General features: G+C 41.7%; 3 protein-coding genes and 1 long non-coding RNA gene across 7 annotated transcripts; 3 read left to right on the forward strand and 1 right to left on the reverse strand.

Moving 5' to 3' along the window:
* The first annotated feature begins 89,596 nt into the window (after positions 1–89,596).
* KRBOX4 (KRAB box domain containing 4) lies at positions 89,597–108,943 on the forward strand. Of its 3 annotated transcripts, XM_084870638.1 has the most exons (8): positions 89,597–89,713; positions 91,485–91,589; positions 94,166–94,210; positions 99,202–99,328; positions 100,320–100,415; positions 104,137–104,183; positions 104,500–104,540; positions 106,963–108,943. In XM_084870638.1, exons 3-8 carry the CDS (start codon positions 94,196–94,198, stop codon positions 106,976–106,978), a joined length of 342 nt encoding a protein of 113 aa, XP_084726764.1. In that variant the 5' UTR covers positions 89,597–89,713; positions 91,485–91,589; positions 94,166–94,195; the 3' UTR covers positions 106,979–108,943. The 3 variants fall into 3 exon arrangements, with proteins under 3 accessions (XP_084726764.1, XP_084726762.1, XP_084726763.1); XM_084870636.1 differs by lacking the exon at positions 104,500–104,540 and having other exon boundaries at positions 106,963–108,942; XM_084870637.1 differs by lacking the exons at positions 91,485–91,589; positions 104,500–104,540 and having other exon boundaries at positions 89,625–89,713; positions 106,963–108,942.
* Positions 108,944–116,812: 7,869 nt separating this feature from the next.
* On the forward strand, positions 116,813–131,932 carry CHST7 (carbohydrate sulfotransferase 7). The gene is made up of 2 exons (XM_084870605.1): positions 116,813–118,422; positions 130,436–131,932. Exon 1 carries the CDS (start codon positions 116,935–116,937, stop codon positions 118,390–118,392), a length of 1,458 nt encoding a protein of 485 aa, XP_084726731.1. The 5' UTR covers positions 116,813–116,934; the 3' UTR covers positions 118,393–118,422; positions 130,436–131,932.
* Positions 131,933–132,755: 823 nt separating this feature from the next.
* On the reverse strand, positions 132,756–239,266 carry SLC9A7 (solute carrier family 9 member A7). Of its 2 annotated transcripts, XM_084870580.1 has the most exons (17): positions 238,826–239,266; positions 189,143–189,342; positions 187,446–187,523; positions 184,681–184,757; positions 182,386–182,498; positions 173,612–173,717; positions 173,153–173,294; positions 171,955–172,060; positions 171,435–171,523; positions 171,230–171,343; positions 168,219–168,330; positions 164,870–165,023; positions 157,241–157,300; positions 153,873–153,936; positions 144,121–144,203; positions 141,456–141,561; positions 132,756–138,515 (listed from the first exon to the last, which is right to left on the reverse strand). In XM_084870580.1, the coding sequence occupies exons 1-17, from the start codon at positions 239,154–239,156 to the stop codon at positions 138,264–138,266; spliced, it is 2,187 nt and encodes a 728-aa protein (XP_084726706.1). In that variant the 5' UTR covers positions 239,157–239,266; the 3' UTR covers positions 132,756–138,263. The 2 variants fall into 2 exon arrangements, with proteins under 2 accessions (XP_084726706.1, XP_084726707.1); XM_084870581.1 differs by lacking the exon at positions 157,241–157,300.
* Positions 199,986–201,347, forward strand: LOC311615281. Its single transcript, XR_014793756.1, has 3 exons — positions 199,986–200,101; positions 200,639–200,764; positions 201,212–201,347. It is a non-coding gene; the product is annotated as an uncharacterized lncRNA (long non-coding RNA).
* Positions 239,267–266,895: the final 27,629 nt, after the last annotated feature.

The following is a 266,895-nucleotide window of genomic DNA, read 5'->3' on the forward strand; positions in this document are numbered from 1 at the left end:
TCATTTCCTAATATTGTGTGAAGTATTTATTATCTTTAGAAAACTGAGATACTAAGAGGTTAAGTAACTTGTCCAAGATCATATATTTGCAAGTGGCAGTACTAGGATTTGAGTTTAGAAGTTCTTATGTCATAACCTTGACACTATATCTTTTTACATACAAGAAATTTTTCTTCCTGATGTTCCCACTAATTTTCAAGTAAGAACAAGTCTTCAAAAAATGCGCATAAACCCATAAATCTATACAGGTCACTGACACTCTGGATGGGACATTTGTGCAGCCAGGGATGACTTGAAGGTTACAAAATGTATTTGGGTGTTTATCCTGTACATGCACTTTGATTAATTGGTGTAGCACACAAGTATAATTTAGAACAGCCTAACCTTTCACCTTGCCCATCAGGAATGTGGAAAATGCCTGTGGCATTCCTTAACTACACCAGTCTGCATGGTTTTCCCTGTCACCTGGAAAGAGGGGAGTCCAGTTTCGGCAGAGAAAACTGGGGTACATCTCCTGCCTACTTCTCATACATTCACCATCTTTCAGCTCTCTTCCTGACTGTAATCCAAATTTCTGTTTTGGAAGTGATTACCAAGAAAAAACTTTCTGGAGGAATTGCTGTGTGGCTCATGTTGGACATAAGATTTACAGAGAATTTGATACGCAGCAAGTCTCATTCCTTTTGAATGATACATGAAGCGTGCCCGGAGATGTTTCAGATTGTTCCAGAAGCATACATACCAGGATTCGTTAGGGCATGATGTGAATCTGTGCATCCAAGTGAAAATGCTGTATGCCTTCTCCAGTCTGATGTCTTCCCCAGGGACGTGGCACTAATCATGTGAATGCTGACATGTGCATGATTCCTTCCAAGTCTTCAACAACTCACTATTAAAGATGCCAGAAGGCATATTTGATTTGATTTGATTTTTATTTTTATCAGTCTGCACCCACTAATATTTTTTCATTGATTTTTAAAGAGTGGAAGGAAGGGAAAGAGACAAAGAGAGAGAAACATCCATGTAAAAGAGACACATGGATATGTTGCTTCTCACACACGCCTGACCAGGGCTAGCGGTGAAGCCTGCAACCAAGGTACATGCTCTTGACCGGAATCGAACCTAGGACCTTTCAGTCTGCGGGCCAATGCTCTATCCACTGAGCCAAACCGGCTAGGACAGAAGGCATGTTTTAAATCAAGTACCAAAAAAACAAAAAACAAAAAAAACCCCACAGGTACAATAATAGAGGATAAGTTCATCAAAATAGAGTCCAATATGACAGAAGATCAAAAAGTCTTTAAATGGTCATGAGTTTTTAATGATATGGAGAAAACATCCATGATATGACTTCTACAGCAAATGCTTATTTACCATGTGCTATGTATCAAGTTTTTCTTTAAAGACTATCATGTGGTTTACACTCACGTGGAGGGATAACTGTCAACAAGTGTCAGATGAGTGACAGATGTCGCATACATTGATGTTCCCATGGGGACTCAAGCCTCTCCCCAACTTCAGCTTTCCTGATGCCAAACACAAGTAACTTCTTCCATTTTCCTCAGCATGCTGCTTAAATAATATCATTATTTTCAGTGTGCTATGTGGGAGAAAATGTTAGGAAGCCCTGCAAAAGGAAAATAATCAGGTAATATGACAGGTATCAAAATGAAGCAAAAATAAATGTGTCAGGAGAAGGAGAATAATAGCAGTATAATTGTATGTGCCTAGTAAAGAAAGGTCTCTCTGTGGAGGTAATTTTTAAGCAAAGATCAGAATAAATGTGAGAAAGTCAGCCATGTGGATATTTACAGGTAGAGCCTTCTAGCAAGTGCAAAAGCCTTGAAGAATGAGCATATTTGACATGCTGGAGGAACAGTAAGGAGGCCGGTGTAGCTGAAAGTGGAGTAGCTGAAACCAGTTTGGCTCAGTGGATAGAGCATCAGTCTGCAGACTGAAAGGTCCCAGGTTCAATTCCGGTCAAGGGCATGTATGTTGGTTGCAGGCACATTCCCGGTAAGGGGTGAGCAGGAGGCAGCTGGTCGATGTTTCTCTCTCATTGAAGTTTCTAGCTCTCTATCTCTCTCCCTTCCTCTCTGTGGAAAATCAAATATATATATATATATATATGGTGGAGTAAACAAGGGGAAAGGTGGGAAAATGGGATAGAGATGTAGGCAGGATACACAAGTGAATATCTTTTAGACAGAAAGACCATAAACTAGAACCAGTTTATTTCAAACTTGGCAAGCTAACGTTGAAGGAAGCTGTCTTTTGATGGCATATGAGCTTCACAGTTCACTACAATATTCACCTAATCAGAGTCTTTGCTTGTGTTGTCTGCCAGGTCCAATAACAGACATTCAAGTTTGTGTCATATGTATATACACAAACAGTGGCTATTACCAGGTGATTAATTTCTCCTTAAAAGGTTTATTTTTTAAATTAAATTTATTGAGATGACATTGGTTAATATGATCATACAGGTTTCAGGTGTGGGTTTCTATGTTACAAGATCTATACATTGCACTGTCAAATATACCCAAATATACCCACCACCCAAAGTCTTCTCTCATCACCATATATTAGAACCCCCTTCTCCCCACACCCCCTTCCCTCTGGCAATCACCACACTGCTGTTTGTGTCTACAAGTTTCACTTTTATTTTCCACATATGAGTGAAATCATATGGTTCTTACCTTTTTCTGACTGACTTATTTCACTTAGCATAATGTTTTCAATGTGCATCCATGTTGTTGCAAATGACACTATTTTATCCTTTCTTATGGATGAGTAGTATTCCATTGTGTATATGGATCACTTCTTCTTTATCCAGGCCTCTATCCCAGGACACTTTGGTTATTTCTATGTCTTGACTACCATAAATAATGCTGCAATGAATATAGGGGTGCATATATATTTGCATATGTTTTTGGGGTATATACCCAGTAGAGAGATTCTTGGATCATATGGTAGCCCATTCTTAAATTTTGATGAATCCCAGACTGTTCTCCACATTGGTTGTACCAGTCTACATTCCCACCAGCAGCGAATGAGGGTTCCCCTTTTTCCACATCACTTATTTGTCTTGTTGATAATGGCCACGCTAACAGGTGTGAGGTACTGTCTCATTGTAGTTTTGGTTTGCATTTCCCTAATTGCTAGTGAAGTTAAACATGTTTTCATATAACTATTGTTTATGTACTTATTTATTTATGTACTATTTTTGAAACTATCCTGTAAGTCTAAAATTAAATCAAAATGAAAAGTTAAAAATGATGTTGTGTGTAAGTACAGGTTGGTAGTTACAAAGCAGTCACCAGGATGGAAAGTACGGCACAGGGAATACAGTCAATAATATTGTAATAACTATGTAGGTGCCAGGTGGGTACTGGAAATATCCTGGGGAACACTTTGGAGAGTATATGGTTGTCTAACCACTATGCTGTATACCTGTCACTAAACAAAATAATATTGAATATAAATTGTCATTCAAAAAATAAAAAATTTAAAAGAAAAGAAAAACAGCCCACAATAACACATTTAGAACATAGCAAGAAGGTTAAAATGTTATTGTCAAGCAATGTTATCTGGGAATTCTCACTTGATATTTGTTGCTCTACTGTTATCAGCACATAACACGATGTAAACTTATATAGCTTTGTGTTATGTTCTATAGAATGTCCTAGAAATGTTACTAGTTAGTAGCTGGTTTTCCTATACAATTGTTCAATATAAATGTAAATGCCTCTGTTGTCTCTTCTCACACATAATCTACCGGTTCTCAATCTTTCTTCTTACATATATCTTTGTACTTTATTGTTTCTGTGAAAGAAACTTTGTGTTTTCCAACATTGTATTATTAAGGAACACAGTGTAGAGAAAGGAGCTCTACATTTGGATTTTAATTCTGATTTAGTTACATTACAAAAGAGAAACCTCGAGGAAGTTACATTGTCACCCCCAGCCTCACTTTCCTTGACTGTAAAAGGAAGATAAGGATCCGGGCTCTTCCTATAGACTGAATTTGTACCTCCCCCAAAATTCATAGATTGAAATCCTGATGTTCAATATAATGGTATTAAGAGGTGGGGGTTTTTTGGGGGGAGGGGCAGAGTAGGTCATGAGGGCAGAAACTTAATGGGGTTAGTTCCTCATAAAAGAGACTCCACAGAACCTAAATGAGATTAGTCTAGTCAAACATGACAAGCCCCTTCTACTATGTGAAGATACAATGAGAAGTTTGCAACCTGGAAGAAAACCCTCACCCTATTCACAGACTTTTATGTTTATAAATCCCCCATAAAGTATCTTATGTATATGTAAGCAGTCGGGGGAGGGAAGAGAGAGAGGAAATGTTACAAGGGTCATCAGAGATATATGGCAGTAATCAAATATGACATGAGGCCCTCTAAAATCCAGCATGCTAAATAGCATAAAGGCGAATGCCTACCTTCTGGAGATATGGAAAAAAAAAAAAAAACAAAGGTAGAGGCACCAAGACTCCTTAAGTTATAGAAATACCACCATATTTCTGATATCCGATACACTGAATGATAAACCTAAATGAGATTAGTCCAGTCAAACATGACAAGCCTGCACAGGCTTAGTCACAGCAGACGTGGGCAAGCCTTCCCTCAAGACCAGAACCAGGTGACAACTCAAAAAGACAGGTGAACGCTCACCTTCACTAAGAAAGGAATGACCGTTCTCCTAGAGCCCAAAGGTCCCCAGAATTCCAGAAACTCCTTCTCTCTGATGTGTGAAGTGTCTACCTATAGAGACAGGTACTGAGTGAGCCACAAAGCCTACTAATGGCTACATTCTTGTGCTCTATCTATTCACTGTTTTGGTTACATTCTTACCACCTTTTGTTTGCTGATCTTGGAGTAGTGCCCTCATTCTTAAAAGCCACTTCAAAAGATGGATTGTTCAAAGATCTTTGTTCTACCTTTTATTTTTTTTTTCATTCTGAAAAATTTTTCCCTTTATTGTCTCATTGCTACACAGGCTATCACCCCTAATCCAAACAGAAAATATATGCCTTGCCCCTAATGGAATACCCTGCAAATACTTAGCCTCTGAACACTTTTACCAAGAGCAGCCATTTTAACAGTAGAGGTGGGTAACATCACTTTTACTGATAAATTGCCTCCATGTTAGATAGATGGGGTTTAAGAGCTTTAAATTGGTCAACATGACAAAAGTATTACAGAAACGATTATTCTTTTCATTTTAGGTAGGACAGGGAAAACATAACAGTGAGTAGGGATACGATCTTTTGGACTAAAGAGAAGTGGCTCTATGAGTAATGAGAGTGAAATCAGGGAGGGGGAAGAGGGTTTCTTTGTGGCAGAACATTTCTCATGTAGAATGGCCATGGAATGCTTTGATTAAAAGTCAGTTGATGTCATATCTGCTAAAGTACATTCTGTTCTAGCTGAGATTCCCTAGAATCTGAGAAAAGCTTACACATCAATACATTACTCAAGATGATCCAATTCCAAGGAAATAAGAATGAGGGAGAAAGGAAAGTGGGGCAATGAAGGTGGGAGAGCATACATACTTGGTGTGTTACAAATTGACCACAGTTTTTCTGGATCCAACTGGTTCTTGATTCTGTGGGAAGTTTTCAGAGAAGCTACAGAGATGCTCCTTCTGTGACCTTTCTCATTCAGCAAAGCCCACCCCACAGACTTTTATTTTCACACACTCAGGGCAGCTGCTAGGGAGGTCAGGGTCTTCATGGGACCAGCTGGGTCACCACTGGTCACTGGAGCTACTGGAGTTCCTGGCATGATAATAATAGTTGAAGCTGTGCCAACAGTCTGGCTTTTGACCCCACGGAAGGCTGAGACAATCGGTGGAAATAAGGGAAGAGGCCAAGGTGTTGGGAAGTCTTACAGATAGCAGAAGCAATGGTGTGAGCCTTCACTGGGTTGCTCTAGCCAGGAAACTAGGCAAGTCGCCAAGACATTTGAATGATTCTGTGGGTTTGACTCCACAGAAAGCAAATTCTGAGCTGAAGATCAGCATGTAGGAGTTCTCTGAGATAGGACTCTTGGGGTCAACCCCTATGAGAGGAAAAGATAAAGGACTGGGAAGAGAAAGCTATCCAGCTGTGATTTAATCTCCAAACTCAGCCAATCCTTAAGAAACCCTTAAAATGGGAGCTTCTCTTAGCTGTCCTGAATGGAAGTAAGGAGGGCTGGACCTAAGGGTAGAAATCTATCATTGGGTGTGACCTTAGGCAAAGCAGCTCTCTTCAACTGCTCTGAAAACTGCTGCTTTCCTTTGAGGACAGACATTTAAAGATGAATAAGAGACATTTCTGTACACCTTCAACAATCAAACCAAATCCAGTGTGCATACTGCAGCAAGCAGTCTTTGTAGCTCGAAGCTCACTTGACTCATTAGATTGTGGAGTCCTATTGCTAGTCTCTATAAGGCAGAACTGTCATATATAGCTATAGCTATAGCTATAGCTATAGCTATAGCTATAGCTATAGCTATAGATATAGATATAGATATAGATATAGATATAGATATAGATATAGATATAGATATGGATATAGATATAGATATAGATATAGATATAGATATAGATATGGATATGGATATGGATATAGATATAGATATGGATATGGATATGGATATGGATATGGATATGGATATGGATATAGATATAGATATAGATATAGATATAGATATAGATATAGATATAGATATAGATATAGATATATAATTTCAGAGAGGAAGGGACAGGGAGAGAGAGAGAGATGCCAATGATGAGAGAGAGTCATTGTTTGGCTGCCTCCTGCACACCCCCTATTAGAGATCGAGTCTGGAACCCAGGCATGTGCCCTGACCTGGAATCAAACCGTGACCTCCAGGTTCATAGGTCAACACTCAACAATTGAGCCACACCATCCAGGCAAGGCAGAATTGTCTTATTCAAGGTGTATCCCTAACTGCCTTGCACAGAGCCAAGAACAGAAGAGGTACCTGATAAATATGAATAAATGAATGTATGTGTAGAAAGAACGATGGAATAATCCATGCAGCCCCCCAGGGGTGTGCTTAAGAGCACTACAATTGAAATGACCAAGTCAAGGTGAAGAAATAGGAGGGAAGCCCTAGCCAGTTTGGCTCAGTGGATAGAGCATCGGCCTGCATATTGAAGGATCCCGGGTCCATTCCAGGCAAGGGCACATATTTTGGTTGCAGGATCCTCCCCCGCCAGAGCCCTGGTCAGGGCACATGCAGGAGGCCGCCAATTGATGTGCCTTTCTCACACTGATGTTTCTCTATGTCTTTCCCTCTCCCACTCTCTCTAAAAATCAATGGGGAAATATCCTCGGGTGAGGAAAGAGAGAGGGAGGGAAGGAAGGAAGGAAGGAAGGAAGGGAGGGAGGGAGGGAGGGAGGGAGGGAGGGAGGGAGGGAGGGAGGGAAGAAGCAATGGGAAGGAAGAGAAGAATTAAGGAAATAAAAGGCAAATGGTAAAGTCCATAAAAGTGAGGCAGAAGAGGGAGTAAAGAAGGAAGATTTCTGCAAGCTCAGTCACTTCTTAAACTTCTCTCCCCTTAGTCACATTTCACCAGGTTCTCACCCTATTCAATCTACTAAAATATAGGGGCATATTATAGGTCCTACATTATTGCTGAGTTATTTGTGGCATTGTGAGAATTTGTCACTTCAGAATAATGCTGGCTAACTCTAAATTCTTCTTATAGTAAGTTTCTTCTGCAGCAGTTGGAAATTAAATTGGAAACATGTAGGCCTTAAGCACTAAACTGGAGATGATGAACAGGAAGTGGTAAATGAATAACTACTTTATTAGATCATATTCTCATTTTACAGTTCTTTAGAACAAAGACATTTGCAGCCACAAGACTCATTACCGATTGGTATAGCTGTGCTGATGCCAATAATAATTGTACCATGCTAAAATCCTACCTGAATCTATCACTGGGAACTATTAAAAACAAAACAAAACCCAGACACTTCAGAATTTACTTTTTTTTTCTGGATAAACTATGACTCAGGGGAGTTTTGAAAATGACTCAGGACAAACAATGGTGTAAATGAATCAGTGTTCTCTTGATTATACATAAAATCTATTTTTATTTTGAGAGAAAAGATATTTAAGACAAAAAAAAGGCCTTTTCAGGGGTCTTTGCAGACTCCCAAATGTCTTGACGAGGGTTTTAAATAACAAAGAATCAAAGAAGGAACCCTCCTCACTACACCATCCTTATTACACAGGTTGAATGAACTGATCCTGAATGCTCAACAATATTATGAGTACAGGCAGCTATATTGAAGTTGGGAATTTACCTCCAGTAAGTGTGCTTGATTACAGGTGTAAAAAGTTTTCCATAGTGTGTCTTATAAAAATCTCCTGTGAACGTTAACCACATTTCATCTCATTGGAACATTAGGCATGTGTGTAGCTAGGCTAGAATTCAGCATAAAACATTCATCAAATATTATCAGGCATGAGGCAGAAACCAAATAAGTGGGCACATGGTTCCTGACAGCCCTTAGAATTGCCCCATGAGATTCCTCTGAAGAGTTCAAGTTCTAGTTTGATTATTTATGGTTAAGTGTTATGAGGCTATTCAAAGAATGTGTAAACAATAACCAATTTCAATTTTGCATGGATACCATACTTATTTAGGGTTCCTGTCTTCAGTTAACTTCTAAAAAAGGACAGGTCTGTTTCAGACATGGATTTTGGCAAATGCTTAAAAATTGCAAACTTTAAAAAAAACAAAAAACTACTAGTCACATTATGTACCAATGAATGGACAGTAGTTCAAATTTAGGAAACTATAATTCAAGAAACTCTACTGTTCACAATGACTCCCAGAGAAGCTTAATTGAGCGCTGTTCCAAGTTTAACCTGTGATCACTCCCTTGCCAGAACTGTCAGCTACCTGCATTCCTACACCTGGGGGTGGAAGGAAATCATGTAAAAAGTCAATAATAAAGCCTATAAAACATATTCAGAACCTGATCCTCCCCATTCCTTACCCTAGTGCTCATAGCAATGGGAGGGGAGAGAGGAAAGAGAATACATGCATTTAAAAGGAAACTATAAAAGTTTATCCACGTTTAGATAACCCCAGAAGGTATAAGTTTTACACAGATCAAGGAATCACCCATTCAGAAGGTAGCCACACCTATATTTATGTCCAAAATTGGAGGCATTGTGCAGGAGAGGGAATCAATGATTGATACATACTTGCAACCAGGGTGGTGGTGGAAGTGGGGAGTACTGCTTGTGAAATAGGGAGATGAAACAGTGTTCAAAAAAATCCACAAATATGCCCTTGGGGGAAATATGAATACAAATGAATAGAAACCGGAAAATGTATTATTCAGCAAATTGACGGAAGAGAAATAAATCTCACAAAGTTCATCTCGATTCAAAATATATTTTTCTTTTTTCTCCCCAACAAACCAGAAACATATACCTCTGAGCAACATCATTGCCCTGTGAAGTCTCACCAGAATTACAGCTAAAAGTGGGTCCAAATGTAAATTTGGCAAGAAAGATTTTTTTAATAACAGCTGCAATTTGCTTGTGTGCTTATATTACAAAATTTAATCAGGTTTATCATTACACATAGCAATGTGTATAAAATTGTGCTTACTCTTTAAAAATATCAGACAGATTTATAAAATTAACCATAACATGCTGAAACCCGTCTGGCTCAGTGGATAGAGCATCAGCCTGCAGACTGAAGGGTCCCAAGTTCGATTCCAGTCAATGGCATGTACCTTGGTTGTGGGCACATCCCCAGTAGGGTGAGTGCAAGAGGCAGCTGATCAATGTTTTTCTCTCATCGATGTTTCTAACTTTCTATCCCTCGCCCTTCCTCTCTGTAAAAATCAATAAAATATATATATATTTTAAAAGTACAATTTAGCATGGGGGTGACCATCTTGTGTCTTGGTGTGGTGGTCAATTTGCATATTAGTCTTTTATTAGATAGAATAATCAAAGCCTAATATGCAAATAGACTGAACACAGAACAACCTGCAGAATGACCAGTCACTATGACACATACTCACCACCAGGGGGCAGATGCTCAATGCAAGAGCTACCCCAGCCCGCAGGTCCCAGGCTGTCCAATGTGGGTGCGAGCAGGGGGTCTCCCAATCACCCTGCCAGTCACCCCCCAGAGGAAGGCGAACTGCAGCAATAGATGGTGGGACCGGCAAGTGGGCAGCTCCAGGCCGACCAAGGTGGGTGCCATCGCCCCACAGCTCGGCCCTGATCACTGGCCAGGCCTAGGGACCCTACCCACGCATGAATTTTGTGCACTGAGCTTCTAGTATTTATTAATGGTGAAAACTTTGAGGTTGATTTTATCATTCCAAAATGTCATATGGGGAAACCAAGCCAGAAATGGATCAGTTCTGGTGAGTCACTGAAGAGCTGGGGATGGATTACAAAGATGATAATACCATAAACAAGCCCAGTCAGATGCATTTCTGAAGCAGAAGAGATAGAAACCAAGGAGATTGCAGAGGTGCAAAGTTTGTATCCTGGAGTCTAGAGACAATTTGCTAGAAAAGGTAGTTTAGTTGTAGCTGCTGTTTATTTTTGTTTAAGGCCCTTGAGGTCATTCTCCTCTATTTCCTAAGGAAATAGTGATGATTTATGACAAATTCCAATAGACTAATGGAGATAAATCTGTGATTGGGCCTTGACCAGCTTTCATGTCCTTCTCTGAGTCCTTTACCACAAAATCCTACTAGAACCCAGAACAGAAATACCCCTGTTTAATATTAACTTGATCCACGTTACCCAATGGTAAATTATTTGTTCACAGGAATTCCAATGTATTGGCTTTATATAATTTTTTGCTTAAAGACAATAAAAGGTAAAATCTTTGAAAAGAGATCTCAAGTGAATTTTACTTTATATCTTCAGTTGGAAGATCAAAACCTCGATTTCCATAATGATAAAGTTTGCAATTAGCAACGGGAATTGATAACATATTAAAGGGAGTTCTCTTTGCCTGAGAGATTTGAAACAAAAAATAAAGTTCTTTGGGTCTGGTATTGTTATTTTTTATGTATTTTTTTTATTCTTTATTGTTTAAAGTATTACATAAGTCTCCTTTCCCCCCGATTGACCTCTCCCCTACCAACTCCTCCCACAAGCACAGGCCCTCACCCTCCTACTGTCTGTGTCCATTGGTTTTGCTCATATGCATGCATACATGACCTTGGTTGATCTATAATCCCCTTATCCTCTGCCTTCCCTCATAGGCTGGACAGTCTATTTGATGCTTCTATGACTCTGGTTCTGTTTTTGTTCATCAGTTTATGTTGTTCATTGTATTCCAAAAATGAGTGAGATCATGTGATATGTATCTTTCTCTGACTGGCTTATTTCGCTTAACATAATGCTCTCTAGTTCCATCCATGCTGTTGTAAATGGTAAGAATTTCTTCTTTTTTTACAGCGGCATAGTATTCCATTGTTTTCTAATCCACTCATCTGCTGATGGGCACTTAGGCTGTTCCCAAATCTTAGCTATTGCAGATTATGCTGCTATGTTCATAAGGGTGCATATGTCCTTTCTGGTTGGTGTTTCTAGTTTCTTTGGATATAGTCCTAGAAGTGGGATCACTGGGTCAAATAGAAATTCCATTTTTAACTCTGAGGAAACTCCATACCATTCTCTACAGTGGCTGCACCAGTCTGCATTCCCACCAGCAGTGCAAGAGGGTTCCTTTTTCTCTACATCCTCTCCAGCACTTGTCATTTGATGATTAGTTAATGACAGCCAATCAGACAGGTGTGAGATGGTACATCATTGTTGTTTTGATTTGCATCTCTCAGATGGTTAGTGACTTTGAGCATGTTTTCATATGTCTCTTGGCCTTCTGTATGAACGCCTTTGAAAGGTATCTTTTTAGATACTTTGTCCATTTTTTTATTGGGTTGTTTATCTTCTTTTTGCTAAATTGTGAGTTCCCTATAAATTTTGGAGATTAAAACCTTATCGGAGATAACATTGGCAAATATATTCTCCCATTCAGTGAGCTCCTTTTTTGTTTTGTTGATGGTTTCTTTTGCTGAACAGAAGCCTTTTATTTTGATGTAGTCCCATTTGTTTATTTTCTCCTTAGTTTACATTGCCCTAGGAGCTGTATCGTTAAAGATATTGCTATGACAAATATTTGCTATTTTGCTGCAGATGACTTCTTCCAAGATTTTTATGGTTTCCTGTCTTACGTTTAAGTCCTTTATCCATTTTGAGTTTATTTTTGTGTATGGTATAAGTTGGTGGTCTAAGTTTCATTTTTTTGCATGTATCTGTCCAATTTTCCCAACACCATTTATTGAAGAGACTGTCTTGACTCCATTGGGTGCCCTTGCCTCATTTGTCAAATATTAATTGCACATAGTGGTTTGGGTGGATTTCTGGGTTCTCTATTCTATTCCATTGGTCTATATGTCTGTTCTTGTACCAGTACCAGGCAGTTTTGAGAACAGTGGCTTTGTAATATAGCTTGATATCTAGTGTTGTGATCCCTCCAACTTTGTTCTTCTTTTTCAGGATTGCTGCAGCTATTGAGGGTATTTTTTATTCCAGATAAATTTTTGGAGAGTTTGTTCTAGATCTTTGAAGTATGCCATTGGTCTTTTTAATGGGGATTGCATTGAATCTCTAGATTGCTTTGGGTAATATGGACATTTTAATGATGTTGATTTACCAACCCATGAACATGGTATATTCTTCCATTTGTTTCTGACTTCCTCTATCTCTTTTTTTCAGCATCCTATAATTTTCTGAGTACAGGTCCTTTACCTTCTTGGTTAAATTTATTTCTGGGTACCTTAATTTTTGTGTTGCAATGGTAAATGGGATTTTGTTTGTTTGTTTGTTTCTCTTTCTGTGAGTTCAAACATTCAATAACTTTTGAGGTAGAATTTTAATGAATTACTTTAAATGCAAATTGATCAGGAGCATATGGATTTGATTTATCCTTAAGGATATGCATTTAAACATTTAAGGGGAAAATGTGTCTTTTGAAACATATTACGGATTATGTCCAGTATACAACATTTAAAACAAATTTTCAAACTTTATATGAATCTAGATCTCTGATATGCTCATTCAGTCTTCATCTAAAGATACAGATGAAAGTTATTTTTATTTTTATTTTGAAAAGTTATTTTTAGTTTAAAAATGGAATTCTCAAAAGAAGTTGAAAATTGGAAGGCCAGCACTTGAGTCCCAGACTGACCATTTATTTTGTGAGCTTGGTAAAGCTGTTTACCTCTTGAGACTGTTTCTCTCTTGTGAAAACCAGATAATACTTTGTGTACTTCGCCTCCTTTTTGTGAAGATGAGATGAGATGATTTATGCCAAAACTTGGTGGCTGGTAAATTAAACAATTATTTGCCATGCACACAGTAGATACATTATAAATATGTAAATATTTTCTCTTCACATAAATATTATTTTAATTATGAAATACATGACTTACTTCCTTTTTCTTTGTGCTTCCCTTCTATCATCACACATGCAGTTTATAGTTCACTTGATTATCACTCATTTGGCTAAACTACACATGAATGCTTATTGCTGTTTTTTTATATTAGTTTTTCACAGACTCTGAGATTCCTTGGAAGGAGCACTAATCGAGCTTGATTCAATTAACACAAAGAATTTGTGCTTTTATCCTGCTAGTGTAGCTTATCTATATATATAAAAGCCTAAGAGACCAAATGACCAAACAACTGGTTGCTATGACATACAATGATCACCAGTGGGAAGATGCTCAACACAGGAGCTGCTCCTAGTTGGGCTCCCACAGCCAACCTCCCATATCCCTTCCCCTAGGCCGGCCCAGATTGCCCTGATCACTAGCCAGGCCAAGGGACCCACCTGTGCACAAATTCATGCACTGGGGCTCTAGTTAAAATATATTCTACCAATAATTTATCTGATCAGCTCTGGCCCAGGGCAGGAGAAACTCTGCCTGTCCCAAACTGCACCAACATGTTCAAGGGCATTTACCTGGTGCAGTGTTTATTTATCCTGCTGTTTCAGTAGCTTTGACTTAAAGTAACCTCAGATGTGGAAGGCAGCCATTCAGGAATTCTAGAAGCTGTTCTCCCTAGCTCACTTTATTCCCTGACCTCAAAGACAAAATTTGTGGTCATTTATGTTTGCTTGTTTCTTTACCACATCTGAACTCTATTTTTTTTTTCTGTGTCCCAGGTTTGTTTATTAAAATCAAAGTGATAGGGGATTAAAATCAAGAGCATCACTGAACTTCACCTTCCTGCAAACCAGCTCCCCAAACTCCTGCCCCCACACTGTTTGTGCTCCCAACTCTATGGTCAGAAGAACTCAATCCCCAAACCCTGGGACTATCTCGGGTTCTTTCCCTCGCTCCCCTGGGAAGGAGGCAGCTCAGCTGGAATGCATGGGAGAGCCCAGAGGGGTGACAGTGACGGGCACAGTGGGAAAGGCTTCTCCCTCAGGGAATGGGACTATTTATACAGTGGCTGGTATTCTCTCCTAGGACTTCAACATGAGGGATGCTTTCTCAGCACTCTCAGCAAGTGGAATCCATGGAGAAAAGCTTGCCTTATATCTGCATCCAGGAACTTCTGCCCCTAGTAAATATCCTGTCTCCAGGATGTCTGCCTCTCCTTTAATTTCAGACTACTTGGTTATCCTGCTACTCAGTTCTCTCAAGAAAATGTGTGTACACCCAATTTTTCTGGTCTTTTGTATTGCATAGGTGGGAAGGACTCTCTTCAGCTTTATCATTCCCTGTATTGAAATCAGAAATCCCACAGGGAGACATTCAAAAGCAATTTTTAACTACCTTCATAGCAAAGAGGTGACTCTACCAAAGGCCATAGGGCTGCAGCTCTAATGCCATGACTACAGATGATTGTTCAGATCAGTCTGCTATGAAACAAAAGACAAAGGTAAGATGATATTGAACATTATATCCTGGGAAATGCTTTATAGAATTTTCTCATCTACGCTTCAAGCCTACAGAAACTTCCCTGTGTCTCTAGTCCCTGCCATGACCAATCACTCAATAACAAGAAGGTGAAATTTTGATGTAATTGTAAATTCACATTGCATTTGTGCATTTTATTTAGTCCATTGCATCTTGAAGTCTGTATCGTCTTTAATCCCAAGGCAAATAGAGAATGAATCCTTAAATAATTGATAGTTATAAGCAAACAAGAGCTGCAGCTATAGATCCAGCCTATATTCACTGAATCCAGCAGTGAAAGCCAGACCCTTATTTCAGTTACAGGCTCACTGTTCTTCCCTCAAAACCTATGTGACCTCATGGTGGCTCACAAACCTGGCTTTCTACAGAAATTACTTAGTGTGCCCACACCAGAGATTCTGAGACAGTATATCTCATGCAATAAATCTGTGTTTTTGACAAGTTTTCCAGGTGATTCTGATGCAGCTGATTTGTCTTTAGAACCAGAAAAGCTGGGAATGCAGTCTGGATTCTTAGTTCTTGATTCCTTAGATGGTGTGTAAACCACAGTCAGGGTTACATTTGAGACATTAGTACTCACAGGGTCTGTGACTCTTTAGCCACACATTTTAAATTCCTTAGAGTTGGCATCTAACCATTTATTACTAGGAGTTCCTGGGCTTCGACCCCACTCCAGCCAACACTCTATCATGAGGAATCTTATTGCATAACATTTTGCCAAGATCTGGGTGTGAAGGCAGCCTACAAGATTGCCCCTAAAGACCCTTGACTCCTGATATTCAGTTTTGTAGTCCACTCTCAAATTTGTGCCATGGTTCATCTTTGTGACAAGTAACATGTGGCAGAAATGATGGTATGTCATTTTCAATATCTATATATATAAAAGCCTAAGCAACCATTGCAACCAAATGGACAACCGAACAGGCTGCATGGAACAACCAGGCTGGCAGGGGGGTTAATGAGGGGTGACCAAATGACTGAGCAGCAGGCTGCCTGGGGCGACCAGGCCCACAGGGGGATAAGTGAGGGGCAACCAAACTACAGAGCAGCAGGCTGTGTGGGGTGACCAGGCCTGCAGGGGGGGGGGGCAGTTGAGGATGACCAGGCTGGCAGGGGGGCAGTGAGGGGTGACTAGTTCAGCAGAGGGGGCAATGAGGAATGACCAAGTCGGCGGGGGGTCAGTTCACTTGGGGATGACCAGGCCAGCGGTGGTGGGGGGGAGACAGTTAGGGGCAACCAGGCTGGTAGGGGGTGCAGTTAAAGGCAACCAGGCAGGCAGACATGTGAGCAATTAGGAACCAGTGGTCTCGGATGGTGACAGGGATGTCCGACTACCCCCAAGGGGTCCCAGATTAGAGAGGGTACACCAGGCCTCTAGTTAGATTATAAAAGACTGCAGTTTCTGCCTTGGGAACTTTCTCTCAGATCATTCACCCACAGCTGCATTGAGGGGCAAAAACCAAGGACAGGCCTCTCCTGACTTTAAGAAAGGTTGGTTTTCTAGAAGGCTGCAGACAGATTCCATCTGCTTTCACAAACATGTTAATTTCTTCGCATAGCTTGCCTAGTCCATGCCGACATGAACATCAAGGACAGGGCAGCTTAACGATGGAGTTTCTAAGTACAATGTAATCTGAGGGAAGCCAGGCTCATCACAGCTATCATGTGATTAAAACATCCCTTCCTGATTTCACCTTTTCAAAAGCACCTGACTACCATGGTGATTGACACTATAATAACAGGCAGCCAGTGGGTAAGAAAACAATGAAACTATGTGCTGTACAGAAAACAGGAGACTTGCCCATACAGTAGGCCTCTGGCAAGGAAGCTTCCAGGAATGTTGGCACTCACAGAAAGCAAGAGGTGAGCAGTTTCTGGTCAGCATAAAGTAGCCAGGTGAAAGGCAACTATCCAAGCAATTGTGTAAAGGAAGGCCATTGTGCTGCCTTGATTTGGGCAAACATGGCAGAATAGAATGTGCCAGGTCATCATAAAACTTCTGGAGTGTAAAACAATGAAGACAACCTCTAGCCAGTTTGGGTCAGTGGATAGAGTGTTGGCCCACGGACTGAAGGGTCCTGGGTTTGACTCCAGTCAAGGGCTCGACCTCAGTTGCCGGCTCGATCCCTGGCCCCAGGTCAGGGGTGTGTGTGTAGGAGGCAACCAATTGATATCTCTTTCATGTCAATGTTTCTCTCTTGCAGAAAAAAAATATCTGTTCTGTCAGCTGCTGACATGAGATGGCTTCAGTGATCCCAACCTACCCCAGTCATTCCAAGCACAGGTTTTATAGCAGTTATAGATAAAAACTGCAACTAGGATAAAATCAAAGTCACAAACTCTTTTCCAATCCTGCTGCAGTTTAGGGAGTTTCTTAATTTTGAGGTGCTCCTTGATTTGCATCATCCGAATAAAACCTGCAACCTCTATTGAGTCCCTTTAACTACTTTTTTTTTCTTGACATCAAAATATTTTCCAAAAACATATACCATCAATTAAAGAGTATAAAAGCATTTTACCTGGCTGTGCTTGGCCCAGTCACTGAATCAGGCTCATCACAGCTATCATGTGATTAAAACCTGTGCTTGGAATGATTGGGATAGGTTGGTTTTCATGTCTCTATCTTGGGATTACTGAAGCCATCTCATGTCAGCAGCTGACAGAACAGATTTTTTCCCCCCTGGTTTTTGCCTCCTCAATTTGTAAGCTTTTTGAGTTGTCTGTAAACTGTCTAATGTCAGTCAAAGTTCAGGGAAGTGGGACACAGAAAATGGGGGGGAAATGGAAAAGAGAAGAGAGAAAGGGAATGGAAGTTAAGGTCTCAATAAGCAAAAGTAGGATGTGCTTTAATTCTTTTATAGTTCCTCTTCTTGGCCAAAATAAATAACTTTCATCTCCAGGCAATCTTTGGGGAGAGAAAACAAAATTTCAGGGATATACAAGGTTCAGGATTTGAGTCAGAAGTCTCTCAGAGTGGGTTGGAGGAACAGTTTGTTCTCTGGTCTTCTGTCATTAATCATAGCTTGGCCCATCTGCTGGTCTTGATTAGATCTGATTGGATGCATTTGAGAAGGAGTATTCCTAACAGAAAAAGAAAATGATCACTAGCCCTTAGGGGAGATTTTACCCCAAGGTCTGTATTCCTGTTGTTAACATCCAGGGAAAGAGGTCCCTTCTCCAAACTCCTGATGATGATCTATAGGTCCCAAAGTATAGGACTACATCTTTAACTCAGCACATATTTTTGTTGGTTTCACAGATGTGTTCACTCAACAACAAAAGTATCAGAAAGTTTGGGGGGAATGTGTGTGCAACAATCATGGATAACTGCAAAAGTAAAACCTTTAGGTGCCAGGATGATGTCTATTGCCAGTCAATAATTGACAAAAGCCTCTAAAATTTCTTGAGCAAATATTTCTATATTTCGGTGACATTGTTGGTGGCATGGGTGACTTCAAAAAAACGCCAGCATTTAATCAAAATCTTCATGCCCTAACCAGTTTGGCTCAGTGGATAGAGCGTTGGACTTCGGATTCAAGGGTCCCAGGTTCAATTCCGGTCAAGGACATGTACCTTGGTTGCAGGCACATCTCCAGTAGGGGATGTTCAGGGGGCAGCTGATTGATGTTTGTCTCTTATCGATGTTTCTAATTCTCTCTTCCTCTCTCTTCCTCTCTGTAAAAAAAAAAAAATCAATAAAAATTATATATACAATATTTTAAAAAGTCTTCAGAAGCCCACAGGGTTCTTCCTTTGGAAATAATGGTGCAAATGCTTGGTGAACACATCTAGACCAATTTTAAGTCAATTAGCTTCTTCACACCATTTCTTTACATCATTTGCTGAAGAATGATGTTTTGCAAAGAGGAGTACTCACCCTTCATCATGGTTTATTCTGTTTTGGAAGTAAGAGTTTGACTCCTGAATTAAGGAGGTAATAAGCACAAAGAAGTGGGAGAACATAGTTCCATCCAATTGGCTAGCAAAAAACAATAATCAGTGGACATGCACACACACAAAAATATGAATTCCTTGGGCTTTTTCAGGTGTAAGCCACTCCTACTTTTATCTTTGTAGTTTTGCTGGGTGAAGAGGGCATAGTGATATTCACCCCTTAAGCTGGGTTTGGTAGGTTTCATTACAATAGCTCAGGCCCTTGAATTGAAGTTTAGAAACAAATGTTTCCTTTTGAGAAAAAAACAAAACATGTTCCCCTTCTTTAGGATGTGAGGCTTTCTCCTATTTCTAGGGCTTAGCGTATCTAGAGGTGTTATTTCCCTGAGGTTTAGCTAAATCTTCATTTTGGTGGCCATTTGGCCTTGTCAATCAGATTCTGTCACCTCCTGATTCTATTAAAAGGTGTGCTGACTGATATAGATCAGAGCTCAGGAGCATAAGCCCCCTAAATTATCCTGAGTTCTCAATACGTTTATCTGTCCTTTCAAGGATTTGGTAGGTTTGTGACTATGTCTTGGAGATCAGTCCAAGACCAGGATTTGAAGATAATTGGAATTGAGGTGCTGGATTTGGCTCCGGGCCTTCTTTCAAGGGAGCAGGGGAAGTCTAGGTCTGAAGGTGAGAGGGAGCTGAGAAAAGGCAGGAGGTGAAAGGAGGCAGACAAACAAGGAGGTGGGGCCAGAGAGAAGTGGGATTATAAGAGGCAGAATCAGCTAGACAGAGGGGAGTCCATTTTGATGGAGGGAGAAGGCTGAAGTTATTGAAGAGAGACAGATGGGAGTGTGCCTGAGTTGTTCTCTTTTGTTGCTTCCTCTTTACATGTTAATGAAAACTAGCCATTTTAAGTTAACTATTTTATTTTGTTCTAAGACACCATGTGAATTTACAAGTTTTGACTTGTCCCAAGAGCCCCAAGGGGCCGCTGAAGTTCAATATAATCCCTCCTGAAGTCTCATCACTCAGAGAGAAATTTAACAGTTCGATCACAATGGTAGAATATATGCCCAGTGGGAATGCATGGGGGTTGGATACATTGTGTTTTCCATAGTAAAAGTGCTTCTAGATAGAAGGGAGAAGGGCCTTGACCTACCTACCCTAAGACCATCAAATCATCCGCTTGCCCGGAGAATCCCAAAAGACAAAAAGGAAATAGAATCAGGGATTTCTCAAACAATAGGTTAACCCTTTCAAAAAACCAAACCTGAACCCTTCCTGCAACAAGGAAAAATTGGAGCACAAGATCGGAGGGGGCCTGACCTCTGGATTTAGCAGCTGTCACCAGGAAGGGAGGAAGTAAGGTCCCTCATCATATTCTGTCCTTCTCTGAAACCTCAGCAGGACACAGAGCTTATGGAGACTCTATCCAAGTTAAGGCATCAAACTGTCAAGAAAAAAGTGGTGAGTGACCGAAATAGAGGTTGGAGGCTTTATTCAACTGATGTGCATCAGGGGGCACTCAAAATTAGGTAACTCTCTGAACTAAAATAGGACTGGGAGTGTTGAAGATAAGAAGAGGGGGGGATGTGACTTTTTCTCATCCCAGGTTACAGGTGTGTGTTTTTCCTTTTAATCTGTAACTGCTGCAAAAGTTGCTGTTGGAAAAGTTAGGATAGAGTGATTTCCATGCCTCTTTCTCAGATCGCTAGTGCAATATCATCTTGGCAGATGACAGAACAGTTCTTTCAAGAGTGATTTGCAAGCCTTGATGGTTGTCTGTTAGCTGTCTAATGCCAGTTAAGGTTCAGGTGAGCAGGAGATAGAAAGAAGAAAAGGGCAAGAGAGAAGACAGGAGAGGGTAAGGAAAGAAGTCCAAAGTCTAAGCAAGAAAAACTGGGGTCTGCTTTAATTTTTTATAATAGTAAATAGTAACCTGACTTCATTTAGGGGCATGACCCACTCAGGACCTTACTCCTTTAACACGTGGTGAGCATTGGTTTTGAATCTGTGCATTGCATCTCCTAGGCCCTTGGCAATGGTCCTCTCAAGTACAGCAAGTCCCTTGGCTACTGCAATAGCAGCTAAAGCAAACCCCTAATGGGAAGGTTTTCTATTATCGAAACTGCAGCTAGCCAGGGAATGGGAGGCAGAAAAACTGGATAAATTTTCTGGAACAATGCATTCCTGAACTCTACCCAGCCACACCCTTGCCACACCCAAAGGCACTGGCCACTCCTGAACATGGAATTCACACGCAAGCCAGCGGCTAAGTTCAGAGCTCAAGAACACCTTTGTCTATGAGGAAATGTGCTAGTCTAATCTTTTCCCTCTTCCCACAGGCTACTAACATGAGAGGCTCACAGTCTTGTATTTCCCTGCCCAGCAGCAGGGCACAGACTGACTCATTGGCAAGCAAACATTAACTACTCTGTGCCAGCCTCCATGAGTACAAAAATGCATAACACCAGGCTATGAATAAAGAGCTGATAAAAGAAGCTTTATTCATACACTTCTCAGTCAATAATGTGTTCTCTCGGAAAAGGCAAAATCCACCATTTATAGGACCTGAATATCAGATCATTAGGAAGTTCAAAGTCTTGAAGTTTTGTGTAAGGATGAGAGAGGTCAAAGGTGAGGGAAAAAGATAGAACCTGAGATCCTACTTCCTGGCTGACCTCAGTCAAAATATCTCCTAGAAGCCAATGATGCAGCCACCACTCAATCACAGCAGCTGGAATATGAGCTCAAGAGCAGGCAAAGGGAATCTGGGTAAGGCATCAGCAAGGTCCACGACCACTCCCTCCATCATTTTCTTCTAGATTAGGCAAGAGTCAGAAAACTTTTTTCTGTAAAGAGCCGAATAGTACATAGTTTTAGCTTTTGCCATTTGATCTCCATCATAACCACCCAACTCTATCATTGTAAGTACAAAAGTCACCGTAGGCAAAATGCAAGTGAATGGACAATAACATTTTTAAGAAACTGTGTTTCCTGCCTATCCTTTTGGAGACAAGGAGGAATCTTGGGCTGTTACTAGCACCAGGTATGAGAGACAAATGTGGACTGTGGTGGCAAAGATTGGGCTTTTTTTTTTTTTAACAAATAACCATAAATTTATTTTTTAAATATATTTTATTGATTTTTTTACAGAGAGGAAGAGAGAGGGATAGAGAGAAATATTGATGAGAGAGAAACATCACCCAACTGCCTCCTGCACACCCCCTGGGACCTTTCAGTCCGCAGATCAACATCTACTGAGCCAAACCAGTTTCGGTACGATTGGGCTTCTAATCGCAGCTCTGTCTGTCCCCAGGGTTTTCACTTACCAGTGCCAGAAACCGAACTCAAATGAACTCAAGGGAGATGGAGTATAGGACAGGGAGTGCTCAGGTAACCTAACCATGGGTAAGCTTTAGGGCCTGCCCTCTGCTCATTCAACATTTTGGCTTTGTCTCTCATACTATCAGTGGAATTTAGTTCTGCTTCAGGGAACATGACCTCTGGTAGTTCAGGACTCAAACATTGATGGCCCAGCCCTGGAGAGGAAAAGGGAACTCTCTAGTCAGGGATAGGTAAGAAGATCATGGTATCACATAGGACATGGGTTTCAAGGTCTCAGCAATTCTTACTAAATGCTATTTTTGCTATATGTTCAAATGCAGAAGCAGCTGTAACCAGATGAGCTTAACCTGAACTCAACACAGATAAATTTGTGACTGCAAAGAAGGAAATCAACATGTAATTAGCCCAATAGTATATATAAGCAATGGCTAAGCCTCCCTTGGGGAAACAAAGCTATGGATATGAATCACCTATCTCCTCTCCTTGCTCCAAGTAAATAAAACTACATAACAACAACCATGTATTGTTCTTGAATAGAGCACCCCAAGCAGCAAACCCCTTATGTTCAGTAACAAAGGGGGAAAATTGAATCATGTGTTTATTCATGGATCATTCACCCCTCCTTCTTCTTCTCATGGCCAGGGTGATAGACAGGGTCTGACACAAGAAACATGAAAAGGGGATCCTATACCTGGCCACTGGAAAATCATTGTGACCCAGTCTCCCCAAAATATGTTCATTAAGGAATCTTGAACTACTAATCTGTACAGTCTCGGTTTCTTCTCCCTCTTCTCTGCCCATGGTGACATTTCAATACCCAACTAATATTTCTTCAGCATTTAATAGTGTGTGCCAGGTACTATGCTAAGTTGGCAGTGTGAATTTAGTATGAACAAAAGAAAAATGTTTCTGTCTTCACTTACCTTCCTACAAGCGAGTGTTGCAAACCTCAGAATCAGCCAGCCTTGATCTTTGGTCCCAATGGTTTGAGAAACACTGAACAGGGTATGTTGCTCTAAACTAGTCCCCCTTCCCTGTCCCCACTTATTCCCCCGTTATCTCTGTCCTAATGAATTGTCCTCCATAATTCAACTAAAGCTGCCCTAGAAAAAGTCACCAGAGAGCCTTCTATTGCCCAAATGAATGCACCATTTTTGCCCTCACTGGTATTGAACTTGGGGGCATTTAATGTAGCTGTCTACTGCCTACATTCTTAAACTCTGTTCTTTCTCACCTTTGGTAACACGTACTCTTTTGGTTCTCCTCCTACATAACGGGATGAGGGGTCATTTAATTATGCTTTTTCATTTTTACTTTATATACTTTTTTTTTAAAGTAGGAGGTCTTATATTAAAAAATGAATTTTAAATAAAATAGGTTAAATAGGTTAATAAGAAAGTTTAAAAGTCTAGGATTAAAGAGAAAATGAATTTTAATATAACTAATTTTATCTAACTATCAGGTTAAACTGTTTACATTTTATTGACTTAATCCTTAAGAAGAGGGGATATTGCTAGAGTCAATTTAATAAGCATTGACGATACATTTTTGTGCCAAGCCTTTTATATATGTATAGAGATAGAGAGATGATGATGATGATAGATGATAGATAGATAGATAGATAGATAGATAGATAGATAGATAGATGGATAGATATAGATAGATAGATGGCGGAGTAGCAGGGAAGCTTTTGTAGATAAAATCATTATTTTAAGGCATGAGCAGGTGTTCAACAGGCAAACAAGATAGCATGTCAGACAGGGTCAGGGCAATTAGATCAGAAACAGCAAAGTTTGTGCTGGGAGTGCTGAGGAGGTCCTCAGGCCTAATGTATGAAGTTTGTGGATGGAAACAGAGAGGTTAGGATGAGGCCAGAACGGGAAGCAAAAGTCAAATCAAGGAAAGAAATATGAAATTTGAGTGTTCTATGCAGGCAATGGGAAGGCAATAGAGCTGGGATTACTTAATCTATTAAGATGGTTGATCATCTTTCTATATATGTTAACCACTTCAATTTCTACTGGGTTGCTTCTCTTTTTCTTGTCAACTGGTTAGGCTTTATATAATCTAGATTATAATGCTTTGCCTGTTTCTATTCACATATTTTCTCTCATTCGGTCATTATTTTTTATGCTTGCTTATGTGTCTTTGCCATACAGAAGGTCTATATTTTCATGTAGATAACTTGGTCTTTTACTTTAGTGAATTTGGATAATGACTTTTGTGTCTTAAAAAAATCCCTCTTCATTTTAAAGGTGAAAAATGTTATTTCATCTAATTCATTTATAGTTTTGTTTATATGGTTAGCTCTTTGAGCTGAGGATTATTTTTGTTCATGGTAAAAGTAGAGCTCTAACCTTTAATTCTCAAAGAAAGAACCGTCTTTCATAACATGATTTATTGTACAGTCTATTATTTTTCACAGCATAAAATGCCATCTTAATCACATTCTAAATATTCCAGATTTCCCTATGCATATTAATGCACATTTCCCTATGCACATAAAATATGTATAAAATTGAAAAACACCAAAACCTAAATAAGAAAATGGTTAAGCCGAGACCGGTTTGGCTCAATGGATAGAGCTTTGGCTTGGGGACTGAAGGGACCCGGGTTCGATTCCGGTCAAGGGCATGTGCCTTGGTTGCGGGCATATCCCCAGTGGGGGGTGTGCAAGAGGCAAGCTGATCGGTGATTCTCTCTCATCGATGTTTCTAGCTCTCTATCTCTCTCCCTTCCTCTCTGTACAAAATCAATAAAATATATTTTTTTAAAAAAGAAAGAAAATGGTCAAAAGACATTCACAGATAATTTATAGAAAATATACTTAACTAATCTTCAACCTAAATAGAAACTTAAGCTGCTGATTAAAATAATAAAGAAAATACACTATTTTTAAAAATCAGCAAAATGTCACGGTAATTATTAAACCAATTAGTAAAGGTACATTTTAATGAACATTCTCATTCCTTGCTGATGAGAATGTAAATTAGTGTAATCTTTCTATCCTTAAAGCATTAATTCTCATTAATAAAACAAATTATCCTTTAGTTGTATATTCTAAGGAAACAGAGATTTAGTCAAAGATTTATATAAAGGATGCTCATCACAGTGATATTTAAAACCATGACAAATTTAAAGCAATCTAAATGTTGAACAATATGGATTAGTTAAATTAATTATGGCATATGCATATGAAAGAATATTGTGCTTTTATAATTGGATATATATTTTTTAATTACCAGTAAAGAAAGTGGTTTTACATAAGGCTCAATATATATCAATTAACAATGTCTGCGAAGCTAATTTTACTTCTTTTTTAAAAATTCTTTATTGTTGAAAGTTTTGCATATGTCTCCTTTTTCCCCTATTGACCTCTCCCACCAACTCCAGTCCCCCAGCATATATGCCCCACCCTCCTATTGTCTTTTTTGAAGGGATAATTAGACTAATATATAAGTGGAATTCAACACATCTACAAGAGTATATATAGCTCTTAATATACATGTATAAAATTTCTGGTATACCTGGTGTGTTATAGTTGCCAGGTTCTAGATATGTAGATGTAAATAGAATGTAATCCCTGCCCTCAAATATTCATAATACAAAGATAAAGGAGAACAAACAAATGGAAAATTATAATACAATGTTCTATATATAAAGAATATTCAGACCCATTCCATAAGAGGAAACAAGAAATAGGTATGAACTTGTCAGGCCAGTGTGGCTCAGGGTTGAGCATTGACCTATAAACCAAGAGGTCATGGCAGGAGGCACCCAACCAATGTTTCTCTGTCATCATTGATGTTTCTATCTCTCTCTCCCACTCCATTCCTCTCTGAAATCAATAAAAATACACTTTTAACAAACGAAAATAGGTATGATCTCAATCCAGAGTCATCAGGGCAGAATGACATAGAACTAGTGAATCTGGATGTCTGCAAGGTGTTTCAGAAAGACTCTCCTATTCTATATAGTCCTTAATGAAATATTTTGAAAGATGGTACGTAAATGGATTTGGTAGGTCTATTGCAAAACTATATCTGATAATGTTTCTACTAGCATATTTCAGGATGCTGTACTTGATCTTTTGGGGGTTTCCCCCCCCCAAAAAAATGTTTTAAATTATTTGGATGAAGACACAGAAGATGGGAAGAATAGTTAACACAAAAAGATGAGGGAATCAAGTCAAGAAATAGCTGGCAAGGCTAAATGATGGACCTCACTGATAGGATGAGAGTTAAGCAGAATACAAAGCTCCACATTTAATTCAAAGACTGGGTTAGTCTAATGTAGTTTGTTATTTTAAAAGTCCAAAAGTTTCAACATCATGCGGGAAATCCTAGATAGTGCAATAAAACAAAAGGAAATAAAAGTTAACAGACTGAAGTGAAGAAATAATACTGTCTTTTTTCATAAATGATCATGTCATCATGTCAGAAAATCTGAAAAAAATCAACAACAACCAAAAAACTACTGGAACTAATAAGCAGTTATAATATGGCAGGATACAAGGTTAATACTGGTACACAAAGTCAAATGTTTTGTGCATATGAACAATTAACAAGTGAAATTTATAATCAAAACATAATATCACTTCCATTATTATTACAAAAAATTAAATACTTAGGTATACATGTAACAAATTATATAAAAAACTCAAACTTATGCTTTTTTAAATATATTTTTATTGATTTCAGAGAGGAAAGGAGAGGGAGAGTCAGAAACATCAATGATGAGAGAGAATCACCAATCGGCTGCCTCCTGATTGGGGATCGAGCCCACAACCCCGGCATTGTTGCCCTTGACCGGAATCGAATCTGAGACCCGTGAGTCCACAGGCCGAGGCTCTATCCACTGAGCCAAACCTACCAGAGCTAAACTTGTGCTTTTGTAAAGCAAATATGGTGGAATAATGGAGCATGAGTATGAGCAGAGAAAATATGAGTAACATACGTGTTCACCATTTCTTGTTGCCCCATTCACACGTAACATTCATGACATCTCATGAGCACTGAATTCCAGTGGATCCATGATACTTCAAGAGTTCAGTGACACTCAAAGGGAATAAAGATGTGTTACTTCTATGCTGAGCAAGTAGGGGCACTAACAGACCCCAGAAGCCATTTGAACTAGAACTTGCTAAGATAGCAGTGGTGTTCTAAGAAATACAAGCAACCAAGACACCTTGTTATGTCCTTTCTTACTCTTGTTACTTGCAGCATTAGCCAACTACTTAATCTGAAAATGACAGCACAGAAAAGAAAGATAGGTCAACCCATAGTTCCTTTCCATTTATTTATTTATTTATTTATTTATTTATTCATTCATTTATTCATTTATTTATTTTTTACTCATTATTAAGCCAAGGTAGAATGTTGGTTGAATGTGAGCATATCAAGAAGTGAAATAAAAATATTTGGCTTCATTTTGTGTAGTGTTTCTGCTATTCTGATAAGAATGATATACATATTTATGTATGATATACATATCTATGTATGTATGAGATACAAAATACTAATTGTGTAGTTTTGGTGATTCTGCATACTGATTAAGTACTCTTAGATTTCCATTTAGATGCAGCATTGGGCAATATAAATATGAATGGTAAAATTCATGCTAATAATTCAAATTTTTAATATTTCTTTCTTTAGAATGTTAGTAAGTAGCAGCTAAAAAACATCATGACAAGTTGGGAGAGGGAGAGGGAGAGAGAGTCCATGGAAGAAAGGACAAAATTTTATATCTTTGTATCTCTAATAGCACTTTGTTCTTGCCTTTTGAATAAGGGGCCCACATTTTTGTCTTGCACTGAACCCTGCAATTTATGTAACTGGAGATTGCCTTGATATCTGATTTTTCATTTTTAAAAAGTCTGCTGCTTTATAAGCCTACCCTGTACATTGCAGTCATTGTGTGGGTGTAAATTGTGTGAGTGTGTGGATGTTAGCAAGGGTGGGATGAGGTGGGGACGGTGCTGAGGAGGAGGCTGACGGTGGCAAGTCCCAATTAAGAACACACAGAGGGGCTTCAGAAGAGGAGCTGGTGGTTGGATCTCTGAGGGGCTCCATTTCTATATTAAATTCACAGAAACAAAACTGAGATGTTATCATCTTAAATTTTCCAAGTCAAAGGATGGAAAGATGTGGGTGGGGGAGGAGTCATGCTTCACCATGGCAGCAGAGAGCTTTTCGGAAGCCTGAGTGAGGCAGTTCTACCTCAGAACAAAATGTACAAAATGTGAAGTGAAACCAGAATTGGTTGTGAATGTCATTGGTTGTGAAGTAAAAGCCATCTCAAGCTTTTTTTTCTGTTTTACCGGTGGCATTTTTGTAAAAAAAATAAAAAGTAAAAAAGAGCCCTGACCAGTTTGGCTCAGTGGATAGAGTGTTGGCCTGCGGACTCAAGGGTCCCAGGTTCCATTCTGGTCAGAGGCATGTACCTTGGTTGTGGGCGCATCCCCAGTGGAGAGTGTACAGGAGGCAGCTGGTCGATGTTTCTCTCTCATCTTCTCTGTAAAAAAATCAATAAAATATATATTTTTAAAAAATTAAAAAAGAAAGAAAAAGGAGTTGCTGCCTCCCAGTGCCCAAACAGTGAATGTTTTCAAACACACCACCTTTCTCTTCATAAAACGAGTTTTAGATTATTTTCTCACTATCTATCAACATCTATTTGATAAGCTCATGTATTTAGTATGTATTATCCTGCAATCGGTACACAATATTTTAAAGATACAATATTGAAGCTCAGTGAAATTAAGCAGTTTGCTCAATGCCATACAAAAAGCTGAAGAAAATCCCAAATCTGATGTTGCTTGACATAATGAATGGACACTGGATCTTGTTCCCTTACTCTGTAAAGACAGCATATGGTTTTCTACTTTGGTGTTGGTTGCATTGTCTTGTGGACAGGAAGGGATGGTATTAATTTCATACTAAGAGCTGCTTCAGATATTGTAGAAGTTACCTGATTTGCAATCGTAATTCCTTCTGCAACCTTCATTCTCTTTTGCCTTGTAACATAACATATTCACAGATTCTACTGAGTTCTTCCTATAAGCCATGCATTATCCTAAACACTTGAAATACATTTGTTGCTGTAATTTTTCCTAAGTGTGTGTGTGAGTTCGATGAAGTAACTTGATCTAAGTCACACGGATCTCAAATGTATGTCTCCCTGACCCTGAGTCCTTGCTCTTTATCTCCATAGTCTTATGTCTTCACATGAAGTTAGAAACAAAAATCGCCACCTTTAAAGAGATCTGGAAGACTTGATACTTATCTGACACACTAGTTAGTATCATAGCAATGATGATTGCAGATATTAAGACAAAGAAAATGAATTAGTCTCTAATGCTGTGTAAAAAAAACTTACTCCAGACTCAGTGACTGAGAACAACAATAGACATTTATTATCTTGCACAGTTTCTGTATGCCAAGAATCTGGGGATGGCTTGGCTGTGTGTTTCTAGCTCAGGGTTTATCATAAAGTTGCTCTGAAGACGTCATCCAGGGCTGCAGTTATTTTCAGGCTGAGACTGGAACACCTACTTCCTAAGGGACTCGCTCACATGCCTGGTAGGTTGGTGCTGGCTTCGGTAGGAGGACTTAGTTCCTCTGCGCACAGCGATCTCCACAAGCAGCATTTGTGTTCTCACCACATGGTTGCTCACTTCCTCCAGAACAAACTGTCCGAGAGACTTCAGAGGCAGCTGCGTTGTCTTTTGTGATCTAACTTCAGAGGTCACACCACCGTCATTTTGCAATGTCTCATTCAGCGTAGGAAGAGTCTACCCAAGGAAATGAATACCAAGAAGTGAGGATCCTCACAGTCCATTTTGGAGGCTGGCTAACACAACAGATGTTCAGCTCACTCTGGGAAGGCTTGGAGAGCTGGAGTTGCCAAGTGTTAAATCTCATGTTTACCATAGACATCCACATGACACTCTCACCAAGTCAAGAATACTTGTTCTGTGCATAGATAGCAGCTTGTCCCTTTGGGCTGCAGTCCTGCTCTGCTGGCCACACATGGTGATCTGAGTGGACCCAAGTGGTGAATGGGAGACCTGAATATGGCTTTGGGGGCATCCACAAGCCCCTGATCCTGTGTATCTGCAATGTTTCTATGGTGCCCTCCCTCCTGTTGGTTTTCTATCCTGCACAGAGCTTCTCTACACCTCCACACATCCTCGACTCCTCATCAAAATGGGCCTGTTCTGCATCCCATCTTCTTGAATCTTCCTTTTCATGTAGAGCTTAGAAATCTCTAAATCTGGAATATCAATTCAAGGCAATGGGTTAGGAACTATTTAATAGATCTGCATTCTAACTGCCTTCCAAAGCTTTAGCCCCAAAATAGATGCATGTGAGAATTGTAGTCTTTTCAAATCATACCAAGTTGATTCAGCACATACTTTCATGCATTCATTCATTCATTCAGTCAGTCAGCCAACCAGCATTTACGAAGTGCCTACTCTGTACCTAACACTGTAATAGGCACTATAGAAACTTACCTTGGATACTGTGAATGAATGTCAGTACAGTAAAACATTTTATAAGTCACACAACTGCAGGGTGTGAAAGTTTCCCAAAATTCCAAGAGAAAGGAAGCATACAAATGCATATCCTCTTATGAAACCCTATTATATACATACATGACTGGAAGCTTAGATTTGTTCGAGTCTCAACAGCACCTAGGAATAGCTTGTCACCAAAAGAAAAACTGAAAGGAGTTACTTTAAGTGCAGCTTTTTAAAAGTACATTTAAAATATCACCCCCATGAATGCTTCAAAGGGTACGTTTCTGAACTCTATGAATATGAAAATATAGTTCACATCTAAGAGTTGGTATTCTGCCTTAAATAACGCAGCTAATAAATGTTAACTCCTGAATAATTAGACATTACAGGTGTAAAGTGCTTTCAGGACAGGGCAGTGTTGTTCTAGAAACCAATCGGTTAAAATGTTTTACATTCCTCAGCAACTCTTGGAGTTTCTTCCCATTAAGAGAGAGAAATAGAGGAATGGGTAGTTTATTCTATCAAAAATTCCTCAGAGCCTACTCTGCACACTAGTTAACTATGCTGCACTGGGAACACAGAGACTGATAAAACAGACACAGTTCTGATATCATTGCATTTAAAACCCAACAGGAAGGCATGAATCAAATACTTTTTAAATTTACTCACAAAGGTGATAAGTACTAAGAAGGAACAGTTAGTCCAAAAAATAATTAATGCAACCCTACACTAGGCTTATATGCATGCATACAAGTCCTTTGGTTGATCTCTCATCCCTTTCCCCCACCCTCCCCTGCCTTCCTTCTGAGGTTTGAGCATCTGATCAATGCTTCTTTCTCTCTGGATCTGTTTTTATTCATCAGTTTATGTTGTTCATTATAATCCACAAATGAGTGAGATCATGTGATATTTATCTTTCTCTGACTGACTTATTTCATTTAGCATAATGCTCTCCAGGTCCATCCATGCTGTTGCAAATGCTAGGCTCCTATTTTATTCCCTGTGCTTTTGAGATGCCAGCCATATTTTAAAAAAAAGTATTTATGAGAGATCATAGGCTAGAAGAGCTAAAAATAATAAAAAAAGTAAGCAAGTTCCATCAATGAAAAGTCTCCACAAAATGACACTTTATACCTACACTAGAGATTGGATGCACAAAATTCATGCAAAAGTAGGCCTTTCTTCCCTGGGCTGCTGGCACTGGCTTCCCTCTGGCACCTGGGACCAGGCTTCCCTCATCCTGAAGGACATCTGCTCTAATTAGCACATTATGCTTTTATTATTATAGACTAGAGGCCCCTTGCAGGAAGATTCCTACCATAGGGCTTCCTGCTGTGATCTCCACTGCCCTGCCTGCTTCCTTCCCTTCTCCACAGCCCACTTGCTTGCTTCTCCACAGCTTCGCTCTCTTCTGCAGAGCTTGGTTTCTTTCTACACTGCCTTCAGTCTTTGCTCTGGCCTGGATATGCAAATTAGTTGCCATCTTGGTTGGGTTAATTTGTATACTCACCCTGATTGGCTGGTGGGCATGGCTTGTGGGTGTAGCAATGGTACGGTCAATTTGCATGTTTCTCTTTCATTAGAGAGGGTAGCAGTTTACATTTCTCAAAGCACTTTTACATACATTAAAGTCTCACAACAACCCTAAGATTGCCCTTATTATAACTGCTTCAAAATAAAATTTGCTTAGGTGAAAAGACTTTCCCAAGTTCATAAAAGCAATGAGAAAAGGCAGAACTGGGACTTTGTTATATTCTAAGCAATATTTAAAAATATATATATATATATTTATTGATTTCGGAGAGGAAGGGAAAGGGAGATATAAACACATCAACAATGAGAATCATTGATTGGCTGCTTTCTGATGCCTCCCACTGGGAATCGAGCTGGAAACTCCAGCATGTGTCCTGGCCTGGCTGGAATACCCTCAACCACTGAACCATGCCTAATCAGTATTCTTTCTACCATGGTAAAACTATCCTGAAAGGAGAAAGAACAAATCATTACTAGCACAGCAGTCCTAAGAAAAAAAAAAAGAAAAAAACAAAACAAAACAAAAAAAAAACTGCAATTATCTTTAGATTTTGCACAAAGGAGTAGGGATTTCTTTGTTCCATATACAGATGAAAATAATATAATTATTCTGCAAGTCCCCTGTTTCACTTAGTCTATCACAGTTAGTCCAAGAGATGTCTCTTACTACTCCAATTTCACAGTTTAACAAATGTTTAGTGTGTACCTGCATTTCATAAGGTGCTGTGCTAATAGAGTAGACATTACAGAGTTATTCTGGCTCTCAAAATTATTATTATCTCTTAGTAGAGAAGACAGGCATTTTGATTGTCTATTGCTGCATAACAAACCACCCCAAAATGTAATGGCTTAAGAAAACAATCATTTGCTATTGCTTGTGATTCTGTGAGTTGGCGAGGCTCATCTGGGTAGTACTGCTTCTTCACTGACTTTCGGGGGTCCCCAAGACTACCCTTGGTTTCAGTGAGAAGGAGTCACAAAGCTCAGAAAAGCTATTATAGACACATCCATCATTTATTACAGTAAAAGAATACAGATTAAAATCAGTATAGGAAGAGACACTTGGGGCTGGTTCCAGGAGAGACCATGCATGAGCTTCCAGTTGTCCTCTTGAAATGGAGTTGTGCAGACAGAACTTCCTTCTCCCTGCGATGATGTGTAACAACAAGCACAGAATATTGGCAACCAGAGAATCTAATCCGAGCCATGGTATCCAGAGATTGTATTGGGGCTTGGTCATGTAGGCATGGCTGTTCTCCCTCATGACTGACCTTTGTCTCCAGCCCCTTCAGAAATCAAGCTGATATCACACAGCCCAATGCTCCTACCATACATCACATTATTAGCAATTTATTAAGAGCCCCGTCCATTCTCTTTCCTCCCCTTAAAAGGTTCCTTCACCCAGGCACTCACACTCTTTCTCCTCTGGAAAGCAGCCGGCCCTCTGTTTCATCTTTCACCTACACACACCTGGATTTTAGTCCTGGGAGCACCATACTAGATCTCTGGCTTCCAGAACTGGAAGAGAATAAATCTGCATTGTTATAAGCCACTATGTTTGTTTTAACATACAGTAGCCATAGCAAACCAATAGGGCAGGAGAAATGTTTTTCCAAGCTCACATTTAAAGTTAATAGAAATTTAAATCAACCTTACAGATAGGAGTTTGACCTTTGTGATCAAACATTATTAGCATTTTCATTCCTTTTCTTGTGAGCTGATAACATGGACACATTCTTTTTCCAGCATAATTTGGACTTTTTTCAGGTTAAACTTTTAGGAAGATTAAAGTCTTTAGGAAGCACTCGTGTACAATTAATCAATAATGTATGTGGGTGGTATTCTCAAAGATCATCTCATTTTAAATATGAAAATTGAGGTTGTAGACAACATTAAGCAAAGAAAAAGTATCGTGATAGATTGACATCTTTTTGCTATTGGGAATACCTGCAGATATTTTTAATTAAAAACCTGATGAAAATTACATGACTTTTGTAAAACTTATGCTAGATTTTACCTCTGAAAAACTTTTCCAGAGACATTTGCAACTTAAAAAAAATCAAAAAGCTGAAACCAGTTTGGCTCAGTGGTTAGAGCGTTGGCCTGTGGACTGAAGGGTCCCAGGTTCCATTCTGGTCAAGGGCATGTACCTTGGTTGCAGGCACATCCCAGTGGGGGGTGTGCAGGAGGCAGCTGATGGATGTTTCTGATATTTCTCTCTCTCTCATTGATGTTTCTAACTCTCTGTCCCTCTCTCTTCCTCTCTGTAAAAAATAAATAAAATATATTTTTTAGAAATCAAAGAGCAGAGGCCTTAACTGTTTATTGAAAGAGGCATTGGTCTTATTGAGGACTCCATGCCCTCCCACCCCACACAGAATTCTTCAGAGTAAAATGTAAAAGGCACACATGTCTGAAGAATTTAAATTGATTTAAAATATATTGGGATATGCTAGCACTATAAATTCTCAAGAATCTACTGTGGTGGAGATAAATGGCAATTCATGTAATTCAAAATAGCTGATCTGCCTGTGATCCTGAGTATTTATTTGTGAAACATGCTTATACAATATTCATATAAAGCATTCTTGAAGAAAAAAAAACCTGAATATGATCAAGTCTGGTTCAAAAACATTTTGCAGGAAATACAAGGGACAAGAGAACATATTAAATGGCAAATCAATTGCAAGAGAGAGATTTTTACATTTAAAGAGATCTAAAAGCTGAATAACCAATGAAAATGTGTGGACCTTGTTTGGATTCTGATTAAAACAAACCAATCTTTTGCGCTTTTCAAGAGAAAATTATAACTTGGAACACTTAATGGATACCTGATGACATTAAAGAATTTTGTTACCTTTTTAAAGTATAATAATGGCATTGTGGCTATATCTTTTTTAAAGTACTTACCTTTTAGAAGTACATGCTGAAGTAGTGATGGATTAAAAAATCACATAAATTTGAGATTTGCTTCAAAAATTATGGGAAAGAGAGAAGTAGATGGGGACAGAAGTGAAACAAGATTGGACATTGAACTGATACTTGCTAAAGCTGTGATGAGTGGTCGGGAGGAGGGAAGGTCATTACATTAGTCTGTCTTTTTATAAGTCTAAAATTCTCTATAATAAAGAGTTTTAAAAATAAATGCTAAAAAGTACATATTCCAGCCGAAACCGGTTTGGCTCAGTGAATAGAGCATAGGCCTGTGGACTGAAGGGTCACAGGTTCATTTCCGGTCAGGGTCACGTACCTTGGTTGGGGGCACATCCCCAGTGGGAGGTGTGCAGGAGGCAACTGATCGATGTTTCTCTCTCATTGATATTTCTATCATTCTCCTTCCTCTCTGTAAAAAATCAATAAAATATATTTTTTTTAAAATAAAATAAATAAAAGTATATGTTCCACATGATGTTTTACAATCCAATTTTCATTTCTTATCACCATTCACTAGGCTAATGTTTACATGCAATCACTTCCTAGGAAAGTAGACAGTTGCCATGAGTTTTGAGTTGTAGGTGACACAGAAGTGTGCTGAGAAAAGGCTAATGTTTTTCACGTTTTGTTCTTTATCTGTTTCGTGGGGGATTTGCTTGCTTGTTTGTTTGATCGGGATAAAATCTTCACTGAGGTAAAACTGGCCTTTTTCCCTCCCCTCCTAGGGACCCCAAATGTATTCAGGCGTGCTTTATATTTCTGATTCAATCTTCTCAGAAGCAGACGGACTGCTAGAGAGACTACAAAGGAGTATCTCCTGGAGGTTGGGTGGGGAAGGAGTAGCAGGAAGGCCTCTTATGTGCTTCAGATAAAACAACCTGAAAGAAAATCCAGGACAGGAAGCTGGACTGAAAATTATTATTCTCCCTTTAACACCAAAACCCAGGTAGGGTACGTTTTGCTAGTTAGCTCCCTTTCTCTACCAATGTTGGGTTAGGACTCCAAGCGCTCCTGAAGAAAAGGAACGGGCTAAGCATATTGAAGGGGCAGGGAAGCTAAGCCTTTGAGAGGAAATATGCCTGTGTCTGATAATAACAAGGAGAGGGAGATCCGAAAAGAGTTCCTCTTGCCAAAAGCCCAACATCCAGAGGCAGGCTCCAGGTGCCCAGAACACATTAGCAAAGGGGACCCACTGGAGCTGGAGCTCAGGGTCCCCAAAGAGAGGGAAAATATCCAAACCCAGGGACTGGATGAAAGGCATTTCCTGACAGATTCTGCTAACAATAGCAAAGGGGGTGGCTTTTTCTCTTTTTTTCTTTTGAGATAAGGAAGGAGAAAGGACCCCCAAGGAAAGAAGCTGAGACTGCCCCCCTGCCCTAACTCCCTCTGTGGTCCACACTTGAAAGCAGAGGTTCTCACACTTAGGGCAACCAGAATGATCTGCAGAGCTTGTCAAAACCTGCTGGGCTCAGACCCCAGGGTGTCTGACTCAGGAGGTCTGGATGTGACCCAGGAATTTGCATTTCTAACAAGTTCCTAAGTAATGCTGCTGCTGGGCTCAGCCACTGAGAATGGCTGCTCTACAGGAGAGCTGGTGAAAGACACAAGGAGGCCCCCAGTGGGACCACGTGAGCCTGGAGCTTGGGGCCCTGGAGGGCCCATATGGGGTTTCCAAGACCTGGGATGGTTAGTAAACTGGAAGCAAAGTGAAGTAGAATCCCAAGGAATCTCACTTTCCAAATGATAACACCAAGTAAATGCTTTATGTATTTTATTTTTTAACTTTGTTTTTGTTATTGACACTTTTACAGATGTCTCTATTTTAAATTAGTTTCCAAACGTTCAAACCAAGTAAATGCTTTCCACCGGCAAGGTGCCTTTTTTTAAGTTGATGATCATAACAATTCTTGAGCATCTGTTATGTGTCAGATCGTTTCAGACTCTTGAACCTAATCTGAATTCTCATAGCAATAACTTTGTAAGTAACATAATAAATAACACCATTTCTACAGATGGAACTGGTTAATTAATTGAAAGGTTAACTGAAAGTGACTACAAACAACACTACTACTACTTGTCAGGTGATAAGAACCTTACATGCGATGAGTAGAGAACCATGGGTTCCGCATTCTTTCCAGGAGTGTGCTGGGAGACCGGGTTCAACAATGTGTGGTTTTCTAAAGCACAAGCAGGATCAGACCTGGGATGACTAACGTGGCTCTGGATGATTTGTAGTTTGCATCAAAAAGAGCCAGCAGCAGAGAAATGGCAGTCTTCTGTGACACTGTAAAGAGGCCTTGGGCACAGGGGTTGATAGAAACTGTGGGGGCTCAGAAAGATAATACTGTCCCTCCCCCCTTCTCAGTTCTTCCAGCAGGGCTAATAATCCACTAACAGAGGTTAACAGGAGAAAAAATTAAAAGTTTAATACGTGTGCACGTGAAATTCACATAAGCGTGAACATTCCAAAGATGGTGAGGCAGCCCGGAGATAACGGGACAGGAGTGGGGAGACAGGCTTCAGCTTGGAGTCATGTTGTCTCGTGCTAAGTAAGGTGGTTGTGCTAAGGTTCCCTTTCTGAAGCAGGTTTTTCCCTCTGAATCTCTTAGGAAAGGGGTGAAGGTCAAAGGTTCCTCCCGAGTTTTGTCTTAATAACCAGCTTAAAAATCAATATCCCTTGGGTTATGCATATAAGCATACAATGTATCTGGTTATGCCTGGGGAGAGGGCAGGAGCAGGGAGGAAGGGGTCAATGGGGGAAAGCGGGAGGGCATCTGTAATACTTTCAACAATAAAGATAATTTTTTTAAAAATTAATATCCCCAAAGGCAAGATTTTTGATTCCCTTCAACACACTATGTAAAAGTTGAATGCCTTCTCTGATTTCTCTTGCTATTTGCTACATATTTCATGAGGATGCAAAAAAACAAAACAAAAAACTAACAGGGTGAAGGGAACCAAAATTCTGCCACCTGAAACTGCCCTTTTGAGATATTGATTTTAAGCTGCTTATTAAGAAACAAGACTTAGCCCTGGTGGGTAGCTCAGTGGTTAGAGCATTGTCGCAATACACCAAGGTTGCAGGTTTGATCCCCCAGCAGGGAACATACATGAAGCAGCCAATGAATGCATAAATAAGTGGAACAATAAAGTGAAGTTTCTCTCTCTCTCTCTCTCTCTCTCTCTCTCTCTCTCTCTCTCTCTCTCTCCTCTCCCTCTCTCTCTCTCCCTTCCTCCCTCCTTTCTCTCTAAAATCAATAAATAAATGGGAAAAAAAGACAAAGAAACAAGACTTAGAGGGAGCCTTTAATTCCTACCCCCCCCCCCCCCACACACACACACACACACTTCCCTGTAAAAGAGATTCAGCAGAGAAACCTGCTTCGGAAGGAGATTTGAGGATAATTTGAATTTGGTCTAATTTGAATTAAGTGTGATAAAGAAGAGGGCTTCAGGCAGGCTCCCATTAGCCAGTTACCCGCTGTGTGCCATTGTTTTTGAGTTGCCTAGCAAGAATTTTCCTTTGTTCTACTCTCCTCAACTACCTGTAAATCACCCATTCTCACCTCTGAAATCTAATACCCTTTTCCAAAATGTCTTATACCTCCCAGGATCATGTCTAGAGAGTAGCTAATGTTCTGACAGCTTCGGATATAGCAGGGAAAGCAAGCCTGGGAGAGGTACCCATTCCATTCCCCACATTCTCCATAGCTGGTTACTGGAAGACACTCTGCAATAATGTTTTGGTTTTTTTTTTTAATATCTTATATACCCAAAGTTGACTTACTGTCTTTGCAATTTTCATGCCTATGTGAATTCCCCATGTGAATGTATTAAAACTTTGATTATCTTTGTTAATCTCTGTGTGTGTATTAATTTGATTAATAGCCCAGCAGAAAAATTTAGAATGTGAGAGAAAAAAATATTAATTTTTAGCCCCCCACAGGGTTCTATCCCTTTTGTTGGTTTCTGGAGAAAATACAATATCCGGAGCATTCTGTCCATCAGCTAAAATAGATCCTAATAAAAGCCTGCATCCTACGCTGCAGCCAAAGAAGCATAAATCATACTTTAATGTGATGTTAAGGAAGAAAAGCAAAGTTCCACCATTTGAAATTGTGATCTTCACTTTCCTAGTTATTCACTGGCATGAGTCAACTTAGAACCCATGCCTTCGCAGATTAAAAGGTTACATTCGTTCTCCAGCCAGCTAGTTTCTACATGTTCTATCGGAGTTATTTGGGGTTTTGTTTTGTTCTGTTGTTGCTTTGATTCAAGTCATGTAATAGCCAGGCTCAGCCTGAGAGAAAGATGTGAGGAAATGCAAACGTTTCTAGTCTGAGAAAGCAACTGCCATCAAGAACATGAGAGGGGAGAAATAAATCAAAGCCCGGCATTTGCCCAAGCAAGGGAAGTACAGCGGGTTGAAAGTGTTCCTTTGCGGGCACACATGAGCGATGTTTTGTAGCTCTGATGAAGACACAGTTGTTTTGAATTTTTCAACCACAACAACCTGCCTTAACTTTGTAGGGTTTCATGACTCATCGGTGAAGCTGATGTTTCTTGGGGCGTGTGCCACCCCACTCTAACAAGCATCTGCTCCTCAGATGGAGGCTGCAGTTGAGGCATCCGGGTACCAGCTACAGTGTCCACACCTGGGAATAGTTGTGGCCCCACTGTGTCTTCTCTGAGAAGCAGTGCTATCTCTGTTTTCCTTCACTCTGATGTTTCTCACTCTCCTGCTCAAAAGAAAGCCTCTGACTAGATTAGGTTGAACCATTAAGTAGGTAAAAAGTGATCAAACGTCAGACATTTCCTATGCTTTAACCCAGTGGTGTGCAAACTGCGGCTCGCGAGCCACATGCAGCTCTTTGGCCCCTTGAGTGTGGCTCTTCCACAAAATACCACGGCCTGGGCGAGTCTATTTTGAAGAAGTGGCATTAGAATAAGTTGAAGTTTAAAAGATTTGTCTCTCCAAAGAAATGTCACTCGTCCTGTTGATATTTGGCTCTGTTGACTAATGAGTTTGCCGACCACTGGTTTAACTTAATAAAATGAAACAATGGGTGTCAGTTAAATAAGGAAGGGGAGTTTGGGGAGGAGGAAGTTGGAAATATGGGGCAAATGTTTCATTAAGAGGACTTTGGGGTACTGCGGTGTGGGAGGGAAGGCTCCAGGGAGATGCCCTGACTCAGCCATTTCACAGCTGCAATGGCCCCGGTGCAAAACAGTAACCCCAAAGGATGAGATCCTTGCCAGTTTTTCTTTCTATGAGGAAGTGAGCTGCACCAACGAACTGCTAAGAGAATTCTTGTGCTGCTGCATGCATTTTGGTCTCTGGCCTCCAGGAAGAAAAGCAGAGCAAAGGCACTGACGCTACATGCCCTCTGAGCCTGGAAATTAGTCAAAACATGTTCACAGTCACGAGGAAAAAGCAGTGCCTTCCTGCAGGCTCTTCCACAGTATTACCTGAGAAGCTGTGGGGTTTCCATGGCAAAGGCAATGTATAATCATGTACAAAGTGAACTATAAAGAGTTAGCTAATGTCAGGGCTCTGGCTCAGGATACACAACTATTACGGTGGTGTGTCTGCCCTTGCATTCCTCCATGTGTCTAGTTTAGGCCTGTCTGACTGAGAGTGAACTCTTCTTACACTTTTTTCAAAAAGCTAGACTTATAAAAGAAAGGGCTCCAGGATGGCCACAGATTTCTAGCTTTAACTTTAAAAAAGAAAAGAAAGAAAAACTGCAATCTCAAAAACACATGGCTGCTCCACCACCTAGAAGGAAGTTCAAGTGACGGAAGGTTTCCAGCTGGAGAGCACATGGGCTCCTTGCAAGGAGCAGGTTCCTGCAGGAGCAGCCCACCCACAGGAAGGTGCCCTGGCAATTCTGGAAGGGAGCAGCTGGGAGCTGCTTCAAGACCTTATGCCATCAGCACTCCAGAGTCTCTGCATAAAGTCACAGACGGGCACGTGAGAGACGGTATTGCGTCAAAGCCTTACAGCCACAAAATCACTGTTTCCCCAACAACAGAATAAGATCAGCAAACTCCATAGCCTTCCTGACATCCCTGGGCTATATTATATTACAGACTTGAGGGGGCTTGGCTGCCTTTTCTGCAGTTGAGTGGTGTTGTTATTGTGGGTTTGTTTGTTTTTTCAAATTATTATTCCCTTAGCAGACATAGTTTAGCAAATGTTACTTACATGCCCAGTGCCTCAGTTTCCTCATCTGCAAAACAAAGATAAATGATAATACATCCTTATAGGGTTGTTGTGAGGCTTTATTAACAGTGAATTAATAAATGTGAAGTGTGTAGAACCATTCCTGGCCCATAGTTAGCCCTTCATTTTAGATATCCTGTTATAATATTTAGTTATTGTTATAAATACTACCACTTCAATTATATATCAAGTATTCTTCTGGATAAGAAGAGATTCTCTGCCTCAAGAAGTTGCAAGTCTGGCAAGAGAGAGGCAGAGGCATAAACAATTCATAGTAATATCTATTGTGTGATGCTTGTTGAACCAAAGGTATCTGGGATAATTAATCTAGGCAAGTGGGAGGAGAGTAAGACTCAGGGAATTGGGCCACAGATGACCCGGGTATATGCTCACTGAACCTGGTAAGAGGTATATGCAAAGGTCAGGCGAGCCTAACCAGGCCCCACAAAAGGATATGAAGTCTTTTGTTACCAGGTTGTCTATCTTTCCTGAACTAGAGATGCACAAATTCTATCCACTCTGCCAAACACTTGTAACAGAGAGACAAAGGATCACTCGGGGCCCCACTGGCTATGACAAAAAACATCCACTTTAGTAAAGGGTTCAAACAACAAGTATCATCAGGGAATACAGCCAGAGGTAACTGGTTTCCACATGAACTTTGATAATTTTCTCCCAAATTTAATGAATCTGATTCTTTCACAGAACAGGAAGGATTCAATCACTGCTGTCAAAACATCCTGGTATAGGAGATGGGTCTTCCAGGGTGGATATATAAGGAGTTCAGCAAATCCTTTCCCCAGAAAAACAGTGGCAAAACTGGAGAAAAACTGTCAAAAACAACAATAAATTGAGAAGCATTTATTGAAGAAAAATCTACTAAATCTCAGTAAAAACAATGTGAGTCTGTGACATTTGAGCTAGGGGCTATTGCCATTCCCACTAGCTCTATATTGTGGAAGATATATTCTGGGTGGATAGGACAGTCCATGAAGACAAGCAGCGCCCACCCTCCTTCAGCTCTGGTTTCATATTGTAGAGGCTCCACTCTAGATGGGGTGGAACATGAAAGCTTATGGCTCTCCCTCTCCCCTCTAAATCCCCCTACAGCCCCATATCTGTAGCACAGAAAGTTGACTCTGGGAAGATAAGAGGATATGAAGAACAGTAGTTCTTATATGTCTCAATTGCTCCAACTGTCCCTGGGGTGGAGAGAGAGCATGGGAAACTGTGAAAATTGGTAGATCTGAGGTCCTGCCTAAGAGGGATGATTTTACTTGGAGCAGAGTGTGGAGAAATCTATAGCTAGGAGTATGTTGAAAATAGAGATCATACTGGCTAGCAATCAGAGAAATTAACAGTTTCATGAGACTAGTACAGGCAAACAAAATGGCAGACCAGCCAAAAATTTAACAGGGAGACCTAGGAAAAGAGACAGTCAAAGATCATCCATGGTGTTCCAGAAAGCTGTATGCATATACAAGATTGTGCCCTCTTAGAGCATCCAGAGAGCATATCTATGAGCTTCCAGTCCCTAACTGAATGTAGACCATATTTGCAAGGTGTCTGCATTTTTAAAGCAGTTCAAGTACAGCGTCTAGCCAATCATTAACTGACCAATATACTCTGCTGACTAGGGGTGACCCTTAAGATGCCAGGCTTAAAATAAGAATAAGGCCCTAGCTGGTTTGGTTCAGTGGATAGAACATTGGCCTTTGGGTCAAAGGATCCCACGTTTGACTCTGGTCAAGGGCACATGTCTAGGTTGGATTCCAGTAAAGGGCCAGTCAGGGGCACATGTCCAGGATTGCAGGCTTGATCTCCAGTGTGGGCATGCAGGAGGCAGCCAATCAATCATTCTCTTATTATTGATGTTTCTGTCTCTTGCTCATTCTCCCTTCTCTGAAATCAATAAAAATATATTTTAAAAAAGAATAAGATTATTTCTTTTGTTATACAGGAGGTTTTCTGTTTGATATAGTTCCATTCATTTATTTTTGCCTTTACTTCCCTTGACTTTGGGGTCAAATTTATAAAATCCTCTGTAAGACTAAGGTCTATAAGTTTTGTACATATATTTTTCTATGTAGTTTATTGTTTTGGGTCTTATTTTAGGTCTTTGATTCATTTTGAGATAATTTTGTAAAGGAAAGTATGTTTAAAGAAATAAAGAAAGGTATGATGACATGACTCATGAAATAAAGAATACCAATAAAGACATGCACATTTTTAAAAGAACCAAAGAGGAAGTATAGTGTTGAAAAGTTCAGCAGCTAAAATAAAAGTTACTAGAAGGGCTCAACAGTAGATCTGAGCTTTCAGAAGGAAGAATCAAAAAGACTGAAAATAAATCAAAAGAGGTTATGTAACCTCAAGAGGAGAAAGAAGAATGATGAAAATAAATAGTGACAGAGACAGTTGAGAACATTAAACACACTAACATATGCATGATGGAAGTGCTGGAAACAGGAAAAGGAGTAAGGGACAGACAAAAAACTTAAAGAAATAATGGCTGAACACTTCCCAAATTTTATAAAAAGATCCCAATTTTTAGTGATGAAACTAAGTCAAGAAATTCAGCTCTAGATGGTTTTGCTCAGTGGATAGAGCATTGACCTGTGGACTGAAGTGTCCCAGGTTCAATTCTGGTCAGTTGCAGGCTTGATCCCTGGCACTGGTCAAGGTACATGTGGGAGGCAACCAATCGATGTCTCTCTCCCATTGATGTCTCTCTGTCTTTCCTCTTCTCCCCCACTCTCTCTAAAAATTAATGGGGAAATATCCTCGGGAAGAAGAAGGAGGAGGAGGAGGAGAAGGAGGAGGAGGAGGAGGAGGAGGAGGAGGAGGAGGAGGAGGAGGAGGAGAAGAAGAAGAAGAAGAAGAAGAAGAAGAAGAAGAAGAAGAAGAAGAAGAAGAAGAATATATACCCAAAAGAAATGAAAGCAGGGTTTTAAAGAGATATTTGTACACCCTTGTTCATAGCTGCATTATCCACAATAGCTAATACAAGTATCCACCAATTAATAAATGAATAATCAAAATATGATATGTACCTACAATAAAATATTATTTGGCCTTAAAAAAAGGAATGAATTTTTGACACATGCTACAACATGGATGAAGGAGAACCTAAGTGAAATAAACCAGTCAGAAAAAGACCAATACTGCATGATTCTACATCTATGAGGTATTTAGAGTAGTCAAAAATCATAGAGACAAAGTAAAATGGTGATTTTGAGGACTGAGAGATGGGGTAATGGAGAGTTACTGTTCAACGAGTACAGACTTTAAGTTTTACAAGATAAGAATTCTAGATATTGATAGTGATGGTCATACAACATTATGAATGCATTTGATAACACTGAATTATACATTTACAAATGTTTAAGATGGTAAATTTTATATTACATATATTTTACCACAATAAAATAAATTTGGGGGGAAATCATGGAATAGACATTTTGCCACAGACTTCTTAAGAGAAGGTGTATGAAACAACTATTCCATGCCTCAACGCCTGGGCTGGCTGTCCTGGGGGACAAGATACTGTAGCACTTTATTGCTCATTTTTTTCCACAGTTTCTCCCATTTGCTTCTCAATGGACCTTGCAAAGTAGAAAGAATAGTAATTGTTATCTGTACCATTACTGGCAACCCATGCTACAGGGAACTTAAGTAATTTGTCAGTGATGAACTAAGACTGGAGCCAGGGACAGGAAGGCCACTTCCACTCTGACTCTATGCTTAGTCCTCTCCTTGCTGATCACAACGGCAGACAAAGAGAGGCCCTCAGAACTGATTGCCTACCTTACACCAAGGTTAGCAAACTTTTTCTGTAAAGGGCCAAATCTATCTATCTATATATATTATATATAAAGCTAAGTGACCATCGCATCCAAAACAACCAAACAGATGACCAAACAGGCTGTGTGGGGCGACCAGGCTGTCAGGGGGGCAGTTAGGGGTGACCAGATCAGTGTGTGTGTGTGTGTGCGGGGGTGGGGTTGGGGGTGACCAGGTCAGCGGTGGGGGGGGGGCAGTTAGGGGCAATCAGGCAGGCAAGCAGGTGAGCAGTTAGGAGCCAGTGGTCCCAGATTGTGAGAGGGATGTCTTACTGCCAGATTGGGCCAAAACTAGCAGTTGGACATCCCCTGAGGGGTCCCGGGTTGGGGAGGGTGCAGGCTGGGTTGAGGGGACCTCCTCCCACATGCACGAATTTTGTGCACTGGGCCTCTAGTAGTAAATAATTACTTTGTGGGCCAGATTGTCGCTGTCTTAACTACTCTGTCATTGTAGCAGAAAAGCAGCCATAGACATATGTGAACAAATGATAGTGGCTGTGATACAGTAAAATTTTATTTACAGAAACAGGTGGCAGACTGGTCTTGGCCCCAGGACCCTAGTCTGTCTACCCTGAGTCTACACCCTTGGGATGCAGGAAGCCCCTCCAGGGCCCTTACCACTGAAGAATCATTTCTTTATGGCAAAATCTCTTGGCTCCGAAGTTATCTCAGAGTTGCCTCAGACATAAGTAACACTTGGCTGGTTGCTTGGGGACCAGATGCTTCTCACTTAGTGCATCTACTTTTCTTCTGTCCTAGTTCCAGTTGCAGGCCAGCTCTTTTAGTTCCCTGAGGGAGATCATTTTCTGATTTTCTAGAATTTCATTTCTGTCTGGATTGTATGCCCATGCTCCTTTCAACTGTTCTTCTCTGCTCCCCACAGTACAAAAATCACCCTCATGGCACCTCTTTGAGGAGCATCTAAAGCCCAACCTGCTTTTGTTATGACTTGGCCTCTGATCAGCCAACATGGTTCTTTCCCAGTGCTCACCACGCCTCTTCTGTCTTTGAGTAAAATGACATGTTCCCTGACCCCCAACTTCTTTCAATAGTTTCCCTTTCTCTCCATCCTGGCTCTAATAAGATCACTGAATTATATAGAGATTGTGGTCCATTATCAATTTTTTTTGTCAAATTAACGTTTTTAAAGCTTCATTCATTCAGTCACTTTATTGTTTTACCAAACATTCATTGAATCCTTGCGTTGGGATGAATAAGACAGGCATGCCCCTGGCCCCTGTGAAATTTGCAGTCCAGTTTGGGAAACAGGTCAATAGACAATCACAATAGAGAGGATCCTGAGGGAATGTATAGGAGGAGTGCCTAACACCATTTCTTCATCTGTTTTGCTCTGTACAGTGTAGTATAAACAACATACCTTCACTGGCCTGGGGCAAGGCATCCTGTTTAATCTGGGTGTTTTAACAAGAAGACAAGCACAGCTTCTTCCAACATTGGGCCTATCTTTCTGAGCGTTCATACCTATTTTTGAACACATGGCAGGTTTGTATTTCTCTGGGGTTTCTGCCAGCTCTGATCACCTCTTAACACCACTCACACCAGACACCACTCACACCAGGTTCCCTACCTTGGGTTAACTCAATCCTTGGCCAAAGCCTTTCATAGGTGAAAGAGATATGTGTTCAGTCTGTAGACTGAATCTCAGCATATTCAGGGTGGTAGAAGCCCCTCAAGAGTTATTAATTGAGCCTGGCCAGTGTTGCTCAGTGGTTGAGTGTTTATCTATGAACCAGGAGGTCATGGGTTTGATTCCCAGTCAGGGCATCTGCCCAGATTGCAGACTGGGTCCCCAGTAGGGGCTGTGCAGGAGGCATCCAATCAATGATTCTCTCTCATCACTGATGTTTCTATTTCTCTCACCCTCTCCCTTCCTCTCTGAAATCAATAAAAATAGATTAAAAAATTTTTTAAGCATTATTCATTGAAACCCATACAAAGAAAAAATTACATTAGAAACCTTTCTGTTAGGCTGGCTACCATGGCAACAACCAATTTCTTCCAGATCTCGGTGATTTTAAATACAAAATGAGTGGAAAAATCCATTTGTATTTATAGGATTTAAAGCTTCATGAAGGGTTGCAAGGTGGTAGGTGGTACAGATTAGCCACACAGTTAATATTGGTGTCTCCATTCGTGACTTGCCCTTCACATTGATCCTACCTTACTTGGTATATCAGGCAGCTCTCCAGTCACTTTTATAACAAAAACAAAACCAAGCCTCTTCACATAGATAGTACAGGCTGTTTTCCCATGAAAGCTTTCACTCTGGTTCTGGAGCTCTGCCCCATACATGGGGCCCTATGTCACCAACAGGTTGATGGACTTCCTGGGAGATGTGGCTGCCAATTAGGCTAGAATCCTGGTACACCTCGTGCTGGGTGGATGGGGAGGGGGAGAACTGGTAAACATTGGGTCTTTTAAAAGTTATTTGTACTTTTAAAAATCCTTGTCTTAAATGTATTAAGATTTCAGAGAAAGATAAATACCATCTGATCTCACTTATATGTGGAATCTAATGAACAAAATAAGTTAACAAACAAAAATAGAAACAGAAGCACGGAAATGTAGAATAGACTGACAGCTGTCAGATTGGTGAGGGTTCAGGGACCAGATGAAAAAGAAGTGAAAGGATTAAGCAAAAAAATTATATACAGCATATAGAATTATAACACATAGACACAGACCACAGTATGGTGACAGCCAGAGGGGAAGGAGGTTGGATGGAGGTGGAAGAGGCAAAACAGGGATAAGGGGGGGTGGAAGGAGACTTTACTTTGAGCAATGGGTGCATGATGAGTGTGCAGTTAATGTTCTGCTGAGCTGTACGCTTGAAACCTGTGTGATTTTGTTAACCAATGTCACCCCAATAAATTTTTAAAATATATTTTATTGATTTTTTTACAGAGAGGAATGGAGAGGGATAGAGAGTTAGAAACATCAATGAGAGAGAAACACCGACTAGCTGCCTCCTGCACACCCCCTACTGGGGATGTGCCCACAACCAAGATACATGCTCTTGACCAGAATCAAACCTGGGACCCTTCAGTCTGCAGACCAATACTATGTCCACTGAGCCAAACCAGCTAGGGCACCCCAATAAATTAATTTTTAAAAATATTTTATAGTGAGCAACCAAAGGACTTGTATGCATGCTTATTAGCATAACCAATGGACATAGACATTGGGGAGGTGGGGGCTTGCCCAGGGTGGCAATGGCTGGGGAGGGGGATCAATTGGGGGAAAATGAGACATATGTAAAACTTTAGACAATAAAAAATAATAATAAATTGAATCTAAATATATATATATATATATATATATATATATATATATATATATGTATATTTCAATGGACATAGATATCATAAAATATTCTTAAGATCCAGTATCACAATCAGGGACATATAGAGAGGGACAAAAGCATGTTTACAGTTGTAACACAAATAACACAATAATTAATACAAGAATAAACTCTGTGTTTCACATATTCACAATTGTAAACCTACATTTACCCACACTGCATAGAAATGGAAAAATGTATAGGGTCTTTAAATAATCATGGTCGGAATATTTGCTTAAATGTCACACACGTGGTGATGGTTATACATCATGGGTACCAAATTTTACATACCTCTTGGAATAGTACAAAGATTCTGGAATCAGACTGTCTAGTTCAGGTCAGGGCTCTTCTCTACTGTATGTGTGACCTTGGACAAGGTACTTGGCTAGTTTAGCTTTAGTTTCCTCATCTGCACCTACCTTATAGGGTTGTGAGGATTAACTAGGGTTAAACACATAGCACCTGGCACATAAGCTAAAATGCAATACAATGTGTCTTAGCAAATATAAATCCAGAGGTCTATGAGAGCAAAGAAGAGTCTCTGACACCCCTGAAAGGTCTCCTACATGTCTTACTGAACCTCAATTGCAGAGATAAGAGAGAAACCAGGGACCAGAAAGCACGGATAGAAGAAGGAGAAGGGGAGATGGGAAGAGCATCAGCGAATCAATGTGCCACTAAGCTCCGAGCAAGGAAGGCAGAAACCAGCTCTGCTCTATATCTGTGTTCCCTGGGCCCATAGTAGGTCCTCAATGTGGGTAGAATTAAGTAGAAATAATTACACTGAAAGGACTTGGGAGCTTCTCAGAACTGGAATCAGTGCGAGGGGAAACAGAACAATTCTGATGCCAGAGAGCCAGGTGGAGACTGAGAACAGTTAGTCACAATCCCGGGTGTTGCTGGGGTCATGTGTGAGGTGAGTCATAAGTAATTTGTAAATACTAATGAAGTCTGGAAGATTCTGAACGCTGTGCTCTTTTGCCGATTCAAGGTTATCACTATGGCAATGAGGTAGTCCAATGTGCTTTGCTGAGTGGGTTTGCTAATGGAGGCGTTGCAATCATGCTGATTGCAGCACCAGTCAAGGCAAGCAATAAAAAGTACAAACCCATGAGAGGCACTGACTCAGACTGGAGGAGAGGTGGGCCCAGTTTGATCTCCATTGTGAACCAGAAAAAAAAAATCAGTTCTCTTCCTCCATCTTTCCCCCCAGGGCCCAAGGTGGATGAAGTTGTCTTTACAGGAAGCATCAGAAAGGTTGATTTTAAGAATATAAAAATTGAAAGCATAGCAGTCATATTTGGGTGGCACTTTAGAGTTTATAGATGCTTTCATGTGAATTATCACTTGTTAGATGACCAACTTGGCTTAGGTAATTAGCCTGTAGTTGAAGGCTGACTATGGCAGCAAGCAGTGTACACTCCCAGAGGTGCTGTCTAAATGGGATCTGAGAGGTGGGGTAGGGTTTTTATCCATGGAATACGCACTAGCTTTGTGGTAGGAATTTTATGAGCTACATCTTCCCAACATCCATATACATCTTCTAGGAAGGAAGGAAGGAAGGAAGGAAGGAAGGAAGGAAGGAAGGAAGGAAGGAAGGAAGGAAGGAAGGAAGGAAGGAAGGAAGGAAAGGAGGGAGGAAGGGAGGGAGGGAGGGAGGGAGGAAGGGAGGGAGGGAGGGAGGGAGGGAGGGAGGGAGAGAGAGGGAGGGAGGGAGAGAGAGGGAGGGAGGGAGGAAGAGGAATGTTTTTCTTACATTTGTCTTGACAAGCAATTGTGGGGGCAGGAGTTATAACTTTTGGGTTCCAGTTTGCCCTCCAGTATTACAAGGCAGGTAAGAGGAGGCAGGCAGGCTGAGATGGTCAAAGTCATATCACTTTCTCCTCACAACTGAGGTCTTTTTTCTGTTCTCTTACTGAGACTCTTATGGATCACACTGGCCCCATACCAGCACTCAACAGAAGTGTTTCCAAATCCTCTGCTACCATGGGGTATTTGTCACACCTGGACAGGTCCTTGATTTCAAACAATGACTTTCCAACTGGCTGCTTTGCTTTGGCTCTTGCACAGACTATATATTTATGAGGAAAAGGAAACATGCCTCCATATGCAAACACTGAGTGAGGTAGATAGGTAGATGTCCTCATTGCCATTCTAGTCAATGTGATTTCCTCTTATACCTTCATCCCATAACAGGAACGGAAGCACCTTGAGGTCACTGATCACACCTCATTGCATTTTTTATAATGCCTTTGCCAGTGCTAGACACGTAATATTAACAGGTATCAACTCAAATAGTTATCCGTCAGAATATTGGCCTTGTTGAGTTTATTCACTTATTACTAAGTTTCTATTGCTGTTATTGTTATTGTTCTTTGAAGGCTATTTTTCTGCCTGAACACAATCCTTTTATGGAGATACCCTGAGATGAAATGATACTGTGGCTACCTATTAAAAAACAAATCAACAAAGTAAAACCCAGGGAAGCTGTACTTAATGCTACTGAACTATACACTTCAAGTAGTTCAGATGGTAAATGTTATATGTTTTTCAGCACATACACACACACAGTAGCCCGGGCAGGCTGAAGCCAGATGCCTCACTTGCTGCACGTGCTAGAGGGTGGCACAGGGCACTGTTTGCAAGGGGCAGTTATGAAGTTGTAACCCTCTTATCCAGTAATGTATTTACAATGAATCCTTTGTAGCAACAGATCAAAGGACAGCTTTTATTGACCTATATCCGTATTTGATTGCACAGCAAATTAGCGCAAACACACGCCCAGAGACCAGCTTCAGTTTCCTCTTGCCCCGCTGGCTCTAAAAAGAAATATATTTTCTGACCTAAAAACAAAGTTTTGCAAGGAGGAACTTCTGAAAACAAGCATTTGTACCTTATGTTAATAGTATTCAACTTGAAAAATGACCCATTCGCTCCTGAGAAAAGAGCTCGCTCTCTCCCAAACTATGAGTGAGTGTGTGGAAGTTGGGTAGGGAGCAAGAGAGTGCAAGTAGAGAAAGCATGATGAGTGAAGCAAACATAAAGACACATATATGTGCATACGTGTGGACTTTGGCACAACACCTCCATTCTTTGTGTGCTTTCGCTTCGACAGGCCCAGATAATGCCAGGTAAAATTGTAACTTATGACTCAGTCAGGGCCATGCTCTTGCTTTGATAAATCAATGTTAACTAAGTCAATGAGGGTGGGGGTGGCAAAAAGGATGATAAGCAGCAAATATATTTGTTCAGCGGAAAGACAGAACAAGCGAGCTCTCACTTTGAAGAGCTGAGTTCAGAGGTTTCAAAGGGCACACAGGAAATGCTCCAACAGCACACACTGTGCCCCAGCGCCTCATCCCAGCGAACCTTTTGCTCTCCACGTGGCTTTATCTGATCGCATGGTTCTCTATCTCCAGATCCAAGGCACCCGCAAAGAAAAATGACTTTGTGATAAAATCAGGGGCTCTGTCTGTAATCACCTTTGTCATCTCTGGAGGCTGGGAGGGGTAGAGATGAGATTGTCAGATGGTCAGAATCTGGTGGGTTCTCCCATAACAGATTCTTGAATTATTGGAACCTCTATTTTTTTTTGCTGGTTTTTCCTTCTGAACTTATTTACACAGAGACAGTAATTGTTTTCGTCACCAATATAACAAGTTGACAGCCAAAAAGAAAAGCAACATAGAGCTCTGAACCAGACCTATAAAACATGACAAACTCATCTCGATTTCTTAAAAATATATACAAGGCAGTATATGGTAATGATGGATGTGCACTGAGCCTAGGCTATGGCTTGGGCCAAAGGAAGAGAAAAGCTGGCATTTAGAGCTTACCATTTTGCTTAAAATAAAATTATATATATATATATATATATATATATATATATATATATATATATATATATATAAAATTGATTTTTATTTTTTTTTACAGAGAGGAAGGGAGAGGGATAGAGAGTTAGAAACATCAATGAGAGAGAAACATTAATCAGTTGCCTCCTGCACACCCTCTACTGGGGATGTACCCGCAACCAAGGTACATGTCCTTGACCGGAATCGAACCTGGGACCCTTCAGTCCGCAGGCTGATGCTCTATCCACTGAACAAAACCAGTTAGGGCTTACCATTTTTGCTTAAAATTTTTTTTAAATATACCAATTGAAGTAGTTATAAATGAAATCTGAAAGATGAAATTGTGAGTTATTATTTCCACAATATGAAACAGCATCCACTGAATAGAGGTGGAATTTGATAAAAAGTGTTCATGGAGGAAAAGCAATGTTCCTTTTTCTCTTTTTCTCTGTGGCTCACCCTCATTGTGTGAGATTTTGGTTGAGAGAATAAAGTGTATAAATTGAGAATAATAGCAAGACAGTGTCAAAGACATTTTGTGGAAAAGAGAATGCATTAAATATGTATCAAGTTTGGAATCAGGTATTGTAAGATAACATGGAACAGTCTCACATCAAATTGTCTATGTCAGAGAAGGAGATAATGACCAAGCTTTCAAATATCCTGGCTATATAAATATTCAGGAAAAATCAATATAGACATCACAGGAGGTAGTTCGTGATCATAATTGGATATTTTCACGAATGTTTCCCTGAGAAAAATTAGAAAATGAAGTTAGTCATAGAACAATCACACACTCGAATAAACACATACCCCTCGCAAATGGTCCAGGCATATGGTCTTGCTGCTTGGCTCATATCTCCTTAGCCTGTGAAAAACTTCTCTTCCTTACACCTTATATGTCAGGTATTGCAAAACTCAAAATATGCACTTTTACTAAGAGGGGAAAAAAAACCGTTGATAAGCAATGCTGTGGTTTCTCACACGTTGCACCGAACCAATGTGAATTTCCCTTTTGTGATTCATAGATAAATTACAAACATAAAGTTCAAACAATAATTATGGTGCCTCTGCTGGTTCCTCTCTCTGCTTCATTTTGCTGGAAGACTAGCTTAGTACTCCCTCCAACAGCTCAGGAGTTCCTGGGTTTCTGTTATGAGCCCTGTAGACATGAAATGGAGAAATCATTTCCTTTAATGGACCATGACTTTATAGTCCATGGCCTATAGTAACTGTGTCTAAGCACACCCATGTGGAGGAACAGAAAAATGAAATTTCCAGAATAACGAGACTGTCTTCACTCGGGGAATTTTCCTGGATTGTTGGCAATCAGGAAAGCAGCACTGCAAAAGCACAAAGCATGGGTCTTTCAGGGCAGCATGCCTGGAACACATGGTCATGTTGGTCTTTCTTGCTGTCTCCTAGAATCAGCAACATGTTAGAGGGGCATTTATGGCGATCTCTCATTTCTGCTCATCCAGTGCAATGTTAAACCATGTGTTTAATAGAAACACAGGAGGGAAAGCAATAGCTCTTTTCCCGAGCAGTCAAACAGAGTCAAGCAAAGCAATCTTGATGGTGCAGTGGAAGAAAAGCGTCCTCTATCCTCTTAGATGCAGTTACTGGGGTCTGTGAATTAAACTGACAAAACATAGGTGAACAGGAGAAAACACATAGGTTTCTTTATTGATGTTACTATTTTCATGTGCACAGAGACTTCATATAAAAGAGACCCAAAGGTGGCAGTATCTTTTAAGGAAAGACAATAAATTGTACAGAAGTGGTCAAACAAAGGAAACAGGATTAGGGCTCCTAGGGGCAATACACTGTGGGAAGGTGAGTAGGAGATGGATGGTAGATAAGGGTTGTTTAGGAAGGTTTGTTCTGCAGACTCAGGTTGTTCTCTGATAAGAGTCTTGTCCTCTTGGTAGTATGAGAGAGGAAGGCACCTTTACAAATGGAAATGCATGTCACTTTTACAAAGGGAATGTATGCCTTGCTTTTAGGCAGAAAAAAGGAGTTCATCTTGGGTCCGCTGCTTTTCTGTTTCCTTCAGCTCAAAAGAATCTTTATGCCCAAGAGGCATATTTGGAAGGAACATATTCTGATCCCCTTTATTGATGATTATATCTGGACCTACAAGGCAATAGCGTTCATTTTTCCTTTGCAGAGGGAACAGAACAACAGGGCACAAGCACCAATCAGAAACTCTCAGTAGCTCAGGGCACAGGGGCAGGCTCATGTCACATTACTACTCCTCTCTCCGTCTTTTCTCCTCAGGATGTGAGATTCTAAATGTTGACTCTTTCTTCACCCCACCTCCAAGTGTGGCTTTGGAGGGGAAGGGCAGCTGCGGCCTATGAGGGACTTTTGATGAAGGACCCCCTTTCTCAGGCCTTCCCGGAACTCCTCCTCGACCTTGACTCTCATCTTGCTTTTGGGTCTCCAGGAATCTCAGTCCTCTCCTCAGATGGGAGAGGGTGGCCTCATCTTCCATGGACTCTGGATCTCTAGGTTATGCCAGAAGTTCACTTCCTTATTCTGGTGGCACAAGTATTTTAAAGCCCTGCACAACGTTTGATGCCTTCTCACGGAAGGGGATCAGAATATGATACCTCAAATTATGTCACATTGGCTTACGGATTATTTTGAAGGGAAGGTAATTAAGAAAAAGCAAACACAGGAAGAGTTCTCTGCCTAAAAGCAGGGCATAAATTTTCCTTGTGAAGGTATACCCTTCTCCTATGCCAAGAACAGAACAACACTTGTCACTGGAGACAGAGAGAGCACCAGGTTGATGCTGCATAGCAAACATTATTTTTTTAAAATATATTGTATTGCTTTTTTACAGAGAGGAAGGGAGAGGGATAGAGAGCTAGAAACATCGATGAGAGAGAAACATCGATCAGCTGCCTCCTGCACACCTCCCACTGGGTATGTGCCACCAACCAATGTACATACCCTGACCAGAATCGAACCTGGGACCCTTCAGTCAGTAGTCTGATACTCTATCCACTGAGCCAAACTGGTTTCGGCAGCAAACATTATTAAGTGACCCTTAGCCACCATTAATTTTTCCCTTATATTTTCTAGTCACACCCCCCCCCACACACACACACACACAACTTATTGCCCCTAAAATCCAAACCCTCTTACCCCTATCTAGTCACTTCTCCAAACTGTCACCCTTTGTCCAAATGGTATATAAGCACTGAAGCCAGATCACTTCTTTTCAGTGAACCCTTGTGAATGTAAAAAGCATTAACATCAATGTCTCCTGCCAATCTATTGTGTGTCAGTTTAATTTGCACTCCCCAGCTACGGAGCAGAAGAGGGTAGAGTAAAAGTGTTCTTCTCCTACATCACTGCCTGTCTCACGGTCAGTCTGGTCAATACACGTTGACTGCCAGACTGCCAGAACAGTCTACATATACCAGGGCCTGTGACAAGAAAGATCTCTCAGCTTAGCAGCAGCTGTGCCATGCTCATTTGCCAGAGCTTGGCAACGTCTTAACAAGCAGCCACAAAAGGAAAGTGCAAAGGGGCACAGCTTCTCTTGGAGAACACCAAGATACCATCAATCTCTGATCCAGTCCAGTGGAAGCTGGAAAAAAGCGCCTTAAGCAATAAGGCGGGAGCAGGGAGTGCGGAGGCGACATGGGTAATGAGTCAGAAAGGAATGCGTGCTAACCCACACTCACATACCTGCATGCCCGTGTGAAAAGAGCTCTGTGATTCCTTTTCACATACCAGGCTCTCACACACACTTCTGAGGGCAGTTTTTTCCATGTGAGAATCTGCTCTGTGCCTCACAGAACAGTAAGTAGGTCACTTACTTGCTTTTGGAGGAAATGCTGCCGAAGTGTGCTGTCACTGTGACATCTTTTTTCTGCTCCTGCTTTCTCAGCATTATCAGCCTTGGTTTTGTTCAGCAGATAATAGAGTGAAAGTCATACAGTGGCCCCAGGATCGCTGCTCCAGAGGAAAATGGGGGGAGGGGTGGTCAACAAAAGCCTGGGATACAGGGCTGGTGTTTTTATTTGTTTGTCTTTAAATAAACGAGCCCAGAACAAGATTTCCTGAATTCCCAAACAGTTGCTCATTAGAGTAGATTTTTAATGCGACAATATAAAAATAAATTAAATCCAAGTATGAAAAATAATTTTCCAATGTGGCTTTGTCTTTCATCTCCACCTCTTCACTTCGATGCAGAGACAGGGGAAAGAACTTTACCTAAAAAGCCCACATTTCCATCTGTTACTTTAAATATCAGGTCAGGGTTAGTGCTTTTAGGAAGCTTTAACAGACCTCTTTGATGCAACAAGAAAGAAAACATACTCTCTGAGCAGTAAAATCCAGGTGTGAACCAAAATTAATTGTAGACTGTAATAAAGAATAAAAAGCACTTATTTGAGCCAGGGGAAGTGCAGCCAGGGAGACAGGTTCAGGTAGCAACTTAAACGGTGTTCCATGGAGACAAAGGGGGGGCCGTCTCTTATTGGGAAAGTTTCTAATTTTATGCAAATGAGGTTTCTAAATTGTGCAGTTCTGATTGGTCCTATGATTATGATTGATTGGCGTGGATACAAAGGAAAATACAGTTTTTGTGCAGGTTTTGTTGGATGGGGCAGGTCTCAGTCCGTTGGGAGGAAGGTGAAACCAGGCTTCACGGCAGTAGTTGACCCAGTCTACACCAACAAGCTGGACATAATGCAGGAAGCCAAAGCACGGTCTAAGGTTCTTCCAGGTGTACAGACTACATGATGAGCGCCCTGTCGGTAAATAGCCATAGACTCCTATGACTCATAAAATGTGGGCCCTTGGTTGGCCATGGGGAGTCCATCTCAGCAGATAAATCCTTTTTCAGAGTTCACATCCCTGCTCTTGGTTCCCATGATGCAATGGATCACTTTTGAGACTCAGCAAAGTGAGCCCAGGATGGCCATCAAGATTAGGGCATTTGCTAGCCAAAACAGCTATAGGGCAAGTGGAATCTCATCCCAAATTAGCCATTGTCCTAGTGCAGTGGTTGGCAAACTGCGGCTCGCAAGCCACATGCGGCTCTTTGGCCCCTTGAGTGTTTAGCAAAGGCCAGCTTAGGAGGACCCTAATTAAGTTAATAAACAATGTGCCTACCTATATAGTTTAACTTTTAAAAATTTAGCTCTCAAAAGAAATTTCAATCATTGTACTGTTGGTATTTGGCTCTGTTGACTAATGAGTTTGCCAGCCACTGGCCTAGAGTTTTCTTGAATAGGAAGTCAAGGCAGCATCTTTGTCAGCCTTCTCATCTTGCCAAAGAACAACCCAACCATAATTGTGTGCACTTTTCTGTGGCAGGAAAATAAAGTAAGGTAGGAAATTGTGGAGGTTAGTGTAAGGTTCCAGCTGAGAGGTTTGCGACGCAGAAGCAAGACACGGAATCCAGGCGATTAAAAGGGAGGAGGTTTTGCAGAGACCGGTTTGGCTCAGTGGATAGAATGTCAGCCTGGGGCTGAGGGGTCCTGGGTTCGATTCCGGTCAAGGGCATGTACCTTGGTTGCGGGCATATCCCCAGAGGGGAGTGTGCAAGAGGCAGTTGATCGTTGATTCTCTCTCATTGATGTTTCTAACTCTCTGTCCCTCTCTCTTCCTCTCTGTAAAAAAATCAATAAAATATATTAAAAATAAATAAAAGGGAGGAGGTTTTAATCTGCGCTCCCGGGGCGGAGCTCGCTGGTCGGAGGGTGGGCCAGGGAAGTTCGTGCCAAAAGGCGGCATAGGTACTTCTTTTATACAGCTGTTTAGTGAGGGGAGGACGGAGGGCATGAGAGGTGTGGGATTCCTGCCTGGGCCAGGGGTCTAGGAAGGCGCCAGCTAGCCAGCTATCTTTGTCACCATCCACTTTGCAGATGCTTGTATTGGCTCTCGGCTTCCTCAGCCTCGACCTAACAGTTAGCACTCAACTTTGGTCAGATTCTCAATCCTACCTCACACTCCGTGGTAAAAAAGACAACAAAGTATGTATAGGTTGGGAGGGGGCGGGGTAGAGTTGGATGTGAGTGGATGTAGAAGTCACTTCTCTTAAGGCAATACTCGGAAAACAAAATTTCTTGCCCCGGTAGAGAAAACGTATACAATGGAAAATTCCTTATTGCCTATAGCACTTGCTCCTGCTACAGGAGCTATTTTATAACTCTGTAAATTGTAAGGAAAGGATCGACATGCAAACCCTGTCCTGTCTGGTTTAATGGACTTCCTTCTCCCCTGTGGGGGTGAAAAAACAGTTCACCTCCATTTGCAAGTCATTTGAACATTCTTTACTCCACATAAACTGCGCTGCTGTTTTTGAAAATCATTTATAACAAGTGCCTGGTTCCCTGAGTCATTCTGAGTAAAATAAAATCTTTAACACATGTTCACTTTTACATAGGTATGGGGGTCACGATTTTACTTTTTCCTGAATGTTCTCTGGTAATGCCCTTGTAAGACTTCCTTCTGAGGTAGCAGCAGAAGGAAGCATGGTGGTGGCCTTCAGCCCGGAGGCTAGCCCTGGGTCACCTGGTCTGCAGGTATGGGACAGATGGCTCTCAGAGCTGGACTCTAAGGAGGGAACAAATTGGCTCTTCGCAAGGGACATGCCCCTTCTCCCCTCTCACCTGGCAGGTTAATACCACCCTATAAACATGAATTTGGTTACTTATCTGGAGAAGACATACTTCCCATTTTCGAAGGTCCCCTCTCAGCTAGTTTCCCACGCTCTCTACCAGCAGGTTGTTACATGGGAGATCTGCAGTCTCACCCACTGGGCAGGGCTGGGTTTCTGTTAGCCGGCCTGCAACCCCCGAGCTTTGCCAACACACAATGATCAGTGGCATTCTTGAAATTCCTGGCATAGCAGAGAAGCCAGGCTTGGCCCCAAAAATGCCCTTGAACCAAGGTTCTGACCCTAATGGGGCATTTATCTTTTATTCACAGCCAGAGGTTAGGACCTATTTATGTAAATCCTCTGCCAAGGGTCAATCCATCTTGACCTCCTGGTTTTCAGTTGTCTAATTGTCTCAGGTATTTTTTTGGACCCCTTTGGAAACTCTTCATTCAGTGAAAGCTTTGGGGTCAGTAAGAAGTCGGTTACAAAGGGAACGGGTGTGTGGGGGGGGGAGAAGGGGTGGAAGGGGCTGGAATTGTTGAGGAGGCTTCCTTTGAAGTGTTCTAAGAAGCTTTCAGAGGCCACCCAGTTGACAAAGTAAAAACAGAAATGACCTCATGCACCCCATTTTATTCATGGAAAATAAGCTTTCTTGAAAAGGTATCTTCACCTAAGAAGTTTCTTAGAACACACATTGTGCAATTTCAGTTTCCTAGAGCACGTATTGTCCAATCTCAGCGGTAGTAAGGGGTTGGGAAAGGAGCTATTAGAATGGAGGGCCTATGGGCGGGTGCTGGCTTCCCGGGCAATTGTCCCCAGTTAATGGGCCCAGCACCTTCCCAGCTTTGCATCTTAAAAGGAGGCCCCAGAATAGTGAGAAAATACTTGATTCCTAAGAACTAACTCAGGTTACAGAGATTTCAGACCACATGGGAAGCCAGCAGGGGAGATATTTAGAGGTCAGCAGGTCTTTGGGGCCCTCAAATCATTCTTGATTGAGAGCCTTGTGTTCTAGCCTTTAACTCACATTAATAAAGCTTTCAGGGAAGGAATCCCTAGGAAACCAGCCCAGCTGTTTAACAACCTGACAAGGAATTTCTCTTTTTCACTAAATAAATTTTCATCTTCTCTAGCTTAAGCCTGTTGGATTTTCATGCTCCATTTTCAATAGAAAAGTGGGCGGAATTTTGTCTTAAAACAAACAAAAACACTTTTCTTCATTGCTCTCATCTTTTTATTGTGAAAACTTCCAACATACACGAAAGTTGAAAGAACAATACAATAAATACCCCCTATCTCCACCATTTAAATTTAACAAATGTTAATCTTTTGGTATATTTTCTTTATATGCAGAACTATATATACAAATTCATGCACGTATATATGTATTGTTTGCTAATCTATTTAACAGTAAATTTAAGGTATGACACTTCATCCTAAATATCTCAGCTTGCATATCTTAATATTAGTTCATTCTCTTATATAAATAGCATAACATCTAGCACCCTTAAGAAAATTAACGGCAATTTTTCAATATCATTTTACTCTCAGAATCTCCATCTTCAAATCCTCCCAATTTACACTATAATGTCTTGTAGCAGTTTCTTTTTAAAATCAGGATGGGGGACTCAGGGGGAGGGAGACTCACATAATACTTTAAACAATAAAGAATTTAAATTAAAAAAATCAGGATCCAATCACAATTCATGTTTGGTTTCTTTAGTTCCCCTACTTCTTTTTTTAAATGACATTATCTTTTTAAAGAGACTTTGTATAAAGTCTTGCATTCTGGATTGATCTGATTATTTCCTTGTGGTGATAGTTAACTTGTTCTTCTTCTATCTCTTAGATTTCCTGTTGTTATGAGTTGACTTGTGCCTGTCCCCTGAAATCATATGTTGAAGCCCTAACCCCCAATACTTCAGAAGGTGACCTTATTTGGAAATAGGGTTGTTGCAAATCTAATTCGTTAAGATGAGGTTATACTGGAGTAGGGTAGATATCTAATCTGAAATGACTGGTGCCCTTATAGAGGGGACATGTAGCAATAGACACACACAAGGAGAACACCATGTAAACATAAGGCACTGACCACCAATAAAATAAGACCCCAAGCAGAAAGGCATGGAGCAAACTGGCTTACCTCGATGTGGGGTTGGGAGGACGAGAAGAGATAAATCAAAGTCTATTTCTAAAACTTTTCCAATGGTCAAAATAAAAACTCTATAGCCATTATATAGTAACTCCCTTTTCTCCTCTGCCCTCACCCAGCTGCTGGTAACCTCCATTTTATTCTCTTTCTCTGCATACTTTTCTATTTGATCTTTTCAGCTTCTCTCATTATTGCTTTCTACTCCTTCATCATTTTAGTTAATGTTCCCAAAAGATAGTATATATTTGAAGGGAAGACAGAAATTGCAGCAGCCACAAAATAAGTACATAACACTAATAATAAATGTCAACTATAATGACAACAACAAGCAAAACAAAAGTGATTTACTAACTTCTAGGAGTTTTAGGTAATTATTTCATTTAACGTTTATCTTAACATTGCAGGAAAGACATTATTAGCACCACTTTATAAATGAAGACATTTAATCTTGGAGAGGTTAAATAACTAAGCCAAAAGCATGCCTATATAAAAATGATGGAGTGGCAATAAGAAGGCAAGTGCATTTGGCACTAGAGCTGTTGCACTCCCCGCCCTGTGAAGAACTGAATTGAAATGTAGGAACTCTCATTTAGAAAGAGGCAAGACATTCACTGGGGCCAGGTCTCTTCTGTCCCAGCTCCCAGAAAGAAAATATCAGACTCTAGTCCGGTATTAATTTGCTAGGGCTGCCATAACCAAGTGCCACAAACTAGGTGCTTATAACAAATCTATGTTCTCACAGTGCTAGAGGCTGGAAGACTAACATCAAGATGTTGGTGTTGGATTTCCGGTGAGGCCTCTTTCCTTGGCTTGTACATCTGCCTTCTCCCTGTGTCCTCACGTGGTCTCTCTGTGAATGAAGGTCCCAAGTGCCTCTTTCGGTGTGAAAAGTTTCCTCTGACACCCTAATGGCCTCATTTCAACTCGATCACCTTCTTGAAGGCCCTATTTCTGAATCCAGTCACATTCTGAGATAGTAGGGACTAGGGATTCAATGTATAAATTTGGGGGTGAGGCAACAAAATTCAGCCCATAGCAGGCCCTGAGACTTGGAAAAAAGGAAGTTTATAGCCAAGATAAACATCTCCATAAAAAATTGTATGATTCAAGTAGGTGCAATCCTTCTGTTCATATATGTTTTTCATCTTGTCCAGTATCTTTCAAACTTTTTGCTACACCCATGAAAAAAAGTTTATGCATACATGCATAAATTATATGGTCAATGCATAAGTTTCACAATCAATTCTGGTTTTACTATGTGAAATGCATTATGACATTTTCTATTTTATTTTGTTCTTTTTAATCAAAATAACTGCCAGTTGTCCCTCACTGCACTGATTTTAGGAACTACTCTTCTTAACGAACTGCTATTTGAAAACGAATGTTCTGGTTTGTGTTATCAGCTGTGACTATCAATTCTTTTTTATTCTATCACTGTTCTCAGAGCTCTTATCTCCTTCTCCCACCAACCTACACATGTATTAGATCAATTGGATTTTGTGTTTTTCAAAATCTCTATGCACTCATCCATTAGTTTCAGTCTCTAATTCCTTCATTTCCGTCAGCTGCCCAGGAAACTGTGGCCCATTTCCTCTGTAACAAATAGAAAATTGCCATCTAATGGTGGAAGAACGACAATGCAGGCCTACATTTAGCATCCTTCCTCCCAATTCTCTCCCTCTCTCTCTCTCTCTCTCTCTCTCTCTCTCTCTCTCTCTCTCTCTCTCTCTCTCTCTCTCTCTCCTCTCCTCTCTTTTCCTCCTCCTCCTCCTCCTCCTCCTCCTCCTCCTCCTCCTCCTCCTCCTCCTCCTCATCCTCCATCCATCACATTTCTGGTGCAGTTTTCACAAACATTTAAAGCATTTTAACAGGAACTCTGTCCTTTCAGAGACTTTTAATGAATCTTCCTGAAGTGATATTGCATTCATTTAACTATTTCTTTCACAGAAGTTTGAGGATCTGGGTGCTAGATACAGCTCTGTCCTCTACTAGCTGTGTGACCTTGAACATACCGCCTACCTCTCTGAGTCTCAGTTGTCTTAACCACAAAATTAGTGTGATAAAACCTGCCCTGTCAACTTCCTTGGCTTGGCTTGTGGTTCAGCAAAGAAAATACAGCTTGCTTCTGTTCCTCTCCTCTGCTGTCTATTCTCAATTCACCAGGCAGATCCTGTTAAAACTAAATCAGAACGCATCACTCCCTGCTCAAAACCCTCCAATGCTTTCTCACAGTCACCAAGAAGGTCCTATATAATGTAATCTGTTCCACTCCCTGACACCATAGGGCAGAGGCATTGGAGTACCACTGCCTGCTTCCGTGGGGTCTGGGGTGGGGGTTAGGTGGAAGGTCAGCATCCTGCTTGGCCCCATTGGAACCCTGGTGGAGGTTGTGACGTGGTTGGCTAGAGTATGGCATGGTATTTTCAAAATCTTTTCTGCCCAGTAAGGCCACTTTTTCTGTTTCCTTGAGTAGGGAAAACAGGCCTTTCTTGACGCGTTTGTTTTTCTGCCTAGTGACAGTTCCGAGTTGGAGGCTTCTTCAGCCCCTTGTCCAGGATCTATGGGTGGCAATAAGGAAGCTGAGGAAATGGACTACCGTATTGTTCCTCAAGTCCTGAGGTCCCTAGACACTCTGCCTTCTTTCTACCTTCCACAATCTTCCTATGCTTACTTGTGTGTTTTTTCCAGGTTTTTTTTTTTCCTGTAAGAGGTAGGACCTGTGATGTATGAGTCTACTCCATCTTACACAGAACTGAAAGTGGATATTAGATTTTTTAAAATATATATTTTATTGATTTTTTACAGAGAGGAAGAGAGAGAGATAGAGAGTTAGAAACATTGAGAAAGAATCATTGATCAGCTGCCTCTTGCACACACCCCACTGGGGATGTGCCTGCAACCAAGGTACACGCCCTTGACCAGAATTAAACCTGGGACCTTTCAGTCCACAGGCCAACGCTCTATCCACTGAGCCAAACTGGTTTTGGCAGGATATTAGATTTGAGAGCCTCTGACCAGGGCCTGGATGTTAAAACAGAATGTTTTTATGTGCTGCCTTAGAGAACCCTTTCCACATGGCACTGAAGAATTACCTTCCAGGAAGGGCCAAGAAACTCCCGTGTACCTGTCTTACAGAAGCACTGAAAAATACAAGAAGCGCCCTGACTGGTTTTGCTCAGTGGATAGAGCGTCAGCCTGTGGACTGAAGGGTCCCAGGTTCGTTCCAGTCAAGGGCATGTATCTTGGTTGCAGGCATATCCCCATGGGAGGTGTGCAGGAGGCAGCTGATTGATGTTTCTCTCATCTATGTTCCTGACTCTCTATTCCTCTCCCTTCCTCTCTTTAAAAAGTCAATAATATATATATATATTTCTTTTTAAATACAAAAAGTGAGGCAATCAGCTAAGGTTGTGGAAGTTTTACTCTGAACAGAGGCATCCCACTGAGATAGTGAATAGGGCTTAAATTCAGTCACATTTCCCTTTCAAAACTCTGTGCCCTGGTGTGAGAAATTCATAAAGAAGATGTGTAATTCACTTACTAACAAGGAGCACCATTTTCTATGCACCAAGGTGTTTCTTTGCTGAATTTTTGTTTAGAGAATTTGTCCAATGGTGATAGTGGGATATTAAAGTGTCCTGCTTTCATTGTGTTCCATAGATTTTGGACTAGGAAGCACTGAATATACAAGTTATGTCTTTACTAGAATACCTCCTTACTATAATAACCATATTCTTCCTCTCTGATTATGGACTCAGAGCTTGGTCTTTGGCTTTCTGTGGGAAAACAGGGGTCTTCTCAAGGCAGCTGTCCTTTTTTGGTTTTCCCATCAATAGGAATCTTTCCGCTTTCTATCTTCCACAGTATACTTAAAAAGTTTGTTCTACTGCTGGCACCTTTTCTTTTCAGAGCTTGCAGGGATATTTTTAAAAAATATCTATTTGAGCCCTAGCTGGTTTGGCTCAGTGGATAGAGTTTTGCTTTGAGGACTGAAAGGTCCTTCTTGCTTACACTGGGCTTTTCTTGTTGCTCTCTTTCTAACTCTTTGAGTTGTAGGGTTAGGTAATTTATTACCATTGTTTCTTGTTTTTTGCAGTAAGCTTATAGAGCTATGAACTTCCCTCTCAAGACAGCTTTCACTGTGTCCTATAGATTTTGGACTGCTGTGTTTTGATTGTTGTTTGTTGCCATGATGTTTTTTATTTCTTCCTTGATCTCTCTGGTAACCCAGTCATTGTTTAATAGCATGCTATTTAGTCTCCATGTGTTTGATTATTTTTGGATTGTTTTTATTGTAGTTGATTTCCAGTTTTATGCCACTGTGATCTGAGAAAATGCTGGATATGATTTCTAACTTCTTGAATTTGAAAAGACTTTGCTGTGACCCAATATATGGTATATCTTTGAAAATGACCCATGTGCACTTGAGAAGAATATATATTCTGTGGCTTTGGGGTGAAATATTCAGAAGATATCAATTCCATCTGGTCTAGTGAGTCATTTAGGATTGATGTTTCTTTGCTAAATTTTTGTTTAGAGAATTTGTCCAATGGTGATAGTGGGGTATTAAAGTCTCCTACTATGATTGTATTGCTGTCAATCTCTCCCTTGATATCTTCCAGGAGTTTTTTTGTTTTTTGTTTTTTAATGTATTTTGGTGCTCCTGTGTTGTGTGCATATGTATTTACCAGAGTTATTTCTTCTTGTTGGATTGCTCCCTTTAGTATTATGAAGTGGCCTTCTTTATTTCTTGTTATGTCCTTCACTTTGAGATCTAATTTGTCGGATATAAGTATTGCTACCCCCGCTTTTTTAAAATTTTATTTCTATTCGCCCGAAAAACCTTTTCCCATCCCTTCACCCTCGGTCTCTGTGTGTCTTTTTTTCTGAGGTGGGTTTCTTGTAGACAGCAGATATATGGGTCATGTTTTCTTATCCAATCCATTAACCTATGTCTTTTGATTGGGGCATTTAATCTATTTACATTTAAAGTTATTATTGATAGGTACTTGTTTGTTGCCATTTTTATTCTTTACGTGTGTTCCTTCTTTGCTTCTTATTCCTTTTTTTTACAGCAGACCCTTTAGCATTTCTTGCATTGCTGGTTTGGTAGTAATAAACTCCCTTAGTCCTTTCTTGTCTCTGAAGCTCCTGATTTCATCTTCAATTTTGATTGATAGCCTTGCTGGGTAGGGTACAGTATTCTTGGATTCAGACCCTTCCTTTGCATGACTTTGTATATTTCATTCCCTTCCCTTCTGGCCTGATGTGTTTCTGTTGAGAAATTAGTCGCTAGTCTGATGAGGGATCTTTTGTAGGTAACTTTCTGTCTCTCTTTGGCCACTTTTAAGATTCTTACTTTGTTGGTGGTGTTTGCCAATTTAATTATAATATGCCTTGGCATTTGGTCTTTTGGGATTCATTTTGCTTGGGACTCTGTGAGCTTCTTGGATTTGTGTGGTGTTTTTCTTCCCTATATCAGGGAAGTTCTCTGTCATTATTTCTTTAAATAGGTTTTCTATTCCTTGCTCAGTTTCCTCTCCTTCTGGTATCCCTATGATGCGATGTTATTTTGTTTTGTGTTGTCCCAAAGTTACCTTAGGCTCTCATCCTGCTTTTTAATTTTTCTTTCTAAAAGCTTCTCTACTTGGATAATTTTTCCTACCTTGTCTTCTAGCTCACTGTTGTGGTCCTCTGCTTCTTCTAGTCTACTCTTGATGCTTTCTATTGAGTTCTTTACAGCAGCGATGTCATTTTTCATTTCTTCTTGATTCTTCTTCATTTCCTCTTGGTTCTTACACATATTGTCAAATTTGTCTTCCATTCTTTTCATCCACCTTATAACCATTTCTCTGAATTCTTTTTCTAACAGGTTGCTTGCCTCCATTTTGTTTACTTCCTTTTTTGGTGATGCCTGCTTTTCTTTCATATGTGGGCTGTGTCTTTGTCTCCCCATGATCTCTCTTCTTCATATGTCTGGTTATGTAGTTCTCTCTCTCCTTTCCATGGTAGAGTGTAGAGCTCCTCTGAATCCACGTGCTTGCACCAATTGGGGACCATTGTTCTAGGGTTTGCAGTTCAGTAGGTCTATCATGAAAATTTTAATTGGTGTTGTCCAGTTGAATAAAATTTTACTCTACATGTATGAAGCTTGTAATTATTTTTTCAGATTTTTGCAGGATGAATGAATTTATAACTAAATTCACGATGCCAAACCTGTGTAGCAATTTCCTTAATTTAGTGAATATAGCAGGTATGTTTCTCAAATCCCCTAGCTTCTTCTAAACCTATTTAAGTGTTAATTTTCTTATTCTAAACAGTCCATGGGCATTCTTCATTATGATGTTTAAAGCAAGAGGAAAGTAAAATGTCATGATCACTTTTGATATTATGAAAATGATTATTTTACTGGTAGGAATAAATGGGAAAGTTGTTTCCTGGTCAATAACTATTTCTATATTCTGTGTGCCCTTAACTAGAACTTGACACCTCTTCCATGATAGGTGAGTCAAAGAACTTTTTATCTTCATGAGAGGGTCATTTTTAGTTTTTCCTGTGCTAAAATGGGAGAACTGTTAATCCCTTACCTAATAGTCTAAGTAAACAATCCTTTTAATCAGGGTGGGATAAATAAGGTAAAAAATAGCTATGTACCATTAGAGTGAAATAGAGCAGAGTCTGTTAGAAGAAAATCAGCTAATGAGAAATAGATGCATGGGTCATTGCTTATTCTACATTATTTTCTGGGTTTAAATACTCTACAATGTGCTTCAGGAGGCTAATACACCAATATGCTTCATAACTCATCCATCTCCTTGTCAGGCTTTAACATTTTCCAGTGCATATACATTTCTGTCCATAATTTCCCTCATACTTGTCCTCCAATCAACATCCCTTTGAAATATGATCTCCACCTTCTCTCCTTACCTAAACCTTATCTACCCTTCTAAGTACCAATCAAATCTCACCTCCTTGAACCCTTCTCTGACATTATCTGTAGGGATCACTGTCTTCTCTGAATTCCTAAATTACTTCTCAGGGGCAGTGCACTGCAAGTCTGAGGAACAAATATAAGACATTGTCCCTGTCCTTCACCTCACTCTGCCCAAGGAGTTTCTCGTTTATTTAGACAAATGAAACAAAACAAAAATATGCCACAATGGAAGTAACACTGCCAGTAATTAATTAATTGCTTGACAATTTAGAGAAAGGAGAAATCACTGAGCCCTGAAGTAGTTTGGAAAGGAATTGCCAAGAACACACTTGACCTAGGTCTAAGGGGATGGATAGGATACAAATATATGGAGAAGAGAGCATTGTAGGTGGTCAGGACAGAAGTAAATAAAAAATTGAGATAGAAAAAGAACAAGGAATGTTACAGGAGGAAACAGGAAAAATGTCTGGACTGCATTCTTTAATGTACTAACCATAGTAGGTGCTCAGAAAGTATCATTGATTGATAGAATAAACTGAGAAAAGTAATATTTTTGCCAGATGATAATCTGCCATTTTGTGAATATATAAACAGAAGATAGTTTCATTTCAAGGAAGTATAAGAGCATTAAGTTCCTACAAATATGAAACATTAATTATCTGGTTATCATAGCTACTGATAGGCAGTATTATTAAGATAAGCTAAAGAGAACTCATCTTTTAAATTTTAGTATAAATTAGTAATAGAAATATAAGTATGATCTCAATTAACAATATTACTAATGGTTGCTCTATATGGCTATCCAAAATGTCAATATTTAAGTTAAATATCTACAAAATATGTACAATTTTAGCATAGTTCCCTTTTATTATGTAGTTAACCTTTTTATTTTTGAAAATGCCTCTTTTGAGAGATGATGTCTTCTACAAATAAGGACTTATGTATTCAAGTAACCATTGTATATATTGTTTCTGTAGAATAATAAATGATTATAAGAAGAACATATCTATTTCTGGTTCCCAGAACCAACATTCCATAGTTGCTTGAGGCATTATGACAGCAACCTTGAGTAAAGACTTTTCTCTTGCTGAAATTTGCAACATGTATCAGCAAGAATCAGGATGTCTGCTGTGGACTTGTAAGACCTGCTCCCTCATGCCTCACTTTGAGCAACAAACTGATCGCATAGCAGCTTTTCCCCCTGTCAGACAACCTGACACAGCTTTGAAAAACCTAACTGCCCAATTGCTTAATTTCATTAATCAAATAAGCTTATTTGTGTTCTGTGAGTGTGTATGTTTATGTGTTATGAATACATGAACTAAGATGGTTAGTTACAGATTATAAAAACTCCAATTTAAAACCAAAACAAGAAAACTAGGTCTCAGGGAACATAAACCAATATGTCCAAATCATGACTACATGTGGGGAAGATGTCACATTTTCTCCACTAAGGCACCTTTGACAAGATCAGTTTTTTCACACCCATGAATAATCCTTTGTGGGTCATTAGTTAGGCCCTTACATAATAACAAAGAAATTAATAAGAAAGCCTGATGTTAAATCAAAGAGATGAGAATTATTTATCACTAAGAAGGAGAAAGTGCCGAAACCGGTTTGGCTCAGTGGATAGAGCATTGTCGGTCTGCGGACTGAAGGGTCCCAGGTTCGATTCTGGTCAAGGGCATGTACATTGGTTGCCGGCACATCCCCAGTAGGGGGTGTGCTGGAGGCAGCTGGTCGATGTTTCTCTCTCATTGATGTTTCTAGCTCTCTATTCTTCTCCCTTTCTCTCGGTAAAAAAATCAATACTTTTTTTTAAATAAAAAAAGGAGAAAGCTATTTTCATACGGTTAAGCAAATGAAGTGAAGTGTTTTGTTGAGTTAAACACAGGTTTGGTTAATTCACACAAAGGTACCTCAGAAGTTAAGGAGTTTTTAGTAGAGATGTTACTCTCAAAGAATACTAGTGACAGGGAAATATGAAAATGAAATCAAGTTGGAAGAGAAAATTAATACATACAATTGTTACAATAGACCAGCTAATGTTGGTCTTAAAATTCAGTTATGAGAATAATATAGCAGCTGAATACACCTTAATTAATACAAGTGAGAATAAACAGTTACTTTATGCCCCTAATTGTATCAAGAATTCCTCTTAAAGAGTAAGCTCAAAATAGTACAGAGTTAAGAAGTGGGCAAGGAGCAGTTTACAACTTCCCCCTCAGAGCTAACCATCCTCAGACATACGGTGCTCTAAATTCAGAGTAGGCATAAGACATGAAAATTCTTCTAGTCTTGCTCTAGATACATGTCTTTTTATTTATCCTATAGTGTGATGCTCCCCAGAATCATAGAAGTTGGCAGTTACCTGAAAATGTCATTGGGGAAAACACATCGGTAACAAGTTTGCTTTGATAGTCAATGACACTTAGATCATTGTCCATGTCATTTATTTCTCCAATTATGGAAAAAAATATCAATTTTAGTTGAAGATATAATTCTGGCATTCAGAGTCATTTTTTCTCCTAATTTTTTGGATTGGGCCAGAGTTATCCAGCATTCAATGACATGAGTTGCAGGGCCACAGTCTTTTATCTGCCCTCCCACACTCTTCATATCACAAGGCCAAGAATACAAGTACCTGCCCATAGAGAATAGCTCCAACATGTTTGCTTACAAGTCTTTAAATCCCATGGAAACCAGGCCCAAAGAACCTAGGAAACTGGAAGAGAGTGCATTCTGAAACAATCTAACAAAACAGGCTCCTTTTTCTAATATATTTTACCAGTATGTTTCTTTTGAGAACACACAACTGAAAGTGGACAGGCCAATTGTGATGGTTGATTTTGTATACACTTGACTGGGCTAAGGGATGCCCAAATAGCTGGCAAAACATTATTTCTGAGTCTGTGAGTGTGTTGCCAAAGAGGTTAGCATTTGAACCAGTAGTCTGAGTAAAGAAAATCACTCACCAATGTGGGTGGGCATCATCCAATCACTGAGGGCCTGAGTAGAACAAAAAGATGGAGGAAAGGCAAATTCACTCTTTGCTTGAGCAGAGATAGCCATCTTCTCCTGCCCTTTGACATCACACTCCTGATTCTCAGTACTTCAGACTCAGACTGAATTACATCACCAGCTCTCCTGGTTTTCCAGCTTGCAGACGGCAGATCATGGGACTTCTTGACTTCCATAACCACAAGAGTCAATTCTGGCAATAAAACTCTTCATATATACACAGTGGCCAGATTATTATGATCTCTAAATGCATAATAATCTGACCACTCAGTATATATTAGAGTTCCCATGCATGAATTTGTGCATGGGTGGGGTCCGACCAGCCTGGCCAGGGGGAAGGGACATGGACGGTTGGCCGGCCTGCCTGCTGGTCGAACTCCTGGTTGAGGGGGACAATTTGCATATTAGCCTTTTATTATAGGATATACACTAGTGGCCAGATTATTATACGTTCAGAGATCATAATACTTTGGCCATTCAGTGTATATACCATATTGGTTATGTTTCCCTGGAGAATCCTGAATAATACACCAATGTTTCTGTGGAATATAGAAAGAATGGCTTTTTATATAACTTGGTGATATAAATACTCTTACACAGTTAAATCCAAACTTCCAAGGTAGAAAGTGACAGTGGGAAGGAATGATGACATTTGAATTGCTAAAATATCCACAGGGAAGACATATAAGCTCACCATAGTGTGTTATAAAACATCAGTCATTAGCTATCTCATCCTGACATTAGTCTCAAATTTACCTTCAGAATATCTGAGCTTAAGCAAGAAAGATTAGCTATATTTGGAAATGTGGGGACAGAATCTTAATGGGAACTAAAAAAAATTAACTTGTCAAGGAAAACATATTTTCTTAATATACCTAAACAATTTCCCCCAAAGAGACAAAAGAGTTAGCAGTATCCTTAAAGGAGGAAATGAGAATATAAAGGATAGCATTTCTAAAAGAATTTTCTGCTTCTCTACATTGATGATGTGCAGAAAACAAAAATAGGAATCCTCTGTGTTTACTAGGTTCGCAGCCTGTATCAACAGTGGTCCTGCTCATGGTCCAAGGGCTCAGCACACCCAATAGAAATATAACCATAGCTGACATTGACCGCAGGCCAGGCCCATACCAACTGCTTTCCCTGCGTTTTACCATTTAACTCTCATAGCAACCATCTGAGACAGATATTTTTACTTCTATCTTAAAAATGAGGAGACAAAGACATGGAGAGGCTAACTAACCTAGCTAGCTGTATGGAGGCTAACAGAACTAGTAAGTGACAGAGTCAGGAGACATCCTAAGCCTTTCTGACTCCTCCTTTTCAGCAACTCTGACTCTTCACGCCCAAGGCTTCACAGTCTCTTTTTTCACAGATATTCAAAAGATAATGCCATGATTAACTCATACAGCTTGGGGAAGGTCATTATAAAAATTACAGAGGCTCTCTCTGATCTAGAAAAAGCCACAATATCAGTATGAAAAATAAAATTTGGTCAATCCAACATTAATTCACCATGTCTTAAGAACTGAGTGCTAATTTTTTTATTTGCTAATATATCCCATTCCTAAAAGAGTTGTATTGCTAATATTTGTTTTAAATTTAAAAAGAAAATCATAGGTTTCAAAACTGTTAAAGATATCATGACAGTGCTTAAATTTTTTTTAATTTAAAAATTTTATATGTCCCCTTCCCCTCCCCCCATTGACCTCTCCTCACTCACTCCTGCCCCCCAGCACATGCTCTCATCCCCTGCTGTTTGTGTCCATTAGTTATGCTCATATACATGCATACAAGTCCTTTGGTTGATCTCTTACCCCTCCTCTTCCCACCCTCCCCTGTCTTCCCTCTGAGGTTTGAAGGTCTGCTTGATGCTTCTGTCTCTGGATCTGTGTTTGTTTATCAGTTTATATTGTTCATTATATTCCACAAATGAGTAAGATCATGTGATTTTTTAAAAAAATTTTAGTTCATGTGATATTTATCTCTCTCCAACTGGCTTATTTCGCTTAGCATAATGCTCTCCAGGTCCATCCATGCTGTTGCAAATGGTAAGAGTTCTTTAAGTTTTTGCTTTTGTTTTTGTTCACTGGGAAATCTCAAAACCAGAGCTGGGAATAACTGGTTTGGATTAAAAAACAAAACAAAACTATTTTAGCAGACTTATCCAGATGAAGCTCACATCTTGGAATTGTGACGTCCTGGACTGCCTGTTGGCAGAGGGAAGCAGGGAGGTAATCTATTATAACTCACACCCCAACTTCCCCTTCCATGCTTCCAATCTCTACCTAAAAGCAAAGCTCCCAAAATAACTCAATTGTCATAAATCCCTCACCAGGAACAACTCTAATCTTTACTTCTCTAGGACAGAAGTTGACTCCGTACCGAAACATATTGTCACAAAAGTATCATAACTCCCATTTATCCTCCCAAGAACCAATTTTATATTTCCCAAAAGATATTTGTGTTTTCATTAGTGCCCTTTCTCCCTCCTCAAGTACCCCTCTGCCCTTCCCATCCCCTATTGATATTTAAGCTCCAAATTCTAACCCCCTCCTTGAGTCCCATTTTTTTCTGTGAACTGCCGAATACCTATGTGAATTATAATAATAATTATTATTATTTTGCTAATCTGTCTTTTATGAGTTTAATTTGCAGACCTCCAAGCACTGAACATAAGAGGGTAGAGAAAAAGTGTTGTTTTTTTTCCCTCTCCCAAAGTTGGATTTGGCCCAAGGGACATCGTTTTCCAACCCTGTATTGAATAATAACATCAAATTAGCAGGAACAATAGCTGCTGTGTTTCTTCAGTTTCCCCTTTCACTGAGGCAGACAAAACTTTGTTTCTAATTAGGATCAAAGCACACTCAATAAAGGGCTTCTCAGAGCTGATGTCTATGTCCATGCTGCAGGGATGCAAAAATAAGTATGTGAAAATTCACTTATGAGAGTCCAGTATGGAAATATTTAGCATTTTATCAAATGAGTTTCTCTCTATATATTTCCCAATTTATCCTGTTGCTTTTAAACTCTGCTAATTGTTGGCATCGAAAATAGATTTTGTTTTCAGAGTGAAGTGCCATTCTCTACATATATAACATTTTCCCCTTTTTAAAAATTTCTTTTTGAGGGGGAAAACACATAAAAATAAATCAAAATATTAAATTAAATGTTAACTATGGTCTCAACTATATAGCAAATGTTCAAAGAATTGGTAAGTGAATACTTTTGTGTGTTGAGAGAAAAAATTTTGTTTCAATAGGGAACTCCATCTTTTATAGCACAGCCTTCTGGGTTATCAGATTCAGGTCCTGTTCATCGTCTTTGAACTATTTTGCATTTCTTTGGAAATTTCAGGTAACTGATAGATATCCAAACTCTACTTGTCTGATGGAGATTTGATTGACTTCCACTCCCTCTGTGAAAACCAGTTTTTTTCCTTCCTACAAATTAGACTGGATCCTGTTACCTTATCCAAATTGTCCATTCTTATAAAATGGTCCATTCTTATCAAATAGTCGATTCTTCCAGTTTTCTTCAATATCTGACTATCATCCTCCATACTAACATATCTAATTTTCTCCCTCCTTCCTGACTCCGTCACTCATCAGAACAAAAACCTGACTGCCCAGATACCTGTTGAAACTCTGGGCTCCCTTGCAGCTGGCCCTTTTCCCCAGGCCCTCAATAAACTTTGTAAGTTGAGTCTCAAAGACTTAATGTAAACCTTGAAGAACTCACTATCACAGTAGACCAGGCATGGGCTGGAATTCTGCTTGGATAACCTACTGCATAAACTACTAAGGAAGTCCAGTGTGTTCAAGTCATGCACACTTTTATCTGAGAGGTAACCAAGACTGGACAATATGACCAAGAGCATAAGGAGACTAATTGGAGAGCTGCAAGGAAGTCAATGAGCTGTGCTGCCTCACCAGTTGCTGTTCACATAATTCTGGTCTCCAGAGATGGTTCATGCTCAGTAGCAACTGCTATACATTTGTTCCCCCAAACTTCTTTGACATTTTCAGTCAATAATCACAGTCAAAGTGCCAAGAAAGAAATTTGTCAAATATCTATCATTCTTCTGACTCCTGAACAGATTTTCCTCCACCCATTTCTTGGAATCTAGTACACTGGTTACCCTAAGTGTGAAACTGGCTCTATTTTATGTAACTTTTTATTTTATGTCAATGTTTCTCTTTTTCACTTCATGCATCGCTCTTTTGAAACGCTAGATCTCTGGGATACTAAAACAACTTAACCTTTGCCAGCAAATCTCAACAGATGGTTTAACTGGTTTTACAAGTATAATGCCAACAAGAGTCCTAAAGAAACTATTTCTTAGACCCTACTTCCTCCACTTGGGAGGTTATGATCACCTTGGAGTTGTTAAGTGACTCATTATCTTTGCCTTGAATAAAAGGAGGGGCTGACCATATTGAATTTTATCTGAGCCCTGTGTTTCTAGAAAGTAGCAACAGTTAAGAAATCCCACATCCCTTTTCAAGAAAGGATAAATGCAAAGAATCACTCTGCCCTTGGTACCCAAAAATAAGACCCACCTCCATCCTTCATCATTGGGGCTCCTCAAGACTCACATTAGACTCCCTGTTCACACTTGTTTCCTTACCTCTATAAAACCTCAGGGGTTCTCGTTCTTTTTTGAGGTGTTCCTTATTAATGAAAGTTGTCCCTATTACAATAGCCTGAACAAACCAATCTCCTTAATTAGCCGGTGTCTTGTTTTCTTTGATGACATTTTTACAATCAATATTTATCGTTGCAGGGGAGGAAAAACTTAACTTTTTTCTCCACCCTTCTAGGTTCTCCCATTGGGCCCTACAAATTAACCCGGCAAAGACAAATTAACAAGTGATAAACAGAGTTTATTAATGTGTGTACTGTGCATAAACACAGGAATATTCAGAGATTAATCATTCAAGGGGGTAGTTAGAACTTAGTCTTATATATCATCTTAACAAAAAATAATACATTTTATTTTTTAAATTTTTTTGTTGAAAGTATTACATATGTCCCCCCTTTTTCCCCATTAACCCCTTCTAACTCACCCCTCCACCCTATTGTTTGTGTCCATGGGTTATGCATATATGCATACAAATTCTTTGGTTGATCTCTTTCCACCCACCCCTGTCTTCCCTCAGACATTTGAAAGTTTGTTCCATGTTTCTATATCTCTGTATCTAATTTGTTAATTACAATAGATTCCACATATGAGTGACACCATGTGATACTTGTCTTTCTCTGACTGTCTTATCTTGCTTGATGTAACAAGTACCCTCCATGCTGTCTCAAAGGGTAAGAGAGTCTTCTTTTTTTACTACTGCATAGTATTCCACGAAAACCAATACATTTTAGAGAAGTGACAAGACACAGAACAAGGACTTTGAATTCTGGTAGCTAGCAAATTGTGGCAAGGTAAACATATGGGGAAACTAATGGAAAATAAGAGCTACTTACTGAAGTTTGTTATATAGATTCCTATGGTGTCTAGAGTTGTCTCCAGTAATTAATAATCTTTTTGGCTTTCTGGTAGAAAACAAGGCAGAGATTTTCTCATGTCTCCTACTTAATTGACTTTAGTTCAAAAGAATCCTTTTGCCATATACTAAACATTATTCTTGTATTTAATAAAAATACTAAACATTATTCTTGTATTTAATTAAAAAAATGGCATATGTTTTGGAATGGCATATACTAAACATTATTCTTGTATTTAATAAAAAAAAAATAAGTAGCACAACAGTTCTTTTTTTTTTTTCTTTCAAAAAGTATTTTGGTTTTCTGTGATCAAATGATTTTTTTTTTTAGTGGAAGAAAATGTTTTTTAGCTTTATGGGAGTTACTTTGCATACATTTTTTTTTGAGATAGCTGTAGTTGCAGATAATTACGATCTCCATTTCACTGATGATGACACAGGCTCAGGGACATAAGGCTTTATTGTGCTAAACAGTCTGTGCTGACATTCTTGCACCTCCTTATATGCCTCTCCTGGTTTTCAGAGGTTAAAAGTCTGAGAACCACATTTCCTAGACCTGCTTGCCATCAGGATTCTGGGTTCATTTCAGGTTCCCCTAATGAAATGGATATGCACAAAATTTGGAAGGTGAAGAAAAGGCACCAGCAGGTAGAACTGGATATGTCAACAGATGTGAATGTTTTCATTAGACTCCAGGTGTTTCTCTGCTAATCACCCTCCCTGATGCTGCTGGAAGCTGTGATAATTGGTGGCAGTCTCCTGTGATTCCTTCTCTGGAGATAGGAAGCAACTTCTGAAAGCTAGCAGTAAACCTGAGAACTAGCAGTGGCTTTCTCTGACCTTTGCTCCTCCAGCCCCTCCAACGGTCATATAAGCAACTAAATATCTGCATTATTACCCCTTTTCATTGAAATACCGCAAGTCATTTCTGTTTTCTTGTCCCAATCCTGAATGATACAGAGGTGCCTGGCATTACAGACCTTTTCATCACAGAGCTAAACTTGTGGTCCAGTTGTGTTTGATTCCATAGACTGAGCTGTCTACTACCTCCCTGATCTGCCAGCAGTGCCTGTATTATAAATTGCCCCCTCCACTCCCATGCTCCATGCACCATCACCCTCATTTTGGTATATGACAACTCCATTTTGAAGTCATCCCTGATTTCTGATATCTTCATGTCCAATCCATCAGTTATGCAATTCTGCTCTATCTTCAAAATATATCCAGAATATGACTACTTCTCACTACTTCCAGGACAAGTCAGCATAATCTCTTCTCTCTTTGACTGCCAACAGTCTGTTCTCAACACTGCAGCCCTGTCACTCCTCAGCTCAACACCTTCCAGTGACTTTAGCTCCCACCCAGAGTAAAAGTTCCAGTGCTTTCCATAGCACTATCTTATTTTCTTCTGCTTTCCTCCTCACTCCACATCAACATCCTCCTTGCTGTCCTTCAAACATGCTGAGTACAATCCAGCCTTGGGCTTTTGTGCTTGTTCTTTCCTCTGCTTAGAATGCTCTTCCCCAAAATATCTGCCTAGCTCATTCCCTCCCTTGCTAAAGATTTTGCTCAAATATTACATTCCCAGCAAGGCATTCCTCTTTCCCAACCACCTAATAAAAAAATAGAAACTTATCTCTCCCCAGCATTTTCTAATTTCCTTAACCTGTTTTCTCTTCCACTCAATACTGATTCATTTGTCGTATGTCTACACTCACTAGAATATAATCCCTGTGAGACTGGAGACTTTGTCTATTTTGTTCACTCCTCTATCCCTAAGTCTAAACCAATGCTGGGCACATGGTAGATACTTAACAAATTAATAAGCGCAGAAAGCAGATTTAAATTAAGTGCTAGAATAGATGTATAATAAAACAGGCTTGAGAATTTTGAAGAGGAATTTATTCTGATATCTGTGGAGGGGTAGAAATCAATAATGTCTCACAAAAGAACTAATATTTCAATAGTCATAGAACATGAGTAGGTTTTCCATTCACTGAGAAAGGATAAAGGGCATTTCACAATTCATATGCAAGCAAAAACACATTATTACTTGAAAATAAATTTTAAAAAATAAATTTAAAAAGTAAAAGGGATTGTTTCATATTTTAAATCAGGACTTTCCTTATCAATTATTAGATCAGTTGAAAATACTAATATAGGGCAAAACTTACACTGGAATAAACAATCTCAAGTAATATATAATTCTTAATAGAATCTGTTTAAATATGATGAGTTCAGTAACTTTACTGAGGGAAAGAGAGAGAGAGAGAGAGAGAGAGAGAGAGAGAGAGAGATGAGAGAACTCGCCAAGTAACTGAGCCACTCAAGTCAGGTGGAAAGCAAGTGTTTTTGACTACTGATTTGAATAGGTATGTCTTATAATAAAACCAGATTTGCTAAAAAATCTTTATAAATATGTCTATTCTTACTACCCGTGTTTCCCCGAAAATAAGACATCCTCCGAAAATAAGACCTAGCGCATGGAAAGATAAGACATCCCCTGAAAATAAGACCTAGCACAACTTTGGGAGAAAAAATTAATATAAGACACTGTCTTATTTTCGGGGAAACAGGGTAAGATTTCTAAACCGAACACTATAAAAACACACAACAGTAACTTCTTTAATTTCGCATGGGCTTCATGTGATGTAACATGTAAATAAAACAGAAAATGCAAATCAACATTTATTTTCTGTGGTACTATTTGTAAGAAAATGAGTAAAATGTAAAACTGAGTGATCCTGGAACTGAATCTATTCGATAAATGTATATCACTTCATATTTTAACACTGTTTGGATGACCAGAGGTAAAACAAAGGTAACCTTGCTCAGCCCTGCATTCTGATATTCTGGTTTTGGTTTTGCCCCTTATAAGCTTGGGCAAGCCACTAAGTCTCATTTGATCTATACTATTTACAAAATCAATTCCTGCTCTCATGTTCTATCTGTAGGAGGTAATGCATTTGGAATTAAATCAAACAGGCATTAAGGAAGCTTAAATGTTTTGAAATGCTGGTGCAGAAAATCATACACTTTCCCAAGGTAATCTGAGATTCAAGAGGAAGTTATTTTAATTGGTACAGATTCTGATTTTGACGTGCCTATGGCCTTACACCACGGTTCATTGTTTCCCCTTCTAAATTCTTCCCACAATGAACCAGGAATGTTACCATTAATCATTCAAGTTTTTGAGTAATCAATTCACAAACCAGGTAAGTCAGTTGTGAATTTGAGAAGCCCTATCAGAGCCAAATAAATTAAATGATACCAGGCTATACTCAATAAAATCCAAGTAAAATTATAACCTTTCTACTTCTTCTTCTAGTTTATTCTCATGTGATGAGAGAGGAAAGAAAAAAAAAATGCTTTGTCTCATGCCCCTACAAATTTCTTCCTAACTGGTGTTGAATCATGGATGGGGGATTATTCAATTAGACACTTACTTCTTCTCTCTCTGTCTACTTACAGGACAGCACATGTAGCAGCCTGAAACCTGACCTCAGACACTGGTCTCCATGTGACCCTGTGAACCTTGCCTGAGACAATTTGGTTATACACATTCATGAATCATGTGGCTATCACTTTCTCCTGTCACAGCTGATTAACCTCGGGGAATTACCATGGGAACCCATCAAGCACTAACGAGATGCAATGGAGATACCGTGTACCTGCCCAACCTGTGCATTCCCTGAAAAGTGCTTCTCTTTTCTCCCTGGGCCTCAGTCTCCGTGAGAGAAAGACTTTGTGTAGCCACCTACATCCCAAGACTTGCACATCTGTAATGAATTCTAAACCCAGGAGACTAACTTCCGACCCTTCCCAATGTTTAGATTTGAACTGGGATTTTTGAAACCTAAAGGTTTCCTCATTATTGTATTAGCTCAGAAATTCTAAATATTTTCACCAATGGGTATTGCAGGAGTAACTTCAACCCAGAGAAAATTACTTTCCTGGATACCAGGGAACCCAGGGTCATGCTAGTGGCTTCAGTGTGCCGAGGTCTCAGTCTGGAAAGTCTAGTAGTGGTTCTGGAGGCTGCTAGTGTGGGAGAAGATCCCGAAGACCTCCAGTTCACTGACAAATTGCCTAAGTCTAGAAATAGTCATCAAACTCAGTCTTTTGTTGTTATGGTTAAGAATATGCTTGGGAAAGTACATCATTCAACTCTCAAACAGAATCGTGTAGGCTCTGAATAGCTGTCAGAAAAAATATTTCAGTATTTCACAGCTATCTTCAGGGATTCCATTTTGAAGAGATCTTGTAAGCCAATTAGAACTACACACATAAGATATTAGAAAGAAAAAATTGCATGGGAGCTTCTTTCAAAGGAACTTCTGAGAAACTCAATTTGAGGTTATTTAAAAATATCATGGGCCCAACCTGTGTGGCTCAGTGGTTGAACATCATTCCATGCACTAAGAGGTCAAGATTGGATTTCCCCTCAGAGCACATGCTGGGGTTCTGGGCTTGATCCCCAGGAGGGGGTGTGCAGAAGGCAACCGATGGATGTTTCTCTGTCATCATTGTTTCTATCTCTCTCTTCCTCTCCATTCCTCTTTCTCTAAAATCAATAAAAACATTTTTCAAAAAGTATCACCACCATCAATGCAACCAGAGGTTTGCTGGAGAAGAGAAGGTCAGTCTTAGGAGAAACTTCAATCAACTTCAGGACCATAACTCAAACATCAATATCAGTAGCACGGATATTTGCTTAAGCTCACTGGCATCAATTGGTGTAAGCGTTACTGAGAATTCAATGCCCACAACAAATACTCAATGGGAACTTTCTCAGCAAGTAGGACCAAATAAGATCCTCGGGACCCAGCTACCATTCTCACACTCAATAAAACTCCAAAAGACTCTGTCCAATGGACATTTCTGAATTCATAGACGTTCACGGGATCAACAAGGCTTTCTGGAAATCAGAAAAACAAATGCCAAGTCAAAGGAGAGTCCTTTGTCTACAGGCAAGTGTCCAACAACTATAAGTCACAAGGGATGGCAGATGGTGAAGGACTGTAAACTTCTCTGTCCACAGAGAAGACAGCAAACAAAATCATTTTTCTTCCCCCATGACGCAGGCTTTAAGAACAATAACTTGCAATTACTCTTAGAATACCAGAGAAGAAATAGTAATGGCAGTTCATGGGTGGGGACGAGAGTTGAGGTGAGAAAAAGAAGATCTGAGTACAAATGGCAGAACAAATAAAAAGCATTTTTTATTCCAGAAACTTTCCCCCTTATGTTGTTTCTTAACTCCAAAGCTAGGCATGTGAGAATTCATTTAAAGTAGAAAACGACCTATTCCCAACTTGATCATAAATTCCAGGAAATGCCAGGCGCTTTGATTATTATGGCCCATATGCCACGGATTCATTAAAACACAGACCTATTTAAGTTACAGGAAGCACCACTTTGTGGAATGAGTGTGTCCTGGCTTGACTGTTCTCTTTTAAGTGATGCTAGGCAATTCGCTTAGGCCTTTTTTGGTATTTAACTCCATGATTGGAAAAAGGAAAAGAGGAGAGGGTGGGAAGGAGAGGGAGAGAAGAAAAGAAAGAAATTCTCCATTTCTTCTGCGTATCGTTGGGAGATGCTGTGAGAATTGGCTAATGGCATCCTTAGAACATCGAGAGGCTTCTGGAAGCCCAATGTGGGGCATTTCCCAGAATTGCATGCCTCAAGCTTGGCCCATATCCCCACGGGACTCCACAGAGCTTGGGATGTGAAGAGGTTCATACTATGGTGTCCTCCTTCAGCAAGTCTCACTTGTAAATTTTCTAAGAAGGAGCTTTTTAAAGAATGTCAAGGCAATTTAATTGAGGAAAGGAAGCTAAAGGAAACATCTCATTCAACAATGAACAGGTTGATTCACTTAATCATTTCACAAACATGTGCCGCAAACTCTGCTAGTCTCTGGGAATGCAAAGCCAAATGAGGTAGGGCTCTGGCCAAAGGGAGCTTACGGACTCATAGGAAAGGAAGACAAGCCTGTGAACTGGTACTGTGTTCAAGGTAAGACTGGGGGCTAGAAGAGTCCATGGAGGCCATATCTCAACTGCACTGGGGTTTCCAGAATGAAAGATGAAACAGAGGGGCCAGCTGCCTTCCAGAGGGAAAAGAGGAGGAGGGTCGGGGTGCAGGCGCCTTTTAAGGGGAGGAAAGAAAAGGGACGGGGCTTAGGGCACTCAGCACATGCTGATTGGTGGTTTCATGTAAGGCCTATGATTAGGGACCTGGGGACTTAGGAATCGAGGGCTTAGAGTATTTGGCAGGTGCTGATTGATGGTTCAGTGTACAGTCCATATAAGGTGCCTGGTTAGGTGCTCAGAATGTCTGGCTGCAGGTGGAGTTTATGTCATTCTCCATCCATCAGTTGGGGGAAGGGAGGATCTATCACAGAACGGGGCATGCCCTGAGCTGGACTGTAAAAACACATTGGAATTAGGCTGAGATGGAGGAAAGGGTATTTCAGGCAAGAAGGAGCAGCAGCTGCAAAAATAGGCGTGAAACAGCTTTCCTACAATGTAGAGAAATAGCCAATGAGACATGTGTGGGGAGCACCTACGGAAGAGTAGGCATTGAACAAACAGGTGAAACAAATGGAATAGAGTCAGTGAAAGAGCTAAAGAGCTTATGGTGGTGCCGGCATAAGAACTTCACCTCATCCATGAGGCCCTGGAATTTATGGCTGGCAGGGGAACAGACAGGATGGTTGAAGTGGTACGCACAGGATCCCAGCCTTGGCCCTCTCATCCTCATCTTCCACCTCAGACCTCCAACTGTAGTTCATATGCTGACACATGTAGATAAAGGGAACGTAACCATGTCAGATTGGCTTTTCTCAGAACCACTGATTTTATAAGACGCCTTGAGAAGCCGGAAACTGAATCATGTCTAGATTTATGACTATGGAATTGTAGAATATGTGCAAGCAGAGTATCCTTAAGATGCAGCGCCCTCTGGATGCAGTGGTCTGAGAGTTTAGAGATTATGCTTTGGTGAGTTGTAGCAGTTACCATCTAAAAACACTATTGACAACCAATATTTATTGAGTTCTCACTAGATGCTAGGTAAGAAACAAACTCTTGCTCAGTCTCTACAACTTCTAATTAACACATGAGGTTTCTGTTGTTAAAATTTAAGGATAGTCATTTCTTTCAATTTGGAAGTCTAGAAAAGACATTTGAATCAGAGCGAATCACATATATATAAGCTCCATTTATTACAGTTTCAGGGGAGAAAGCTAGAAAAACCCAGTCTCTGCTGCCCCCATGTGGCCACTATTAATTCTTTGCTTTCAGCAACCACATGAAAATATATTTCATACACCAGCATCAGTGGAAGTGTGAAATTAATAATTTGGGAGAATAGGTTACAGTTTTGTGTAAAAGGTTCCTCCTTTTACATATCCCTAGGAAAATCCTGTGATGAGTCCCGAGGAGATCAGTTGGTTGGAGGGTCATCCCCATACCCCAAGGTATCTGGTTTGACATCCCACTCCCCCCCAAAAAAAATCAGGGCATATTCAGGAGTCAACCAATGAATGCATAAATAAGTGGAACAACAACAACAAAGGGTAAAAAAACAACAACACTTAAATCTCTTCAGGACAGCTTAAGAGATCCCAGTAGTAAATTCTGATTTATCCGTTTTAAAACATTTTAAAATTAATATATATTTGGCATACAATATTAGTTTCAGGTGTACAACATAGCGATTCAACATTTATATATCTGATGATATGACCACCAAAATAAGTGTAGTAACCACCTGTCACTGTGCAAAGTTATCATACTCTTATTGACCTTCCCTGTTCTGTACACTACATCCCCATGGCTTGTTTTATAACTGCAAGTTCGTACCTCTTAATCTCCTTCACTTTTTTCACTAATCCCCCCATACACCCCCCCCCCCCCCCGGCAACCATCAGTTTGTTTTCTCTATCTCTGGGTCTGTTTCTGTTTTGTTTTGTTGTCCCTTTGTTTTGTTCTTTTAGATTCCACATATAAGTGAAATCATATGGTATTTGTCTCTGTCTGACTGACTTATTTCACTTACATAATACCCTTTGTGTCCATCCATGTTGTTGCAAATGACAAGATTTCATTTTTTTCATTGTGAGTAATAAATTAATCATAACTTTAGCCATTCATTTGAATTGAAGGCCCCTATTCTAGCATTCAAAATTCCATAAGTTCCTGCAATGTCCAAACTGATAAAAAGCAGTTTATGTCCAGGAATTTAGTAAACACATTCTGGAAGCTATTTCAACCAATGTCTTAGCTATGTGCTGTGAGAGCTTTGAAGAATTTCAACCACACATCACATTTATTATTTTCAGGTCTTCTTCAACTAACTTATCCTACAGCCTGTCCTTAAGAATTTGTTATGTTTAGCCAAACAAATTAACTTGTTCTTTTCCACACATAAGCCAAAACTACTGAATCAAATTATTCTCCCACATTTATTTCCCCTTTGTGGAACACTTGAATGAATATATACATTTTGTTTATTCATATATCAGTTGATGGATGTTGAAATTCTTTCCACTTCAGCCTATAATGAATAAAGTTGTTATGAACATTGGCATACATGGCTTTGTGTGTTATATTTTCATTTTTCTTCAGTGGTACCTCAACAATTGCTGGGTTTTACAGTAACTTTGTTTATTTAAGAAACTATCACTGTTTTTCCAAAATGGCTGTTCTATTTTACATTCCCACCAGCAATATATGAGGATTCTAGTTTCTCCACATTTGCACCAACATTTTAATAGATATGAAATGATTTCCTGTGGTTTTTATTTCCATTTCCCTAAAGATGAATGATATAGAGCATCTTTTTATGTGCTTATTGGTCATTTGTACATTATCTTTGATAAAATGTGTATTCAAAACTTGTGCCCATTTTTAATTGTCTTATTATTGAGTTGTGAGAGTTCTTTGTACATTCCAGACACAAGTCTTTTGCCAGAAGTAGGATTTGCAAATATTTTTCTGGTCTGTGGGTTGTCTTTTCATTTCCTTAATAGTTTCTTTTGAAGCACAAAAGTTTTATAATTTTCATGAAGTCCAATTTATTAATTTGTTCTTCTGTGTATTGTGTGTTTAGTGTTATATATAAGAAAATTTTGCCTAACCCAATATCACCACAATTTTCTCCCATGTTTTCCTTTAAAAGGTTTATAGTTTCACCACTTATATTTAGGTCTGTGACACACTTTGAGTGAATTTTTGTATATACTGTGAGGTAAGGGTACAAACCCATCCTTTTGCATGTGGATAGCCAGTTGTCCAGTACCATATATTAAAAAACAACAACAACAACAACAACAACTTTCCTTTCTCCATTGAATTGTCTTGGCATCTTTGTCAAAAATCAATTGACCATACATGTAAGGATTTATTTATGAACTCTCAATTCTATATTATTTTCTATTCTCATGTCAACATTACACTGTCTTGGTTACTGCAACTTTATAGCATGTTTTGAAATCAAGAAGAGAAAGTCCTTCAAATTTGTTCTTCTTTTTCTTTTTAAAAAAATATATTTTATTGATTTTTTACAGAGAGGAAAGGAGAGAGATAGAGAGCTAGAAACATCGATGAGAGAGAAACATCGACCAGCTGCCTCTTGCACATACCGGGGATGTGCCCGCAACCAATGTACATGCCCTTGACCGAAATCGAACCCAGGACCCTTCAGTCCTCAAACCGACGCTCTACCGCTGAGCCAAACCGGTTTCGGCAAATTTGTTCTTCTTTTTCAAAAGTGTTCCATTTCTTTCTCCTCCTTCTTTGTGCTATTGTTTTTTATATGTTATAAATTGAATAATAGTTTTGTAATTATTATTTTATGCAATCTTATATCATATCTTTTGAATCTTAAGAAAAGAAAAGATTTTTAAAATCTACTTACACAGTATTTTATAATTAGCTACATATTTAATATTTCTGGAGTTTTTATTTCTTTGGGTGAATTAGAATTATCATCTAGTGTTATTTCCTGGCAGCCTAAAGAATTTTATTATTTCTAGAAAAAAAACATATGTCTATGAAAAACAAGATTTTTTCAGCTTTACAAAATACTAAATAACCCAACCTAGAGGCAGATAAAACTTGAAGAGTACAAATATCTACATCACAAAAGGCCTGTGGTCCTCACGCAGTAACACCATCAAGACCAAAGGAGCGGTGGCTCTTTGTGGGCGGGGCTCGAGCTACTAGCAGCAGAGAGCTATGAGTGGCAGAGGTAGGGCGAGAGCTACTAGCTGTGGAGAGCTAGGAGCCTGAGGACCGGGCACAAGCTACAAGTGTTGATGGGTGGGGCAGTCAGCTGAGACAAGTGGAAGTGAGCTACTCATGCACGATTTCATGCACACTGGGCCTCTAGTTTTATTTATATCCACAAATTCCTGGCATGTTCATATTCTCATGTGGTATCTACACATATTCTAGAAAACCCAACATCTTCATCCAACCAATGTGGACCTCACCACCTCAAGCCAAGAGAGGGGACTTCAAAATTACTCAGAATAATGGATATTGCCTTCCAGATGGAGAGACTAACACCTGTCTCTCCTCCAGTGGGTGAACTGCAGAAACTCATAGACCCACTCAACCCTGTCTCTGGGGTGCAGCTTGAGAGAGTCTTTGGTAAAGCTTGTCCTTAGGATTTGGGGGTGCAGGTAAGGTTAGACTGATGACTGCTCCCACCTGGATGAACCTGTAGAGAGGAGGCTGATGTAGCAGCCTGAACTGTCAGGGTGAGGGAAGAAAGCAGCAATGTAGACAGTGTGTGCATCCTTAGTTTGGCGAAATGAGGGTGTGTGGGGTTTTCCCAGGGGTCAGATGCATGCTACAGAAGGCAGCCAGCTGGAAGAATTTCAAATGGGTCTCATGGAAAATCTTCCAGGTAAGGAGACTGCAGCTATGGGTAACCCCTGTGATAGAAACTGAGGCAGTAAGCAACTGACCTGAGAAGTGCTTACAAATTCAATGTTCTTAGGCTCCTACAACTATCAGGGTCCCTCTATATTCCCTCTGCTACACTCCTGTATCACTGCTAAAGTTGTGCAGGATTGTTGCAAAGGTCTTGCTGTTATCAATGCTTTAGTTTATGTGAAAAGCCACGAGGCTATTGGGTTCAAAGGCTTGGAGAAAGAGCTGACATGCAAATTAAAACACAAGACAAAAAATATTAATTTGGAATTATGTGGGGAAGCCAGGGACATCTTAACTGTAGTAGTCAAGGTCCACTGAGTCTCCGTTCCCAGCTGCTTTTATTTACTAGAACACACAATTGACTTTTAGGAATGCAAACAGACCTATCAATGGTAATGTTAGTAAACAGTAAGATTATGAGGTTTGAGGGGGTTTGCTTTAGGCCAGTGAGTCAGCAGTAAGTAATAAAATGCAAATTCACCCTGTGAATATCAAAGAGGCCCAGATCAGCCTTCTGCTGGACTTCTCGAATTTATATTAATTACTGTTGATCTCGGTTACCAGCAGGTTTCATCCATTTGCATTCTGGATTCCTGAGGATACATGTTACCACGTTTTGTTCAAAATGTAGTTTGTGAATTTTTTTCACTTTCATAACGGTTCTGTTCTTAAGATAGTAATCAGAGAAATCAAAACACCACAGTTATCATCATCTTGCCCTGATCTGTTAGTCTGATGCTGACGTTTAGAAGAATCAGGCCAGTTAGCTTGTAGAATTCCCCAAAACAATCATGATTGTTTTTCATGATTCCATTTAAACGTTAATCTCTTGTACCTTCTATAGACTTCCAGTTAGGTCTAGAAGCTTGATCAGTTTCAGGATAAGCATTTTAAACAAATACGTAATAATTGTCAAGAATACTTCATAGGTGCTACTGTGCTACCCACTACTAACGATGCTAAGTTTTCTACGTAATTAACAAATAATCTGCAGAGTGACATTTTGGCTCTATTAAGTCATCCAAACCACTGGGGGAATGTTAGTTAAGTGGCAGAGAGGAAAGGAAAAGAGGGAGAAGCCAGGATGTTGGCTCTAGCACAGAAGGAATTGGGGTGCCCCTCAGTGGGACCCTGCAATGCCTCACCCAAGTTCTGTTTGGTGAGCAGACAGGTGCAAGCACCTGGCCTATTTCCCCCCCAGACTGACAAGGAACAGCTTTCCTCAAGGGCACTGCGGGCCTTTCAGCATGGTGCCAAAGGCTGGCATTAGAGAGGGCAGCTGTCTGCTGCTTTATGCTGAGTTTTCAAAAGAGCAGAAGCCAGATTCTCTGGGGTCCCTGAAACTGTAGCCTCTAGATTCATTTCAGGGCACCAGGCATCGGAGTTTCTCCCTCATTTGTGTGTGTTGCTACCCTCCCCGCAGCCAAGTGAAGCTCCTAGGTCCTCCTCCAGGACCCTTCCAGGACTGCCCCTGAGTCTCCCCTCTCCCCCCCTCACCTCCCCCCTCCCCCCCACACACACACCCCTGAGCCTGAGAAGACAGCCCGGCTCTGAAGGACTAGCCAGGCCCCTGAGTCCTGTGAACAGCAGGCGCCGCTGTTCTTATTCTATTCGGAGGAGCTGACGGAAGTGCATAGGGTGGCTTTGGAGGATGGAGGGACACCAAGTCCCTAGGGGGCACGGGTGGGGGAAGGGACCTCCGCTTGCCTCTCTTCCCAGAGACCTCTCCCCAGCCTTCCAAGTCCTCGCGGAAAATGATCGCAGAGAACCACGTCAGATTCACTGTCCCCTAAAGATGCCATGCTGATCAGGGGGGGGGGGGGGGGGGTGTAAGGGAAACCGGACGCACCGGTTCTGCGCTTGCGCGGAGCTCGACCGGGTTCCGGGGTCACTGGGTAGCGGAGCGGAAGTGCTCAGCTGACCCCGAGGGGAGGGCGTGAGAGTCCGCTGCCTGTTCTCTGCCCGGAGCTGTCAGATCCTGTGAAGCTGTCAGATCCTGCGAGCACAGTAAGGGGAGGGTCCGGGGTGGGGGTCATGGGGTGGGGTGTCCAGCGACAGAGCAGAGGTGCGATGTGTTTTGCGGGGGGACTGCGGAGATCAGCGAGTGACAGGGATTCATTGAGTGCCTCCTAAACGCCCTGAGCAGGTACTAGGATTAGCTTGGTTGTACAGAGCTAAAGGAAGAACAGAAAAGTTAGGAAACGAGTCCATAGCCACACAGCTAGTAAACTGGGGAGGCGTTTCCTTTCTTCCTCTTTGATTTTTTCCGTCTAGCACTTTGCCTTTCTGATGTACCTAAACGTATTTATCAAGTTGGTTCTTCTCTGTCTCCTCTGCCAGAATATAGCTCCACAAGATCAGGGAACTCAGATATTTTGTTCCCTAGCATATCTCCAATAGGAAGAAAGTAGAACAGGCACTCACTTTTTTTTTTTACTTTTATTTTTATTATTTTTAATTTCTTTATTGATTATGGTATCACATAATTGTCCTCATCCCCCCATTCCCATCCCAAACCCCTCCCCATGTATGTCCCCACCCCCTGTTGTCCATGGCCACTAGTTAGGCTCATACGCATGCACAGAAGTTCTTTGGTTGATCTCTCCCCCTACCCCCACTTTCCCCTACCTTCCCTGAGGTTTGATGGTCTGATCGGTGCTGCCCTGTCTCTGGATCTGTTCTTGTTCATCAGTCTATGTTGTTCATCATTTCCCCTAGATGAGTGAGATCATGTGCTACTGGAAATACACTTATAAGAACCAAAAATGAGACAAGCCATAATGGTTACGTCGAGAGGCAAATGAATCAGTCTGTAGTGAGTTCCTTTCTGGGCCAACAGTTCTGTTGAGTCCCAATTTCAATGTCAAACAGTTTCTCATGTGTACATAAAGTGGCAGAGCGCACAGTTTGGTTCCAGAGCTCAGATGCTTCTGAAGTGAGGCATAGCTCCCGGTCCTCCTACCATGGAGCTCTTACTAAATGTTAACACTTAACACTAGAATGAGTTTATTTAAAGGCCTCCTGGTGTCCAGTAAAACACAGGCTTTCCTTGTGGACGAAAAGGGGCCACAGGCTAACCTGACTAGCTCAGGGAAAGCCTGCGTGGTGGCCTGGCAAACTCAGAGACCTAAAGTCACCACATAAGATGGTCTGACATGAAAACGTTTTAAATTAGAAAGCAGCTGTGGTGGGTAGTCATGTCTTAGACAGGTATCTTTGCTGACAAAGATCATCTTAACTGAGCCTATTGTGGTACTTTGCATCTATGATTACACACCTGTGGAATGTCAGGTAATTTGTAACTTCCCTTTTCCCAGACCTCTCAGGGCACAACCAATGTATCAGGGCACCAGGGCAGAGACCACAAATCCCCTCATTTTTATTATAATACTGCTAATTGTTGGCTCTAAACTATCCTGTACAAACCTATGTAAAGGAAGTATGTGTCTATCATTTTACTTTTTATCCAATCCCACAGGTTTCCCCACTTTGCTTTCTCACACCTCCCTAACCAATCACCAAGGGATTTCATGTAACCCACTTAACTAGTACATCTCCTCCTTTGATTGTGATGTATAAAACTAGGTGAAGAAGCTACCATTCTCCAGAGCATTAGCTGAGTACTTTGAGATTCTGTTTCCCGGTATTTGTCAACAGTTTGGCTCAAATAAACTCACAAAAATTCTTTACAGATTTGAATGTTTCTTACATTAATATCCTCAATTTCACTTCATCATGAAGGTTACTAGTTGCATTTATGTGCTCACTGTCTTTCCAGAGTCAGGGTGCATAACTGAAACCACTGCTCATCAACTTCAGACTCCAGCTTATCTGCCCAGGGCTTCTTTAGTCTACAGAACTCAGTCTGAAGTCCCAGAAGGAGGTAAGTTTCCCAGATCAGAAACAGATATCTGCTGCTAAAGTGATTGTGCCGCGCTAGCTCAGCCAAGGGTTCGGTGAGCCCAAGGGAGGGTGGAGAAGGGTGAAGAAAAGACAGACAAAGAGAATAAGCTGGGGCTATGTGGGTCTCCTGTGCCTGGCTGAGGCCACAGAAAAAGTTCCAGGCGGCAAGCTGAGCCTTTATTTTATAGCTAGAGGTAAACAAGGTGGTGGTCACGATAGTTACAATGTTCTTATGCGTTTCACTTGTTTTGGCAGCACTTGCTGCCCCTCCCACAGCCCATCAGTGACCCAGAAAGGATCTAGGGGCTCATAAAGTCAAGCTTAATTATGTTAAGAGGGCTGTGCCCTCTATTCTAGGACTTGTTTGCAGCTATGCCACCAGGTCAGTCTGAGGCTTAACCCTATAACCGCTCCCTACAAGTGATGGTCCCAGATAAGATGTGTTTATCTTTGAACCTCAGTCCCTCTTCCTTAGGAACCAGAGAGTTTGTGTGACATGAATTAGAGGAGAAGTCCCAGCCCAGAGCCCAGAACTACATGCTCAGAACAGAGAGAGGAAGCTCACACGAGAGCAGGTTCTGGAAGAGCTGGACCCACAAGGGCCTCTGCCGCTCCCTCCCGATGAGAGAGCATGGCTGGTATGCTGACTCAACGTCCAGCAATACTGAAGGACTAGTGACAGTGGGCACTTGGACCACTATTGGAGAGAGGAGAGTTACAGACAGATGGAGGGGCACTGCCAGGAGGGGGGAACCTTGCTTTAGTGCCTGCAAGGTCAGGATCAAGCTGGGAAGATCGCTAGCAGCCTTCCAAAGCTTTCCCCTCTCCCAACACCTGTGTGCACAGTGCTATGCTCCCCTCTTTTGCCATTGACTACTTCTGGATTTGAGTCAGTTCTGTGAGATGAATGTCCCTCGTGCTTCTAGCAGAAGTACTGAATCTCCTCTACCCTACCCAAAGTACACAATAGGTTTTTTAAAATATGTTTTTAGTTTTCTTAATTTGTGGAACTTCAGAGTCATTGCTAGGTATGCTGCCATCTTTTTTTAAAATATATATTTTATTGATTTTTTTACAGAGAGGAAGGGAGAGGGATAGAGAGTTAGAAACATCGATGAGAGAGAAACATCGATCAGCGCATCCTGCACACTCCCTACTGGGGATGTGCCTGCAACCAAGGTGCATGTCCTTGACCGGAATCGAACTTGGAACCCTTCAGTCTGCAGGCCGACGCTCTATCCATTGAGCCAAACGGGTTTTGGCCAGTTCTGCTGCCTTCTGTTGATGCTACTGTAACTGGGCCTGAGAGCATGATTTATTAAGCTACACGTGCTAAACCCTGTTGTCTCAATGCTGCCACAGGGATTGTAATAACGGTTATCCAGCACACAAGCCCCTTGCTGAAACTTTCTTTGCAAAACTCCCCAACAAGGAAGAGCATGTAACCAAATCGAAATCATGAGAAAGGGGGAAGGGATGGTGGGGTGAGCCAATGAAGGGCAAAGGGCGCGGGTTCCCAGCTCCATTGGAACTGACCAGTGCTGGGCTCTTCTCCTCCCTGCCCTCTCAGCCCTGGTTTGTCTCTTTCCCTCCAAACCACAGCAAGACATCCCTCTCCTCCAGGCTTTGCTCAAGGTCTGTCACCTATAGGGCTTAGTGTGATAGTCAGGGATTTGTAACAATTTTTAATTTTTGACTAGTAATTAATATCCACTGAGAAATGCAAAGAAACAAAAGAGGAAAGTTGAAATCACCATGCAAAGGTAACTGTCAACATTTTAATAAATGCTTTTCCAGACTGCTCTTCCTTAGTACACACATACTGCTTACCAAATGGAATCACACTGCACTTGCTTTTTGTAACCTGATTTTAAACATGTTAAGAAATGAAAACAGGATCCCACGCCATTTTTAAAGCCCATGTGGTATTACTATTTGTATTTCTTACTTTATTTATATATATTTATTATTATTATTTATTTGAGAGAGGAAGGAAGAGGGAGAGAAAGATAGAAACATCAATGATGAGAGAGAATCATTGATCAGCTGCCTCCTGCAAACCCCCCACTAGGAATCAAGCCCACAGTCTGGGCGTGTGCCCTTGACCAGAATTGAACCTGGGACCCCTCTATCCATTGAGCCAAACTGGCCAGGGCTGTATTTCTTACTTTTTAATGGAGGTTTAGTTGAGCCCAAATTTTTGAATGGTGGAAACAACTACATTAACATCCTTGCAGCTTTGTGCTCTTTGTATTTGCTTTTTTTTATGGTAAATTTCCAGGAATAGAATTATTGAGAGAAAGGAGGTACAGGGTTATTAATAGCTTCTGAGTAGATGTTTTCAAACACAAGTTAGACATCTGTCCAGGAAATGGAGACAATTCCATGTGCAAAACCCACAAGTGCTTAGCAACATCTCAAGAGAATAGATTGGTGCTACCAGGCCATTGTTCCAGATTATTCTACCCAGGGTACAGGGTGATTGTTATTAGGCTGATGATTATGGCCTCATGGCTGTTTGCACTGACCTTGACCTTCCTAATTCTGCCTTTGTAGACCTCCATCCTTTGTCCAGAGCAGAACAGAATGGCCATGTCCCAGGTGAGTGCCTCGTTTCCCCCCTACTTTGTTTCCAGTGAGCTGCAGGCAGCTTTGGGGAATCTGTAATGAAACCTTGAAAACTCTGTTAATCCCCTCTGTCTGGCCGTTTTCTCTTCAACCTGTCATACACCTCAGGTCTCTCCAGTCCTTGCCCTCCCCCAAAAAAGAATAAGAAAACATAAAGGACAAAGACTTTTTTCATCTTATTCCACTGAGAAATTCACCTTGTCTTTCTTCTCTTCCTTCTCAGAGAAGATTGTTTAAATACATAGAATCATCTGGCTTCTTCCATTTCTTCACTTCCAGTTCACTTTTGCTTTTTCTTTATGTTGAAAATAATGAAAGTAAATCGATGCTTAATGTTTTGATATGCATAAAAACAGTAGGCAAAACAGTCCCATTCCTTCTCCCCCCAGTACCACGCTCTTCCACAAGATTCCTGCTGCTAACAGTTTGGTGATAACATGGTGTGAATGCATTTACATCACTTAAATTAACTGAAAACAGATACATATGTAATATCACACATGTTTTTGCACCAATGCCATCCAGCTCCCATACCTATCTTGCTTTTCCCACCTGATTATATATTCTGGGTGGTGTTCCTCATCCTATATAATAAAAAGTTAATATGCAAATTGTCCCCTTGACCAGGAGTTCTACCAGGGGATCCAATCTCCTGTGTCCTCTACCCCCAACCGGCCCAGCCCAATTGTCCCAATCAGGGCAGGCCAGCTGGACCCCACCCATGCACAAATTCATGCACCAGGCCTCTAGTCAATACATAAATATTATTTTAGTTCCTATCTCGTAGTATGGATGTATCATTTAACTTTTTTTTCTATTCATAGATACTTAGGTTTTTAATTTTCTTCTTCTATTAATAAACAGTGCCTCTTGAATAACTTTCTAGGTATCTATTTAGTAGTGCAGATATTTATGGAGAATACACCTGGAGGTTGGGATTTTAAATCAAAAGCATTCACAATTCAAATTTGCCCTCCCAAATCCTAGATTAATTGCTACTTTCACAAAATTTTAAAGGCCAGCTCATGTCTATGTTTAGCTTTTCCAGACTCTTGAAAGATGAAAAGAAATTCAATTCATTTTATGAAGCCACTTAACCTTACATTTGAAGAAGATACTACGATGTAAATCATAGACCATTTTTACTTAAGAATATGCATACTGCCGAAACAGGTTTGGCTCAGTGGATAGAACGTCGGCCTGTGGACTGAAGGGTCCCAGGTTTGATTCCGGTCAAGGGCATGTACCTTGGTTGTGGGCACGTCCTCATTGGGGGGTGTGCAGGAGACAGCTGATCAATGATTCTCTCTCATCAATGTTTCTAACTCTCTATCTCTCTCTCTTCCTCTCTGTAAAAAATCAATAAAATACATTTTTTAAAAGAATTTGCATACTAAGTTTCTAAAAACATATTCTAAATAGAGCTTTAATGCAATGAATTGAACATTTTTTAAAGTAATTTGTACAGATGATAAAAATTCAAACAAAAGCTTTGTTTAACAAAAGGTGAAGAAGAATTCTTCCTGTCCTCCTGTCCCTTCATCTCCATTTTTATACATTCTTCTAGATATCAGGTATGCATATCTATCTTGAAATAATCATCCTTTTTCTTTCTGTTTTCTTTTTTACATATGACAGCACATTCTGGTCCTTTTCATGATCATTTTCACTTCACTGTATTTGGTCAGCCCCAGATTTTTCTCAAATTGACACTCTTGACATTTGAGGCCAGATAATGCTGTGTCATAGGGGGCTTGAGGATACATTGGAAGATATTCAGCAACATCGCTGACCTCTACCCTCTTGATGCCAGCATCCCCACCCCACGTGGCAATGAAAATTTTTACAGACATTGCCAACTCTTCCCTGGAGGACAAAATCACCCAGGGTCGTACCCCATTACGAAGTGGCTAGTTGATAGCCCACTGGCTGGAAATACCATTACATATTTACCTTCTGTGATGTACATTGAGGATGTTTTGATGCCATAAAAAAAAACACACATAGCAATACATATCCATGTACATTTCAGTTTGTATCCATATCTGATCTGGAAGATAACTTTCTAGAAGTGAGAATTCTAGGTCAAAGACTGTGTATCTTAAGTGTTGACAGTTTAGGGCTTCTAAGCCAGGTGGCCCCTGTCTTCTCTAGTGAGGTCATGGTCCCTAGCAACTGAGCTATCATTTGGGAAGAGTGAGAGGAGAGGGTGAGCTGCTCTGAGAACTCCTGCTTCCTGTCTCATCCTTCTGCAGAGCTAAGTAACACTGATGCCATGTAATGCCTATTGGAGCCTTGTGGGTGCAAAATGTTTCCTTGAATTCAAGACCACCAAGTGTTGGTGTGACAGTATAGAATGCAGAGTGTAAATAAATGGGTTATTGGTCTCTGACAGGAATCAGGGCACTTAGAAAAGTGAGTTTTTGGCCCTAACCCGTTTGGCTCAGTGGATAGAGCGGCGGCCTGCAAACTGAAGGGTGCCAGGTTCGATTCCGGTCAAGGGCATGTACTGTGGTTTCGGGCACATCCCCAGAAGGGGGGGTGCAGGAAGCAGCTGATCAATGTTTCTCTCTCATCGATGTTTCTAGCTCTCTATCACTCTCTCTTCCTCTTTGTAAAAAATCAGTAAAATATATTTAAAAAAAAAGAAAAGTGAGTTTTTGTTTGGAGGTGACAAGCCAAACATAGACCTTCTGTTTTTACCTCAATCTGCTGACCAGGCCAGACACAGACCCTCCAGCTTCCTGTTTTGTTTTTTGTTGTTGTTGTTTTGTTTTTTATGATGGACTAGCTAAGATTAGAACTGCTCGTCGTTGTAAAGGAAAAACCCATTGAGTCCCTTCTGTACAAGGGAAAACCCAGTTCTTCCCCACCATGTCTTTCTTTCCTATATTTCTCATTTTTGGGTCTCTGTCACTATTCACGCAGAACACTTCCCCTCTGCCACTTCCGGTCACCAAATGTGTGGAGACTTTTCCCCACAGCAAGCACTTCTCTGTCACTGGGTATCCTACAATCTAACTCATTTTTAACACTAACTACCTGGAGATAGCATCAGTTCCTACAAGTTAAGGGCTCAGTCCCACAAACTGCCCACCACACCTGTGTTTCTGACCAAGCAGCTAGGGAACCCAGAGGTTCCAGTGACTCCCCATCTTGGTTAATTTGCTAGAGTGCCTCACAGAACTCAGGGAAACACAGGATATGATAAAGGATACAGATGAGCTGCCAGAAGAAGAGCTACATAGGGTGAAGCCTGGGAGGGTTCTGAGTGCAGAAGCTTCTGTCCTCATGGAGTTGTGGGGGCGGAGGGGGGTGTCACCTTCCCTGTATGTGGGTATGTCCACCCACCTGGAAGCTCCCTGAATCCCTTACTATAGGAATTCCTTCAAGGCTTCCCCTCATACATACAATAATTATTAACACCATTTCCAGCCTAGTCCTTTCTCTGGAAGGTGGTGGTTGGGGCTGAAAATGCCAAGCTTCTAATCATGGCTTGGTCTTTCTAGTGACCAGTCCCTGATTCAGGAGTCAATCGAGAGTCACTTCTTTAGAACAGAAAGCGTTCCTAGTGATTTTAACATTTAGGAAATTATAAGGGTTTTAGGAGCTCTGTGCCAGGAACCAGGGAGCAGATACCAAATATACACTGAGTGGCCAGATGATGATGATCTCTGAGCGCATAATAATCTCGCCACTCAGTGCATATCCTATATAATAAAAGGCTAATATGCAAATTGTCCCCTCAACCTGGAGTTCAACCAGCAGGCAGGCCAGCCAACTGCCCACGTCCCCTCCCCCTGGCCAGGCTGGCCGGACCCCACCCATGCACAAATTCATGCACTGGGCCTCCAAAACACACACACACACACACACACACACACACTGAGTGGCCACATTATTATCCAATCAGAGATTATATTTTCTATTATCTCACAGTCATGATTGAGTAATTGCATTTAGAGCTTGTCTAGTTCTGTAGTCTCTATGAAGTCTTCTGTGTCAGCCCCAAGGATAATTTACATCTTCTTCTCTTCTGTTCATAGTCTTCTGTCACTGTCCTCTGAGGGCTGATAACCTTCCTTTCCTCTCACTTTCCCTTCCTCCCTCTATCTCATATATGAGTTTCTAAGTGTTCTTTTACCTCTGCTACACTGAAGCGCCTTCCATTCAGGAGGTGTTTGTTTTTATTAATCTTTACATCCTTGAAACTTAACTGCTTGCTCACTATTCAATAATTATGGGTTAAAAGAATGAATTTACAGGGTAAGATATTTCTGACACTTGATCTGTTTTTTCATAAAGCTTAAAATAATTATTACATAAACACTTTATATCCTATACTATGTCAAACTGTGGACAGTGAACAGCATAAGGACAGTTATATAGACGAAGGCAATGCAGTGTCCTGTATTAAAATGAAAGTGTGGAGACCTGGCCAAGTGTGCTCAGGGGATACAGCATCAGCCTGTGCACCAAAGGGTTGCAGGTTTGATTCCCAGTCAAGGACAGGCAATTGGGTTGCAGATTCTCTCCCAGCCCTGGGTTGGGGGTTGCAGGTGAGAGGCAACCAACCGATGTGTCTCTCACATCAATCTCTCTCTCTCTCTCTCTCTCTCTCTCTCTCTCTCTCTCTCTCTCTCTCTCTCTCTCTCTCTCCCCTCCTCTCTCCCTTCCTCCCTTCCACTATCTCAGAAAAGCAATGGAAAAAAATATCCTCTGGTGAGGATTAACAAAAAAAAATGTGGGTGTGGAAACCAGACCACATGGGTTTTAATCCTTAATTCCTAGGTGTGTGACCTTGGGTGAGTAACTTTACACCGTGTGTGCCTCACTATCTTCATCTGTCAGGGTTCTGGGTGGGGGCAAGGATAGAAATACTTAGGATAGGCACAGATTAGGCAGTTGATATAAATCATATATATCTAGTCCCCCGAGCGCTAAAGAAAACTGTGCTGTTGTAGGAATCATTGACCTTCAGAGACGTGTTTTTGGACTTCACCTTGGAGGAGTGGAAGCAACTGGACTTTTCTCAGAAGAACCTCTACAGGGATGTCATGCTGGAGAACTATGGCCACCTGGTCTCAGTGGGTGAGGGACTGCTCCATGGTGTGGCTAGAATACCCCTATTCATGTCTCCCTCTCTCGGCTGTTGCATGCTCAGGGGTGTCTGAAGCCCTGAATGAGTTCAGGCCTAAGGCTCACTGTCAAGAATTCATAATCCTGTTTGCACCCTGCACAGTATGTCTGTGCTCTCGCTTTCTATGTGCATGGTTTGCATGAGGGGAAAATAGCTGTCCTTATGAGACAGCCAAGACCAGACCATCTTTACCCTAGGCCTCGGTTCTAGACTGCCTCCAGCATCCTATCTAATAAAAGAGTAATATTCAAATTGACCACCACTCCAACACACAAGATGGCTGCCCCCAGGTGGTCAAAGATGGCTGCCTCCATGGGGACATAAGATGGCCACCACAAGATGGCCAACAGGGGAGGGCATTTGGGAGGAACCAGGCCTGCAAGGGCGGGGAGTTGTTGGCAATCAGGCCAGCAGGGGAGTGCAGTTGGGAAGAAACAGGCCTATAAAGGAGGGCAGTTGGGGGCTATCAAGCCTGCAGAGGAGAGCAATTAGGGGTGACTAGGCCAGCAAAGGAGGGAAGTTGGGGGCAACTGGGCCTGCAGGGAAGGGCAGTTGGGGGTGACCAGGCCTGCAGGGGAGGGCAGTTAGGGTGACCAGGCCTGCAGGGGAGGGAAGTCAGGGGCAATCAGGCTGACAGGGGAACAGTTAGGCAACAATCAGGCTGACAGGGGAGTAGTTAGGAGGTGATCAGGCTGGCAGGCAGAAGCGGTTAGGGGCAATCAGGAAGGCAGGCAGGCGATCTGTTGGGAGCCAGCAGTCCTGGATTGTGAGAGGGATGTCTGACTGCCCGTTTAGAGGCCCAAACGGGCAGTTGGACATCCCTGGAGGAGTCCCAGATTGAAGAGGGTGCAGGCTGAGCTGAGGGACACACTCCCTGTGCACAAATTTTGTGCACTGGACCTCTAGTTAATAATAAAGTCCTGTGTCATTTCACCTCCACAGGATACCTGGTGGATACACCAGATGTGATCTTCAGGTTCAGACAAGGAGAAGAGGCCAGGAAGGAAGATAGAGAATCCATAATACGGAGCTGTCCAGGTGAGCCTGAGCTAGCCAGTCAGGACAGGGCCAGGAGAACACAGTAGAGCAGTGAGAGCTTGGCCTTGGGCATGCCCTTGAGCTCTTCTCAGAGCCCCAGCCTTAAGGACAGGACTCAGGTTGAAATGAGTTGCTGTGATATCCACAGGATGCCCCCCATACACTGGTTGCCTAGCGAGAAGAACCAAGCCTTTTCTTCTCCATCTTTTCTGGAACTTTCAGGGCTTTTCCCCTCTTAGACATTTGTATTGTCATCAGAATAGAAGTAGATGCAGGTATGATGTTTCCTCTTTATTTGCTATATGGTGGGCCCTTTGAGTCTGAAACTTAGAGTCTTCAACCTCAGGGAAATGATCCTACCTGGTTTAATAGAATCAGTGTGGACAAAAAGTTTTGGTAATGACCTTCAACTCTACCCGATCAGGTACCCACTTGTCTCTGCCAGCCCTTTGCGGTGAACAGGGTCAACATTTACACAGGTCTCTGTTTTCTCTTCTTATTTCCTCTAAGACTCTTCCAAAACTGACTTGTGATTGCTTGTTTTCATAATCCTCCTCTTATAGGTACTTCCTTCCCACTCAACTCTTTTGTCTTTTGTATTATCTGTTTATTCAAAAAAGAAATAAAAACTGGACAGGACATTACTTCATGTTGACAAGCTTCAGTGAGCCATACCTCAGTCCTGAACAGAGCTGCTTTTTCCCCCCTTTATCTGTTTGTTTTTGCTCTGCACCCCTGATGGGGATTCAGGCACTATTCAGATGTTAGTTTTCTTCTTTCTCCCCCACTCACAGTGCCACTCAGTGTGCCTCTTCCAAATAAGTCTGTCTGGAATGCTGCTACTATTCAGTATGGTTCTTGGACTAGCAACATGGTCAAGGCCTGGGCTACAAGAACAAATACATCTCAGATTTTCTGCATCTGAATTTGCTGTTAAAATTAGTGTCAGAGCTCCAGCTATAGTCAGGTGCTGACCCAGCTGATCCCAAGTGACTCCTGGGTGCCTTTCCCAGACCCCATGCCTACTGGTCAGAGGCATCCTCTCTCTCAGAACCTTCCTGTACAGGCATGCACCCACCACTCTGTAGCTTCTCCCAGGGATATTTTGGGCTACAATTTCCTCTTTATTGCTCAGTCATTCCCATATCTACTGCCTTATAGAGATTCACCAGGAGTTCCCATCTACTGATGGCAAGCCTTTTCCTACTTCCAATGTTTCCAGGGATTGTAATGACTGAGTTCATTCTTATTTCAGTGGTTCCTGGAAGGAGGAAAAGCAAACTAGAGGCACAGTCCAGCGTGGAGTTCTGATTCCCTTATATAAAAAGTATACAATATTGCCCTGGCTGGTATAGCTCAGTTGGTTAAGCATCATCCTGTGCACTAAATGGCCACTGGTTCTATTCCTGGTCAGGGCACATACCCAGGTTTTGGGTTTGATTCCAAGTCCAGGGTCATATATGAGGACATGAATCAATGTTTCTCTATAAATCAGTGAAAACATTTTTAAAAAGTATTCCTTCCTATATAATAAAATCCTAATATGCAAATCGACCGAACAATAGAACAATTGGTGGAAGGACCAGTCGCTCTGATGCACTGATCACCAGGGGACAGGTGTTTAATGCAGGAGCTGCCCCCAGCCTGCAGGTCCCAGGCCAGCCAAGGCAGGTGCAAGTGGGGGTCCCCTGATTGTCCCAAATCACCCTGCAGAGGGAGGCAACCTATGGCAGCAGTGGGGGGCAGGGCCAGTGAGTGGGTGATGCCAGGCCAGCCAAGGTGGGTGCCAGTGGGGGCCCCCCAGTTGCCCCAACCATCACCCCACAGATTGGCCCCTGATTTCCAGCCAAACTTAGGGACCCTACCCATGCACAAATTTCATGCACTGGGCCTCTAGTAAGATATTAAAAGTAGTGGGGGCTCATGTTATGTAGGAGTTCCAAACAGCATTTTATTCAGAGTAATCCTAGTGTGTTTCTAGTCATGCTTCAAGTGCAGCCTCTTCTCAGGGTTTCTGTTTTTAATTCTTGGGAATTTTTAGTTTTGTCACCCTTCTGTGAAAGATAAGGATTTAGCTCAATTACACATTGGCCTTCTGCTTCCAGCTTCTTCACAATTTTTAAAAAATTATTTTTAGTTTCTTTAATTTGCTGGTTCTTTATGTTGGATAATTTTGGATTCTATCCTAGATACTGGTGATTGTTTTGTTTGTTTGTTTTTTAATATTCATTTATCATGTGATAAACCTGGTTAGATTCAGACCACTAGTTTCATCTCACCATCTGAGGGTGTTGATTACAGTCAGTTCAGTTTTCAAAACCTTCACTGGGCTTCTTTGGATCTGTATTGTGTATGCACCTTTCAAGAATTAATGTAAGACTTGAGTGATAGTTTAAGTCTTTGTACAATTTTCAAAGTCTTCGCTGTCCTGCTTTAGGTCTGTCTTATGCACATGTTACTCAGGTGTTAGTCTCAGACTTGAGCTGTGGTTTAAATTTTAGTTTAGTTTAATTCTTAAAGCTTTTGTATGAAGCTTTGCTTTCCTTGCATGCACAGCTCTTGGATGAGCTCATATCTTATGGAGATTCAGATGACAAAGTTTTGTGAGGAAAACCTGAGTGATATATAGCTGCTTTTCCACTTTCTGGTTCACCTTCAAGTCTCTCTGCTTTTGTTTACTTGTTAGAATCCTCAAGTAGTTGCTTCACATATTTTGTCCAAAGTTTTTAGTTGAAATGATCAATAGACATACTTCATTGTGGCCAGATGTAGAGACCTCAATTTAATTAATTCTGGGTTTTATCTTATCTCTGTCCTGTTGCTAGTTGGAATTTAATTTTCCCTTTTCCTATTGTATAAGATAGAAGCTTATATCATTAATTTGATAGCTTATTTTTCTAATATAAGCATTGTGAATGCTATGAAAGTCTTTAAGAACTGATCTAGCCGAAACCGGTTTGGCTCAGTGGTAGAGCATCGGTCTGCGGACTGAAAGGTCCCAGGTTCGATTCTGGTCAAGGGCATGTACGTTGGTTGTGGGCACATCCCCGGTAGGGGGTGTGCATGAGGCAGCTGGTCGATGTTTCTCTCTCATCAACGTTTCTAGCTCTCTATCTCTCTCCCTTCCTCTCTGTAAAAAAATCAATAAAATATATATATTTTTTAAAAATAGGAACTCTTACCCTTAAAAAAAATAAAGAACTGATCTAGCTGTTTTAACACATTTATTGCATAATTGACAAGAAATCGCACATATGTAGAGTGTACAATTTGATAAGTTTTGACATGTACACACCCATGAATCTATCACCAGAACCAAGATAATGAAGTCATAGATGAGTTGGAAGTATTCCTGCATCTCCAGTTCTGTGGAAGAATTTGTGTAAAATTGGTATTAGTTTTTACTTAAATGTTTGATAGAATTCCCTAGTGAAGGCATCTGGGATTGGCATTTTCTTTGTGGGAAGGTATTAAGCTACAATTTCAATTTCTTTGATATTGGATTATTCTTGAATTAATTTGGTAATTTGTATCTTTCAAGGAATTTGTTCATTTCACCTAAATTAGCATATAGTTGTTCATAATATTCCCTTATTGTCCTTTTTATTTTTTAGGATCAGTGGTAATTTCATTTAGTTTTTAAAAAGTCTAATTGCATGTAGTAGTGAAAACTATGAACTTCATTTAAAAGGAAACCTTTCCCCCTTTTCTCCCTTTTGAGTCCTGCTCCCCTCATTCCCTCCCTGGACAAACAATATCAGGAATATGGTGAGTATCCTTCTAATCCTTGTTTTTACACTTTAATAGATATCTGTCATTAATATAACATTCTTCTTGTAAATTTATCAGCTTGGTGTTTTCAAACAATGGAGTCTTTCTACAACTTGCTTTCTGTATTCAGTGTTGCACTTTGAGCTTTACCTATGCTGATATGTTACATTTACTTCATTCATTTTAACTCTTGTATAGCATGCTAATGTCTGAGTATTATAGTTCATTAATCTATACCTCTATTAGTGAGCATTTGGTTGTTTCTACTGCTTTGTTGCCATTCTTGTACATGTATCCCGACTTACATTTGCAGAATTTGTCTATGGTGTCACTACAAGTGGAATGCCTAGTAGGGTACGTACATTTTCAATATCACTAGGTGTATTATCTCTTTTCTCTTATAAATAAGTTCAAATTGCCATTGTGTGCTTAAGAGTTTTGCATCTGTGTAAATCACATTTCTTTATAATATGCTCATATTCTGACCTTATTTGCTTTTGGCATTAAGTTCATTCTGTTTTGTATAATATTAAGCATTGTTTTACTATGATTTTATTTTCAACATTTCTCTCTCATTTTGTTCCAGTTGTCTTTTGAAAGCAAAGAGCTAATGTTTAAAAATACAATTTAATATGGTTAGATTTTAGTTAATATTTGTTTATTGTACTATTACTATATTTGTATTCCTTACTTGTTTGTATTTTATTATATATATATCCTGCTTTTTTTAACCTCTTTTTTTCTGCTTTTGTTGTATTTTCTTTACTTCCCTTTTCCCCTTTAGCCATCTTCCTCCTGAATATTTCAAGTACCAAGCATTATTCTTAACCATGAGTCTTTTCTTGTCCAAAAAATGTCTATATTTGTCATCTTTCTTTGAAATAATTTCTCTAGGAGTAGAGTTATAAAATGATAGCTTCTCTCAGGATTTTGAAAATATCCTTTAATATTTTGGCTTTTTTTTTTTTTTTTTTACCTAGATAGCAGGTCCCCAATATCATTACCAGATTCAGATGAGAATGACTCATGGGAATCAGCATATAGTTGTATTGACAGCTAAGATTTATTACAGTGATGAAGTGAGCATATATAATTAGATCATAAGGGGAAAACACTAATAGATTCTGGAGGAATTCATGTATAATATCCCTTATGCTTTCTCTCTCCCATGGAAGGTCACACAGGGCACACTTCTTCTAGTGAAAATTCAGCAACCTATGTGATGTTTATGCCCAGGGAAGACTATTCGAGGCTCACCTCCCTCAGATTTTGTTGGAGGCTGGTCAGATACACAAACGCAGCCTAGCACACACCAAAATGCCAGACTCCCAGAAAGAAAGGAAATGTTCAGCATAAATCAGTATTTGTATGAGCAGCCTTATCTCTTAGGGAATGGTGGGGACATTCCTGAACTCCAAATTCCCAGATGTCAGCCTACGACCAATCTCCCAAGAAGGCTTATCATTTCTCTATTTCTCTTAACATGTTTCTATTTCGTTAGCTCTTTATGCTACATTTTTGCGTTACTTGTCAAGCTCTGTCATCTAATTCATTAAATCTGTCTTTATCTGTGACTAGTTCAACATCTCTAGTTTAACAACACCTATATATTCTTTTATTTTTATATTTGTTGTCCCAAAATTTCCTATTTTTCACCCGTAGTCCAATTCTTACCTGATTTTTTTGTATACTTAAAATGTATTTATTTTTAAATCCATATATTTCTAGGAATGTGGGATTATCTTTAAATGTGTCTGCTAATTCTTTCTCACAATGATTCATTTCTTTGTGAGGTTTTTAATTGCTTACTGTGAGCTCTTCAGTGAGAACTGGTTTTCCATAGATGGTCTGTGAGCCCTAAACTATAAAAACATAACAATATACCTTTTGGAAAGTTTGCCATTGCTAGGAACCTACTAATAACAGGACCAATTTTCAGGTTAATTTTCAGATTGTTGTTGTACTATACTGATAATCACTTGAATTGGGTTACAGAACTAGGTTTTTTGTTTCTTATACACTAGAGGCCTGGTGCATGAATTTTGTGCATGGGGGGCGTTCCCTCAGTCCAGCCTGTGCACTCTCACAGTCCTGGACCCTTCACCCCCTCACTCTTTGCTTCCCGCCTACTCGCTGATCCTTACTGCCACCACTGCTACTCTCACCACTGGTGAGCCTGGCTTTTGGCTGAGCGACACTCCCCCTGTGGGAGCACACTACCACCAGGGGGCAGCTCCTGCATTGAGCATCTTCCCCCAGATGGTCAGTGAGCATCATAACAACCAGTCTGGTTGTTCTGCCGTAAGGGTTGCTTAGACTTTTATAATATAGATAATATCCTTATTTTCAATTCCCTTAACCAGTGGGGAGTCCTTCTAGTTCCTGTTAAACATGGAAACACATTGTGATTCCAGCTTTAAGTGAAAATTATATTCTGAACATTTGTGCCCTGTGATCTGGAGTCCCCTGCAAATCCTCAAGCTTCAGTTTCTGTTCATCCCTCCACTTTAAATTCCCACTTCATTGCTCACATGTAATAAGTTTATTTTCTTGATTTTGAGCTTGACTGTATTTAAAATTATTTTTGTTAAATATAGGACAGCATTTCTTTGCCTTTTCATTTGGTAGTGGTGGAGGGGCATAAAGAGGGTCTATCCACATCAGCTCAAATCTATTGATAGAAATTCTCAGTGGGGTGTTTATGAATTAATTTTATCCCAGAACATTATAGTAGGAGCATTTACAAGTTTGATGATTTATTGCATTTTTTCCCTAGAATTCTGGCAAGTTGACGACCAGAAAGATAATCACAAGGAAAGCCAAGATAAATCTCTGTGGCAAGCTACATTTATACATCAGGAAACACTGAAGGATGCAAGTGACCAAGAAATAAGAACATGCAGAAAAAGTATTTATCGCAGCACAGACTTTGTTTCTATAAGACAAAGACTCCTTAAACATTATTCATGGGAAAGATGTTCAAAACATAATTTTAATTATATTAGTCAAAATAGAAGCTATGGAAAAAGAAAGATGATGAATAGCAGGCATATTGGGAATTATGCTTCCATTCTAATATTGATAAAATTCAACCTGGAGAGAAAAATCTTTGAACCTAAACACCATGGAAACACTTCCACCATAAACGAGCCCTTAAAAGTCAGAGAATTCAAACTGGGGAGAAATCCTATGAATGTTCTGACTGTGGAAAAGCATTTATCCAGAAAGGAAACCTTGCTTTTCATCAGAGAACTCACACTGGAGAGAAACCTTATGAATGCTGTGAATGTGCAAAAGCCTTCAGCCAGAAGTCAACCCTCATTGCACACCAGAGAACGCATACAGGGGAGAATCCATATGAATGCAATGAATGTGGGAAAACCTTTATCCAGAAGTCAACTCTAATTAAACATCAGCAAACTCATACAGGAGATAAATCATTTGTATGTGGTGAATGTGCAAAAGCTTTTAAGAGTTCATATCACCTTATTAGACATGAAAAAACGCACATTAGACAAGTATTTTATGAAGGTATCAAATGTGGTAAGTCAAGCCTTATACATCAGAAGACTCAGGTGAGAAACCCACCCCCATGAACATCAGAAAATGCATACAAAAGAGAAAACTTATGAGTGCAACGAATGTGGAAAAAGCTTCAGGGGGAAGTCAGACCTCTCTGTTAATCAGAGAATTCACACAAGAGAAAAACCTTATGAATGTAGCATATGTGGAAAGACTTTCAGTGGAAAATCACATCTCTCTGTCCATCATAGAACTCATACAGGAGAGAGACCTCATGAATGCAGAAGATGTGGGAAAGCCTTTGGTGAGAAATCAACCTTATTGTACATCAAAGAACTCATACAGGAGAAAAACCCTATAAATGCAATGAATATGGGAAAGCCTTCACTGAAAAATCACCACTGATTACACACCAGAGAATTCATACAGGAGAGAGACCCTATGAATGCAGTGACTGTGGGAAAGCCTTTAGTAGGAAGTCTACTTTCATTTAACATCACAGAATTCATACGGGGGGAAATCCTATGAGTGTAGCAAATGTGGGAAAGTTTTTCATGTGAAATCAACTCTCATTGTACATCATAGAACTCATACAGGAGAGAAACCTTATGAATGCAAAGAATGTGGCAAAGCCTTCAGTGGGAAATCAACTCTCATTAAACATCAGAGAAGTCATTCATGAGATAAAACCTCTTAATATACTTAAAAGGGTTTACATCAGTAGCAGTTATATCAATTCATCCTCGGAAATAACTCTTAAAGTTCAGAAATTCTTCATATAGTATTTAATGTTCATTTAATAAAATGTACAAAAGTATAATTGCAGAAACATATAATAAATGTGATCAATTTTTCACCCAGAATTCTTATGCATGCATTGCAAATTGTATATCAGAATTCAAAAGTGACAAAACTGTGTCTTGGTGTTGGAAAGCCTTTGGAGAGAATTGAAATGTCATTGCTTATCAGAGTATTTATGTTGTGGAAAAACTAAAGATTTAATGAATTTATAAAACTGTTGTAAATTATGAGAGAATCCAAACATTGTGCAAAAGGTGCACAGGCTGAAAATAAGCACTCATTAGTAACACTAAGATATATTCATTGTGGAATAGAGTCTGACATTTTTAAAAGAACAGTACACTAAAGCATAAAATATAAATCCTAGCTAGGGCAAACTCCCAGTGTATTTCTTAAATAGAGTGAGAAAGGATGGGTCAGCATGATCCATGAGAGGAGCTTTGACACAACTTGCTTAGGAATGCTGCTTATAACATAATATTTTGCCTTTTAAGAAAAGTTAAATCATTTTATGGTTACACTAGAGGCCCAATGCACGAAATTTATGCAAGAGAAGGCCTTCCTTCCCCCCAGCTGCTGACACCAGCTGCCAGCACTGGCTTCTCTCTGGCATCTGGAACCCAGGTTTCCCTCTAGCCACCAGCAGGCACCTGGGACCTGGGCTTCCCTCACAGCCCTGGTTTTGTCCAGATAGTCATCCAGAAGGACATCTGGTCTAATTAGCATATTACACTTTTATTATTATAGATTTTATGCCTCATTTTATGAGGCAATGAAAGATTTTTAATTTTTAGTGAATCTACCATCACAGCAATATTATTTAAAATAGCAAAAAAGTTGAATATTCAATGATGGGCAATTGATTGAAGCTATACCAAAAAGGTGGAATAACATAAACCAATTCAGCATTATCCTGTTTGGGGGAAATGTTCACCCCCTAACCACTCCCCTGCCAGCCTGATTGCCCCTAACTGCCATCCCCTGTAGGCCTGGTCGCTCCTAACTGCTCTCCCTGCAGGCCTGGGTCCCCCCCAACTGCCCTTCCCTGCAGGCCTGGTCACCCCCAACTTCCCTCCTATGCCAGCCTGGTGACCCCTAACTGCCTTCCCTGCAAACCTGGTCCCCCCGAACTGCTCTCCACTGCAGCCCTGGGTCCCCCCCCCCCCAATTGCCCTTCCCTGCATGCCCGGTCACCTGCAACCTCCTTCCTCTGCTGGCCTGGTCCCTCCCAACTGCCCTCCCCTGCTGGCCATCTTGTGGTGGCCATCTTGTGTCCACATGGGGGCAGTATCTTTGACCACATGGGGGCAGCCATCTTGTGTGTTGGAGTGATGGTCAATCTGCATATTACTCTTTTATTAGATAGGATAGAGGCCTGGTGCATGGGTGGGGGCAGGCTGGTCTGCCCTGAAGGATGTCCCGGATCAGGGTGGGGGTTCCCTTGGGGCGTGGGGTGGCCTGGGCAAGGGACCTGTTGTGGTTTGCAGGCCGGTATCTGGAATTTATTTATCTTCTACAATTGAAACGTTGTAGCCTGGAGGGGAGCCAAGCCTTCTGCTTGCTCTGTGGCAACAGCCATTTCTGTTAGGGTTTATGTATCTTCTATAATTGAAACTTTGTAGCCTTAAGCAGAGGCCTGGGCTGGCCAGGGTGTGTGGAATGTTTGGCTTCCTCCATTGCTAGGGACAACCCTAGCCTACCGCTCTTTCCAGCTCTGTGGCTGCCACCATTTCTGTTTGGATTTTTTGTTTACCTTCTATAATTGAAACTTTGTAGCTTTGAGTGGAGGCCTAGGCCAGCAAGGACAGGTGGAAATCTTGACTTCCTCCATTGCCTGGGAAACCCAAGCATCCCTCCTGTTCTCTGTGGCTGTAGCCATCTTGGTTGGGTTTATTTCCATATTCTCTTCTGATTGACTGGTGAGCATGGCTTATGGGTATAGCAGAGTGATGGTTAATTTCCATATTACTCTTTTATTAGATAGGATTGATTTTATAAAGGAAGGGAGAGTGAGAGAAACATCCATCGGTTGCCTCCTATACACTCCCCAACCAGGGATCAAACCCACAACCTAAATATGTGCCCTAACCCGGAATCAAACCCACAACCTTTTCAAAAAGATATATATTTTTATTGATTTCAGAGAGGAAGGGAGAGGGAGAGGGAGACAGAAACATTAATGATGAGAGAGAATCATGGTTCAGCTGCCTCCTACATGCCCACTACTGGGTATTCAGCCCACAACCCAGGCATGTGCCCTTGACTGGAATCAAACCCAGGACCCTTCAGTCCGCAGGCCAACACTATCCACTGAGCCAACCTAGCTAGGGCAAACCTGCAACCTTTTGATGTAGGGGGACACACTCCAACCAACTTAGCCACCCAACCAGGGAGGTATCCCATTGGATTTTTATTTCTCTGAGGGATAATGGTGTTGGACATCTTTTCATGTGCTTATTGGACATTTCTATATCTTCTTCTCATAAATGTCTATTCACATTCTTTACCCATTGCCTTTATTTTTGAAAAACCGTTTTGCTAAATATAGAATTGGCTGTTGACACGTTTTCTTCTGGCACTTTGCATATATTCTTGGTGCTTCCTACTCCTATAACACTGCTTTCTGCCCTCCACTGTTTTGGATGAGAAATCATTGTGATTCCCTTGCATATAATATGATGTCCTTGTACCAATGAGTCATTTTTCTATTGTGGCTTTTAGTATTTTGTTTTTGGCTGTCAATGGTTTGAATATTATATGTTTAGGGATAGAGATCTTTGTGTTTATCACACAGAAAATTCATTAAACTTATTTTATGTCTAGATTAATATTTTTCATCAAATCTAGGGTTGTTTTAAGCATTATTCCCCCTCCCCCATTTTTCTGCCCCTTTCTCTTTCCTTCTGGCCAATATCCAGGGTCCTGAAGTGATTGTTTTTTCCAATTTTGTCAGTTTTACCATTGCTTCTCATTGAGCCATTTTGGAAGTTCCACCTATACAGTAGCTAATTTTAATACCTAATACTTCCATATCAACCGCAAACAGCTGAAAACAGGGGGCAAGTGGACCTGAGATATAGTTGCTTGTTAAACCATTTAAACGAATAGTTTATCTGAATTGCCCATTGGAGAAAGCATATTCTCAAACAAAGCAGAGTTATGAGTAATATTTGCTTATGTGACCTGGTAATTCTTTACTAACTGAACTAGTATAATCATCTTCCTAAAAGAAAAGTTCTATAATCCTTAGTTAATCATGTTGACTGGGGAAAAAATAATTCTTCACACAACAAAGTTGAATTGTACATTTTTTCTTCCTCCAGCAGATGGTGACATTTTATAGAATATGGATAAATTGTCCAGACCAGTAAGCCAAGTGACTAAAATAGAATTGTCTCTAGTTTGTTTTGTCTATCTACATCTTGAATTCATTTACAAAATAGCATTCATCAGGAAGTCACATTTATAAAAGAAGATCAAGAATAATAATAAAAAATCATGACCAATATTGGCAGTGAAATTTTTCAAGTTCTTCAACGCTTATCTGCATTGTGTGTTTTCACATTTGGCATGTAGTCACACCAGCCTGCCTGTATACAAAAATAGAACAGCAAGGACAGAATGCTGAAGTGGGCAAATTTTCCTTTATATAACGTCCACCTCTGATACCTCTTCATTTCTTTCTATGTGAGTTTCACATCTAATGAGATATCACAGACTGAGATGTGGACAAAAGGCATTTCAGACAGAGGGAACACCTTAAGCTCAGATTTAGAAGCATCAAACTATTTGACATTTTTGCCAGACCCAGAACAGTTTGGCTAGAACACACCATAAAACACACGATGTACCAACCAAACTGGAGTGGAGGATAGAAGAGGAAGGAAGTGGTGGGAAGTGAGACTGTAAAGATAGGTTGGGCGCAGATTATAAAATCTTTAGAAGGCATGCTAATGAGTAAGGACAACACTATGAGAAAGCTTTTGAAGTCTGCTAAGGAGTGTGAAGTTGATCTTGTGGGCTTCAGGGAGCTGTCTTATAAAGGAGTGAACACAGAAAAAGAGTGAGTGAATCAGAGAGACCAAATAAAAAATGATAGATCACACAATGCTAGAAAGGAAAAACACGGTGTGGATTGATGAACGATGATGTCTTGCATGGAAAAGGGTTAATGATGGAGCCATATTTAGGAGGCATTCACATGATAGGTAGACTATAAGCTAAGGTGCATGGCTGGGTGTGCTATCTAAGAAAAGGATAGGCATGTACAAAGATGACTATGTAATAATAGCATTATGCAAATCAGGAAATTCATAAGGAATCGAGGGTTGTAAAGGATTTGGTTTTAGGACAGTGGTTAGCAAACCACAGCTCATGAGCCACATGCGGCTCTTTGGCCCCTTGAGTGTGGCTCTTCCACAAAATACCACGGCCTAGGCAAGTCTATTTTGAAGAAGTGGTGTTAGAGGAAGTTTAAGTTTAAAAAATGTGGCTCTCCAAAGAAATTTCAGTCGTTGTACTGTTGATATTTGGCTCTGGTGACTAATGAGTGCCGACCACTGGTTTAGGATGAAATGAATTTGAGGTGACTGGAGGGCATCAGGGTGGAGTTGCTGGGACAAAAGTAGAATTATGAGATTAACGAGTTCAAGAGAAAAATCTGGAAATGATATTTTAGTGAACAATTAAAACTTGCTTGGAAAGGCCATGCTACTTGAGTCCCAGGTGGTTGAATAAAATGAGAAAAGGACACTAAGGATAGAGCTTTGGGATTCCCAATATTTTCGGTTAGGTGGAGACTATACAGGAGATTAATTAGCAGCCAGTTTGGCTCAGTGGACAAAGCATTGGCCTTTGGACTTAAGGGTCCTGGATTCGATCCTGGTCAAAGGCACATACCTTTGTTGTAGGCCCTCATGCATGTGTGAGGCAACTAACTGATGTTTCTCTCTGTGTGTCTCTACCCATCCCTTCTACTCTCTCTAAAAAACAACGAAAAGAAAATATCCTCAGGTGAGGATTAATAACACTAAAACTAAAAAAAGAAGGAGCCACTTGGGAGGTAGTGAGGAAACTACAGGGAATGGGGTCATGTTTGAAGAGGAAAGTTTGTAAGTAACCTTCTTCTCACAGTACAACTTTTCTATTATATTTGTGGGAAATAGAATGGTATACAGTGATATCCTAACAATCTTTCTAGAATAATCCCTTTGGCCAGAGCTTGGAAACCTGTCTGGTCCTCAACATGCTAGAAAGCCAACCTCTTAAGGATATGAAAAACTGAGCATAACATAAATTAACTAGAGGCCCAGTACACGGATTCATGCACATTGAAAGGAAATGAATTAGAAGGTGGCCAGTGGGGCGGGACTGGGCAAGACAAGCTGGACATGCTCTGGAGCCAACCTCCCGCCATCCTTCCCCAGCCGGCTGCACCTGGGGCAGCACCAGGACTCGAAGGGTGTCTGTGGAATGAGTGGGGTCCCTCTGGCAGGTGGGATCCCTCAGCCTGGCCTTGGGGATTGGGCCAAAACTGGCAGTCCGACATCCCCTGATGGGTCCCAGAGTGTGAGAGGGCACTCTGCAAAGTTGCTGTTGCTCAGCAGCTCCTGTGTTGAGTGCCTGCCCCCTGGTGGTCAGTGTGCATTATAGAAACCCTTCGACCTGTCATTCAGTTGTTCAGTCCCTTAGGCTTTTATATACATAGATTAAAGTTTGAGATGTACTAGTGTAGGATATCCTTTCTCATCTGTCTGGTGGTTGGGAGGCTGGTTGGTTTGGGAAGCGTCAGCTGGAAAGGCTTATTCTCTGATCTACTAGTATGTGGCTAGCCCAGGCTTCTTCACATGGCAACTTTGGGGTTCCCAATAGCAGTAAGGGAGAAATCCCCACAGTGGAAGCTTTTTCCAAGCTTCTTCTTGTGACACATTTGCTACTATCCCTTTAATCAATACAAGTCACAAGACCATCCCAGAGTCAGTGTGGGTAGGTATTGTCAAAGGGTGTGAAGAGAGGAGGATACAACTTCGTGGTTATTGTAAAACCCATGACACTCTACTGGAGTTTAGGCTTTGTGAATAAAACACCAGTGACCTTTGCACTCTTCCCAGCCATATCCCTCCACTCAGGTGAGCACAGAGCCACCTATTTGCATAAGACAAGACAGGAGGGTGGATATAAGAACACTGAGAAGGAAAAAGTTATAGATTTACATTGGAAAATATATTCTTGCCACAAAGGAGAAGATGGGTACAGATGTAAGTGGATATGTAGGTCTGGCATCAGAAAAATGAGAGAGCATCTAAAACAGTTTCATTTTCTCTGTGAAGTAGGAGGTAAGGTCATCTGTTGAGATGGGAAGGAGTCGTGGAAGGCAAAGAGAGGTATCAAAGGTCTAAATAGTATAGACATCTTCTAGAAGGTTTGAAATAGTCATAATATGACTTGAGCGTGGAAATTTACTTGGAAAGTACAGAATCTCAGGGATCATTTGAGAGTGATGATTATGACTATCTTCATGCAATCTGTCCTGTAGGGAAACTTTTTAAAAAATATATATTTTATTGATTTTTCACAGAGGGGAAGAGAGAGGGATAGAGAGTTAGAAACATCAGTGAGAGAGAATCATCGACCAGCTGCCTCTTGCACACCCCCTACTGGGGATGTGCCCACAACCAAGGTACATGCCCTTGACCAGAATCGAACCCGGGACCTTTCAGTTCGCAGGCCGACGCTCTATCCACTGAGCCAAACCGGTGCCAGCTGTAGGAAAACTTTTTGCAACAGTGTCTGCAGGCACAGAGAGAGCAAAACGCAGGGTTTGGGAAATTTTGCTAAATAAGTAAGTAGAGGACAGAGGAACACGGAGTTTAGGTTATTGGCAGAAGTATTATTAAAATAATGGTCTGGGGTCTTTTGCTGAATATGAAAATGAGTAGAAAATGGAGGTACGTAGAGAGGATTTGAGCAAGCGATTGAAAGGAGACGGAATTGTGGACAGAACATGGATGTTTGAACTAGTGATTTCACAGGTGGAGCAGTTTCTGTGATGAAAAAGATAAGACCTTTTGAGATGTTCTGACTTCTCCAATTTGAACAGCTTTCCCTTGTGATGAGAATTGCTTAATATCTTCCATTAGCCATACAATACCTCTGTCAAAGGGTACTCATTATTCTTGCTCATTATCCTGACAAACAAAGCAAAAACTATCCCTTTTAGTTCCATTTTGGCTTTCAGGAACTCACAGTTTAGTCTGCCTCTTGCACTTCCTGTCACTTTTTCATCCATCCTTGAGTACACGACCCGCCTCATGGGTCCTCTAAACACCGAGCTTCTGAGAAACTCCTCCATCTTCCCACTATGATTCTGAAAAAATTTTTTTTCTCACTTGGGTCAGAAGAGCCTAGGGTATGCCAACACCAGGAAGTACAGAAGCACTGAAAACCATTGCACTTTTAAAATGAGTCAACAGATCCTCAGGATGTCTGTAAAACCTGCATGCCCCTCAGGGGGCAAAACTCAGCATTTGAAACTTCACCAAGACCACATCTTAATAACTAAATGCGCCGTGTGAATGCAGTCGTGCCTCGGAGTTCTCTGGACCACCATGCCATGTGCAATCTTCTCCCCCACCACCACCACCACCCGCCCCCAATCCTCACGGGAGGATGTGTCTTTATTGATTTGAGAGAGAGGAAGGGAGAAATAGAAACACCGGTGGGCTGTCTCCCATAGGTGCCTGGCAGGGGATCAAACCCAAAGCCTAGGTGTGTGCCCTCCCAGGGAATGGGACCTGCAATCTTTGGCGTATGAGGCGATGCTCCAACCCACTGAGCCACCCGGCCAGGGCGCAGTGGTGTATTGTTATCTCAGTGGAGAACCCTGAAACTCATTCTGGGAGGATGTGGGCACTGGATGCAGGAACCTGTAAATCGTGTGGAGGAGAGTCTGCCCGCGATGGAGGTGGCCAGGCAGGGGACATGTGACAGGAGAGGGAGTGGAGATGTCCCGGTGTGGGCCACGTCCCATCACCCGGTACATTCCGTACACGAGCCCCTGTCTTGCCTGATGTTAACTCATGGGGACTTGACTTCATTACGGAGGACTTCGGGGAAAGGTGGGGTCTGGCTCGGTGCACCCCAGCCGGCGACTCCACCCACCACCACTCACCCTGGCAACTCCGCCCAGCGGGGAGGGAGGCGGGGAGAGACTGCGGGCGGGGCGGTGGCTGCCAAGGCGGCCAATAGGCGGCCGAGCCCGGGGACGGGGCGTGGCCTCCCGAGTCTCCCCTGCGGATGCCCAGCGGGGTGGCTCCGCTCCTCCCGGCTCAGAGGCGGCCCAGAGGGGCCGAAGGAGCGGACTCCAGTCCGGGCTTCTGAGCGAGGGGAGCGGCCTGGCGCCCAGATCGCCCTGAGGTCGGGGAACATGAAGAGCCGGCGGCGGCGGCGCAGGGAGCACTGCAAGTTCGCGCTGCTGCTGCTGCTCTACACGCTGGTGCTGCTGCTCATCCCCTCCGTGCTGGACGGCGGCCGCGACGGCGACAAGGGCGCCGGGCACTGCCCGGGCCTGCACCGCAGCCTGGGGGTGTGGAGCCTGGAGGCGGCGGCGGCCGGAGAGCGGGAACGGGGCGCGGAGGCGGCGGCCGAGGGGCCAGCGGGCCGGCCCCCCGGCTCCCCGGGCAACCTGAGCCGCGCCGTCGGGGACGCGGCGCCGGGCGAGAAGCAGCACATCTACGTGCATGCCACCTGGCGCACCGGCTCGTCCTTCCTGGGGGAGCTCTTCAACCAGCACCCCGACGTCTTCTACCTGTACGAGCCCATGTGGCACCTGTGGCAGGCGCTGTACCCGGGGGACGCCGAGAGCCTGCAAGGCGCGCTGCGCGACATGCTGCGCTCCCTCTTCCGCTGCGACTTCTCCGTGCTGCGGCTGTACGCGCCGTCGGGGGACCCCGCCGCGCGCGCCCCGGCCGCGGCCAACCTCACCACGGCCGCCCTGTTCCGCTGGCGGACCAACAAGGTCATCTGCTCGCCGCCCCTGTGCCCAGGCGCCGCCCGCGCCCGCGCCGACGTGGGGCTGGTGGAGGACACGGCGTGCGAGCGCAGCTGCCCGCCCGTGGCCCTGCGCGCCCTGGAGGCCGAGTGCCGCAAGTACCCGGTGGTGGTCATCAAGGACGTGCGGCTGCTGGACCTGGGCGTGCTGGTGCCGCTGCTGCGCGACCCAGGCCTCAACCTCAAGGTGGTGCAGCTGTTCCGGGACCCGCGCGCCGTGCACAACTCCCGTCTGAAGTCGCGCCAGGGGCTGCTGCGGGAGAGCATCCAGGTGCTGCGCACCCGCCAGCGCGGCGATCGCCTCCCCCGCGTGCTGCTGGCGCCCGGCCCGGGCGGCCGGCCCGGGGGCGCCCCGTCCCGCGCGCTGCCCGCCGCGCCCCGCGCCGACGTGTTCCTGAGCGGCGCGCTCGAGGTGATTTGCGAGGCCTGGCTGCGGGACCTGCTGTTCGCGCGCGGGGCGCCCGCCTGGCTGCGGCGCCGCTACCTGCGGCTGCGCTACGAGGACCTGGTGCGCCAGCCCCGCGCGCAGCTCCGCCGCCTGCTGCGCTTCGCCGGCCTCCGCGCCCTGGCCGCGCTCGACGCCTTCGCGCTCAACATGACGCGCGGCTCGGCCTACGGCGCCGACAGGCCCTTCCACCTGTCGGCGCGGGACGCCCGCGAGGCGGTGCACGCGTGGCGCGAGCGCCTGAGCCGCGAGCAGGTGCGCCAGGTGGAGGCGGCCTGCGGCCCGGCCATGCGGCTGCTCGCCTACCCCCGCAGCGGGGAGGAGGGCGACGCCGAGCCCACCCCCGACGAGGAGGCGCCAAGGGAGGTGGAGGCCGATGGGGCCACGTAGCATCCCATCCGCATCCCGGGGGAGAGCCCGGTAAGGCGGCCTGGGGCGGGGAGGGGCGGGGAAGGGTCCAGGGGAGCTGGGACCAGCCCGCTGGGGAGGGAGGGGTGCCGTCCCAGGTCTCACCTGTCAGGACCGGTCTGGCAGAATGTGAGCGAGGCCGCCTGTCCCCGCCAGGGAGGGCCCTGAGATGACAGAGGTTAGGGATGGCCGAGCCTGAACCCGGGTCTCCGTATTCCCAGTCCCCCCCCGCCACCCCCCCCCCCACGAAGCAGGAGACAAGGTCATCTGTTGAGAATTGGGAGAGGGTGAGGGGGAGGGGAGGAGAGGTCTGGGGAGAGCAGAGGAGGTATGAGAGTCATACATGCAGAGCATGGGATTGGGGACCATTTGAGGTTGCTGACGATGACTTTATCCTGATGGCCATCTGTGCTGTGGGAAACTTTTTGCAAGTGTCTGCGGGCACAGAGACAGCCAGAAGCATGGGTAGGTGGAAGGTTATTGATTCTGATCCTACCTCCCCCAGCCTGTTTTATATTTCTTCTCTGCCTCTGTCTCTCTGATGTGCAGGTTCCAGAACTTTCCTTCTGAGTTCCCAAGCACACAGGCACAGTCAGGCCTCTCTCTCTCTCTCTCTCTCTCTCTCTCTCTCTCTCTCTCTCTCTGAATATATATTTTATTGATTTTTTTACAGAGAGGAAGGGAGAGGGGTAGAGATAGAAACATCAATGAGAGAGAAACATCCATCAGCTGCCTCCTGCACACCCCCTACTGGAGATGTGTCCGCAACCAAGGTACATGCCCTTGACTGGAATCGAACCTGGAACCTTTCAAGTCCGCAGGCCGACGCTCTATCCACTGAGCCACACCAGTCAGGGCTCAGGCCTCCCTTGCACCAGCTTTGGCCCGGTGTGCCTCAGGCTCTGGTATGGTGGCGTAGAATGCAGTTAGCTTCCCCCTGGCTCATGTGGAGCCTCCCCCGCCCCCATGCCTGGTGTTTGCAGGGCGTTTGGCCATATCCTCTGGAGCTGGGAGACCTCAGGGCCAGGGCTTCCCCGGGCTGCATCCCATCAGGTCCAGAGATGGAAGCTCAGATAGGCAGCAGCTTTGGCTGCAACTGCAGAAGGAGCTTTGTGAAAAGACACCTCCCCCCCATTTGTTTTGTTCTTTCTCTGTAAAGTCTACATCCGGAGATGCTCACATGGGGCTTGGATTATCTCAGAATGTGTTCAGTGTCTGGTCAGCACATTGGCCGAGGGAAGAGTCTGTCCTGAGGCTGGTTGGAGGAGTCTGGTTAGTGGCATGGGGGTAGGGTCCCCCAAACTGGGTGGGAGTTAGGAGGGTGACACTTTCTGCGCTGTGCAGTCCAGAGGAAGGAGAAAAGCACCGGGAGGAAGTGACTTCAGTTTCCATTCATTATTTTATAGTAGAATTCGCTACTCCCCCGGGATCCCGCTCTGAGGACAAAGTTGAAGATGTTAATGGAGGTGGATATTGTTGTTCAGAGAGCCGGGCTTCAGAAGCTGGCTGAATTTTCTCCCAGTAACCCAGTGGTTTTCTATGTCAGTTTCTGTCATTTCTGGGAAGTCTGTGTTCCTTCCTGATTCCCAGAGTAAAGGAAGGTAAGGCACAGTGCGACTTGTCCCATCTTAACAAAACATCCTTTGATCTGGGGATCCTGTATTTTCAGATGCCAATAACATCATGGTCCCTACCCTCCTTCAGGGGCCGGAGGGACCCCTCTCCAGGGCAAACGCTGCATTTTATGACTTTCTGAACGGACAGTCTCCCAGAAACTTTCACTCCTCCCCCCCATTTAAAAATATTTTTTATTGATTTCAGAGAGGAAGGGAGAGATAGAAACATCAATGATGAGAGAGAATCATGGATCGGCTGCCCCCTGCAAACCCCCTACTAGGGATTAAGCCCGCAACCCTGATCTGTGCCTTTGATCAGGAATCCCCAGTTTTATTAACATTTATTGAGTGCTGATTGGGGTGGGATCAGAAACAGAACAGAGAGGAGGGATGGAGAACAAAGCATCTTCTGGGAAGTTATGAAGGTGACATGGGAGAGACACTGGTGCTACAGGGGCATCCGGGAGCCAGTTTTAAGCTCTTCCAGACTTTGGTGACTAATACCTTCCTCCCACATTTCTGCTGGGATTATTGGGCACTTACCATGTCTCCACCAACATTACTGACCCACTGATGGGTTTCTAAAGCCCTGTCAGGCTCTAGGGAAGAGAACGGATCCTTATGTACCATGCATTGAGTGGGACATTGTACATGTATCATTATTTGGACATGCTGTTAATTTTACAGATGAGGAAGCTGAGACTCAGAGAGGTTAAGTCATTTGCCTGAAGTCACACCTGGGCTGGCGAGGGTGAAGCAGCTTTGGTGTTTGAGCCTAGAGCTCAGAATCCCTCCATTATAACACACCCTTACCTGGCCTCCCTTAGCATCCCCTGGCAGCGCCATTGGTACTCCAGCCAGGCTGAGACTAATCTGGGATGATAAACACATTTAGCTTTATTACTAAGATTCCTGCAATAGGGCTTCCTGCTACTGTCTCCACTGCCCTGCCTGCTTCCCTCCCTTCTCCGAAGTTTCACTCCCTTCTGCAGCTTGGCTTCTTTCTATGCTGCCTTCAGTCTTAACTCTGGCCTGGATATGCAAATTAACCGCCATCTTGGTTGGGTTAATTTGCATATTCACCCTGATTGGCTGGTGGGCATGGCTTCTAGGTGTAGGGAAGGTACTGTCAATTTGCATGTTTCTCTTTTATTAGAGATGATATCTTCCAACTACTGAACAAATCAATAAAATATCCTGGGGCTGCCAACAACAATCTCCTCAGGATAGCTGGTAACTCTCCAGCCAGCCTCCCCATGGCTGACCTTCTCCTGGGGCATCTGACCATGCACTCAGCTCATCAGTGAAGAAGGGCTACACATTAATTGGCCTGAGTAACTTCTAGATGGTCCAGACCTGACAACCAGGGTTTGCCAGGAAGGGAGTCAGTGCAATTTTTTCAGGGCTGGATGGGAACCTCGGCACCCTCCATCCAGTTACCAAGGACCCAGGCTCTTTCCATCTTTTGCAGCTTTTTGGATTTCATGCATCAGCTTATCTTCCCACTGTCATGAGATGGTAGCCTCAGCAACAAGCATCACTTCCTCGCACAACTTATCTTCACACTGTCATGAGAAGGTAGCCTCAGCAACAAGCATCACTTCCTCGCACAACTTATCTTCACACTGTCATGAGAAGGTAGCCTCAGCAACAAGCATCACTTCCTCGCACAACTACTAAAATGCAGAAAGGAGCCCCAGCTGGTTTGGCTCAGTGGATAGAGCGTCAGCCTGTGGACTCAAGGGCCCCAGGTTGATTCCGGTCAAGGGCATGTACCTTGGTTGCGGGCACGTCCCTAGTAGAGGGTGTGCAGGAGGCAGCTGATCGATGTTTCTAGCTCTCTCTCCCTCTCCCTTCCTCTCTGTAAAAAAACAATGAAATATATATTTTTTTTAATGCAGAAAAGAAAGAAACTGATTAGCAAGTAAGGAGTGGAAGAGTTTTTCCCTATCTGTCTCTCTTTCCTTCAACCTGGTTATAGAAACCTTCCCCAGAATCCCCTGCCCCCAGCCAGCTTCCTTTTATGTCTCACTGGCTAGAATTGAGTGGTCCAAAACCTCGGTGAAAGTGACTAGGATCATCATGTTTGGACACATGACATTCACCTGCGGAGCTCTTGTTTCTATTGTCAACACCTGGGCTTATTGATGTATTATAATTGGTCCAGCACTGGGATGTTTTAAAAAGTTCCCCAGGTGAATGTACTGGAGAGAGATGTTGAGGACCACTGGCTTAGACCAGTCATGATTCATCCCCCGGCTAGGTCAGGATGGGGGCTGTTAACGAGCAGCAACTGTCTGCCACAGAAATTTCTGTGAAAGAACTTGCAGCTGTGAAATTCCAAGCAGATGTAGGGTGTCAGTGTGGAAAGGGGGAAATATTTTAAATTATTCATGACTACAGTTCCAAGCAGACTGATGTGCTGTCCTATCCTTTCCAGCATGTCTTCCTTTCACCTCGACCCTGGGCAGGACCCAGGCTTTCATTCCTCTAGGCATTGAAGACACCTCGAAAGGAGATAAGTGCACTGCATCCCGATTCCCAAGAGTCAGAAAGCTTTCTTTCTAAGGAAATCATCCAAACAGAAAAAGCAAGGACCAGCCACCCCAAGTCCCTAACAGCATTTAGAAAGTCATTCCATTTTAATGAGGTTATTATGCTCCAAATGGCATATGTATAAGTATTACTGCAAGGAGAACCTCATGTTTTAGCACAGACTGCTGACGAAAAGGTATTTGTTAAACATTGTTCCCACACAGGTTTCTCATTCAAGAAAATGTGTTTAAGTTTCCAATTGTAAAGCATTGCAGGTGCTGTGTTCATGCTAGACTCGGGTTGAGAACTGCTAGCAGGATCACCTAAGTAAGACCATGGGAAAACACAGATATTTACATTACGATTCATAACAGGAGCAAAATTATAGTTAGGAAATGGCAACGAAAATAATTTTATGGTTGTGGTCACCACAACATGAGGAACTGTATTAAAGGGTCGCGGCATTAGAGAGGTTGAGAACCACTGGAATAGAGCATATAAGTTAGGAAGGAAAATGCATGTGTGTGTATGTGTCTGTGTGTGTGTATGTACAGATAGATAGGTACCTGAGTGAGAGGGCTACAGTAAGGTGTAAACAATCTTTATTTTATTTTTAAATATATATACATCATTTCAAAGAACAGGGGAGAGGGAGAGGGATATAAAAACATCAATGATGAGAGAAAATCATTGATCAGCTGCCTCCTGCACACCCCACACTGGGGATAAAACCCACAACTTGGGCATGTGCCCTGACCAGGAATGGAACCGCGACCTCCTGGTTCATAGGTCGACACTCAACCACTGAGCCACGCCAACTGGGCATCTTTACACATTTTCTCTGTGCTCCTGAGAGCTGTCCTTATAGTCTGGGGGAGGGCAGAAGTGTGAATTTGCAGTTGCTGAGAAAGGACTCAGAGAGTGTTCAAAGAGGTGTTGTTGTTTTTGTCTGGGCAGGGATTTTCTTCTCGTGTATACACATGTAATATAAATAGTTAGCAATGATGCATACAAAGAAAACATTCATAAGCAACTGGCTTAAAATCCCTCAGAATGCCTTTTCTCAGGCTCAGCATGAGCAACACAGAAAAGAATGAAACTAAAAGCTAAACTGGCCTTGCTTTTTGTGCCTGACATTCTAGTCACACAAGATGAGTAATAAATGAACCTCCCTCTCCGTGAGGGCTTCTGATTCCCTCATCCTCTTGCTTCATCATGGAACCAAAGGAACTTGCTCCACTGAAAGAAACATGTCTGCTTAGGTGCAGTGTAGAGAAAGAACTGTAGAGCCTGAGAAACCTTGGCCCAAGTTCAAGAACACAGGGAAGTGAACTGTTAGGGAGCTGAACAGGAAGTAGCTTCAGTTGGAGAAAAGTTGCAGCGCTCAGGGATATGTTCCTGAGAACTGGAGCCCTCAATTTTGCTGCCTGCCCCCCACAGGCACCAAGCCAGCAGCCCGGTTTGACATTTCTGCAGCTGGTCTTGCTCACATTAAAGAGCACCATGCTGGATGCTGGGAAGAAATTGGAGCATCAGCTGATAGTGAATGTATATAGGGTGTCGCTAAAAATGTATGCACAGTGTTTAGCTGATAGCTCAATTGATGTTTCTTTCTTCTCAGATTTGACCCATTGGAATGAATAATTATTCAGTGTGTATACATTTTGGGACACCCTGAATATATATATCATTACCCAAAGAGGATATAATTTTAGAGAGAGAGGGAAAGAGAAAGAGAGAAAGAGAGAGAGAGAGAGAGAGAGAGAGAGAGAGAGAGAGAGAGAGAGAGAAACATTGATCAGCTGCCTCCCATACACACCCTAACCAGGGATGGAACCTGAAACCTAGGCATGTGCCCTGACCAGAAATCGAACCCACAGCCTTTTGGTGGATGAATAACACTCTAACCAACTGAGCCACCTGGCCAGGAATGACAGTGAATATTTTAAATTAGAGGATTAAGTGGATGTGAAAAACAACCAGCAGATCTGACTTCCATTCTGACCATGTTTGGAGTAAGCAGATTCTCCTCCGGTGAAGAGTCACGTGACAAAAATAATCACCAAGGGAGACAGGTTTCTACTCATGGAATGGAAGCCCTTTCTGTGACCACGCCTGTCACAGGCCCCAGTAGGCAGCCCCAGAAAGCACAGGGAGAGCTGTGAGGGCCCAGGGCGGTCTCTGGGCTATGCCAACAAGAAGCCTCACATCTGAGCGAAATCCCAATGCCCAGAGGGATGGTTTGGAAAGATAATATTGTGTTATTAAGATCATTTGGGCCTGGCCGGGGTGGCTCAGTGGTTGAGCATCAACCCATGAACCAGGAGGTCACAGTTTGACTCCCAGTCAGGGCACATGCATGGGTTGGGGGCTCGATCCCCAGTAGGGGATTGCAGGAGGCAGTCAATGGATGATTCTCTCTCATCATTGATGTTTCTATCTCTATAACCCTCTCCCTTCCTTTCTCTGAAATCAATAAAACATATTTTTTAAAAGATCATTTGGGGGTGTTAACCAGCAGCTTAGAAGCAGAGAAAGCAGCCTAACTGAAGGTCTGACACAGAACACTACAGAGACATTCATAAGGTATGGGAGCCAGTAGGGGTGCGAAACCAAGTTCTTTTATAAAGATGATGAACGAAGAGAGTTATAGCAACCCCCAGAGTGACCTGGGAGGCTAGCTAAAGCAGTCCTTACCTACACACAGATAAGGTGAACATAAGGAAAAATGTCCCAACTTAGAAGTCACTTTCCCCAAGACTAAAACCAGACATTACCAAAAAGGATGCATTCCTGCCGTGGAGAGATTATGGGAACAGTAAAAGCCAAAAATACTAGGATGAAGATAATATTTTAAAAATAGGACTTCCTTTCAAACAGCGTGGAGTTTGGCATATGTGAAATAGACAGATTTTGGAAGCAATAGAAGCAGACGCTATCTCTTGCTCTAATAAAGAATATCACCAACACAGATATAATAAAGGTAAACAATACATTTTTCAGGTTCTGCAAACAACAAAAAGTTACATGTTGTTGCCTAAAGATAGCAAAGGGGGCTATTTTGAAGGAGAGAGAGAGAGAGAGAGAGAGAGAGAGAGAGAGAGAGAGAGATGGCTGGCTGAAAAGAAGCACTCCCCCAAAGAACAACAAAACTCTTAGCATGATTGAATGCTTTTTAAATTAATTCTATTTTTATTTCTCAACGGTCAAAAGGGAAGAGAAATACTTTTAACCTCAGGAAAAATCCACGTCCTGCTCCTAAGTATGGCCATCTCTGGCAATCCTACAGGCCCCGGGGGAGGACTGGTTTCCCTGCTCCAGTGTCCTAAGCCAACATAAACCTACTCTCAGCCATGGGACCACTTTGTCCCCACCAGCTTGTGGACAGGGCTAGGAAAGGGAGGATCAGACACAGCGCCTCACTTTACAGGGAGAGCTACCGGAAGTAATGAGCTGGACTTCCGGTGACACACAGACCCTGTATACTGACCAGCCATCCTAACCTGTGAGTCCTAAACCCCTTTAGCCACACCATTGGCTGATAGCTCCAGTGGAGGCCAAAGGGTCACTCACCTGAGTGGCAGCTGCAAGCTCTGGTCACTTCAGAGCCCCATGCCCTTACCAACCCTGACATCTCCACTTGGTGGATGACAAACATCTGTAGGCGGGGGGTCAAATATGTTTTAAATACTGACTCAGTTCTGTTATTTGACTTGGAATTGACCTTACTCACAAAAGCAATTATGTCCGCCAATTAAAACTGTATCTCGGAGCAGTTCGATGAACGGAAAAAACAAGTCAACCATGCAAACTCAGCTGTTTTCAAGTTTTATTAATACTGGTTAGGAGCTCATTCATTTTGTGCTCAAGTGAACTCAAGAACTTGGGGATATTTTCGTTGGGGTTGGGGTACGATAAAACTGGAAGCATTATTATCAAATTCTATTAGGGGTATATATCATTGCACTGGCTGACCCTGGGGCTTGACTAATGACTTTCATGGATTGAGGTTTTACTCTGATTTCTGGGGCAGAAAAGGGGGTCTTTTCCTCCCACCGTGGACAGAGAGAAGGGTGGAAGGGCAGCTTAGCTCTTCACATGAGTTGCTCAGGTCCATGCAAATGACCTCTCTTCTAATTTCTCCCTGAAGTCCCCAGGCAAGAGGTGTGTGTGTGTGTGTGTGTGTGTGTGTGTGTGTTTACTCCGTCCCCGTTTTCATCTGAAGCAAGAGTTGTTTCAAGTATTAAATACAACTGAAAGTAATGGACTAGCTCAAGTATGACAGCACCCCTTGCCACTTAACTTTTCAGCTTGAAAGTCTTAAAGTGATTTATCACATTTGTGCTGTCAAAGGTGCATTTCTAGGCTATTTTGTGGTGGTGGGGGGGAGTTGCAGTTAGATTAGCAAACTGTTTCCTATTACAGTTTGCTTTAGATTCACAATGGAGGGATGCTTGCACTGGATATTTCTAGTATTTCAAGTATTATTTTGCCATTCCTAAGCAGTTCCCTTAAAAAGTCAGTAACTTAATGGTTCTATTGTTGTCAACATTGTCAGTCATTTCCGTTTTCCTTGGCACTGCATTTCACTGATTGGAGGTGAAAACAGGAAGGTTAAGAAATCTTAACCCCAGTGAACAGATAAGCTGACATGGTAACATTATCTGCAGAGGGTGGCTCCAGGGTCAGATGCTGGGAGAAGACCCCACAAGAACGCTTTGCCATTGCAAAGGAGGCTAACAAAGTCCTCAGGCCATTTGTTCTGGAGCGGGTCCAGGAGGAAGATAGTTACAATTGGGCTGGAAAGCAATTCACCAGTGATAACAGGACCTGCTGAATACCCGGAAATCTCAGAGCCCTCAGCTGGAGTGCCAAGTTGCAGCACCAACTTTTAGCATCTGTGAAGTCTCTTTTGGTGGCAAACCCAGGATGCTGCACCTGGTACAAGCGAACTGGCAGGGACAGATGAGTGCTTTCAGATGCAAAAACAAGAGAAACTTGAAGAAGGGCGGGTAAAAGTCTACAAGTGTTGTTCAAGCAGTGAAGTGATGTGTCCAAGCAAGTTCCCGGATCCACTCGGGAGGCCCAGGGCTCAGTAGCTGACTTGAAAGAGGACCGGAAGGCTGCTGAGAGAGGCAGAGCTGAGAGTTCATATGGTAGAATCTTCTGTTCTCACACTTTAAAGCAAGCAGGAAGTTGATTCTTCTTCCTCCCACGTCCCAGCTGAAAAAAGTATGATTAAAATGCTGAGGGTGCCTTCCTCTGTTATTCTGCGATAGCCCGGAAGGCTCAGCACAACCGACTGCATGCAATCACAGTCCGGGCTCCTTCACCCAGAAAGAAGTTTCCCTTTGATGGCAGGGAGGCTATTTGGAGGTCACCCAGCTGGATTTAGGGTCCAGCTGGTCATTTAAATACTCAGGGGAACTGCAGCAAAGGCCATAAAATATACACAACTCATTGGAGTATGACTTTGAACCTTTAAGTAAACAATCCTTTTTTTTTTTAAGTGCAAGGGAACCTGTGAATTTAATATGAAGGAATGACTTTATATCTCAGTGCCACATATTAAAAAACCCTTTTAGGCACGATTCACAAAACAATGGTATACAGAAATCATATATCACCGCTTGCGGTACTCTATTAAAAAAGCGAGACATGGCTGTTACAAGATAATTTTATTTACTTGCAGCAAATAAAGGAGACACAGGAGATTCGTATCCAAAGCCCTGCCTTGCGAAGGGAAGCTTAGCCATTAATTATATGCACTATTTGGTCATTTATCTATATATATATGAAGCCTAAGCAATCATCATGACAGAACGACCAGTCAACCAGTAGCTATGATGTGCACTGATCACCAGGGGGCAGATGCTTATGCAGGAGTTGCCCCCTGGTGGTCAGTGTGTTCCCACAGGGGGAGCACCGCCCAGCCAGAAGCCAGGCTCAGGACGGGCGAGCGCAGCTGCGGCGAGGGGAACCTCTCTCGCCTCCACCAGCAGGTGAGGCTATTTAGAGGCTATAAGCAGCAGCAGCAGGCACAGCAGCTGGGATAAGTGTGAGCAGCACGGTGCCTGGCCAGCCCCAGTTTGGGCTCCTCCCTGGCCACCTGCCACTTGTCACCCCGCTACATCCCCTGAGGGGTCCCGGATTGTGAGTGACTGTGTCATAGCTTATAAACTGCTACATCCCACACACAGTTAAACAAGGAAGGCAGCTTCTGCAGTATTTGAAAAAGAGATCTGTGGCTGCTTAATCCTAATTCATCAGAAGAATCTCAAAACTGTTCACATCCTGTTTATTCTACATGGGGATAAACATGCATTCCTATACATTGGGAACAGTGTCTTAGATTTAAAAATTAAAACCTGGCAAGGCTACTCTAACACAAAAAACAGGGTGATGCAGCGATGACATGCATGGACTCTGGCTTGCACATTTTGTGGTCAGTCCTGATTCTTACACTGTGTGACAAAGCCAATTACTTAATTTCTCTCTGCTTCAGTTTTTCCACCATAAGATGGGAAAATGGTACTACTGCCTCAGAAGGATCATGTTATGTACTGCTTTTTATAGTCAGGGCAAACAAATGTAACTGCCCGCCCAAGAGCAAGATGCCTTTCACCTGTATGAAAAGTGTGGTCACAGGTGCATGCAACATCCTGGATTGCGAGGATTGGGCCTAAACCGGCTATCTCCCGAATTGCGAGAGGATGTCTGACTGCCAGACATCCCCCGAGGGATCCTGGATTGTGAGAGGGTACAGGCTGAGCTTAGGGACCCTCCCCACTCTGCACTAATTTCGTGCACTGGGCCTCTAGTATGTTGACATATTCTTTGCAGTTGGCTACTTTCATACCATTGAGTTTCTTGTCATCTCATCCTGTTTACTGCTGCATCTGCAAAATACTGTGCTATACTTTAACATTTAGCAAGAAATCATATGTAGAACTGCCCAGATCTTGAGATCCTTATCCTATCTAACAAAGTCTCTATAAATCTTGAAATTAATTGTACTAAGATAATTTTAGAATTATCTATTTTTTTTATTATCATACAACATAAGTATTTAAGTACTTTTGACTTAGAAATAACCAGAAGGGTTTACATTTGTTTCAGGTGGTTCAGGCAGTAACAAACATTTTCATTCTCCCCAAATTCTAGATAAGTGGAAGTAGTTTTAACCAAGAAGTGTAGTAGCTTAACATTTAATTTTTCATTGTCAAACATCTAGTAGTTGAAAGACAGGGCAAGGCTAGCTACTTGGTCATTGTAGCTCACTAATAAACTAAATGATTGAGTCTTAAATATGCATCTAAAGTTTCAATAACAGCTGAAACCGGTTTGGCTCAGTGGATAGGGCGTCAGTCTGTGGACTGAAAGGTCCCAGGTTCGATTCCAGACAAGGGCATGTACATTGGTTGTGGGCACATCCCCAGTAGGGGGTGTGCAGGAGGCAGCTGGTCAATGTTTCTCTCTCATCGATGTTTCTGGCTCTCTACCCCTCTCCCTTTCTCTCTGTAAAAAAGTCAATAAAATATATATTTTTTTAAAAACAAAGTCTCAATAACAGGCACCCCACAGCAGCAGCTGTAGAAAGCACAGTCACACTGACAGAGGTACCCCTATCTTTTTCCTGTCTTTATTCTCACCTAACCCCTCTTGGGTCACACTTATTCCTGGACTGTCTTTACAAAGCAGAAATGATGGATACTGGTTCAGTATGGGTTTCTAGCATTGAATAATGCAGCTTAAATAAGGAAGATTAAAGGTTTAATATTTAAGAAGCCTTATATTGTCAGGATTCAACAGGCTTTCTGTTTGTGAATTTTGGTATTCTGAAGTTCAAACATCCTTTGTTCCTTTCCTTCCAGGTCTGTCATCATGAATGGGGCACTCAGCATGTTGCCCCAGCACTGGAGGAGCCATGTTCTGGAGGCAATCTATCACGCTGTCAGAGACTGGAACTTGATTTGGTACCAACTGCTGTGCAATTCTGGAGAGCAGGAATATCATGAGCTTATTAAATAACTAGTGGCCCGGTGCACAAAATCCATGGACATTAAAAGGGTATTAATTAGAGGAAATATTTTAATATCTCTATTTGCCTTTTAAGTGTCAGAGATGAAAGAAAATTAGTAAAATGTATATGAAAATCTTCCTCCTGTCAGAGTCTGGGGCATGCCACAGCAAGGGGAGTAAAGTCCCTGCCCACCCACCGCACCTCAAAATCTAGCAAGACCCAGTCCAAGCTAGCCCCACCCCCATAAGGCAAGTTCCAGCCCCGCCCAACCCCACCCTTATCAAGCCCCTCCAGGAGGGGGGTGGGGGAAGGAGGAGGGAGAAGGGGGTACTGCCTGAGGTCCCCTGGCCTGGCGCCAGGAGGGAAGCCCAGCCTCAGGTTTCCCGTCAAGCCCTGCCAGATGAGGGGAGCAGCCTCAGGGCCCCTGTTAAACCCACCTGGTGGGGGTACAGCCTCGGGTCCCCCGGTGCTGGGTTGGGGGGCATGGCCTGAGGTCTCCCAGCCCAGGGAGGAAGGAGCAGCCTGAGGTCCCCCAGCACAGCACTGGGGCAGGAGGCACACCTTGAGGTCTCCTGTCAAGCCCCGCTGGGTGAAGGGCTCGGCCTCAGGTCCCCTGGCCCAGTGCCAGGGCTGGGGGACATGACCTGAGATCCCCCATCAAGCCCTTCCAGGCACGGAGGCGTGGGCTGAGGTCGCCTGCCTTGGCCCAGCGCCACGCAGCCTCAGATCCCTGCTGATTGCTCATTAAGACTCGTTATAGAAACTCAGCCTCCATTATGGGTGCAACCATCATGTGATACGGAAAATCCACCTCCACTGTGGGTGCCGCCATCTTTGTGATGGTGTGATGGTCAATTTGCATATTCCCTTTTTATTAGATAGGATGAGGAACACATTGGTTGAAACAGAGTTTCCAGTAAGGAAGCACAATGTGGATAATTATGGCGATAAAATAGGAAGAGCTTTAGTTCCCAGCCTGAATCTGTCTCAGCTGGAGCCATTTCAACAAGGTGTCCTCACAACAAAGAAGAGATGTGATTGGTACCATTTCCCATCAGCAGGTTTCTGGACAAAACATTAATGTGAATAAGGGCCAACCACAGTCCTGTTTATTTTGATTAAGTTACACACTATTAAATAAAAGTCTAGGTGATATTCTTTTAAATCTGACTCATCCAACCCTTCTTCAAACAGCTCCCCTTGCCACCACCCCTGAACTGATTTTTAAAAAGTAATTTTTCTCTGTATGGTGGGAGAGAAATGAACTGAAACAAGTTTTTGCTTTTAAATTGTTCCATTTGGTGTTTTTGTAATTACACTATTAAATGACTGAGTCATGCTAATGACAGGATTTGTTTGTTTTGTTTTGCTAGGAAGCTTCGAATTTTATGATGTAGTTCGATTGAATGGTTCTGGGAAAAGCTAGTCTACATAGAAAGGAATATGAAGACTATAAAACAAACTACATGTTGGGTTCAAGATTCTTAGCAATTATCCAACATTTAAAGCCTACTAAAGAGAGTTTCAGGCCAGGAAAAGTCACAGGAAGAGATGAGTTTAAAGTGGTTCTTTTAACCCTAAGGCACATGTTGCCATGATATTTAGACCCTATTTTAAAACTAAAGTCTTTCAAGCATCTAAGTCAGGGGTTGGCAAAAACATTTTCTATAAGAGCCAAAGTAAATAGTTCCTGCTTTGTAAGCAAACTAGTAGCCCTGCACATGAATCTGTGTGCCAGTAGCTCCCCCCTAACCCCCTCGTAGCTTGCTGCCCCGCCCGCCTGTAGCCAGTAGCTCACAGCCCCACCCTCCTGCTGATCTGTGATCCGGTTGTTACGCTTCATGGTGTAACGACCATTTGCATATTACATCTTTATTACATAGGATAGTTGCTCACTTCTGCCATAACTTCTCAGTTCTGCATGAAAGCAGTCACAGACAATATGCAAATGAATGAGCATAGTGTATGCCAATAAAACTTTATTTACAAAACAGGCAATGGACCAGTCTGGATCCAGGTGCCGGCTGTAATTTGTCAACACCTGGTCTAAGTGAAGCTGGAGAGGAATCGCTTCCACTTAGAAAAGAACCTCTCAGTGAAGAAAAGAAACAAAGAATGGGATCATACTACACCTTCTACTAACAGACAATACTTTAAAAATACAAAATAAGATCAGTTCAGCCAGTTAATCTTTTTATTTTGAGTTTTGTAAAAAAAAAAAAATTACAGAAAAAGCTTTGAGAAAAATGTGTTAAATATCAGCAAAAGCAGGAAAACGCGACTAGCTTTACAATATCAATCTAAACATATACACAAAGGCAAACATTAAGTAGGATGCTACGGAAAGACAGCACTTTGGGGTCTAACTTCAGTTTTCTTTATTGCACATAAAGGTTGCTGATAACTCCAAGTCTTCACTTTTTCACAGTTAAACATAGTTTAATGTTATTTTGTATAACATGTTTATATAACACACTAGAATGTTAATGTTATAAAACCACCAGTTTGCCACAGTTGAATGGAAATAGAAGACAAAATTCTCCCCAGCTACAGTATTTAAGCTTTCTATAAAAAGTTCTCTAGGTCACATCATCCAGGTCACATTCATTCTATTCTATTTAAAAAATTGCTTTGCAGCTCTTAAATGAATATTGGTGGCCTTTCCATTTAATAAGTTCAACGAACAAAAACGTCTAAGTAAAAAGACCAGATGTATGTTTACAGAAAAAAGAAAAAGACAACCTAGGAGTAGGTGACCCTACTATGAAACCATACTTTGAATAAGTGAGTGCAGAGATACATTCCAAATCCGTAGACTGACTCAATACCCACACAACTGAAAACAATTCTTCTGCTCCTCCAAAGCCCACCGCTGGAATAATCACAACAAAAGCCAACCCCCAAATGTCCATGCAGTTAGATGGTCACCCAGTAACACTGGATCTTAACTGTTCTTAAGTGCTTTTGACAGAAATGTAGAGTTACTCAAGCTATGTACATGTCCTTTTTCTTCTGAGCTCCTCCAACATACACAGGCCCAAATCATTCCCCATTGGCCAAGAATTGAGGTGACTCTGACATCCTGTTAACCCTTTTTAAGAGGTGGCCATCAGAATAAAAGGATGGCCTCTCCCGCGTGCTCTCATATCTATTTCAGACCTTTTCAAAAGGCGGCAGCGGAAGAGGAAGACCTTCCTTCTCATCTTCCAAGGTCAAGTAGCAGAAAACCGGTGCCTATGTGTTCCAAGTGGACCATGGTTATCATATACCCTGCTTACAAAAATAAAGTTTACATCAAAAACTTTGGTTTTGCTCTTTACAATGTCTCCTAGCACTGGGTGACAAGACAGGATGTGTTTGTTCATTTTTTTAAAACTACTTACGAAAATTGAAACTGGAAAATAATGGTTTGCTTCTAAATCTTGCTTTGAAAGGATTGTCAAAAAATCCTACTTGCTTTTCCTAGTCAGATACTCATGTTGATTTCTAGGGTGTTTCTCTGTATATTGTTCTTATTAGGTTTTAGGAAGCGGGGAGGTCTTTTCAGGTATCAAAGTGGTGACGGCAGCATTCGGATGGGTCGTTTCTAAATTCTAAGTCTTGCCCACTGGGTTCTTCAACTCGCTGTGTGAGGACATAGCAAATGACACTGGCAAGCCAGAGGCCTACTTAGAAAACAACAGAAGAAATCAGAACTCAATGACACCAGTCTAAAATTTCTGACACATTAGCTCCGACAGCACTAACACATCTGCAGAATCAACATCAAAGGCAGGCCTGACACTTGTCAAGTTCCCTATTCCTGAAGTGGAATAAGAAGTTGTTCATTGAATCAGCAACCCTCATTCCAGAGTACACTTGACAACAGATTGTAAAAATCAGTTTTCTGATACATCCCTTGGAAGTCACAATGGGTACCATGTAGGTTTCCAAGCAGATGATGCCCCTCTGATGAGTGGCTCAATTGCCCTGGCACCCATCTCTTAAGTATATCAGTGGTGTTTCTACATTTAAGAGTCACTGTTCACATCAGATACCCAACATGATTACATTAACTTCTACTATGGACAGAAAAAGGAAGGGCTATGATGAGGGGTGAAGGAAGGACGTGAAACAGACCTCTATTTTAGAAGGAACATCACCTATTGGCTCTTGTCTGAAATATTCATGGATAGTGATGATAACATTTTTGGTGTTTTCTAAAATTTGCTTTTTTCAACCAAACCACAGAGGGCATTTTCAGGTCTAGGGATCACAGCCCAAAGAGCTCTTGCTATTTGGTGGATGAAATATTTGATGTCGCACTGTGGTTTTTGGCTGCAAGGCATCAATGCTTATTTGTCCGGTCAGCCCAATAAGTATCCTTGATGGTCAGTGTCCATTTAATTATATTTGCCTTTCCTATACTTGCTTCCTAGGAAGAAATGCAGACTTATTTAAATCCCAAATGTCCCCTCTAGGAAAAGAATATTAAAAGGAATGTCAGGAATTTATAACTTCCCTCTGTCAGTGCTATCTATACACTTGCATCTCCTTAATTACCAGCTCCCAACACCACCACCGCATGACAGCAAAGTGATCACAACCTTCCACTTAATAAGGGGCCTGTCCTCTGGCAGTAAGCAGCCCTCCCCCTAATTTTAAGGAGTCCGGTGTGGATTCAGGCATGGAGACAAGTGAAGTGTGAAGAGAAAGAACGTTCACTTGACTGCAAAGGGGACTATTAAATTAATCCCAGGTTAAATGGAAAAGACAGCTTCTTGGAAACCTTCACATTTGATTAGTCAGCAGCTCAGTTAAGACAAACCCCCCTTTTTTCCACAAATCAGAGCAAAGATGACAAGTTTTAACCTCTTCAATATATACACTCAAGCCATCCTTCTCCCCCTTTCATGCTTTAAGGTTTTCTAATATGACCTTTTTTTTATTTTAGTTGTATTTATGGAATATGTTTTTGAGTTCTACAAACATTATTAGCACAAAACTCACTCACAGCTTGCATTATTGATCAACATTCAGTTTGTTCCACATGACCAGCAATTTTTTTAAAAACTGAATTTTCTAGGTCATCCTTTAAGGTTGGGTCTACTGCAAGTTCTAGACTAACAGCTCTCCACCTGAGCTGCAGATTAGAATCCCCGAGGATCTAAACATAGCACAGAAGCCTGGCCCCACTCTAAACCTACTGAATCTGGATCTCTGAGGGTGGGCCTCTATGTTGACACTAGAGGTCCAATGCATGACATTCGTGCACTGGCGGGGGGTCCCTCAGCCCAGCCTGCACCCTCTCGCAGTCTGGAAAACCTCGGGGGATGTCTCCCTGCTGGTTTAAGTGTAATAGAACTTAGGGGAGTGGGCCTAAGCTGGCAGGCAGACATCCCCCAAGGCGTTCTTAGTGCTGCCCTGGAGGTGAGAAAAGCTCCCGCCACCACCGCTGCGCTCACCAGCCCTGAGCCCAGCTTCTGGCTGAGTGATGCTCCCCCTGTGGGAGTGCAATGACCAACAGGAGCTCCTGCATTGAGCATCTGCCCCTGGTGGTCAGTGCGCATCAGAGCAACCAGTCATTCCACTCTTGGGTCAATTTGCATATTAGCCTTTTATTATATAGGATTTGAATACATGGGCCAGATCATCCTAATGTGCAGCCAGGGTGGAGAACCTCTGGCCTAGAACAACTGACTTTGCTGAACTGTAAACCCCACTCCCCACCCCCAGAACAAATATGCTTATAAAATGACTTGGGATTATCCTCTCAGAAGAATTTTGCCTAGTTGGATGTACCATTACTCAGCAGTTTCTATCTGGTTTATGCAAATAGTCAGCCTTGGGTTAGTTTCTCTGCACCCTACTTTTTTACTTCCCAGCATAGTGGAAGCATGAGGAAAACACGTTTAGCTTTCCCCCCCCCCCCAAACTTATGGGGAATGACCATCAAATCAAAATGGGTTTTAGTGTAGATAGAAAGGAAAGGGGAATAAAAATCACCCAATTCTCATATATTGAACCATATGAAATTGTCGTTTTTGTTTCTTTTAAAAAATGGTGGAATGCCAGCAATTTCATATGGCTCAAACTAATAAATTTTTCTTGGTTTGCACAAATTATCAATTGAAAAAGAGGGTGAAACAATGTCTTATTTAAAAATTAACCATTAAAAATGCGAGTTAAGAAGGTTCAAGTGGCTGATTTCATGATGGATGCACTAGATTGAGCCGCTATATTATAAGGGAAATGGCCACATTAAATGAAAGCATTCTTTTTAGAAATTGGGTTTTTGAAAATAATAGCTCTGAAGCACAGAGCACAGGGAGAATCTCAAACATGGTTTCCAAGAGTTCTCCTCAGCATTTCACTTACGACAGGTGTGGGCAGGTAGAACAGCTCACCCACAAAAGAACCCAAAGTAGAAATCTAAATCTCAGACCACACTCACACAGGAAGCTGGTGCAAACCTCCCCAGATACCAAGAAAATAACCTTTCTCTACATGACACTCAGTGCCAAGACATCTAGATTCTTAATCTGATGGTGGACAGGAACCTTCCCCTGCAGAAATAAAGCTTAACATTCCACTGTCTCTCCTCCGAGTCTTCAGGTAACCACCAAAATCTCATTCATTCCGTAGCTTGAAGTTTGGAATTCTAAGTCTTTAGAATACAATCTTATGTTTCTTTTGCAGTGATTTTTTTTTTCACAGTGAGATTTCTTCCCTATGAATACTAGCATATTGCCTCTGAGGGTTGTTACTGCCTTCTCAACCCCAGTTCAAAGCACTCCACACATTTTGGTGTTATTTCCAAACCCACAGTAGATATCTCAGTCTTGTTCATCATTTTTCAGACAGTCAGCTCATATGGCAGCCATCAAGAATAGACGTATTTACAGTGATGTAATCAACAGTTTCTCCTGCCTTCACATTAATGAAAAAAAAAAAAAAACAGAAACAAAACAAAACAAAAACACAGCACTTTAACACTATTTTGCCTTTGGTTTGAAACATTCCAGTAACTTCTTCTTTATGGAGATTTCCAGAGAAGGAATTATAATTCTTTCCCCCATGTTGAAATGTTGATGTATATATTTTCCAATCTTCAGTCTAGAGAAAATACAGGTAGCAAAAGAATTCAGGAGTCCAGAGATGAGACTGCTGTCACACAGCCCTGGTTGCTGGAGCCTCCACTCAAATTGCTTTTTCATGCTTTCTGTCCCATTGGACACCAGCTTCCCCTCATCCTTGGAGGTCCAATCTCACTGGCCTTCCTTCACGATCTCTCTTCTAGCCTGTTCTCCCTTCACTTGATAGTCCTACATCCAGCTGGACTCGCACTGCTGTGTATGGATATGAAGCTTCTCCTGGGAGAGGTCCCAGCACCCACTACACCTTGTTCAGGTACCGCAGGTGAATGAAGTAGAGACCTGTAAAGCATGCGATTGTTTTTGTTTGTTTAACTCTGAACAGTGCACTACTATGTGAAAAAGTGGGAATAGATCTGCATTTGCCTTGAGCCCCACCATCTGTATCTTGGGTTAAATTTTAAATGTTAAGGTATCTTCAGACCTCAATAAGATAGAAGCGTTAGTTCCATTCAGTCACTGTCCCACCTCAATCAACACGGGAGCATGCAGCCTGCCCCACACCGCCGGTGGGTCTACCCATCGTGTCACGGTTTGGGGGGAAAGTCATGCATTATCCTCCAGGGGGAACACTAGGCGGGTGCCCCGGCTGGAAACCTTCTGGTCTCCCATTCCCAGGTCTCGTTCCAGCACCTCCTCAGAGCTGCTCTTTGTTTTCCGACTGCCCTCCAGGCTCATGGAGGCTGTGTGGGAGCCGGAGGAGCCGTTGGCAGTCACTGTGCTGTCCCCATAGGTTAAGGTGAGGTCACCCTCAGTCAGGATGAAATCAGAGTCTTCCTCTCTCAGTGGCTCTTGGTTCTGAAAAGGGCAACAAATATCAATAACAACAAAATGAAGACTGGAATCTTCCAGAGCTCCTCCATCCAATCCCAACTTCAACTCCTCATCTGAAACTGGGGATCATGAAACTGGCCTGCATCGAGCCTCCAGCATGATAACTGGATGTTAAGCTGTAGAATGCTATTCAATGTATAGCACAGTTGCCTGAATTAGGACTTGGAATAGCAAAAGGCAGCTGTGATTTTAAATGCCTGGCAGCCTGTGACAAAACGGAAGGAAAGGAAACCAACCTGGATTTTCAGCTTCCCAGCCCACAAAGAAAGGAAGGGCTAAGGTCGCTGGGAAGACCTGCAAATAGGTTTCAGGTCCTCTCCCCTCTGGGAAAGGACCTCCTGCCCTACACAAACCATTCCAAACACACCGAGTTTACATTTGAGCTGCTCTTTACCCTGGTCAGCATAGCGGGAAGAAGCAACCCATTATTAGGATTTCCTTCCTGTCGCCACACAAAATCCCTGATGGGAAGCCCTCATATAGATGAAGCAAATCATACAGAGAGAAGTATATTTTCTTGATCGTCTAATACAAGCATGTCAAACTCAGAGCCCATGGGCCACATGTGGCCCATAACAAATATTTTTGCGGCCCAGCCAATATAATGGTATGTAAGGAACAGTTTAGTAAAAATTTTGGAACTTAATTTTTACAATATCCTATTGTACATAATTGTTAATAATGAACTACAACATTTGCTAATGACTGATTACTATCATCATCTTGCATTCATTTCCCTTATGGGCCTTATGCATAGGCACACCATTTCTTTCCACTAATACTACCAGCAGGGAATATTTTAGCAGCCCATTGCCATGTCATTAGTCTTGTACTGACTTGTTTGGTGTGTGCAACAGGAAATATTTCAATTTGAAGAAGAAAATAGGTTTATTTGTGTTACACTTATTCATATGTGCAGCTATTCAGTGTCTGATAAGAATGTTCAAGAAAAATATTAATCTTTATTAAAATGTTTTATTACTTTAATGATGACTCATTTATTTCAGCCTTTTGTATTCAGCATGTCTCTATCAAAATAAACCCACATTTCTATGAAAATCGAAGCTTTTGGTTTTTTGTGGCTCACAGAAACTTAAACCTTGTTTATTTGGCCCGTGTTAGCCTTTGAGTTTGGCATGCTTGGTCTGTTATATGCCCGCCAGGAATGTCACAGAAGCTCTCATTTGGTCCTTACCCCTCTCCTGTGAAGGGTGCAAGCACATGTCACAGAGCAGAAAATCTGAGCTAAAAGAACCTATGAAATTTGCCCAAGGTTGTCCAGCTGGTAGGAAGCAGGTTTGGACTTATGCTACCTCCAGACTGGTTCTGCCCACCTAAAGGATATGGAAAGTGACTCCATTGGGAAGAGGATTGGCACAGCATCTCATAATAAGCAGCAGTTATAGCAAAACAGACTAGGCTGAGCAAGGCAGGCATAAGCCAAGTGGTAGCCACTTGAAACTAAAAGATGGCAGGGAGAGAGTCTCAGGAAGCAGTGTGAGGTCAGACAACCTTTCATTCTCCAAGGGGTTCAACAAGCAAAACAAGGGTACTGTGCTCCCCCACTCCCCTATTTCATGGCTGTCAAACACTGTGGACTTCCGTTTCTGTTTTGGTTTGTTATCCTCACCTAAGGATATTTTTCCATTTATTGTTTAGAGAGAGTGGAAGGGAGAGGGAGAGATAGAGAGAGAAACATGATGTGAGAGACACATCAATTAGTTGCCTCCTGCACACACCCTGGCCAGGGCTGGGGATTGAGCCTGTAACCCAGGCATGTGCCCTTGACTGGAATCAAACCCAGGACCCTTCAATCTGCAGGCTGACCCTCTATCCGCTGAGCCAAACCAGCTATGTCTGGACTTCCTTCTGGAATAGCAAACACAGTTTGAAAACTGCTCTTTCTCTGCTTTTTCCTATCTACCCTCCAGAGCATATCTGAAGTCCTACATCCTGTCCTCTACACAGCAGGGTGTCCTCAGTGCAGGACCTGAAACCTGCCCTAACTGTCCATGGTCCACGCTCAGTCATGTTGCCCACAGATTCTCCTGTGTCCATGCCTGGGCTCCCCATCTGGGTGCATCACCAAAGGGCAGTGACCTCCTTCTCCTCTTGTCGGCACCCTTCCTCAAGGTACTTAACTTAGTAGGTACTAGAGGAATGCCTGTTAAGTGCGCTGGTCTAGGGAGGACCTCACTTCTCTGGTTCCAGCCCATCTCTGTGCCCTTACTGGTGACAAACCCATCCATGCTTTCTGCATTGTTTCTCAATGATGTCGACTTTTCCAAACTCCACAATGTGACTCCATTTAACCAATGCTGCAGCTTTTTTAACAGGCAAGCATGCAATCCCTCTTGCTTGCTGCCTCAAATCCTCACTGGAATTAGGTAGGATGCAAATGTATACTCAAATAAGAGTCCTCTCGTCAGGCAGAGGGAAATTCTAAAACTCGCTCCAAACTCGCCCCATCTCCTCCTCTCCATCGCTATTTAGAAAGTCCTGAAACTATGTCTGCCCGGTGAAAGTTTTATTAACAACAGATGACATCATGTTCCCTGTTTGAATACATTCCATTTCTCCCATTAATGCATGGGCTGAATATTGTTTTTGTTCATTTCTGTCAAGATACCTCTTCTAGGGCTCTTAGCACCCAGATTTCAGGGGGAGATTCCTTTTCATTCTTTGAAAGTTTGCAGCCTCAGAGGGAGAGAGAAATCTTCCTACTATGCCATAGCTGCTGGTGTTTGGGAGTCCCATAACCCGGGTACAAGGTTTCCTTGTTGCTGTGCACAATGTATGAAGCGGATGTCAGCTGGTCATTTGTCATCGATCACCTTCCTGGAGAAGCACATTCTGTGAATTTGGAGGCTGCATAGAAATGCAGCCCTGACATGCTGTACTTACGTCATACACCTGGGGACTGGTCAGACATCGAGCGAGCAGGCCACACCAGGCTGGGAGGGTGGTGGTTAATGGGGGGCCACTGTGTGTGAGGATGGGCTTCAAGTAACTTTAAAAAGAGAATTAAGGAAACAACGTCTGCAAGAACACCCCCCAAAAAATGTGTTTAGCAATCCCAACAAGTAAATCATCTGACATTCTACCCAGAAAATGTCTCTTTCCCCATTTTCCCAGTACAATACAGAAAATGTAGCCATTTCTTATTGTGTTTCTCTTTATTGCACCTCACAGATGTTGCATTTTTGTTTGTTTGTTTGTTTTACAAACTGAAGGCAAGACTCTCCACACTGGCCAAGGTAAGATCTCTTTTTAAAATATACCTTTACTGATTTCAGAGAGGAAGGGAGAGAGAGACAGAAACATCAATGATGAGAGAGTATTACTCATCCCCTGCCTCCTGCACACCCCACACTGGGGATCCAGCCTGCAATTCGGGCATGACTTCCTGATTCATAGGTGGACACTCACTCACTGAGCCACACTGGCTGGGCAAGATCTTTCTTTTTAATGTCTGTATTTAACACTATAAACTTTTTATCTCTTCTTAAAACTGCTTTTGCTAAACCACATAAGTTTTGTTATGTTGTGTTTCCATTTTCATTTGTCTCAAGATATATTTTTATTTCCCTTCCGATTTCTTCATTGACCCATTGGTTATTGAGGACTGTATTGTTTAATGTGCACCCATTGGTTGGTTGTTCAGGCGTGTGTTGTTGGATGTATAAATGTTGGGAAAGTTTTCCAGTCTTCCTGCTGTTATTGATTTCTATTTTCATACCATTGTGGTTGGGAAAGATACTTGCTTTAATTTCAATCTTCATACATTTTCTAAGACTTGTTTTGTGATCAAACACCCAGATCTATCCTGGAGAATGTTCCATGTGCACTTGAGAAGAATATACATGTTGCTGCTGTTAGATGCAATGTTCTGTGCATGTCTGTTAGGTTCACTTGATCTAAAATGTAGTTCAAGTCCAATGTTTCCTTATTGATTTTCCACCTGGATAATCTATCCATTGTTGAAAGTGGAGTACTATGTGCTGACAAGAATCAATTTCTTATCACTTTAGTATTTTGTCACTCTCCTGTGACAAAATTGGACTCCCTCCAATTTTCTCTACATCCTTTAGAAGCCCCGTGAGTCACATGCCTTCTGGATTACAATGTGGACAGGTCCATATGGCTTTAAGAAACCTCTGGGGATTCTATTTCAGTTAATAGCAAACAATCATAAACAATAATTTCAACCATCCTTTCCACTAAGAATGACTAGAAAAGCTGGTCATAAAACACAACAAAATCTTCTGCTTAATGAAATCACAAAGCTACCAGGGCAGTGAAGAGAGCCAGAATCTGGAGGACACCCAAGTGGGAAGCCTAGGCGCTTGGCGAGCCACGCTTTCCCTAAAGCACCTCAGCAGCTGAGCAAAGCATCTGGCAGACTGAAAGAAAACAGTGAATCTGACAAAAACTGGTGTCCAGAGCCTTCTGAGGAAGACTCCAAAACATCCTAGGCTCTAGGTTATAACCCAGAACAAAGGGTAAACAGAAAACAGACTAACCTTCACAGGAATGGCAGCCCAGCTCAAATCACCTTTATTTCTGATTGAACTAAAGTGATCTGGAATTACTAATGCCCCTAACCTAGACCCAATGTGAATTAGATTATCTCTGAAAAAGGATAACCTCATCTGGCACGTTTCAAATGATCTGTATGCTTTTTCATTTCCCATATCTGTCACTGAAAAAAAAAAAAAGATGCACAGAAGAAAATAAATCAAGCTTCTAAAAGATAACATAGGAAATTAGCTTCACGACTTTGAGATAGACAGAGATTTCTAAAACAGGACACAAAGCGTACTGACCAGAACAGAAAAGATCAATGAATTGGACAAAGACCTTTTGTTCATCAAAAGAGTCTATTTAAAAGTGAAAATGTATCACACAATCTCACTTGTATGTGGAATCTAATGAACAAAATAAACAGATGAACAAAATAGATCCAGAGTCACAGAACCATGAACAGACTGAAGAATCTAAGAGGAAAAGTGGGGATGGCTGTGGGAGGGAGAGATTAACTGGGAAACTTATATGCATAACCCAAGGACACAGACAATAGTGTGGCAAGAACTTGGGAGGGGTGAATGCAGGGAGGAGGGGGTCAATAGGGGAAAATAACAAAAAAACGGGGACATGGGTAGTACTTTCAACAATAAATTTAAAAAATAAAAAAATAGCGAAAATGCAAGTCACGAGTAGCAAAGTTATTTTTATAATACTTAATTAGCAAAACTCTAAGCCCAGTGAATAATATGCTTCACTTTACTTCCTGACCACACCAATTCACCTACAAAGCCACATTCCTCTGGTATACAAAGCTCTGAAGAACCACATGAGTCTACCAGGCTATGGGTCGGCTAAATCTCTTGCCCAAAGAGATGCTCACCAGGACCACCTGTCGTTGAATGATCAGCGCATGAGTCCCAAGAGAGAACTGACCTCACTGTAGCAAGCACACATCCTTCCTTACTTATCAGAAGTCATTTACTGGCAACTCAACAGGACGATTTCATTGCCAATGTTTCAGGGAAACTACTTCAAAGGATACTTGTGGTCAAAGCTGTACCACAGCCTGAACAGCCATGCACTCTCCTGCTTTGTCCGGTTTCCTCCAGCAGAATCTGGACCATCCTAGGAAAAAACAATAAGAGAGATGCTTAGTTGTACAAATGGATTGAAAAAAGGAGGAAAAGCTTTATTTTAACCGTAAGTTTTAGTTATTTTGAGCTCAGAATCATACATCCTGTATCACCAAAGCATCAAAGTTATATTGAGAAGTAATTTTTTTTAATTGAACAATTCCAAAGGTAGGCAAATCAACCCCCCAAATGAAACAACTGGCTTATGTCTGTGGGTAGATCAACTCAAAGTAATACAAAATTTTTTCTGGTATTCTGATTGTGATTTTCCTTGAAGTGTCTTTCAGAAGATTAATTACCCTTAAGTAGTCTAGATCCTAACAGGCCAAAATTGATTTATAGAGAATATTAAAGAAAGCTTCTGTAAAACCAACTTTCCAGGTCTCCCAAAGCTGGTCTGGGAAAACTGTGCTTGGCCGAGTTTCCTGACAAACTAGCTCTTGGTGGTCCTGACTCAGGCCCATGCTCTGTGTTCCAGGTGGTGCAGGCACTTGTTCTACCAGCTTTAGGAAGGTGGGCATAGCGGGAATAGAGCCAGAACTAGCATCTCTGTTCTTTTATCTACCCTCAAGTAGTAAGTTCCTTTACTACTCCTTTCATGCCTTTTCAACTCAACACATCTCCATCATTTGCTTTTCAAAATAACTAGCAAATCAAACATTCAATTCTGGTTTTAAAAATCTGTTTTGTGCAGGTATTATGAGCAGCACAATTACTACTAAAAGTGGACTAACTACATCACTTTGAGGACAGTGGTGGGTACTAGATGGTTGGATGACAAGCTCTGAGAGTACAGACAGCCATTTTTATCTTCACCCCATTGACTGTTGTTATATGGAGAGGAAACTGGGAGACAATCAGCAATAAGCAAATAAAAGTGGAGCCACAATTACAAGTAGCTCTAAGTCACAGTGGGTGTAAATTCCACCTGTCATAGAAATACATATTATAGGACTCCTTAGAGACCTCTGAGAAGCTAAGCACACAGGCAAGTAGAGGGAGGGACGTTAGTATGCACTACTTAAATTCCTAAAGTTTCCAATGGTGAAGATTATTTTTAAAAATGAAGTCCCCATGGTATTTGAGGAATGTTTAATGGCAAATACAGGGTGGGGCAAAAGTAGGTTTACAGTTGTTCCTATGCAAAACAGTTTATTCTTGTATTATTATTTATTAATTATTCTATTATTTTGCATAGGAACAACTGTAAACCTGCTTTTGCCCCACCCTGTATGAAAACAACTTAGTTAAATGGGTCCTACTGTGGATAAGGAAATCAAAATGAGAGATTACAGAGATTAACTTTATTTCACATTTTTATAACTGGTGTGGGGGGGGAAAGGGTACAGAAATATCTCCACTTGAATAACAATCATTCATTCAGGTAACGAATCACTAGCCCAATGACAACTCTAGAGAAAGTTTAGAATGCCACACAACTGAGTGGAAAAGTGGTAGATGAACATTCTGGAAAGCAAATATATTTATGGAAAAAATAAACGGTCTAAGTTCTCAGTTCCAAGTGCCTGTAGAATCTTACGGAAGAAAAATGAAAAAGATGATAAAATCATCAGGAAAGATACTCTAAACCAGGGGTGGGGGACATCTAGCCCGAGGACCAAATGAGGCCCATGAAATCATTTGGTCTGACACTGTCAAGGCATTAAGGGTGAGTTAATTACATATTTGACCAAATAAAGCAGGCTAATTTTTAAGTTGATAATTTTGTATGGCTCGAGAATGATGTTAAAAATATCCAGATGGCTCTTGGTAGGAAAGATGTTCCCCACCCCTGCTCTAACTATCAGGCACAAGACAAGTTCCCTAAAACCAGTTTCATCTGCCCCTTCTTTAAAACAATAATAAAAATGGCAACCTCCTACTCTCATCCTCTTCTGTGCAAAACCACAATGCATTGTCGTCACTGGGGACACTTAAGTTCTTGCCATCTCATATCAAGGAAGCTAAGGAGACTTATATAAGCCCCAAGAGGGACGATGAAAATGAGTAAAGCAGAGGAAATGCTTATTTTTTAAAGCAAACTAACAAAAAGATCTTCTCAGGGTACAAAGAAATATGCCTGCAGCCCACAAATAAGACCAAGTGATCTCAGAAATGTAAGAAACTAAAAGATAGCCCTGAAGAGTCACATGGAGCAAATACAGGGCAAATCTAAAAGGGCAACATGGTAACAGGGCTGTTAAACAACTTCTTATTCCAAGAGATGGTGCCAAAAGCATGATTAGGTAGAGGAAGAGCTTAGATAAATCCACACAGAGGCTTTGGGGAAATCAGGACTAGTTTTAAAAGTTGACCCAGAAGACAAAGAACTGCTTCACAACATGACTTATCACAGACCAGCCACCGGAGTCCTTCCTGTTGGATCTGAGCAGAGATCCAATGGGCAAGGCCTCCTTCCCAGCAGCACTTGCAAACTCTTGAATATCCATTCAAGTGTTACTCACAGGAAAAGCAGAAACTTGTTCTGTCACCACACCCCTCCTCAAAACCTGCATTCCCATCAGGGGGGTTCACACCCCATATCTTTATCTCAGGCTGCTTCTAAAACCTGGGACACCCTGTCATACTCTCAACTTCTCTGCTCACAACACCTACCTGGCTGATTCCTATTCATCCTTCAAGGCTCTACACAAGGTCGTCTTCTCTGAGAAATGTTCCCTTCAAGGAAACAGAGCACTCCAAGAGGTGTGGATGTGAACATTACAGGCTTTCTAAACAGTCTACCTGGTTCCAAATCCTAGCTCTAGTTATGACTGTGTCATTGCCTTTGCTGTGTGACTGTGCAAGTTTAAATAGAAATATAATTGATATATAACATCAGGTATGTTTAAGGTGTACAATGTGTTGCTTTCATACATTTACATAGCCTATATAATAAAAGAGAAACATGTAAAATTGACTGTACCTCCGCTACACTCACCAGCCAATCAGGACTGAGTATGCAAATTAACCCAACAAAGATGGTGGGTTAATTTGCATACACAGGCATAGGCAGAGAGCAGAGCAGGAGAGCTGGTGGCTCGGAAGACTTGGCAGAGTGGGAGGTCGTGGGACAGAGACAAGGCATGAAGGGAAAGCCAAGAATGTGGGGAGCACCAGGAATTCTGGGAATAGTAGTTCTGGTGGCAGGTGGATCTCCTAGACACCAGAGTAAAGTGAACCTGGAGCAAGTTACTATTGTGGTGAGGAATGGAGGGAAAGCAAAGGTGAGAGACATAAGTAAAATCAGAATGTGTAGGAAAAATTAAAGGGAAGATATCCTAAAACTTCCAGGAAATCACCAACAATGGAGCAAAGAAAAAAATGCCTCCATTATTATGTGAGCAACAAAACAAACTAGGTTGGAGTCTCAGACAATTCGCTCATATGAGGGCTCCCAGATTGGAGAGCATTCAGGTTGGGCTGAGGGACACCCCCTCCCCCCACTCTCCACCCCTCCGTGCACGAATCTTTGTGCACCAGGCCCCTAGTCTCAGTATAATTACCACTGCAGTGTTAGCTAACACCTCTATCAACTCAATAGTTATGACTTATTGTTTGTGGTAAGAACAATTAATATCTAGTTCCTTAGCAACTTTATAGTTTAAAATACAGCATTTTTGATAGTCACTGTGCTGTGCATTATATCTCCAGATGTTATTCATCTTTTAGTTACAAGTTTGTACCTTTAAATATCCCCTTAACTCCCCCAGCTCCTGGTAAATACCGTGTTTCCCCAAAAATAAGACATCCTCCGAAAATAAGACCTAGCACATGGAAAAATAAGACATCCCCTGAAAATAAGATCTAGCGCATCTTTGGGAGCAAAAATTAATATAAGACACTGTCTTATTTTCGGGGAAACAGGGTACCATTCTACTCTCTGTTCTTGTGAGTTACATGAGGGATTTGTAAACATTTTAGTGACATCATTTGTGGAAAATGCCCTTCAAGAATAAACACCACCAAGTCTGCTTATCAACAACTGTTGAGTATATAACAAAGAGTATTTATTTCTTCTGCATCCATTAAGCACCAACTGTGTGCCTGCCAGGCACCAGGCTGGGTAATGGAAACAAAAAGAGGAATGAAACCTAGCACCTGCCCCTTGAGCACATTTCCAGAGGGGAGACAGCTACACATATGGTGACAAATGTGATGAAGAAACAGAAAGCAGATTAAAGAACTTAAAGTCCTGCTTTCAAAATAATTTTTCTAGAACTAGTGAATAAGGATTTCAGGGTAGAATTAGACTTCATTTTATTCTTATTGTTAAAAAGCTTTTTAAAGTAAGGTCATTACAATATGAGAACAGTTTATGCTTTTTTCCCCCCCCAGAGATGGAGCAAAATACTGGGCCCCCCAAAGATTTGTAGGTGGACTGAAGGTTCTCTGGGGGGGGGGGGGTCCAATGTAATCACAGGGGCCCTTTAAGAGTCAGAGAGATGCAGTGAAAGAAGAGGCAGAACAGATTCAAAGCGTGGCAGAGACTCTTCTCACTGTTGCTGCTTTTGGAGATGGAGGGGACCACAAGCCAAAAACTGCAGGTGCTTCTAGGAGCCGAGTTTGATCCCCGGGGCCAATGGCAAGCAAGGAAATGGGGCGTCTGTCCTACAAGGGCATGAAACTAAATTCTACCAACAACCTGAATGAGCCTGGAAGTGGCTTCTCCCCCAATGCCCAACCCTGCTGGTATCTTGATCTTGGCTTTGAGAGACCTGCAGCAGAGACACCAGTGGAGCCCACCGGTCATCTGATCTGCAGGATTGTAAGATTGTGTTGTTTTAAGCTGGAAAGTTTATGGTAATTTGTTATAGCAGGAATATAAACTGAATGCAGAGCAAATGAGTAAATAAATGATGCAACTAGATTTGGGTCTTTTTCATTGACCCTAGGATGATGGGGCCAAGATTTCTCAAAAGGGAGCAAAAAAGAGCTTAAAAACAGGGAATTGAGCTCCACGGAGTCCACTCCAGGGCTTCCCAAATTGTAAAGTGCACACAACCCTCCTAGGAGCCCTGTTAAAATGAAGATTCAGATTCTGGGGTTGAAGTGGGGCCAGAGAATCTGCATTTATAATAAGCTCTGGTGCTGGTCCATAGGGACAACTGGGGCAGCAGAAGGAGAGGTCTACAGTCTCTAGAGGAAAAGCAGATGAGGGCCTCCAAGAACTCATCTCTGCCACTCTCCACCCTTATCCTCCATCACTTCGTCACCAAATCCTTAAGGACCAAGATTCATCTGTCTTGTTTACTGATCTATTTCCAGAGCCTGAAAGAATGTCTAGAATGTAACAGATGCTCAATAAATATTTATCAACTGAATGAATAACTTAATGTTAATTTTGAACTTTAAGAAGAAAAACAGAGAATAGCAGAAGGCAATCAGAACAAAACAAGCCCTAGCCAGTGTTGGTTGGGTGTTGTCCCGTGCACCTTCAAGTTTGCACATTTGATTCCTGATCAGGGCACCCAGGTTGAGGGGTTGTGGACTCCATCCCCGGTAGGAATTGTGCAGAAGGCAGCTGATCAATCATTCTCTCTCTCTCTCTCTCTCTCTCTCTCTCTCTCTCTCTCTCTCTCTCTCTCTCTCTCTCTCTCTCTCTCTCTCTCTCCCTCTTCCTTCCCTCTCTAAAGATCTTAAAAAGAAGAAGAACAAAAATAAAGGTGTGGTGGGAGAGGGATGAGAAAATAAGCATTTGAGGAAAGGTACTTTAGCACTGTTTGAAGTTAAAGATTTAAGTGAGTGGGTATCAGATTTCAGCTTGTAAGAAAATCTGAAGAACCCAGAAACAGACACATCCAACTTGCCCAGAAAGTTCTATGCCAATGCAACTACGAACCACTGATTTTCTGCAGTTTTTACACTTGTGTGCATACACACATACTCACACAGAGACAATGCTCTGCTAACACAGAGGTTTCCTGTCCTCCACATTCCACTAATATCCGGCTTGGGACCTTGTCCTGCTGAGATGATAAAGGACAAATTCAGATTCGGGCTCTTAGCTAAATGTCATCAATGAGTGTTCTTCTGTAAACACGGGGAAGGAAGTGAATGGTGTGTCTGCATGTCCAGCCAACATAAATCTCAGTTGGCTCTGGCATGAAAAGTCCCCACTTGAATGGGGTGTGAGGCCACCTCCAAGCCTGGGCAGTTTGCCTCCAGCTGCACTTGTTTTTGTTTTTGTCACAAAGTCACCAAGACCTTCAAGAAACAAAGCAACTGGGTTTTTTGTTTTGTTTTGTTTTAATGAGTCAAACTTGCCAGGGATATGAAACTCAAGTCTGCCCACAATCGTCTTATGCTTCCCTCACCCAAAGCCAAAAACGTTCAAGCTAACAGCTCCCTTCCTTCACCCACACGAGCTAATATTCTGTAGCCCTGTAGCCAGGACTGTTTATAACCTTGGGCTTCTAGACTAGTGAGGAAAGTTGTGCTCTATATAAAATAAATGCTTTCCCATCAAATGTCACTTTTCTGTTTGTTTTTAGAAAGATCATTTACAAAAGGAGGTAACACATAAGGAACTGTTTGACATTGAAATTGGGTCTCAAAAGAACTGGTGGCCCAGAAAGAAACTCACTACAGACTGATTCATATGCCTCTCAGCATAACGATTATAGCTTGTCTCATTTTTTATTCTTATATTTCCAGTAGGACATGATCTCACTTATCTGGGGGAAATGATGAACAACATAGACTAATGGACAAGAACAGACCCAGAGATAAGGAGCCATGGGTCAGATTGTTGGACCTCAAAGGGAGGGTGGGGATAAAAGGGAGAGATCAACCAAAGGACTTATATGCACACATATGAGCCTACCCAGTGATCAAGGACAATAGGGGGGTAGGGGCATGAGTAGGGAGTGGTGGGGGATTGAAATGGGGAGGGGGGGTTGAGGACAAATATGTGATACCTTAATCAATAAAGGTATCACATTTAAAATAATTAAAATAATTAATTAAATAATTAAAATAATTAATTAATAAATAAATAAAATTGGGAGGGAAAAAGGAAGTAAAGAGAACTGCCCTTTCTTTCCAATGGAGAACAAACATCTGGACTTTCTCCACCTCTCATTTCAGTTTCATGACAACATGGAGTGTGTGATCTGGATCCATTTCAGGGGAAGCTGCGAAAACCCAGGATTTCACCCAAAAATGAGAAGCCCATTTATTTCCCTGTTTGACTGGTTCACATGACCACTGAGTACTCCCAGCACGGCCGTCAGTGGCTCACTGTACCAAGGTCAGGCCGGGAGGATTTAGAGAAAGGGCTGTTTCTGCACAAGGGCATGAGTCATTTTTTGTCCTGAGGAACCAAACTTGAAGTTTAACTTCCCTTTAACTTTCCATCTTTTTTTTTTTTTTTTTTTTGACAGCAATCTTGAAATGCCAAGGGAACTGACTGGGAGGCCCCTGCATGACTGTGTGAGAGACTTGGAAGATGGAAAGTTTAAGGGAAGCTGTAATACAGCTTCTGCTAGGGCTGGACCATCTGTCCTTCGCTGTGCAGGGCGAGTGGCTGTGCCCTTTTCCAGTCGGTCCAAAGGGCCCTCCAGGGAGCTGTCAGGAACACTGAGTCACTGAGTTTACCCACCCAGGAAGGTTTGCCTATCTCAGCTGTCACTTCATGGACTAAATGCACTGCCAGATCCTTTAGCATCGTGGTCGGCAAACTGCGGCTTGCGAGCCACATGCGGCGCGGCTCTTTGGCCCCTTGAGTGTGGCTATTCCACAAAATACCACGGCCTCAGTGAGTCTACGTTGAAGTAGTAGCATTAGAAGTAGTTTAAGTTTAAAAAATTTGGCTCTCCAAAGAAATGGCGGTCGTTGTGCTGTTGTACTAGTGAGTTTGCCGACCACTGCTTTAGCACTTAGGACCTCCTGCTTTCTCAAACATTTCCATGGATAAGAATCAGCAAGTTTGTTACTAAATCTGGTCAGAAGCCCATTGTTTCCACGTGCAGTTCCTATGAGAAGTATAAGAAGTTCAGCTGCAAACCAACCAAACCATTTCCCATATTTCCTTTTACAGATGCGTGGGTCCAAAGGAAAGAGCAATAGTAAACAGCAAGAGGGCTGGGAGATATGAACTGTCAAGATGAAATCTCTCTAAACCCTGGCTATCCAGCTGGAATTGGCTGGCTTTTCTTATAAAATTAATCTGGACTGGCAGTAGGTCTGTGGAGAATACTTTGGAATAGGGCGGTCATATCCTACCAGAGCCATAAGTAAAATAAAGACATCCATCACACTCTTTGCCCAGGTTTTCTCAGGGTGAGTTTTCAGATCTCATAAACAGTTATGTTCTGAATTAGTTTCCCAGAACCCTGTTTACTGAAGTCCTTAATCACAGCAACTTTTCGAAAAGAACTTCTCATTGAAACCACATGTTCCCGACTGCTGTGATGGCCAATTCTAATATAACCGCAAAGGTCTTCGGGAGCACAACTGGGGTGGGTACCAAATCTCCAATGTAGCTCATTGAAAACTCTTCCCCAAATGCCCAGAGCTTTCAAAGGACATGGCTTTGTGTTCATTAAGAGACATAAACACCAAGGGTCATAAACACCAAGAATGCCTTATCTGGCTGTGACCATCCTCAAAGAGAAATGAATCAGAAAAGCATCCTCTGGCCCCCCTCACAGCACTGCATTTTGCAACACTTGTCACTTGGGATTTGGTAGATCGAGTCATTCAGAAGATCTGATGGAATCTGAAATATGTAGACCGGACTTGAATGAAGTGCAATGATGTGTTTAATTCAATGCTGGCTGGAAGGAAAAGCAACACTCAACATGGCTTCACAGACAACACGTGCATGTGGCCAGTAAAGCTTCCTACTACACTGCTTCATGCCTGCACCTTCCCAGGAAATACCCCTCGAGCTCCTCAGGTACCAGGAACTATGCTCAGCACTGCATGTTCAATGCTGGTCAAAATTGTCCTTGACTTCCAAGGGCAAATAACAACATCTTGGAATCAAATTTCTGTTCTTATAACTCTCCTTTCCTCCAGTTGGCATGCTCAGGAAATGCCAGCCTGGGAAAGGAGCAAAACCTGGAGACAAAGTCATCCTTCCAGCCCCACAACCAGGGTAATATGGCAGCATTAAAACATGTTGACCATTTCATTGACACTCTTCCCATCAAGGGGTTATGGTCTCTATCCCCTCCCCTTGAATCTGGGCTGCCCCTAGCAACTCGTTATAACCAATGGAAACTCACAGCAGTGATGCTGTGAGACTTCCAAGGTTAGGTCAGAAAAAGGTATGGCCCTGGCCGGTTTGGCTCAGTGGATGGAGTGACGGCCAGCGGACTGAAGGATTCCAGGTTGATTCCAGTCAAGGGGAGGCCATTGCAGGTTCCTCCCCAGCCTGACCCATCTCTTTAATATGTTGTTTATGAACACTGTCTCTGGGGTCAAATCCTGGCTTCATCACTTTCTAATTCTCTGGCCTTACATGACTCACTGAAACTTTCAGATTTCAATATCTTATCTGTAAAATGGAATAACAGTATCTTTCTCACAAGGTCCTTGTCAAGATCACAGTGAGGGGATTCATGTAAAGTGCCTAGTGGGTAGTAAATGCTCAATACATTTGAGCTATTTTTAATACTATCTTCCCTGAGAAGAAGCATGTCTTGTGACTTACCCCTTGTAAGACTTGAAAGCTGTCATTGTTGGGTGGCGGGTCTTGATCTGGGTCAACACCAACTCTGTAAGTCACCAGGGAGAGACAAGGAGAAAAATAGAGAGCATTAGCTTGGACCATGGCGGCCGTTCTGGCTGAAAGTTGGCAAGAGGCTGACCATCTTCCCGAAGCAGAAGGCATGATTAGCTAGAAGAGGAGAAAGACTGTCATGCAAAGGTAATGAGAAAGAGGTTTTACACTGGATCCCAGGGACAGGAGGGGCAATACATCCTGTGGGCTTACACCCCGAGCAAGGCCTCTGAGGAACAGCACCAGCTGGTAATGTTGGTCTGCCTTCCTGTGCCAGACTGTCTGTCCTAAAAATGTGGGTCCCACTGCTCCAGGCTTTTCCTCTCCACTGCTTCCTCACATCTGCCCTGCCCTGCTTTTATTTCCCTACCTTTTGTCATGAAACTTCTCAGATAGCCAAGGACGTGTTGAAAGAATTTATAGTGAACACTTATATACCCACCACCTAGATTCTACCATTAATCTTTTGCTATACTTTATTACATCTCCATCTATCTCTCTATCACTCATCTTATTTTTTGGGTGAATTCAAGTAAAGTCACAGGCATCAGGACACTTCCTCTAAATACTTCAGCACGCATATCTAACTTTTTTTTTTATCCTGGTGCCTCTACATCTTCCCACAGCAGAGATGACCTGTGACTTATAACTGAAGACAGGTGATAAAAGCAAAGTGCCAAAATCCACTGATAGCAAATTCATAAAAGCACACTATCTTAGCTTAGTAACATAACAACTGTTGCCCTTTGTGTCTGTTAATTCTTTATCCCTGTGCCTTCCTGATTCTGACACAGATAGAATGGAACAATGAAGGCAAAAACAAAGATGCCAGGAAAATTCTCTGTCTTCCCTCACTTCCTCCAGTGTCACAAAGAACAGATAGCATTATAAAAGGTAAAGGGAACACAGCTTTCAGCAGGTCTGATTGGAGCTTGAAGAGAGGTGCTGAATGGCCTTGACCAGGGCTGTTATCTCCAGTCCAGTACCAGGGTGCTGACACCGGTGAGCAGGCAGCAGATGCACAAAGCCCTGTGGATGCATGTGGATGCATGTCGATCCATATCTTACTTTTCCTCAGTTCCTTCCTTTTTCCCCACCTGTGATGTCCAGCATATTTCTTGAGAAAAGAGGCTAATGGAAAAGGGGAATGGAAGACAGCACAGAAGCACCCCACCTGCACAACCAAACTCTACTCTCTTACTCCAGGCTTGTTAAGCACTAACCCAAGGTGCATGCCCCTGGACAAGGCGGGTACAGAAGAAAAAGTAACAGTTACCCCATATTTTGATGAAAGCAAAGCTTATACTCACAAGATGAAGCCATGGATTCAGCAAACATTTATTAAGTACCTACTATGCCAAGCACTGTTCTAAGCACTTAGTTAAAATCCATAGTGTACTTAGTGTCATATTTCCTCCCCATGGGCCTGAGGTTTGATGGGACCTTTGTAGTGAATTAGATGGGCTTTGCTGTGTCTATAGGCTGCTTCTAGGCAGGAGTTTTTGAGGAATGGAGTCTTATCCTTCCAATTGGACATTATCCTGGGATTCTGGTCAATAAATCTCACAGAGAGTTTTTTATATGAAATCCATCTAATTCAGAGGTCCCAGGAATGTCCACAAAAGTCACACCAGAGTATCAGTGCACCCAAAGTGTCTAATGTTCTAAAGAGGTAGAGGTCACCAACTGAATGTCTAGCTGTGATCCTGAACCTTCACCTGTTTGTTTGTTTTTTAATGTATTTTTATTGATTTCAGAGAGGAAGAGAGAGGGAAAGAGAGAAACATCAATGATGGGAGGGAATCATTGATCGGCTGCTTCCTGCACACCTCCCTACTGGGGTTCAGCCCGCAACCTGGGCATGCTCTGACTGGGAATCGAACCTTGACCTCTTGGTTCATAGGTCAATGCTCAACCACTGATACATACCAGCCGGGCTGACTTATCCTTATTTTCAATAAGCATGAGACAAATGTGGAAATCCCACACCAACTGAGAAAATAAGGAATAAAATGGATGTGTTCATTCTGGAATGATTAAATAAAAAATGAATAATTCCTCTTCTGGTATAATATGTACATTCTGAGTAACTATCATAAAATGCTGTAAATTTTCAGAAACTTTAGAACTTCTATAATTTAGAAGTTTAGAACTATACTTTAATTTGAATGATCGAGGTCCTAAATAATCTGAGAGACATTATACATGCACCTTCATACAAAACCTTGAACAACAGATCAGAATATGAATTCTCTCACATTCCAAATGTAATAATTTGTACTTTCCACTTCCTTTTTACAAGTGGAAAATCTCAAAGGAGGGGGTTTCCTCTGCAACTTAATCCGTATCTAAGGTCAGATCTCTGAAAATAAACCTGTGTGTGAGTTTTAAACAGAAAAGAGTTAGAACCCAGGAAACTTAAACATGTCAATTAATTGTATGCTTGCCATTACAGTATACATCCAGGGCCTAGTGATATCTCAAGATCCATGCAACATGGCAGCTATATCTGCTTTCCTCGCTGTGCTCAAAGAGTGAAATACTTTCCCAATGCCAAGAATAGAGTAGAGTTCAAGCCTACTTTGCATTTATATTATTGAGCAGCACCCAAAATCAGACCAGGAAGAAAGCATGCTGATTAAAGATGTAGAAAGGAAAGAACATTAAAGTCTTCATTCTGATTGTCCAATATCACCACCCTTAAGCATAATCAAATCAAAAACCTGCATGCACACCGAGCAACAAATTGCATTAGAAGAGCCTTTAATTATCTTCCAGTTTAAAAACACCTGTTTTTTGTACCTTCTGATTCACCATGTTGAGGCACAAATACACAAAAACATACTTAGAAAACTAAAATAGTACTTAATTAAGATGGTGTGAGCCATATGCCAGCCATGGCTGAAATATAAAATTCTAGTTCTCTTTCTAAGTTGGAAGCCTTGTTTACTAGAGAATAAGCAGAATTTTATGGGGAAAGTATGGGTGGCTCTGCAAATGTGTTGCTCTCAAGACTAAGGCCAGTTGTACAAGGAGACACTCGACAGCACTGTTCAAAATGTGGGGTAAGGAGACACAATCTCAGGAACAGATACATCAACCAGCCGAGAGAAAGAGTGGAAAAATCATTAGACTTGACCTGACCTCTTGCCCCTTTGCTAAAAGGGGCAGAGGGTTGGCACACACAAGAAGAAAGCAAGAGACAAATGGCATAAAGAAAAACATCTGTTAGAAAGAGGTTAGAAAGAGAGGGAAAGCCAGGCCCAGTTAATTTGTTTCTGAGGATGCCCTTGTGTCACCTGATGTACTGCCAATGGTTTTCATTCTGGTCCTCTTCAAAGGGCTCCTTGACGCCAACTCTGGGCAGTAGAAGAAGGGAACATGAGTGTGACAAGGACAATAGGGGAGCCAGGGGCTCTGGGCACATTACCTGGACCACGTCCATCAAAGAATAGACGGTCTCACTTTAAATATAAATCCATATTCTTTTTTACACTATCCCTACCCTCTAAAACCTAGAGAGGCAGAGGGGCTGCTAAATTTACATTTAAAGCAACAATGTTAGAAGCCAGGTCAAATGAGGATCAATTTAGAATGAAGATAAGCCTCTCAAAATATAATGAAATGAAATCAGAGGAATAAATGCAACTCAGGAAATGAATTTCTGCAATTTTTCAGGAACTCATCTGTTTCATAGAGCAAGACACAGCCATACAAAAATAAAAAAAACAAAGTTGTTACTAAACACATATTTGAAGCATTTACACATATTTGACAGAAAGAACAAAAAGCACTATATTATTGAAAACAGCAACAATAGTTAGGAAGACAGGGATGGCCTTTTTTTCTAGATAAGTATGTCACATTGTCTATGTGTTCAACCTGAAGGTCAGGAACCCAACTTCTGCTCTTCTCTTTACCTCGTGACCTTAGAACTGGCATGGTCCCTTTTCACCTTCCTTAATAATTGCTGGCTTCTTCAGAGTGCATTTACATTTCACCATTACATGAAGAGCAAGGTTTCACATACTTGGCACTATTGATATTTTGGGCGCTGGCCTTTACCCACCCATAAGCACTGGGGTGGGTACCCCGATGCAACAAAAAATGTCTCCAGACATTGCCAAATGTTCCTGGGGGGAAATTGCCCTCAGCTGAGAACCACTGCATTAGATCATGTATTCCCAATGGGGGAGGGGGAATATTATCCCCAGGGGTGTGAAAATTTGTTCTTATAGGACAAAAACGTTTTTTAGAGATTACAATGATTTGTGCCATGGTATATAAATAAATATATACTAGATCTATGGTATTGAATTCCTTAAAAAGGAAAATAACAGTGGTACTAAAATTTTACTATGGTATTGAAACTGAGGAAAACATTTTTAAAGGCTCCGGGGGTGGTGGGGGCAATAATAAAAAAAAAGTTGAGAAACACTGTTCTAGACACGCCCAAATCCTCAAGCTACGAATCTCTCCTGAAATATGCAAGTGAAAAGGTGATGCTTCTTAAAGTGTTACTTTTAGTCCACATTCAGACTGTGACTTATCCAGACTATACATATTACTATAGTGTTAAAAAATACAAATTCCAGAAAAGCAATCTAGATCCCATAAATGTAAGATCCACTTGTAATAATAATAGTAATCATAGCAGTAGCAATAACATGATTATCAATGTTAATAGCTAAAATAGACTAAATGTCTACCATGTGCCAGATGGCACAGTGAATGAAAAAATTCCCTATCACATGTATTCATCACCACATTTTATCCTCACACTATTGTCAACCCCATTTAACTGGCAAAGAAACTGAGTTAAATAAGTTGCCCAAGGTCATAAAGGTAGAATATGGTGGAACCAAGACTGCGGTTGTGTCTGTTAGGTGCCAGAGCCCTAGCTCTTCACCTTCCAGGATGCTGCCTTTCATTACAATGTGTCATCTTGAAACTCCTTAAAAATATCCAGTTACAAATGCTACCCTGTTTTCCCGAAAATAAGACAGTGTCTTATATTAATTTTTTTCTCCCAAAGTTGCGCTAGGTCTTATTTTCAGAGGATGTCTTATTTTCGGGAAAACACAGTATTACATAAAGAGCTCAGGGCTTCTCCCAGCCTTTATTCCTTAAGCCACCTTACAAAGAGCTTTATCATAAATTCTGTCTAACAAAATTATAGGGGACAGGGCTTCCTAACTCGTCCTTGAGTGATTGTATTCCTACACTCTCAGGTAGAAGGATTATCTGTTCATTGGACTGTGTGGGTGTGCGCCATTCCACCCCCCCCCCCACCATAATCACCACTTCACGTGTGTGTCACCTAAGCTGGGGGCTCCAAGAAGACAGCCACCATGCCATCAAAATGCACTCAGGACACATGCTGAAATAATCCTGTGATCATTTTTCCTAGTTGCCAAAATTTTGTCCTTTGTGAATAGCAAGACTTGCGTAAGAGACTAAGATAAATTTTATGTAGTTTGTACATTTACAGAAAACAATATGAGTATTTTGCCACCATGTTTTAAAATATTAATCACAAAATACCAATTGTAAAAGGTAAGTTGAATTTCCGGCAATCAGTGACCTGGCTTTGGACTTGTGGTTATATTCATTTTTACTTTATACACAGACTAGAAATTAGCCATGCTTTTAAATCACAGCTAACTCTCAATTATTTATCATTGAATTCTGAGTCCTACCCTGGGCTTCTGATTTCTGAGCAGGGCCTCTGTCAGCAGCCTGAAGAAGTAAAAAACAAGCAGGTGTTGATCTGAGGTTACAGAGGTCAAAACACCATGCTGAATTTCAGGGGGTTTCTGAATCACTTTAGAATAAGAATCTGGTTTATATAAATGATTATGGCCACTGAGTAACATAATAAAGTCACAAGCCAGAAAAAAACAATCAGTTTCATTTCCTTATTTTGGAGGGAATTTCTTTTTAGGTAATCTCTGTAAATTCCAGTATATATATACACAAACACACACACACACATTTATATATGCTGCAGTAAAATGACACTGTATTTTCCACCAATGACATACTTTGCTTCATTGTGCTATCAGAGTAGAGTTAGACAGAAAGAAAGAAATAAAGATAGGAGCAAAAGTCAATGAAATTGAAAACCAAAACAATACAGTAAATCAATGAAATAAAAAGCTAGTTCTTTGAAAAGATAAAAAAAAAAATCGACCAACTTCTAGCAAGACAAATATACCACAACCAAGTGGGATTTACTTTAGAGAAGTGAGGCTGGTTTGATATTTGAAAATTAATCAATGTAACCCACCATATTAACAGGCTAATCAAGAAAAACAATATGATCATATCAATTTACACAGAAAAAGCACTTGATAAAATTCAACATCTGTGTGTGATTTTTAAAATCTCAGAAAACTAGCAATAGATATAAACTTCCTCAACTTGATGACGAACATCTTAAAAAGCCCCTACAGATAACATCATACTTATTGGTGAAAGACAGAATGTATTCCCCTTAAGATCAGGAACAAGGCGAGGATGTCCACTCACATCACTCTTTTTTTTTTTTTAAATATATTTTATTGATTTTGTACAGAGAGGAAGGGAGAGAGATAGATAGTTAGAAACATCGATGAGAGAGAATCATCGATCAGCTGCCTCTTGCACACCCCCTACTGGGAATATGCCCGCAACCAAGGTACATGCCCTTGACTGGAATCGAACCCGCGACCCTTCAGTCCCCAAGCCGACGCTCTATCCATTGAGCCAAACCAGTCTCGGCTCACATCACTCTTATTCAACATAGACTGAATGTCCTAGCCAGATAAAAAAAATCAATGAAAGAAAATAAAAGGAACACTGGTTGGGAAAGAGAAATAAAGCCATCTCTATCTATCTCTATCTGCAAATGACACAATCGCCTACATAGAAAATCTCAAAGACTCTAAAACAAAAAACAAACAAACAAACAAACAAAAAAACCACCCCAAAACAAAACAAAACGCTTCTAGGACTAATATGTAAGCTTGGCAAGGTCGCAGGACAGCAGATCAACACACAAAAACCAACTGTGTTTCTATATCTTTGCAATGAACACATGGAAACTGAAAATAAGGTTGAATAATCTTTACAATTGCTCAAAAAAAGAAATAATTAGATGTAAATCTAACAAAACATGTGCAGGCATTGTATACTGAAAACTATAAAATACTTATGAAAGAAATAAGAGAAAATCTAAATAAATAGAGAGAAAAATACCATGATCATAGATTCAAAGACTCAACAGAGTAAAGGTGTCAATTCTTCCCAAATTGATATACAGGTTTAACACAATTCCTATCCAAATCCCAGCAAGATTTTTAAAAAGATATAGATAAGCTTATTCTAAAATGTATATGGAAAGGAACTAGAATAGCTACGATTGTCTAAAAAATAATAAAGTGGAAGAACTCACTCTACCGGATGCTAAGTCTATATATATATGCCTAAGCAACCAGCCAACCAGCCAGTAGCTATGATGCACACTGACCACCAGGGGGCAGATGCTCAATGCAGGAGTGGAAACCACAGGCATGGAAACATGGAACAGACTAATGAATCTCAGAGGGAAAGGGGGAAGGGGGAGGGTTGGAAGAGATTAACCAAAGATCCTATATGCATACTAGAGGCCCAGTGCAGGGTTCCTTGGCCTGGCCTGCGGGGATCAGGCCAAAACTGGCTCTCCAACGTCCCCCAAGGGGTCTTGGACTGCGAGAGGGCTCAGGCCAGGCCGAGGGACCCCACTGGAGCATGAATCCGTACACCAGGCCTCTAGTATAACTATAGTTATCAGGATAGTGTGGTACATGTGGAGAGATAGACACATGAGTCAATGGAGCAGAAAAGAAATGGACCCACATGCATGCAGCCAACTGATGTTTGGCAAATGATCAATAATAATCTAATGGAGTAAGGATAGTTGTTGTTTTTTTTTTTAAGTGTGCTGACAACTGGATAGCAATAATCAGATAAAATAAAACCTCAATCCAAACCTCACATCTTATATAAAAACTAGAGGCCTGATGCATGAAATTCGTGCAAGGGGCTCAGCCCCTGCTGCCACTGTGGCCGCCTCTACCTCAGCCCCTTCTGCCACGGTGGCTGCCTCTGCCTCGACCCCCTCTGCTGCCTCTACCTTGGCCCCTGCCCGCTGCCATGGCACCTCTGCCTTGGCCCCCTCTGTTGCAGCTTCATCCAGAAGGTCATCTGGAAGCACGTCCGGTCTAATTAGCATATGACAGTTTTATTATTATAGATTAAGTCAAAATGGATCACAGACTTAAATGTAAAGAGCAAAAGCAAAACACTTTTAGAAGATAATACAGAAAGAAATCTTGGAGATCTGGGACTTGATGAAGAATCCGTAGACATGACAACAAGGGCACAATCCATAAAAGAAAAAAATGACAAAGTGTCTCCTTCAAAATTAACATCCTCTATATGGCAGACCCTTTTAAAAGGATGAAAAGACAAGCTACAGCCTAGGAGAAAATGTTTGCAAACTACACATCTAGACTAGTATCTAGAATAAATAAAATATTTTAACAGATATTTTACCATAAAAGATGTATGAATGGCAAATAAGCACACGAAGAGATGTTCAACGTTATTAGCCACGAGATAAATGCAAATTAAGACCACAATGACGTACCCCACATACCTATTACAACAGCGGAATTGAAAAAATTGTGATAACAGCAAATGCTGGCAAGGATGTAGGGAAATGATCTCTCAGACACACAGTCATGCACATAGTCATCTCTGACCCGTTGCTATGTGCTAGTGCTATGTTCTGAGTGCAATCCAATCATTAATTATATTAATACATTTACTGCTTGTGTGCCTCAGCGAAAGTTGCCCACACTCTCAGCTCTGGGTAGGACTGTTTTCATGTCCCATTTCTTTCTTTTTTAAAAAATATATTTTATTGCTTTTTCACATAGAGGAAGGGAGAGGGATAGAGAATTAGAAACATCTATGAGAAAGAAACATCAATCAGCTGCCTCCTGCACACCCCCTACTGGGGATGTGCCTGCAAATCAAGGTACATACCCTTGACCGGAATCGAACCTGAGACCCTTCAGTCTGCAGTCCAACGCTCTATCCACTGAGCCAAACCGGTCAGGGCTCATGTCCCATTTCTTGAACAGGGTTATGAGAAGTGCAAAATGTCACAAGTCAACTCTCTATTCTCAGTGGAAAATTATTTGATCCTGTATATGTTAGAGGAGGCAAAAAGGGACTTATAAAATAGCATTAAAAATTCAGTCTCTGAGCTTCCAGGGTAACTACTGGGTGACCAAATAGGAGCAGGAAGTTATCTCAGAGGTCACTGAATGCAAAGATCCCCACTGTGTGTAGGATAAACCTCCTTCCCGGTTCTTAATCTGCTACACAGAACAAAGATGTCTCAAGTTTCAAGCCAAGAATCTGTAAATTCTCTTCTCTGGATTTATATTACCACAGATGCACTGTTTTCCTTAAGATTCATGCCAAGAAACTGAAATTCTAATAATCCAAATTTTACAACATAAAAAAAGACCCTAACACAGCAAGCCTTCTTGCAGGCAGTCACAGCACTATAGTAGTTAAGAGTGTGGACTCTGTGGCCTGGATTCATATCCCAACTCGTCTACTTCGAGCTTTGTGACATTGGGCAAGTTATTGCTCTGTGCCCCGGTGTTCTCAACTCTAAAATGAAGACAATAGCGGTAGCTCCCTCATATGAATGTTATGAGAATTACCTTAATATACATGTGGCATCTTAAACACCACCAGCAGCACGTTTTAGCTATTAAGTGACTATCACTGATAAGCCCCACAGAGATTCTGCAGATCCACTGCAGCTCTGAGGCTGAGACATGCCAGCCCCCAAATGGTAGAACTGGCAGTGGCCAGACCCCTGCCTGCCATCACTATGAAAGGCCCAAAGGGGAAGGCTTTTCTCTCAAATTCCGTCTTCTCCTAACTCCAAGGATGACTGCGAGGTCCTTTCCTCTCCTCTGAGCCGGGCATGCTTGGCCGCTGTCAGTCCCATGTACTCTACATTCTAGACAAGGAAACACAAACTGAAAGCCAGCAGAGAATGGAAAAAGCATTGCCGCCTTGTGGCTTTGTAGCGCGTTCTTCACGTCTCTGTACCATCCACGTGTCACCCTCCACAGACCCAAAACTGAGGCAGGTGACGAGAGCTCCTCCAATGATGGAGGGTGCTCGCTTGGAGCTGAAGGCTTCCTGGGGGAAATGTGACAATGCGCTTTGATTTACTGTTGAGAGAAACTCAGGTCCAAAGACACGAGGGACTTGCATTAAACCAGAGCCAGAGGGGGGCTGCAGGTCCCTTATTCCCTGTTCCTATGTACTCATGACCAGGGTGTCGGAGCTCAGCAGCCAAGTTTGACGTTTACATGCTCTTTTACAAAAAGCAAACTCAGGCCAGCGCCCCTTCATCCTGACACAGCAGCAAATCCACAGGGAGGCGACGTCCATGAGGCTGTCACAGAGGAGGGGTCTGCAGGGACTATCACCTCTTTTGTGCACTCAAGCAAAAGGAGGCACAGCAGTTACCTCCCAAAACAAAACTCTAATTGTGAACATCAAAACTTAATTGTGAAATGTCTATTCTCTCTCCCGCCACTTTAAGACTTTTTGGACTCCTGCTGCTCTAGAAGGTCCCGGTGTTTCTCATTCCTTGTGTTTTTACACCAACAAAATTTTTAATGACAACATTTTTTTTCTCCCGGAACATTCACTACTCTGAATTTTTATGGATTTTCCGTTTTAATCTCTCTCAAGAACAAAATTAAAAAAAAAAAAAAACTGTAGAAACCTTCCAGGCGCTGAGCTAAAGCACATCCTGCGTGCCCAGAGTGGTGCGGACACAAAACCGGCCTCGGTTTCAAACCAACCTTATATTAAGCCAGGACAGCATGGGTGTTGTGCCTCCACCAACGATCCAGACGGTGAAGAAGACAATGAGGAGGGTGGTCGTGAACATCATCTGGCGAGCATAGGATGCCGTGTCTCGGATGGCCAGTGCAAATGCCATTGCTCCCCTGAGGCCTGCAGGGACCAAAGAGGAAGATCTCCTGGTTATAAGGACACATGACAGCATGACCTCAAATCCACTGCTGCCTCTCGGGGCTCATAAACTCGTATTTCCGGAGCCAAGCTGTTTTATTCAGAAAGAAGAATCTTAAAGGAATATCATTTTTTCCTATTAGAAGTTTTCTTTTGCAAAATGTCCAAATGCAATGATAAAAACACCGCACTAGCCCGGCTGGTGTGGCTCAATGGTTGAGCATCAACCCATGAACCAGGAGGTCACAGTTTGATTTCCAGTCAGAGCACAGGCCTAGGTTGTGAGCTCAATCTTGGTAGGGAGCAAGGCAGCTAATCAATGATTCTCTCTCATCATTGATGTTTCTCTCTCTCTCCTCTCTCCCTTCTTCTCTCTGAAATCAATAAAAATATATTTAAAAGAAATACTGCAGTAGTGTGCACAGCACATTTTAGAATAAACTCTTGCATTGCTGAAATAATTCTCCTGCTAGTCATATAAAATCAAAAGAAATGTAAGAAATAATTTAAGCTCTCCAAGTCTGTGATCCAAGCATGACCAATGCATTACAGTCATAAGCATCAGAAACATGCTAGATATGACTATGTCAAATGTGTACTTGTGGTTCATGTACTATGAACCACAAAACAGCTCAGCATTTCCCTAGCAAGGCCACACAGAGAAGTAACCATATAACCTGATCTACATCAAGGGTTGGGAACTTGTTCTGCAAAAGGTGACAAATATTTTATGCTTTGAAGACCACAAGGAAAAAATTAAGGCTGTCATGGAGGTCCTTCTATAAAAGAGAGAAAACAAATTTTCACAAAATTTGATTGACAAAAACTAGGAATATAATAATAATGATGAGTACAATTCATTCTAATACAGGTCTACTACTGAAAAGAAAGGAATTCTTTGAGGTGGTTATTTAGGGTTCAAAGTTATAAGCATTCACCTGTGAAAGCCATTCCGAGCCCTCTGGGTATATGAACACAGGCACACACGGATTTGGCTGAGCACTAATATTTTCATGTTTATCTTTCTGAGTTCTTTTGTTCCTTCCCCATACCATGCTCAGAATTTCTTCTATAGTTAAGACTGAATCCATGGTCTTTAACACATACAGTATTTGGTCTAAATTCCTATTCACCATGAGCAAGATTGTGTGTCTATGAGAATGAAAGTTATGCCCACTGTATCTGTTTATAGATCTTCCCATTTTTCCAATCATTTCACAATTAATCTGAGAACTTCACTACAATTTACAAAAAAAAAAAAAAAAGGAGTGACTTCCTAAAAGTTATCTAAAAAAACTGAGCAAGGTTAATATTTTCCATTAACCCGTGGTAGTGAAATATTTATACAGATCTACCTTGCCCTACAAGTCAGTTATGTCATTGATCAATCGATCAATATTTAAGCCTCTAAAGAGATGTTATCTCAAAGAAGAAAACTCAGAGGATCAGAAAGAGACAACGTGTGCTGTATTTTTCTTACTTTTATTAGGTGAACATTGTAAGCGATATGAAAGTGAAACCTCAGGTAGGTTATGGCCTCAAAGAGTGAGCCCTCCCAGCAGAAACTAATTTTGACAGGAGATATCTTTAAACAGCACTGTGTACTTTTAGTACAGAAGGGGAAGAACCTGTTTTAAGTTTAGCTAGGTAACTGAGTTATGTCCAGTTCACTTTCTCTTTCTACCAGCACCTTCCTAACATGTGAGGAGCATCTTGTCACTGTCCTCCTCAGAAACCTGTTTCCCAGACCCAAAGTGGCACAGCATTGCAGCTCTTCCTGGTCCTCCAACCAGCAGCAGCAGAGAGCATGTTAGGAATTTAAATTCTTGAGGCCGCCCTGTACCCTCTGCTTTAACCAACCCAACAGGTGATCCAATGCAATCTAAAGGTTCATACCACTTTACATGTAATTTTCCTTCTCAACCTCACCTCCATTCTGCATTACCCCATGTGTCTTACATTTCTTCCCTTTCCAACCTGCTGCCTCCTGAAATCCATTTCTTCCAAGCTCAGTTCAAAGGTTACCCCTTTGTGAAGATGGCCCTGGCCCGCCTCTCCTCCTCATTTATTCCGTACCTCTTTGGTGCAGTTCACCCCCTTCTCTTCAGAGAAATCACGTTGTACACATGTCTCCACCCACCCCCAGTAGACTGTGAGCTCCTTGCACAAGGCTGGTTTCTGTATCCTCCACAATCTAAAACTGTGGCTTATAAAACGAGAACGCTCAGTAACTGTTTGTCAGAGTGAGAGGAAATCATGATCACAGGCTGTACCTTTAAGGGCAGATGCAAATGAATCCTAGACAGTGACTGCTTTGCTGAACAGGGCTAGTTGGTGTGGTTTCGGTATGACTCTCTGAGGCCCCCAAGAGCCACTGCATGGTGTTAAAGGGCAGCTACTCACTTTGCCTCCTGTACATCCCATCCCTACCCCCCACGCAGGGGTATGTAGCCGTTTGTGCTACCATTTCCTTCCTGTGCTCTGCAGAAATGCTCTAACTTGGGTCTCATTTATCAACTCTGACGTTTACTACCATCTACTCATGTCAATTGTTCTCTCCTTCCTTTATGGTCACATAGTTCCTCATGGTCCTTTATCTTCTCAGTGGCTTCTCCATATTTCCTAGCTTTATAGTGAAGCGGGGTGGGTATCTGGGAGACAGTGTGAATGAGCTGTTGTTTTCCAGTTTGAGGTTCATCTTTCTTAAGAGTGTATTTTATTTCTTTTGCTCCATACAAAGTCATAGTTAGGAGGACCTTCAATTTCATTATTTTACAAGAGAGGATACTGCAACTGGGGTGGAGATGTTGAGTGACACGACCCACATTCTTTCTCATTAAACACCCATTTTATTTATAATTTTAGATCTGGAGCCCTTCTTGCAGATTAAGGGTTATGAACAATCCACTAGAGAACAATTAAGCACTTTCAATATCGCTTTTTGGGTGATAGAGACAAAATAAAGATGCAAATATTTTAGGGGATAATGTTAACATTTGGTCGTAGAATTTGCAACATAAATATTAAGTCAGCTTACCATGTACATCTGTCTACTCAGAACCCCAGGGAATACAAAAGACCCAGAAACTTTAATTTTTCTCTTTTTATGAACCTTGTCAATGCTTTAATGCTGCCTGCTTTGTAACACCCATTTTCTTTACTTTTATACTGTCTTACCTGAGAACATCATCATGTGTTGAAAATTCCAGCCAATCTTATGTCTTCTGCCCAAGTTGAGAAAGAAGGAGAGTGGGTAGATATGTGCAGCTCTGCCCAGAAAGATGGCAACCTGAGCACCAGGTGGAGGTTAAGGTTTCAACAGGTTTCCAGAACGCCACCATCACAACCTCTGGTTGAACAGAGAATGTCAGGAATACCATGACATCTCATTATGATCAGGAGAATTGCACAAAGAAGCCAGGCTGTCTAGTTTCCCTCAAACAAGTGTCAAAAACAAGTTATATTCAATTGACCAACTTTCCCAACCTTCTGTCCCACTGAGGTCATTCCTAGCACATTAAATACACCATTGTAAATTCCTGGTTTAATTATGCTGCTATGATCAATACAGTCTATCTTAAAATGAGTCCAGAAATAAGCTAAGGTCCCATGGAAGGGGTGGGGAGCTGAGAGAGGCAAACAGTGTGTTGGGGTCTTTTGGAAGAAAAACCACAAGAAGAAAGACTTGCTAACCTCTGAGTCAAACTATGAAGACAAAGTTTGCTGGGTAAGCTCATAAGCTGTGGTTGGAAGTAAACACCAGGGCCCTGAATGACCCAGAAGATCTACTGACAAGGGGTGGGGAAACTTGAAGCATTCATAATCCTAATACAGCTCTAGCTGGTTGATCCGTGGTTAGAGTGACAGCCCGCAGACTGAAAGGTCTCAGGTTCGATTTCAGTCAAGGGCTCGATCCCTGGCCCCAGTTGGGTTTAGGACACGTGCAGGAGTCAACCAATCCATGTGTCTCTCTCACTTCGATGCTTCCCTCTGTCCCTTCTACTCTCTAAAAATCAGAGGAAAGAATATCCTCGGATGAGGATTACCAAAAGAACAACAGAAAACCCCACATACTAAGACACCTTCATGTTCCTCACAAGAATCAACCTGGGAAGACTCTTCTACTTCAGTGGCTGAAATGTCTTTCAGAGATATGAGAGGTGGAAAACGAAGTGTGGAAGAGGAACTGTACTGCGGAAACCAAAGAATTCAAGGAAACCAGTCATTCGTCGCTTGCTGAATTTAGAACAGAGCCCAACAGAGAGCTCCACAGAGAGTGCACACAGCCCCCATCACAGAAGGAAAGCACCGTGGGAGCCAGAGGAACAGGGAGCTTCCGTTTCGGCAGAGCACCAGCTGCCACAGCTGCAGCTGTATCAGACACAAGCACGGGCAGAGCTATCTTCTGCTTTCCCCAGGGTAAAGCGCTGACTAAAAATTTTCTTCTTTTATCTTTCTTTTGTGTTTTGTTTTTAACAAAAGGGAAACAAGTCATGCTTATAAAGCCCATTCTACTCCAGAAGCCATGCAGAAGTCCTCCGTGGTAAGCAGCCTTCAGGATTCACAAAGGACCTGGCTGGCCCTCCTCCAGGGTCCTCATCTGTAAACAAGGGCTGGGCTCACACTATCTCTCACAGGATGCTGTGCTAGGAATACAAATCAAAATGGCATGCAAGGTCTTTCCTCATCAAGAAAAACAACACTGATCCCTCAGTCTTCTAGCTGCTGGATTTTTAAAAAATATTCTTACTGATTTCAGAGAGGAAGGAAGACAGGGAGAGAAATAGAAACATCAATGGTGAGAGAGAATCATTGATTGGCTGCCTCCTGCACACCCCCTACTGGAGATCAAGCCCGCATCCTGGGCACATGACCTGATGGGGAATCAAACTGGGTCCTCCTGATTCATGGGTCAATGCTCAACCACTGAGCTACACAGGCTGGGCTAGCTGTTAGTTTTTTGATAGTCAATCCAAGAAATGAACCCCAATGGAAGCAGATAACACTCTGAGTGCAAGGATTCTGGTGTGGCATTAGACCAATGGTCAGCAAACTGTGGCTCTTTGGCCCCTTGAGTTTTTAGCAAAGGCCAGCTTAGGAATACCATAATTAAGTTAATAACAATTTACCTACCTATATACTTGAAGTTTAAAAAACCTGACTCTCAAAAGAAATTTCAATCGTGGTACTGCTGATATTTGGTTCTGTTGACTAATGAGTTTGCCAGCCACTGCATTAGACCACCACCGCCATCTAGCTGCTTGCTGAGTATCACTTATTCCTGCACCAGAAATAAAAACTGAGAAGAAGAAAAAAGGGCTTTTTTTTTTTTTTTTTACAGCATCCCAAGACCTAAGGATATCCATGAGACCTTGGAAAAAGCAAAAGCAAATGCCCAGCGATAGAGAACTCCTGCTCAGGATTGGAAAGTCCAGGCTGAGCTGGATTGCTACTGTTCCAACCTCAGAAAAGTTCATTTGAATCAAAACAGCAGGGTCTGAGGCCAAGCGAGAAAAGCCCTCAGCTGTTGATCTACTGCTGGGTAGTCACATCTCTCCTCACTTGACAGAAGCTACCTCTCAAAACCGTCTCTCTCTTCCAAAACAACCGCACTCCCAGTAGGACAAACTCAAGGAACCCAGTGTTTTTCCATTTGATTTTCCTTTCCTCTCCCTTTTCTCTTTCTGGGGAAAAAAGTCTTTTCCACGATGATATGTTAAACTTGGGTAAAAGCGTGCTTATTGCCTTCAAGCTTCCCTGAGCTGCCATACCGGTGTGCAGTCAAGAGCAAGAGTAACAACCTTCAGGTTTTCCAAATGGGGAACTTCCCAGATCGGAATTCACTGGGCAAAGACATAAAGATAGTTCTGGGGACAGACTGGTTGCCTACTGTTAGGTCCACTAACAAGGGCTCTTTACAAAACAAACTGCTTCCTGCCAAGCACCAGTGTACCAGAAAGGCCATCTTACACAGAGAATGCAGAAGCCCATGCCAGTCCGTTGGATCAAACATTCAGCTTTATGAACCTCGTAAGCTTTCTTTTCTCTCATCATAAAAATACCATGAACTCACACTGGCTCCGCCACCCACCCTACACAGAAACTATTACCATAGCCTCCTCAGCAATGGTGACGTCTCTGTCTAGAAAATAGTGGATGGGGGTGGGGGGGCGGGGAGGAAAGGATACAAAAGCTCCAATGATGAAAATGGGGCTGAAAACGTGCTTCTGGAAGGTGAACAGCGCCAGGCCCATGTAGGAGAAGATGAAATTCTCTGCCAAGAAGTGTAACACCTCAAAGAGCTGCAGGGAGAGGGAAAGGAAGCATGAAACCCTCGGATCCTCTCCCCTCATAGTCACAGGGAACTGGTGAGGTCCCAGGGCTCTGGCTCACCTGCTTCGTCCGACTTCTGGATTCCACCGACAGATTGTTGTAGGTGTAATGGGCTTGTGTGATTCCACAGAAAAGGACGGCCACAACACCTAGCACGAGAGGTGTTATTTAAATTTTTTAAAAAGCAAAGGAACAAATACATATCTATCAACAAGTGAATCTGAAAGTCAAGTGGATTAAAAGTCTGAGGAACAGAATAAACTGGTGAATAGAATAGACTCAGGGACATAGAATGGGAGGGGATTGATAATTCTCAGAGGGAAAGGGGTGTCTGTGTGGGGGGTTCGGGAAGAGACTGGACAAAAATCATATACCTATGGATGAGGACAGTGGGGGTGGGGGGGAGGTAAGGGCAGAGGGTGGAGTGGGGAACAAGTGGAGGGGAACTTTGGGGGGGGGAGAAACAATTTTAATAATCTGAACAATAAAGATTTATTTAAGAAAAAAAAGAATTCTGCCCTTCCGTCAAGCTCCCAGATACAGCGAGGGGAATGGTGGCCCGAGGGGAGAGAACACCCACCTGTGAACCCGCAGGCCTCTGCCAGGAGGAAGGTGCTCCAGGACATCAGGAAGAAGAGCGCGGTCTCCAGCAGGGGGAAGCAGTGCAGCTTGGTGAACTTGGTCACGTCAGCCCGCGTCAAGGAACGCATCACCGGAAACAAGTACCAGTGTCACCAAGAACCACATCCTATTAGCCCAGGGTGCTCTTCCTAAGGGCTGTCCTTTCCCCTCCACTCTTCTTTTGGGGTCCCACAGGGGCTGCTTGCTTTTTAAAGGAATAGAAATCAAGCTTTCCAGTAGAAGAGAGATTACCAAGGGCTGAGAAAGGAGGAGGGTGTTGCTTAAGGAGTACACAGTTTCTGTTGGGAATGATGGCAAAGTTCTGGAAGTAAATACTGAGGAGAGTTACCCAACACTGTGGTTGTACTTAATGCCACTGAAATGTACACTTAACGTGGTTATAAGGGCACATTTTATGTTATATACATTTGACCACAATTTTTTAAAAATGAGTAATATCAAATCCCAAACACCATCGAGTTGAACGCTTAAAAGGGTGAATTGCACAGTTTGAATTTTATCTCAGGAAAGCAGTTTTTGTTTTGAAATTAAGTTAAAGAAACCGGAAATGTGTTTTCTGTGCCCCTCGCAATGCATATGGTTCTGAAAGGCACAGTTATGGCCTGAGGTGTCTGTCGGATTAGATCTGACAGTGGTGGGAGTGCCTAGGGATGGCTTGGGAAGATCAGGCTATGAGACTTTGACCTCTGCAGGACAGAGCTAAGCCTAGAGTTACACCACAAACATTTCCTCATAACCTTAGCTAGGCACTCAACTGTCATATGTTTTTATTGATTTCACAGAGAGGAAGGGAGAGGGAGAAGACTATTGGAAGCATCAATGATGAGAGAGAATCATTGACCAGCTGCCTCCTGCATGCCCCACACTGGGGATCAAGCCCACACCCCAGGCATGTGCCCTGACTGGGAATTGAACCATGACTTCCTGGTTCATGGGTCAACGTTCAACCACTGAGCCACGCCAGCTGGGCCCAACTGTCATATTTTACCAAAGTGACATTTCAGAGCGCCTAAACCCCATCGGAACAATAGATTTAAGATTCATTTCTGGAAGGAAGAACTGACAACTTTCTTTTTGCAAGTGTAGTATATCACACAATCATGCCCAGGCAGGGGCAGAAAGTACAAAAAGGATATTAGAGCGGTCACAACACCAGTCACAGCTCCCATGGTAAAAGAGCCACTAAATATACCTAGAAAAATGCCAACCGACTTGAAAAAGGCAGCAGCATCAAAGGCGTGAGTGTTCAGCCCTGCTGGCTGGTAGGCAACAATAGACCTGGAGTTTGAAAAGAAGACAAAGTTTTCAAAGAGCTGGCTTTACACCATGGTACCTCAAACATCAACAAACATAGGTAGCAACAGTCCGCCAGGCACTCCCTATGGTGTCTTCATTGAACTTAGTCTGCAGTCACCATGCTCCACGGGTACAGCACTCTGATTGCTGACAACTGGACAAAGCGATATGACATTATCAATGAAGCTGAGAACCCTCCTTTAGAAAAACACCCAATTCAATCATCGAACACTTTGAAGACAGGCCTCTGAGCATTCAGGAAGCCAATCTCTTCCCCAGGCAGACACAGCATTACTTACGAGGACAGCACGATGGCAACGGCATCATTGAGGACGCTTTCTCCAAACAGAAGTGCATAGAGGTCCACATCGGCATGTAACTCGTTAAATATCGCCAGCACAGTCACTAAAAAGTGAGCAAAAGCACATCCGTTAGTTTCTGCCTCTAACCTTAAGCCATCGATGACAAGTTTATAGAAGCAATTCCTTTTTAAAAAATATATTTTATTGATTTTTTAGAGAGAGGAAGAGAGAGGGATAGAGAGTTAGAAACATCGATGAGAGAGAAACATCGTCCAGCTGCCTCCTGCACACCCCGTACTGGGGATGTGCCCGCAACCAAGGCACATGCCCTTGACCGGAATCGAACCTGGGACCTTTCAGTCCGCAGGCTGACGCTCTATCCACTGAGCCAAACCAGTTTGGGCTATAGAAGCAATTCTTATGTTCGGTGGGACAGGGAAGTTTGGAGTCACAGGTGTGTTGTCTGTCTCTGGAAGAAGTGAGAATGGCAAGCTTCCTAATCAGGATGAGTTGTGCGATGATGCTCGGTTATTGTAACACCGCACTGAAACACTGCCCTTTCCTCTGGAATCCCATCACACTTTGAAACAACCTCTATCACAGAACTTTAAAATACATAATCACAATTGCCCGGCCAGCGTGGCTCAGTGGTTGAGCGTTGACCTATGAACCAGGAGGTCAGGGTTTGATTCCCAGTCAGGGCACATGCCTGGTTATGGGCTAGATCCCCAGTAAGGGTCATGCAGGAGGCAGGTGATCTATGATTCGCTCTTATCATTGATGTTCCTCTCTTTCCCTCTCCCTTCGTCTCTGAAATCAATAAAAATATATTTTAAAAAATACATAATCAGAATGAGTATGATTCGGCTCTACCATTGGGCAGAAACCCTATGTTATTGACCACTGTGCTCCCAGAGCCCAGCAGAGGGTCAAAGAGCAAGAGAAGGATGTAATGATGGTTTTTAAAATAAGTCTTTGTTTAGGACAGACTAATTACACTTCTCATAGTCTCCATGTTTTTTAAATGTTTAAAAACCAGTCTCCAGCCGAAAGCAGTTTGGCTCAGTGGTAGAGCGTCGGTCTGCAGACTGAAGGGTCCCGGGTTCAATTCCGGTCAAGGGCATGTACCTTGGTTGCGGGCACATCCCCAATAGGGAGTGTGCAAGAGGCAGCTGGTCGATGTTTCTCTCTCATCGACATTTCTAGCTCTCTATCTCTCTCCCTTCCTTTCTGTAAAAAATCAATAAAATATATATATTTTTAAAAATCAGTCTTCAGACCAGCAGTTCTCAAGCTTTTGGCTTTAGGACACCTTCACACTCTAAAAAGTCACTGAGGTCCCAAAAGAGCTTTAGTTTTCTAAGCTACCAATATATTCTGCATTGAGTAAAGCAGAAAAAAATGTATTAATTCAAAATTACTGCTAATAATAAACCTATTATATGATTACATATTTTAATAGAAAGTATATTTTCCAAAGCAAAAAAAAAAAAAAATAGTGAGAAGAGAGCCATTGTTTTATATTTTTTTCACACCTTTTAAAATCTTGATTAATGTAAGGCAGATGGTTCTTATCTCTGTTTCTGCATTTGATCAAAAGATAGTCAATATCACACGTTATATAGCCTCAGGAAAACCCCAATTCACTGTATACTTATTAAAGAATGAAAGTTAACATGACTAAAAATGTATTACTATTATTATTAAACTAGAGGCCTGGTGCATGAAATTCTTGCATGGGTAGGGTCCCTAGGCCTGGCCTGTGATCAGGGCCGATCAGCGCCTTCTGGCTGCCGGCTGGGGCCTTCTTTCATTCCACGCCGCCCCCTGGTGGTCAGCACACAACATAGCGAATGATCAAACTCCAGTCTCCCAGTTGAACTCCCCAGGAGACACTTTGCATATTAGCCTTTTATAGATAATGATAGATAGATGATAGATAGATATAGATAGATAGATAGATAGATAGATAGATAGATAGATAGATAGATAGATCAGTGTTGATTTTAAGGGGTTTGGACTTTCTCAACTTTGGTTCCATTGACATTTTGCACTAGAACATTCTTTGTTGTGGGGGGCTGCCTTGTGCATTGTGGGACATTTAACAGCATCCCTGGCCTCTCCACTCAGGATAGAGTAGCACTGTGCACTGAGCATCTGGATGCCTGATTGTAGTAGGAGCCTGGGCACCAGCTCAGGACTATTAGCCAAGATAAACAGCTATTTGTTTAAGCTGGTGTTGCCAGGTTTCTCTGTTATTTGCAGCCAAAAGCATTACAAACTGATGTAATTATAAAAAATAAACCAAACAAACGTTTAGCTTAGTGAATTATAAGCCAACTACTCATGTAACCATCCTCTCATTCAAGAAATGGAACTTAGCCAGCTCCACAGAACTCCCCCGTATGCTCCATCCCAATCTTAAACTCTTCCTTCACTCAAAGGTAACCATTAACCTGATTTTACAATAATCGCTTCCTTTCGTTTCCTTATAGTTTGACCACCCAATGTATATTCCCTGACACTATCGTTTGGTTTTGCCCATTTTAAAATTTATTTTTTAAAAGATGTATTTTTTAAACATCTCCTTCACTTCATGGGTCCCCCCTCCATTCCTTTTGGCTGACTCTCTTTTCATGATGTCCTCTCATTTTTAAATTTTCTAATCATGGTATACACAGTTCTTTCATAGTTTCTATCATTTTTAAAAAATTTCCTTTAGGTTCCGTTGAAATAGTAATAAAGTGTTGTCTGCTTTGGGACCCTATTTTTTTGGTATGTCTCCACTTTCTGTAACTTTACTATTCAGAATGATTAACTGCATTTTTCTTATAATATTGTAAGTTTGCATGAAGCTCAACCTCAATCCATTTCTGCACCTCATATTAAGTCAGGGGTAGAAGGCCCAGAGTAGATTTCCTTGTTTCATGGCTCTGGGGCTCCCTCTTCTGGTTTTACATTGAAGTATTAAATACATGGCCTTTGGGTGTAGCCACATCCCCAGCACTCAGATCTACTTAATCTGCTCTCCTCCTCCGCTAGTATCTTAGCTTTCTTTCTCCTTCAAAGCCATGGTCCTAGCAGTTCATGTATAGGGAGTGGCTTGCAGATAGATCTTCCCTGGGTATTTTCTGAGAGCCCTGGGAGCCCAGGTCCCTCCAGAAGTCTCACGCCTCCTCTAGTCTCCTTGACGGCACCCACCAACTGAAGCCTGTCCCTCCCAGTTTTATTGTTGTTCTTTAATATGCCTATGATGTTGTTTACTCCCAGTGGGAACTTCTCATTTTGAGTGTGAATGCTTGTGGGAAATCTCTGGGTTCCCTGACAGTTAAAAATGACCAGCAACCCCTTCTTCTCCCCTCTACTTCCTCAGCACAGTTGGTGCTTCTAGTTCTAAGTCTCACTGCTGCTGATGGTTTTACCCCACCAATGGAGAGTAGTTAATTCATGAGGCTACTCTGTCAGGTAGTTGTGCAATGAGGGTACACACATCCAGTCTGTTAAAGGTTTGACTAGAACAAAAAGATGATAATAGAGAACTGAATCATCTCTGCCTGGCTGTCTTTCGGCTGGGATGTCAGTCTCCTCCAACTTTTAGACTTGGACTGGAACTAGCATTGGCTTTCCTGGTTCTTAGGATTTAGGACTGCTGATATTGGGACTTCTCAGCCTCCATAATTGCATGAGCTAGTTCTTTATAATTTCTCAATCTCAATCTCTCTCTCTCTCTCTCTCTCTCTCTCTCTCTCTCTCTCTCTCTCACACACACACACACACACACACACACACACACACACCCCGCATACATCTCCTATTTATTCTGTTTGCCTGAAGAACCCCAACTAATACAAAACTCTACTAGCTTATCATTACAGCTGATCCTTAAACAACATGGGGGTTGGGATGCTGACCCCCTTGCACAGTCAAAACTCCATTTAATTTTTGTCTCCCTAAAAACTTAGTTTTCCCTCAGTATTCATGGGGAATTGGTTCCAAGACCCCGTGTGGATATCCGAATCCAAAGATGCTCAAATCCCCCATATGAAATGGGGTAGCTCAATGTCTTCCACATCAGCAGACTCCCAACTGTGGATTGAAAACAGTACAAGTATTTATTGGAAAAAACCACATGTAAGTGGACCCATGCAGTTCAAACCTGTGTTGTTCCAGGGCCAACTGTATATAACAAAAGAATTGTCTTGTTTTTAACCCAATATTAAAGAAAAGTTAACAACGATAACAATTATTAAGGATTCACCATGAAGCAGGCACTATTCTAAACATTTGACCATCTCGCTTAGTCCTCATAAAAGCCTGTTGGTAGCACTATCATTTCCCCCAACTTAGAGAAAATAAACCAGGCCTTGTATAATGGGCCACCTTCTACTGCAATATCAAAATTTCTAAGCTTGGCCAGTGTTGCTCAATGGTTGACCATCGACCCATGAACCAGGAAGGTCACAGTTCAATTCCCAGTCAGGGCACATGCCCAGGTTGTGGGCTCAGTCCCAAGTAGGGGTCATGCAGGAGGCAGCCGATCAATGATACTCTCTCATCATTAATGTTTCTCTCTCTCCCTCACCCTTCCTCTTTGAAATTAATTAAAAACACATATTTTTTAAAAATTTCCTAAAACCTCAGCAGTTGAACCCAAGAATAGTTTTATCCATTATTCATACAACATGTCCACTGAGTGTTGGCACTGGAGACCTCTGTTCACTTCAGTCACTCAGGGACTCAAGGCTGATGGAGGTTAATCTCCACAAACAAACGCAGGGCTGACAGCCCAGGAGATCTGGGTCCCAGGACTTTATGAGTCAGGGTCCTGGCAGGAAACAGATGGCACACCCTCAAATTGAGCAATTTGAGGAGTGTTTAATAAGGGATTATTTATAGAAGTGTGGGGAGAGTACAGGAAAGCCACAAGGGAGAGGGCAGTACTTGAGGCTAAAACAGGGAGCTTTATACCATCATTAGGCTGAAAGGGACCAGAGAAGGAGTGATTGTCAGAACCAGGAACTCCACAGAGATGGTCACCTGACAGAAGCTATGACCTGACAGAGGCATCCAACACAGCCACCAATAGCTATGAGAACTTAGCACACAGCAAAGTCTAAAGATTTTAGCCAAGTGAGGATTTGAACTACATGATTTTCGAAAGCTCTTCTGCATATAAATACTATTTTCCTGAAATACTACAGTTACCAGTAGTTAAAAAAATATAGTTAACTCATATATCCATGACAATGAAGGCTAGCTTGCATAATTAATAACAATTAACATTTATATAGCACTGATCTGAATCTGACTGCTCTTAATTGATTTCTCATTCTTCCCACCAATCACCTTATAAAACAGGATAGAGCCTGGCCAGTGTGAGTCAGTGGTTGTGTGTTGACCCATGAACCAAGAGGTTACAGGATCCATTATCTGTCAGGGACACATGCCTGGGCTGTGGGCTCGATCCCCAATAGGGGACGTGTAGGAGGCAGCCGATCAATAATTCTCTCTCATCATTGATGTTTCTATCTCTCTATCCCTCTCCCTTCCTCTGTCTCTAAAATCAATAAAAACATATTTTAAAAATATATTTTATTGATTTTTTTACAGAGTCGAAGGGAGAGGGATAGAAAGTTAGAAATATGGATGAGAGAGAAACATCAATCAGCTACCTCCTGAACACCATGTATCTTGGATGTGCCCTCAACCAAGATACATGCCCTTGATAGGAATCGAACCTGGGACCCTCCAGTCCACAGGCCGACACTTTATCCACTGAGCCAAACCGGTCAGAGCAAAAACATATTTTTATTTTTTAAAATATATTTTATTGATTTTTTTACAGAAAGGAAGGGAGAGGGATAGTCAGAAACATCGATCAGCTGCTTCCTACACACTCCTCACTGGGGATGTGCCCACAACCAAGGTACATGCCCTTGACCGAATCGAACCTGGGACCATTGAGTCCGCAGGCCAATGCTCTATCCACTGACCCAAACAGGTCAGGGCTAAAAAAAAAAAAAAAAAAAAAAAAAAAAAAAAAAAAAAAAAAAAAAAAAAAAACCCACAAATAAACCCCACATATTTTTAAAAGAAAAAAACAAACAAAAAACAAGACAGGAACTCTGCCAATCTCCCCTCTCTTACCCCCACCCCGCCAAGCCCAGCCAATATTAGGAATATGAGTGCTAACACCAGGAAGATGAGGGGGGATGGAAGACTGGGTAAGTGACTTCTAAAATGGGGAGTAAACAGACTCTTCCACCCCCAGCAGGACCATTGGAATCAGAGAACAGGGTCACATCAGCCATTTCCAATTGGATAAGAACAGAGAAATTACAATGAACTGACTGCTGACTGCTGGTACAGCTATCTAAAAAGCACTGGGGGGAAATAATAAAATAGCAGATAGAGGAAGAAGGAAATATTAAGAGTCCTAATTTGTTCATTCAACTAACTTTCCCTGAACACTTCATCTGTGTACTAAAGAGCACTTAGCACTTGCGAACATTCAGTACAGAGAGGTAAGTATTGTGTACAAAGTACACGACTTAAAAGCTGTGGGAGCAAGTAACTGAGAGAGTGAGGGAAGAAGAACTAGGCAGGTGGCAGATTTGAACTGAGTCAAAAAGAATAAATGAAATACTAACCAGCCCTGGCTGCTTTGAGTCAGTGGATAGAGCATCAGCCTGTGGACTATAGGGTCCCAGGTTCGATTCTGGTCAAGGGCACATGCCCAAGATGTGAGCTCCATCCCCAGTTGGGGGTGTGCAGGAGGCAGCCAATCAATGACTCTCATCATTGATGTTTCTCTCTCTCTCTCTCTCTCCCTCTCTTTTCCTCTCTGAAATCAATAAAAATATACTTTAAAAAAGAAATACTGACCAGCCTGAGGGATGCCACTAGAGAATTACACTTTGACAATACCAATCATAGATTTTGAAACCTGTGAGTAGGCTTGATTGACTCGAAGGGTATAAAAGTGACAGAATTAAAATGAGAGGAGTCACTTCATAGGAAGGACTAACATTCATTTTCTTTGGAAGCTACCTAAGAATACACTATGGATTGGAAATTTCATTTTCTTTCCTGAATTGTGGATCCATCTAAAGTAGCAGTCCACAAAGATGGCATATGGCATCCACGACACGTAACCACAGAATGGAGAGGGCTCCTGGTCACAGAGCAACTTCCACCATTCCACACATGTGGTATCTATCCTCTTCAACAGGAAGACCAAAGACTGCTGCTATTATTTTCTACCAAAGACACAAACAAGAGTGCTTCAACCAACCAACTCTTCAATATAGTGTTTGGAATCAAATATGGTGATAAGAGAGTCAATGGTTGGGGAGCGTTGAGATTTTTTAGAACTACATAACTGTCTAGAGCTGTGCTACCCACGTGTGGCTATTTAAATTTAAATTACTTAACAAAATAAAATTTAAAATTCAGTTCTTCAATTGCACTATCACATTTCAAAAAGCCACATGTGACTACTGGCTACCACAATGGACTGGGAAGGTCACACAAAGGTCCATGGGAGACCACTGATCTAGAGGACCCCCAAGAGGCACGGTAAAGTAGCAGGGAAATTTAGTATCTTTAAGATCATTACTGTCCAGAATGTAAGAGGACATAGTAGACCTCTCCATCCCCACTATTAGGACAGGATCAGCTTTTCCTCCGAAATTTCTTTCCCTAAAGTGTACCCTCAATAGTTGACATTCAAGGAAGGAATAGCTGTAACTATTTTATGCAAACTGATTTAATTATGGGTTCTGACTTGGAGTAGAGAGGTTGTCTTGTTTTATTCTGCTTGTTTGTTTTTGAGCTGCAGGGGAGGAAAGACGTATAATAAGAACTGGTATAACTTGTACAAATTGGTTCAACTAATTCTAGACTTGAAAAATACAAGGTGAGAAATTTATGTATAAGAATACATCACCATGTGAAGTCATGCAGGAACACTGCACGAAAGGAGTTTACAAATTAAATTACATTCACTACAGGTATCGTGTACATTTCACTAAGAATAACTGTTATTTAAACCAAATGACATGTTTCCTGAAAGGTAAAAGCACAGCACTGAAAAAGAAGGTAGTCTATGTGTAAAAATTATGAACAAATTGGACATTCTCAAATGAAAGACAAAAAGTTTGTACAGGTGAAAGCAATCTAAGTGTCCATTGGCAGATGGAGGGCTAAACAAAATGTGGTATATCCATAAAATGGGATATTATTTGAGCTTTAAATGGAAAATCTGGTACATGCTATAACACGGATGAACCTTGAAAATGTTATGCGTAGTAAAATAAGCCAGTTTTCAAAAAGACAAATACTGCATGCCTCCACGTATATGAGGCCCTTAGAGTAGTCAGACTCACAGAAACAGAAAGTAGAATGGTGATTTGTCAGGGACTGGGGGATGGGAAATGGAGAGTTGTTTAATAGGAAGTGTTGAGTTTCAGTTTTACAAGATGAGAAAGCTCTGGAGGTTGGTTAGATAACAATGTGAATACACAACACTACTGACTTGTACACTTAAAAATAGTTAAAATGGTATATTTTGTTCTATGCTTTATCACAATTAATTATAATAATAATAATAGGGAAAAGTCATCTCTGTTAGACCACTTAGTGGTCTCTTTCTCCACCATTCCACGTTAATACTACAGTCTCCCTACTGCAACAAAAGTTTATGATCACTCTGAACTTTTTAAGATTTAAATAATGAGATGTCATAATGAAAATGCCAAATATGCAAATACCTGGGTCAGTGGCAGAGATAATTGCTCCAAAAAAGAGACAGTCCGTGTAGTAAAATTTATCCGAAAGCTGTCCCACCATCTTCATGAGCTTCACCACACCATACATGAGATTTCTGTAAGGAGGGAAGACACACTATGTCAGAGAGAAAATTAAAGAGAACTCTCCTAAATCAGTAACCGAGCAAATATGCAAGCAGAGTAGTACTAGAATATTGTACTTCAAGAGAGAGTCATGAAAACATCAGGCAGCTGCTGTGGTTGGACACTTACCAGGAACATGTGCAATACGACTTTGGCACCAAGTAATTGTTTGCAGTTAATGTCATCTTGCTGAAACATCTGAACATCCCATTTTTTTAAAGTTGTGCTTATTTACAACTATAAAGTATGCTCCTCAATTAGCAACAAAGGCATCTTAAGCAATTGAGTAACAGAGAAGAAAGAGAAAGAACCCTGCATAATGTGTAATAAATTGCCATAAAACTCACAGGACTCTAAGATAGTGTGTTTAAAGTCATGGAAATGAGTGGACTGGATGAAGCTGGAGAGGGGGGAAAAATGAGTTAGCTACAAAGATTCAAGTGATCAATCTTTCCTGCCAAGAATTATTTCAAAGAAGGGAAAAGAGGCAAAACTCTCTAAAGATCCAATTAAAATATCAGTGTACTCATTGGCATATCTGGCATCCCATTCGTTGCATGGGTTTGGCAGGCCAGCAAGAGCCTCCTTATGCTACAGAATGTGCAGCCCAAGAGGGACCACCAAGTTCAGTATTACATTTCCTACAGGATAGCTTACAAATTAGGATGAGTGAGGAGTGTTAAAAGGCTTAGTACATTTCTCTCTCTCTCCCTCTCTCTCTCTCTCTCTCTCTCTCTCTCTCTCTCTCTCTCTCTCTCTCTGTGTGTGTGTGTGTGTGTGTGTGTGTGTGCGCGCGCGCGCGCGCGCGCGCGCGCGCGCGCGGCACAGCAGCTGCAGGAAATATGGGAATAAAAATAACCACAGAATAGATTCATTGTACTACACAGCCAATCCTCTGATAATAAAATTCTTGATAGTCAGAACCATGCCCTTGCTTGCCTTTGTATCCTGGGTGTCTAGAACAAGTAGATTGACTGAGCTGGGAGCTCAAGAACTACTTGCAGAATTAAATCCCTTTGAGAATAAGTAACTTAGTGTTTGCTTACTGTGTGCCAGGACTTTTCCAGAAACTTGAACAGTTCTATTTCAACTTATAATAACTCTATGATACAGACTGGATTTGCCCTTTGTTGCTTACCAAAGACTTCCTTCATCAACTCTTTCAATATTTCCTGAAACCACACCTTTCTCTTGATTTCCTTTTACCACAAGCTTAGACATGGTTACTAGACTTCTCTGCAGTTTTTTGTCCATCTTGACCCCCATCATCACCAATGTTTGTTCTCTGAGCACTTCCTTATTTTGTGGCATTATAAGATTCTCCAGCCGAAACCAGTTTGGCTCAGTGGATAGAGCGTTGGTCTGCGGACTGGAAGGTCCCAGGTTCGATTCCAGTCAAGGGCATGTACCTTGGTTGCAGGCACATCCCCTGTAGGGGGTGTGCAAGAGGCAGCTAATCGATGATTCTCTCTCATCGATGTTTCTGACTCTCTATCCCTCTCCCTTCCTCTCTGTAAAAAAATCAATAAAATATATATTTTTAAAAATATATTCTCCATTCTTCTCTTGGATATATGCTGCCCCAGCCCTAAAATCAGCCATTTCTCTAAAGGGCCCTGGTTCTTTTTATTGGAGAATGATATTAGAAACCAAGATTTGGGGACTAGGTATAATTTTATTTCATTTTAATTAATCTTAATTTGAATGCCACATTTGGCTAATAGCAACCACACTGGAAATGTAGCTTTAGACCTTATATGCCAGCAGCCATGTGGTGAGGAAATGGGGCGATGTTGCTCAAGGGTACAAACTTCCAGTAATAAAATGAACAATTTTTGGGATCTAATGGTGATTATAGCTAATAACGCTGTAACATATACTTGAATGTTGATAAGAGAGGAGGCCTCAAATGTTCTCACCACAGAGAAAGGTAGCTGTGGCAGGATGGAGGTATTAGCTAATGCCATGCTGGTAATCATTTTGCAATTTATAAATGCATGAAATCAACACCTTGTACATCTTAAACTTACACAATGTTATGTGTCAACTGTATCTCAATAAAGCTGGGGGGAAAGACTGGATTCTGTGGACCTGCGTAGAACTCGTCACTTTAGAAAATGTGTTCATTAGGTTACATGGCAAAGAGTCCCTTACCCGATAATGAAGCAGGAAACAGCAGTCCCCAAAAAGGCATAGGCCAGAATAGATCCAAGATTTCTGAAAAAGTGTCTCTGAATAAAACAGAAAGGCAGGAATGACATTGTGATTTTTGACAGTGAGCATTAGAAACACATTAAAAGTCTCAAAAAAGTGAAATTTTACTTATTGCTTCCATTATACCAAGTCATAATGGAAATTACTCCTGAATTTGCCCTTGAACATCATGGTTTTAAAATATCCTTTGTCTTCAAACACTGATCAAGCAAGCAATGTCTTAGTAAATTTCAGACAAAACCACTACAACTAGTTATATTAAATTACATTAAGTGTGTGTGTGTGCGCGCGCGCGCACACGCGCGCACGTGCACACATGTGTATAAGTAGACCAATTGTTTTAATAGATTTAACCAAAACCATTTTACTCTAATGATTCAGTTAGTCACTTCCAGTTATGGTGGAACCTTAGAAGATCATTGCAGATATAAGTTTGAAACCAATAAAGCATGAAAGTGCCCCCTAAGGAGCTTCCTGCTTAATTCAGTATCAGAAAACAATGTCCTAAGTATCAGCTCATGGTGTCTCCTGATATTCATCTGGATTAATCTTTAGAGCCTAGGAAAGGTAGATGTGAAGAAATGAGAAACAACTAATTCCAGTTAAGATGGGCAAGTTTTTGCTCTACCCAGTTTTCTCAGTGGTTAGAAACTCAGCCCATAAACAAGGGTCACAACTCCAATTCTGGTCAAGAACAGGTACCTCAGTTACAGGTTCCATCCCTGACCCCAGTCTGGGCGTGTGAAGGAGGCAACCAATGGATATGTCTCTCTTATATCAATGTTTCTCTGTCTCTCTCCCTCCCTTCAAAAAATATCTAGGAGTGAGGATTTTTTTAAAAAAGGATGGCAAGTTTATAGATATGTTCATATATTAGTTACATGGGTGCAAGATATAGCAATTATTCAGAAAGGGGTAGCAAAACTGTAATTCTCTTAATGCCTCTGAACATTTATTGGCTTTCTTAAAACACACACACACACACACACACACACACACACACACACACACATTTACTTCTCATTAAGCCTGTGGAATATTCTGATGGGGAAAATTGATGTTCTTGTGATCCTGAGCCATGGTTCTTACTCCTCAAGGCATAAATTATTTTCTTTGGACAATCAGAACTATTTAACAAAAACAGATGAACAGAATCCCACAAACACCCTAATTAAACAGGGGCCAGGAGCAATTTATCTTAAAATGTAAAGAGGCAGGAGGGCCCAGCATGACAGCTGAGCAACATCAGAGACAGACAAGACACAAGAACTGAGTCTGGATCGAGCAGCCACCATGAAGTATGACCAGACAAAGGGCTGCGGGCATCCCCTGGCCTGTATTCCAGACAGAGGATCTGAGAACTTGGCTTTGGCCTTCCCCAATGCTTGCCTCTCTTGGAGGCAGAAGAAGGTGTTTAAGAATGCCTACTCTCCTTAAACCACTGCTCAGAAGAGAAGCCTTCAAAGACTTGCCATACCATAGTGACCAAATGAGGGTACTGCCTACATATATGATGGGCACATGATGTTTGCCTCTTAAACTAGTCATTTTATTCTTTATTGCATGGGGAGATTCATGTAAGCACTGTTGCCATCAAAACATAGAACTGTTATATCATCATAAAAATCTCCCTCATGCTCTCCCTTCATAGTCACACACATCCCCTCTCACTCCCACACCCCTCTCACTCCCACAACCCTGGAAACCACTAATCTGTTCTCCATCCCTATAATTTTGTTATTTCTAGAATTCTAGAGAAATGATATCATACAGTATGTGGCCTTTCGTGATTGGATTTTTTTTTTTCACTCAGCACAATGCCTTTGAGATCCATACAGAGTGCTGTATGGATCAATAGATTGTTGCATTTTATTGGTACGTAGTCTTCCATGGCATGGATGGTCCTTTAACCATTCCCTTATTGTAGGGCATTTCAGTTGTTTCCAGTTTGAGGTTATTACAAATAAAGTTGCTATGAATAATCACATACAGGTTTTTGTATGAACGTAAGATTTCATTTCTCTTGGCTAAATCCTCAGGAATAAAATTGCTGGGTCATATGGGAATTTCAACTTTAGTTTTATAAGAAACCGTGGAACTATTTTTCAGAATGGCTGCGCCATTTTCCATTCCCACTGGCAATGTATGAGAGTTCCAGATTTTAAAACGAAAATGAATCACTGGTGATGAGTCAATTATAGTCCCTGAGTGGGTACAGAACACGGTAATAAGCAATCTAGAAGTAAAAAACTAGAAAATTATGCAGGTAAATTAACACAGAAATCCCCATACTTTAAGAAATACTGGCAAAAAAAAAAGAAAAAGAAAAAATCAGGCTCCTTAGATAATTTAAAGCCTTTCTACCTCTCAAGAGAAACTAAAACTTTAAACCAAGCAATGGTATTATTAAAAGGTCAACCAGCAAGAAATCTGCTTGTCATGGGAATTCTTTCCATAGTTTCCATGAAGTTATTGGTACAGGTAGACCAGATCTACTATGTGGCATTACTTTATATACCACACACACGTGTACTATTATGAGCAATAGTTTGGAATGTGTTTACAGTATGGCGTATTTCATTTTTCAACTATACAAACTGTTGCTTTTATGATAATTTGCCCCAAGAATGTCATTATGTTTTTATATGTGGATAATTTATGACTATTTTTAAGCTTGAAAATAAATCCTGGCAAAAATCTCTTACCTTCTTCAAACTGTATCCAGCATGGAAAATAATTGGAGGCAGCAGAATGTTGAAAAAGACCTCTGGGTCAAATGTTACCTAAAAGTTTTAAAAGAAAAAAGCTCATTTTTAGTTTAATGCCAATTGGTGCTATGATATTTGCTTAATATTTTAAGCCATTGGCTAAAGTGTCAATATTTAAAGCACATGACATAAATGTGAAAAAGCATGAGCTCATCACAGAAGACAAGCCACAGCTCCCCTGTGGGCTGGCATGTTCTTTTCCACATAGAACTTCTGCTTTCTACTCTTGCTCTGCTGTTTAACACATATTAATATACGACAGTACAGTGCAATTTTTGAGACCTCATACCAAACCTTTGGTCAATGTTTTCAAACAAGAAATAAAACATCTTGATTTTTATCAAACCTTTATGAAGGCTCGACCAGTCATAATTCTTATTAATTTTCTGGATCTTCTCACAGAATCATTTATAGACATCATTCTACCAAATTTAAGTCTCTTTTGAGTGGCCAGCCTTCTGTGACACATGATGTGGCCTAGATAAAAGTCTCCAGTGATGCTAATGGCTCCCTAAACATCAACATAAATTCAGCAGTTCTAAGGGAACTAAAATTAACTGTAGATTTGATACAGGAAAGTTATTGTGAAATTATTAGACATCAAAGTCTTATCACACCCAGAAAACATAACCATTCTATAAACCTCCTAATTCTTTAAAAAATTTGTTCATTTTACTGGTAGTAGATTATTTGGCACTTATTTTAATTAATTATTAAACCTTCATTAGAATTATTAAAACCAAAGTTAGCATTTCTCTTTAGAAATGAGTAATGTTAACCAGTCTAATTAAAAACAGAATGGTTCTCTCAAAATTATGTTTTATTCTATCTTCTTGCTGAAGGTAAGAGTAGTCTGAAAAGCAGGGACTGTCCAAATGAGAAGGGAATTTGGACAACACCTATGCAATATGAGGATACTGGGGCCAAAGAGAGTGGAACTTGCTGGAAGTCACCACACCCCGTAATGCATGAAGCAGCGCAAGAATTCCTTCCCACACCGTCCCACGCATGCTTAGGAAGGGTTGAAAGAAAAGAGCTCACTAGAACTGCCATTTTGGACAAGGAGAAGATGGGCATATTGAATGCTCCAGGTTGAGAATAATTTTCTTTAAGGATTAGGATAGATCTTGAGATCAATAAAAATTTAATTTTTGGAGCACAGGCTATGCTCTGTCTTTGACTGCAAGCCTTCACACACATTAGCCTTAATCCATATTATTATAAAAGGGGTTTCCACAAGTTAGATCCCCCAGACTTTACCCAGAAGCCTTCCTGCTGATAAGCCTGGGTCTATAAGGTACTAGAATATATGAGGATAAATACAAATCTTTTGCTTATGCTGGAAATCACCCAAGTAAGGAGATACAGAATCCTTTTTCCTGTGGAGTATTTTAGCTACCTCCAACATCAAATGAAAACCAATGCTTGGATTCAAATTCTAGATAAGAAATATCCCAAGTTCAAATATGACTCCTTCTTCTCTTCATTATAACCCAAAAGCTTCCCAGGAAAACGGAGAGGCAGAATGCTACCTGTGCTCCTGGAGTTTAAAAGGGTTTCTCTCCATAAGATCAAGACAGAACTGGAAGTCAAAAACCATGCCAGACAACAGCCACTGAGTGTCCCCAGCTCACCTTCCTCAGCATGTCATTCTGCTCTACACTGTTGAGCTTGCCAGGGCTGATTTCTCCTTTCAGGGTGTATTCAAAGAACTTCCCGCTGACGTTGACTAATAATGTGCTGAAGGCCCTGTCTTCCTGCGTGCAGCTGAGTGACTTGTTATGGCCACTGGTGGCAGGGGTGCCGTACCTCAGGATCACCCCGACGATGAGCCCTGAAACAGAGTGGGGGAGGGGAGAAACACATGAGGCCCGTGAAAGGATAGAGAATGCATGGAAATAACAGCATGAATGATTTACAACAACTAAGAAACTCAGAAATCACCTTAAAGCTCAGGTACAGGGTATGTATTTTAGAAGCAACTGCACAATCCTCTAAAAGGGTTAACCATCCCTCAGCCACCAGGAAGACAAGGTAGGATGGTATCTTTCATGGTTATGATGGCGTTGAGTACCTTTTAACAACTGTTTGATCGCATCTCACTTCTCAGGCTTCTAGTGAAGGAAGATGGGATAAGAAGCAATTTTTTTTTTTCTGCCGAGGGTAGAACCTCTGAGCTCTCTGATTTGCACCAGCAATAGCCCTCAGGCCAGTCCTGCCGCCATCTGCCAACAAGGACCGGGCTGCACTGTAGGAATTTCTAGTTGTAACAAATGCAATATGCTTTGCCACATGCCAGAGGAAGAAGATGAAAAGAGCTGTTTTGTTTAGGTCATTGAAAGGACTGGGTATCATGGAAAAAGTAATTACATCCCTTGGGAAGCTAAACACCACAGTGTACATTTTTGCAGTTATGATCCAGGGACTGTGCAGCCAACTTCCAGGGCCTGTGGCTATGATACGGATAAAATAATTACCTACAAGTCTCTTTTCTAAAAAAAAAAAAAAAAAATTATATTTTCACTGATTTCAGAGAGTAAGGAAGAGGGAGAGAGAGATAGAAACATCCACAATGAGAGAAAATCATGGATCAGCTGCCTCCTGCAAGTCCCCGGCTGGGGATCAAGCCCACAGCTCGGGCATGTGCCCTTGACTGGAATTGAACCTGGGACCTTTTAGTTTGCAGGCTAACGCTCTATCCACGAGCAAATTGGCAAGGGCAACCTACAAGTTTTTAAGTCTCATTTCTCCTTAGTAAGGTTTTTCCATTAGGAATTTTCATATACACAGACATCCCAATAAAGTCGTATATAAGCATTCAATTCCATGAGTGAGAAAGGAATGTTGTTCCCCTGATCTTGGACATGAGTCACACATACCCAAGGAAAAGTGAGTGAAATGTGTGTGTGAGGGGGGAAACCACACACCATAAATAACCACCACTTTCTACATTTCTCTCTTAGTAGAAAAAATCCAGATCTCTCTCTATATTCAGTTCCTTGCTAGCAATAATAAAAGACAGAATGGTAAAATGTTCCCCTATCCCATTTTGCCATTGAAGGAGAAAGTTACATGAGAAAAAGATGAGCGATGTTTGCATATTCTATGTATATGTTTATAATGTCTCTTATCACCAAGATATGTGAGCATTCACAAGGCATCATTGAATAAACAATATACAAAATCTTGCCCTAACCAGTTTGGCTCAGTGGATAGAGCATCAGCCTTCGGACTCAAGGGTCCGGTCAAGGGCATGTACCTTGGTTGTGGGCACCTCCCCAGTACAGGGTGTACAGGAGGCAGCTGATTGATGTTTCTTTCATTGATGTTTCTAACTCTCTCTCCCTCTCCCTTCCTCTCTGTAAAAAAATCAATAAAATGTTTTTTAAAAAACAATATACAAAATCTAGGAAAACCTTAGAGTTCTTTAAGCCAAATTCTGTCTCTGTATTGTATCATCATCATTATTATTATTGACTTGTGTAATAGATACTTGCAGTTTGCTGCCTTTTGTGAAAAAAATCAAGTTGTAAATTTTTATTACATATTTAAAATCAGGTTCTTAACAATATCAACTTAACATGAAATAATTTTAAAACCTTTAAAAGGGATATAAAAGAAAAAAAAAACAGAGTTTTTAACCAACATGTTGGTCAATACCAAAAAGAGTTGTCCTTAGAGAAAAATAATAAAAACCCCATAATGCAGATAGTTCTAGTTCTCTGGTCAGCAGGCACAAGGCAGGCACTTAAGGTCTTCGGCAGCAATCACTTGCTCAGGTCTTACTGCTGAAATTTCAAATTAATCTCTCTTTGTTGCGTGACTGACCCAGATGATGGTAGAGATTGTAAGCCCTCACTCATGTTCTTCCTGCTCAGCCTCGGAGCTGACTTCCCAACTGTGGTCTCTGCCATCTTGTGGTTTAGGGTTTTTTGGATATCTATGTTGGTAATGAAGTTTGGGGGACAGCTCCACTGAAGTGGCTGCTGACTTTGGGTCTCTTCTTCATTTTTTGCTCCTTTTCATTGCTGTCCTAGGTGAAGAGGGACTCCGAGTCGTGGTCTATAACCCCAACAGGTGATCTGTCTCTCTGCTCTATTTTGTTCTCCTCCAACGTGATCATAGCACCGACATTGCTTCTCCTTGCACAGGCCTGGGATACTCTGGATAACACCCATGGTGGGGTCTTCGTGTGGGGAAAGGTATGCATGCTGTGGGTCTGGCACTTAGGGGGGGGGCACTCTACAATCCCTCCTTCTTTTCCCCATTCTCTTTATTCAGGTAATTTTGCTGATAAAATTACCCGGAAAACCTCCTACCATAGATAATGTTATGGAAAGGTGCTACCTGGGGGTTGTTCTTCTTTATGGCAGGCTGGGGTACAAATGCATATTGTTTTTGGTGCCATTCCTGTGGATGAAACTATTATCTGTTTCTTACAATGAACCATTATGACCATTTTATTCTTCCCCAAACCGTCATGATGGCCAATGGGCTGCCACTGCCTTTGCCCTTGCCAATGAAGCCACAGTGAGCGGTGGCAGCGCTGAGGAAGTGCATCAGGCAGGTGCTGGGTCTCAGCCCTGCTGCTCATGTTTACATTAAGGGGGCGGTGCCTAGAGATGACTGTGGCAGCCATGGCTCCTCCCCAGATGTGATGGTAATGGCTGCTGGTGGCAGGAGGGCTGCTAATGGCTCTCTTGGGTTCACTGTCCACTCCAGATCAAACTTAATATTGTTCTGTATTCTTATTTCACTCCCTCGTTAGGTCATGTGGACAAGAAAGGGAAAGTAACCTCATCACAAATTCCTAACTGGGCATGTCGTGATGCGTAGTCAAGCCCCAGGCTTGAAACTTCTTTAGTAAGAGGTGTATCTTTGCCTTAAGCAAGCCCTTTCACTTCTGATTTGGTGAACAAGTGGAGATGCTGTGCTGGGAAAAAGGTTTACTCAGAACCCAGTGTCCCTTCCCACATACCTTGCCCTATGCTTCTCTTCCATGTGGCTGTCCCTGAGTTATATCTTTTTATAATAAATTAGTAAACTATTTTCCTGTGTTCCTTGAGATATTCTAGCAAATGTGGAAGGGGCGGCAGTCCTGGAGATCCAAGTCCTTTACTGTGGGATCTGATACTATTTCCAGGAAGTTAGCATCAGAATTTACAAATTTACAATTTAAAAAGCTGTGGTACATCCACACACTGGAATACTACACGGCTGTAAAAAAGAAGGTTCTCTTTCCCTTTGAGACAGCTTGGAGGGACCTGGAGAGTATTATGCTAAGCGAAATAAGTTAGAGAAAGACAAGAATCATGTGATGTCACTTATATGTGGAATGTAATGAACACAATAAACTGATGAACAAAACAGATCCAGAGACATAGAAACATGGAACAGCCTGATGAATCTCGGAGGAAAGGCATGGATAAATGCATGGGTGCGAAGAGATTAACCAAAGAATTGTATGCATATATGCATAACCCATGGACACAGACAGTAGGGTGGTGAAGGCCTGAGGGGGTTGTGGGAGTGGGAGGGAGGGGCCATGGGGTAAAGGGGGCAACAATAAAGATAAATTTTTTAAAAAAGAAGATGGTGAATTCCAAAGCTGCAAAAATTCAAGACTTTCTCAATTAAAAAAAATTCAATACTGTTTTGACTTGTGGGTATGAATTCCACATGGTCTGAATTAGTCCGTAACTTGCTTTTCTTCATCTTACAATATGCTTGTGAGCATCATCCATATTGACACGTGGCTCTGGTTCCTGTGGTCTCAGCACTACCCTGCACTTCAATATGTAGATATCTTTTCCTTTAGCTTCTCTATCCCAACTTCCTAGATAATTGCTTCAGAGTCATCCTTTGCTTCACCAATTCTCTCTTCAATACTTTTCCCTACCGGTTGAGTTTGTAATGCCGATGATTAATTTCTTGAAATTATATTTGGTTATTTCCCAAATATGCCGGGCTTTTTGTTTATTAACAGAACCTGAAGTAAGAGTTGAATATATTTACAATCCTCAGTTCCACTCTCTGTGGCTGCAGCTCACTTATTCCCATGTACTTCACAGGATGGATAACAGCACATTATTATAAAAGGTGTAAGTGTCCCTTCCAAACGGTACTGGTTAAATAAAATGTGGTCCCCTCACATAACAGAGTCTGTAGCCATTATATTGAAAAGGATGTAGGAACACTACTTCCAATACATTAAGTGGGGAAAAGCAAGGTGCAGAACAAGTTGTATAGCATTTACCTTTTGCTTGGGGATAAAAAGAAAATTGATCTCAGGTTTGTAAATGCAGCAAAACTCTGTGGAAAGATTTACCCAAGAAAGTGTAACAGTGTCTGTCTCTAGGGAGAGGACTTTCATGACTGGGGGTCAGAGGAAAGACAGGACTTAATTTTCATTGTTGAGCCATTTTAGTTTTATACCATGTTATATATATAGATAGATATAGATATAGATATAGATATAGATATAGATAGATAGATAGATTTCAATAAAGAGGGAATATGCTAATTGACCATCACGCTGTTGCAAAGATGGCGGTGCTCACAGCCAATAAGGAGGAAACATGCTAATTGACTGCCCTGCCCTTAAAAATGATGGAGCCCACAGCCACAACATGGTGGTGCCCAGTCCCTTCAGCCCCACTGGGCAGCAGGCATGCGGCAAGACCAGGCCCGTCCCCAGGCAGGTCCAACCATTGCACGCACCTGCCTCCAGAGTCCCCCAGTCCCCTCAGTCCCCAGCCACCCAGGACTGGCCCAAGTCACACGCAAGCCTCAGATGGCAGCTGCTCAGCCATCCAGGACTGCCCAAGGTTCAGGTAACCAGGGCCAGCTGAGGCTTGTGTTGCCGGCAGTGGCAGCAGCAGAGGTGTGATGGGGCGTCACCTTCCCCTGATTGCTGAATTGCCTCCCGCCCCTGAGGGCTCCTGGACTGTGAGAGGGAGCAGGCGGGGCTGAGGGACCCCCCCTCCAGTGCATGAATTTTCATGCACCAGGCCTCTAACATATATATAAAATAAAACTGATAGCCCAGGCGGTGTGTTTTCATGGTTGAGCATTGACCTATGAACAGGAGGTCAAAGTTAGATACCTAGTCAGAGTAACCTCACAGCATGCCCATGCCTGGGTTATGAGCTCAAATCCAAGTGCGGGGCATGCAGGAAGCAGCTGATCCATGATTCTCTCTCATCATTGATGTTTCTCTCTCTCTCTCCCTCCCCCTTCCTGTCTGAAATCAATAAATATATGCTTTTTAAAATTTTTTTTAAAAGAACTGATAGCTGAGTACTGAAACCAGGTCACTTCCTACCTCCCTGCTCTTGGTACTTACTGTCAGGTCTGTCTCCCAGTCCCCTATCCTCTCTCCTGCTCCCGCCTCTACCCCCACAATCAACCTCGTCAGTTCCTATTGACCTGCAGTACTCAGCTGAGTCATTTAACCACTCATTTGTCCTTGAACCACTCCTTCCTCTGTGCTGTCAGTGCCCACACAACTGTTATTGTGTGTCCTCCCCATGAGACTGCAGTCTCCACTGGCCCCAACACAATGTCTGGAACATGCTCACAACTCAATTAATGGTTGCTGAATGAATTAAATCATGAAAATAAAAAAAAAAACTATAATCCAACTACAAATCATATTAACAGATTATTCACATATGGAAGTGTTAGTTCCCTAAATTGTGAACATAATGCCTTCTCCTCCCAATTTATGACTGGTTTTTGGCGGGCAAGAAAACAGTATCTGGAAAGCTCAGAGCTTTGTGTTTTTGATACAATTCTTTTGAGTCATGAAACTGGTGTCTGGGACGTATCCAAAGTCAATAATCAGAGTCAACATTAATGACAGGAAAAGAAACACACCATATACTCAGCAAAACCTTTTACGTGTTGATGAGAACAGAATAAAATGTAATTACTCACTGGTTTTAACTCAGCTCAGCTCAAAATCATATCATATTTAACAGCCTATTTAATAAAACAAAGCACACAGTGGAGAAGCTATAATAAAAAATCTGTTGTTAATCCCTCTAAGAGTTGGTACCAAACACATTTACTCTGCATTACAGGAGGGGAGGGTTCTTAGCTGCCTGCTGAGGAGACAGTGCTGGCCAGCTCACAGCATCTGCCCTCCTGAGCTTCCATGCAAACACCCCTGCCCTCCCAGGGAACACATAAGTAACAAAAAAGCCAGTCAAATCATAACAAGCACCACAAAACGGGGGCATAAAAAGATGGAGTAGCCCAGCTAGCGTGGCTCAGTGGTTGAGAATCAACCTATGAACCAAGAGGTCATGGTTCGACTCCCAGTCAGGGTATGCCCAGGTTGTGGGCTTGATCCCCAGTGTGGGGCATGCAGGAGGCAGTTAATCAATGATTCTGTCTCATCATTGGCCTTTCAATCTCTCTCTCCCTCTCCCTTCCTCTCTGAAATCAATTATATATATATATATATATTTTTTTTTTTTTTTTAAGTTGTCATAGCCTAGCCAGAGTGGCTCATCATCCCCTGCACAGAAGGGTTGCTGGTTCCATTCCAGACCAGGGCACAAGCCTGGTTTTCAGGTTTGAGCCCCTGTCAGGGCGGGCACTGAAGGCAACTGATTGATTTCTTGCTTGCTTTCACTCTCTGTGTTTCTTTCTCTCTTTTTCTCTTTCCTCCTTCCCTTCTTCCCTTCCTCCTTCTCTCCTTCCCTCCCTTCCTCTCTCTAAGCATGTCCTTGGGTGAGGATTAAAACTGTAAAACATTTGAAAAGGTGCCATAGTGAAGAAGAGAATGAATCATTTTTCAGGTGAAAAAGTAGCTGAAGAAAACACTCATTTGTGTCTTTCAAGATGAGTCAGACTTACGGATGAAAGAAGAGGGGGTGTGAATTATATTTCAGATAAAGCCGGCAGCATGAGGTAGGAAAGTGAGCATTCACCACTGCAGCACGGCTGGAGCATACCCCATGATGGGAGTAAGGGGGAGGTGGAGACCAAGTGTCAAGGAGCAAGGCTGGGGCAGGGAAGATGATGAGCCATCTCTTTAAGCCAAGCTCTTGAGAAGAGATATTTCCCACAGGAAACAGAAGCCACAGAAACTCCTGGGCTAAGAAGGAACATAACCAGGCCTGACTTATTTTTATTTATTTTTAATTATTTTTAATTATTTTTAAATATTTTTAATTATTTTTATTTATTTTTAATCAAGGCCACAACCCAGGATGTGCCCTTGACTAGAATTGAACCTGGATCATTTAGTCTGCAGGCTGATGCTCTAATCACTGAGCCAAACCAGCTAGGGCAGGCCTGACTTTTAGAAGACATTATAGCAGCACTACAGAGAAGTAATTGTAGGAGAGAGAGGCTACAAGTATAAGACCTTTATCAAGCTTTCCTAAAAACATCATGCCTCTCAGGAGAAAAAAAAAATCCGAATTATTCCTCCAGTTAAATAGATCCATACATTATCAATCGTGGATTAAAAAAAAAAAAAAAAAAAGGTTTCTAGGGAAAGTAACCTCACAGCATCTGATCATACATTCCTAACTGTGCAGGCTATGACATGTAGTTACGTCCAGACACATAACTCTGTTAGTAAAAGGTTTATCTTTGCCTTAAGCCAGCCCTGTCCATTGTTTCTGTGAATCTACGCTAATTTGCCTCTGAAATGCCTCTTTTTTGAAGCTAACCACCTTCAAGAGAGCATATAATTTTGTTAACAATCCTGTAATCCAATCCCCACCTTGCTTTCTCCCACCTCCGTGTACTTGTTTTCACTTCCCTCAATTTCAAATGTGCAAAAGAAATTGTAAAACTCGTTCTTGGAAGCACTTGAGATCTTGCTTCCTGGCAATGTTGTAAGTTTGGCTCAAATAAATTTTTCTAACAATTCTCTACGGGTTTCTTACATCAGCATTATCTTCTTTCTCCTCTTTCTTTTGTTCAAGCACTGGTTCTCATTCAGGTTCACACAACTAGAACCCAGCATGCTCTGAAAAGTTATTCAACCAAATCTGCAGATTAAGACAGATTATCAACCAAATGGGGTTGTAGGGACATTCGAAATCAAACTAAAAAATGTCAGTTGGAGAAATGTGAACTCACTGGATATTTAACAAATACAGTGTGTCCACAAAATGTATACACACTTTGGATAATTATTAATTCCAATGCATTAAATCTGAAAAGAAACACTAGAATTAATTATTTAAAGAGTGTATACAGTAAGACACCTTTATTGTCCTTATCAAGGGAATTTCAAACCTTTTCACAGAATTTTCAAATCTGTGACCAAATACATATTTCTCAGAAAAACCACTATATCACAATACTATTGCCTCGATTTATATGTCTTTGAAATTTTCCATAATAAAAATTTTTCTTAAAGTCATCCATCCAGCCCAACCAGTGTGACTCAGTGGTTGAGCATCGATTACTTGTCAGAGCACATGCCAAGGTTGTGGGCTTTATCTCCAGTAGGGGGCATGCAGGAGGCAGCCGATCAATGATTCTCCTCTCATCATTGATATTTCTATCTCTCCCTTCCTCTCTGAAACCAATAAAAACATATTACATAAAAAAAAAGAAATCCCCATCTGCAAACTCTTTGGGAACCCTGACTGAGTTCAGGAGCCTTGCTTCCATTGTTGACAATGAACCCTGACGTCACTCTGCACACAATCCCTACCTCACGCCCCACCCCACAGAGTCCACAGGAACCCGTGATCCAACTCTCAGCATGAACCTCAGTCTTGAACTTACATGGAAAACCTTTCCTGAGCCTGTGGTAGGGCTCCTGTCCTGACCCCTGCTTTAAGTCCAGCCCTCATCCTATACAGGCGCCTACAGCCTCACCTGGCACAGGACCCCCTGCCCAGACACTGGGCAGGGCTTGCTGGCATATCCCTGTCCTGGCTCCATGGCCTGACCCTCTACAGGAAGCTTTGTCTATAACAGTGCTGGAGCCTATAACCGGATTCTGCAGAAAACCTTTCTCTGACTTCCAACAGAAATCTATAACTTGACTCACTTCAGGAATCTCTGACCTGATCTTTTGTAGGAGCCCTGAAACTTGCCCTCTGGAAACACTCTCCTGACCCTGTACAGGAGCCCCAATGAGACTCTCTCTCTCTCTGACAGCCTTGTTCTGGAAGCCTTACCCTCACCTTGTGCAGGAGCCACTGTTCTGACTGTGGCCAGTGGCTCCCACATGAAACAGCGTAGCTCTGGGGAGTCTACAGAATCCTGAAGCAGACACTGCTATAGGCTTGTCAACCCTGTTCCCCTATCTTCCTGACTCACTCACTTTCCCAGCCCCCCTTACAAGGACAGGTGGACATGTGACAGTTCTGATCAATGGAGTGAGCAGAGTGACATACACAACTTCCAGGCCTGGCCCATAGGAATCTCTCAGGGGCCCTGGCTGGTGTGATCAGTGAGCATGGGCCTGTGCACCAAAGGGTCGAGGGTTCAATTCCTAGTCAACAACACATACCTGGGTTATAGGATTGACCCCTGGCCCTAGTCAGAGCACACGCAGGCTGCTGCTGCACTGGCTTTCCTAGCAGGGTTCCATGCTGTTGGGGTTGCCAGGGAGACCCTTAGCTAGGGTAGAACCCAACAAAGAAGCCATTTTGGAAAGGGCCAGAAGCCTTCACATGGCTATGTGGACCAATTTGTCTACGTATGTGCAGGCCTGGGAATGTATATCCCCAGAAGGCCACATCAGGAATGAATGCAGTAAGTAGGTGGGGGTGGCCCTCGTTGTTGAGTGGCCCATGGGGCTCCACACAGTTTTGCTCAAAGTCCATTGGGAAGTGGCTTCGGGTGACTGCAGCTGCCAGGGTGACCAGTGGGGCTCAGGTCCAGGAGTCCCTCAGGGCCAGCAGCTGTTCTGGCAACCTATGGGAAGGTGGGAAGGTTGGCCACCATGCTGGGGCTGTTGGGTACCACTGCACCCTGAAAGCAGGATGGCGTCAGACCTTCTGTCCCCTTCTTTCTTCCTTCCCATACCCACCCCCTCAACAGGCTACCAGGTGCTCAACTGTGTGGAGGAGACCCCAGAGGGCTCACAATACACCAGCTGGGCCTATAGCAACACTGGGGTCTACCTGTCCTCCACTGTGTGCCCCACCAGCGATGACCCCCAGGTCTCAGAAGATTCCTATGCGAGAGGCACCATCCTAGAGACCGTAACAACACAGCAACTGAGTTTGGACCTGCTGACCATGGCACCTGCAGTTCCTTCCTCCGTCCCTGTCCCCACCACTGCCTCCGGGGCCCCTGACTTTCCAAGGGGATTCTTTACTCCCACCGATAGCTCCCCAAATCCATTGGCCTATTCGCCCACCAACTTTCATGGAACCCTGCCCATGACCACTTGTGGTGAGATCCCCCAAAAGGGACAGGGAGGTTGAGGTAGGGGGTGGGTCCAAGGAAAAGTTGTGCTGAGCCTGGATCCCTCTTTCTCCCTGTCCACCACACCAGAGGCCAAGGAGTGTGAAAATTGTGAAGCAACGGCCACTTCACTGTGGTACCAGAGCGATGCAGATAGTCAGACGATGAATAGGCAGAACCAGCTCAAAAAGCGCCCGGTAAGACCCCAGGCCCGGTCCCCTCTCCCAGGCACTGCTGTTCCCACTCCCTGCAGGATCTCTGTCCTCACACGCTACGAGAACCCCGACCACTCTCCCTGCCCCATCCACTCAGGGACCCAGCTCTGTACAAGAGTGTCTACCCTCAGCCCACCCTCAGGCTGCAAGCAGGCACGTGTCCACTCCCTGCACAGCCTTTTTCATACTTGGCTGCACACTGGGATCACCGTGGGGACCTCCCTAGATGGGCTGATTTACTTGGTCTGGGGCACTGCCTGGGCATCAGGATTATTTCCGACTCCCCAAGTGCATCCAGTGTCCGCCAACGTTGAGAACCACTGATGCAGCCCCCACCCCATTTGGAAAGCCCCGGGACAGGAGGCCATGTCCTCGCCCATTAGAGAACCCTCAGTCTACTCCTTGTCCCCAACGGTGCCTGTGGTTCTTGTCCAGGAAGCCCTGCCTTCACCCTGACCCTCACCTCCTGTGTCCTCCACCCACCCACTGCACTGACCCTCACATTCTTGCTGACTCCAGAAGGTCAGCAAGCGGGCAGGTACCCGGTGCACCAACTGCCAGACAACCACCACGGCAGTGTGGCGGATGAATGCCAATGGAGAACCTCTGTGCAATGCCTGCGGACTCTATTACAAGCGACACCAGGTGTGCCCTGCCTCCTGGAACCTGCACCCTCCCCCATCCCACTAACTCTGCCTACCTTCTCCTTTTCCTTGCCTGTAATCTTCCTATCTCCCTTCCCTCTCTTCCTGTTATTCTCCCTCCTCCTCCCCCCATCCTCACTTCTCTGCACTTCCATCTCCTCCCTGACTTCCTAATCCCTCCTGCTCCCTTCTCTCTCCTCCATTTCTCATCTCCTTCCGCCTCCCCTCCAGCCATCAGCTAGTCCTATGGCTAGAGGCTCCCCCAGCCTTTCCCCAGCTTAGGGCCTCACAAGCTCATGATTCCTTAGGCATTATCTGTGCCACAGCTGGGGCCTGCTCCCCTAGCCCTTGGCCCAGTTCCCTATTCTTAAGGAGTGGGGTGGGAAGGGTGGAGACACAGAGGCCAAAGTCTGAGGTTGGGGAACACTCATGGCCTCCCTTTTGTCAGGCGAATGCCGCCCAGCCACTGGCCACGCAGAAGGATGGTGTAAAGACCAGAAAGCACAAGAAATCCCACAAAGAAAAGAAGAAGCCAGCGTCGAGTCTGGGAGGCCCAGGACCAGCTGATGGGCCAGCGGGTGGCTCCATGGACGGGGGCAGCAATGGTGGGGATTGTGGGGAAGTGGCCTCAGGCTTGACATTGGGCCCACCTGGCACTGCCCAGCTCTACCAAGGCCTGGGCCCCGTGGTGCTGTCAGGGCCTGTCAGCCACCTCATGCCTTTCCCCGGGGCCCTGTTGGGCTCACCCATTGGGTCCTTCCCCACAGGCCCCATGCCTCCCTCCACCAGCACCACTGCGGAGGCGCCATTCAGCCCTTGAGGACACAGAGCATGTCCCCAGAGCAGGGTTGGGGTCCCTCTCTACAATGAGCCAGCAGTCCCTCTACAGCCCAACCCTCTGGGCCCCCCACACCCCTTGGTCTGGATTGTCAAAGATTTGTGAAATAAAGCACCCACGTCCTAAAGTTGGAGGTGTGAGTCTGAGTGGGACTGAATAAAGAGCCGTGCAACGGTGCCCGTGGTTCTCTGGTGGTGGCGTGAGGCTGTGAGAGACAGCACCCGTGACCCTTCATGATAGCGGGTTGTGATGTGCAAGTATAACATGATGTATGTGAAACCGCATGTGACAGCAACCAGGGTGTATGAAATGGCGTGTACATGCACATGTCATGGGCGGAGACTGTGTGTGGTGGCCGAGTGCTCTGTGCGGTGGTGACCATGGGGTGAGGGGGTGAGAGATGGCGTGCCTGACACCAGGCGACTGTGAGAAACGGGGCCCACGTGACTGTATGAGAGGACCTGGGGGTATGTGTGTAACCGGGTGTGCTGAGGCAGCATGTGAGGTTGTGCTCATGTGACTGTGCATGCAGGGTGGGTCTGAGACGGTGTACCAGGCACAGCATGTGTACCAGGCTCAGCATCTGATAAACATTTCTGGAATGCTGAATGAGGACTATGTGGGACGGAATGTGGAGACCTAGCAGTGCGACCTGAGGTACTGCGTGTCAGGAGGTCTCTGAGGGTCTGGTAAGGGCAGTGCTCGTGTGACAGCATGTGTGTGTGAGCATATCCCGTGTCATGTGCCCTGTCACCGTGCCTCTGAGTGGCCGACAGCATGAGAAGCTCTGTACACATGCTTGTGGAGGCATCAATATATATAGTTTCAGTCTGTAAGCTAGGGACCCACCTCCAGGGACAGAAGACATGTTAGGACAGGAATGGGAGGAAGGAGTGGGGCTGGAATGGCAGCCAGCAAGAAGGGCAGAAGGCCAGTCTGAGACCCTGGGTTGTCCATGGGCCCTCCTGTCACTCATCTCTTCTCTCTCTCAGCCCAGAGAGAGAGAAGAACCACTGATGCAGCCCTGTGGGCAATGGTAGAGAAGGAGGGGGGAGATTAGGGGACAAAATAATCTCTAGGGGAGATATTTAGAGCCCACAGGTGGGGAGCTCGCCACAGTGCCAACTCCCTCCCACCTCACCACTGACCTGAGTGAACTGCTCCCCCTAAAGTGGGGTCTGTTCTTCCATGGAACAAACCCCCACATGGGAGCATGCACGGAGTCAGGAGACATCCTAACCCAGACAGGTTAAGTGGCTCTCCCAGGGCCACACAGCTGGTGGCACTGGGCTGAGCCAGGCTCCGTGGCTTGGCCTCCACACTGCCCAGAGGCTCCTGACCGCAAGCAGCATCGTCTCCTGAGTGCTCACTGTGCTCGACAACGGCTGGAAGGCTCAGCTGCTTTAGTCCATGAACACCTGAAAAAACACTCTAGTCCTGCCAGTGTGGCTCAGTGGTTGAGCATTCACCTATGAACCAAGAGGTCACTAGTTTGATTCCCACTCAGGACACATGTTCAGGTTTTGCATTGCATCCCCAGTAGGGGTCATCCAGGAGGCAACTGATCAGTGATTCTCATCATTGATATTTCTATCTCTCCCCACTCCTTCCTCTCTGAAATCAATAAAAATATATATTTATAAAATTCGTTTACCCAACATGAAACTTTAAAGCAATGATTCCAGCAGTTTTCTCCCCCATGCTCAACATCCTCCTAACACCTCTAACTCAACAGATCTAAGAGTTAGGTAATTCTCAGTCCACCCTGTAAACATTGTTTCTCTTCCCCATTTCCTGTCCCTGTGAGAACCAGATACCTGTGAGTCATCCCCTTTTCATTTATCCCCAAAGCAGTCATCTAGTTCTGCAGAAGAGCAACCATTCTTCTCACACAAACTCTTTTAACAGCCTTCTAGCCTTCCTGCACCCATTCCACTCCTCAGCAGCCAACCTCAAAACCACGAAAAGAAAAGTAATTCTAAAATAAACATATCTGCCTAGCTTAAAGTCTTCCAGCTGAAGCAGGATAGTTAGATGTTAGGAGAATTTTTGACAAGTGGGAAAAGGGAAACTGAGGCAAATGGTTAGACAAATATGGCCAAACAAGTCAAACGATTTACAGCCAGCTATTAAATCCCAAGATCTTATCTTCCCTAACCAAGGACACTTGAGAGCAAATAGCTTACACCTCTGCTCCCTAACCAGCAAGTAAATAGCTTAAATCACCTGGTCAGGGAGATAGATAACAAAGACCCAATTATTGCCGAGCCAAACACAAGAAAGAACAGATGAAGTCAGGGGAACAAATAACAAAAGACCCAATTAGAGGAAACAAATCCAAGATAGGTGCAAAGCTGGCCAGAAAATGACCCTGGTGCCTCTATGAACTCATTTTGGTGCATCAACATATTAAAGAACACACCTGGAAAACTGATGAATATTCTACTGAAACCTTCCCCTGAGACCTCCCCTGAGATTATCAGCTGCAAAAGAAAGATAAAAGCCTTTAAGACAAAGAATACCAGCCTGGGTCTCTCTCTGGAGGAAGCCCATGCCTTATCTCAGGGGTGAACTTTTTATTCACTTTCTCCTAAACTCTCACTGTCAGCCTTAATAAACACACTCTTAAAATCACTTGGACTTGTGTTGTGAAATCTTTCCTGCACTACACACATAGTATAGGCTGACCTGAGGCAGACTCAGGTCCAGTCCCCATCCAGCGACACAGTGACTCCTCACAATTCATAGGACAGGAGCCTTCACTCCTTAGCAAAACACGACCTGTTGATTTGTCTGTGTTTATAAGGTCATGAGGTTTTCCTTCATAGCATCTTAGTGAATGGAGCTAATTTTCTGACTAGTGAGCAGCATGCCCAGTTCACATCTGATGTCCACAGTCACCGTAGGGGATCATCCAGCCGTGACTGGAAAGTTCAGGTCACCAGACAGCCAGCACCTTCTCAGTTTCAGAAGAATGCCAAGGCCTACCTGACTGCCCCCACAGGAGAAGGGACCCAAGGCTCATATACGGGGTATTCAAAAAAATGTATACACACTGTAACAGCTGATAGCTCAATTTTGAAAATGAAACCCATTTTAATAAACACCGCCTTTATAACTATTCAAAGTGTGTGTATACATTTTTGGGGGGACACATTCACAGTGGCTGGCTGACTGAATAAACAAAAAGTGGCCACAAAAAGGAATTTGCATCTGTGAGACTGATCTATTTAAGGCTCAATCAACTGGCCACCTAAGCAAAGAAGTCCAAAGAGAGATTAACCATGAAAGGAAGAGAAAATAAGCCACAAGAAAGGACATACTTTCTGTTCAGAATAGCAGAGAGAGACATATCACCTTTATTAAAGGTACGCACAATAGGTTACCAAAATACAAGGGGGAGTGGTTGGAGAATATGCCAGCCACTAGAAAGTAGAACCCAAGATGGTCTTTTTCCACCACCATGGACTAGGTTGTCTATTTCTTCCTTCCACGTGCCTCTCAGTCACTCAGTCCCAAACTATAGCTTTTGTTTGCAGAGAGATGAAAAATGTATCCCTGAATCAAAGTACTGACACCTAGTAACACTGAACAGAACAAACAGTAGTAACCTAGGATCAGTAAGAGTAATCCATTTAATGACAGCATACACAATTGGAATCTCACCAGGTTACACATTCAACAAATATTTATTGAGCAGTTTACCACATGCCAGGCACTGGGAATACAGTGGTCAACAGAGTGAGAAAAATCCTAATCGTAATGCACATTCTAGTAGGGGGAATAACAATTTAAAAACAAGATATATAGTCCTGGCCAGATGGCTCAGTTGGTTGGAGCATCATCTTGTACACCAAGAGGCTGCAGCTTCTATTCCTGGTCAAGGCACATATCTAGGTCGCAGGTTTGATCCCCAATTGTGGTGAGAATTAGAGGCAACGAATTGATGTTTCTTTCTCTCTCTCTCTCTCTCTCTCTCTCTCTCTCTCTCTCTCTCTCTCTCTCTCTCTCCATTCCTCTCTATAAAAATAAATTAAAACATACCCTTGTGTAAGGATTTTTTTAAAAGATAAATAAATTACATAATACTTTAGAAGTACTATGGAGAAAAATAAAGGAGGGAGGAGCACGGGTAGTGTTGTGTGTTGTGCAAGGTCCTGAATTAGGACAATGGTGCAATATTACAGAGCAAGAAAAGAGGTTTCAATGAAAAGAAAATGTGATAATCCATCATAAATACAGCAGGTTCCTTGCTCCTCTTCTTGCCATTATATTCTCTGCCAGTTATTTTTCCCATGTTTTCAAAAACAAAATCTCCACATCTTGATTACTTCAACTAACAAAAACCAATGTTCATCTCATCATGTGACAAATATGTGTTGAGAATCCACTCTATGTATCGGGCCCTGTAAAGCACTAACCCTAACCCTAACCCTAACCCTACCACATAAAGTGCACAGTGGTTCCTATCCCCTGAGAATCCATAATCCAATTAAAGGTAAAATTGTAGAAAAGAAAAAAATAAGCACTGGTAGAGAGTCTAGTGATCATCCTCTTCCTTGTACTATAGCCGTGGGAGTTCACAGTTCTCAGTGAGTCATTTGGTAGTCAAATGCTGTGTGGGCAGGGAGATCACCTCACAATCTAGTGGGCTGCCGACAGCAATCTAATGTAACAGAAAGGGAAGGTCCGCTGGAAAATGCACCATGAATAAGTTGAATGTGGTGATTAAGATACGAATGAGGCAAAAGAACAAAGAGAAGGAAAAGAAAACACCATGGCTTTGAGCTTAGGTGGCTGGTCAGATGTGGATACCATTTACAAAAGTGATAATGTCCAGTGGCCAAGCTGGCATTAAAAACGGAAGGTGCTATGTCTAAACTGATTTCTTAGCGAAGTACCTTCAGGGGAAAACAAGCTCAAAACGATGAGAACATTTGCTTCCAAGAAAGAGAACGGGACCAATTCCTGTCCACGGACAAAGGGCGGCCTATTTTTCAGTTGTCTTCTCCTGGAACTTCTGAATTCTGTACTAGTATTATCTTATTACAAAAATAATTTTTCAAAGTAATGACTTTCATGATTGTATTGTAAAAATTACATACAGGACAGGACACAAAGCCCTGTAAGCCAGCTATGTAGAAATGATGCCTGAAACCACAGATTAGAGAGTAAAAGAAAGTTATCAGAACAAGGACTACATGACCTCACTCATTTGTGGAATATAATGAACAACATAAACTGATGAACAAAAACAGTTCCAGAGACGGAGAAACATCAATCAGACCATCAAACCTCAGAGGGAAGGCAGGGGAGGGTGGAGGTAAGGGGGAGAGATCAACCAAATGACTTGTATGCATGCATATGAGCCTAACCAGTGGACACAGACAACAGGGGGGTAAGGGCATGAGTGGGGAAAATGGGGAATAATTGGGGAATAAGAACACATATGTAATACCTTAATCAATAAAAAAAAATTAAAAAGAAAAGAACAAGGACTGGCCCCTCCCCATTTAAGCAAGCTGAGTGAAAGCAGGGACAACTCGGCAGTCAGAAAAACTGTGACAGGAAGAACCCCATTCAAAAATACTACTAAAAGTATCCTGGAATGCACCTGGAATAGGGAAGCAGATATGAGAACCCCCACCGATTTAAAGGCAAGAGAATGAAGGTTGTCTCAAAATTGCCATATGTTAGATATAATTGGCAAATTGTGGGAGTAAACTAGGGGATTAGCAGTCTGTGTGCCCTGAAGAGCCTAGAACTCCCCAAACTGCAAGTGACCCCCCCCCTGGAATGCACCTAAAATTCATTTGGGGGAAATCCAAGCCACTCAATGGTAACCATTTTGGGGGAAAATACTGTGAAAAAGAGGAAGAAATGCAAACCTCCAGAAGTCCGATGGTGAGATCATCCATACAGCCACTGGCTTAAAGGATATAGAACCTTCCCTGGCCAACAGTGGGGAAATACAAGGCTGTCCCTACCAAGGAGATGGACCCATCAACCTTTTCTGGTCTACATATGAGCATATCATAACCGATTGCCCTTGTTCTTATTCTGTCCTAAGTAACCTTCTGTTGACAACCCGGGATTTCCTGCTGCTTGTCTACACGGAGAAGATACTCCGCTCTGCTTCAACTTATATCTGTTGTGCTTCAAGCCAACTTTCTTCTCTACATCCGTGATCAGCAAACTGCGGCTCATGAGCCACATGCAGCTCTTTGGCCCTTGAGTGTGGCTCTTCCACAAAATACCACGGCCTGGGCGAGTCTATTTGGAAGAAGTGGCGTTAGAAGAAGTTTAAGTTTAAAAACTTTGGCTCTCTAAAGAAATTTCAATCGTTGTGCTGTTGATATTTGGTTGTTGACTAATGAGTTTGCCGACCCCTGGCCTACATTAATAAAGTGGCACTGTGGTTGAGGTTTGGGCTCTCTGAGCCTGATTAACATGAGCCTAGTTCTGATCACTCAGGCTGCGGACAACTTCAGCTTATGGTCTGGCAATGTCACTGTCTACCCTCTGGGCCCAGGTACATGCTAACTATGTGGCTCTTGTAGTCTGCAAGCCTTTTCCTGGCAGCGTTTGTGCTACAGGCCTTAACATCCAACTGCAAAAGCGTCTGTTTTCCCAGTTCTGTTTCACAGCTCACCCCTGAAATGACAACTATGGCTGTATCCTCCAGGTCTGTTTTAAGGTTGACAGAGAGTACCGATGTTTTCTGCTAATCTGGTCACTTCAAACAGGGGTATATATCCCTGTTAAAAGCCATCAAAAATGCCTTGGCATAAAGCAATCACAAAAATCTCAAAATATGGGCTCATTATCATTCATTACTGGCTTAACTGTCCTACTTGGCCTTGGCCGACTGAGCACTACACACAGATGGGAGAAAATCTCATGGCTTAGGGCATAAAGGGCAAGCTGTCTTCTTCCCCTCCCAATCCCATCCCTCCCTTCTGCCTCTAATACAACCATCACTCATTATAGCCTATATCCAGTCCAAGGTTTAGTAAATATAAATATTCAAAAATATATAATATTCTTTCACTGCTTGTAACTTATATAAATAGTATCATATAGAATTAGGAAACAAGTTTAGTTGCTGGAACAAAGACCAAAATAATAGTGGCTTAAACAAGACAGGAGTTTATATTTCTCTCAGGTGAGAGTCAGAGCATAAATATTCCTAAGACAACATGGTGGTCCCCCTGTCTTACTGGTCTACCAACCTCAGGGTGTTGGCCTCACCAGCAGGCTCACATTTCAGGGAGAGAGAATTAAGAGCAGGATAAGGAAAGGCTCTTCCCTTCCCTTTATGAGGATAGATTCTCTTACACCCACTGGCCAGCATCTGGTCACATGGTCACATCTAGCTGCAAGAGAAGCTAGAAAAGAAAGTTTTCTTTCTAGGAAAACATTTCTCCTTCTAAAATTCAATTACTATGGAAGAAATAGAAAGCGGATATTGGGGGACAAGTAGCATTCTCTGCTATATTTGCTGGATGTATTTTGCAGCATCTACCTTTTTTAATATTATGTTTTTGAGAGTTATCCATGTTAAAAACATAGAAGTTCATGCATGTTCATTGCTGTTAACTTATATGTTGTACACCTTATGAGAGCTAATCTGACAGCTGTTTCAGAATTTAGAATCTAAATTCTAAATGTGATGTATATAAATATAGTGCATAGCCCGGTAGATGTGGCTCAGTGATTGAGCATCAACCCATGAACCAAGAGATCACTGATTCAATTCCCGGTCAAGGCACATGCTCAGGTTTTGGGCTCAAAACCCAGTAGGGGGCATGCAGAAGGCATCTGATCAATGATTCTCTCTCTTCAGTGTTCCTTTTCCTTAAAAAAAATTTTTTTTATTGATTTCAGAGAGGAAGGAGAGGGAGAAAGAGAAAGAAACATCAATGATAAGAGAGAATCACTGATCAGCTGGCTCCTGAGCCACCTCCCAACCCCCAGGATCAAGCCCCAACCCAGGCATGTGCATGTGCCCTTGACCGTAATTGAACCCGGGACCCTTTAGTTCTCAGGCTGATGCTCTATCCACTGAGCCCAATTACCTAGGAGTCTCTTCAGTTTTTCTATCTCTCTCTCCCCCTCCCTTCCTCTCTCTGTCTCTGAAATCAATAAAAACCTACTAAGTAAATAAATAAAGTATATATTTATAGTGTTTGGAAATGTGATGTCAATTAAATGCTAGACTGATATGAATCAATCTCAGATACAGTCTGGTTGTTTTATAAAGCCTTTACAGTAGTACCCTACAGCAAGCCAATTAAAACAGAAACTGATAATACTAAATTTATAGAAGAGGAATTAAATGGTCCTTGACTTTCTGTTGCTGTATGCAGTCAAGCATGACACAGATGGTGTCCTGGGTTTTGGGGCAATTGTAACAAAAACATAAACACTGTGTTCCATTTGATTTGCATCATTTTGATAAAGGGAAATAAATTAGTTAAGAGAGATTAAATTTTTGCTTAATCCTAATTCTAAAACAAATCTGACACAAGACCCCTTATCAAGGCTCAATTAACAAGAAAGGATAACATCTTTAACAACCATTTATACAGAAAATGCTCAAGGTTACTCCAGAATATGTTTTCTTGGTTGATCCTTAACAAGTAGAGAATTTAACATTAAAAATTTATCAGCAGCCCAGCCAGGTGGCTCAGCAGTTGAGTGTCCAACCTATGAACCAGGAGATCACAGTTCCATTTCCGGTCAGGGCACATGTCCAGGATGTGGGCTTGGTCCCCAGTGTGGGGTGTGCAGGAGCAGCCAATCAATGATTCTCTCTCACCATTGATGTTTCTATCTCTCTCCCCTTCTACCTTCCTCTCTGAAATCAATTTTTTAAAATGTATCTGCAGAGGATCATGTTAGTGTTCCAGGTTCATGTCGATGTAGGTTCCTATCCAGGAGGGACATCTATGAGGACCTGTCCACTCAGGAAAGGCCAATTCTGCCCAGAGCCTGGTCACTTCCCTTTGGTGTAGTACTTTGGAAGCCATATTATTTGTGATTCTAGCATAATAAGGGGATTTTTCTCTCTCCTATAATTAACTCAAGGTTTCAAACCATTTTGAAGAAGTGAAAAGATACTGGTTATTTCTGTGGGCCTTTTTTTCCATGACTGTGAAACATCCAAATATAGTATCTTCCTTTTAACTTTTACTCATATTCAGTAGTTATTTTTTCTAAACCACAGTTAAAATATATTACCCGGATGTTGTTTGCTTCTAAGTAATTTGGCCCAAACAGAAAAAGTATATTTCAGTATGTTAAGAGATAATAGCTTCAAATCAATCAGTGCAGGATAAGAAATACTTGTTGAATGCCCATTTTATGTATACTGTGTGTTTTACTTACAACATTATCCATTTTCAACATAACTTCATGAGCTAGGGATTATTAATGCTACTTTTATCGTTAAGAAAATCAGATCTCCTGCCGAAACTGGTTTGGCTCAGTGGATAGAGCGTCAGCCTGAGGACTGAAAGGTCCCAGGTAAGATTCCAATCAAGGGCATGTACCTTGATTGTGGGCACATCCCCAGTAGGGGGTGTACAGGAGGCACCTGATTGATGTTTCTCTCTCATTGATGTTTCTAACTCTCTATCTCTCTCCCTTCCTCTCTGTAAAAAATCAATAAAAATATATTTTTTTAAAAAAGAAAATCAGATCTCCTAATAACTTGCTTATTTCCAGTTAAACAGTCAAATATTCTTGAAATTTGCTTACTATTTATTTTTATTAGAATCTTATTTTTAACTCTTTGAAATTCTTACTTTTACAAAAATAGAACCTAAAAATAATTTATACTGTGGCTAATCCCTAATCATCCCTGAAATAAACTGAGTCCACATAGATGAAGAGATTAAAAGGCTGTGGCACATTTACACAATGGAATACTATGCAGCTATAAAAAAGAAGAAGAAGGATCTCTTACCCTTTAAGACAGCAAAGATGGACCTGGAGAGTATTATGCTAAGCGAAATAAGCCAATCAGAGAAAGTCAAGTATCATATGATCTCACTTACATGAGAATCTAATGAACAAAATAAAGTGATGAACAAAAATGACCCAAAGGCTTTGAGCCATGGAACAGACTGATGAGTCCCAGAGGTGAAGGAATGGGAATTTCTATGCATGTATAAATAGCCCATGGACAGCCAATAGTGTAGGAAAGACCTGAGGAGGGGAAGGGAGAGGGTTAGAGGGACAAATAGGGGGTGGGGAGGACATCTGTAATACTTTCAACAATAAAGATAAATTTTTAAAACCCTAAAAAAAATTAAAATATGCATTTTTTTCCCCTAAATTAGAAAAAAAGCTGGTTTCAAGGAGAATAGGAGAAATTAGCATATATAGTCAATGGAAGAAAGAACACTGAGGAAAAAAGATTGCTAAGTTAGATTTAAAAATACTGATTTCTATGGTCTGAATGTTTGTGTTCCCCCAAAATTCATATGTTGAAAGCCTAACCCCAAAGTGGATGGTAAGAGATGGAACCTTTGGAAAGTACTTAAGTCACAAGGATGGAACCCTCACATATCAGATTAGTACTTTATAAAAGAGGTTTCAGACAGATCCATAGCCCCTTCTGCCATGTGAAAATACAACAAAAACAAACCAAACAAAAGAATGAGTTGACTGAATAGGTTTTTCTCTGTAATGACTGAAGTGCAGCTATTGCCTGAAAATGGTCACAATCTTACACAATAAAGAGGTAATATGCAAATTGACCATCATTTCAACATACAAGATGGCCACCCCACGTGGACACAAGATGGCTGCCACAAGATGGATGGAAGGGGAGGGCAGTTGGGATGACCAGGCCTGCAGAGGAGGGCAGTTGGGGGCAACCAGGCTGGCAGGGAGGGCAGTTAAGGGCAATCGGGCCAGAAGGGGAGCAGTTAAGTGTCAATCAGGCTGGCAGGGGAGTGGTTAGGGGATAATCAGGTTGGCAGGCAGAAGCAGTTAGGAGCAATCATGCAGGCAGGCAGGCAGGGGTTGGGAGCCAACAGTCCTAGATTGTGAGAGGGATGTCTGACTGCCTGTTTAGGCCTGATCCTGCAGTTGGATATCCCCTGAGTGGTCCCAGATTGGAGAGGGTGTTGGCTGGACTGAGGGACTCCCCCCCACACATGCATGAATTTCATGCACCGGGCCTCTAGTATTTTAATAACTATGTTATTATTCATTGCTCCTCCAATTCAAATATGAGTTCAGTGATACAAGATTAAGTTCTGGATCTAATAAAATTTTTGGTTAATTAAGAATGACAAATGTGACATAGAGTGTATTTTTCAGCCTTGAGAAGTCTTTGTGCACACATTACTTAATTTTTTCCCTAATGAATGCATTAGTCTTCTTTTATAAGTCAAGATACTGGAATCTAGAGATAGTAAATGATCTGCTCAAGTACCAATAGGTACTGAAAGAGTGAAGCAGTGACTCAGACCCGAGACTCCTGAACGAGTGCTCACATATATAGAACTGGATGCACAATACATCTTAAAGTGGCTAACTGACCAAGTGAATGTTTGCAGACCCTTAGAGGGCTCTGCCATCCTGTAACATATGGTAAAGATATGCTTTTTTTAGAGTCCCTAAGCTTATAGCAAATGAAAATCAAACAAAAAAGGACTCCCTGGTGCCTGTATTACTCAGCCACTAGATGCCGAGAGCCCTGCGATGACTAAGGCAGGATCCCACTCTGAAAGATAAGAAGCTCCAGCACAGAAGTGCTGCAGTAGAATCAAGTGCTAAGGGAGCACGGAGGAGGGGAAGTAATTACTTTGCCCAAATATGCTTTCAAATTCCCCACTGACTCATCGAAAAGAACATTTGGAATAACAACTGTGAGGATCTAAGCCTATCTATCATGAAGGCACTCACTGTTTTGGTTCAAAATATCCAGCAGCAGCAGCAAATTGGAGGTCTAACTGGTTTATACCCAAACAGGAAGCAGTGATTCTGATCATCAACAGGCAACTAATTCAAAACTCTCTTCACGACCCTATTTGGAGCTATTTTGATAATAATTTTGTTTTTCACTTTTTTTTTCCTTTGTTGTGTCTGAATCCAGTTCCTTGCTGTTTGTGGAAGGGGAAGCACCCTGTCCAAAAGTCAGGTGGCTTCTAGATAACGCCAGAAATCTGACCAAAAGGGTAGGGCTGACTAGGATAAATCAAAACAAAAGCAAAAACACTAGACCTGCTCCTTCATCCATGAGGTAGGCCAACATGCACTCACCAGGATAATTTCGCCAAAGAAATAATGAAATAATTAGAGGGGGCCATCACGTTCTTGAACATTGCAGACAGGAGTTATGTCATAAAAAGCAAAGTTGCAATTGCAGTCTATATTCCTGGGAAATGCTCAAATGGTGCTTCAAGTCCTATAAATGGACATATTCATTACACAAGGGGTCAAGTGAATAGAAATCTCAGTACCACAAAAATTGCCCTAACATTTCTTTTGGTAATAGTTATTATGTTTGGGTAATAAAGTGTTACCTTAAAGTCATTAAGAGAAAATACTCTTCAAGGAAATCTAAGCAGTCCTTTCCTCAAATATACAATATATATAAAGCTAAGCAACCATTACAACTGAACGGCCAGAACGACTGAACAACCAGTCACTATGATGCGCACTGACCACCAGAGGGCAGATGCTCAACACAGGAGCTGCCCCTGGTGGTCAGTGTGCTTCCACAGCAGAAGCACCGCTCAGCCAGAAGCTGGGCTCATGGCTGGTGAGCTCAGCTGTGGCAGCAGCAGCAGCAGGCTCAGCGGGGCCAGGATGAGCGGCAATGGAGCTGCAACTTGCCTCAGCTGGGCTTCTTCCCAGCCGCCTGCTGCTTCAATACTGCAGGAAATATCGAACTGCCAGGTTTCAAGTCTGGCCTGCAGGGATCAGGCCAAAAGCCAGCAGTCTGACCCCTTGGGGGCAAGGGGTCCCGGATTGCAAGAGGGCACATGCCAGGCTGAGGGGCCTCACCTGTGCATGAATCCATGCACCTGGCCTCCAGTATCCTAATAAATATTGATGTAGGGTCATCCAAAACCTTCATTCTCCTTAGAAACATACTTTAAATATTTATACAACTGATGAGTTAAAGTAAAAAACATACATCCAATTCAAACATCAATGAGCACAATACGAAAACGAACAGAAGCCCAGCCAGTGTGGCTCAGTGGTTGAGTATTGACCCATGAACAAGGAGGTCACAGTTGAATTCCAGGTCAGGGCATACGCTTGGGTCGTGGGCTCGATCCCCAGTGTGGGGTGTGCAGGAGGCAGCCGATCCATGATCTCACTCATCATTGATGTTTCTATTTCTCTGCCCCTCTCCCTTCCTCTCTGGAATCAATAAAAATATTTTAAAGAAATAAAAAAGACAGAAGAAAAGCCATAATCAACCAAAAAACGTTACCTGAAGAAAACCATTCAAAATAAGCTTAACATTTTGCACTTTTGGCTGACAAGAGCAAAATGGAAAATATGACAATAAACATGAGTTTCATATTCTAGCCTAAGCCTTCATATATCAAAAATGTATTTCATTGCTCCTGTGCTCTCAGAAGAATCTGTCACAGGGTTCTTGTGGAAATTGGGAGGAGGGGAACCAGTCATATCAATAATAACTAACATTTTTCTCCAAAATGCCAAGGCACGCCACATAAAAGTAGGCCTTCGAGAAAACTAAAGACATAATGTTAGTTTGGTTCTCTAAGGACAATCCTGGGGGTGAAAATATTGGAGGGCAAAATAATATGATCCAATCTGTCATTTCCTGATGTTTTTTACTGAAATTATTTTTTGAAGAATTAATAATGTATTCTTTAAGAACATTTCTTTCTCAAATACCAACATTTTCAGCCAACCTTCTGACAGGAGCTGGATGAATAACCAACACGACTCAGGTCATTGCTGAGAACCTCAATAGCTGGTCATTGAAAAGCTCTATAAGCTACAGTCCCAGGTGTGTTGGTTATAAAGATATTTATTATTAAATAAATCAAAGCCTTAGCTGGTTTGGCTCAGTGGACAGAGCGTCGACCTGCAGACTGATGGGTCTCAGGTTGATTCCAGTCAAGGGCACATGCCCGGGTTGCAGCTTAATCCCCCAGCAGGGGTGTGGGGCAGGAGGCAGCCGATCAGTGATTCTTTCTCTTCTCTCTCATCATTGATGTTTCTTTCTCTCTCTCCTTCTCCCTACCTCTCTGAAATCAATAAAAATACATATTTTTTAAAATCAAAGATCCTGATATGTATATTCTTGCCTGCTGAAGAGAACTTCTAAAATCACAAACAAGAGTTTCCTCAGAAAGCATTTGAGCAATTACTTGATTCCAGCACAAAAATGTGGTACCACGGAGCAGGCACCTCATCACACCCACATCCTGTCTTTTCCCAGTCCTGACAACTGTGATTATCTTTGAAGATATAATTTGATTTAACTGAGTTGTTCATACAAAATTCCAGAAAATAATTTATCCTTAATAGAGTTTTATATAAAAGTCTGATTAGATTCAACAGCTCTAATAGATAAGGCTCCTTCTACTTCTCAAGTTAAGTCATTTTATGAGATCTGCCAAGAGACTTTATTAATAATTCTCCAGAATGGTAGAGAACACAATGTGTTTCTGCTTTACCATTCTCATCATCCAGGAGAAGAGGGGAATTTTCAAAGAGGCAAATAGTTCTCCTCGGTCATGTTACCCTGGATAGAAATCAAAATTGCAAGAGAACAGGAGACGAGGGAAATGGCGCACTCAGCCTCCGGTTTCTCTGGCTTCCAAAGCTAGGAGCAAATGATTCTCTTTTTAAAAATTCATCCTTCCAAGAAATAAATACATTTGCTTGGAAATTCAATTTCCTGTAGAGTCATCTTCAGATGCTGCACCGTTGTAAATTAGTGCAATTATCACAACATCGCCTGGCTTCTGAAGTAATGGCGAGGACCAAACAAAGACCCTCCCTCCATGCTTCCTCCCAAAAGCTACGGAGACTCTCCGGCAGCCAATCACTAAGCAATCACGAACCAAGCAATCAAGGGCCATGCCTTTATGGACCTTATGTTCTAGTGCAGGTAGGGAAGAGTAGATAAATACGTTTTTAAAAAAGAGATGATGTGTTGTGGTAAATGTATCAGGAAAGGCTGTTGGTAACATTCTTCAGCAAGAGGCATTTTTTATATATATATTTTGCTTCCCACATCCCCAATCAACATATAACTTCATAGTTTTAACTATTAATTGTACACACACTAGAATAAACATGGGTTTTCTATTCTAGCCTAAGTATTGATTAGCCAAAAACCAATGTTGATATCCTGTTCAAGGAAAACTTGTCTCTGTTTTTTTGTGGGTGGTGGGTGGGGTGGGGGCTAGATACCAGGAATAACAATAGCCTTAATTTCACTGTGCCCTAAAATGCAAAAGTGTCCCACCAAAACAGGTTTGGCTCAGTGGATAGAGCATCGGCCTGTGGACTAAAGGGTCCCAGGTTTGATTCTGGTCAAGGGCATGTACCTTGGTTGCGGGCACATCCCCAGTAGGGGGTGTGCAGGAGGCAGCTGATCAATGACTCTCTCTCATTGATGTTTCTAACTCTCTGTCCCTCTCTCTTCCTCTCTGTAATATATCAATAAAATATATATATATTTTAAATGCAAAGGTGTCCCACACGTAAGTAGTCTATGAATATGGGTTTCAAAACAAACATAAAGCCTTAACTTAGTTTCATTATGTCTTAGAACTGGCACTGCCTTAATGTCTAAACAACTATTTTAAGTCCTAATAAGGGAGAAATGCCTACATGTTTATGGCTTTTGTAAATATAAATGCAGTGACCTATGGCTCTTTTATTTTTTTAATATTTGTTGTTGAGAGTATTACAGAAATCCCCCTTTTCTCTCCCATTGAGCCTCTTCTCCTGGTTTCTGCTCCACCTCAGGCCTTCACCTCACTATTGTCTGTGCATCCATGACTTTTTAAAAAATATATATGCTTTTATTGATTTTAGAGAAAGAGGAAGGGAAAGATAGAAACATTCATGAGAAAAAAACACACCAATCGGCTGTCTAATAGATGCCTCCTACTGGGGATTGATTGTGAAATCCAGGCATGTGCCCTTACCAGGGATCTAACCAGTGACCTCTTGGGTCATAGGCCAACACTCACCCACTGAGCCACACTGGATGGGCTCTATGGCTTTTATAAGAAAACCACTTAGTTTCTGTGACAGTGCTGGCTAATCTAGCTAACAGAGTTATTTGCAGAAAAATAGAGCACAATAGAGTTGCTGTGTGTGTGTGTGTGTGAGAGAGAGAGAGAGAGAGAGAGAGAGGGGGGGGGGGGGAAGGAGGGAGAGAAAGGAAGGAAGAGATATGAAGGCTGATCACAGTCTTTTCACAGGTACTTATACCAAAAAAAAAAAAAAACATTAAAAATTACATTAAATAGGTGATTTGAGAGCTGCAAAACTTTATTTGACAGAATGATCCATTCTTTGTGCCTGCAGGTCATCATAACAGAAATGTGATTTACTAGATGCTACTCCAGGGTCCTCCTGTGGGCTCAAAGCACAGGTGTGTGGGAAACCTCCCGAAGTAAGCGGGTGTCCTTCTCTCATGTTAGGCCACCACATGGAAACAACTGTCACTGACAGCTTCCGTCACAGCATGCTTCCTTTCAGTACAAAACATGGCAATGAAAATACCAACAACCGGATCAATTTTTCCAGCAGCCTCCGCTCAGCCAGCAGGGTGAGGAAGCTGAGTGCTATGATAACACATCAGGCTGCCAGCAATGTTGACCCAGAAACCCAGTCACCACCTTCGGGCAAAGATTACAAATCATGATGAAAAAGCTATGTTATTGTAGCTCTACCCACTTAGCCAAAAATAAAAAGGCGAATAAATACATAAATCACCACCACACATAAATAAATGGTGGGCTTGATGATGTCAGGGGTAATGTAACAATTGATGTATTAGAATACAATTTGCTTTCTTTGCTATGATTAAAAGGCCTGGGTAGAATGCCCATGTTTTAACAATCAGATTCCTTCCAAGAAAAGGCAAAAGAAAAAAAATAAATACAAAAACAAGCAATGTCTGAACCTTGGGGAACGTAAGGGATCCCCAAGTGCACACCTATTGACCTATTGCTCAGACCTCGCTTGGGTTTTCTCCCAAAGCAAACTCACCCCCTTCCCTGCAAAGAGGCAAAGCTGCAAGCCACACAATGGATGCCAAGAACAGGAGAAAATACACCTCTGACGCCCAACATTTTGAGGAAGAAGCTATCTGAGTAGCAAAGGGGTCACATAAATGTTCCGTGAGGCCCTACAATTGCAGCATAGGCCTCCCCTGCTACTAGGCCAGGGGTATAAGCCAAAGGGCAGGTGTCATCCTCACGTATGTACCATGTGAGGAATCTGTGCTCTCCACAAGCTGGCCAATCACATAACCTTGTGCGGCTGTAACCTGCATGAGCATTCTGACTAAGTCCTCAACAATGGCATTTAAAAATCTATTCATTCCACTCATTTCCTATGAGGAAGAATGTGCAAGAGAGGCTTCGGCGATTGGATGTGCCCGCAACCAAGGTACACGCCTTTGACCAGCATCGAACCCGGGACCTTTCAGTCCACAGGCCGACGCTCTATCCATTGAGCCAAACCAGTTTCGGCTGGTCATCAATCTTTTATACCACCCTCACGTAGGCCAATGGTCCACACGCCAATTCACAGCTCCCAAGCTCGGTGCAGCTCATACACCCACCAAAGCAGACACCACATCCTCCGACGAGATCTTTACTGCTTCCAAGGACGCAGAGTAGGGAGACAAAGGTCATTTTCAGGCAGGCCTAAATCAACCCGAGCTTTTACTCACAAAGGCCAACCAGTTTTTTTAATAGAATAGAGGCTCAAAGATCCAAAGAGGCAATTGAAGCCCACCCTCTGTTTCCTGAATGTTCCCTGTATTATGTCTACAATTGATCCCAAAAGCTCTAACCTCAGCCACACAGCCTGACCTGGCTTTTGGTGCACACTGTACACAGCTGTGCTCCACTCAGGGTCAACTCGTTGGGGGCAGAAACCTTTGCTTTATTTCCTCTTCCCACCACCTGACATCCCAGCATAGTCTCTTAAACACCAAGAGTTCAGTAAAACATTAACTAACAAAGCTGGGTCACAGTTAATCTGCTAAAATGAATAAAAGTTACATAATTTTCAAAGTCTCAGTGTCTGGATGACAGTGAGGATATACTTGAAATGTTAAAGACCACAAGCCTCAACCAAACCAGAAGAGGGGAAAAAGCCCCAGAGGGATCATAAAGCTAATCTACTACCAACCCCCTCCACAGAGTGTCCCCATACAGGTCCTTGTGAATAGGGTCTGTGTCCCTGTACAATAAATAATCACAAATGCTTAGGTATTCAACATATGACTAAATTTGTAAAAACCATAATCAGGTTTACTAGGGCCTCTTTATGGAAAGATTGAAATAGAAATTAATAGACAATACCAAAGTAAGTACAAGGAACCAATCTATATGAACTAGGGATGTCCCAAAGTTTGACTTAGGCCAATGGTCGGCAAACTCACTAGTCAACAGAGCCAAATATCAACAGTACAACGATTGAAATTTCTTTTGAGAGCCACATTTTTTAAACTTAAACTTCTTCTAACGCCACCTCTTCAAAATAGACTCACCCAGGCCGTGGTATTTTGTGGAAGAGCCACATTCAAGGGGCCAAAGAGCCGCAAGTGGCTTGCGAGCCGCAGTTTGCCAACCACTGATTAGGCAAACAATAGATTTGGTCTTCAGAAGTAACTGAATGTCTCCTGCATGCCATTTCTGGTATTACTTAACTGGTAGTGAGCAATAACCATGTGACGGCATAGCTTGTCATCACATGTGACCGGCATAATAACATGATAACATAAAGCACACCATTTGTACTGTCAATTCACAACTTGGAGTGCATAAATTCACCTTATGTGTTTTACATGCAGAAATTCTATCAATCTCTTGAGCAATATACAGTGGAACCTTGGTTCTCAAACTTAATTCGCTCTGGAGGCTGTTCAAGAAGTGCTTTGTTCTAAAACCAAATCATTTTTCCCTTTAGACATAATGTAAATTGAATTAATTCACTCCAGATCCCCAAATGATTCCCTGTTTTAACTTTTCTTACATACAGTACTAGAGGCCCAGTGCACAAAATCCATGCAAGGGGCTCGGCCCCCACCACCGCCTCACCCCCCGTTGCCATGGCTTCATCTAGAAGGTCATCTGGTTGTCCAGTCTGATTAGCATATTACGCTTTTATTATTATAGATATGTCTAATGTACTATTTAATCTATAAACAAACACTTACTTTCTTACATTTATCAAATGACCCCCTACCAGCCTTAAAAGAATCACTTTCAGCACTTGTTCTAGGGGTGTCTTTCAGCATGCAGCATCTTTGCTTTTCCACATGTCATTGCCTCCAAAATGCTGTCACCAGCTAATGGCTTTTCCTGTATCCAAATCAACAGCAGATTTTCTCTCTCTTCGATTGCCTGTGATCATTGCTTCTTTCATACCATTAGCAATATTAACACTCTTTATAGCCTCTTCATGTTTTAAAATTGTGCTAATCCATTTCATCAGCAACAAAAGCAAAAAAAAAAAAAAAAAAAAGAGCAACACAAAAATATTCACAGCACAATTTCCTGAGATGTTAACAAGAAGTGTAGTGGTAAACTGACTCAACTGATAAATTATCTCTTTTGTGGCCTGAGAGACTTTTTAAAATATATATATATATATATATTTTACTGATTTCAGAGAGGAAGGGTGAGGGAGAGAGAGATAGAAACATCAATGATGAAAGAGCACCATTGACTGGCTGCCTCCTGCATGCCCCACACTGGGGAGATGGAGCCCACATATGCCCCGACTGGGAATTGAACCGGTGACCTCTTGGTTCCTGGGTCAACACTCAACCACTGAGCCACACCGGCTGGGCCTGAGAGACCTTTGACTACTAGTTACATCAGCATGAAAGGGTTACCAGGTAAAGAACTGACTTTTTTTTTTCTGTGAACCACTTGGTGGAGAGCCAAATTTTCAAGATGGGAGACGTTCAAGAACCAAGGTCTGACTGTATTAATCTTTATTATTGTAAGAATATAATACTGATTAATGACTGTAAGCTCTGTTAATTTTATATATAAAACAGTTAACTTAGGAAGAACGTATGAAGACGGACACAAAGAGTACAAATCATGAAGGAAAAAACTGATAAGTTAGACTTTATCAAATCTAAACGTTCTACCCTTCAAAACACACTATTAAGGAAATGAAAAGACAAGCCACAAATAGGAAGAAAATATTTGAAACCACTTATCTGATAAAGAATTTGTACCCAGAAAACATAAGAAATACAGCTCAAGAAGAAGACATGGGTCAAAAATATGAAGAGAGGGCCAAAGAAGGTATTTGGATGGCAAATAAATATAAGAAAAGATGCTCCTGCCCTAACCAGCTGCTCGGTGGTTAGAGAGTCAGCCCATGGCCTGAAGGTTCACAGGTTAGATTCTGGTCAAGGGCATATACCTCGGTTGCAGGTTCGATCCTGGCCTTAGTTGGGGCAGGTGCAGGAGGCAACCAATCGATGTGTCTCTCTTACATTGATGTTTCTCTCTCTGTCTCTCCCCTTCCCTTCCATTTCCTGTCTAAAAATATCCTCCAGTGAGGATTAACAAGACAGAATAAGGAAGGAAAAGATGCTCCACATCATTAGTCATTAGGAAAATGCAAATTAAAACAAGATGCTATTTAACACTGGAATGTCTCAAATTAAAAATTCCTAAATAGCAAATGTTGGTAAAGATGTGGAACAATTGGAAATCTCACAGACTACTGCTGAGAATGCAGAATGTTCAGTCCTTTTCAAAAAGGTTGCCAGGTTTTTATAAAGTTAAACATACACTTACCATGCAACCCAGAAATCTCACTCTTGATATTTATCCAACAGAAATGAAAACACATGCCCACACAAAGAAATGTAGGCAAATGTTCACAGCAGCTTTATTTATAATATCCCAAACTGAAAACAACTCAAATGTTCAAAGAAAAGTGAATGTGTAAGTAGTAAACTGTAATACATTCATTCAATAGAATACTGCTCAGTGATAAAAAGGAACTAACTGTTGATACACGCAACATGGATGAATCTCAAAAGTAATATACTGAGCCCTAACTGGTTTGGCTCAGTGGATAGAGCGTCGGCCTGCGGACTGAAGGGTCCCAGGTTCAATTCCGGTCAAGGGCATGTACCTTGGTCGTGGGCACATCCCCAGTAGGGGGTGTGCAGGAGGCAGCTGATCGATGTTTCTCTCTCATGGATGTTTCTAACTCTCTATCCCTCTCCCTTCTTCTCTGTAAAAAAATCAATAAAATATATATTTTTAAAAATAAAATAAAAGTAGCATTTTTTTAAAAAAAGTAATATACTGAGAGAAACTAGGCACAAAAGGCTACCTAATATATGAATTAATTAACATGGAATTCTAGAAAAGGCAAAAGTGTAGGGACAGAAAATAGATTAGTACTTGCCAGGTAGGATGTGAGTATGTTCTGCAAAGGTGCATGAGGAATTTGGGGGGGGAGGGAAGTGGACAGAAATGTTGTATATCTTGATTTTGGTGGTAGTCACACAGTGTATACATATGTATACTTAAAAGAAATGTATTTTATTTATGCAAATTATACCTCAATAACCTGGCTTTTAAAAACGAATATACTAAGAAATAAAAAGGTAAGCAGACCGTGAATATTTATTGAGTGAAATAATGAATGAAGAGTACTATCATTAATTTTTTTAAAAAGCAATATATCGTGTTAAGTCAATATCTAAAAATTTAAGTAACAATACAAAATAGAATAATGGATATTAGATTATAACATAATTCTAATCTTTGTAGAATTGTTTGGTTCCTTAAGATTCATAGCATTACAAAACAATCTCTTAGAGTAGCATTTAATTTCTAATTATTTCTTTGGTGTCACACACATATGACCTAATGAACTACCATGCAATCTAACAGCTAGAAATGCTGAGAAATTATACTTTGCAATGTCAAACTTTTAAAATATGACTTCTAACATTTTTAATAAAATTGCAATAATTATCTATTCCTAAAAAAAAAATTCAGGCTTATTTAACTCGGAGGTTCATCCTAAGTTAGTGATATTTTGGTTTAGTCTTGGCCAAATATTGATTTTTAACATTTACCATTCAACAACTAGTCAAAATGGTTATTCATTGTATCCCTAATACATGTGACTAATCTGTTAACTTTCAAGTTCTGGTTCATGACTAGCCAGTCTCCACTAAACTAATACACTCTGGGGTTCAGCCTTCTCTGCCTTCAAGCACTTATGATAAATCCATAGTTACCAACATTCACACTAGAAACCCTAATCCATTTTCATACTTTGACTTTTTATATTAATTTTCAAGAGACTTCATTATAAGGCAAAAATATAATAAAAAGCATTTGACAATTTCTAGAAACTGTCCTCAGCTATTAAATTGAGCATAAAGAAAATGAAAAATAATGTGGCTAAGCCCATTTAAAAGAAAAAAAATCTAGAACAACAATACAGTTTAAATATATAATGGACAAAAAGACGTCATTTATAATGGTAACAAGAATATAAAATATTAAGAATAAGGTTAAAAAGAAATGTGCTAAACTTAAGAGGAAAACTCAAAAACACTTCTGAAGAACACCAAGTCTTGAAAAATGGCAAGGTCCTTGAAGTAGGAAAAATCAGTGTAGTAAAAATGATTCTTCCCACCTTGATTCATAAATTTGATGCTATCCCAATAAGAATACAAATAGGCATTTGGTCAGGAACTAGTCAAGTTGATTGCTGAGACACATGCAAAACTAAACTGACAAGATGAACCATGAAAACTTGGGGTGGGAGAGGGGGGGAAAGATGGTCAATGAAGGGACATTAGCTCTACCAGAATTTAAAATACTGTAAGTGCTTCAAGCATTGGTACTAATAATTGTATATAATATTAATATTGGTGGCATTAATTTATGAATAGAGACATACCAATAGAAAGTCTAGAAATACATATAGGCATTTAGTATGTGGGAGAAGTGGTGTTGGGACAACTAGGTAGACATTTGGGAAACACCTTCCTATAGATGAAGTCTATACATCTTAAAAGAAAAAATTGAAAACTTGATAGCAACAACAATGTGGTGATGGCCAGAGGGAGGGGGGCAAGGTCTAGATGGAGGGAAACAAAAGGGGGGAGGGAAATAGGGGACATCTGTAATAGTGTCGGCAATAAAAATTAAGTGAAAAAATCTACTATCTTGTTAGCTGATATTTAATGGTTTCATTTGTTCTTTGTTTCTTTTTCCTCTTTTTATTCTTTCTCAAGGTTTTATTGGGCATTATTATTGTTTCATTCATCACTTCTATTTTTACTTGATGCTTGCTAGCTTGGTAGTGGGAAAGTGGGAGACGGGAGCATTCCCTTGTGTTCCAATAAATCCTCAATATTAGGTAGGCACTGTGACCCTTGGTCCTCATAAGCATTGGTCTTATAGGCTGTGGTCTTCATAGGCATTCCCGATCCTTCTCCAAACATAATTCTGGGCCTAGCAGGTATTCGTTTCCTTTCCCAAAAGTGGAGTGTCTTTGTTTTCCTTTTCGCCTTGCACGGCTGCAATGGCTTTCCACCAGTGCCCTCAGTTTCTGTTATCCTTCTTGAAGATCGAGACTTTTCTTCCTTAGGGAAATGGGGAGACATTTCTAGGAAAGTGTTGGCAGCGATTGTTGTCTGCCTACGCCAGCTAGCACATGGGAGAAACTTTCTTAGGACTTTTCTTTTCATCTTCCCTGTGAGCATCTGGTGGAGTCCTGGAAGGAAAAAAAATCTACAAGGGAGTGAGAACCTCCTATACTCAAAGCTCCAATCTTTAGCAATTCATTAAAAATGTCTAGTTTAATCTTACTGGCTTATGTGACTTTCAGCAGTGTCTGTCCCAGGTAAGCACAGGTTCAGATTTATTTCTCCCTGCAGCAGCTCCAGTATCTCTCCTAATTTGGGGCTAGCTGTTTGCCCTAAAATCTCAGTTTTCTGCTGGTTTCGAGAAAAGTCATTAATTTGCAATTTGTCTATCTTTCTTCTTATTGTAGGGATGCGAGCTCTACAGTCAATATCTCAGCTAAAACCAGAAGGCTGTTTATTAGTTTTCCAGGTGTACTGAGCAATGAGTGAAGAAAACAAGACGAAGTCGGTATAGCTAAGCTGACTTAAAATGGAGTCCGTGTAGTCAAGCTGACAAAACGTATTCAGATCAAATGAGCTAATGAATGAGAAATAGGTTTCATTTTCCTTTAGTCTGAAGTCTTAAACTTTTGAAACTTTCAGTTGTGCATCAATGCCTGGATATGATAGAGATAGATAGATATAGATGATTGATAGATAGATAGATAGATGATAGATAGATAGATAGATAGATAGATAGATAGATAGATATCACATAACCCTCTGAAGATATTAGGAAATAATGTTCATGTGTCCAGATCACCTACATCCATTATCTAGACCAGTGGTCGGCAAACTCATTAGTCAACAGAGCCAAATATCAACAGTACAAAGGTTGAACTTTCTTTTGAGAGCCAAAAACCGACCTCTGTGCATGGGCCACAAAGTTTCAATCACACCGTACGTGTGCGCCCACATGTGGTATTGTGTGGAAGAGCCACACTAAATGGGCCAAAGAGACACAGTGGCTTGTGAGTGGCAGTTTGCCAACCACTGATCTAGACCACCAGATACCTGGAAGATTACCATCTCAGACCAATCCATAGGCTAAGAATGCCAAATGATTTTTCTCAAAATTGAGCTTCTTACTATAAGAACACTCAGCTTTTCTTTCTTATTTTTAAACACTCTGGGTATTGCCTAGTTGTGTTTTGATTTGTAAATCCCAAGACCCTTGAATAAATCACTATTATTTATTCCTAGACCAAGCCTACTGATTCATTTACACTCTATCAACAGTGCTTATGTATTACATGCAATTTTTTTCCACAAAGAGGGGATATTGAAATATTGAAAGACTGTGTAAATCAAATCACAATTTAGCGTAACAATTTGCTGAATATTTTCTTAGAAAAACATAGAAAAATTTGAAAGTCCTATAATTTAATATCTAATCAAGGTTTCTGATCAGTGTGAAATAACTGGTATTCTTACCTGACTTGCTATAACTCCAAATAAAAAAAAGAACTTGTTTTCATTAACTTTTTGTTCTCATAACACATAAATGCCTGATGTCCATTTGGCCTTCTGAATAGGAGAAACTGCTCAAACCTGCATCATATTTTTTATCTTATATCATTGAATCAACCAGGTCCTCCATACCAGTGAGTGAAACTGAGAACACAGCAGGTGCTTAGCTGACCTACTTCCCTAGAGATGTCCTCTTTTATAGATGCCTACCTCTAATTAGGAATTTTCCAAACGTGATCTGAATTGAAGAAATGCTTCTATAAAACTAGGTAACATGCATTCAGAGAGATCAATATCCTCTACAGGCATAGTTCCCTGGCTGAAATCATCAAAAAAATGGCTTAGAGATGTTAGGCTATCATGTGAAAGTGTTCCTTTTAAAAACAAGACATTGTTTACAGAAAATGTTAACAGTTTGCTGGTAAAATGATTATTGTACACATTACATTATGTTAGTTCAGTATAAGAGTCCTTCCTTCTCTCCTCATATCTACCACTATTTCCTCTCCTTAAATAATATACAATAACTCAATAAAGCAGTATTGATAGATGAGCTTACAAAATAGTTGATGTGGCTGCTTTTTTTAAAAATCCTCACCCAAGGATATTTTGATTTTTAGAGAGAGAAATATCGATGTGAGAGAAACACCTGATTGGTTGCCTCCTGCACAAGCCCCGACCAGGGCCCGGGCTGGGAAGAAGCCTGCAACCGAGGTATGTGCCCTTGACTGGAATTGAACCTGGATGCTTTGGTCCACAGGCCAAAGCTCTATCCACTGAGCCAAACTGGCTAGAGCTTGATGTGGGGGTTTAAAATATATATATATAATTAACATTTCAAATGTGAACAACTGTTTATCATAATTACCTCCTTCCATCTTTCTTTTTTAAAAAAAATATATTTTATTGATTTTTTACAGAGAGGAAGGGAGAGAGATAGAGAGTTAGAAACATCGATGAGAGAATCATCGATCAGCTGCCTCTTACACACCCCCTGCTAGGGATATGCCCACAACCAAGGTACATGCCCTTGACCGGAATCGAACCCAGGACCCTTGAGTCCGCAGGCTGGCGCTCTATCCACTAAGCCAAACTGGTTTCGGCATCCTTCCATCTTTTACGCATACATTACCACAGCAAATCTAGCTTGTGCCCTAACACCTCGCTTCCTTTCTCCCAGAGTCTGCTAGTAGAGATATCGGTTCTTTTGACCCTGACCACACAGTTTTTCTTCTCACTTCTGGACCATATCTAGGTATTAAATACACTGCACACCAGTTTGAGGAAGGGTACTCATTCCAGTCCTAAGCTCATGTGCCCTCTGATTCATTGTCTGCCCTTTCTTACTCTGCTACATGTTTGGGGGATGGGGAAGTGAGAGGAGAAGGTTACCCCTGCTGAAGTTCCCACCAGATAGCCCTTGCTCCAGTTCCAATGTCTCACTAGGCAGCTCCCCACCCCCACCCCAGTGGTTCCAGTTCCTGCCCGGCAACCTCATCCCTAGACTCCGATAATACCACTTCTCCCTATGTCAGCCCTAGTGGTGGCAGTGGCTTCCTGCTATTGCTTATCACTAAGTTGCTTCATTGCACCCAGTTTGGCTTCTCAGCTCTTCCAACGCTTTGGTTCACAGTTGCCTCCTACTGAACTACTTGCCTCTTTTTTCCTGAGTGGACTTGGGGGACTTCATCTGTCATATCAGAGTTCCACCCTTTACCACATTTCCCCACAATAGATAAAAATCACTACAGCATTACCATCTTGTCTGTGTCTCTCTTCAGTGCCATCAACACTCTGCACAACACTGCCATTGAAAAATAGACAATTCTCTCATTCATACCATTGAAAAGAATTACTCTGGCTCATTCATAGCCTACTCTGTTAATGAATATAATTATTTCTTTCCAGAAGGAAACAGACAAAGGCCCAGCAGGTAATAATATCAGTTATTTCAAACTGATCAGTGGTTCAGCATTGACCCACGAACCAGGAGATAACAGTTTGATTACCAGTCGGGCCACATGCGTGGGTTACAGGCTTGATCCCCAGTGTGGGGCATGCAGAAGGCAGCCAGATTGATGATTCTCTCTCATCATTGATGTTTATCCCTCTCCCTTCTTTTCTCTGAAATTAATAAAAAACATTAAAAAATAGTATCAGACAAAGTGTTTAAATAATTATTACATTTATGTTCAAAAATTTAAGCAGAGACATTGAAGATATAAAAAGACCCAAAATGGAACTTCTAAGCATAATAACTACAATAGCTCAGATGAAAAACATACTGGGTAGAATTCATGGCAGATTAGATATTGTGAAAGAAAAGATGGGTTAACAAGGACACAGCAAAAAAATAAATAAAACACACAGAAAAAAATATGAAAATACACTAGTGAGCTGTAGAACTTGAAGTAGTCTAAGGTACAGGCAACTGGAGCACATAACTATGGAAAGGATAAAAGGAATATATGAAGAAATAATGGCCGATTTTCCCCCCAAACTTAATGAAAACCATAAAACCACACACCCTGGAAATCAGATAAATCCCAAGCAAAAGAAACATAAAGGAAACTATGCCACAGTCAATTATAAGTAATCTGCTCAAAACCAATAATAAATAGAAAATCCTAAAAGCAACCAGAGGAGAAAGATGTCACATTCAGAGGAACAAAGACAAGGATGAGAAACAACATAAACAAAAAGATGATGGAGCGAAAAATAGAGAAAAGGGAAAAAACAGCCTAGAATTCTATATCCAGCAAAACATCTTTCAAATGAAGACATATTTACACATACAAAAATAAAGACATATTTACATATACAAAAGCTGAAAATATTTATCAGCAACCCACACTACAATAATTGCTAAAGCATACCCTCCTGGCAGAAGGAAAATGACACCAGATGGAAATAAGAAACACTGGACTGCAAAATACTGGAAATGGTATATAAATATCAACAATATATTATTCTTATAAGAGTTATTCCTTATTATTTAAGTGTCTTTAAAAGATAACTGTTTAAAGTAATAACAATGAATTGTGGTATTTATACCCTGTGAAAGTAAAACCCATAGGGGAAAAAAAATAAAAGAGGTTTAGAGGGGAGAAATGGAAGTATACTATTGTAACATCCTTAGACTAAATCTGAAGTGGTATAATATCACTTCAAGGTAGACTGTGATAAGTTAAAGACGTATACTATAAATCTTGAACAACTAAAATAACAAAATTATGTGTTCAGAGATCATAATAAAATAATCTGGCCACTCAGTGTAAATCACAGATTTAAATGTGAAATACAAAACCATAAGACTTTTAGAACAAAACATAGGAGAAAACCTTCTTGACCTGGGGCTAAGCTATGAGTTTTCAGACATGACACCAAAAGCACAATCAATAAAAAGGAAAAGTTAATAAATTGAATTTCATTAAAATTTAAAACTCTTGCTCTGCAAAAGACGCTGTTACGATAATGAAAGCACAAGCTACAGAATGGGAGAGAATATTTGCAAATTACATATCTAACAAAGGAACTGCATCCAAAATGTATAAAGAACTCTAAGTGCAAAGAAAAACAATATTAAACAATACAATTAGAAAATGGGCAAGAAACTTGAACAGTCACTTGAAAAAGGATATATGAATGGCAAATAAGCACATAAAAACACGTTCAACCTTAGGGAAATGCAAACTAAAACCACAATGAGATACCACTACATATCTATTAGAATGAATACAATTAAAAATGCTAACAATATTAAGTGCTGGAGAGAATATGGAGCAACTGGCACTCCTACACATCACTAGATAGAATGTACAGCCACTCCAGAAAACAGTTTGGCATTTTCCTTATAAAGTTAAACTTACTCTTACCCTATAACCCAACAATCCCATTCCTAGCTATTTACCATAGAAAAATGAAAAGTTATGTTCACATAAAAACCCATAAACTAATGTCTATAGTAGCTCTATTCATAATCACACACAAAATTGGAAACAACCCAGTTGTCCTTCAACTGGCAAATGAATAAACAACCTGTGATGTCCATAAAATGGAATCTGACTCAGCAATAAAAATGATAGAGCGTCACCCTGTGGACTGAAGGGTCCTAGGTTAAATTTCAGTCAAGGGCATGTAATGGTTGCAGGCACATCCCCAGTGGGAGGTGTGTAGGAGGCAGCTGATCGATGTTTCTCTCTCATGGATGTTTCTAACTCTCTATCCCTCTCCCTTCCTGTCTGTAAAAAAAATCAATAAAATATATTTTTAAAAATAAAAATAAATTTAAAAATGAACTAACTATAGATAACATGTAATAATATGGGTGAATCTCAAAGGCATTATGCTGAGTGCAAAAAACTAATACCAAAAGATTAGATACTGAAAGGTCCCCTTTCTACAACATATTTGAAAAGACAAAACTATAGTGATGGAGAATAAGGTCAGTAGTTGTCAGAGTGAGATGGTAGCATGAGAGTTTTAGGATGATGGAACTAGTGTTTGTTTCGATTGTGGCAGTGGTTGCACAGATCTACACAAATGTTACAATCCATACAACTGTGCATCAAAAGTCAATTTTACTTGTGACAATTTAAAAATAAAATAATAAATCTAAAAAAAAATAGTCATTTTAAAAATAAAAGTGTGGATGACACAAAATAAAAGAGTGTGCCCGCAGGAACACCACGTGTAATCTGCAGGAAAGAGTTAACACAGTAGGCCTGACATTGTTATCTCTAGGAGGACCTGCTTGCATCATTGGTCCTGGGAACTTGACCTATAAAATATTCCGTATGCTCCTAAATGAGAGGGTTGCTTTGTGTGCCTGGAACACTGAATTCTGCCATACCAGCCTGGTTAAATTAATTGTTTCTGCAAGTGTGATTTATGGTGAACACCTGCTTTCTTTCTGGGAGTCAGAAATTTCAGTAAGATAAGTCCCAATAAAAAAAAAAAAAAAAAAAAAAAAAAAAAAAAAAAGTCTGCGTCTTAAGCAAGCTTCCTGAGGCAGAAACACTAGGCATGAGTTTAACTGTTGGAGGAAGAAGCTTGCTCTTTGAAAGCCCGCCCTAATCCCCTGAGGGAGAACTTTAGAAACCTACAGCTAGATTCTTCCACATTCCACCTCTTACATCTTTTTCTCTTGCCGATCCTGCTGCGGATCCTATCACTGTAATAAATCATAACTACAGCTACAAATGTCTCGGAATCCCATGAGTCTTTCTAGCAAATCACTAAATGTGTGGACGATCGTCAGATGCCCAAAACAGTTAGCAAATGTAAGTGGTACTTTAAATGTTAACCCTTTCCTGCCGAAACCGGTTTGGCTCAGTGGTAGAGCCTCGGTCTGTGGACTGAGGGGTCCCAGGTTCGATTCCGGTCGAGGGCATGTGCATTGGTTGTGGGCACGTCTCCGGCGGGGGGTGTGCAGGAGGCAGCTGATCGATGTTTCTCTCTCATTGATGTTTCTGATTCTCTATCCCTCTCTTTTCCTCTCTGTGAAAAAATCAATAAAATATATATTAAAAATAAAAAATAAATAATAAATAAATGTTAACCCTTTCCTAAAACCCTTTCTCTAGGACTGTACTGCCTATTCTTCAGCGTCTTTTAGAATCCCAAGCAATGCCATATCCACTGTAGTCATAAACATCTGCCTTGGGTCCTTGAAACAGCCTCGTATGTCACATCAAGTTCCAAGTGGAAGTCAGAGCCTGGTGTAAGTAAAAGGTACAATTAGGTTCAGTAGCAAATAACAAGGACACGTTTCTCTCTCACATATAAGGAGTCCAGAAGTATGAAGACCTGGCATGGCGGCTCTATGCTATCAGAGACCCCAGCTCCATTTATAGGGTGTCTCCAAAAACATATATACACACTTTGAATAATTATAAAGGCAGTGTTTCTTTTTTCCCTTTTATTAAATATATTTTTATTGATTCCAGAGAGGAAGGGAGAGAGAGATAGAAACATCGATGAGAAAAAATCATTGATCGGCTGCCTCCTGCACAACTCCTATTGGAGATTGTGCCCTTAACCAGAATTAAACCCAGGACCCTTTAGTCCGCAAGCTGTTGCCCTATCCACTGAGCCAAACCAGCTAGGACTCACCAACAACTTTTTTAAAAATATATTTTTTCATTGATTTCAGAGAGGAAGGGAGAGGGGGGGAGAGAGAGAGAGAGAGAGAGAAACATCAATGATGTGAGAGAATTATTGATAGGCTGCATGCCCCCTACAGAATTAAACACAGGACCCTTCAGTCCGCAAGCTATTGCCCTATCCACTGAGCCAAACCAGCTAAGACTTACCTACAACTCTTGAATTCATTGAACATCCTTATCTAAAGCATTATCATTGGGGTTGTGAAATGGTGATGTTCTAATTGCATCATTCTAAAAAAGGTCATCTTCTGAAAGTTCTAAGAAACACTTTCAGGGGAAAACATCATTTGAAAAAAAAACACACACACACACTTTTAAATAACTAATGCTACCTCACCACATAACTATAATCTATTTCTAATTCATTTCTTGCTACATAGAAGCCATTTGCTTTATTTTAAAGCAACGTTCAATTGCAAAAGTAATGTGTCATTATTATAGGAATTTCAGGCCACTCAGAAGAATATAAAGGAACAAGTAACATCTCCCTCCATTCTCCAACAACTGGTCCCACTGCCAAAATATACCAACTGCTAAGTTTGTGTATCTTTCCAGAGAAGCACACATGTCATATATAAATGTCTAGACAGTGTATGTATATATACATATATATCCTATATAACAAAAGGCTAATATGAACATTTTTATGTGTGCTGACCACCAGGGAGTGGCATGGAATGAAGGAAGGCCCCAGATGACAGCTGGCAGCCAGGGAAAGCAAGGCCCTAATCCGCCCTGTTCACCAGCTAAGCCTAGGGACCCTACCCATGCACGAATTTCGTGCACCGGGCCTCTAGTATTACATAAAAGAGATAATACTACACATGCTGTTCTGTGCCTTGTTTTTTCCACAACAATATATGTGGACAGCTGCCTTTAACCAGTGCCTTCTTGATGAGGTATTGCAACAAATCCTTGTTTCTACTGCAACAAATACTGCAGTGCAAGTAACATAACATGCTAATTAATGCCAGGATTTCTGAAGAAGAAAGTGTACGAATTGAGTCTTTTGGATAAAAGAGCAAGGTACCTATACTGTACATTTTTTTCTAGTTATTAACAAATAGCCTACCGAAAAATTACTGGTCTCCTCATCCCCCTAACTGTATCCGAATGCATTGTCAAATTATAGCAGGCCTTTATGGAATGAACCAACCCCAAATAGCAATGCTGAGCAAAGAATCACAAAGTCTAAAGTGAGAGTGGAAACTAATATTTACCAGTGTTTAAGTACCAGAAACTGTCCCCGCCTTTAGAGTACCTCTTTCATGCAATGACCCTGTAAGGTGAGTGGCATTGTCTCCATTTTTTTAATGACTTTATTTGAACCAAACTGACGATGTGCAGGGAAGCAAGATGTCCTTGCCTCCACTTCTGATAAGAGGAAATAAAGGCTCAGAGAGCTTATTCCTTGTCATACACAGCTTTGTAAGTAACCAGGCCAGCATTTGAACCAACATGTGACCACACAGCGCTGCCCCAAACTAGGGCCAAAAGTGATGAGTTCTTAAAAAAAAATGAGTGCTCCTGATTAACCAGGAAGAAGGTGATACCAAAACGTTTGCTCACAGGGTCGTATGTTTACTCCATGCTACTGCAGAAAGTCCTATTTCTCCCATTCAGACTCTGCCTATGAACCCACTCTCAGGCTGTGCTTAGCAATCCAGCTCCTACAAAGCAACAATGAGGCTACGGGCCACAGACCCTGGAGGGGCCGACCCACATGGGCTTGGAAAGTTGATAGGCTGATAGGCGGGGAGCAAGGGGGTGGGGGGGACAAGAAGCAGGTGGCAGGCTGGCGTGGCCAAGTTAGATATTTTGGAGCCGTATCAGTTGTCACAGAAACATTATGGGGGAAGTGGAACTACGGTACACATGAGGGAGAACCACAATTAACTGACACAGTCTGTTTATACCAGCTTTCCCTGCCTCGAACACTTGCTATTTCTGCCGCACAGACATGCTGTGCCCAGTAACTTTAGGATGGCACTTAATCACTACACAGCCAGACAGCTGGGAGCTCCCTGCCCTGACAAAACAGGTTAGACTGGTGGCCTTGCTCCCGTGGCAAGGTCTGGGGCGCTGCTTTCAACTTCCCTGGAGTCTGGTCTGTGGTCACCTTTCCTTGCAGCTGTCTGGGGCTTCTGTCAGGGAGGAGTGCTTACAGCTCTCCCCTGGTCGATGGGGAAGTTCTTTCTGTTTCGATGGTAAGCATTCACAGGGTGTCTGTCTCTTATTGTTCTTAGGTCCTTTGCACCAAAGTAAGTGTTGTAATTAGATCTATTTGTACACTCCACTCCTAATGCAATACCAGCTATTCATTGGTAATAATGGGATAAAAAGAAGGAGAGAGGGAGGGCAAGAATCTTCCCCTTCCCCCATATTGTCTCAATTCCAGGAACAGGGCTCTGGAAACTCCATGGATACAGACAATGGAAAGGTCACAGAAAACTGACAACATAATGCGATGTAAATAGGGAGAAGTTGGTATCAAATTGGATGATCTGAGGAGCATCTTAAAATACCATCATAAATGCCACAGAAAGAAGGCATGGACACACTGCCATAGTTTGAAAATCAAATAGCACAAAAGGGTAGAGAGTGCTGTCTCCCGCCCACCCCTATGTCACGGACACCTAGTTCCTACCCACTCTCCTGCTCACCAAGGAAACCAATGTGACTTCGTCTATTGCATATCCTTCCACAGATATTTTATGACTATACTGGCAAATATATATATATTATCCCAATTCATTTCAATTCATTACTACATATATAAAAGCCTTCCCACTCAGATTAAAGTACCACTTAAATATTTTTAAGTTGCAGATATTAGATTTTTAGGTTTGTTTTGTGTTGTTTTTTTTAATTTCAGAGACAGGAATGAAGAGGGAGAGAGATATGTAAATATCAATGATGAGAGAGAATCATCAATCAGCTGCCTCAGGCACGCCCCTACCAGGGATCGAGCCTGTAACCAGGGCATGTGCCCTCGACCAGGAATTGAACTGTGATCTCCTAGTTCCGTGATTGGCAAACTGAGACTTGAGAGCCACATGCGACTCTTTGGCCCCTTGAATATGGCTCTTTCACAAAATACCATGGCCTGAGCGAGTCTAATTTGAAGACGTGGCATTAGAAGAAGTTTAAGTTTTAAAAATTTGGCTCTCAAAAGAAATTTCAATTGTTGTCCTGTTGATATTGGGCTCTGTTGACCAATGAGTTTGCCGACCACTGGCCTAGTTCATAGATCAATGCTCAACAACTGAGAAACACCAGCCGGGCAGAAATTAGGTGTTGTTGTTTTTTTATTTCAAAATGAAGAGTTTTGAAATTCACAGTTGAACTCTTTCACTCATAAAAATTTGCCCACATGCAAAAGTTAAATTGTTTACCTCCAGAAATGAAGCTGGTCATCAGCATGCAGCAACAGTTGTTTTTATCCTTTATTACTCAGAGGCAATAGGACAATTACTCACTTCCTCTATTGATCTCGACCAATGCAATCTGATTTCTTAATATTAAAAAAGAGAAGTCCTGAAAAATCTGTACTGCATCTACGTAAGTGTCCAAAGATTTTCATACTAAATTTTTTATCAGAATCACAACAGTCTTCAGTACATAATGCATAATGGGCTAATCAGATGACATTAGAATTCAGATTGGGGAAGCATCTTGAAACAGAGAGTAAATATCCCTAAAAGAGAAAAATGTTTTCTTACAATTATAGGCAACCACATCAAAATATTAGTATTTGGTATAACCCAGGACATCATATATTGACAAACGAAATCTCTTCATGCATTTCAAAGCAACACTAAGACCCAAAGACAGAGTACAAAAATGACACGGCACGCTATGAGATGATGTTGCCTTTTCTGAACAATCATCAATTAAACTAGATTCTGGTGACACGAAATGAAACAACACAGTGTAGCTTGGCTCCAGTGGCTAAAAGCTTGTGATGAGTTTAAAAAGCACCTATCAGCAAAGGAAAATTCCACTGCTGTTTCTAAGCCTCAAGACAAAGGTGACTGAGCTCCTAAGAACACGGGGTACTCCTCAAAAAATGTATTTTTAAATCCCCATTTCTTGTCTATGCACTTGAGTATGTGCTTAGGAGCCTGTCAAAGCTACCTTCTAACGGTATTTCACCTTGTACTCTAATGAATTGGATATAGGGGATATAAAAGAAAAATATTTTCAAGGCCACATAATATAAAGGCAGTCTTCATTTGCTTTAGGGCTCAGAGTCCATGGTCAGAAATGACAACATTCTTGAACACCACACGCTGCTCTCTGCTCAGGAAACCCCCTAGCTTAACTGCAGCCTTGGCTCCAAACATTTGTCACCAACTGACACAGACCACAGAGCTCAAGTACGGCCAGGCAAACAGGCCAAGGATTATACCTGGAATTTGCTACAAGCAGACTCAGTGTTGGGCCCGGTCCTGTTTCAATTCAACATCTGTGGGGGCCGATGCCCCCTCAAAAGCCCGGGGCTCCCGACAGCACTTCCTAAACTGGGTGGCCGAGAGCCTGGGCTGGCAGCAACCAATCCAGAACCATGAGGAAGCAAGGCCCGGGGCCAAGGGTAATTTTCACATTAAAGATTAAGGCGCCTGCTTTCCATTCGCTCCTGGATGGATATGGAGTGGAGAGATCGCTCCAGGAGAAGCGATCGAGCCAAACGCTGTCTATTGGGAACTGCTGTAAAGCGGGCTCATCCATTTCACATGAGGACGCCGGCACAGGCTTGCGCTCCGCTGTGTTAAATTCAATTGGAATACTGGTCCCAGTTTGGGGTCCTGGAAGGGGCGCAGGCAGGGGGGGCTTGGAGGGGGAGAGGGGGAGCATTCAGATGATGGCTAAATGACACCTCTGTAATGACAGGAGGTTTGTACGGGCCTCTGTGCATGTGACACACCACGTGCCATCAAACCAGACAAGGAAGGCTGACGCCCCAAGGAAAACCACTACTTTGCCTGTTCATACGCTCACAAACGCTTCTTCAGATGTGTCGGTCTGGGGAAAACAAAGCTCCTCTCCGCCCCAGAAGGCAGGGACCCGGTCTAACTTCCCACCCGGACACGAGGGGGAAAGGCGTGCGGACACGCTGATGGGTGCTGACCACACTCACCTTCCTGGGCGCTCCGTGTCCCCACTTTACTCACCAGAGACCAGGACACACCGGCCTCCGAAGTGGAGGCCCAGACAGGTCGACCATGGACTTGGCACCCATCCACCAGGCCCCACCAGCCCACACCAAGCCCAGCCCTCAGCCCCGGTCCCCACCCTCCTGTGGCCTGACTCCTGGGGTATCACCCCCTCTTGCCAGGTCAAACCCCTCCTCACTGAGCTGAACTGGGGCGGGGGTCCCGGTCGCGATGGGGGGCGGGGGCCAGCCAGAACCCGGGGCACAGAACCAGGCCCCCTCTGTGCCTTCCCTTTTCCTGCTTCCCCATGAAGAGACGTGGAAATGGAAATGGGGTGGGACTCTTCTGCCCGGGAACAGAAGCCCAGCAAATGCAGACATTGACCTTGGGAGCCCACACCGTCTCCGCGGGAAAAGGAACGAGACACGTTGAGAGTGTAGGCAGGACAGCGGGGGGGGGGGGGGGGGGGGGGGGGCCGCGGCGGCCGGGCCCAGGGGTGTCGGGGCGGTGGGCTCCGGGGGGGGGGGGTGCTCACCATAGATCATGGCCAGCCCGGTCTCGTGCAGGAAGCGCACCCGGCGGTGCTTGAAGAGCCAGATGGTGAGGATGGTGAGCGTGAGCAGCAGGATGAAGGTGAGCAGGCTCACGCTGTCCTGCCGGTGGCTCTCCTCCGCCTCCTGCTCCGTGTCCAGCTCCTCCATGGCGCTGCTGTCCTCGGCCGCCGCCCCAGAGGAGGAGGCCGCGGCCGCCCCACGCAGCCCCCGACCCAGCAGCAGCGGCGGCAGCAGCAGCAGCAGCAGCCGCGGGGGCAGCGCCCGGGCCGCCCGCCCCAGGCCCCGGCGCGCCGCGTCACCCCCGGGCTCCATGGTCCCCGCCGCCCGCGCCGCCCGCGCGCCGATCGGCAGCCCGCGCCGTCGGTGGGTTGACTTGGCGCCGCCGACCTGCCAGCCCGAGTGGCGGTGGCCGCGGCTCCTCCTCCTGCGGGCGGCCGGCCGGGGGAGGGGAGCGCGCAGTGCGCAGGATCCCCAAGCGCCGCCCCCCGCCCGCGCACCTGTTCCCCGGGCCGCGGGGCCCAGCGTGGGCTCGCCGCTGGAGCGGGGCTGGCCGTGGTCCTCCCACCCACTGCCCAGCCCGCCAGCCCCTGGCCTCTCTGCGCGCGCGCCACCCCCCCCCCCCGCCCCCTCCTGGCGTACCTGGCCAGGCCCTCTGGTTCCTGGAGTCCCAGAATCTGCCAGGCTTCATTCAAACCTCTGCCTTAGTCTGCCATAAAATGGGGACCCACGGGGGTGGGGATATGGGGAGAGCGTTGAAATGCATCCTTTACCCCTTGGGAAATAGACTGACTTCTTAATTCTGGGAAAGGGTGTTTTGTTTTAATATGTTTTATTGATTTTCTACAGAGAGGAAGGGAGAAGGAGAGAGACTTAGAAACATCAATGGGGGATGATGATCACAGGGCGGTGGGGGCATATGTAGGGAGGGGTTTGGGATGGGAATGGGGGGATGAGAACAATTATGTGATACCATAATCAATAAAAAGAAAAAAAAAAAAAGAAACATCAATCAGCTGCCTTCTGCACACCTCCCGCAACCAAGGTACATGCCCTTGATCGGAATTGAACCTGGGACCCTTCAGTCTGCAGGCCTACACTCTATCCACTGAGCCAAAATGGTCAGGGCTGAGAAAGGGTTTTAAGGAACTGAACATTTACCATTCCCCGCAGATGAGCAGCGGGGGGAGGGGGGTGGGGAAAGCCTGGTGGTCAGTTTACCTTGACCTTTTGGTAGCCCAGAAAATCTTTGGAGGGTTCTCAGGACTAGGCCCACCTCTGGGGGAAAAATTATAAAGTGTCTGAAGCATAAAACCTCAAGGAAGAAGAGAGACCAAATTGTGAAATCGCTGAATCCCCAGGGCCTACCACTGAATTCATATAGTGTTTATTGAAACACATACCAACTGCCCAGATTTCTCGCCCAGAGGCGTTTGCACTTTTAAGAGGATTCACTGGAGAAAGCAATGCTTAGCTAAAAGAAGCCATAATGGGTAGGCGTGGCATTGGGTAGGAAAGGCATTTAGGCTATGGTAGCCTTCCTGGTTCCTCTCTAAGTGAACACTCTGGCAAGCTGGCTTAGGACCTTCTTTAAGAGAACCGCTTTATATAGACTTTAGCTAGATTCTCTCCTATTCATCTAGACCAGTGGTTCTCAACCTTTCTAATGCCATGACCCTTTAATACAGTTCCTCATGTTGTGGTGACCCCCAGCCATAAAATTATTTTCGTTGCTACTTCATAACTGTAATTTTGCTACTGTATGAATTGTAATGTAAATATCTGTGTTTTCCGATGGTCTTAGGCTCTACAGCAGCGGTTCTCACCCTTTCCAATGTCTGGACCCACAGGTTGAGAACCGCTAGCAGGGTCGCCTAAGACCATCGGAAAATGGCAGGAAAAGGTCAAACTTTTAGGTCGCAACACATAGCTGGACCTTGAAGGTATTGTGTTAAGTGAAATAAGTCAGACACAGAAAGACAAATACTGCATTAGGTCACAGAGTAGAATGGTGATTACCAGGGCCCGATGGCGGGGAAATGGGGAGCTGTTGGTCAAACTTCCATTTATAAGATGAATAAGTTCTGGGGAACAAATGCACAACATGGTGATTATAGACAACAACACTATACTGTATTCTTGAAAGTTGCTGAGAAAGTAGATCTTAGATGTTCTCACCACAAAAATTAAATGATAATTCTGTGACATGATAGAGGTGTTAACTAACACTATGGTGGTAATCATATTGTAATATATGATGTGTAGCATGAGAGTGAGCCAGGTTGAAACTAGACTGCCTTTTATGACTTTGCTTCACAAGTTATCGGTGTAGAAAATAAAAAAGAAATCTATCTACCTTGACATTGCTGTGCTGGAGAAACCACATAGAAACAGAAATAAACACCACAGGAGCCCCAGCTGTTTAAATGTTCTCAGGCCATATACCACATACATGAATGAGTGAGCCTTCAAATTATTTCATTCCCAGTCACAATCTTGCTGTAAACATAAACAAGGAAGCACCACTTAGCTGACCCTAATCAATGCCTGAATCTATGAGATAATACTAAACTTATTTATGTTATTTTAAGCTACTATGTTTAAGAGTGATTTATTCCAGAGTGATAGGTATCCAGAAGAGTATTTATCATATAAATCTGTTGCCTCATGTAGAGTATGAAAAAATTATTCCCAACACAAATATACTACAAAGAAAACACTCCATTATCTATACATATTTATGTAGGAAAACCAACCTATACAATACAAGGGTTATGATTCCAGTTAACACAGAACAATAACAAATGCAGACAACAACAATCTGAATGCAGCAATAAACCTGAACAGAATGCATGGCGCAACTACTTGAGGACTTTACAACATAAATTGTAATTGTACCAGGTAAATTGAGTATGAATTACCAGAATCTGAAGTATAACAACTGGCAGTGAATTTATTATTTCTTCCCTCCAGTAGCCACTGTACTGGACTTAAGGCAGCCCAAATCCCATAAGGTGGCATCAGCATGGACAGAGAGCACCAGTAAGAGTAGGAAATAGATCTAAAGTTCAGAGAAAATAACAAAGACCACCATTTTTTAATTTTTTTTTAATTCTCTCACACCCTAACCAATAGGCAATCTCCCTTTCACAGTGACAATGGAGGGAGCAGTCCTATCAAGTGCTTAAAATGCAAAGGGATAGAGGACCCTTTCTCTATGGCTGGAGTAGCTAAGGTTCCCAAATAGTGGGGGCAAACTCCCATTGATATTTTCCCCTCTCTGTCCTCCTGCTTCTTGGCCCCAGATATGGACAAAGTTGCAAGGAGTGCAAAGCAGAGAGAAGTAAACAAAGACTCAGATTTCTTGCCAAAGGAGCAAAATGGGGAACTCCAAGAACTGCAGAGTAGTAGAAAGATTATGGAGAGGGAGGAGTTTGGGGGAAAGAATCCTATCAAGTCCTTATGAACTGCTAGATTCACCTTGACTTGTTTGGGGGTCTGATCTTAAACAATATATCAAAGACTGATAATTGGACTAAGGATCAGATCACCCTAGACTAGCCACTGGATAAAACACCTGCGAGACTATTCTAAATAACACTGCAAAGTTTTTAAAACTTGAGTGACTTTGGAGCCATGATCCACAAAAGGCAGGTCAGAACTTGTGATCTGGATTCAACCATGTGGACTACAAACTAAAACAAATATATGAATGTTACTCCTTAGGATTAAAACAAGATATAAGACCCCACAGCACACTATTAAATATGTCTAGGATACAAGCCAAAAATTTTCAGCACATGAAAAACCAAAAAATCTCAAGTACAAGAGGCAATCAATGGACACCAAATGCTGAGATGACATGACACAAATTTTTGAATTATCTAAAAAATAATTTGAAGCAGGTGTTATAAAAAATGTTTCAATGGAGCAAACAATCTTGAAATGAGTGTAAAGATAGAATGTCTCTGCAAAGGAGTGCGATAAAAGAAGAACCAAGTTGAAATGTTATAACTGAAAATATAATAACTAAAATTTTAAAAGTAACTAGATGGGCTCAATAGCAAAATGAGGATGAACGAGTCAGTAAATGTGAAGATAGAACAAGAGAACTTATCCAACCTAAACAACAAAGTGGAAAACTTAAGAGGTAAATAAGCATAATCATAAGGATCTGTAGAATAATAACAAAAGGTCTAATATTCACGCCTTTGGAATCTCAGGAAAAGAGAGTGTAATGCAGAAAAAAATATGTGCATATATAAAAACTGAAAACATTCCAAATGTATCAAAAGGCATTAAAACAGCAGATTCAAGAACCTTAGTGGAGAAACCAAGATGGCAGCATATGTAAACACCTGAACTGCTGCCTCACAAAACAATTTCAAAACTACAACTAAAAGACAAAATGGACATAATCCAGAACCACAGGAAGGCTGGCTGTGTGGAAATTCTACAACTGGAAAGGAAGAGAAAAACACACTGAGACTCACAGAAACTGCGGAAGAAAAGGCAGAAGTACAGGGGCGGATACATAGAGAGGGCTGGCAACTGAGTACACAGCTGTCTTTTTCAAGCGGGAGGGAGACAAAAGCTCCCGACTTCTCTGAACTCCAATTTCTGGTGAGACTCTGGGACCCAGACTCATACAGGGAAAAACTGGACTGTCTAGCAGCAGGCAAAACTCGAGGGCGACTTTCTCTCAGAGGTGCTTGCAGTTATTACCATGGAACACTGAGACCCAGGGGCCTCTTAGGGCAGGGCTGACCGGAAGCCATTGTTGTTTTCTCCGCCCTGAGACTCCACCCCATCCAAACTGAGCACAGTGGCTTTTGCATATGAATGGCCTGGTCTTTGAATTCTAAACTTACCTAACAAACTGCAGCTGGGTCAGTGAAACCCAGAACATCCAAAAGAAGGCTCAAGGCCCTGCAGCAGCTTGCATCAATTCACAGCTGGGCCTCATCTAGGCACCTCTAAAACACAAACAAAGAAGAGAAAGCTGCAGATCTCTCCATAGCTCCTGCTGGGTGGCCTCAGGCAGAGGCTAAATTAGCACCTCCTTGGAGATTGAAGAGCCAGTGTACCCAGGGGTCAGAGTAGGACCATCCAGATTACAACTCCTCAGATCCATAAAAGACACACTCAGAGGGCAGACTCAGTGAGCACCAAAGCCCCACTGAAGCAAGTCTTGCCTCATAAGATTGTCTCCAGGACAGAAGTTCTCCCATCGTAGACACAACTGATCTTCACAGCCAATTGGCCTGGAAGTCAATTCCTCCCAGTGATACCAACAACAATCAAGGCTTAACTACAACAAGACTGCACACAGTCCACAAAGGGGTGCACCGAGAGTGTCCACCTCAGGTAACTGGGGAGGCTGAGCCACTGGGCCCTATAGGTCACCTACCACACAAAGCCACTTTGTCAAAACAGGGAAGCAGCCAAAATGCGGAGACAAAGAAACAGGTCACAAATGAAAGAAATGGAGGAAAGCAAAATACTGAATATAGTGTTCAAAACCATGGTTATAAGGTTTTTCAAGAAGTTTCTAGCAAAGGCTGATAAATTTATTGAGATATTCTCTAAAGAAGGAAAAAATAAGAGAATCCATTGCCAGCAGATCTGTTATAAAAGGATAGCTGAGAAAAGTTCTTCTCTTCACTAGTTCTTCAAAATATATTTTTTGGTTTAAAACAAAAGTTATAATGGTCTAATGGGATTTCAAAGTGTGTGGATCTATTTCAACTTTAAAAATATATGCACCCCTATGTTCTTTGCAGCACAATTCAAGATGGCCAATATATGGAGACAACCAAAATGTCCTACAGTAGAGGACTGGATAAAGAAGAGGTGGTACATCTACACAATGGAATACTACTCAGCCATAAGAAAGGATGAAATACTGCCATTTGCAACAACATGGATGGACCTTGAGAATATTATGCTAAGTGAAAACAGTCAATGAGAAAAAGCTAATATGTGTGATATATCATTGAAACTTGTGAACACAAGCAGGAGTGTGGTAGTTGCCAGAGGGAAGGGGATTGTGAGTGGAAGGGATTCTAATATATGGTGACAGGAGAATATTTTGACTTCGGGTGGTGGACACACGGTGCAATATACAGATCTTGTAACATAAAAACCCACATCTGAAACCTATATAGTCATATCAAACAATGTCACCCCAATAAATTTAATTTTAAAAAGGGATAGGAAAAAAGCAAGAGAAAATAGTATCTATCTATATCATAAAAACCCTGTGGCTGTAACACCATGATGCCATAAGGACCAAACGACCAGTCACCAGGAGGTGCATGGAGCACCTCTCAGGCCCTCTCCCTACCCCATTCTACCCCTCAGGGCGTCGGCAATGTCCGTGGAGCATCACGGGGCACTGGCAGTGTCCACAGAGTTTGAGAGATGTAGTAGGGTGGCGGACGTGGCTCTGATGGCAGGCTAGGCCTAGGAAACTCTCTAATATAGATATAATACACAGCAACCACAACATAAAGAGAGGAGAATAAAGGATCCTATATATTAATATGGTTTCTATATTCTACTTGAATTAGTAAATATTGATTCTAGGTAGATTGTAAAAACTTGAGTGTGTCTGTTATATTCTCTAGAATATATGAAGAGATAAATTGAATGGAATACTAAAAATGCTCAGAGAAATTTTAAAAGAAGTGGGAAAGGAGAAATAGAGGAACAAAAAAACAGAGAGAACAAAGAGAAAACAAATAATAAAATGGTAGACCTAAATCCAAACAAATCAATAACTATATTAAATGTAAATGGTCTAAATAAAGCAATTAAAAGAGAGATTGCCATAATGAATAAAAGAACATCCTAAAATGAATGCCTACAAGAAACTCAGTTCAAATATTCTGACATAGGTAGGTTTAAAATAAAATTATGGAAACACATACCATATAAATATTAATAATAGAAAGTTCGGGTGACTTTATGAACATCAAACAGGTTAGACTTCCCAGAAAAGAAAATTATGAAGACTGAAGAGGGACATCTGCATAACTGATCTATCCACCAAGAAGACATTGCAATATATATATTAGTTTTCTATTGCTGCATAACAAATTACCACAAACTGAGTGACTCAAAACAACATGCGTTTATTATCTCACAGTTTCTGTAAGTCAGAAGTCAGGGAACAGCTTAACTGAGTTCTCTGCTTCAGGGTATCTGCAATCCAGGTGTCTGCTAAGGTTGCAGTCTCATCATGAGTTTGAATGGGGAAAGATCCACTCCCAAACTCACTCAGGTTTTTGGCATAATTCATTTCCTTGCAGCAGTATGACTAAGGGCCCTGGGCTGTTTCTGGCTTCCCTTTGGCAGCCATCCTCAGGCTTCAGAGGTCACCTGCTGTTCATAGGGGCTGGCTGGAGTTCCTTGCCACATGTGTTTTCTCAGCCTGCCTACTTACGTCATCAATCCAGCCAAGATATCTCTCACTGTAATCTGTTCCAATGGAGCTTTGCATCGTGTGAAACAATGATGGGAGTGACATTTCACCTTTACCATACAGCATAATCAAGAGAGAGCCATCCCATCACCTTTACCAAATTCTACTGGTTAGAAGCAAGTCCTGCCCACACTCAATGAGAGGGGATTACATAAAGGCGTGAATATCAAGAGGTCAGCTTACTGGGACTCATCTTCTTAGGGACTGCTCATCACACAATCTAGATATGTATCATTTAATACCAGAGCTTTAAAATGCCTACAGCAAAGGCTGACAGAACTGAAAGGAGAAATCAAAATGTCCACAATTAGAGTTGGAGACTTCAATACTCCTCTCTTAGTAATAGATAGAACTAGTAAACTGAAAACCAACAATGATTTAGATTTGAACAATAGAATCAACCAACTAGATATAAATTGATATTTTAGAATGCTCCACCCAACAACAGCAGAATACACATTATCTTTAAGAGCACATGGGAAAGAGTCTGAAATCAGTTTCATGGGGCTCAGCTCAAGGGGTCAGCTGGGCTGGTTCATGTTGGAGGCTCCAGAGTAGAATCCTTTCCCTTGCCTTTTCCAGGTTATGAAATGCATCATGGCTTTTCCTTCCGTCTTCAAAGCCAGCGTGTAGTATCTTGCTTCCATTGCCACATCTCCTACTTCTTCCTTTGACCTTCTTGCCTCCCATTTTGAAGACTCTGGTGATTAAACTTAGGGCCAACTCAGACAATCCAGGTAATCTCCCCGTCTCAAGACCCTTAACTTAATCATCTCCTGTGGATTCCTGATCATCTACTTTATTTAGAACTCATACCTTCTGAGTGATCATTTGTGTTTGTCTACTATATTTTCTGCCCCTTCTTACTTTTGTTGCTTTGTTTCTATGGAATATCAACTGGCAAAATCCACTTACTTGATCTGTGTGAGTAAACATGTGTAGTTAAAATTCAGTACAGTCCTAGGAAACTGAAAGGGTTTAAGTGTCTTTGGTAATATGTAACATGCTCCAAATTAGATAAAAGGTACTTCTAAATATAAAGAAAAGGTTTGAAATATTTTCACCCATTTTATCAACCCCAAATCAGAGCTCTTCATTCAATTTCAAAACATAATCTCATTTCAGGATCTCTAGAAGAAAAGCAGTCATTTCTAGGCACTCATAGCCTTGTTTTATGCTTCTCATTACACACACTGAGATTTCTCTACATGTGAGTCACTTAAGCAAAGCCTTGGGAAATCTCCAGGTTCTTTTTTAATTATCTTAAAGTAATATGAAAATATTTAAGCAAATGCTAGAGAGAATGTCCTTATTAGCAAGATGTTTTCAAATAAAAAAAGAGCTTATTATAAGCTCAAGATACTCCTTTAAGCTCTTATTAACCATTCAAGTTTGGCCCTTCTATCTGCCTGCTCCTATCTCTCTAAGTTCAGCAGAAAGAAGGTATTACATGTTTTAGCTCTTTTCAGTATCCTCCAGATTTGGGCTTTCATCCAGAGCTCCAGCTGCAGTGCACCACTCTGTGAATTGATGACAGCTAAGGTCAAAAGGCTCCTGGGGAAACCTTCGTGGATGTGTTGACTACCACAGGCATAAATAAATGATCCTTTTCTCAATGCAAGTGAGGCAGAAAGACAAAGGAAGACCCAGGCACTTCATGCCTGTACAAACCCACACAGACTAGATGTTTAGAATTCAGTAGCCAGATTAGGAAAGCGCTGTCTTAGACTCTAGTTAGAGGTGAGCCATAAGATACCTTAGGAGTCCCTCCCACGGATAGCAGCTGTAAACCTCTGCCTCTGATATGTATAGGAAAACCAATCAGTTGTTCATTAGAAATACTTTTGCTAGAAGTAGCAGAATACCTGTCTCTCAGTGACTGAAACAAATAGGAATTTATGTTGTTCATATAACAAGAGCTAAATGGGGAAAAAATAGTTGTAGAGATAAAGAACCATTGATCAGACTGTCAAACTATAGTGGGAAGGCAAGGGAGGTGGGGGGGGGGTAAGAGATCAACCGAAGGACTTGTATGCATGCATATAAACATAACCAATGGATACAAGACATGGGGGGGGGAGGTAAAGGCGTATGCGGGGTGATGGGTAGGGGAGACTGGGGGGAAGTCAAGGGGGAAATATGGAGACATATGTACTACTATTTGTAATGCTTCAAACAATAAAAAATAAAAATAACAAGAGCTGTCTGCATAGGAAGGCATTAGTGCAGGTTCAGTGCCTCAAGGATATAACGCCTGCATCTCCACGTAATCAAGTCTTTATGACCGAGACACAGTACTGCAGTCCCAACCATCAAATCTGGCTTGGGAGCAGAAATATGAGAAAAGGGCTCCTGTGACCTCTATCATCCCCCCCCCCCATTTTTTACTTTGTTAACATTTTAATTTACTTTTTTCTTTCTTTTGCAGCCTTTTTGCTTTTATCAAGAAAGCAAAAGCTTTTCCCTGAGGCCCAGAGCACTTCTGCTTGGGTCTCATTGCCCGGAGCTTAAGTGGCCACCTCTGGCTGCATGAGAGACTGAGAAAACAAGGATGGGTTGTTTTCGTTTTGTCACGGTTGGCTTAATGCAGTTGCAAACCTGCTGATTTGAAAAAAAAAAAAAAAAAAAAAAAAAAAGCATCAAGGATCCATTAGCTGTGAAGAGGGTACTTATACCAAAATCTCGGTAACATATACCAACGTCTGCCTTCGCAAAATGTTCAGGGCCATTATACCCAATTGTAAGGCAACCGATATTTGCTGGGGCCTTTGTTCAGAATGTGACATGGAGGGCTGCTCCTGAACCTGCTAAAAGGATTCTCTCCCTCTATTCAGTCATTTACTAGCAAAAAGGAATGAAGTTCAGTCAGGTGCCTCTTAATGATGGGGGGACATTCTCAGAAATGTGTTGTTAGAACCAATTAGAAACAGGCCTGGATACATGAAATAGACTGACAGCTTTCGGAGGGGTGGGTGGCTTGGGGGCTGCATGAAAGAGGGTGAAGTGATTAAATAAAAAAACATACATATATAACACATAGACAGACAGTTGCGTGGTTAATAGCCAGAGGGAAAAGGGTAGGGGCATGGTGGAGGTGGGCAAAGGCAGGTGGGAAAAAGGGGATGACAAGAGACTTTGCTTTAAAAGATCATCTGCACACAATGCAGCGTGCAGATCATCTTTTATTGAGTGGTACACTTGAAACATGTATAGTGTTTGTGAACCAATATTACCCCAATAAATCCAATTTTGAAAAAAGAAAAAAAAAGAAATGGGCCATGAGGGAACTATGTGGTTGTTTGAAAATCATGGTGTGCATTTACACAAACCTAGATAGCATAGCCTAACGCACACCTAGGCTATATGGTGTGGCCTATTGCTCCTAGGCTACAAGCCCATGTCAATGTAAAAAACATGAGATTACATCAAGCACAAGAGAAATGATGCAATCAATAGACTCAGTACACACGAGATGTGTGAGGCTGCTGCTAGTCTAACATGGCATACTATTTTGCAACAAACATTTTGTCATATAGTTAACTCTTTCTATTTATAAAAGACTAAAACAACAATAAAAGTGTAGTATTGTAAATACACAAGCCAGTAACATAGTCATTTATTATCATTAGAAGCAAGTCCCAAGCCCTGCCCCCACTCAATGAGAGGGGATTACATAAATGAAGGAACATCAAGAGATCAAGAAGTCAGTTCATTGGGAATCAACTTCTTAGGGACTGCTCATCACACAATTCTAGATATGTATCATTTAATACATGTAAGTATTAGGTACTGTGCATAATTGTGCATACTATACTTTTATTCAACTGGCAGAGTAATAGGTTTGTTTACACCAGCATCACCACAAACACGTGAGTAATGAGTTGTGCTATGACATCACTAGGTGATAGGAAGTTTTCCAATCCATTATAATCTTACTAGAGGCCTGGTGCATGAAATTCATGCATGGGTAGGGTCCCTAGGCCTGGCCAGTGATGAGGGGCTTTCCTTCTTTCCGTGTTGCCCCCTGATGATCAGTGCACATCATAGCAAGCGATCGAACTCCTGGTCTCCCATCAAACTCTTGAGGGGACACTTTGCATATTAGCCTTTTATATATATAGACTAGTGGTCCAATGTACGAAATTCATACACAGAGGGGGGATTCCCTCAGCCCAGCCTTCACCCTCTCCAATCAGATATCCCTCTCACAATCTGGGACCACTGACTCCTAACCTGGGACTCACCTGCCTGCCTGCCTGATCGACCCTAAGTGCCTCCGCCTGCCTGCTTGATTGTCCCTAACCCCTCTGCCTGCTAGTCTGATCTCGCCCCCAACTGCCCTCCTCTGCCAGCCAATTTGGTTCTGATTGGTCAGTTTCTATGCCAGTCAGCGACAAAAGCTTCTCCTTCTGTGCAGCCATAAGTTCCTCACACTTCACCCAAATTTGTTCAAAGTGGTCAGTTTCTATCCCAGTCAGCATCTCTGGGCCTATCAACAGGGCCTGATCAGAAAGGCGGGGATGATCAGCAGCCCTGGTGGAGGCCTGGAGAGAAATGGAGACCCGGCTGCTGGCCAGGCCTGCAGTGAAAGAGAGAGGCAAGTCCTGATCAAAAGCTGCCACAGAGGCAATGGATCAGTCCCTGCTTCTCTCTTCAGGCCTCTGTCTGGCCCTGATTCGCAGCTCCCTCAGCAGTCAGTGCTGGGGCATCACCCTAAAGAGGAAGCAGTCAGCGCTGGGTTGCCACGGCAACCCAGCTTCTGGTTGGTCAAGCCTTGGTAGTTACCAGACATTAAGAACCAGGATTTTTATATATTAGGGTGGGACTACAGTTGTATATGCAGTCAATCCTTGATTGAAATGTTATTCTACAGATCATGGCTGTACTGATACATGTGGATAAACTTTGAAAACTTTATGCTAACTGAGCTGAGACCGGTTTGGCTCAATGGATAGAGCGTCGGCTTGGGGACTGAAGGGTCCTGGGTTCGATTCTGGTCAAGGGCATGTACCTTGGTTGGGGGCATATCCCCAGTGGGGGGTGTGCAAGAGGCAGCTGATCGATGATTCTCTCTCATCGATGTTTCTAACTCTCTATCTCTCTCCCTTCCTCTCTGTACAAAATCAATAAAATATATTTAAAAAAAGAAAAGAAAACTTTATGCTAACTGAAAGAAGCCGGATCAAAAAAAATCACTTATTAGATGATTCCATTCATATGAATTATGCATAATAGGTTAAACTATAGAGACAACACAGATGGTTACCAGGATCTTGGGGAAAGGGACAATTGGGTGCACCTGCTAATGAATTTGGGGATTCGTTTTTGGATGATGAAAATGTTTTGGAACTAGATAGAGGTGATGGTTGACAACATGGTGAATGTACTAAATACCACTGAATTACTCACTTCAAAATGGTTAGTTTTGCCCTAGCTGGTGTTGCTCAGTTGGTTGGAGCATTGTCCTGTGCACCGAAGGGTTGTGGGTTCAATTCCTGGTCAGGCACATACCCGGGATATGGGTTCAATCCCCAGTTGGGGCAGGTACAATGTTTCTCTTTTTCTATTTCCCTCTCCCTTCCTCTCTTTAGAATCAATGAAAAATGTATCTTCAAGAGAGAGTTTTTGTAAATGTTAATTTTATGTTATGTGATTTTCTCTTGCCTTCTGAAACAATGAAGAGCAGCCTTATGCAAAAAATCTCTGTACATCATTTATTCTTTGAGTCCTACAAATCCATCTTGGCAGTAGTAATTTTAATAAGAGCCACTTATTTTCAACTGAAGTGGAGATAACTAGTCATCCTTTAATACCACCTTCTTGTATCCTTTTTTCTTTAGTAACTGAAACCTAGTCAATGTACCCAGCTAAAAAGCAAAAATAAAACCTGTATTTCCTAGCCTCCCATGCAGCAAGGTATAGCAATGGGACTAAGTTCACATGTCAATTGTGTGTCCATATTTCTAAATGCCATTATTTCCCGGTTGCTGCTTTATACGTCATTCACCTCTGAAATGTAAGTTGTTCCCACTTGAATGTAACATCTTTGAGGTCAGCAATCATGACTGCTTTTCTCACTGCACCTAGCACATAGCAGTAACTTAGCAGGCATGTCTGGTTGTTCATATTGTTTTTAAGAATGCATGCAGGCTGGTTAATGTGGTTCAGTGGTCAACCTAGGAACCAGGAGGTCACGGTTCAATTCTTAGTCAGGGCACATGCCTGGGTTGTGGGCTCAGTCCCTAGTGTGGGTTGTGCAGGAGGCAGCCATCAATGATTTTTTTCTCATCATTGATGTTTCTCTCTCTCTCCCTCTCCCTTCCTCTCTGAAATAAATAAAAATATTTTTTTTTAAATTAAGATTAAGATCTAGTGTTTTAGCAACTTTGAAGTCTATAATCACTGTGATGTAGGCCTCTCATTTAACACACTAGTACTAGTACCTGGGCTTCTGGAAAACCTTGTCACTATTTCTTTTTCTCCTGAGAAACACATCATACCCTCTACCAACTTCTGGCAGATGCTGGTCCTTAGGCCCAAGGTCTATCTAGGGCCTTTCCAAGTCGGTGAATTCTCCTCATGTGGTTTCCTGCCGCCACCTTCTGGCTACTGTCATCAATGCTTCTATGGGACTGTCTCTTTTTTTAAATATTTGTTTTATTTTTCAGTTAGAATTGGCATGCAATAGTATATTAGTTTCAGGTGTACAATATAGTAATTTACAAAGTGAGCATCCTGAAAATCTAATACCCATCTGACAGCATACATAGTTATTAAGATATTATTGATTAGATTCCATCTGCTGTACTTTACACCCCCAGGACTATTTTGTAACCACCAATTAGTGCTTCTTAATCCCTTCACCTTTTAAATGAAGTCCCACAACCCCCTCTTCTCCTCTGGCAACTATCAGTTTGTTCTCTGTATCTGTGAGGCTGTTTCTGTTTTGTTTGTTCATTTATTTTGTTCTTGAGATTCCACATATAAGTGAAATGATATGGTATTTGTCTTTCTGTGACTTATTTCACTCAGTACTATATCCTCTAGGTCTATCCATGTCATTGCATTATTTTATTCTTTTGTATGTCCCCTAAATATGCCATTATATATACTATGTACCACTTCTTTATCCATTTATCTATTAATGGGCTCTTAGGTTGCTTCTACATCTTGGCTATTTAAAACAATGATACAATGAATATATGGATGCATATGTCTTTTTGAATTAGTGTTTTGAGGGGTTTTTTTTGTTTTAAAGTCTATATTGTCTGATATAAGTATTGTTACCCCAGGGTCTTTTCCCCCATTTTCATAAAATACTTTTTCATCCCTTCACTTTCAGTCTGTGTGTGCCTTTTGATCTCTCTTTTATACAAATATATGTAAGGGTCTTGTTTTCTTATACATCCAGCTATCCTGTGTCTTTTGACTGGAGCATTTAATCTATATGCATTTATTTTTTTAATCCATATGCATTTAAAGTATTTATTGATAGATATGTATTTATTACCATTTTATTTTTCTGATTTTCTATTCCTCCTTTTCCTCCTCCTCCTTCTCTTTCTTTTTCTAGAAAACCCTTCATCATTTCATGTAATAGTGGTTTGGTGGTGATAAATTCGTTTAGCTTTTTCTTGTCTGGGAAACTCTTTATCTGTCTTTCAATTCTAAATGATAGCTTTGCTGGGTAGAGTAATCTTGGTTGGAGGTCCTTACTATTCATCACTTTGAATATTTTGTGCCAGTCTCTGCTGGTCTGCAAAGTTTCTGTTGAGAAATCATCTGATAAACTAATGTTGTAGGTAACTAACTGCTTTTCTCTTGCTGTTTTTAAGATTCTCTCTTTATCTTGAATGAAATCTTACCATTTGCAACAGCATGGATGGACCAAAAGAATATTATACTAAGTGAAATAAGTCAGAGAAAGACAAATACCATATTATTTCACTTATGTGTATAATCTAAAAAAAAAGACAGAGTAAACAAAATTGAAACAGAATCATAGATAGAACAGACTAATGCTAGCCAGAGGGGAAGGGACTGGGGAACTTGGTGAAAAAGACAAAGGGATTTTGAAGTACAAAATGGTAGTTACAAAATGGTAGTTACAAAACAGTCACAGGGAGGTGGGCTGCAGCTTTGGGAATATAGTCAATAGTATTGTAGTGGCTATGTGTGGTGTCAGGTGTATACTTGATATATAAAAGAAAACACTTTGTAAGATGTATGATTGTCTAGCTACTGTGCTGTACACCTGAAACTAATGCAAAGCAATATTGAATGTAAACTATGAATTAAAAAATTAATTTAAAAAGATCCTATCTTTGTCTTTAACCTTTGGCATTTTAATTATGATGTGTCTTCATGTGGGCCTCTTTGGGTTCCTCTTGTTTGTGACACCCTGATCTTCCTGGACTTATGTGTCTATTTCTTTCACCAGTAAGGGAAGTTTTCTGTCATTGTCTTTTCAAATAGGTTTTCAATTCCTTGCTCTCTCTCTTCTCCCTCTGGAATCCCATGATGCAAATGTTGGTACGCTTCATGTCGTCCCATAGGCTCCTTACACTACCTTCATATGATTTGATTAGGTGTTTTTTCTTATCTTCTGAATTACTGTATTTTTCATCCACAGTGTCAATAAGTAATTGTTGGATATATGAGTGAACGAATGAATTAGAAAGTAATAAACAAATTTATTCTTGATAGGATACAAATGAATAGAACTTCTGTGGACTGGTGCTGATCTCTTTTTCCTCAGGAACAGAACTTCAGATGTTAGTAATGTTACAGTGGTAATCATTTTGCAATATATAAGTATATCAAATGAATACATTTTCCCCCTTAAATTTATACAATGTTATATGAAATTATACCTTGATAAAGCTGGAAAAGAAAAAATAGAAGTCATATGAATTTGTTAGCTCCATTTATAAAAATGGGGTAAACTTCTTAAGATCCTGATTAGATAGGCTCATAACAAGTGCTGAACCTGATTCTTTGATTATGTTTTTTGTTGTTGTTTTGACATTTTTCTTCCAACATAGATGCTATAGTTGGGAATCTCAGTTTTTCCTCTGAAAGAACTACATAAGTCTCTTCATTCTATTTGTAAGGGCTTTGTTTTTAACGTGTATCATTTATCTGTCGACAGTAAATTCAATTGTTTTGATTGAAGGAAAGGCATTGTAGAGGGGTGTTTTTTGTTTGCTTTTTGCAGAGGAAAGGCAATTTCCTGTTTACCATTTCCACTTGAAGCTTCTTCAAGGTTCTTCGTTTTTGTTTTTTTATGACAAGCACGAACAATTGCTGGTAGTCAAGGAGATGGGATCATTACTGCAGTCTGAGAGCTGAAAACATTCAGATGTGTCACATTATTAATTAATCTGCTTGCTGCATTATTTTTCCATCCTCTCTACATGGGCAGTCCCTTGCTCCCCTGGTTATTAACAAGTAGGATAATTTATCCCCCAGAGGCGCTCAGAGTGACACAATTGTATTTTCAAAAACAGAATTACAAAACAAGGCAGAAAAATGTCATATATTTTATAACACCAGAGCTCACTGATAAAGTTAAATAACCAAGTGTCTTATGACAAGTTAATGATGATTTATAACTTAATATAAAATATTTTTTAAATCCTATAAAATAGAAATTAATGAGTCCTTTTTTTTTTTTTTTACAAAAAGAATTTTAACTTTTTCCACAGTGTATCCATTGTTCCCACTTCCTCTCTATCCAATCTCGAACATTCTCCAGTCAGGCTTCTGTGCCTACTTCTATACCAAAACTTTTCTTCTCTAAGTCCCTAGTGGCCTCCATATAACCAAATGCTGAAGTCACATTGTTCTACATGAAAGACTTTGTTCCTTTGGCTTCTGGACTCTTCTCCTACCTCACTGGTTATTCCTTGTTAATTTTTATTTACTTATTTATTTTGAAATAATTAAGGATTCACAAGAAGTTGAAAAAGTACTCCCCGTACCCTTCACCCCGCTTTCCCCAAAGATGGCATCTGACAGAACCATCATATACCATCAAAACCAGGGAACTGATATTGGTACAATGAAACTACAGTCCTTACCAAGATTTTATCAGTTTTACATGTGCTTATCTGGGGTGGGGGTAGGGGGTATAGTAGAGGTCATGTAGTCACCACCACTTCCAAGACATACAACTGTTTCATCCCCAAAGAGAAACTCTCCCCTTATAGTCATACCTTATCCTTAGCTCCTGGCAGCCATTAATCTGCTCTCATCACTAACATTTTGCCATTTTAAGAGTATTTTATAAATGGAATCTTTTGAGGTTGGTGGTTTTTCCTCCACTCAGTATAATACCCTTATAACATGAGAGAAAGAAAAACAATTCAAATTATGTAAAACAACTGGCATGGCTCAGTGAGCATCAACCTATGAACCAGGAGATCAATGTTTGATTCCCAGTCAAGGCACATGCCTGGGTTGCAAGCTCCATCCCTAGTGTGGGGTGTGCAGGAGGAAGCTGATCCATGATTATCTCTCATCATTGATGTTTCTATCTCTCTCTCCCTCTTCCTTCCTCTCCAAAATCAATTAAAAATATTTTTAAAGAAGAGTATACTCCTGGCTGTGTAGTATTCCATTGTATGGATGCACTCCTTGATCTATTTGCTCATTAAAAGGCATTTGGCCTATTTAGAGTTTTAGGTGATCCTATATAATAAAGCCATAACGGCTCAGACATTCAACACTGGGGAGAGAGGAATGGGGACTAGCCAGGCACAAATGAGTTCACAAAAGAGGAATGGGGTCCAGCCAGGCCATGTTCCAGAAGAGGGACAATCCGTACGCCCCGTGGTTCTGGGCACCAGCGCCTATGTCTGCGGCCCGGACGAAGCCGCTTGCCCACTGTCCCCTACAGCTGTGGCCAGCTGGTTGAAGCTGGCCCAGGTCCTGGGTACCTGCAGCCAGCCAGAGGGAGGGAAGCCTGGGTCCTGAGTGTGGGGTGAGGCAGAGGTGGTTAGGGGCAATCAGGCAAGCAGGCAGGCAGGCAAGTGGTTAGGAGCCAGCGGTCCCAGATTGGGAGAAGCAGTTGGACATCCCCCAAAGGGTCCTGGATCAGAGAGGCTGCAGGCCCGGCTGAGGGACGCCCGTGCATGATTTCCGTGCACTGGGCCTCTAGTTACAAATAAAGCTGCTATGAACATTACCTATAGGCAATGTATCATTTCTCTCTGGCTACTTTCAATATTTTTTCTTTCTCTTGTGGTTTTTAGAAATTTGATTATGATGCATCTAATCGTGGATTTTTTTGGGGGGGCGGGGGGTCATGGTTTCTCCTGTTAGGATTTATTCAGCATGTTGAATTTTTAAATTTATGTAACTCTACTGAGTGTTGTTATTATACTACAGGTCCCCAAGGCTCTGTTCATTATTTTTCTATTTTCTCTCTCTTTTGTTCATATTGGGTAATTTCCTTTGAACTGTCATTAAAGTCACTGGTTCATTTCTCTGGCATTTTCATTATGCTATTTTGCCCATCAAGAGGATTTTTTTTAATTGCAGTTTATATTCTAACTTTCCACTAGGTTCATTTTTATAGTTGTTGTGGGGGGTTTTGTGTTTGTGTTTGTTTTGTTTTGTTTTTTGCTGAGACTTTCTATTTTTTATTTGTTTTAAAATGTTCATGATTGCTTGTTAGAGTACTTTTATGATAACTGCTTACAACTGTTTTCAAATAATTCTAACATCTGTGCTATTTCAATGTCAGCAACTTTGATTGTGTTTTCTCAATTCAAGTTGAGATTTTTGTAGTTTTTGGTATGGTGAGTACTTTTTATTGTATCCTAGACATTTTTAGTACTATTTTTATGAGATTCCTGTTCCGATTCAAATCTTCTGTTGTAGCAAGCAGTAAACTTGTTTCGGTTAAGAACACATATCTTGGCCCACTTTGTGGACTGTAATACAAATATTCATTTAGTTTTAAAGCCTTTTCAGTACTGTTTTGGTCTGTTCATGTGTGTGCTACCCAGAGGTCAATCTAAAATCTGGGTGGTATTCCAGACCAGCATTTAGTTCTAAAGCTTTTTGTTGTGTTGCTTCTGATCAGCATCCCCCAAAAGAGCTGCTCACACACATTTGTATCTTTCCACAATGCCAGATTTATTAGAGGAGACCTCCCCAATAAGTCAAAAGTTACATGCAGGTTGTACACAGAGGTGAGAGCTTACAGATAGAAGCGAGCAGAGCAAATATCTGCTGAGAAGTCTTCGTCACTGGCAGTGGAGAAGCATGCAGGGATCCCTCTTCAAATCTTTATTCTTTTCTAGCTACATTCGTGCTTAGGTAATATCAACAAATCTGCTACTTTAATTACCATCACAAGTAGTTTTCAATAAATATCTTAAGCCATGGGCACTTTCCTGAATCTCAGACTCACTCTTATCAGACACCTCAAACTAGATACTTCCAGAACCAAATTCATGCCTTTTCTGTCTGAACTAGCTCCTTTTTCATTCTTCCCCATCTCAGTAAATGGCAACTTCATTCTGCCAGGTGCTTAGATCATCTTGGATTCCTCTCTTTTTCTCTACCCCAGTCCAATCCATTACTACATCTTGTTGGCTCTCCCTTAAAAATAAAACCAAAATCCAGCTCATCATTTCCACAGCTACTTTCCTGGTTCAACCCCATATCATCGCTTACTGGATTATTGGAACAGGCTTCTCATTGGTTGCCCTGCTTCCATTCTTGCCTTCCCTACATTCTGTTCTCCACCTCAATGTGCCCCTTTTTCCATGTAGATCAGATAATGTCATCTCAGCGTCCTTATCATATATCTACTTGACCCCATACTACCTCCCTTCTCACTAGATTTCCTGCCAATCCCCTTCTTGCTCACCATGCTCTACTCACACTGGTGTTTACGCTGATCTTAGAACATGCCTAACGTTTCCTGCCCTTTGGTACCAGCATTTGCTTGAATGTACTTGTTTCAGATAGCCAAATGGTCTGATCCCTCACTGCCATCATCTTTCTGCTCAAATGTCTCCTTATCCAATGCCTTCCTTGACCACCCTCTCTAATATAATACCCCTGCATCCCCCTGTCTCTTGGTCCTGATTTATTTTTCTCCTGAGCATTTGATCCAGTTATTTACTACATCACAAACCATTCCCAAGACAACAACCACTTTATTTACTCAACTGGCACCTTATATAATTATTACAGTATTACTGACTATATTTCCTATGCTATACTTTATGTCCCTGGGACTATTTTGTGCCTACCAACTTGTGCTTCTTAATCCCTTCACCTTTTCACCCAGTCCCTTAACTCCTTCTCCCCTCTGGCAACATCAGTCTGTTCTCTCTATCTATAAGTTTTAGATTCCACATAGAAGTAAAATCATATGGTATTTGTCTTTATCTAACTTATTTCACTTAGCATAATACCCTCTAGGTCCATCCATGCTGTTGCAAATGCTAAGATTTTATTCTTTTCATGGTCTAGTAATATCCCATTATATATGTTTACTACAGCTGTTTTATTCATTCGTCTATTGATAGCTTCCATATCTTGGCTATTGAAAACACTGCAATGAACATAGGTATGCATATATTCTTTCAAATTAGTGTTTTGGTTTTTTTGGATATATACCCAAAAGTGGAATTGCTGGGTCATAAGGCACTTCCATTTTTAGTTTTTTGAGGAACCTTTATACTGTTTTCCCACAGTGGCTGCACCAGTCTGCATTCCCACCAGCAGTGCATGAGGGTTTCCTTTTCTCCACATCCTTGCCAACACTTGTTTGCTGATTTATTGGTGATAGCCATTCTGAAAGATATAAGGTGACATCTCATTGTGGCTTTAATTTGCCTTTCTCTGATGACAGTGACATTGAGCATCTTTTCCTATGTGTAGGTTATAGACATTTTTAAAGCTGTTGTTACACATTGCCAATTTGCTTTCCAGAAAGTTGATACCTGCTTCTGAGTTTTGAGGGGACACAATTTCCCCATAACACAGACTGACATTCCTGCTCATTCTATCACCAGTTGCTCAGTTCAGCTAACTTGGAAGTAACTCTGAGAACAAGATGTTAGAAGAACAAATCAGGAAAGAACACATTTTTTGGCAACTCTGAAAACCCAAGAAGAGAACCGCCATGTTTGGTCTTCTAACTCCAAACCAAAATTCTTGATGGGCGCATTAATGCCAGTGTTCAAATTTATTATTATAGCTGTAGATTACTGGGAAATAGCAGCAATAGCACTGCCCAGGAATAATATTAAGAAAAATGAGACAAAACGTGGCAATTAGATGATTTCACGGTCTTTCAATTCTGGAGCACTGTCCAGCGAACCCAACTAAGGTTCAGCTGACCCTCTAAGGGACTCTGACGTTTTTGCCATACAATTTACTATTGATTAGGACTCAGATCTTTTATAAATCTGTAAAGAGAGAGGTTAACTTATAGAAAACTGGGAGTGTGATGATTTTCTTTTCAGCCCAATAGAAAAGATCCCAAAGCTATGGTTTTGTTGTGCTTTGGATATTAACCGGTTTTGTATCCATGGTAGCAATCATATTTCAAAATGCCTTTTTCTTCACTGACTATAAAGTCCCACTTCTCATATCCTTTTTGAAACAGCTTGTAGTTCTTTAACTTCCTCATTAATGAATGAAATCAATTTTTGTTACTGGTTCACTGTCAATGTGTATACGAATTTTTCTCTTAATATTTTGAAAATTATACTTTGGTGGCCTAGCTGGTTTGGTCAGTGGATAGAGCATCAGCCTGAAGACCAAAGGGTCTCCAGTTTAATTCCAGTCAAGGGTATGTACCTTGGTTGCAGGCTTCTTCCCAGCTCAGGCACTGGTCAGGGCTCATGCAGGAGGCAACCAATCCATGTATTTCACTCACACCAATGTTTCTGTCTGTCTTTCCCTCTCTCCCACTCTCCCTAAAAAATCAATGGAAAAATATCCTTGGGTGAGGATTAACAACAACAACAAAAATAGAATGTTAACATCTATACTAATAAAAGCGTAGGTGGTCCTCAAGCGTGACATCATCACAAGATGGCCACCACAAAGATGGCCTCTAGTTGTGGGCAATCTGGCCAGTAGGGGAGGGCAGTTGGGGGCGATTGGGCTTGCAGAGGAGCAGTTAATTGTCAATCAGGCTGGCAGGGGAGTGGTTGGGGGTGATCAGGCTGGCAGGCAGAAGTGGTTAGGGGCAATCAGGCAGGTAGGCAGACAGGCAGGCAAGCAGTGAGGAGCCAGCAATCCCGGGTTGTGAGAGGGATGTCCGACTGCTGGCTTAGGCCCAATCCTGTGCCAGCAGTCAGACATCCCCAGAGGGGTCCCAGATTGGAGAGAGTGCAGGCCAGGCTGAAGGACACCTGCTCCTACCAAGCATGAATTTCGTGCACCGGGCCTCTAGTTGTTAAAATAAAAAGCTGGACAGAAAATGTAAGAACTGAGTTTGTTTCTGCTAGCAAGGAAGAGCAAGATGAAAGGTTTGATAAGAACTCACACTGTCTCAACAGGAAGTATAACCAAGAGTCTTATAAACAACTTGAGAAAAAGAAAAATTTGTAGTTATATGGGCCTGCATATAAATTTCAAAATTCTAACTTATCTTTCTCATTGGAAAGTTTTTAAGAGTTTGATAAAATTTCTACCTCTGGTCCTCTGAATGTCTGATTCCATAGCTGTCTCTGCGGAGTGTTAACAGGTCAGTAAATTTGCATTGGGAATTTATTCTTTCCACGTATGATTCTAGCAGTTTATTCTTTCATTGGTTTTCATCAGCCTGCACCTATAGGTTTCTCTGTTCTCATGGAGGTTTTTCCATAAATTGTGGCATATTGGCAACATGGTCAGAAAAATATGGTGTTCTTAGACATTTGTCTATATAGTGTGCTGTCATGTTTACATTCTGAAGCCAATTAGTATATAAAAAATGTAGTATGTGTAAATTTAGATCCTTACTCCCTAAGAAATAATCCCTAATACCTTTTAACAAGCTATAGTATAGTTAATGAAACATAAACTGTAGGGTCCCCCATTTGCACAGTTCCTGTACACATTCCAGAAGGGGTCCTAACAATTTTGTGTTCATAATTTGGATTATTTTTCTTTAAAAGGAGCCAATGCAGCCGAAGCCGGTTTGGCTCAGTGGTAGAGCGTCGGTCTGCAGACTGAAAGATCCCAGGTTCGATTCCGGTCAAGGGCATGTACATTGGTTGCGGGCACATCCCCGGTAGGGGGTGTGCAAGAGGCAACTGGTCGATGTTTTGCTCTCATCGACGTTTCTAGCTCTCTATCTCTCTCTCCCTTCCTCTCTGTAAAAAATCAATAAAATATATTTTTAAAATAATAATAATAAAATAAAATAAAAGGAGCCAATGCAAATTGTATACACTACAAAACCTACAGATCCCAGATTTCTTCCTTAGAGTGAACCGTGGATTATTAGATACCCTTCTTAGCACCACGAGAATTAGTGAATGCAAGAAAAAAGTGCTAAAGAGATGTTTTCCTCTCAGATTCACATACTTGTGCACTGTGCAGCTGGGTGTTTGTGGTGGGAGGTAAGGAAGTGGGTATCATTCAAAACCTATGAGAGCAGCTCTTAGGGAAGATTTTGTCTACATCAGGGGTTCCCAACGTGGGACACACGCTCCACAGGGGGACAGTTTGATTTTTAAGGGGGACAATTCCAGACTGAGTTATTAACAGTGAATTTTTTGTATTTCTTATGGTTCTAGGGGCCTCATATACAGTATATAAATATTTATTGTGGCATATTTGTGCATTTTAGTTCTTTATTATTGTTTTTAAAATTTGCTATTTTTATATCACTTCATATTCTTATTTTTTCTTAACAATTTCTTAGTGATTTCTTCCTCAATACTTCAACTGTCCTTTTGTTCTTTTATACTGAGTGGCCAGATTATTATGACCTCTGAGCACACAATAATCTGGCTACTTAGTGTATATCCTATATAATAAAAGGCTAATATGCAAATTGTCCCCTTGACCAGGAGTTTGAGTGGCAGGCAGGCCAGTCAAATGCCAATGTGCCCTCCCCATGGACAGGCTGGCCGGACCCCACCCATGCATACATTCATGTACCTGGGCTCTAGTTATACTGAGTGGCCAGATTATTATGTGTTCAAAGATCATAATAATCAGGCCACTCAGTGTATTTTTATCTTTCATAGATGCCATGTTCTTTGGAAGCTTGTTTAAACCAAGTTGATAGCCTTTTAGGCTTCCTCCATGTGAATAGGAGTCACTTTTTGAATAATAAGAATTATATGTCATGGGGAGGAGGGGAATCAGGATTTTAGAGATGCTTAGGTGGTGCATGGCCAAAAAAAGGTTGGGAACCACTGGTCTAGAATGAGCCCTGACTTTTGTTTACTTTTGTCAAGAATGGGGGGATGAAGAAAGGGGAGAGTGGAAGAAACCCTACTCCTAAAAATCCCAGGGACTGTCAGGGCTACTTAGGTATTTGCCATCTCTATGATATTAACCATTTTCTTGTGTATAAATTAGGAAATGTCATTAAATATCCTTTTACTAAAACTTTTGTCTTGTTGATCAGTTTTCTTACTCAAATCTTCTTTTTCACTATTTTGGAATTGTGCAACATGCAAATGTTGACAAGTAACAATTATGTGGGTTGGGAATCTTCTCAATGTCAGATTGAGAGCTTATTTTTGGTCTGCATTCGTAGAAGAAACTAGGAAATACAATCTCTCATTTAATTTGGGTGAATGGGGAGTAGCTCTCTTTTATTAATTCCCAAGGATAAAAACAAATTTTATAAACAAACACATTCTGATTAGCTCTGTGGTTTTAGTTTTATCACAGTTCATAACTTTCCTGAAAAGTATTTAAATGACTATTTGGAAGATGGAAATTCCACTAGGAAAAGATTTTTTAGTCCAGAAAGTATTTTTTTAAAAATAGTTTCCATTGGAACTGCTTCTCTGTAAAAAAAAAAAAAAAAAAAAAAAAAAAAAAAAGTTAGTGGAATTATTTTTTTTAATTTTTGTTGCTAAAACGATTTACTTCTGAGAAGCCTTTCTTGACTCCATCTGAGTTAGAAGTCTGTTTCCCCTAGTATTCCTCTTCTGTAGTAACTTGCAAATAGTTTTATTTGGCTTACATTAAGAATTTTACCAACAACAATGAATAAGATACCCTATGCTAAAAGCAGTGGAAAATATCCTATCTAATAAAGAGGGAATATGCTAATTGACCATCACTCTGTCACAAAGATGGCTGCACCCACAGCTGAGGCCAAGTTCTCATCAGGAGCTTTAATGAGCAATCAGCAGGGACCTGAGGCTATGCCCTTCCCTGCACCCATGGGGCCTGACAGGGGACCTCAAGCCACGTCCCCCACCTGCAGGGCTTGACAGGGGATCTCAGGCTGTGTCCCGCACCTAGTGGGGCTTGATGGAGGTCCTCACGGCATGCCCCCTGCCCCAATCTGGGCTGGGGGACCTCAGGCTATGCCCCCTGCCCAGCAGAGAAGGGTGGGACTGGCTGGGTCTGGATCTAGCCTAATGGGGGCGGGACAGCCGGGTCTGGGTCGCATGCAATTTTGAGGTGCATGTGGGTGGGCAGGGACTTGACTCTGGGTCCCGTGGTGCGCCCCAGACTCTGACAGGAAGAAGGCTTTCTTATACATTTTACTAATTTTCTTTCATCTCTGACACTTTGATTATAGAGAAAGGGCAAATTGCAATATTAAATTATTTCCTCTAATTAATCCCCTTTTAATGTGCACGAATTTTGTGTACTGGGTCACTAGTAGTGTTATAACCTGACTAGAGGCCTGGTGCACAACATTCGTGCCCTGGGGGTGGGGTCCCTTAGCCCAGCCTGCACCCTCTGGAAGTCCAGGACCCCTCAGGGGATGAGGAGCTTGGGAGGGTAACGGCGGGGGGGGGGGGGGTATGTAATACCTTAATCAATAAATAAGTTTTAAAAAAGAGCTAGTTTGCAGAAAAATAGTGGTGATAAGAATCCATTAGGGAGAGAGGAGGAGAAAATAAGAAAAGAGTAAGAAAGAGAGAAAGAAAGCATGAGAGAACTCTAGCACTAGCTCTGTTCATTGACTTGCTAGTTCCCAGTTTTAATACAAGGTGGCCCTAAAAATGTATACGCAATGTCTGTAGAGTCTATTACACTTTAAAAATGAAATGTATTTTAATAAACACTGCCTTTTATAATTATTCCTAGTGTGTATACATTTTTGGGACACCCTGTATTTATTGAAACTTAGTTTTCCTTTTTTTCTTTCTTTCTTTTTTTTTTTTTTTTTTTTTTTTTTTTTGTCAGGTAGGGGTGATGGTGAGATGACATTTAACAGAAAGAAGATTTTATGATCACTTTTGTTTAAGGGTCCCTGAAGAAATCACTTCTGGAACCTCTCATCCACTGTACTAGATGGCGATCATAATTTTAACATCCTATGGGTATAAAATATCTAAGGACCTTAGCCAAAACGTCCTCACATAGACTTTCATCTCATTCTGAAGGAGAATTGGTATGCATTGGGTAAAGATCTTATTGCCTAAGATCTGGAACTTAAATTTGCAGTAATTCCTAATACTTGAGCACATGCACTTTTCTTCCTGATTCCGCAATAAGGGACAGGAAGTGAAAAGGGGAACATTCTTCATGCTCAAGTTAAGTCAGAGACTCATTTAAGATAGACATTAGAGCAGAATAAATGTGGAAAAGTAAAATGATCACCAAATTTGAACCTGAACTGATCTGCATTTAATGTCCTACCGAGATGTGAAAATACTGTCCTCGGAGAATTAAACCAACAACTCACCTTTTCTATATATGCCTATTATCATAAATTTTGCCCAAGTACAAATAATATTAATATTTAGTATCTATATGTGTATATATATATATTTTTTAAATATGTTAAAACAACCCATATACCAATTTTTCAGAAAGGATCTGATTGTTTATATGACAATGAGTATGTCCTCAAGTAGGCTATAAACTCCATGAGGAGAACCCCTTTAGTATGACTCTTCTGCCCCCCCCCCCACTTCAGGCACTTTATTTGGAATATGGAAAAGGTTATAAATGCTTCCTTCACTAGCATGCAAGCATTCATTCATACATTCATTTAACAAACATTTTATTGAGCACCTAGTATGGAATTTAGCAAGGTCTGGCAAATTCAAAGGTACATGCCCTTTAGACAGTTTCTTTCTCCAGAAATTCACAAGTCTGATACACAAATAATTATTTAAGTACTTGTGCAATTTTAGCGTGATGCGTAGAAGTATTAAGAAAGCACAGGAGAGAAAGCAAGAGTGCGGCGGTTGTTGGGGGAAGTTTCCAGAGGGAGGGGACACTAGCCAGGCCAAGTGTGGGCAGAGGCTGGGGAGAAGGGAAGAAGAGGAGTGAGGAATACAAATTTCAGAGCCCCTTCCCTATTCCCTCGGAGGGAGGGGGGGAAATGTTAAAATATGTATTAATTTAATATATAAATTAATTAATAATTTAATAAAATAATGTAAAAGAAAAAAA

This window comes from Pipistrellus hanaki (assembly GCF_964339955.1).
Source record: "Pipistrellus hanaki genome assembly, chromosome: X".
NCBI classification, from domain to species: Eukaryota; Metazoa; Chordata; class Mammalia; order Chiroptera; family Vespertilionidae; genus Pipistrellus; species Pipistrellus hanaki.

Bases quoted from the DNA above. Each gene is read 5' to 3' on its own strand.
- KRBOX4 (XM_084870636.1), top strand. The intron at 99,329-100,319 runs GTGAGGGACTGC...TCACCTCCACAG, and splicing joins TGGCCACCTGGTCTCAGTGG to GATACCTGGTGGATACACCA. The intron at 104,184-106,962 runs GTGAGTATCCTT...TTTTTTCCCTAG, and splicing joins CAAACAATATCAGGAATATG to AATTCTGGCAAGTTGACGAC.
- CHST7 (XM_084870605.1), top strand. From the start codon at position 116,935: ATGAAGAGCCGGCGGCGGCGGCGCAGGGAGCACTGCAAGTTCGCGCTG.
- SLC9A7 (XM_084870580.1), bottom strand. From the start codon at position 239,156: ATGGAGCCCGGGGGTGACGCGGCGCGCCGGGGCCTGGGGCGGGCGGCC. The intron at 187,524-189,142 runs GTGAGCTGGGGA...TAAAACTTTTAG, and splicing joins AGAATGACATGCTGAGGAAG to GTAACATTTGACCCAGAGGT. The intron at 168,331-171,229 runs GTATCCTTTCCT...CCTGGTGCTCAG, and splicing joins TTTTCATCATTGGAGCTTTT to GTTGCCATCTTTCTGGGCAG.